At 48.5% G+C, this 224595-nt stretch overlaps 5 protein-coding genes across 9 annotated transcripts; 1 reads left to right on the top strand and 4 right to left on the bottom strand.

The window, feature by feature from the left end:
* The first annotated feature begins 7477 nt into the window (after positions 1-7477).
* Positions 7478-9533, top strand: FAM43A (family with sequence similarity 43 member A). The gene has a single exon (XM_064152895.1). The coding sequence runs from the start codon at positions 7671-7673 to the stop codon at positions 8757-8759; it is 1089 nt and encodes a 362-aa protein (XP_064008965.1). The 5' UTR covers positions 7478-7670; the 3' UTR covers positions 8760-9533.
* Positions 9534-69671: 60138 nt separating this feature from the next.
* XXYLT1 (xyloside xylosyltransferase 1) lies at positions 69672-105601 on the bottom strand. Its single transcript, XM_064152894.1, has 4 exons — positions 105176-105601; positions 99376-99523; positions 85077-85209; positions 69672-70684 (listed from the first exon to the last, which is right to left on the bottom strand). The coding sequence occupies exons 1-4, from the start codon at positions 105599-105601 to the stop codon at positions 70288-70290; spliced, it is 1104 nt and encodes a 367-aa protein (XP_064008964.1). The 3' UTR covers positions 69672-70287.
* Positions 105602-105696: 95 nt separating this feature from the next.
* On the bottom strand, positions 105697-185594 carry ACAP2 (ArfGAP with coiled-coil, ankyrin repeat and PH domains 2). 4 transcript variants are annotated; one of them, XM_064152890.1, is made up of 25 exons: positions 185029-185594; positions 165239-165296; positions 161112-161231; positions 159638-159691; positions 155839-155897; positions 154245-154428; positions 152344-152388; positions 150625-150720; positions 145630-145704; positions 144315-144326; positions 137087-137199; positions 128248-128299; positions 126466-126566; positions 125176-125281; positions 124565-124773; positions 123165-123234; positions 121772-121866; positions 120308-120492; positions 119867-119971; positions 119393-119485; positions 117870-118057; positions 117423-117532; positions 116080-116190; positions 114984-115045; positions 105697-110282 (listed from the first exon to the last, which is right to left on the bottom strand). In XM_064152890.1, exons 1-25 carry the CDS (start codon positions 185079-185081, stop codon positions 110179-110181), a joined length of 2460 nt encoding a protein of 819 aa, XP_064008960.1. In that variant the 5' UTR covers positions 185082-185594; the 3' UTR covers positions 105697-110178. The 4 variants fall into 4 exon arrangements, with proteins under 4 accessions (XP_064008960.1, XP_064008962.1, XP_064008961.1 ...); XM_064152892.1 differs by lacking the exon at positions 119867-119971; XM_064152891.1 differs by lacking the exon at positions 144315-144326.
* Positions 185595-191463: 5869 nt separating this feature from the next.
* On the bottom strand, positions 191464-204460 carry PPP1R2 (protein phosphatase 1 regulatory inhibitor subunit 2). Of its 2 annotated transcripts, XM_064152888.1 has the most exons (7): positions 204274-204460; positions 198659-198766; positions 198120-198200; positions 197717-197820; positions 195831-196010; positions 192923-192974; positions 191464-191553 (listed from the first exon to the last, which is right to left on the bottom strand). In XM_064152888.1, the coding sequence occupies exons 1-6, from the start codon at positions 204414-204416 to the stop codon at positions 192970-192972; spliced, it is 621 nt and encodes a 206-aa protein (XP_064008958.1). In that variant the 5' UTR covers positions 204417-204460; the 3' UTR covers positions 191464-191553; positions 192923-192969. The 2 variants fall into 2 exon arrangements, with proteins under 2 accessions (XP_064008958.1, XP_064008959.1); XM_064152889.1 differs by lacking the exons at positions 191464-191553; positions 192923-192974 and adding an exon at positions 194232-194628.
* Positions 204461-205062: 602 nt separating this feature from the next.
* Positions 205063-210670, bottom strand: APOD (apolipoprotein D). Its single transcript, XM_064152668.1, has 5 exons — positions 210578-210670; positions 209604-209757; positions 209187-209308; positions 207330-207418; positions 205063-206178 (listed from the first exon to the last, which is right to left on the bottom strand). The coding sequence occupies exons 2-5, from the start codon at positions 209724-209726 to the stop codon at positions 205943-205945; spliced, it is 570 nt and encodes a 189-aa protein (XP_064008738.1). The 5' UTR covers positions 209727-209757; positions 210578-210670; the 3' UTR covers positions 205063-205942.
* Positions 210671-224595: the final 13925 nt, after the last annotated feature.

Genomic DNA, 224595 nt, shown 5'->3' with positions numbered 1-224595 from the left:
CCTGCCCAGCCAGGCGACCATCAAACAGGTTTTGGCAGCAGCCGTTATGGTCAGTCCAGGTCAAGATAGGAGAGAAGGCTTAATTAATAAACAACTCGACCTGTCCTTGCACAGTGAACTGATTTATGAACCATTTCTCCTTGATGGGTGTTGGGTTGAGGCCAGACATTTTTGACTATAACTCTGTAATGTATATCAGTTTTAATTGGATAACATCCCGGCTAATCCCTGAAAAACACAGGCACCACAAACACAGCCAGGCAAAAATGCAGGTGCTTGGCTGCCAACAGCATGGCAGCATGCAAAGCTCCGTGGGCAGGGGGAGTCTTTTCTCACGCTCAGCAGTGTGTGATGCCTCCCCGTGATAAACACTCCCCGGGAAGATGCAGTTCTTCCTTTCGTCTTTCCAAGTTGGCTACCATATGGCATAAACTTCCCAAGCATATCTGAACCCTTGCCATGCTCAGCCCAGGCTCTGCCACCACCATCAGCCTGGCCCAGCTGCTCCTTTGCTTCCTAAAGGCAAGTAAGACAGATGAAAGGGGACTCAGCATTTGCCTTTTCATTTACATGAGGCTAGTGGGCTGCAGACAGCACACGGTGATTTAGTAAACTCATTTTTAATCAAGTTGTCTTTAATAAAACCATCTAAGGCCTTTGTGTGGGCACTGAGGCAATAACAGAAGTGCTCATTAATGTATTTCTTCTGTACTTCAGTTAAAAGTTGCCTTCCTTCTCCATGGCATAATCGTCAGCCAGAGCAGCCAGCCAGCCCAGCCTTTCCCCCACAGTATCACAGCATCACAGTATCACCAAGGTTGGAAGAGACCTCACAGATCATCAAGTCCAACCCTTTACCACAGAGCTCAAGGCCAGACCATGGCACCAAGTGCCACGTCCAATCCTGCCTTGAACAGCTCCAGGGACGGCGACTCCACCACCTCCCTGGGCAGCCCATTCCAGTGTCCAATGACTCTCTCAGTGAAGAACTTTCTCCTCACCTCCAGCCTAAATCTCCCCTGGCACAGCCTGAGGCTGTGTCCTCTCGTTCTGGTGCTGGCCACCTGAGAGAAGAGAGCAACCTCCTCCTGGCCACAACCACCCCTCAGGTAGTTGTAGACAGCAATAAGGTCTCCCCTGAGCCTCCTCTTCTCCAGGCTAACCAATCCCAGCTCCCTCAGCCTCTCCTCGTAGGGCTGTGCTCAAGGCCTCTCCCCAGCCTCGTTGCCCTTCTCTGGACACACTCAAGCATCTCAATGTCCCTCCTAAACTGGGGGGCCCAGAACTGAACACAGGACTCAAGGTGTGGTCTAACCAGTGCAGAGTACAGGGGCAGAATGACCTCCCTGCTCCTGCTGACCACACCATTCCTGATGCAGGCCAGGATGCCACTGGCTCTCTTGGCCACCTGGGCACACTGCTGACCCACACTCTGGGTCTGGCAGCACATCTAACCCCACAGCCGAGGCACGAGCGATGCTGTTCCCAGGCCACCCAACCAGGGGCAAAATGCTTTAATAATCCCACCAGCACAGCCCCAGCAGCGAGGCTTTGCCACCACTGGGGTCTTCGGCTGGTGACACAGCCACTGGTACGGAGTGCAGAGCTTGGTGGCCCTTCAATGGGAAACAGGCAGCCACAGCCAGTGGCATGACCTGGAAGCTCAGGGGCCAGGCAGAAGTGCTGGCATGGTGGAAAAGGGAGGCTTAGGCTGCCTGCAACCTTCGGTGCATCCTGGGGGCAGCAAAGCTTGAGAGTAACCTGAAAAGCAAAGATCTGTGCATTCTGATTGTGATGTTTTTCCCACACCTCCTTTTTTCCCGACACCGTTCCCCATTGCCAGACTGAAGCACTGCAGGGACAGACACTGTAGATATTTCCTGGGAGCTGCTGAAGAAATTCCCAAATTGCCCTCCCTCACCCTTGAAAGAGATCCATCTCTGGGCACTCGACAAACACTAAGGAATTGCTTCTGATGGCAGCAGCACAGCAAGGATCGCTCTGAGGCAAGCAACGTTGAAGGAGACACAGATCGGGTGATCTGAGCAACAAGAGCCATCAGAGCTTCAGCAAGGGTTTTAATTGCCTGTTTCTAATTGCAGTGTTTCTCATCACACTCCTGTTGCTCTGCAATGCCTAACTGAGCGAGACAGGCTTCTTCTGGTTCTATCTGACCACAACAGCCTGCAGCCTCTACAAGACATTTGTTTGTGGATTAGCTGCACACAGTGAAAGAAGACACCAAGGAAAAGATGCTGTCACAAGAGATGCACAGGGCCTGCTTGGCACCTCTATGTGTGTGCCAAGGCTGCAGACAGCCAAGGAGAATGTGGAGAAGAAGGCCCTGCTGCTTCACAGTCCAACCAACCTGTTGGTCTGCAGCCTGCTCCCACACAGCGCAGCAGCTGCCGCAGCATTCAAAAGAAAGGCGATTTTCACTGCGGGGCCCTGTTTTTGCAACTCAGCTCTTCACCAGCATTGCACTGCTGCCTTAGGACAACGAGTACCCCCTGTGCATCCCCACACCTCTCCTTTGAAGTGCATTAACTGAGTGCCCAGTGCTGCTGGCTCCTTGGAGAGCTTTGGGATTTCTTGCGAAGCCGCTGCACAGACGAAGTAAAATCTGCTGTCCTTCCAGCCCGCTGTAATCATCAGCTTGTGGCAAAAGGGCTGGCTTCCCTCCCAACTTCTTCAGCCTCGGAGGCAAACCACTGCTCCAGTTTTTCATGCAAATCTGAGAATTATTTAGGAGCAGCAGCTCTTGTTTTCAGAAGCCGACAACGTCAGTGCATTTTTGCCTAAAGGAAACATTGTTCTTTCTGGACAGCTTTTCCTCCATGTTCCTCTGAGGCAGCACTGGGAGATCTCAGGACTGTGTCTCTAAAATATTCATGTGACAGCTATTCATTATTCACATAGGCTCACAATGCTCAATTCAGCAGCACTGCCAGCCTCAGCCTGACAAGCAGACCCATTAAGAAACCCTCCCCAAAGCACCCTTGCAAGAACACCAAGACAATTTTGCTCTGTGCACAACTGCAGCTGCTTGAGCCCCCTTCTTCCCAGCTGTACTCAGGAGGAGGAACAGGGAAAGGCCATTCTGCAAGATCCCACATCTTTCAGTGAAACTTTCAGTCCTCCCTAGGAAGAGCAGCACCTCAGGGAGCTCTGAAGCAGGGCTGCCTGCCCAAGACTGAGCCCTGAGAAGGCACTGGCCCCACTGGGGCCCTGAGCTGAGTGCTTTAGAGCCTGCTTCTTCCACCAGCCCTATGAAGATAACATCACCTCCCTGCCTGGCAGGGTGAGGGGAAGATAATTAGCAAGAGCTGCTTGCATCTTTGAAGGTGAGAGGCACCGGGCAGGAAGCTGATAGGGGATTTCTCCAGCTCCCAGGATGCTGGCTCTGTCTGGGTAGGCTTGTCCCCACTGCCCACCACTGCCTGCTTGATGCCTCAACTTGGGGGCTGCCACCATGAGGCCACGCCTGCCCATGTGGAGGGCAGCGGGGACAAGCCCAAGGGATGCTGCCCTAACACCACTTCCATACCCCTCGGCTGGCAGCGTGGCAGGAAGACGGCTGCCCAACACTGTCCCACTGGTTTGGCAAGGCCCACCCTGAGGGTGCCATGACCCCTGAGGGAGGGCTTGGCTTGCCTGGCCTCTGACTGCCCTTCTAATTATATCTAAGGGTGCAGGAAGCAGCAGGGCCGCCTGTGCAGGAAGCAGGGCGTGCCGCCCTCTGTGACTGCAAAACAACCGCAGCAGAGGTGTGCCACCACTGCCACGACCTCACAAGCAGCACACACTGGCCCCGGGGCTGTAGCACCCTGAGCTGCACTGACAGCACCTTTGGAGCACCTAAGGAGACGCAGGGCTGTCATCACTTGGACCCTTCAAGGTCCTCATGCCACCCTGGCATCACAGGTGCCCCAGCTCTGACCCTCAAAGTCCTGCCAGGGCAGGACAGCAGGCAGGAGAAGGTGCCATTCTCATTGGGAGAGGCAGGAGGGCAACCAGAGGGCAGGTAGCGTTCATTAAGGGATATTAACACCCTTTCTCCCTGAGCAGGAGGCACTGTCCCTGCCTTGCCAACACATTTCAGGTTACCCTAGCCCCTGCCAGTAAGCAGCCATCTGCAGCCAGTTGGACGGCAGCCACAGGGGCTGTGGGCTGTGGCACCCTTCCTGTCCCCACTGATGTCCTGCAGGACCTAGGTGCCACTCCCAGTGCTTTCCAGTTCATGGAAAATCCTGACAGTCGAGCAGTGCTTCCTTTGTCCCGGTTTGGAACAAAGAGCTGCAACTTCGTCACTTAGCACAGTTACAGAGCCCCTGCAACACTTTGTTTTGGGAAACACTGAAGCACAGTTTGAAACATCTCCCTTTGACTGGATCGCTTGGGCTGCTGTGGTACAAGCAGCACCGTTGCTGCCTGAGGGGACAAAGCCTGGCATGTCTTCATACACTGACAAAATCAAGATGTGCCCATGAAGCACTTGGGTCTTGTCCTATCATTTCCCAGAGCATTTTTTCCCATTCCTCTCCCCAAGCAGAGACTGACACCAGCTCCAGTCCCAGCTGCTGGGCACGAAAACTATCCCTGAAGCAGAGCTGCTCTGCGAGGTTTTACCCTCACCCACTGGGCAGGTTCTGGCATTTCTCTAAGGCCACGGCAGAGCAACCTGTACAAGCAGCCTGGCATCTGCCTCCAACCGAGGCAATGGGCAGCTGCCTGCAGCTGCCTGCCTGCACTTTAGTGGTGCAACTGCACCCTAGAGCCCAGAGGCTCATGATGAGGAGCAACCATGGGCTCCAGCACAACCTGGAATGACCAGCAAAGGAAGATGGAGTGGAGCAGGGAGAGAAGTTCTCCAAGGGCCAAGTGCAGCACTTGCTGTGCTGCCAGCGCAGAGCAGCCTGGACTGCAGGGCAGAGATGGTATCTTACAGACTTTCCCATGCCTCACACAAGCTCTCCAAGCAAGCACATGCAGGCAGGTGATGCTGAGTAGCTGCTGGGGCATTAGGGAGCAGGCTGCTATGCTTCCCCCAGGCTACAGGGCTGTGCAGATAAGTACCCAGTGTGCAGGGGCGCTGCCGACCTTGCAGGTGAGGAGGGAGCCTCGTGTTCTCTGGGAGCCATGCAGCATGCCCTGCCCTCACAGGGCAAGCTCCCTTCTCACTGTGCCTCAGCTTCTCCTCCTGGCTGTGAAATATGGACGTCCAACGTCACAGGAATAGCCCCATGGCTAGGGCAGGTGTGCCAGTCTCAACTAGGCTGGTCCCTGCTGCCAGGCTTCACCCAAACACTGCAGCACAGCTCCTCACTCCAGCAGAGGACTAGGAAGGGTCAGCATTTCCTTTGGGAATTGTCATCACACTGCATCACAACTCACAATGTGCTCTTCTGTTGCCAAGGCATATGATGATTCTCCATGCCTAGAATTGAAGGAGCTGCCCCAAACCAGGAAAAAGACAGTCTAGAAGCTACCTGCGCCCATTAGTGCAGCAAAGAAGGTTGCAACTGTCTCTGGCACACCAACTGGTGAGCTAGCATGGCAAGGAATTGAACTGAGATGGTTTCTGCCCTCCAGAAGAGCTGCAACCACAAGACACCTTCCAGCTGGCCCAGAGGTAGCTATGTCAGAGGTGCTGCTGCTATCCAGCTACCACCTGGAGCCCCTATATCTGGTCTCTCAGGGGCTTGATAAGGAAACCTCCACCTCATGGTGGGGAGGGCAAGGAGGTCAGAGCTTCCACAGAACCACAGAATCATTCAATGGTTTGGGTTGGAAGGGACCTTAAAGATCATCCAGTTTAATTCCCACTGCCACAGGTTTGCCCAGACCCAACTATCAAGCCTGTCTCTGCATGGCATCCTTTCCTCCAGTGTGTTAACCACACCACACAGTACAGTGTCATTGCCAACTTGCTGCAGGTGCTCTCAGTCCCACTTGTCCATGTCACTGACAAAGGTGTTAAACAGCACTGGTCCCAATGCTGACCCCCTGAGGAACACCACTTATCACTGCTTTCCACTTGGGATTATTGAGTCTGGCCATCCATCCAAGATGCTGGATTCAGCACAGTGCCAAGCCCAAATGGGCATCCCAGTGGGCACATATGCCATGTGGCTCAGAGAGCTTACCACAGCTGTGCAACAGCTCACGTGCATTGGCTGGAGGGCATTCAGCCCAGGCAGCTCCCCAGCTGCAGTCTTCCCAAAGGAAAACAAGAGAATTAACACATTCACTTCTCAGGGCCAGCAACAGCCTTCCTAACCCCCTGAAACTGCTGCACTACAGCCACCGAAGACAGGAAACAAAGTCTTGCAGCTCCACACCCACCACCGGCCCCTGGAAACCACAGATGTGGTCAGGCATCCTCGAGCACCAGATGTGGCTGAATTGTCTCGGGGGAAGGCGGCGCCGCCGCTACCCTCGGCTGAGGGGGTACTTTCGACCCCCCGCCCAAGCAAACGGGCGAGTGCGCCTAACAACTCAGCTCCGGCCCCTGCAGCCACTTGTACTTCCCAAGTCATCTGCTAGGTGGCGCACTGCAATAACAACAAACGCTAACCACCCACACGCGTGTTTTAATTGATCCCCACTCCAGACACGGTCACATCCTTTAAGCAGGCGTTTGCCTATTTCACCACAGCAGTACCTGCTTCTCCTGCTTTTGCTCGGTGTTTACCCAAATCCCGACAGTGCCATACCCTGCACCCATGGAATCACTCTTCTTTCTGGCAGAGGCTTTAACACATGTGAAGCTACAGCAGCGGCACAGACACCAACTTTCTTATTATGTCGGTAACTGCACTCGAGAAACCACAGCGAAGGGTTTCAAGAGGGCTTCTTGTTGCTTGGCGCTGCATGCATTACTCACACACAATAGCTTTACTTGTTGCAGGCCCTTCGGCTCTCGGAGCCGGATTAACCAAGCCAAAGAGAAGCCCGTGTCGCAAGAGCGGGACTCCTCCACGGCGCGCCCTGGCCAGGAAGGCCGCTGGGGTTTGGGCTCTCCCGGTCGACCGCCTGAGCGTGGGATCCCGTAGCGGCCTTGGGATGTGCATCGCTTGTGGAGACTTTAAGCTGCCCGTTCGCCCCCGGCTGCACTCCCCACCCTCCGCGCTGGAGGCTGCAGGAGAGCGCTGCGGCACCGACGCACCGGCCCGCCTGGTCGTGGGCACGGTTCTGCCCGAGCGTCCGGACCGAGCCGCCCTGCAAACCGGCGTCCCTGCCGCGCCTCAGTCCCCCACGCCGGGAGGCAGCGGCTCGTCCCTCTGCCCAGACCAGCGCTCCGCTGCAGCGCAGACACCGCCCGGCCGGGCTGGAACCGCCCCGTGCCCGCCCCCTGCCCGCCCCACGGCGCGGCGGGGCCGGGGCTGGGGTCGGGGCGCCGCGGCGGGCGGCGCAGAGCAGCGGCGGCGGCGGGCGGCGAGCAGCGCGCCGCCGGCTCGGCGGGCCGCGGGCAGCGGGCGCTCCGCCCTCGGTGCGCGGGGCCTCCCCTCTCCGCGCCCGCGGAGCGCCGGCGCCCGCCTATATCTACGGCCGCGGCGGCCCGGCGCCCGCAAGGATGTGAGGCGGGCGGGCAGCCCAGCCGCCGCCGTGGCATGTCCCCCCGCGCCCGGAGCCGTCGGCGCGGCGCCTAGCCGCGGCTCCACGGGGCGATGCTGCCCTGGAAGCGGAGCAAGGTGGAGCTGGTGGCGGGTGAGGCGCGGCGGCAGAGCAAGCCCAAGGGGTACGCGGTCAGCGTGCACTACTCGGCGCTCACTTCGCTAGCCCGCGCCTGCCCCGAGAGCGCCCTGCACCGCGTGGGCAGCATGTTCCGCTCCAAGCGGCGGAAATTCCGCGTCACCAGCGAGGACCCCACGTACACCGTGCTCTACCTGGGCAACGCCACCACCATCCAGTCTAAGGGCGAGGGCTGCACGGACCTGGCCGTCTGCAAGATCTGGAGCAAGAGCGAGGCGGGCCGGCAAGGCACCAAGATGAAGCTGACCATAAGCGCGCAGGGCATCCGCATGGCACACGCCGAGGACAAGGGGCTGCGCCGGCCGGGCCACCTCTACCTGCTGCACCGGGTCACCTACTGCGTGGCCGACCCGCGCCTGCCGCGCGTCTTCGCCTGGATCTACCGCCACGAGCTGAAGCACAAGGCGGTGATGCTGCGCTGCCACGCCGTTCTGGTCTCCAAGCCCGAGAAGGCGAAAGCCATGGCCCTGCTGCTCTACCAGACCTCAGCCACAGCACTGGCTGAGTTTCGCCGACTGAAGAAGCGGGACGACGCGCGGCATCAGCAGCAACAGCTGGTGGGTGAGCAGAGCATCCCGCTGGTGCCGCTGCGCAAGCTGCTCAACGGGCAGTGCTGCTACAAGCCCCCCGTAGAGCGGAGCCGCAGCGCACCCAAGCTGGGCTCCATCACGGAGGACCTGCTGGGCGAGGAGCAGGAGGAGCGGGCCATGCACTGCGACTGCGAGGACATTCTGGAGGCTCTGGGCGAGCCCGAGGGCGAGCTGATGCGCGCCGGTGCCGGCAGCGGCGAGAGCCCGGAGCTGGGCCAGCTCCTCCGCGACCTGGGCGAGCTCAGCCTGGGCAACGACCTGCGCTCGCTGCGCGCCGACCTCCGCGTCCGCCGGCTGCTCTCCGGCGAGAGCACGGGCAGTGAGTCCTCCTTGGAGAGCAACGGCCCGGACGGCGCCGCCCCGCCCTGCAACGGCGCCGAGCAGCCGTCCCCCGGCGACCCCGAGACCGGCTGAGCGTTCGGCCGCGCCCGGGCTGCGCTGCCCCTTCCGGGCGCGCACGGTGCCGCCGGAGAACACCGGGTGCCCTCCGGGAGCGCACGGCCCCGCCGGGGCGCACCGAGCCCATTCCGGCCTCGCCGAGGTTACACGGCCCCTCCGGCGCTCACGGGGACCCTTTCGGGATAGCACGGCCCGTACGGGAGCGCGCCGGGGCCTCTGCGGCCGCCCGCGTTCCCTGCGGTGCCCCTACGTCCCGCAGCATCCCGGAAAGCCCCTCCCGATGCCGACGGTCGCCGGAGCCGGGCCCCAGCCCTCCGTGGCCCGAGGAGGGGAGGCGGCCGTGGGCTGTTTACCTCCGGCTTTGCCCTTGAAGATCTGCCAAATTCCTGGAATAGCTTTCCCCGGGGAGGGCGGTGGGAGGGAGGTGTTGCGCCTTGTTTACAGACAAATCTCACATCCGAGTGGGCTCCCCCCGCCGTTTTCTCCATTAAAGTCACTCCATCGTGCTGTCGTGTCCGAGAGGTTTGCACTGTTGTGAACTATTGGGGTTTTTTTTAATTGTTATTTCTAAGTTAGATCCTTTCCTTTTTTTTTTGGGCCCCGGTCCTGTCCCCGGTCTCAATGCTCCAGATCTTTTGCTGTGCAAAAGAAGACTACTTGTGGCTGTTCACTTGTATATAGGGAAATGTATGCGAAATACATTTTGTTATTTTTAAGAACACCACCATTGCGATCTCCTCTGTTTGCACATATGTGAAGAAAATAAAGATGACAGTAATTTAAAAGAAACTGGGTTTGCTGTGGCGGTTTGGCTGGTCTGCATGTTCGTGTCAGGAGACGGCAGGAAGAGATCCCTCGGGCTGTGTGGTAGCTGCAGGAGGGCACGGCGCAAAACAGCCCTTGCAAGCACTGAGTGCGAGTCTTGAGCCACATGGAAAACCTCATTGCAGGGAAATGCACTGGGCACTTTAGGTCTTTCACAATGCACAGGGAGGAGGTTTTCTCTCTCGGCAGCCTTTAATGATAGGTAGGAACGTGCTAGAACCCTTACTGTGCAGCTCTGCGGCTGCCGTGGGGCTCTGCCCTTTGCCTGGCGGTGCGGCTTGCTCATGGGGCTGGGAACTCTGTGCAGCTTTCCCTGGCTCTGTCCAGTCAGGTGCTGCTGCCGTCACTGGTCCCTCACAGTGCTAGCCCAAGACAATTTCATAACCATCCAGGGTAAGCAGTGAAGTTGATTAGCCATGGGACTGCCACGGTATTTTTAGCTGTAAATCTGTTTGTTAAGTGGCAGGCTCCCAGGGCAGTTAAGAGATGTTCCGGTTTCATTCATCCCCAAGTGGAGGTATCAATTAAGAGATCATTAATCTGGCATTTCTGATGTCTAAATGTTTTCCACTGCGCCTGTGCTGCTATCAGGCGAGTTGCAGGAATGTCAATGAAAAGCCCAAGCAGCTATTGGGGCCAACCACAGTCCTTGTGCAAGGAGGCAGCCTCCAAACTTGTAAATACCTCATTAAATCAGATTGCAAAATCTGCCACCACACTGGCGAGAAGCTTTTGCCATTGCCTCGGTATGACTCAGTACGAGGAGGCAGGCACACCAAGGTGGATTGCACGGCATAGAATAATGGAGGAGCACCTCTTGGTATGGGCATCTTCTTGTCCATGTCACACTCGGTCCACGATGGGCAACAAGATGCAGCAGGTGACAGTGGCCACTGCTGGATTTGAGCACACTCACGCCAGCACTGCTGAGTTTCACCTTGCAAATGAAAAAGTGCACCTTGCTGCTTTTCATCTGATAGAGCCCCTCTTGTCTGTCCCAGGGAAGGAAGGGACTGGTGATGAGGGGAAAGGAAACAACAGGGAAAGCTTATCCAGTAGCACTTCCCCAGAGGGGGGTCTGCAAGACTGCCTTGCCCATAGCAGGCGACTTGCAGCACCCTGGAGATCAAGAGTGCCCCAGGCCTATGCCCAAGGCTCTCTGTCTCTGCCAGCTGTCTCCGGGGGTGAAGGCAGGCAGTGCTTGGAGCAGGACAGTGATAGAGCACCTGAGACTGGGTACAACAGCCCGGGAGCAGGCCATGCCGGGCAGTTCACAGGGTGGTTTGAGCTAAGCTCAGCTGAATGACCAGGCGGTGTTTGCCTTCCGTCCTGCGTGTGTGCTTAAAGGCAGTCAGTGGCATAAGCTCAGCTGATGCCTTTCCTCTCTCCAGAAGAGCCATCATGTCTGCAACAGTAAGGAAAGCTTTTTTTATCCCACACCGAGATGAAGACACAATTCCCTGAGCAGCACCAGCAGCAAGCAGGGCCTGAAGCATTTCCCTTAAAGCCACCAGCAGGCCTGCTATGCAGTGTCCTTAGAAGCTTGTACAGATCATTAGTTTTAAGTGTAGGGTCCAAATCTCTTTGTGCCTGGGATATTTTGGTCCTAGAACCGTTGAGGGGGGGGAAAATCAGAGAGATGTCTGCAGTGCTACTGCAAGGTTATTCATGTGTGCTTAACTGCTGTGCCCTCCCCGTGGCAGCATGCATGGGCCTGCAGATGAGATCAAGTGCATGTGAGGAGAAAAAGATCATTTTATACTCTGCACAGCAAGTTTGAAGAAGCATCTCCCTAGGAAAATGAGAGGAGGAGAGAGTGAGACCCTCTCTGAAATAGTGTCTAGTAAAGGGCTGAGCTGCTATTGATTCTCCTTTGAAACTTGAAAGTAGCTCCTTGCTGAGCTGAAAAGCCTGCTGCTGGCTGATGGGGAGAGGCACAGGGTTTAGGGAAAGGCTTCGGCGGGGTGTGCAGGCTCTTCTGACTGCAGTGAAGCTGTTCCTGTCCCAGATACTGCTCCTATCAGTAGAGAATCAACTGTTCTGTGGTCTCTGCTCAATGCTGGGGATGATGCCATCCCTTGTGCCAAGGCTGCTCCATGCAGGTGAGGTGCAGTGTCCCACCAAGCGTGGTCCAGCCCCTGCTCAAGCTGTCATCAGAGACACACCTTCTCCTGTTCATAGAGCTCCATCCATCAGGGCTAACCCAGCTCTGCAGTTGGCGATGGTGAACCAGCCCCACTGCAGCTGAGGCATGTGGGCTGCAAGGAGCAGTGCTGCCTCCAGAATGCTGCTCCTCACTAGCCAGTTGCCCCATCCCACTGCTGCTTTCCCAGGGAGAGGTCTGCAAAGGGAGGGCAAAGGCAGCCTGATGGTTCTGCCGGTAGGTTTAGACCATGTGGAGAGAAGTGTGGAAACAGATGTTTGCAAAATCACCAGCCAAGCATTGCTATCTGGCACTGGCACAAATCACTGCCCTGCTCACCAACACATCAGTGGGGGCTTGGTAGGTCATGCTCCTGCCTGGGCTCCGGCAGCCTTTGAGGGTTGCCAGTACTGCAAAACTGAACATTGAGCTTCACACACCACTGAGCTAGCAGACAGCAAGTGATGGATTGGCCAGAAAATGCCCATAACACACAATATAACACCAGGAAGGACAATGATCCTGCTGCAAAGGCTTCAGCTGCAAGTCCAAATCCAGCACACGGGGCTGATGCTTAGGTACTGCACCAGATACTTAAGGTTTCCAGGGCATTTCCACAGCTAAACAGAGCATGTGATTATTCCAGGCAACAACGCTGAATGTGGAGAGATTAAGGAGAAAAGAGCACTTGTTGCTAATACCCTTTGTTGACGTTGTGTATTTGCTGCTGAACTACAGACTGGCTCCTGCACAGAAGTAATGAGGCTGATGGGGATCACACAAATGTGGAAGTGTTTTCGGGATCTCACGTGCAGCTTCTTGTTTTTCTCTGTCCTTAGCGTGCCTTTCTCCTGTCCTTAGGTGTTCCTCATCCACAACAGGAAAAAAATATTTACAAGCATCCAGTAGACAAGTGGAGTGAGCAAGGTCACAAGATGACTTTTAGCCCAGACTGCAGTACTGATTTACATTCAGAGTTTGGTTAAGCTGCGAATGCCTCTGGATGGGGCATACCCAGTTTGCAAGGCCAGGGTGGGCTGTGCTACGAGGACTGCTTGCAGAACTCAGAGATGCAGGGTCTGGTTGCATGTCACCAGTGGTGAAAGGCTCTTGGGGTCTACAGGCAATACCCAGCCCCCGAGGCAGTTCCGATTCACCTTCAGCACACACGCTGCAGCTCTTGTGGGGAAGCAGGAAGATGTCAGGATTTCCTCCTTGGCAGTGTGTTGGAGAAGGGCAGCTGACCTGTCCCACTGCTGCTAGTCATACCCAAGACACCACAACTGACCCATTGCCCAGTTCTTGGCTATCACACCAAACACACCCTCCCTCTACCATTACTTAGTGGGGGAACCCCCCCAGATTTCAGCCTGCAATGGATGCACCAGGCAGGCCTCCTACCATCAGTCCATCCAATGAGTGTGTGTGACAGCACTGCATAGCCCTAGGTTATCTTGGGTGATGGTAGCCAGGGTCCTATTGGTGAGGGGAAAAAAAATGCCGTGCTTCAACAGCCAGATGGCTGTGCCTCACCTCCTGCCTCTCCTGGAGCTGGGAGGAAAAACCTCAGCTTTTCCAAAGCCAGCAGCATCCTCAGCTCCCACAGAGCTCACATGCCGTGAAGGCAGCTCCCCCTCCTCACCCCAGCCGCTGCTAACAGCAGGGGCTGTTGTCCCCAGCAGCTGGAGGGAGATGATGTGTGGGGACAGGAATGTGAGGGCAGGCAGCCAGGGCAGGGCACGGACAGCATGGGGTTCCAGAGGCCAGGTCAGGTCAGCTCATTCGTGGGGGCTCTTCAAGGCCCCTACATGAATTGGTCTGACCTGGTCCCTGGGGTTCTGCTTCTCCTTGCAGCTCCATCATCCACCCCAGGCAAGGTGACACCTCCGGCTTGCTGGCTGGCAGTTAGTAGGGGGTTGCATCTTTGTTAATGCTCTGCAAGGTGCATGAGCTGGGGAGGGGTGGAATTGGCCACAGCCAAACCCGTCCTGAAATCAAAGCTATGCATTCAAAACCCCATGACATTCCCCTTGCCAGTGGGGTCTCTGCCCAGCGGGAGGGACCAGCGCTAGGAAAACACTCAGAGAAACAGTTACATAACGAAGGACATAGGCCCAATCCTGCCCTCAGCTCGACGTGGCAGCTCTGCAAGGAGCTGAGCTCCAGGCTCCAGTTGCCCAGCACCCTCCAGGATCCAGGCTTGGTCTCTTCACTCCATGCTGATGCAAAGGAATAGAGGAGAGAGAAAGGCTGCAAAGTGCTTTTTTTTTCCAAGCAGGAAGATTCTCTTCATGCTCAGCCTCAGTAAGAGAGACCAGTTCCCACCTGTGGGCTTAAACCAAACCCTGCTGACGGCAGGACAGTGGGTGAGATGTGGGACAGGATAACCCAAGAGTGCTTGGGGGCAGTGGCTGCTTGCTGCACACATGTGGGCTTTGGTGCTACTTCAGCTCTGTCCCAGGTACCTTAGACCTAGTGGCGGCACAGCATGGTACACATCATCTGTCCCTACACCCCGAACATGTCCTCAGCTCCATGAGTAGGACAGGAGCTCTTGCCTGGAGAACTGTCTCCAACAAAAGGCTGTTCCTATAAGGTTCTTCCCATGCTCTCCTGCTCTGCAATGAGGGGCAGATGGACATTCTGCCTTCTGCAGCTGGTCCTGCTGCCACCTCACACGGAGAAGTGATATGCTCAATGCCATATCCAGATCTGCAAATCCCTGCTGCTCTGGTGTGGGCACTCTGCAGACCCTGGGGGATGCAGGGAAAAGGCTCTGGGATGGGATTCATCACTCTTCCCACGGCACCATGAAGTTGCACTCAGTCTGCTCAGATGCATGAGCAAGCTAAACTGTGACATTAATTAGAGCTGACAGGGTTCCTGGAGGGAGCTGGCAGAGCATCAGCGCCAAAGCCACTGCTGCTGGGGCTGTGCACAGAGCCAGGCTCTGCAGCAGGCTGGTCTGGTTGTGCCGTGGCCCTTAAGTCTGTCTACACTGAGCTCTGTGCTCACTCCAGCTTCAAAAATCACAGCAGCAGGTACACCTTCAGCTTCAGCCCTAAGGGACAGGTGATGCAGTGCCCAAATCTAGCCCTGGCAGATGCCTCCTGCTGAGCGCCTGCCCAGCATTGCTCTGCCCTTTCGAGGCAGTTCTGCCTGCAGCTTGACACTGCCTTTCCCAGCCCTGCATGCTCCTCTCCATCTCTCCACTCTTGTTGTGGCTTATGGCCCATGAGTGCTCCACAGTTCTCTGGGACACTGCCTCTCAAACAGCTCTTTTCTCATCTGAGTTTCAAGCTGAATAAGAGCTGCCATTTGGTGCTGTTTCAGCCAGTGCCAGTCAGGATTGCCTGCACGGGCACACAACGTGGGCAGCATGGAGGGGCAAGGGCTCCTGCTCCTCTGGGCAGGGAATGGTTAAGGGAAATAGGATGAAAAGTTGCTATATGTAATTCAGTAGCTCCTGTAGGAAGATTGCGATTTAGCTTAATTATCATAATTACATTTTCAGTCTCTCTGCTAATAATCATGAAACAATAGAGCCAAATGTGAATGCAGCTGCCTGCTTTCCCGACCAGCCACTTCTCACTCTGCTGCTTGAAACGTCTGCAGGGACAGTGAGACAGTCAGCAGGGGTGGCAGGGGGGGATGTGGTATTTCTCCAGCACCCTGTTCTGGGCACTGGGAAGACTTATTCCTCTCTGCCTGGCACAGGGATTTTTACTTAAGCTGCAGGATCAGCAGTGGTGTTGTCTGAGAGCAGCTCATTTTGTTGCAAAAACATCTTCTGGAAATAGAGGAGAACAGTCTGGAAATGCTTGTTTTTGAGCAGAGACCACACCTTTCTCTGCCCATCTATGCTGTGGTTGCTGTCTGCTTGGGATATCTCCATCCATGTCCACAGTGGCCAAGGAGATGAGACCAGCACAAGCAGAGGGCTGGCCCCAAGCAGACAGCAGATACCACCAGGAACATTTATTGGCAATAGCTAATTAAACTGAGTATTAGCAACGATGAATTCTGAACATGGACCATGTTTACTCTGCAGCTGAATGCCTTTGCCCACCTGAGAGCAAACAGAAGCTTCTCAGCAGCAAGAGCAGATCCTAGGGTCTGTGTCCTGCTCACCACTTTCTCTGGGGTTTCCAGGAGAGCCCAAACAGAAGGCAACTTACAGGGCTCTGACAGTGCTTGGCACTGGAGCCAGGAGGCAGGGGAGCAAGGGGAGCATGCAGCCACAGAGAGAGCAGGAGGAGCAGTCAGAGCCAAAGAAAGTCCTTCCAGGACCCACCATCTGCCTTTGCCTGGGATGTAGCCTGACCTGCCTGGATGGATCTCCAGTGCAGGAACAACACACAGGGCCCTGTCTCGCTCTGCCCTGCCTCACAAAACCCCGTGTCCACATCTTGCATCTCCCCAGCATCGCCATTACCCACTCACATCCAGCTCTGATCAGTGCAAGGCTGGGGCAGGTCTATGAGCTTGGGATCCCCTAGGGCACTCTGCCACTGTTCCTGCAGGTGACACTGTGTCCCGACCTGCCTCCCACCTGCTACGCTGCTCCAGCAAATTGCAGGATGAGAACTGAGCCGCCTATATTTAGTGCTGCTTTGATCTAATTTTACTCTGTTGAGCCGTGTCCAGGCTATATAGAGTATAGCCTGACAGTGCAAAGGCAAGCAGGGGAGGTCCTGCACCAGTACAGCAGTTACTCCCCACACCAGTACAGCAGTTATCCCACAACATGACTTTGCTGCTAACAAACTCTGGCTCCAGCGCTAGCTGAAGCAAACACAGCATACAGCTATGCAGGAGACACTAAGGTCCACCAGGATCTGGTGGAGCTGACAGACAGAAGGTAGATAACCATTGCTAGAAAAGGCCAGTGAAAGATCACAGCATAACAGAACTGTCAGGGCTGGAAAAGACCTCAAGGACCACCTAGTTCCAAACCCCTGCCATGGACAGGGACACCTCACACTAGATCAGGTTGCCCACTGCCACATCCAGTCTGACCTTAAAAACCTCCAGAGATGAGGCTTCCACCACCTCCCTGGGCAAGCTGTTCCAATGTCTCACCACCCTCATGGTGAAGAACTTCTTCCTTACACCCAATCTGAATCTACCCACTCCTAGTTTTGCTCCATTCCCCCTAGTCCTATCACTGCCTTCTCCCTTGTTGAACTCTCAGCCCATCGCTATTGACACCTTTCGATTGCTGTGCTCTGAAGTAAGCCGAACCCACTGCCTCTGCCTGGCTTTCAGTGCTGTTACCAAAGAGACACCAGAGACACCAGACACTGGTTTCCCTGAGAGAGCAAGGCACAAGGGCAAGGCCCACTGCAAGGGCCCTGTGGCAAAAAGACTGAGAGTCTTTTTTTGTACTCCAGGATTTGAAATGTAATTTGAGCTCAGGTGCACTCCATGGCCACGTAGCATCCCAGCACCTGTGAAAGCAGCAACATGGACCCTTCCCCATGGCACCTTTGGGAGTGATGCTGTGCAGAAAGCTATTTCAGGACCAAACATGACTCTCCCTTGTGTCAGGACCAATTAGTTATATCCTGCAAGAGGAAAAAAAAATAAAGTCTCCTAATGCCAGCTCTGGGGTGAAAATGACATTAAGACGTTGCAGGTGCTCATTGGGTTCCCTAAGCAATCCAGAACCTAAACATAGCTGCAGGAAAGTGGCAGGAAGGAGAGGCTGCTGTCCTCCACAACGAGGTCTCCTGGGGAGGTCTGCTCCTGTGCTGCCCATCCCTTCTCTTTTGCAACCTGGCCTTCCTCTGATCTAACCCTAAAGAGGCAGAGCTGCAGTCTGCAGTAGGACTAAAGAAAGGATCAGTCTGGGCTCATCTTGCCAGGCTTGAATCATGCTCTACTCCCACATCAGGCCCATCAGATCTCACTGTAGTTTTCCAAGGAATTACCCATTAAAAAAGAAATTAGTCAAAATAGTGAGAGACAGAATTTTAGGCATTTAATATTCGCATTGTCCTCCCCCACAATGGCATTATCCTTCTCTAAATAGACGCTGAGCTGAAGACATAACAACACCCTACTTCCCCCAAACAGCTCGAGTGAAACAAACGCAGGAAGCTCGGAGGGGTTGGAGCAGAGCTGCAGTCAGCTGGGAGCCTGGGCACCCCGTGGGCTCTTCAGGGCCACTGGGGCTTCAAGGGACTGGCAGCTGAGCTGCAGAGAGCCAAGATCCAGGAGCTTGCCCTGCACAAAGTAGGGGTGCTGCCCTCACACTGCAAAAGAGCTGATATGGGGAGTCCTGCCCCTCATCCCTGGGGAAGCACCAGTGGGGCAGCCCTGAAGCATGGAAAAGGCAGCGGCAGAGACACAGACCACACGCCCCAGCACAGTCGGTCCTAAATGCTAGTGGGGGTGGGTTGGCCTGCCTGCTTTTGGCTCAGGGGCAGTCCACCTGGGAGCACCCAATGGCCTGAACAGCCCTGGTGTCAGCTCCTGCTGCGGGGGCATAGGGTCAAAGCCAATGTCTTCTGGCTTGCTGCAGCCAAGCTCCACTGCTGGCATCAGTGCCTACTCCAGAGGGGTGCCGTACTCCTCCTGCTGCACCATGCACCAGCAGGAGGATGCCCCAGGCTGTTAGCTGCTGCATGCAGTTGCTTCACACAGAGACTTGTGGTTGCCCATAACGGCTGTGTGCCGTGAAGACAGCCTCCTCCCTGCCCTCTGCCAAGAAGCAGGGTTGACATTCCCCCTCCCTGGCTGCTGCCAAGCACCTGTGGCTGCGCTGAGACCCCCATCATTAGCCATTTTATCAGCACCAGAGCCTTCCTGTACAAGAGCTGAGCCCTCAGCAAGAGACACGCTGAAATGGATAGGGTTTGGCCCTGGGGAGAGGCAGTCAAAAAGCTGCAGAGCTGGTGCCTGAGAGGACACTGTGCAGGACCCTCCAGGAAGTGCCTACCTGCAGTCCCAGTGACCCTCATCCCTGTCTGGCTCTAGTGCCAGCTGCTGCCAGCTCTTACGGCACTTAAACAACTTTAGGCGATGGGCTGTAATGGCAGAGCCAGCTTTAAGTCACTCAGAGGTGCAGTTAGACTTTCCCTCCCTGAGGAATACTGTTAACTGAAACCAAAGCACGGAGGCAGGGAAATTGCTCGACGAAGTGGGTTGGTAATTGTGAAAAAGAAGAACTTGTTTTCTTTGTCTTGCAACGGCAAATTGCACAACATGACCTGCAGCAGCAGCCTCAGCTCGGCAGGTTCTCAGGAGGCAGCTGTGGGGTGATTTTCAACTCAGGCTGTTGAGCAGGGAAATGACTCCAAGGCTGTTATGGACTGTACAGCATTCCTAAGAACTGTAGCAGGGTGACTGAGGTGGCAGTGATTGCGCCTGCTGTCCTACTTGGGTGCCCTCCGTGGGCATGGCTGAGACTCCTCTCCTCAGAGAAGAGCTGGCTCAGCCCCAGGGCTTGCCCCTGTTCCCAGGGGCAAGGTAAATGTAACGGCCCACGTACAAGAGGTGCATTAAGCAAGAGCAGCTTTTAAGAGCTCAGTTTTCTAGGTTGCCATAAGAACCATTATGGTGATTATGACTTTTAGCCATTTAACATAAAAATACCCCTTAAGCGAGGTGAAAAGTTGTTCTTCAGGTCAGCTCAGGATAGAAGGAGGAGAAAAGACACCAGTCCAGCTGAATTGGGATGAGATGTTCTTCTTGGTCTCACTCCTACGTACCCCAGGCACAGATGTGAGTTGGATGTGCTAGGCAGAGGACAAAAAAGGAAGGGAAACATGGTAGTGCCAAGAGGATCTGTCAGCAGACACCAGGATGAGCCTCGACCAGGAGAGCAAGCCCAAACTGAAGCCCCTTTCCTCGCCCTGCTTCTGCTTCCTTCCCTCCCTAGGTGCTGCTTCCCTTTCATGGGGCAAACATTTGGATGCAAATGGAAATGCTCTGGCGTGAGGCAAAGGCCACGGACACAATATATTTAATTCAACTCAAAAAAAGGCTACTAGATGTTAAAAGAAAAATGAAAAACAAAATATAAACCATAACTCCACAACAAACCTCCCAGCTCTGTTTTGTCCCAGTTTTAAATGGTAAAATCTGTACTTTGTTCTCAGCTGTTGTTGCAAAATCGAACCACTTTCAGCCTCACCTTACTTAACCACAGGCTACCTTCACGCAGAGCTGCTGAGTGCAGCACAGAATCAAAGCTTTCACTTGGCCTAGAAACCTGAAGTGTGTGAACATTGCTAAAACGCACATGAGGAGCCCAGGCTTTGAAGTGGAGTGAAGTGAAAAAGCCAGCCAGCCCCCAAAGGACATCTGGTGTGTGCTGCTCCCAAGCTGATGAGTGCACCTCCAGCTGAGAGACATGCTGTACCTCACGGCCCTGTAATGCCTTCCCAGTAACCACCGTGGCCTAGAAACAACTCGGTGCTAGACAATGCTCTTAGGAGCCTGATGGATGTTGCTGACTTTCTGCAGCAGCAAGCCAGCAGCTGGCTCCTTCCCATCTGCGCTGCCCCTCAGCTCACTGTCACCAAGGGCCTGGGTTGAGGATCTGCAGCACCCCTATCTGATGAGTACTGATCTTTTCTTGGCTGGCCAGGTGAGCAGTTCCTCTGCTGGGACAGAGGGAAAGCATCTCTGGTCCTGCAAAGCTAAACGAGCTCCAGGCACATTGGTCTACCTCACACCTCTGCTTGCAGAGCTACCAGAATAGTGCTTCCATTTGTCCTTGTAGATGTGGCCCTGGCAGGCGAATGAGTTTCAGCAGCTCCTCCAGCTGGGAAAACACTGGTGCTCAGCAGGAGCACCCCAGCAGTGCCAGGTGATGCCCTTCTGCTGTCATTGAGTCCTCCTAAGCCTTGGGCTGCACACTCCACTGGACTGCAGGGCCAGGGATGCTGCAGCAATGAGACCTGAGAGCACTCCACCCCCATTTCCAGCCCTCTACACACACTGTTCACTGCTGCAGCTCCCCTGAGCTGACTGTGGGGCAGTTGCTCCCCAAGCCTGCCCCCAGGTCCTCCCACACCTGACCCCTGCCAGGAATGGGCTGGTCAGTTGTCCCCTAAATAGAGGAAAGCAAAGATACTTGCAATCTGCTGACTGAGTTCCTCCTGTCACCCCAGCCAGATTCATGCTCTCAGCTGCTGTGCAGGATCACTCTGCAAAGCCAAACAGCTGCTGCACTTCATTTCCAGAGTGACCACAACTTAGCAATGAACAAAGCAGGTCCATGCCAGTGTGAACACTGGTTGCAAGCATGCTCTGCATGGAGCAACCAGCATCCCTGGAAGATCAAAGTCAAGACACTCCTATCTCTCCATCCCCTCTCTGCAGAGAAGGCAGGGATGCTCCTGCTGTCAGCAGGTAATGTAGGGAGGATAATTTCCTTATCAAGTCATTTAGTGCAATTCTTAGTTCTTATTAGTGTGCTTTCTACTTCTTTTAGTTCTTGTGCAATCACTCCCCTGCTCTGACTCATGCTATCCCAGAGAGACACAGCTGTGTGCTGCATTAACACTGCTTGTGAGATGCGTCAGCTCCTCAGCTGCTGCCTGGCCTTGCCCAGGCTACCCTCACCCCTTTTTTCTTCACCACCAGACACTGATCTGACCCATGCAGCACAGCAGGAGCAGCCTGACCTCCAGAGCCTGCCCCAGTTCACGGTGCTAGGATCCTGCAGCAGCACTGACTTGTTTGCAGTCACTCTACAAGGGAAGGAAAAGGCTCCCTGGCACCTGTTTAAACTGTGCCCATCTTGAGCACTGGAGAAAGGTGTTTGAGGATAATGCTTTTCTGTTTTTAACATGATTGAAACTAGAGTTATATTACAAAGTCATAAACTGTGTCTGACATCTCCAGTGTCTCTCAAGTACAGGGTCCAAGGTCAGCACCACAGAGGACCAATCTGCATTTATGGATCCTTAGAGACACCAGAATTGGCTCTGGATGCTTTCCCCTTCCCTAGTTCACTGTCCATAAAACCTATTGCATTGCTGCCAGAGGCTGGGGAGGTGAAGGCTGTGTGCAAGCAACCTGGCTTCTGACCTGAACTCCATCCCCATAGCACAGCTCCCTGCCTCAGCCTCCCCTTTGGAGAGATAATTGAGTTGCCACCATTGGATCCCTGACTCCAAGTGTGCCTTGCTCTGTTGCAGCTCTCATAGCTTCATTTCAAATACTGTATCTCCTGCTGGGGGATGTTATTTACCCCACAGCCCTTGTGGTCTGACATCTGCAGCGAGATGACAGTGTTTCCACAGAGCCCAGCATTGCATACTTGGAGCTGCCTCATTTTCTCTTCTTGGCGTCTGATCCAGGAGCTGGTGCCCACATTCTTCCATGCTCCATCCATGGGAACACAGGAAAGGCCCTGCTGCTCATGCACTTTTCACAGTGTCACAGTATCACCGAGGTTGGAAGAGACCTCACAGATCATCAAGTCCAACCCTTTACCACAGAGCTCAAGGCCAGACCATGGCACCAAGTGCCACGTCCAATCCTGCCTTGAACAGCTCCAGGGACGGCGACTCCACCACCTCCCCGGGCAGCCCATTCCAGTGTCCAATGACTCTCTCAGTGAAGAACTTTCTCCTCACCTCCAGCCTAAATCTCCCCTGGCACAGCCTGAGGCTGTGTCCTCTCGTTCTGGTGCTGGCCACCTGAGAGAAGAGAGCAACCTCCTCCTGGCCACAACCACCCCTCAGGTAGTTGTAGACAGCAATAAGGTCTCCCCTGAGCCTCCTCTTCTCCAGGCTAACCAATCCCAGCTCCCTCAGCCTCTCCTCGTAGGGCTGTGCTCAAGGCCTCTCCCCAGCCTCGTTGCCCTTCTCTGGACACGCTCAAGCATCTCAATGTCCCTCCTAAACTGGGGGGCCCAGAACTGAACACAGGACTCAAGGTGTGGTCTAACCAGTGCAGAGTACAGGGGCAGAATGACCTCCCTGCTCCTGCTGACCACACCATTCCTGATGCAGGCCAGGATGCCACTGGCTCTCTTGGCCACCTGGGCACACTGCTGGCTCACGTTCAGGCGGGTATCAATCAATACCCCCAGATTCCTCTCTGTTTGACTGCTCTCCAGCCACTTCCTCTGGCCCTTGGGTCTTGTCACTCTCTCTGTGGTCAGGGAACCACGACCTGCACCAGCCACCATGGGCAGAGCCAGCAGGACTTGCAGGGATGTGCACAGAAGCATTCTACGGCGAGGCTAATGCCACCCTGCATTACCACCCACTGCCAGCACTCTGGCAGCCTGGAGGCAGGGCACGCTGCGCCTGGGGCGAGATGCCTGGAGCTGGCATATGATGGCAGCTGCAGCTGCTTTAGGTAGCTGGCCACAGGCTGTGCTGGGCGCCCAGGCTTCATGAGTTATTGATGAGCTACGGGAGGGAAGCAGCAATAAATAAGACATCGGCACTCTCCCTTCTGCGCCCGGGTGCCTGGAGATAAATATTTCATTCCCCAGCAATATGCACAGAGGCTCCTTGATAAATAAAAAGTGGGAAAGCTTCTACTGGATGGTTTTTAATGTGCCTCTCAACTTGCATCCGAAGAACAGCCTGTACCTTGTGTGCAGCACAAAGATGCTAATTTCCCTCAGCAGAGGCTGCCTTTCATGTATCACTGCAACATAGTGGGCACGGCGCCTGGTGCAGCACACACCCCCCAGAAACATATGGCCTCAGCTTTTCCTTCCACATCGTTATTTTAACATCACTTTTACAACAGCACCATTCAAGCAGCTTTTCTAATTATACCTTGTACCAACTGGGCTTGAGACACAGCTGTCAGCCTTCTAAATATCAGCAGAGAGACCTACAAGGCAGCACATTTCCCCTTCTCAGTGTCACTGGAGTTTGCAGTTTGCTCAGGCAGGGCTAGCGATGTCAAGCTTGCAATTGCTGTGTTGAAAAAGCAGAGGATGCTGACAGGGGTATGAGGAAATCCATGGGTCCCACCAGCCCTGACACCAACATAGAATCATAGAATCAACCAGGTTGGAAGAGACCTCCAAGATCATCCAGACCAACCTAGCACCCAGCCCTATCCAGTCAACTAGACCATGGCACTAAGTGATTCATCCAGTCTCTTCTTCAACACCTCCAGGGACGGTGACTCAACCACCTCCCTGGGCAGCCTATAAAATTACACCATCTGAGCCTTGCCAGGAGAGAGGGTCCCCAGACTCAGGGACCTCTTGGGCTTGAAGGCAGCTCACAGGTGATGCCCTCAGTGCTTGCTGCTTGGGAAGCCCCTGAGCTCACACCTGAACTGCAGCATGAGCAGCACCAGCAGTGACAGCAGGTGAAGGGGCTGCTTTTCCAAAGACACGGAAGGATTTGGTTTCTGGAGCCTGGCTGTCTCCAAACGCAGCACTGGAAGCGGAATGATTTAGTGGGGTCATTGTTTAACTTGTTTAACCAAGGAGGTTGTGAGCTGCACCAGAGCAGCCTGCAGCGCGGCCAGGGTGGCACGGCGGCAGCCAGCCTCAGCAAGCAGCACGCACCAGCAGATAACCAGGTCATGGTGCTCCTGGAAGGTTCTCCTCTAGGTGCCCATGTAACATACTGACATATTTGGAGTCCTTCCAGTGCCTGGGTTTGGCTGCACTGGTTTAGCTGGTGGGTTGTTTTTTTTTGAGTAACCTTTTTTCTGTTCTGTGCCCCCTTGCTGGTAGCTGGGTGCTATGCCACACTGGCTCTGATCCCAGTGACACACAGACAGATCCCAGCCCTCGCCACACTGTGCCTTGTGCCTCCACCCAAAGCAGCACCCTCGGACTTTCCACCTGGAAAACTCAGGGACTGGGCCAGGCTGCAGCAGCAGAGCTCAGCAAGGAGACTTTGATTGTCGGCCAGGGCTTGTCCCCATCAGCCATCCCAAGCGGTGGAGTGCAGCACATCAAAGGGAAAAGAGGAATAACTGCTGCTGAGCGCAGCAGGGCTCAGTGCCATGGGAGGCTGCTACAGGCCCCCGGGAAGGGCAAGGCGTGGGGAGCCACTGCCCCCGGGGAGGGGAGGCTCTGAGCAGCTCCGAGGAGCTGCAGGGCAGATGCAGGATCAAGGAGGAAAAACAGAAGAGGGGCTGAGGATGGGAACAAAGTGAGGAGGCAGTGGTGAGAAAGGCAGGCAGGAGGCTGACAGTTTGCCTCGGAGAGTGTCTTGTGCGTCTGCAGCCATGAGGCACAGCTATGAGACAAGGGCAGTGAGGGCTGTCTTTAGCAGCCCTTTTCCTCATCCTTTGCTTGGCTCCCTCATCCCGTTGTCCATCTAGTTGGCAATGAAATCGTAGCCACGTTTCTCCCTCAGCCTGCTCTGCTGAGCGTTTTACTCTGGGCTCCCCCCCACCAGGAAACTGCCTGCTCAGTGCCTACAGCTGAAGGTGGTGGAAACCACACGGCTCCACAGGGAGCAGGGAAGCCCTGGGGGAAGCAGGACTATTCCAAGGGGTGCTGTAAGCCCCAGGGTTTGGAAACTGTACCACTGAGGAGACATGCCTGGCAGTATGCCAGAGGATGCACGAAGCACTTCAGAACCTGCCCAGAACATGTGAGTGTGGCGGTGTATAATCAGTGTGCAGAACATGACTCGGCAGGCAGCGGGCAGAAGTGCTTTGATGTCCTGTCAGCCAGCTGGAATGACAGCATCGGCAGCTTTTCCTTGAGTGGGGGGCGTTGGCATGGCTGGGAGGAGACCCTGCAACTGGTGGGTACCGCGTTGATGCTGCCAGGGACTGTGCTGCCTGCTCACCGGGCATGCACTGCCATCCCCACTCATGCTGCACCTGCATCCCCTGACACCTCCTCCTCCTGCCTGTGTGCTGTCACTGCCGTCTGCCAGGAAAGGTTTGTTTTCCTCATCCCCCTCCTTAGCAAAGTTATTTGTGCAGCAGCACTTTTTGCTTCTCCACCACCTGGCGCTCGCATGAAGCACAGAGGGAGTTTGGTTTAAGCCTAAGAAGCCTGAAGCCACAGTGTGAAGTATCTCTAACGCAGGAAATGTATTTCTAGTCTCAGCTGCTCCCTCTCTGCTGGTCCCACTTCTCCCAGCCCCGTTAGGAAATGTCCAGGTTGCCTCACACGACAAGAACTAGGTTCAGAAAGGAAGACACATCGCTCCTGTGCTTCATCTCCTCCTTCTTCAATACTGGTTTATCACCCTGAATAAATTGCAGTAATTGTGCAGAAAATTGCTCTGTCCACATCATGCCCAAGAGGAATTTCTGCTTTGAGTAACTGGCTGTCACCAGTGGCCTGACCCATCGCTGACAGCTGTGTCCTGGGAACATAAGGCAGTGTGAGAGTGCTGCAGGGGCCAGAGGTTTTACCCTCCGGGGCAGGAGGGCAGGACTTCACAGCTGGCCTGTCCCACTATCCTGGAGTGGGGCACTGGGTGCAGCCCCAGCCCTGGGCAGCCCCATGGTGGAGGTTAAGGCAGGAAGTCCACATGTAGGTCTGGATCAGCAGGGTCGATGGCTTGGCAGGCACAGCACCTTGGTGCTCTCCTGCTTCCTGCCACTCTGGGGAGTGAGACCATTGCAGGGGTTCTGTCTGCCCAAAAAATGTGTGCTCTCTTGGGCAGACGTCTGCAGGCTGGGCAGGCAGGGCCTGAGCAGTGCCCAAGCCTGGGGCACTGCTCCTCACAGGGCACTGATCCCATGTTCTGCTGGTCTTGGTGTGCTGTGCTGGTGGGGGCAGACTAGAAGCAGGGCAGGAGGACAAGTGACACTGAAATGTCCTACATAACAGCACGAGGGAAGAGAGCCTCTAACCGAAGGACCTTTGTGCTGCCTTTGTCAGGCAGAAAGGGAATAAAAATAGTGCCTATTGTAGAGTGCAGGCAGCAGGCTGAGGCAGGGTTGTGTAACAGTGCCAGCCAGCCGGGCATGGCAGGGCTGCCGCGGGAATGTGGGTCACACGGACACAGCCCAACAGGAGGCTGGGCAGCAGTTGTCCCCAGACACTCTCAATGCCCACCTGGCCCCCCCACGCCCCAGTTTGGGGCTGCTGCCTCTTTCTGCCCAACTGCTGAGAGCAGCTGGTTCCACCCTCTGTGGCCCATCTCTGGTGAGAACTGGTGGCTGCATCTGTGTCCTCCCAGCCTGTCCTTCCCCAGAGCAGCCCAGCTCCTGCAGCCTCTTGCACCACCTTCCAGCCCTGACCAGCAAGCCATCTCTCCTCTGGGTATTCTCCAGTTCCCCTGTCTTCTCCTGAGCTGGAGAGCCCAAAGCTGTCCAGGAGCAGCCTCATTGCTGCTCAGGAGAGTCTTACTGCATCCTGCTCTGCACAGGGATGTCTTCCCCTGATGCTTGTCTGCCAAACTGTGAGGTTAAGAAGGGAAAGAACATTAACCACTCTCCAGCAGCCAGCATGGCATAGGTAGGAGCTGGGAGGGCTGGACCCATGGCTGTGTCAGGGCAGCCGTGCTTGTGCCCTCGCCCTGTGATCTGTCGACGTGTCTGGGTTTGCAGCTGGGGTGCTGCTGTGCTTTGCAAATCCTTTTCTAATACCACACTCCTGTCAAGCGTTTTAGCAAAACCTGAGTTCTGCCTTTTTATGGATTAAACACGGGGCTGTTGGCACCAGCCAGGGCTGCTCTCTGGCGAGACAGGCGGCTGCAGAGTAAATGGGTCAGGGAAGTGGCTTTTGCAGACACCAGCCAGAGCTCGGAGCTGCGTGCCTGTGAGAGGTCTGGCACTCTGCTTTCCTTCCAGAGAGACTCAGCAATCACTTGCAGATGTGGCTCAGCACAGGCAAGCACCAACCCCTCAGGTGTTTGTGGTTTTCAGTGCACCACTATGCCATAACCTGACCACAAACCCACTGGTGTCAGTGAGCCCTGGCGAGTCAGGCAAGGGTCCTGAAAAGGGTGCAAAGCAGGTTGGCATCTAGTGAACGCCAGCCTGACCTACACTAGGGACACAGGTCTGCAAGGAAAGTAAGGGGTTGTCCTCCCTGCCTTAGGCAACACAGCTTGACTTCCCTTCCCACCTGGCTCCTCTGCTCTCCTTTGTGAGGGCAGAAAGCAAAGAGCTCAGGTAACAAAAGCAGAAACACTGGTACCTGCCTGCTCAGAGCATCTGAACTGTACTCTGACCTGTGCCAAAGCATTTGCCAAGGGCAGGCCCTGGTGGGGTCAGTGCTTTCCTCATGTTCCCTCTCTAAACCCAGACAGACTATCAGTGGAAAACTGTGTTCAAGAGAAAATAAACTGTTTGACACTGACCACCCACAACATGCTGTCTTTGTTACTGCCTCGTCCCTCCCCTGGATGTGGACAGGAGCAGACCCAGCCAGAGGAGCACTGCTACTAAAATGGGTGGCTCACGACAGTGTTTAACACAGTATTTACCCCAGCAGCAGCCCCCACCTCGCTGCTGCATCACAGCCCTGGGCACAACGAGAGCATCTTGCTGTAAATCTTCATTATCCTCACCAGCACTTGAAGTTTGTTCCTTCTTAATCTCTGCATGACTCTCTGGCTCTTTCTGGGGAGCACACAAATACCTTTAGCTCTGATAAGGACTTTCTGTGTTAACTTTGGGGTTTATTTATACAGCAAAGTGTCACTTCATTCTAATGCAAATGGTGGAATCCCTGGGAAGCAATCAAAGAAAGAGGAGATGTTTGTTCACACCGTTTCAGGATGAAAGGAAGGAGTGGCAGGAATCGCTGCCTGCAAGTGCCACCAGACTTGTGCTGTTCCTGTGCTGCTTGTGCTCATGCAGGCACAGGGCTGGGGCAAGCTGGGGCTCTGGCAGATAACTTATCTTCACCTTCACCTGCCTCCTGGCTGTCAGCTTGAGCTGTTGGTGCTACCAAAACAGATTCCCATGAACTGCAGCACTTTCTGCATGCCAGAGTGTTGCTGGGCCAGCTTGGCAGCTGCTGGCAGTGCCCAGGCACTGTGCAACCCTGAGCCCAGCAGCTGCCCAACCCATTGCCCAACACCTGATCCTGCCCCACAGCTTCACACTCAATCCTGACTCCTCGCCCTGCTCCTGCATCTCTATTGCCAAAGAGTAAATCCAGCCCAGTAGCTCACTGTATCACTCACCAGATGAACACTCAGGAGTAGCTCAAAAACAGGTCTCCAGGAGGGGAAGGGCTTGGGGCTTTTGGTCGTCTGACCACGCATGCAGCAGAAAGGGACAGCAGGAGCAGCATGGCCAGTGAAAGAGCTGGCATGGGAGCACACGGTGCATGCCAAGCAGCCACGACAAGTGACAGAATATAGTCTATCCCTGGGGCAAAAATAGTGGTGGGAGTGCCCAGCTCCCCTCTAGATGCCCTCAGACGTGTGGTGGGGCATGAGTACAGCATCCTGTCCCCAAAGGCAGAGCCACCACCTTGTGAGGCTGGGGGTGTCAGATGGAGTCAGGCAAGCAGCCCAGCCAGAGCAGCAGGTCATCTGGCTCCAGCTGCTAGAACGGGACACTGGCTGCGCGCAGGCAGCGAGGCAGAGCTGTACCCGCAGCCCTGGGGCCAGTCACACGCAGAGCACTGGGGAAAGAAGGACCCCGCGGCCAAACAATCGACCCCTTTGTGAGCAGGGAGGCAGCAGGATGCACCGAGGAGAGAGGCTGCTGGAGGCTCCCAAGCCGCAGATCTCAAGTGCCATTTGAGGGCTGAATATCTGGAGTCTCAGAGGACTGGCACAGCTTAACCCAGCTGGAACAGTTGTGCTCAGATAAAGGCACCACGCACAAAGGGCTGGTAATGAGGGACTTTAGCTGGGTGGGCAGTTCTGGAGTGACTGCAGCTTTGCTTGCTAATGCAGCCAGCCTAACTGGGGTCCTGCTATCCCATTACACAGGGAGCAGAATGCTCAGGGCCTGGTGACAGGTACTCTGCACTGGTCAGACCACACCTCGAGTACTGCGTTCAGTTCTGGGCCCCCCAGTTTAGGAAGGACACTGAGATGCTTGAGCATGTCCAGAGAAGGGTGACGAGGCTGGGGAGAGGCCTTGAGCACAGCCCTACGAGGAGAGGCTGAGGGAGCTGGGATTGGTTAGCCTGGAGAAGAGGAGGCTCAGGGGTGACCTTATTGCTGTCTACAACTACCTGAAGGGTGGTTGTGGCCAGGAGGAGGTTGCTCTCTTCTCTCAGGTGGCCAGCACCAGAACGAGAGGACACAGCCTCAGGCTGTGCCAGGGGAGATTTAGGCTGGAGGTGAGGAGAAAGTTCTTCCCTGAGAGAGTCATTGGACACTGGAATGGGCTGCCCGGGGAGGTGGTGGAGTCGTCGTCCCTGGGGCAGTTCAAGGCAAGGTTGGACGTGGCACTTGGTGCCATGGTCTAGCCTTGGGCACTGTGGTAAAGGGTTGGACTTGATGATCTGTGAGGTCTCTTCCAACCTTGGTGATACTGTGATACTGTGATACTGTGACAGCGCTCCTGGCCCAATGCTCAGGGGATGCCCAGTTTCTACCCCAAAATAAAAAGGGCTGATTTTCCCTGCCATCTGACTGTCTCTACGAGGGTGCCTGCCACAGGAGTACCAGTCAGGTCACCTGGCAGGGGCAACTCTCCTATCGGGGCAGCATTCTCCAGGTCACGGGGCAGCAGGCCATGTGTCTTGCTTGCCCTGCACACCCCTGGCAAGAGTCTGACTTGCTCTTAAGGCCTCTCCATAGCAATATGTCAACATCCCAGAAACAACCAGCCCATTTTTAAAGGTTAGAAAGGCTCCTAGCAAATCCTTCCCTGAGTTTCCTTCCCCCAAGCTTTTTCTCACCCTCTGCCTCTCCCCTGAGATAGAAATCAGTGATACCGCAGGTTTAATTAATGTTTGTGACTTCCAGCACAGGGATGTGATTTCTTCTCTGTGCTTTTGCCAGAAGTCGTCTTATCCTGCCAAGTGGGCAGGTAATCTGGGCAGGCAAGACTGGCTTCATACCTGCAGCTGCTAACAAGCCTCTGGGATCTGTGGAATGCTAGCAAAGCAGCCCTTGCTGGAAAAGCTGAAAGCAGAGCAATGTCAGGACCTCCACTGAGAGGGGAGGAAGAGGAAGGACCTTCCAGCACAGGGGGAGACAGGCTGATTCTCCTGGAGAATGCCCTGGCGCAGGGAGGGCTGGGGGCTGGCCTTGGGAAGTGATAGAGGAACCAGTGCACTTCACCAGATATTCCTTGATTTCAGGCAGCACCATCACAGAATCACAGAATCATAGAATCAGACAGATTGGAAGAGACCTCCAAGATCATCCAGTCCAACCTAGCACCCAGCCCTAGACAATCAACTTAAGTGCCTCAGCCAGTCTTTTCTTGAACACCTCCAGGGATGGTGACTCCACCACCTCCCTGGGCAGCCTATTCCAATGCCAGTCACTCTCTCTGCCAACAGCTTCCTCCTAACATCCAGCCTAGACCTCCCCTGGCACAACTTGAGACTGTGTCCCCTTGTTCTGTTGCTGGCTGCCTGGCAGAAGAGACCAAGCCCCAGATGCTGATATCAGCACTGACCCTGGCTCAGGTTTGAAAAGCCCAGGCAGTGACTTCTCCCAACAGCACAAAGGAACAAGGGCTGAACTGCTCCCATGGGACTCCAGCCTACTGCCCCAGCCTGTCTCCTCAGCAGCCCCTGGGCCCCCACTGCCTGGCTCAACTGCCATGCAGCACCGGTGGTGGCATGGGCTGCTGGCACCAGGGCACCCACCTAGCCCTGATAACAGCTGGCATGCTGCTGTCATCTAGGGCTGGTTTGGGGCCCATGTAGTTTTGTCCAACATACTCAGACAATGTTACATTAGGTTTAGCTCTGCTGCTAAAGAGAAATGCTGCTATCACTCAGCCCGAGGGCTGAAGACGGAGCCATGTCTATCAACACACCAGCGTCCTTGCCTCCCAGAGTGGGATTTCCAAGCCAGCCTGTTCCAGCACAGAGGAGGACTCACTGCTGCTCAAGAGCCAGCTTTTTTCTGGGTGGCAAAAGCACATGATGCTGGTGGCTACTCTAATTACAGAGAGGGCTTTTTTCCTTAGGGTGTTTCATGAGTTCTGATCGGCAGAGATGTGCCATTAGAGCCAGAGCAGTCTCTGTGGGTCACTGTGGTCTGGAAGACGGTCAGGCGGCCCTGGGGACAAGGCAGTGATGGAGGCAGGAGGAATGGGGAGCTTGCTGCATTGGGTGCACTCAGCAGGCACAGCCTGGTACAGGGGCAACAGGGAATTCAGGTCCTCAGAGGCATTGGTGCCAAACTCAAAAGGCAACATGTGCTGGCCAAGGCAGGGGAAGAGGGCCCAGATGCTGCACCATGCTTTAAGTCTCTTTCCCTCATGCAATGCAGGTGAAGATGGGAAAGGGGAATCTCAGACCTGCTCTCCTCCTAACAGCACTTGTCCTGTCCCCTGTGGAGTAAGGAGACAGGATAAGAGGAGGTGGTGATCCTGCTTTTCCCAGTCCTGCCTGTGTTCCCTTGCTACTGCACTCCTGATCGCCTCAGAAAACCTCCACATGAAGCACAGAAATTTAAGTCTACTAATTACTTGACTTTAACTACATTTGGGAGTTAAAAGCTTTGCAGAAGGGTGCTGACTGCATGCAAAGCAAATGCCCATCTGGTGTGGGGCTGAGCTGCAGTATCTGTGGGCAAAAAACACCCCTTGCAGCTGCTGGTGGCTGCAGCAGGCAGTAACTGGAAGTGCTAGGCACAGCATGTGCTGCCCTTCAGCCAGCTTTACACCTCTGATGATCAAAGGGCAGGAGGGACAGCAGGTTTCTTCACCCTGCCACCAGCACATGGCTGTGCCACGCAGGACTGGGCAGCTGGGAATCATCGCCTGTGCTGGAGCAGAGGAGGCTACAGGTGGGGCTGGAGGGTGGTAGTGAATTCACTCAGCACTTGCCATGAAATGCTGTGGTTTCTGTGAAGCTCAGAGCAGAGCCCTGCTCACTTTCAGGCACACCGACCTTGCTCTCACTCAGCTTAGCCCAGGCTGTCAGCTACACAACTATTTCCCTAGCAGCAGGGATGCAGCATTAGCAGGGGAACTGCTGGAGCTGCGTGCAGCAAAGATGGAGCTGGGGATGCTGTGAAGTCTCCTGGCTAGATCCCTGCTTCACCACAGCCACAGCAGCCCAATGCAGTCCTCAGGAGCAACCTTGGCTTTTGCTTCTGGTGGTATCTGCCACTTCCTAGGGACCCTCATGCACCCCAAAGCCAAGCTGACAGGAAGCATCATGCAGTTTCTTGATCTCCAGCCATCCTAGGATGGCTGTGCCAAGGGTGTCCTGGACATGACCTGCTCCAGCCTCTCCTCCCAGTCTGGGCAAGGAGGCAGCAGAGCTGTGCCACTGAGCACAAATCCTGTTAAATGCTCCACGGTGCTGAGAGGCAGCTCTGAGCCCTGAGCCTCCCAAAGGATGTAAGGCTGCTTAGGACATCCTAAGCTCTTCATGCAGATGAACACTTGAGGCCATTAAAAAGGTCTTAAAAGCTTAAAGCAGGTAAGTGTTTAAACTGCTGTAAGCCCTCGCAGTGTCACAGCTGGGCCAGAGGGAAGCCACCATGTCAAAGCCACTTCTTGCATGGCAGAGCAGCCCTCCAGGGCCATCAAGGCCCCACGTTCTCAGCTGTCTTTCTCCCTCCAGCCTGTCATTCTGTTCCTCACCATCCTCCTCAGACTGCCTGCACATGACAAAGGGCTGGGCCACCACTTCCCTCCCAGCCCTGTATTTATTTTCTGTCTAGACACTAGTGGATTTGATATGCAGCCTTCCAAACCACAGCCACGGATTCTGCTCTGTCTCATCGGGAGAGTAATAAAATGAATTCTTCTTTTCAGTGGGCAGTTACAAGCTTAATTCAAGCTCTACCCACTGAAAAGCCCAAATGAAACTGCACAGAGCGCAGCTGCTGCCTCAGAAGTGTTCTCATAAATAAACCTGGAGGCTTCAGTGGGACCTTTAATATAGGCTAAATGGGAGCCTGTCACAAACGTGTCCTCTTGCTAAGAGACAGCAGAATGTATCTCACCCACAACAGCAGATCAAGCCACACAGATTCTCCTCAAGTGGTTTCTCAGTGCCATTAATGACTCGTTCCAAGGAACTGTATTTGCAGGAACAGGATACCACAAATTACTTCGCTTGCTTCCAAGATGCTGGAGCTGCCCTTAAGCTTAATACTGCAAGTTACTGCAGGTATCTGCTCCTCTTTCCTCTGAGGTGCCATGAGAAAAGCCTCACTGCCTGCCCTGTGCTCCTGCAAGTTTATTTTTGGTGTGGGAACAAACTGAGCTCTCCCCAGTTGAGGCTGTGATTCTGCCCTAGAGAGGACCCTGGGTGCAGGGTGGTCAGCAGCTAAGCTTCAGCCCTGCACCCGCAGGGTTTCCCTTCCCAGGCTCCGTTACCTCAGCCAGCGCTGCCTGCGGAGCGTTTCCAGACGCACGCCCACGGGGCAGGAACGCTGTGTCCCTTCCCAGAGCTGCCTGCCTCAGAGCAGGGCTTGCTTTCAGACTGCCTCTTTACTCTTAGGAGTCTGTTTCCTCCAGCATCAGTCCTCAGTTTGCTGTCTAACTTTGCTGGGATGCACAGGTTACCTGAGGCACACGAGCGCTGCCAAGTCAAAGCAAAACGAACTCAGGTTCTCTTTCGACACAAGAGGCATCACGTCCAGCCCCGTGATGTGATACTTGCAGGGACCTGGGGGTACTGATAGATAGTAAGCTGAAGATGAGCCAGCAGTGTGCCCAGGTGGCCAAGAGAGCCAATGGCATCCTGGCCTGCATCAGGAGCAGTGTGGCCAGTAGGACAAGGGAGGTTATTCTTCCCCTGTACTCAGCACTGGTCAGGCCACACCTTGAGTACTGTGTCCAGTTCTGGGCCCCTCAATTCAAGAAGGATGTTGAGGTGCTGGAACATGTCCAGAGAAGGGCAACAAAGCTGGTGAGGGGCCTGAAGCACAAATCCTATGAGGAGAGGCTGAGGGAGCTGGGCCTGTTTAGCCTGGAGAAGAGGAGGCTCAGGGGTGACCTTATTACTGTCTACAACTACCTGAAGGGGCATTGTAGCCAGGTGGGGGGTGGCCTCTTCTCCCAGGTAATCAGCAATAGAACAAGGGGACACAGTCTCAAGTTGTGCCAGGGTAGGTCTAGGCTGGATGTTAGGAAGAAGTTCTTCACAGAGAGAGTGATTTCCCATTGGAATGGGCTGCCCAGGGAGGTGGTGGAGGCACCATCCCTGGGGGTGTTCAAGAAAAGACTGGATGAGGCACTTAGTGCCATGGTCTAGTTGATTGGATGAGGCTGGGTGCTAGGTTGGACTGGATGATCTTGGAGGTCTCTTCCAACCTGGTTGATTCTATGATTCTATGATTCTATGCCTTCTTTCCAGCAGCCTCTTCACCCCAAGCCAACCTTCCCACCACAGCATCCCATCCAGCGCACGGCATCGCTGCCAATCCTGCGGACGGCCTGGTCTCGGTCTAAAATGATCCCATTGTGCTAGTTTGACCTCTTGTCATCTTCCCATCTTTTGCAAGGTGGCACAACTACCAGTCGTGACCAGTGCTGTGCCTAACACGCTGCTGCCTCTGAAGTTCATCTTGGAAAGTGCCTCAGCAGCCTCGTCCCCAGCACTGTGCTGTGGGAGGGAGGGATGGCCAGCATGTGATGGATCACCACTTTTAGCCCTGTGACAGGCATGAGAATCTACTGTTGGGTCTTTCATAGGTTTTCATCTCGACGTGGAGCCATAAAGCAAGTGCAAAAGGCAGCCGAGCACTTTGATGTGGATCAGCACAGAGAGTTCCCAGCATTCAGGCAGCCACCTCAGACTCCCCAGGTCACCAGAGGACATTTGCTGCTTGCAACTAAAGGCCCAGACCTCTGAGAAAAGCCTGCTTCAGCCCCAGGAGCCTGGCATGGCTGAAAATGTATTTGGAGGGAGGGGAGGATTTCCATATGAAAGAATGAATTGACTTGGGAAGAAGCAGGGAGACTGCAGCAAGGTGCTGACATGAAAAGCACACTCATGAATGTGGATGGGGCAGGAGAGCCTATACCCAGCCATCTAAACACTTTGCAAATGTGGGCCTCTTCGGCAGGCAGGACAAATGCTTGCATGTCCCAGCTCAGTACTGCACTGCCACAGGGGCTCCAGGCCCTTCTAGTAGAAACCTGCAGCAGCATGCTCAGGATGCTCCTCTGCTGCTGCCATGAGGCTTGAACCCAGTGGATGGGGACACACCTGCAAGTCTCATCCTAAAAAGCACTCCTTCCCCTGCCTTCCACTGCTGGAATAGGAAAGGAGGGTCTGCAGCCTACCCCCCACAACACCACACGTTCACAGAGTCACAGAATTTGGGACCTCGAGCATCACCCAGTTGCAACCACCCTGCCGTGGGCAGGGACACCTCACACTAGATCAGGGTGCTCAGAGCCACATCCAACCCAGCCTTAAAATCCTCCAGTGTTGAGGCTTCCACCACCTCCCTGGGCAACCTGTTCCAGTGCCTCACCACCCTCATTCTGAAGAACTTCTTCCTAACATCCAATCTGAATCCACCCACTGATAGTTTTGCTCCATTCCCCCTAGGCCTGTCACTACCTGACATCCTAAAAAGTCCCTCCCCAGCTTTCCTGTAGCCCACTTCAGATACTGGAAGGTCACAATAAGGTCTCCTCTGATCCTCCTCCTCTCCAGACTGAACAGCCTAAACTCTCTCACAGGAGAGGAGCTCCTCCTCTTCCCCTGTATGCAGCCCTACTCTCTAACTTATGCTCACTGTCTGAGAGACCCTGAGACTCCAGCACAGCATACACTGGGAGATATTGTTCCCTAAAGCCAAGGCACTTTTGTAGCTGAAGGATCCTCACATGCATTTCAGTTCCTAAACAAAATCCAGACCCAGTCTGACAAGTTGAATCCTTTACCGTGGTGCTAAATTTCATACGGATTTTTACACACACAGAGACACACCCAAAAAAAAGAAGTAATTGCTGATGAGTACTGTGCACAGTTCTGGATGCCCCAACACAGGAAGGACGTTGAACTGCTAGAGCCAGTCCAGAGGAGGGCCACCAAGATGAGCAGAGGGCTGCAGCACCTCCACTATGAGGACAGGCTACAAGAGTTGGGGCTCTTCAGCCTGGAGAAGAGAAGGCTTCAAGGAGACTTAAAGTGGCCTTTTAGAATCTGAAGGGAGCCTACAGGAAGGCTGGGGAGGGACTATTTACCAGGTCTTGTAATGGCAAGACAAGAGGTAATGGGTTTAAACTGGCAGAGGGGAGATTCAAAGTGGATGCTAGGAAAGGGTTCCTTGCAGTGAGGGTGGTGAGACACTGGCACAGGTTGCCCAGGGAGGTTGTGGCTGCTTCCTCCCTGGAGATGTTCAAGGCCAGGTTGGATGAGGCCTTGAGTGACCTGTTCTAGTGGGAGGTGTCCCTGCCTATGTCAGGGGGTTGGAACTGGATGATCCTTGAGGTCCCTTCCAACCTAAAGCATTCTACGATTCTACGTTTCTGTGGTGCTCTGAGCAGACAACTACATCACAAGGGACAGGAACATAGTGAGGGAGTTTACTAAAAAAGCCAGGCTTCCTCAGCTGTTAATGCAGCACAAGCATTCACTCAGACATCCCTGGAATGAGAATTCTGAATGAAGGCTGATGATAGCCTGAAATAGCTACCCCCCCTCTGTCCACAAGGCTTTTATTCTATTAACTCCCGTGTCTCGAGCGGGATGATAAATTCACTCACTAGTGGTCAATTAGCACTTTTTTCCCCTTACAGCTTGTATTTTCTGCAGATCCCATCTCTGCACTCCAGCCTGTGCTGCTGCTGCCCAGAGCACTTGCAAAAAGCCTTTCTATTCTGCTGACTTTTAATGACTGAGAAGTGTTGCTGCTGGGGAAGTTTTGGTCCCCCAGGAGGAAAATAAATGGGACGTGCCTTTATGTCTTGCTACTCTGTGCTTTGCCAGTTTGGGGTTTTTTTTGGTGCAGAAATACAAACTGAGTCCCAAGAATGTGGACCAGCACCTTCAGAATCCCAGCTCTCTGCTCTCTGCAGCCTCGCTCACCTTCATTTCTCCTCTCTGAGTTCATACCCCCTCAGAGTTTTTAGGAGCATTTTACCCTCATGCACTGACATTTCTATTCCACACTTGGTCTGTCACCAATTTTCTGCCAGGATTGCTGCAAGGGTGACAAGGACATATTCTGACAAGAGAGGCCACTGAAAGCAAGCACCAAGAGACCTTGCTTCATTGCACAGCCACCAGCATCCTGAGGATCCCTTATCTGTCTGTGGCACTTGGAAGCTACTGTGGAAAAAAAAAGCAACCCAAAACCTGAAAGAAAGAAAGAGAATGAGTCACTGCTGTGAGCTACAACAAAATAAGACCATACACAGCAGAGAAGCAGCTGCTCTGGGTCACAGCAAGGGTCTACCTTGCTCAGGATGCCATCTTACCCAGCATCCCAGCTCCAGCAGACTGCCAAAGGAGGATGTAAGAAGAGGGTCCCAGGATGTGCCACCAGTCATTGTGAATGTGTGATGATACCTTGGCTTTATAGCCTCCAGTGGGTAACAGCATCAGCTGCCTGCCTTTGTGGCATTTGCAGAATCACAGAACCTTAGAGGTTGGAAGTGGCCTCCAGAGATTGAGTCCAACCCCCCTGCCAAGGCAGGGTCCCCTAGGGTAGTCTGCACCCGAATGCATCCAGGTGGGTTTGGAAAGTCTCCAGAGAAGGAGACTCCACAACCTCTCTGGGCAGCCTGCTCCAGGGCTCTGTCATCCTCACTGTAAAGAAGTTTCTCCTCTCGTTGAGGTGAGTCCTTTTGAGGGACACCAGCATGGTCCTTTTGCCCAGAGATGGCAAATCTGCCAGTTTGCAAATGCTCTCCCAGGAGTGCAATCCCCATGCATGTGAGCAAGAGGCACTGCAGTGAGGCACTGAGGGGCTGAGGAAGGCAGACAGATATGTTTTGGGACCAGCTCTGGAAGAGAGCTGAGCACAGCATGGACACCCTCTCCCACAGCACACACCAAAGCAACACTTCTGTTCCCAGCACTCCTGGGATGCTTCTTCATTCCCATATGCTGATTTGGGAAATTACCTAGTTAAGAAGAGCACACAAGTCCCATCTTCAGCTCACCTCCACCAGGCAGAGCCATCCCTTCCCAAAAGGGGTGCAAAGGGAGATGTAGCGGGAGAACCCCACAGGGACTGAGAACTGCCTTAGCAGAAGTCTCTTTAAAGACCAAGGCCACAGAAGATAATGGGGGAGGAGAAGCAGAAAGGCACTGTCCTCTATGTCTGTTGCGTGCCACGGAGAGGAGGAACAGGGTAGACCTGTCCCTGGCAGTGCTGCAGGAATGCAGAGGTGACTGGAACAAAGCCTCACCTCAATACGGTGCAATGTCTGTGGACAGCAGCACAGAGCTTTGCTGATTTATACTCTGGACACAGCTACAATGAGCAGTTTGGTAAACAGAATGAAATGCTAAACGGGAAAGGCTCAGGGTCCCAGAAATATTTCCCCTTAGGAAGAGCTTATTCTTCAATAATCTGATGTTGAAAGTGTCCTGGATTCCTTAAACTAGACTCATAACTGGAAAATGCAACCATGGCTATCATCTCTGTACTGACAAAGGGCAAAATCCAAGTTCTGAATCCTTCAGCCCCTTCCTCTGCCTGGTATTTTTCCATGGCTTGGTTACCCCTTGGACACATCCCAAGTTCCTTCCTGTGGTGGTCTCTGAAATTCATTTAAATCAGGAAATTACCCTGCCTGTTTTTCTCCATAGACTACATGTATCCAGGCTGACAAATCACAGCAGGAGTGGATGTCAACCATGAATTAACTCTTCATATCCAGGGCCAGGACCTTTCAAAGGACACCTGCCCTCCCAGCTCCACCACACAAAGTGTGCTAACAACACAGCTTCCAGAGGAGGTTCATATGAGTTACCCTGGGCTGGATGCTCCCTGACTCCACTTCACTGTCCCTGGGACTGCTGACAGCACACTGTGGTTTCATGCAGGTGCATGCTCTTCTGCATGGTGGCAGCTGATGCATGAAGCAGCCTGTGGATGCTGTCAGCATGCAGGCTGACCAACAGAAGACCAACAACACTGCTGTTGCAGGCTGAAGCAGGCCAGGACATGTCAGCATGAGGGAAGGGGCTCTAAGGAGCAGAGCCACAGGGTTGTGCAGAAAGTGAGCCTATTTTTCACAAGACACCAGAAGTATTGCAGGTGTTGCTACAGGATGGGACATGGTGGGGGCTGTTCTGCAGCTGACAAGCTTGTTGGGGGTGGAGAGATCTCATCTCCCCAAGGTGAGCTACAAGAGCTACAGCTGAGCTACAAGTGCTTTCAGTAACTAACATCAGCTCCTTACAGATACATCAGCCTTTCTGGAGCATTAGCTCCAGAGGGAAGATTGATGAATATACTTGAGTTTGGAGCACTGCTGGCACAGATGCCTACTGTGTCCAGTTCTCAGCCCCTCAGTTCAAGAAGGACAGAGAACTGCTTGAGACCAGTGCAGAGACACAAATACGATGAAGGGAGTGGAACATCTCTCTTACGAGGAGAGCCTGGGGGAGCTGGGGCTGTGCTGCTCGGAGAAGACTGAGAGGAGACCTCATTCGTGTTTATAAAGCTGTGCAGGTGAGTGCCAGGAGGCTGGAGCCAGGCTCTGCTGGGTGATGCCCAACGACAGCACAAGGGGCAATGGTGGGAGCTGAGGCATAGGAAGTTTCATATAAACATGAGGAAGAATTTTTCCCCTGTGAGGGTGACAGAAGACTGGAACAGGCTGCACAGGGGGGTTGTGGAGTCTCCCTCTCTGGAGATATTCAAGACCTGCCTGGACATGTTCCTGTGTGATCTGGTATAGGAGATCCTGCTCTGGCAGTGGGGTTGGACTGGCTGAGCTTTGGAGGTCCCTTGCAGCCCCTGACACTCTGTGATTCTGTGATTTGCAACAACCAAGCAGAGGTGCCACATGAGCTCTGTGGTTGACTGTAGCCTTTAAACTCACGTTGGGAATGATTTGGAGAGACCCCAGGTCCTTTTGCAATGATAACTCATTTGGGAAGCTCCTTCAGATGGGAAACTTGCTGACCTAGGAGCATATTCCAAGCAGAGCAAGTGGCAGGTGCCCACTCCTACCACCAGCAAACTGCACAGACCAGTGCCACCTACCCTGCCTGGCAGGATTTTCTGCAGAGGACTGGGGTCAGGAGGAGGGAGTTTAAAGAGCAAGGCTAGATCAAGGCTAAACCCAGCCAAGGTTCCCATATCCTCCAGCTCAAAGGGCCAAGCAGAACCTGCTGCCAGAAGACAAGAAGAGTTGGAAAAGATGATTAATAGAGGCTTAGGAACAAAGCTGGCTTGATTTCTTTTGAAATGGAGAGCAGTTCCTCAGACAGCAGCCCTCATGAGCATGCAGCTTCCAGTGGGAAGGAAGATAAGCCTCTGCCTGGACACAGGCCAACCCAGTGTGAAGAGAGACGTGCTAAGGAAGTGAGAGGCTCGCAAACAAACCCATGGCTCTTAGCCTCAAAGTGGTGAAATGGGTTTGTAGGACCCCAGCTTGGGCTGGTGCCACCCCAGAGCACAGTGCCCCTTGTCTTTACACCTGGAGATAGTGCCATGCAGCAGGGCATGGTCACAGTCACATTCTTGCCCCCTCATACCAGGAGACAGACCCAACAAAGCCATCTGGGCCAGGAGATCCAAGGAGATGGTTTACAGCCTCTGGCAGAAGCTGCAGGTGCTGTGATAGGAGCTGGCCAGGACAGAGAGCAGAGCTGCTGGTTGTTTCACAGCCTACAGTGCACCAGCCCTATAAATCAAATGGGGAGATGCAGTAAACTCATCACAGTGGGATTAAATGGATTTCTCACTGGTATTATGCCAATGCCATGGAGCCTTGATTCATCTCACTCTCCTTTTCCAGGGGCTGTAAATAAAAGCTTCTTCCCTGTGCTGCTTGTAACGTAGCTAAACAAAGTACCAACTCTTGGCCAGTGAGATGAGGAAGGTGGCACAGAGCATTTATACTGCACATCAACTTCTAGGATATGGGGAAGAGATCAGAGTGAACTGCTCCAGACCAGCATGGAGAGGGAGCTACAGCCCTCCTCACCCAGAAGGGCTGCAAAAAACCTAGTGACCCCTACTAGACTGCAACAGCTTGCAGCTGTGGCAAGCAGTCTGGCCACAAACCACACAAGCTAAGGGAGTGATTCTTTTAATTAGAAACAAGCCTCATCCATTAAATATCTTGCAACACTTGAAGGGCTGTTTGTAAGGCAAATGTTTTATTTCCAGGGAGATGGATCACTTGTGGCAGCTGTAAAGCTCCATTAATGAGAGGAGAAGAGCTTTAGAGCTGTTACAAAATCCACTAGGTTCATTTCTTGCCTTCAGTGTTGCTTACAATTCAACTTGCACTCGGGAACATCAGTACAGCAAAGGCAAGTTAGCTGCATCCAGCATCTCTTCACTTCCAAGGCACAGCTGTGTGCTCCCAAAAGTCCTTCTGCACGACCCACAGAGGCAGATGTACCCCCTTGCCAAGACAAGGCCAGCACACAGCTTCTCCTCACTGCAAGTGCCTAGTCCCAGCCACTACTTGCTGCACCCTCCATAGCTGCTCAGGTCACAGCAGTCCATTTGTACCCAGGGATGCTCACAGTTCTGCAGTGTTCCAGAATCATCTTTTGGGCTTTACCACACAATCTCCACAGTGCTCAGAGCACCTTGGAATACCCAGCCCATAAGGGCAGGTCCTTTCATTGTAGGAGGTAGCAGACTAGGCTATGACAGTACTGGCTGGGGGTGGGAAGATTGGGGCCGTGCCTTGTCCTAGTCCCTCTCCCACACAGACAATCAAAACCCCACATCTATTCCCACTGGAACACCACTCAGCTTTGCACATTGATTGGAAAGTCATTTAAACCAGACAGCCTCTCCTGGAGCTGTGGAGTGTAATTAAACATTATCAACAGTCCCACACACCTATCTTCAACAGGGAGGCAGGAACACCCTACTGGGAAAGCTCCAGTGCAAAGCTACAGCATGGTAGAGATGCAGACCCAAGCAGGGAGGAAATGTGGGGGGCAGAAGAGCTCCTGAAGCTGCCAGCTCCAGGAGCTCCTGCCACCAGTGCCTTCACGATGCTGAGACAGGAGTGCAGCCTGTGCTGACTGCTGCACTGAACTGCTCTGTGCTGTCTCCATTTATTTGATTTGTGTCGCCCGAAGGAAAATGCTTTTGCAGTCTTCATGCACTCTAAGCATTTGGCTTCAAAATAAAAGCTCTAGAGACTTGCCATCACACGCCCTCCTTCCCACAAAGGAAGAGCAAGATCCAGCCTTTTTGAGCTGAATTGCAGAAAAGTGCTCGAGCCCTCTGCTGCTTGGCCTCGCTCAGAGATGACCTTGCAAAGGCTGTTCCTGAAGGCGGCTGTCTCTTCCTGCTGCACTTTTACATTGGAGATGGCACATCCTGGCTTCCCTGCTTTACCAGGAGGACTTTGATAGCCTTTGGAGGAGCCAGAGAAACAGTAGCATGGCTCAGGCTCTTCCACCCTGAACAAAGTCTCTCCAGACTCAGCCAGGCATAGCCAGGCACATGAGTGCCTCTGCCCTTGCCCTGGCATGGCAGGAGAGCTCACGTGCACTGCGCAGCCCTGTGCCTCTCAGGACAGGAGCATGGGCCTGGGGGAGGTCTGGCTCATTCCCCTCTGCATCCAGTGAGCTCTGGCAGGATTTCCTCCTCTCCAGGCATGCACAAGGCCATGGGGGAGGTATGCGATGGGGGGTGTGGGGGTGTGTGCTCTGCTTAACCCTGCTCCTCTGGCCCCATGTACATATCCATGACACAGCCCACAGTTCCCAGGGACAGTGGCCTGGATGGGAATGGCCTGAGTGAGCCCAAGAGAGAGCAGAGCTGCTGGGAAAGAGTTCCTCTGTGCTCTTAGGAGTAAGGAGCGGAGCTTTAGCTGCACAGTTTCACCCAGTCAATGTACTGCTTTCGTTTTCATCTCACGTATCTCACTTTAGTGCCATGCACTTTCTGTGGTCCACAACCCAGATGTCCAACCTGAAGTGTATCTTGGGGGATGCCATTGCCTATGGGGACACCTGGCAGCTGCAGCGTGCCCTGGGCTCCACATGCTTGCAGACACCTCCACGCAGCTACGTGGCACCTCTGCAGCTGTGCACAGCCTGACACTCACCCACGGCCTCCCAGCCAGCCCCCTGCCACAGCCAGCACCAGCCAGGGGGAGCATTCCTTACTCTTAGAGGAAGAAAAACAAACAGTTGAACTATTTACTTCACAACTTGACTCAAGTCCCTCAGATGAAGAAGGTCAGACTAGCAAAAAGAAACTGTTTCTCTAATTCTGCCCTACTCCAAAGCACTGTTTTGCTCTAAAATATTCAGCTTGCTCCAACAGCACCGTTAGTGTTGTACCAGATGTTACTCCTCCTTGTCTCTCACTTTCTCCTTGCCTCGCCTCCCTCCCCCTCCTGTTTTTCCCATCTGTGTTTGGGGCAAAGGAAGTGGAGATGAAACACAGGCTGCTGGTTCTTCCTGAGGGCTCCGAGTCGCCCAAACCAGTCAACTCAGTTCTGTCTCTGCGTTTCTTCATCCACTCCTGACAAGCTCTGCAAAGATCATCATGTATTTACTCTTCCTCCAGTGTGGTGAGGAAGATGAAACACGAGAGCTCAGTGTGCTGCTACAGGAACTGCAAAGAGCTGCTCTGCTAATGCAGTGGTCAGAGGACCCTGAAGGGCTGTGACCCCAGGACACGGCCCTGGTTAAACGCTTTACCAAGTGCTGCCACGGGGCTCTGCAAGAACCATAGAATCATAGAATCAACCAGGTTGGAAGAGACCTCCAAGATCATCCAGTCCAACCTAGCACCCAGCCCTATCCAGTCAACTAGACCATGGCACTAAGTGCCTCATCCAGGCTTTTCTTGAAGAGAAAGGCTGCCATGCGAGGAGGCAGCCTACTGCTGGCTGCGGAAGCAATCTGTTTACTCCCTTTCTCAGCCTTTGGTTCTCTTCTCCCTCACTGCCTCTGAAGGAAAGGGAAAAAAGGGTCTTGGAAGCTCCCGTGAATTCTGCAATGAACTGTGGCATTAAGGCTGCAGAGGGAGGTGACCCCAGCAGATTCTGGTTCATTCAGCAGCAGCCCGTGGGTGCTGCTCACCCAGAGAGCTGAGCTGTCTCTGGCAGCTCCCTGCCCTACTTCTCTTTCAGAAATGCATAATTGTGACATTGTGTTACATAATTTATCACGTTACAGCAAGATCCATGCTGTCCTTGTGCAGCTTATTCTGCTGGCTGTTCCAGCTGCCAGGCAGGACAGATAAAGAGCCCTTGCAAGTTGTTTTAGTGATTGGAGGGTTCACAGGCTCACAGGATGTTTGGGGTTGGAAGGGACCCAAGGAGATCATCCAGTCCAACCCCCCTGCCACAGCAGGACAATGCTATCTAACACAGATCACAGAGGAACACATCCAGACAGGCCTTGAAAGTCTCCAGAGAAGGAGACTCCATAGCCTCTCTGTCACCCTTACAGTAAAGGGTTGTGTTGAGGCAGAACCTCTTTTGCTGCAATTTACACCCATTGCTCCTTGTCCTATCACAGGGAATCATAGAATCATAGAATCAACCAGGCTGGAAGAGACCTCCAAGATCATCCAGTCCAACCTAGCACCCAGCCCTAGCCAGTCAACTAGACCATGGCACTAAGTGCCTCATCCAGGCCTTTCTTGAACACCTCCCGGGACAGCAACTCCACCACCTCCCTGGGCAGCCCATTCCAATGCCAATCACTCTCTCTGGCAACAACTTCCTCCTAACATCCAGCCTATACTTCCCCTGGCACAACTTGAGACTGTGTCCCCTTGTTCTGTTGCTGAGCAAATTAGCAGAGCCTGTCCCCCCCATCCTGGCCATCCTTCAGATAGTTAGAAACATTTATCAAATCCCCTCTAAGTCTTCTCCAGACTAAGCAGCCCCAGGTCTCTCAGCCTCTCCTCATCAGCCATGCCCTCCACTCCCATAATCATCCTCGTAGCCCTCTGCTGGACCCTCCCCAGCAGATCCCTGTCCCTCTTCAACTGGGGAGCCCAAAACTGAACACAGTATTCAAGATGAAGTCTCAGCAGGGCAGAGTAGAGGGGAAGGAGAACCTCCCTTGATCTGCTGGACACACTCCTCCTAATATACCCCAGGATCCCATTGGCCTTCTTGGCCACAAGGGCACATTGCTGTGCCATGGGTAACTTGTTATCCACCAGGACCCCCAGGTCCCTCTCCACAGGACTGCTTTCCAGCAGATCACCTCCCAGCCTCTACTGGTGCAGTCTGTTATTCCTCCCCAGATGCAGGACTCTGGTTGACTTTGGAAGGCCCTGTGCTGCAGTCACACAGACAGCCACTACTTTATAAAATGCTTTTGAGTTCAGAGTCTGAGAGACCCTGACCCACAGCACACAAGCAACATGAGCCACATAGGTGCACCTCAGACAGGTGCAAAGAGATAGCATCTCCTGCCTGCATCCTGCATTTGCCATTCCTTCACAGTCCCTGGCATGTTGCTCTAGCCATTAGGGGCTGAAAAGGACACCAGTACACCAGCAAACAGACAGATGCTCTCCAGTGCTCCCTTATGTGCTTGCCAAAGACAGAAGAAAGAGGCAGCCCTGAGTGGGTAAAGTCCTCCCTGCTGTTGCCCGCCCTGCCTGCCATGCCCACGGCCGAGGGACAGGCTGCAGAGCTCAGCGAGCTGGTGCTTGCTGAAGCATCCTCCTGAAGGAGGGTTCCACACTTACAGCCCATAAGCAGAGGAAACAACCAGCAAACACCTGTGAGGAGCAGCAATAATCATGATGACAGGGCTCATTTCCCAGCAGGTGCTAGTGCAAGAAGCATCTCTGGGTGCCAGCACCACCGCGGTGCCTCTGCACTTCCCACGGGACAAGCTGCACAGGCACCACATTCCCCCGTTCCTCCCCAGCCGTGAGGACGGTACTGGGGCTTTTCCTGCCTCAGCCCTGCCTGGGGCACTGCCTGGGGCACTGCCTGGCAGCCAGTCCCGGCTGCAGCTGCTGTCCTTGGCACGAGGGGTTCCGCTGGGATGCAGAGGCTCCGCTGCTCCCACGGGCTGCTGCTCTCAGCCCAGCAGCGTGGCTGGCTCCAGCCCGCAGCCTCCGCCGCGCCGCGCCGGCAGGCAGCTCTCGCCTCTCCTCCAGCCCGTGGGGTGAGGAGCTCTGCAGGCACAGCAGGACTTTCTCTAACAACCCACCCAGCTGTTTAACCTGCAAGTGAGGCTACCAGCCTCAGCCCTAGAGCCTCCAGCCTTCACCCAAGCAAAGCATGCCCAGCCACGGCGGGGCAGGGCAGAGGGGTTGCGCTGCTGCTGGTCCTTGCTGAGGCTGTTTCTCCCGAGGGCACAGCAGTGGCCCTGTGCACACACACTACTGACGAGCTTCAGCACAGCCTCGCAATCGCTGCCTGCCCCTGGACCTCCTCTGAGACAGAGATGCTCAACAAGGCATCTCCGGGAAGAGGTGGCAGGCAGCAAACAGTCCTTGCTGTCCCCAGAGGGTACCTGCCTCACCCATTAACATTTTTAACGGCTTGCCACTGTTTCTTGCTGTACCAAAACCTGTGCAATAGAGAAGCTGATGCATCATGGTGCCCAGGAGCTGAGGAAAGGACAGATGCAAACCCAGCATCAGGTGGAGCCTGGGGCCTCAGCGGGCAAGGGACAAGGCAAGGAACTTTCCAGTGCCATCAAATACACCCCTGTAGCCAAAAGGCCAAGGCAACAAGGTGGAAGGTGCTGTCCAAACACAGTTAAGCATCTTACAGACCTGCCAGCATGGCTTTTGTGAGACATTTGTAAAACAGAGCTGGTTTTACTTGGAGAAGACTACAACCCTTCCTGACAAGCTGGACTGCTGCCTGGCAACCCAGTTTCCTCAAGATTTTTAATGCCACCTGACATTCTGAGGCAAAATATTGTGTGCAAACAGATGCTCTGACCAAGTGTGAAGTGCAAGAGAGAATTAGAGATGCCATTTGGCTGTTAGGAGCAGCTCCTAGGAGATCAGCTCCTGGTGTTGCATAATTTAATACTTTAACCAATTAACTAAATGACTAGAAAATCTTTCCTGGTAAGACAAGCAGATGACACAGGCTGATGGTGCCATAAACAGCAATGAGCACATGCTGCTAGTGCCAGTGATCTGAATCACCCAGGGAACAGCCACAGCCCCAAATACACCTTGAAACCATGAACATAAGGTCAGGCTGGGACCTATGGTGCAGGTGTGGTGGAGAACACTTGGTACAGGAAAGCAATGGCTAAGGACGTGACCCAGGGGCCACAGCTGATGAAAGCAACTAGGCCACCCTGTGATGGCAAGAGCAGTGATGAATCACTGGCCAGGGCTGCATGCATCACCCACAGAAAAATCAAACACAGAGTAGAAGGGACCTCTGTAGGTCTCTGGTCCAACCAGCAGGACTACCACAAACACTAAATCAAGGCAGAGAACAGAGGTCCCACAGTCATTCTTCTAGTGACCTGGTCCAACCCCCATGCCAGCCTTCTGGCACAAACAGATGGGGGAAAGCTGAGCAGGACAAGCCTTCAAAGTGAATGGTAGGAAGGAAGAGATGTTGCGAGCACAGTTGGTGGACACTGACATGTGGGAAGGGGAACAAAGCCCTCCATCACTGCAACAGGAGACCAGATAGCACCTCAGGGCTAAAATGGGACACACAACAAGAGCCACCTCAAAAATCACTACCAGTTCTCTACCGTGAGACAGACCAAACTCTGACCAACTTACTGGGAGTTGGGGGACCAGGTGACACCTCAGACCTCAACCACAAGGATGAGCAAGTCCTCTGCCACGAGCAGGGGAGTGCCTGTGCCTGCCTGCACTGTGTAAATAGCCTGGTCAGGACCAGCTGGGGTGCACAAAGCCAATAAAAAGGCTCGTACAGTGGGATTGGATTGGGTTGGGTACCAGGAGAGCTGCCCATCTTACTCAGCTGTCAGAGCCCTTCCAAGGTAGCTGGTGATGTGAACCTGTACCAGCTGAATCAGCCTCCCATCATACCTGCCTTTTTGTCCTGCTCATACCTACAGGCATTCGTCATCACAGCTTCCTAGGGTGTGAATGTGTGGGGCTGTGTGGCTGGGGAGCAGTGCCCTGTGCTCTGGGATGCTGCCTTTCCTATGGGCATCTACCCATTTCCTTCCCCCTTCTCAAGGCTGAGTCAGTGAGATGACGGTGAAGCAGGCACATGAGCTCTTGCACAGGGCCTGCAGCTCTGTGGAAGTGCTTCAGGGCTGAAATGGGCACTGAGCCTTTTTGAGGCATGGGGGATCAACCTGGGAAACCAGTAATGCCATTTGGTCTGCACTCTCTGGATGGGCAGCCCATGGGCTACATCAGGCTTTGCCTCTGTGTAAGGGCTGTGCTGGGTTTGTAGAGCAACCCATGCTCTTGCTGGGGTGAAGCTGGCCAAGGCAGGAGTGAGAGGCTGGGGCAGGGCAGCAGCCAAAGGGTGCTGCTGTTTAGCCTGGTTGAAGAGCTTCACCAACCACCAAAAAACACAGCTGCCACATAGCTCCTTGGTGACCCACAGGCAGAAGCATGTCCCAGCCTCACACTGGCCTCCTTCACAGAGTGTACAATTAAAAAGCAAGTTTGCAATTTGATAATTTGCAGAGAAGAAATTAATTGCTACCTATGCCTTGCCTTGGTCTGCCTGCTGTGATGACCCATGGCACCAGCTGGGTCACAAGCTCTTGGGGAAGAGCAGTCACTGGGGGAGGGAATTGCAGGAGCACAGCGATGAGAGAGGTCTCTTGCCCTACAGCCTGAGCCATGGCCATATGCAAGTGTGAGCAGGGCACACGGAGGTGAGGCACTTAGTGCCATGGTCTAGTTGATTGGATAGGGCTGGGGGATAGGTTGGACTGGATGATCTTGGAGGTCTCTTCCAACTTGGTTGATTCTATGAAGTTCTACGAAGTTCAGGTTACAGCCCCCACCCCCTGCAATGGGGGCAGAAGCCTACCTAGACACCTAATGCAGGGGACATCCCCACCTCCACCACTGCCTGCTGGCAGCTGCCAGCTTGCTTCAGCCATGCTCTCTTTCGGGGCAGGAGCAAGCTGGAACAAGTTCCAGCTCGAGGCCATGCTGAGGTCTTCAGGTTGCCATGAGACACCTTTGAAAGTAGGTTTCTTTAATTTGTCTTACTGTGACTGGAACCAAAACACGTTTTCTGGGCAAAGCACTTGCAGCACAGATGTGCTGCCCAGGATGAGATGCATGCAGGACACAGCAGCAAGCAGACTCACCCTCCTGTGGGGCTGTTTCTTTGAGGCAGCACTTTGCAGGGTGCCCATGTTCCCACTCCCAGAGGAGCCCCCTCCCTGTGTTTTGCATGTGGACAGGTTTTGGGTGTTGGCTCCTGTGCTTTTCAGTTCATGTGTGGGTAGCATGAAAGGCTTATCTGCCTCTCCTGGGGATGAAAGGCAGCCATCACCCCCACCCAGCAGAAACCTGCCCAACCACCCACCTCCACCTCTGCTTTGCCAGGCACTGCCTTGGCACAGTGGCCTGAGAGCATGAGGGGAGCAGCACCCAGAGGTGAATACCTACACAGAGGGGATGGGGAGGTGGATGGGGAGCAGTCAGTGTGTTGGAAAGCCCCACGCTGTGAAATGTGAAAATGACAGGCCAGGAATGGGGCATGCAAATAGCAGCCCTAGAGCAGTGGCCAAGAGCTGTCCCAGCACAGCTTGGCCAGCTCCCCACAGCTGTGACCAGGAGAAGGTGTAGGGGACATGCATGGCACAAGCCTTGCAAGAGCTGATGCAAAAACAAAGACCAGAATGAAAAGCAGAAATCTATGGCAAGGTGCAACTACACCAGGAGCCCAGAAGAAGCAGTAAGCACAAGGAGGAAGGAATCTCTGCCTGGCCCAAGAAGGCAAGGAGTGACAAATCCTACAGGCAGCAACCCAGAAAGGGAGAGGTATTTGGTATTTCTGCTCTCCATTTGGGAGGCAAAAGCCAAACACAAGAGTGGATCCAGAGGAGAAACTGGGGAGGAGGCTGGAGGGAAAGTCTTATGAGGAGAGGCTGAGGGACCTGGAGGGTGTTCAGCCTGGAGAAGAAGAGACTTAGAGGGGACCTTATCATTCTCTACAACTACCTGAAGGGAAGTTGTAGTCAGGTGGGGGTCAGGGTCTTCTCCCAGGCAACCTGGGACAGGACAAGAGGGCATGGCCTGAAGCTGCGAATGGGGAGGTTTAGCTTGGGTATTAGGAAGCATTTCCTCATGGAAACGGTGATTAGGCACTGGAATGGACTAAGCAGGGAGGTGGAGTCACCATTGCTGGAGGCCTTTAAGAAAAGATTGGATGTGGCACTTGGTGGCATGGGTTAGCTGATGTCGTGGTGTTAAGTGATAGGCTGGACTCGATGAGGTCTCTTCCATCGCCAGTGGTTCTGTGATTCTGTAACACAGCACATCATCAAGCAAAAGAAAAGCGTTATAAAACATTTTCCATCCTGTGAAGGCTTCAGGAAGATGTTAAACAATAGCTACTGAGGTCAGACTTTTCAGCCAGCAGCTCTGACACACGGGCGAGTGCAATGGAGCTAGGGAAGGAGCCACCTAATTAGCGCCGGCGAGTCCCCAGGACTTCCCCCGGGGTCCCAGCGCTGGCAGGCTGCCCGCGGCTCCGCGGAGTAAACAGGATGTCCCAGGCCACTCTAGCTGACATCAGTCCTGTGCTGAGGGGTGAAATGGCTGCAGCCGGCTTCCATCAACAAAGGTCTGAAGCGAGGAATTATCGTTAGCGTCAATTAGCACCACTCGATGGAAGAGAGATCTTGGCACAGCGCTCTGCAGTGTCCCTGTCAGCCCAACTTGTGACGGCGCTGATGTAAGAGGCTTGCGTAAGGTGTTTGGCACCTCCAGATGCTTGGAGCAAGCACTCAGAGTTAGTGCATTGGCAATCCAGGCACTCCAGATGTCCCAGAGCCTTGCTGCGGACACAGAACCACTGCTTGGCCAGGTGTGTCCCGGAGCCTCTGCAGGGGATTGCTTCTCCTCCCTGCATTACTTAGCACCTCCGACTCTCAGTGAAGGCAGAAGGTGCCCAGGCTCTGGTGAAGCCTTCCTGGCACAAACACAGCCCTCGGAGCTGGCTGCGCCCCTCGCACAGCACCTGACACCCAGCTGAGGGGATGATGCACCCAAGGAGGCTGGGGGAGTCCACTCAAGAAAGTGCCTCCCCAGGGGAAGGACTGATCACAGCCACCTGAGAGGGGCTGGCAAATGCCCTGCATAGCTGTGCCCACGGTGGGGTCAGCATTTCAGCAGGCAGGGAGGCTGCCAAAGAGAGAGACAAGGAGCAACCAAAGGATGAGGAGACAGACCTTTCATGGGCAGACATTCCCAGGACACCATCCACACAGGCCAGAAAAAGAGGTCGAAGGGCTAACTTGATCTCAGCTTATTAAAGCTCTTTCTGATGTGATTAAATCTTTGGCCAATCCTTCTACTTGGCAGGCAAGGACAAAAGAAGGCTGCAGTTGGAAATAAGATGTAGATTTCAGCACTGGCCCCTGAGAAGCTCTGCCAAGGCCTGCAGTGCACTCCCCATCCCTGGCAATGCTGTAATCGAGGTTTGAGTAGGCTCAGCCTGCACACCCCCCACCTGCCTGTCCTGCTGGCTTCTCTCTGAAGCTGCTCAAGGTCCTCGTGCATGAGACAGACCCTCATCAGAAATGTGCTATGGAGAAACCAGAAGCAGCTCTGTTTCCACCCTGAGGGGAGCCTGTGGTGCCTGAGCAGCCCCAGCCCTCTGCAACTGTTGCCCCACCAGGGATGCAGCTGTTTCCTTACAGATGGGGATATCTTGCCTCCACACACCAGGTGATGGAGGGCATGTGGCTGGAGGGCAGGAGCAAGGCTGAAGTTAGTGAAGCCACCAACACCTGGGCACCCTGGGGAAGGTCACAGTGAAGCAACCAGCTGCACACAGTGATGCATTCCTGGGAGACATGGGTCTCCTCATCTCTGCACCAGTGGTCCCTAGCACAACCTGAACTTAGGTTAAACTGGGATGAACACGTTTCAGGCAGGATAGGGAGCATGACACAGCCCTGCAGCTCCACTATGAGCAAAATCTGTGCTTATGGAGCAACTCTCTGCCATGAAGCTCACCCTTGTACCAGCCCTGCTCAGCAGGGTGTCCTGAGGCTGCAGGCAGATGGAGAAGCTGTTGATGTGCTTTCATAAATACTAGCATGAGGACAGCCTCAGGGAGGAATCTGCATTTACAGCTGGCCTCTCCCTGCCTGCCTGAGCCACATCCTTCATCATTTACCTGGAGCAACAACTCATGGTCCCCATGGGCTTGTCACTTGTCAGGTTTTGATGGACACCTCTCCTAGATAAATCCAGGTGAAGACACCTGGCTGCTTCTTTTTTAGAAGACAGTTTGGTGCTGACAAGAAGCAACAAAGAAAACTCAGCTGATTAATATACTGCCTTCTTTGGCAGGCATGCTAAAATAAAGGAGTGGATAAAAAGGTGATGAAAACCAGTGTGATTAGAGCCCCATCAGGGGAAATGAACATGTACCTCAGATTGAAGGCAGCAGAGCACACCTGAGCCATGATTAAAGATGGATCCTGCAATCTGTCCTTGTGTGGAGGCCACCAGCTTCTCTGTAATTTGGCATGTAATTGGAGTAATTACTCAGAGCTCACCCTAAGGAGTGTGGTGGAACATCGTGTCACATTGTTTCCCTCTCTAGTGATGTGGCAGCTCCTTGGAAATCGCTCTAAAGTACCTGGATGTGATGTCGAAGGAGCTGGCTGCAGGCAAGGCAGCTCCATGCCACTGTCATGCACCAGGGCCACAGCCGAGTAGGGCTGTGCTGGCTGCTGCACCCAGCCTATGGGAATGCAGCTAAAGTCCCTCCACCCAGCACACTTATCAGCAGAGGTAGTGCCCAGAAATTAGTTACCTGGCAATCATTTAATTCATGCTACTCTTTCCCCCTTTCCATCACAGCACCACCACCCCAGCAGCCTGGGCTACCTGTAAGCCCTGCTGCACATTCAGAGCTGCATCTGATCCCTTCCAGCAGGCAACTGTCTTTCTTGGTCGCTTCCCTCTGCTCCAGCCTTGGCACCTCCCTCCTAAACAGCCCTCTGCCACCATCTGCCCCTTCCCTGCAGCTCGGAGATGCACCACAGCAGTGCACCGATGGTGAGCAGCAAAGCACCCTTCAGCAGTGTCCCACTCATTCTAACGAAGGCTCAACGAGCCAGCCACGGCGTGCTAAGTGTGGCAGGCCTGGATATCAGTTCCTGGGCTGCTGCACTGCTCTTTGGTCAGGCACCATAGCCTTCAAAATCTGCTCTGAAGCTGTGCTGTTGTTGTTTCAGCCTCGCTCCATCAGTTTTAGCCCAAACAGGGCTGCCTTATCTTCACGGGAGTCCCTCCTCCAGCTGCCCGGCAGGCCAGCTCCGCGGATCTTCACTCCCAGAGACAACACAAACACCTCTTGCTTGTAAGCATCCCCATCTTTCTCAAGAAGTGCATTCCTGCCCTACAGTAAGCTGGACACTTAGCTCACACCTTCCAAGTGGCAGCCAGTCCCCAGACGAGCTCTGGGGGCACACCAAGCCTGCAGCATCCCCTGCCTCCCTGCACAGCCAGCAACGAGGTGCTTCTGGCCAGCAGACCTCCCTAACATCCCACTGAGAGTTCCAGTCTGGGTGTGAGCCATGGGAAAGCTGAGCAAAGGGTCACATCCCCTGTGCCCTGGAACAGCACTGAGGGTGAAGCCACACAGGAGGACATTCATTCGCCTCCTTGGGAAGGTCAGCTGAGGAGCATGTTTTGCAGAGGACGCTGAGCAGCTCACAGCTCTGACCACCAGCAGCATGGGGATGCAGCAGTTGGAAGGGACATTTGTGCCCTGCCCACAGTGACTGCTGCCTGGGCTTTGCTCTTGCCACAGAGCTGGTGGGGTAGGGAAGCAGAGGCAGAGGAACTTGGCCTGGCTCTGCTCATTCCCACTCCAGCATGAACCAGGAGCAGCAGTGACAGGTGTGATGATGCAGGAGATGCTGTAACTTGAAGGACTTTGTGCCCCACAAGCAGTAGGGTACAGACTGCTCCGTGGCCCAGTTTTGGTGGCTCCACTTCCCAATGGAGCAGCTCAGCAGCTCTGGAAATCAGACTGTGGCATTATGCAAGACCTGCACATGACTGCTGCTCACATCTCAGAAGCCATGCAGCAATCCTGCTCCCTGCTCCCCAGAGCATGACCTGCTGAAAAGCACACGTCCTGCAAACTGCCAGGGCTTTCCTTGCCATGGCCACTGCTCCCAGGGCACCTGGGACACAGCCTTCCAGCAAGCAGGGAGCCTGCTTTGCCAACAGCCAACTTGGCTGGAGCTCATGATGCTTCCCAGCACCGGATCAAGCACACAGTCCACTTTCCTGGCTACAGCGGTGCTCTGCTGGGAGGTGTTGATTAGCTTGGCTGGTTGCTAATTGCCAGGAAGGGGCTGGTGTGGAGATCCAGGCAGCTGTTCTCTGGGAAAAGGGAGATCAGGGCAGACACTGTGTGGGGCTGGCTTAGCTAAGTGGGAAAGGGCTGGGACCCTGACTGGGGAGAAGGAGTCCCATCAGTGCCAGGGCTAGAAAAACACTGTGCTGGAGGGTGGCTCCCTTTTAAACTCGGTGGACTGACTTCAGCTTTGAGAAAACACAGCTAAACCCTTCAGATTTTCCATCTGCAAATCACTTCACAGCTGCATTTCACACGTTGGAAGAAAACAAAGACCCCAAGACCCAAAAAGTTCTTCCAAGGTGTATGGAGAGAGCAGGGCCAGAGCCATGCATCGCACTGCTGCTTGCTGCTGTGTTTAACAGTGGCTGGCACCTCCCTCCTCAGCATTATTTTTAATTTTAAGGGTTTTTTTTTCCTCAAAACCATCTGCAGCTCTGCCCTGGGGCTCCTGCCTCCAGCACAGCTTCCTCCAGCACAACGCCTGCCTGCATGTGCAAAGACCCAGGGTCCAGCTCCGTACCATGGCCACGTGTGCCCAAGTGCCAGGAGAAGCACCCTCCCACCCCCTCCTGCAGGACACTGCCTCTGCTGTAAAGGCTGAGGAGGATGGCACGAAAATCTCACCTGCTCATGCACAAATGCACGCCCAGGTGTGCTCAGCCTCCCTCAGACACTTGGCCAAAGGTCCCGTGGTGCAGACAAAAGGGAGAGGCTGCATTTTGGGCCAGGTGTTGAATGAAGCTGGTCTGTGAGACACAGTGAGAGCGTTTAAAGCCTTTTGCTTATGATGTCTAATAATGATAAGCCTCCTAAAAAAGATGAAAGATGGCCTTTGGAAGCAAGAATAAGGCAGGAAGAGACGCCAGCCTTAAATTACTGCGCAAGCTGACACCACCTGTTAACATTTAATGTGCAAAAAGCCTGTGTCCCACCGCGGCTTGAAAGGAGCATTATGCACTGTGACAGCTAAGGATGAGCTAATTCATGCCTCCTCCTGGTGGGTGCAGATATTGTCTTTCCTGCTATCATTTTCCCTCTAGAGGTGTAGGTTCACAAGGTGTGAAGAGAAACCCATGTTGAAAGCTCGGCTGAGGTTCTCCTGTTGCAGGAAATAGGGTAGAGAGCAGAAGCCCCAGCTAGGGCATAGCATGGGAGCAAAAAATGGCCAGTGTTAGGGGCTGTCACCTGAGCATGCAAAAGAAAGCATTTTTTGCTTTTTTATTTATAGCCAAAGACTCTTGAGCCAAAGGCTCCCATGCAACACACCTGGGAAGCATTTCTTCATAGAATCAGAGAATCAAGCAGGTTGGAAGAGACCTCCAAGATCATCCAGGCCAACCTAGCACCCAGCCCTAGCCAGTCAACTACACCATGGCACTAAGTGCCTCATCCAGGCTTTCCTTGAACACCTCCTGGGACAGCAACTCCATCACCTCCCTGGGCAGCCCATTCCAATGCCAATCACTCTCTCTGTCAACAACTTCCTCCTAACATCCAGCCTAGACCTCCCCCAGCACAACTTGAGACTGTGTCCCCTTGTTCTGTTGCTGGTTGTCTGGGAGAAGAGACCAACCCCCACCTGGCTACAACCTCCCTTCAGGTAGTTGTAGACAGCAATGAGGTCACCCCTGAGCCTCCTCTTCTCCAGGCTGCACACCCCCAGCTCCCTCAGCCTCTCCTCACAGGGTTTGTGCTCCAGGCCTTTCACCAGCCTTGTTGCCCTCCTCTGGACACACTCCAGCACCTCAACGTCTCTCCTGAATTCAGGGCTGGGATTGTTTGCTGGACTTCATGCAACCAAGAGCAGGTTTTCAGTTTCCTCTCAAGGCTTTCAAGACACTGCTGCTGACAGGTGTTTCAGCTAACATCATTCCCAAAGAAGAAAAACCAGCTGAGTCTTCTGGGATTAACAGCCTTTGCTGTAAGAAACATTTATCACTGTTCATGCAGCTCTCCTCGACCTTTATTTCTATCAAATGCCTGTGACCAGAGATCTTTGCCCTATCCAAAAGCATTTCTTCTCCATCAGACACAGCTCATCCAATGCTCCCTCCAGTGCACAGAGATTTCATCTTGCTAGAAAATGACAGTTTCCAGATCAGCTGGGCCAGGAGCTTCACTGCTGCAGTATACTCTGTGGGACACGGTGTGCTGTTCTCAGGGGGAGACTGAAGCGAGGGGAGGCTATGGGATTGCTGAGGAGTGATGCCTCCACCCTCCTCTGCAGAGCCCTGAGGAGCCCAGCTCCAGGAGAAGGATCCCCACACCTAGTGAGTTCCCCAGCACATGCTCATCCTGGGTTTGCAGCACTCCCCAGCAGCAGCCACTGCCTGGGCCAGGAGGGTGTCATGGACCTTACCATGAGATGCTCCCTGTGACAGCAGCCTACCTGCTCCCTTTTCTAACGGCAGTACTCAGAAGTCCCACAGGCTTGCTACTAGTGCCAGAAGGTTGGGAATGACCCAAAAATGATGAGATCATATTTTCTCCTGAACCAATAAAACATCCACAAGGAGTAAAGGGAGAGCCCTGACCTACCTCCCTGCTGGTGGGATGCTGTGGAGGGAAGCAGCCCCTCAGCCTTCCCCATATCCAACTGGCCACAGGCAACAGACTGAAAAGGCTGGGAGGCATATTCCTAAAATGTGCCTCTCTTCTATGATTTGCTTTGTCTGAACAAGAACAGAAGTGGCACAAACAGAGGAACCACTGGAGAGTAATCCTGAATAGCACCAGGGGGACCTCAATCTTGGTGTGGGAGTCAGGCTGGAAAATCTAAACCCTTGCACACGAGCCCAGCACTAGCCTTGGTGGCAGTTTTCCTTCTGTGTGGTCCTAAAAACACTCTGAGCTGCACTCCACAGCAAAAGCCTGTGCTGGGACACCACGCTCAGGACTGGGCTTACTCAGAGAGTTCACAGAATTAGGGGTTAGAAGGCACCTTGAAAGACCATCCAGTCCAACCCTGCCGGCAGCGCTGCATCACCTAGGGCAGGGCACACAGGAACACAGCCAGGCAGGTTCTGAATGTCTCCAGAGGAGACTGCACAACCTCTTGGGGAGCCTGTTCCAGGGTTTTCTCACTCTCACAAGTTTTTTTTCCTTTTGTTCACATGGAACCTCCTCTGCTCCAACTTGCACCCATTGCCTCTTGTCCTGTCACTGGGCATCAGTGAGCAGAGCCTGGCTCTGTCCTCCTGACACTGCCCCTGCACATCTTCATCAACATAAATGAGGTCACTGCTCAGTGTCCTCTACCCCAAGCTAAAGAATCCCAGCTCCCTGAGCCTGTCCTCACAAGAGAGATGTTCCAGCATACTTGTGGCTCTGTGCTAGACTCCTTCAAGCAGGGCAAAGGTTTTTATTTATTTCTAACTACAGAAAAAAGCATAGATCTGCCCCCCTGAGCTCCCCTCCCTTTTTGCAGAGGTTTAGCAGAGGGCTGGAAGGCAGAAGCAAGCCAGGGTTTGCAGCCACGTTAGGCATCGCTGCTGGTGGGCTCTGAGCTGCTGTAGACGTTTGTGCTAGTTTGAGCCTAACTGGGATATTCTGGTGAGAAGAACTAGATGCTAGGCTGTGAAAAGGAAACAGTGGTGATGTCTGCTTCACTTATAGGCTTGCTGAGATGCGTAAGAACAAGAACACAAATATAGATAAGAGAGTTGCTCTCTGTCTCTTTTGGGCTAAACTTCTCTCTCCAATCTGCCGTCTGCCTGACTAATCCTTCTGCTCCCTAACCCCCCTGGCTGACCCTCCAAACTACCTTGAACGTAAGGCAAAGTCTGGGGTAAGGTAGAAGGGTGGGAGGAAGGTGGAAGGGTGGTTGAGAGCCCCTCCTGGGGACTCTGGTTTCTGGGAGGGCTGCTGTGTTTCTGCATTACCTTTTTAACCTGTGTATTTCTCTATATATTGTAAATACCTGCTTGTGTACTGTGCTAAGCTGTAAATACAGCTTCATTCCATTTCCAGACTCACCTGAGTCCAGTCTGGGTGATTTTCACAAGTGTGGGGGGTGGGTAACACCCAAACCATCACAAGGTTGTAGAAGAGAGGGAGATGAACAGCAGACAGAAGTTACATGCATTGGATACAGAATCTTGCCTCTCCTTTCCTCTGGAAAAGAAACTATGAAAGATTTGCTCCAAAGGGGCATTTCCTCTGGCTGTCACTGATACTCCCAGCTGTAGAAACACCAGAGTCTTTCCAACAGTAGTTTGTTATGGCAGTTTGAAAGGAGGAGAACTATCACCTGATCATCTCCAAGGCAGCTCTGAAACAGAATTAACTATATCTGAAAACACAGAAAGCGAACTACAAGCAAATGGATTGGAACTTCAGCAATATTTGCAGCTGATCATGATAATGTTCACCTGGTGAGGCATTATCCTAATGACACACTCCTGGGAAATGAGGAGGAATGTTTGCTTCCAGCTAATTGCTGAGCCTGCATGCTGTGTAGTCTCACAAAGTGCCTTCTAAACAAATCACCATTTGATCTTCAAGGTTGCGCAACAAAACTTTTCAGCTGCCTCTTCTCAGCATCAAAAGAACTTTGGGATTCGAGGGGAGATGTCTTTATTTATTGGCTCTAAGTGCATGGAAATGCAGAGGCGAGCCCTGACAAGGCAGGTATCTTTATGCTTTGCCATCTCTGACAACCTCGAGATGTTTCCCGGCTCAGACATTTCCTCCTGCATCGAGTGAGGGCTGCTGAGCTGCACTGCTTAGGATGGGGGGGTGGGAAGTGGGCAGAGAGGCTGCCGGTGCCTGAATCTTTCGCGGTGCTGCTGCAGTCCCTGTGGCGGTCACACACAAAACCTGGGCAGCAGGGAGCAAAGTGAGCTGTGGTGTCACATGCAGCCTAGGACACCTTCTGATCCACCAGAGCTGACACAACTGTGAAGAATGTGAGCCTGGGCCAAGCCCTGCACCCCTGCTCAGAGCAGCCTCCTGGAGCCAGGGGCAGCACTGCCCACTGCACCCAGCCCTACTGCTGAAGCACTGCATGCTCAGCCTGTAGCACAGTGACTCCTGTGCTACAAACCTCAGAGCTCACCACTTCATCCTTGTCAGCATAATTCACCATCTCAGCAGAAGTGCTTTCTCACCTAACACTGCAGATCTGTTTGTACTATCCCAGGCAGGTGCCCACCCTCTCCTGGGGCAGGCACCTGCCTTCTCCCTGGCCAACCTGAGCCTCCTCACCCTCTGTCACCTTTGCATGACTCTAAAGTTCTTCCACCATGCATCATACAGAGTTTTATTACAAGGCTTGGTTAAAAATAACACAGCTTGGATCTTCTGCACATGAAGGACAGTGATATCTGCTCTCTGGGGGGGGGGGATCAGAAGAAAGCATACTTGGCTCTTAACTAAAACCAGACAGTGAGGCACGCAGCTCTGCCAGGGGACCTCCTGTAACAGCAGCCTACAACTTCTGCAAACACAATGAACAGGTTCACCTGTGCTCCCCAAACCTGGAGTTTGGAGGAACTAGCCTGCATTTTACTGTGCTGGAATCTGACAGCACTTTGAAACTGGGAAGCCTTCAGTGAAACCCTGAGACTCAGGCGATGGGCAGCATGCAGGCAGGCAGCCCCAGCACTGGTGCTGGGGTCGGTCCTCAGGGCATCACTAACATCCAGCACACTCCCTGCACCTTATGGCTGTTGAGGTGGCTGCAGAGGGGGCCTCGTGGGACAGACACCTTCCCTGGGTGGACGCAGGACAGCCACAAACATCCTGTCCTTCAGCCCACTCCCTGCTGCTGCCCTCAGCACTGATTTAGCTTTGGTCAGCTCCCTGCCTGCTCTTGCAGTACCATAAGGCTGCTACTCGACAAGTGACTATAAAGGGCTCACAGAGCATCAATTATGGTTTTCAGACAACTGAACCACAAAAAAAGCAAAGTTATTTTGAGAAGGACAAATGAGGCTGAGACCATTACATATAATTCATGTCTGCCCACAGCATTCTTGCTCTCCTGAGCACCGCAGCACTTCAGACTCTGTGACCCGTTCCAGATGTGACTGTGGGGGCAAAGAGACTTGGCTTCATAATGCTGCTGCTTCACCAGGAGGACTTCTGACTGTAGGAGGTCTCCCCAGAGCATGCCCTGCCACTCTCACATACCACTCCGTGTACCCATGCATACCTTACCGAGAGCTTTTACAGGCAAGTCTCCAGCACCCTGAGCTGTCTTTCCCAGCTTGCTCTGGGCACCTGCTGGACCAACCCATGCCAACAGAGCAGGGCAGGCATCACTGGCTTGAGAGCAGTATGAAAATGAAACAGGGAAAAGAAGCCACATCACCCCAGGATGCTTGCTTCCCAGACCAGCACCCTGTCCCTTCCAGTCTGAAACATTTGGGACTGGCAGCTGAAAGGACATCCAGAAAGTCTAGAGATTCCCTCCCAGCTCCCTGTCAGACAGTTGTCTCTCAGCCTGTGCTGCTTTTTTCCCTCTAAACCCAGGACAATATGGTCCCTTTGCAGGGGTGCTTGGCTGAGCACAGGCTGCAAAAACCCTCGGGCAGGATGAGCAGCAGAACTGCAAACAGCAGTGACTTCCTACTGGAGGCCACGGAGTCACATTCAGGCTCCTGGCACCCACTCAGCCTGCCCATCCTCAGCTGGCATATTTATTCATAAGGAACCTGGTACTCCGTTCTCATGACAAGTGAATGACTGCCTTGGTAACTCCCTACTCAGCCCAGCATTATCTGAATGCTTCCCCTATTATTACTGTTCACTAATGCATCCTGTTGCACACAGCTCTTGAGGGAAGGAGGAGATGGAACACTCTGTGCATTTTATATCCTCCTTCTTTCCTGGAAATACTTCCCCAGAACACTGAGAGGCAAAACGAATTCTGTGGCGTACGCTGACAGAGAGTAGAAGTTTGCTTGTCAGTGACTCATGCTAGGATATTTCATCACACTTGCTTTAATAGCTCTGACTCCTTGGGTTTCCTATTTTTACAACATCTGCCTCTTAGCAAAGGCAAAACACTGGTGTGTCAGCACAGGCACAGCGTGCTGCCCCCCGCTGTCTCTGCCACCATGTGCTTATTTCTTCTAGATCAGTTACTGCCTCTTTTAAAAGTGGGATGGCCAAAGCCCTCTGCACTGCCCTGCTTGCTACAGGTCAAAAAGGTTGGACCTGGAAAATGTACTATGTGGTGAACTTTACACCAGCTCTGAGCTGGCAGCTTGACTCCTGATGGGAACATCCTACTGCCCAACGTGGGGGTCAAGCTGCTAGCTCAGAGCTGCAGCCTTTTCCTGTGAACACTAGCACAGGCTAGCAACCTTCTCACCTTCTCCCAAATTACTAATGATAGGACAAGAGGAAATGGCTTCAAGTTGTGTCAGGGGAGGTTTAGGTTGGATGTTGGGAGGAAGTTCTTTCCTGAGCGAGTGGTCAAGCACTGGAACAGGCTGCCCAGGGAGGTGGTGGAGTCACCATCCCTGGAGGTGCTTAAAAGGAGAGTGGATGTGGTGCTCGAGGCTATGGTCTAGTGATGAAGGATGCTGGGATGAAGGTTGGACTGGATGCTCCTGGTGGTCCTTTCCAACCATAGCGATTTGTAGTGATGAGATGTTGTGCTGAGGGATTTGGTGTAGTCAAGGACTTGTCAGTGTGAAACTAATGATTGGACTCCATCATCTTGAAGCTCTTTTCCAATCTAAGAAATTCTGTGGTTCTGCACAGACATTACAGCTTGTTCCTGTTATTTAATGGAACATGCCCCAGCCCCCCCCCTAGTCTCTAGGTGCTGCTTTCTCTTCTGCTTTACAGATCCAGGACATCTTTTCCAACTACGAGACAGAATTTGCTGCTAGACACCTCTGCTGATAGCACCAAGAGCTTCCAAATCACCGAGCAGAGATCCTACTTAACTGCTCCCAGGAGAGGGTGCAAGCACTGCTGATTCTCCTTAGTTACACCATCCTTGTTCATAAGCTAAAGGCTGCTTTAATCCCTGGAGAGAAGTGGTGTCGCTTTCTGCCCCCACCCTGGCTCTGCTGGGAGATCCCTGGGAGCTCACAGAAGTATCACAAGAAGTACTGGTTGTTTTTATCCTGAGAGGACACTGAAACTCCAAGAATTGTCCCCATGAATGACTTTCTCACTGGCAGAATCAGCTGATGACTACTGCCACAGGCAGCACACACAAAGAAGCACCCACAGCTGATGCATGCTGCCCTGCCCAGCAAAGAGCCTCTGTGCCGGCTCCAGCAGCCTGAGGAGACCGAAGCTGTCCTCAGGGTCAGAGGTGAGGCTCCATAAAAGCAGCCTGCAGGGATAGGCCCAGCCAGGCACAGCACAGAGTGGCAGCTTCAGCCACATAGTCCTCCTGCCTGATCTGCACTGGCAGCTCTCCCACCTGTGCCCACAGTGCAGCTGTTGACAGGCTACCCCCACGTCAGCCTGCTGCGACGCAGCTTAGCATGGGCAGCAAGTGAAGAGAAATCTCAGCCCTGGTCCCTTCCACAGCTGGATGCATGGCCTCAGCAAGGCAGGGAACCGAGGGCCATGCTGACAGAGAGCTGCCCATGGCAGCTTCCACACTGCCTTCCTGCTTTCCACAACTCTTCCTGGTACCCTGGGGTGATGCCCTTCTGCTTCAGCACTACCCAGCATCTGTCAACAAGGAATTCCATCCCATTTTTTTCACCTCCTGCTCCACATCAGCCACATTCCCACAGCTCTTCCCATCAGCTCCACACTTCCCTCTCCTGAACAATCTCTGCATCAGTGGCAGCTTCTGCCATGTCACCAGTGTCCCCCATTTTCCACAGAAGGGGCTGTGACTGGTTTTGCTGCAGCAGCACAGGGCCTGGCAGCTGAGCTGAGCAGCCTTTGCCAGGCCAGCTGCCTGTGCCCCTGCTCCACAGCCCGGGGACGGGGACTCAATCCTTCACACCCATTCATTTTCTCTCTCTTGCCACTGTTGATTTTGTGTAAAACATCCCTCTCTTCTGAGCTCCACAGATCTTGCTGGAAGGGTCTGTCTTTGCTGAGCTCCCCAGGTAGCCAGAGCAGTCCTCCAGCACAGAAATGACACCAGCTGGAAAGTAAAATCCACGCAGGAAAAAAACCCCACTACTTTCTTTCTGACACACTGCCTAGAGCCTCATGTGCCAAAGGGCAGCTGCAAGCCTTTTGTTCCCTAAACTGAGACCATCCTTAGCACTCAAAGGGGACTGTTTGTGTTAACCAGCTCCAGGTAAGGGATGTGTTATGACAAAGGCCCCAAACCTTTCAATAGCTGCAAAATGCACCGGGAACAAGTGGTCTGTACGTGATAAATGGAGATACTTCATGCTGTGCCTTCTGTGAACACGGCTCTGTGCAGCCTGTGGCTTACACAGTTTTAGGATTGTCACCAGCAGGGTCACAAGCTGTTGCTAAATGAGAGAAGCTGGGGCTGGGGCTGCACTAGTGAAGGCACTGGGGACAAACTTTCTGGCAGAGCTACAGGGTGTCAACTTCATCCAGGACAAGAAGTTCTTCACCGTGAGGGCAGAGAGACACTGGAGTAGGTTGCCCAGGGAGATGGTGGAAGCCTCCTCCCTGGATGGTTTTAAGGCTAGGCTGGGCAACCTGATCCAGTGGAAGGTGTCCCTGCCCATGACAGGGGAGTTGGAACTAGATGATCCTTGAGGATCCTGCCCAGAGAGGTTGTGGAGTTTCCTTCTCTGGAGACTTTCAAGACCTGCCTGGATGTGTTCCTGTGCAAACTACCCTAGGTGACCCTGCCTTGGCAGGGATGTTGGCCTCGATGATCTCTGGAGGTCCCTTCCAACCTCTAAAGTTCTGTGCTTCTGTGGGTGCCCTTCCAACCCTGACAATCCTGTGATTCTGTGACAAGCTGAGAGAAAAAGTCTGTTCAGAAGGCAGCTGGAGCCCTAGGGCATGGTTTCCTACCTGCCACAACAATGGTGCACACAACATCTACCCCAGGAAAAACACATCTTGCTCTCAGAAACACCTCTTAAATCAGAGCATCTCCTTCTCCAGCTGAGCAACGCCAAAGCCTCCCGCCAGAGACAAACCCACAGCTAATTCTGGCAGCTTCAGACTCTGCTTTGTTTCAGCTTTTTTGTCTGACAGGCAAATTGTGTAGCTGAACATCGAGGCTTTAGGTACAACAGAGCTAATTCCTGTGAAATATCTCAGGCAGGTAACCTGCTCCAAGAGCTCTCCCCATCAGCAGCCAGTTAGCCAATAAATCATTTCCAGAGAGCCACACAAAGGGAACTCTGGCGGCACTGAAAAGACCAACGAGACCAGGCAGCAATTTCTTTGCAGTTAGTAACCAAAGCCACAGAGGCTCATGATGGTCAGAGACCAAGTTACTAAGCACCTGGCTGAAACAGTCACAAGCCAGCTGCTAGGGAACTTGTCCCTGCATGGCTCTGCACAGCGTCGGAGGAAAAGCTCTCAAACCAATGCAGCAACCTAACAGAAACGAGCACTAAAAGGAAAACCCCAGCAGCTGCCAACCTGCATCCCAGGCTTACTACTCTTCTCTACACCACCTCCCCCCTTTTGCCTCTGTGCTCCCTCGGCGCAGATTTCATTGTACTTATGGTAGAAGGGTGGTTTGGGTGCCTGCTTGCTCAGCTGCAGCCAGGCATTTCTTAGCAAAGGCAAAAGAACAGGTTGGAAATACGTATGGGTTGGTTTTGGGGGTGTTGTTGTTGTTGTTGGTTTTGTGGGTTGTTTTCTCGTTTGTGTTGTTTTGCTTTGCAAAGTCAGGAACTCCATCTCGGCGTTGTTATGGTTTGTGCTGTTCTTGGCAGGCTGGCCGAAGCGTGCTCGGTATGAACAGCAGAGAGCTGAAAAGCAAACATCGTATCCTCTGGGAGCAGCAGAGAGGGGAGGGAGGGGTGGTTCTATTGCTTAATGGAGCACCCCCAGCGCCTGTTTGGGTTAGGCTTACAGTAATTGCTCCCTAGGTGAGTTCATACCAACAACTGATCGTTTCAAATGGGAAAGAAGTACAAATGAGTAAGAGAATAAACACTGACAGCGTTACGAAACGCAGGAGAGGGGAGCAAAAATCCCATGCAGCAGAAGCACAGGGCTGGAGGCAGAGCTGGCCAGAAGCCAGGGACACTGTTTGCCCTACCTGCAATTTCCCACCAATGCTGAACGATGCGAGAAAAGAAAGCAAGTTTTGTCCTTAAGCTCAAACCACAAAGCCACATTCTACAAGAGAACTCCCTGCTCCTCCTGTTGTCTTCTCCCTCCTCGAAAAACGTGGGCTCCCAGCACAAGCAGCACTTTGCTCTCAGCAAGAGCTGGGAAAGCAAAGACCAAGTAGCCAGCAGGTGTGACAGAGGTGCAGAGGAGCTCCATGCTCCTGCGTCTAAATCCTGCCATGCCCCTTCACAGGCTCTGGTTGGGGCCAGTTGGGGCCCCAGCCTCCTGTGGGAGATCTCCCCATCCCTTCAGCCAGCCCTGCTGCCTGTGTCACAGCAGTGTGTCTTTGCCTGCTGCTCACTCAGGGCTGCCGTTCACATGCTGTGCCTTCAGAGGAGTCACAGCTACTTCAAAGCCAGGCTCTGTAGTCTGCAGATGGCCTCTGCTAGGCAGGGAGCAGTGTTGGCCCAGAACATGGCCCATCGGCTCCAGAGTTCCTACCACAGGGTCACCACAGCAAACTCCTGGTGTCCAGCGGCAAACCAGCATTGCTTCATGCCTTCTGAGCCCCCTCTATTGTGCTTGTGCTAGCAGCTCCTGCTGCTGGTTGCAATGCCCCCAGGCCAGCGTCACAGGGCCCAAGAGGGGATGCTCAGGTCTGACCTGGGGACCAGGAAATGCTCAAGTTTGGTGTGGAATCCTAGGGAAGTTGTTCAGGCTTGACCTCGCATGCCTGGAGCAGCCTTTTCCTGAGGCTGGGCTGCAAAGCAGAAGGTGTTAGAGGGCAAGGAAGGATAGGGATGGAAAGTCCCTGTGCTTCCAAGAATTGCTGCTGAGTGCAGGAATTGCTTGCAGGGTATGCAGCCTCTCTGGGCAAGTGGTGCCCACAGGTCAAGCACAGCAAGTCCTGCTTCTGTGCCACAGTGGCCCCAGTGGCAGCACCCTTCAAAAAGGCTGAGTTGGCAGCCCCAAGCTGCCATCATGGCTTCTGTGGCTGAGCTCATTAGTGCTTAGTCACAGCCCTGGGGACCCTGGGATGCAGCAGGCACTGCTGCACAAGGAGCTGGGCCATCTGCAGTGCCCAGAAAAAGCTATCCCACATGGTTTTCCCAGCTGAAAAATGCAGTGGGCTTCTCAGTGGACTGCCACTTTGAACAACAACAAAAAATGAAGTATTATTTTTTGGGAAAAATCCTTAAGAAAACGTTTCAGCCTGGAGCCAGGCTGTGTGCATCAAGCTGTGCCCCTCTCACAGCCCCTGGCATCCCAGAGAAGGGCAAAGGTGCTCCCAGTCCTGTGGAAAGCAGCCTCTAGCTGCAAGCAGTGTGCCCAGTTCCTAGCCCAGCAACAGGGATGGCTATGGGGCAAAAGAAGCACCTAGCCTGATGCAGCCTTGGTGCCACCTGTGGCAATGCCATCTCAAAACTAATACAATGGTTTCAGGCCAGCATCCACACCCAGAGCCACCCCAGAGCTGCTCTGCCCCGTGAACAAGCCACTCCCCAGGGCCAGTGCCATGCTGCCTGGCCTGTATGCCCAGCATTGCCATTTCCAAACTGAGGGCAAGGTCCTGCCTTGGCACGCGACACACCACGTGTCACTGCCACCAGCAAGCACAGGGCTGAGTCTTTGCAGTAGCATCCTGGGCACAGCAGGGGTTATGCCACTTGGGGAAGTCGATGGCATCTTGGGACACACCAGGGAGGTGACAAAGCACCGGTGCCAACCACGGGACTGTGACACTCCACCAGGAAGCTCTGCCTGCTCTCTGTCTTGCCCAGCAGGTCCAGGAAAGCAGCATGGCTCTGCAGGGCAGGGGTGAGGCGGGTGGCTCCTGGGCCTGCTCCGGGCCATGCAATGCAAGTTATGTCTGCCCCCAGCTTACAAGTAAATGAGAGAGGGCACCAACTGAGCAAAGCCTCCATCTGGAGCCCTTGGGAAGGAGCATGCTCTCTGGGCACAGCAGCAGCTCTGGCCAGCTAAACTGCTGCAAAACCCTCCTTGTCCTTCTGGGTACATCATCATGGTACACCACCCCCACTGCAGCCTCCAGCACCCTGGCTGCTTGCCTCGTCCTGCACAGCAACATCTGAACATAGCAGCCTGAACACAGCAGGCTACTTACTGCTTCCTCTGCTCACCTTTCATCACCTCTTCACTGTTCCTTCCCTGGGGATGTGAAAATACCTGCGGCCGAGCTTTGGTACTGTTTGGAAGTGGACTGGTTCAGCAAGACAAAGGAGGTAGGGTTAGGGCTGTAGCCCTTACATCACTTAGAGGGAGGAGGAGCCTCTCCCTCAGCAAAGGTAAGTGGTCAGCCATAGAGACTGGGGAAAGAGCTCAGGAAACTCCTGCCATACGCAGCGTGGGCATTAGTAGGTTAAGCCATCATTAGGTCCCCAGCCCTTTCTCCTGCACATGCATGTCACACAGGTACACACAGACACACACAGAGGCTCCGGGTAAAGAAGGCAGGGCTGGAAGCAGGCTCATGTGTGTGTGCCTCTCCTCCAACAGAGAGCTTGAGCACACCAGCCAGGCCAGGGAGCAGAGTGCTCATACCTGAAACATGCTCATTCACAGCACAGGCAGGTCCTGGAGCCTTTCAGACCAACCTTCCTGCAGCCTTCCAGACCAACCTTCCTGCAGCCTTCCAGACCAACCTCCCTGCAGCCTTCCAGACCAACCTCCCTGCAGCCTTCCAGACCAACCTCCCTGCAGCCTTCCAGACCAACCCTGCTTATTTATTTGCACCATGGCCCATTTAGAATCATAGAATCATAGAATCAACCAGGTTGGAAGAGACCTCCAAGATCATCCAGTCCAACCTAGCACCCAGCCCTATCCAATCAACTAGACCATGGCACTAAGTGCCTCATCCAGTCTTTTCTTGAAGACCCCCAGGGACGGTGCCTCCACCACCTCCCTGGGCTCAGGACAGATGTGAGATGAGTCACAGCAATAAGCTATGTGGGGCATCACATTCAACTGCCCAAGAGATATACATCAACTACTTTTTCACCATGGTGAGAAGAGCATGAAGCCTTCTATTGCACAGGACCACGCCTCAGAAAATCAGCCAAGAGTGTTTCACTTCTGCAGGTTTCTTCTTCTGTGAAAGGTTAAAGGCAAAGCTATAAAAATTAGCCTCCTGCTACATGCTCACAGAAGGCTTCTAAGACAAGATGGGCCAGTAAAGCTTTTATTGCTAAGAAGAACCAATGGAAGGCTCACCCAGCATTGCATTTTTGTTTACAAGTAACAAAATGTAAAGCACCTTTTCAGTCTTTAAAACCCCTTTGCCTTTCTGGAATGCTTCAAAAGGAAGAAGACCTGAGGACAGTGTCTGCTCTCCAGAGGGACCAGATGCACGCTCTTGTGCCAGGTGCAGAGATGGGCCACAGAGGAATGCCAAAACCAAACCCAGCTGCCTGACTGTGGACTCCTGCTGATGGCTGGACAAGGCAAGGCTGCATAGCATCCAGGGAGTAGCACCCTGCCACGTGCCAAAGCAGCGGTCACCTGAAGGCTCCTCGGCTGTTCCTGTGCCCTGACGTGTGGCACAGAGAGCTACCAAGGACTTGCCCCAGGCAGAGCCAGGAGCTGAGTCCTGCCACGGTGACTGTGGATGCCCTGCTCCAGCTACTGGACTGCTTCCTCCTGGAGAGATGAGGCTTCAGGCAGTGAGACACTGAAGGCTCTTGGGATCCCTAGGGATTCCCCCGAGATGCAATGGGTGGGGGCTGGTCCCCCTTCCACAGCGACTGCTGGTGCAGCCCAGGCGGCTCTGCAGGGCTGGCTGCCCTAGTCCTCAGGGATGGGGGTGTTGCAGTTGCCGTGGTAGATCCTGACCTGGCCCTGGCAGCGGAAGTACTGGTCGAAGACGTCGCTGTAGCCGTGCTCCCTCCACCACGTGCACAGCTGGCGGTTCCACGTGCAGTCAAGCACATGGAAGAGCTCTGCGTGCTCCATCCCCACCATGGTGAAAAAGTCCTGGTCCCCAAGGTGCCCCTTGAAGTGGTACTTCTCTGTCAGCTTCTGCACCGTGCTGGGCTCCAGCAGCTGGTTGTAGAGCTTGGACTGCCTCATGGCTTCCAGGTTCAGGAGCAGGACACCACTGTTGAAGCCAGGCAGTCCGTCAGGAGGGGGATCCCCCACTTTGGTCTGGGGGTTCTCGCGGCGATACTGCCAGAACGTGTGCCTGCAAAGAGAGGAACCACAGCAAAGTCAGGGAATTCAGGAAACACAGCAGCCACCTCACGTCCAGGCACATATGGAGCACAGGACAGGATCCATCACTCACCTAAGGGATCTTGCAGCGCTTGTCTTCTGGTGGCTGGAGGCACCCAGCTTCATAGGCTGGTGCTTCATGGGCTGCACCTCTCTCCATCCTCCTGTACAGGATATCGCCCAGAACTCAAACTACTCCTCTTGCTCTCTCCCAAAGCCCTTTTTGTTTCTACCAGCATCACTCTGGTAAGCCAACTGCATGCTGCATGACTGCTCACATGGCTGTGCAGGGAGATCAAACCACATCCTCAGTGCCCAGGGTGAACCACCAGGAGTGTCTCCATGGCTGGTACACACCAGGGAAACGTCCTGCAGTTAATGGGATCTCAGCAGCTTTGCTCACAGCATCATCATTATTATTCTGGATGAGGCACTTGGTGCCATGGTCTAGCTGAGTGGCTAGGGCTGGGTGATAGGTTGGACTGGATGATCTTGGAGGTCTCTTCCAACCTGGTTGATTCTATGATTCTATGATTCTATGATTCTGTGATTACAGGGAAGCTGTGGATCAAAGATGAGTCCCAGTTTGAGGACGTGCAAAAAGAAGGCTTGAAATAAATCTGAGTGGCAGAAATATTTCTTCAAAGTAAAAATAGAAATGCAATGGCAACATCTCATTAGCTGAACAAGTACTGCCTGCAGCATTTGCAGCCCTAGGAAGGCTCAGCAGAGGCAGCTCAGGCAGATGCAGTCCTCACCAGCTCACTCCCAGCTGCCAAGCAGAAGAGCGATGCACATCTAGCAACACACAAAACTAACTCCGGAAGTTGGTTCAAGTGCATATCTAAGCAAGCAGCTAAAAAATGCAATTGCCTCTTTCCTCAGCCCTGGAGCAGTGAGCACAACCAAACATACACACGCTGGCTGCTCCCACGTGCAGGACCTGAAGTCATCAAACAGTTAGGGTTGAATCTGCCCCTCCCCAAAATCACTTCCATTAGGAATGAAATTCTTCTGTCCCCAGGCAGCACCCTGTGCTGCAAAGCTGGGCAGCTGAGAGCTGGCTGAGACAGTAGTTTGGAAGAGGGCAGGAGGCACCCATGGCCCCCACCCCACTGTCTAACTGGGCTGTTAGCACCCTGCACTCCTTTGCAGCCCTAACACTTGCAGCAGGTTGGTTTTTTGCACCTTGCTGTGAGGATGTTAGGGATAAACACTGTTAGAAAGAATAAGTCTGGCCTGCTGCTGGTTCCTTTCCGAGTCTGTCAGGCAATGACAGACTATCTACCAATAACCTACCAAAAATTGACAAGAATATTCTGGTAGATGTGGATTTAACACACAGGGTGGTTTTGTGTTTGGAAGCTGAAGATGGGCTAATTTGGGGGTAAGAAGATGCAGCAACATTAGCCCCTGAGACAGCTGAAGCACCACACTGGGTACTCCCTCACTGTAAACATTAGAGATGCATCACTCTTGTAAGGTGTGCTCAGCTCCAACAAGCACTTGCTCAGGGAATCCTACAGCTTGTACAGAGATCAGACTATGAAATCCATGCTCCTGGCCTGTTTTCTGGGTGTCCAGTACAGCACTGAGAGACAGGATTCAGCAGAAAGTGCGGATCTAGCAACGATGTCAACTGCGAGCACCTTTTCTGTTCCCTGCTCCGGAGAACCACAACCATTATGCAGCATCACTCCCATACAACTTCCCATTCAGAAGCTTTAGGTCCAAACCTCTGACACTTCTCACTGCATTTAAGGGTTTTTACACTTCTGCTGCCTTTTGCCAGAATGGAAAGGGGTTTCTCCAAGCATAAGTTTTCCATGGAAAGAGGGCTCAGTTTTTGAGCAGATGTCCCCACATCTCCCAGGGAAGGGGAGCAGAGGACTGGCTGACTCATCGAAGCCCACAGGCAGCAGTGCTCATTTGATCTAAAGGGCAGGGAAGGATAAAAGGGCTCTGCCTTTGCAAAGAGCAGTTGTGTCTTGGGGACAGGCACGAGGCCACCACAGAGAGGACTCGTGGATACTCATGAGAGAAGAAAGGCAAAGTGCCCTCCATGCAGCATTAGAGGAGAGGGAAGATCAACCTGCAAAGACAAGATGCAGTCTCCCAAAGTGCTCAGGTTCAAGGATTTGAGCAGAGACTGGCTCAAGCCCACCTCTGCATAGTCTGTTCTCTCTGCTTTGCCCTAGCAGTGCCACAAAAGCCATCCCCATGCCCAAAACACGATGCTGGAAGCTGGCAGAAGGGAGAGGGGGAGCAGTGTTGGAGATTCACAGATGGGGGCAGCTTTCCATCTCCACAGCAGTGGACTCACCTCTTTCCAAGTTCTCACCCCCAAACCTGTGCTGCCTAAGATACAGATGACATGCCCTGCAAAAAGTAAAACACAAGTGCCTGAGCCCAAACCTGCCACTGCCAGGCTGCCATGGGTCAAAGCAGGTCTGTAGGACTCGACTCCATTCTTCAGCCATGCTGCTCCCCAGTGAGCTACTCGCTGAAGGCTGGAACTGAGAAGGGAGCATCCTGCCCCTTCCTGCAGCGAGAGGAGACAGACTGATAAGCAGCAATTGTTCAGTCCTTCCTCCTGGCGCTGGCCTGATGGAGCCATCCTCCCCTAGCCACACACGAGGATGACAGGGTTGAGGGGCAGGACAGGGCCATCCCCAGGGACTAATGCTGGAGCAAAATCCAGGATGCGATGAGCTGCAAGCAGCCCCATCCGGGAGCCGCTCGGGAACCCACTCGCAGCACCACACCACAGCCTCCCAGCGCTGAGCTGGGGCCAGCTGAGGGAAAGGCTTTCAGGCAGGGCTGCTGGCAGCATCTCTTTAGCCTGAATTGTGCTTGACTTCTGGATGCAATGGAAACGTTTCCCTGCCCCAAGCCAGGACCACCCTTGGAACACGCAGCTCATGCAGGGCAGGATGTCACCAGCCTTGGCTCCGGGGTGTCCTTCTCCCCACCCACCGGGAGCCAAAGCCGGGGCAGGAAGGCAGCCTGGACATGCTGGCCATGGTGGGATGCAACAGGGCAGGAAGCTGCTGGCTGGGAGGAGGGGAGGAGAAAGGAAGAGGAGGCATTTCGTGCTTTTGTTAACTGCCTTGGCCTCTCTAGACAGGAGGGGAGAGAGGTGACCCTGGGCCCCTGACCCTGTAGCACGGTGCAGGGGAGCTACGCAGGGCCACTGCCATGAGCCCCTGCCTGCAGCCCGATGGGCTTTGCTTTGAGGTGCTGTTTATAAACAGCGGCGGCATGTGCTAGGAAACATCTGGAGAACAGCATTTCCAAGCATTCAAACACCAGGCCCAGCCAGCCCAGATAAAAACTCTGCTTCCACCGGGACTTCCCTTGCTGGCCCAGCACAGGGTGCTCCAGCCACACCTCCCTGGCCTCGCAGGCCGGCAGGCATGAGCCTCAGCTGGCAGAGCTGCCACCACACCCCCTACAATGCCTCCCTGGGGACAGCTGCCAAGGGCAGAAGAGACCACCCCATCTATCAGCTCTATTTCGTGGTTCCTTCTCTTGCTTCCTTGCACAGCAACAAGAAGGGGGAAGACTCTGTCCAAACCCATGTACTCCCATGTCTGTGCCACATTTACTTCAGCTCTGGGTTATGAGACAACACTATGGGATGAGCTGGAAACTCCTGCCAGCAAGGTGGAGTTACTGCCAGCTAGGTGACCAACACCAAGCCTAAAGCACTGTCCCCGAGGCAGCAGACTGGGCCTGTGTGTCTGTACCTATTTGAGACATTCAAGAGGCTGCAACCCTACCACATCAGCTGTGCAGCACCACTGCTGGCCTTGCTGGCAAGGACGTAGACCCTCTCCGTGTGGCCGCATCTGAAGAAACATGAACAGCCTGTGGGATTCCTCCCACATAGCTGGAGAATTAAGGGGCCAAGTCAGAAAGATATGAAGTGAAACCAGACTCTGGACCAGCCTGAGCAGCAAGGTACCCAGGGAGGAAGGCTGCACAGCCTCTGCCACACCAAAGGGCCAGACAAAGCCAAGAGTCAGAGGATAAAGCCACAAAAACAAGGGATAGGCAAGATGCTGGATGCCATATACAGCCCTACACCAGCAAACTGCCTGCTAGAGCTCACTGATCTGTGAGTGCTGCCAGTGCTGGTAGAACTTGGGCCAGCTGCCTGGGTGGGCAGGATGCACAGCAGCAGTGGGCCTGCATCTCTGCAATCAAGGCTGTCTCACAGAGGTCAGGGGTGGGGGACCCTGAGTCCCATCCTGCTAGATACAGGGCTCCTGGTGCAGCAGGTAAGCATGGGCTACCAACTACCACTCTCTGCACCACTCTGCCAGCAGCCCTGCCAGCCCAAACTCCTACTAGAACAAGTGCACACTCCTGGTTCCTCTAAACATGCCTTCCAGTTCCTGAGCCAGGAAAAGATGGGTGCTGGTGTCACCCTCAGCTGCACGCTGGCAAACACCGTTATTTCTGGGCTTTCCCACCTAATCCTCATCAAGAACAACACAACTTCTTGTTCCTCTCTGTCCCTTCTCTTGGTTAAACCTCACTGTGGCAGGCAGCTGCCAGCCCCTTACCACTATTCAACCAGGATCAGCCTTCAGGAACAGGCCCTCTACCCCTCCACCCAAAGGCATCCCTGCGGTGAAGATGGACCCTTGCGAGTTCCTGTTGCAGCCACAGGGAGACAGATGCCCCAGGGCTGTACCCAGAGCAGCATCCAACCCACAGTTCTCCTTCCCACCCCAGTGCTGCAGATCTTGGCTGGGTGAGTTCAGCCCTGCTGCAGAGGGAGGCTTTGCAACAAAGCAGCCCTTGTTAGATGCTTATTTCCATATACAAACACTAAACCCCTTAAGGAGCTGAGGTGACAGGGTCAGTACCAGTCAGGCCCAGCACGCCCTAGCTGAGGCTGAGAGAATACATCACTGTAGGGCAAAGTAACCCCAATTCCCAGCCCAGGACAAAGGGCAGGATGTGGAGTGGAATATCTCCCTTGTGAGGAAAGGCTGAGGGAGCTGGGGCTCTTTAGCTTGGAGAAGAGGAGCCTGAGAGGTGACCTCACTTGTGCTGAGCAGTGTCAGGAGGACAGAGCCAGGCTCTGCTCAGGGATGTCCAATGACAGGAAAAGGGGCAATGGGTGCAAATTGCAGCAGAGGAGGTTCCATGTGAACTTAAGGAAAAACTTTTTCACTGAGAAGGTGACAAAACACTGCCAGGGCTGCTCAGAGAGCTTGTGGAGTCTCCTTCTCTGGAGATATTCAAAACCCACCTAAATGTGTTCCCGTGTGACCTGCCCTAGGTGATCCTGCTCTGGCAGGGAGGTTGGACTGGATGATCTTTCCAGGTCCCTTCTAAGCCCTAATGTTGTGTGATTCTGTATGTTGGTGTACATGCTGGGACCAACTTACCCTCCTCTGAAGGATTCATGGGAAGAGTCCAGCTGAGGCTGGACCTGCAGCCCTCCTCAGAAAATGCTGACAAACTGAGCTTGCTGATGGAAGCAGTAATTCCCTAATAAACTTCCCACACAATGCACAAACTATGTCTGTGCATGGCTGGCCTCTACCACAGCACAGTCTGCATGCCCAGCTTATAAAAAGGCAGTATTTGGAGCAGCAAATTGATTCTCAACCACCACACTTCTGCATGGATTTAGCTGTCTGAAACCAGTTGCACTTAAATATATGGCAACCTGTGAATGTAGCTCATAAGCACAACTCTCCTTTGGGATATGGATTTTCAAGGCAGACCCCCCCCACCCTCTGAAATATCTGCACCCCACACTACTGCTAAAATTAAAATCACTCTCCAAATAGAGAGGGGACAATAAATGCCTGTCTGGGTCACACTGGTGTCCTTCCCTCTAGAGACCAAATGTCTGTGGCACTAGTGGCATGCAGCACTGTCGGCTCGGTGTGTCAGACTTTGTGCTCATTCAGCAGCAGGGAAGGGTGAGGCCAGCCCCTTCAGAGGGGCACTGCAAAGCACCAGAGGCCTCATTATTGCCAAAATGCCAGATTTCTGTTAACAACTGTGAAGAGAGACTGCTCCAGCAGTGCCCTCCTGTCTGCCACACCCCCAGGCCACCCTTGCCCACTAACAGGTCTCTCAGGAACAGGGAAGATGCTCTCCCTTCACAGATGCTCACCTGCTGTGGTGGGGAGAAGGAATGAAGGCCTCTATCCCTCCATCCCAATCTAGGAGTCCTAGCTGTGGGATACTGCTGCCATGGAGGAGACTTGCCATAAAGGGAACCAGCACTAAGTTTCAGAGAGCAAGAGGGCATTGCAAGAACCCCTCCAGAGGATTGCTGGGAGCTTTCTTGTGCAGTCTCAGCACCACAACACTCCAGAAAGCATCCCAGCTATGCTACATAGCTCTTGATTTCCTGCTGTTTGTTTGTTTGCTCCTCTATCAAAGAAAGGGATTCAGCTGCCTCTCCACCAAGTGCTGGTGTGGAAGTCCTTGGCTGAGCAGCACCAGTTGCCCTCTGGCTGCTAAAATGGCCTCATCCTCTTCTCCAAGCTCACATCTGGATGCTCAGCCCCAGCAATCACTTCTCAAAGCAGATTCAAGATCCAGTCCCAGATGGTTTATGATCTCTGCTAGCATCTACAGCCCAAATTCCCCTTTCTACCACACTGCAAAACCCTTGCTGGGGTGCAAGGAGTCACGAATGCTGCACCACAAAGGGCAGCTCAAGCCTTGGCACTGCCCACAAACAGCACTTTTTTTAGCAGCACCAATCCAAGCTGTGACCTCTCAAAACGCATCATTGTAGCACAGAGCTGCTCTTTCTTCAGTTTGTGCTCTCCCACAACAAAAAAGTAACCACTGAAGATGACAGCAGCTGTGCAAACACTGGATCTAACTACCTGCCCATGATGCACGTAGGGGCTGGTGATCTACCAGTGCACTCAGGTACCCCAGCAACACCAAGATGCCACTGCTGTGACACTTACCTCTAGACACTGAAACTAAGATATTCAGGAGATGAAACTGAGAAGTACAGGAATCAAAGACAAGTGCAGGTATGGTAACTGATATGTCCTCCACCTGATACACCCTGGACTTGTGTGCTAAGACCAGCAAAAATCATCTGCAGCAAAGTCACAGCAAACTTCTCAAGCAGCTCCAGCACCCATATGTGCTCTCTTCACAACAGCAAAGTCCCTGGGGGAAAATCCTGAGCCCAGGCTTGGACAGTCCTGACTGCCTTACCCAAACACACAGAAGTGTCTTGGTTGTTGGAAAAATTAATCTTTGCAATGCCCACTATCTCAGAAGTTTTCATGTTAATTGATGCACAGTTGTGGTTGTCAGATCTCGTCCAATTTATTCCTCTTTTTAAACCGTGTTTCAAATTTGCTTGGTGAAGGGAGGAAGTGCAACAGGTCCTGCCTATTAATGATGGGCATAGGTGTAAATAACAAAACCCTTCCTACCTCCAGTCTTTTTTTTTTTTTAAATCAGAAATTAATGCTGAATTCCTAAAATCAGTTGTGGTGCCAGCTTCTTGCAGGTTCTGCTTCTTCTAGAACTCTGGCTGCCTCGTGGCAGCCAAGAGTTCCTAGAACCATTCCTTCTGTGCTGCACTTGCTACAAATCAAGCCAAAGCCTTGAAATGGTTTAAAATCCAAAGCAAGCCAGGTCTGGCTTGAAGGACTGTGGGGAGGCAGCACTGGCATAAGCATGCCAGGCAGGGCACAGGAATGGCAAACACTGCCTTCAAAAGCTGAGGTGCTTGGGAAACACAGAGCCTGTCCTGGCAAGCAGCTTCTTCTCTTGGGGCAAAGGCACTTGGAGAAGAGCAGCCTCCAACTTAGGGCAACCTGCCTGCATGAGGAGCCCATGAAACCAGGCAGACTCCAGCAGAAGGACCTGCCTGCTGGAGGTGGTTATCTCCAACTCTGGAAAGCTACTCTGGCTGCTAAGATTAGACCTCAGAAATCCCAGAGTTCGGAAGCAAGAGAGAAAGCCTGGTGGAAGGAAGACTCTCCACTGGTCGTCGAGGATCATTTGGGCAAACTGAACACCCACATATCCATGGGCTCTGGTGGGTGCTGAGAGAGCTGGCTGATATTGCTCTGCCACTCTCCATTGTTTTTGAAAGATCACGGAAAATGAGAGAGGTGCCTGAGGACTAGAGGAAAGCCAAAGTCACTCTAGTCTTCAAAAAGGGCAAGAGAGAAGATTCCAGAAACTACAGACCAGTCAGCCTTACCTCTGTCCCTGGCAAGGTGAGAGTAGCTCATCCTGGAGGTCATCTCTAAGCACATGGAAGAAAAGAAGGCTACCAGGAGCAAAGGGAAACAGTGTTTGACTAATCCCATAGCCTTCTATGATTGTGTGACTGAATGGGTAGATGCAAGGAGAGCAGCAGATATTGCCTGCCTTGACTTTAGCAAGGCTTTTGACTGCCTCCCTTAACATCCTTGTAGGCAAGCTCAGGAAGTCTGGATTGGAAGTGTGGCATGTGAGATGGATCAAGAACTGCCTGAACAACGGAGCTCAGAGAGTCGTGATCAATGGTGCAGAGACTTGTAACTAGTGGTGTTCCCCAGGGGTCAGTACAGGCTCCAGTCTTACTCAACATCTTCATTAACGACCTGGATGAGGGCACAGAGTGTACCCTCAGCAAGTATGCTGATGATACCAGACTGGGAGGACTGGCTGATACACTGGAAGGCTGTGCAAGCCTTCAGCAAGACCTGGACAGACTGGAGAGCTGGGCAAAGAAGGAACCTAATGAGGTTCAACAAGAGTAAGCATACAGTCCTGCCCCTGGGAAGGAACACCCTCACACACCAGTATAGACTAGAGTTAGACCTGCTGGAAAGCAGATCCAAGGAGAAGGACCTTGGAGTCCTGCTGTTCAGCAAGTTATCCATGGAACAGCAATGTGCCCTTGTGGTCCTGGGGTTCATTAAGAAGAGTGTGGCCAGAAGGTCAAGGGAGGTTGCCCTCCCCATCTAGTCTGCCCTGGTAAGACCACATCTGGAGTATTATGTCAAGTTCTGGGCTCTCCAGCTCAAGAGAGACGGGAATAGACTAGAGAGTGTCCAGTGGAGTGCTATGAGGCTGATGAAGGGACTGGACCATCTGTCTGATGACAAAAGGCTGAGAGAGCTGAGGCTGTTTACTCAGTAAAAGAGAAGGCCAAGAGGGGATCCTACTAATGTTTATAAGTATCTGGAGGGTGAATGCCAAGAAGAGGGGGCTAGGCTCTGTTCAGTGGTGTCCTGTGACAGGACAAGGGGCAATGGATACAAACTAGAACGCTGCTTTGGCAAGGGTGTTGGACTTGACCTTCAGAGGTCCTTCTAATCCCTGCCATTCTATGAAAGCTCCGTCCCAGTTCACCTGCACTGCGGTATCTAAACAGCTACCACCGCTGCCTCGGCTGATACCCAGAGGATCCAGCTGCTCCTCCTTGCTCACAGGTGCCAGCAGTGCTTTGGGGCTATTTTTAGGTCCCAGGAGAAGGTACAGGATGTACTGTCTCAGGCCACATGTGCCAGCAGCCCGGCCTGGCTGTGGATTCAGCATTGGCCTGCTCACAGCTCAGGACAAGTCTGATCCTCTTCCAAACACCTGCCCAAGTGACTTAGCACTGCTGCTGCTGCTGCCGCTGCCGAGCTCCCAGCCAGAGCAGAGCACTGCAAGCGCCTCTGGGCTCGCAGGTTGCTCAGGCTTTGTTCCACTCATTAATGGGCTTCTCAGGCTTACTTTGCCAGCTCTCAAACAAAGCCTGTGTGATGGAGCACACAGCATGCCTACAGCGGCTCCCACATGATCACAAGCAGGAACAAAGCTTTTCCTTTCCACAAAACTATGTCCTGTTCAAGCTCTCCCCAGGTTTCAGGCAGAAGCAGAGGCCTTGCAGCCATACCAGACCTCAAGTATCAGTCCTTTGTAGTCTGTGGCTGTCCCTTTGATGCAGATATCCTTTCCTGCAGGACAAACTTTTATCATTTCCACTACTGAGGATTCCCAAGACGCCTCCTGCTTTTGTTAGCTTCTTGTCACAGGACAGTAGTGGAGAGCTCACCCAAAGGCAGGAATGGAGGCAGCAGCCACCGTTCCAGCCCCAGCTACATGCATGCACTATTGACCCTGAGAAGATCTTGGACCTTTCCTGAGGTCCACCATCGCAGCAGGCACCTACATGCCAGCTGGAGAAAAAGGGTAAAAAGCAGCAATCTGAGGACCTGAGGGTTAGGTACTCTCTGCTACCAGCAGATCATTCTTTCCCAGTGGGACCCCCAAGGGGAGCAACAGTGGGGCAGTACTGCGGGCCCCAGGTGCCGCCACGTGGCAGTGCCCCAACGGCAACCACACTACACAGCAAGCAAAGGGGCTGGGACAGGAGCAGGGAGCACAGTGGGCTGCTCTGGTTTGGGCTCAGGCTGAGGCTGCTGGGAGCAGCTGTGCAATCAGTTTCCTCTCACATGCCTGGCTGGAGGCATCTAGAACCAGGAAACTCAGTAAGAATGGGGGTTAAGCTCTACCTTCTGTAACCAGAGTTTTTAGGATTTCTTGGGTGTGCAACAGTGAGTCTCCACTCTCTTCATCTCAGCCGTGGGGCTGCTTCTCCCTTTGGCACTTGGAAGTGTTGAGCTGAGCTAGGCTGACATGAAGGGCCCTGGGGAGGTCTGCATGTGGATGCCCTTGCTGTGCTCTGATGGAGACCTCCACTATGCCCCTACTCTCCTGGGGAGTGTCTCAGGTGCAGTTCTGCTACTCTGGAGGCTGACCTGCAGCAAACTGTACTTTACTTGACCATCACTCAGCTCCACTGCAGAAGGGACCATGGTTACACCACTCCCCTGGCCAGGCACATATCCTGTACACACCCTGGGGACAGTGGCTTTGCCTGCCCAGCTACATCTGCAGCACCTGTCTGTACGTTTCTTTGTGTAGGAAAAGCACAGGAGGGTTTCTCAAGTTTGACCAGGATCTGTTATGGAAGCCCCAGTGTGACATAAATACTTATACAGAGCATCATGCCCTCTCTAGCCTGCTAAACAGGACATTGCCAGCATGCCTGCATAGCTGAAATGCTACAAGGGACAAGAGAATCTTTACTTAAGGTTATGACTCCGCAGAAGCACTTTCTTGCACGGAAGGCTTGTTGGACCAGGCAAATTTTAGATCTTGCCATCAAAGTCATTCTTGGTGAAGCAGGAGCTCCTGGTACTGGCTGTGGTGTGGCTCTTGCACAGAGAGACACATGACCAGGCATACGTCTGCACTGAGAACAGGCTTTGCCTGCAGGCCAGCACGCAAACATCAACCAGGCCAGCGGCATCCAGGGCTGCCACGGAAAGCCTGCAAGCACCTATGAGCCTAGTTCATGGTACTGCATGTCCCCAACAACCCTGACATCAGGGGCAGGTCCCTCTGGGACCCCATCACAGAGGTTTTGACCACAACCCCTATCACAGATTTGATACATAAGCCGCAGGAAGGACAATGTGTCTGACCCATGGACCCTCTGCTGCCTTCCCTGCTGCAGCTGGAGAGAAGCTAACCTGACACTGACAGCCTCAAGCTGACTTCTGCACCTGATGTGACCTCCTGCAACCTTCCCTTCTGCACCCAGGACCCCTTTCCAGACACCACTGGGGAGCTGGATCTGCAGGGCAATCCACAGACAGCTTCATCAGGAGCCACTGCTCTCTGCAGGCCACTCCAGTCCATCCTGAGCCACCCTCACAAAGGCCAGGCCATCCCCAGGCTGCACAAGAGTTAAAGGCCAGCATTTGTTTCACAGGGGGGCAGGAGATCCTGTTGCTCAGATAAATGCATCTGTCCAAGACAAACAGCAGCTAGGCATTGTTTCAGCATGAGTCAAGTGAGTGGAAATGCTGCCATGCCATCCTGTTTTGCTGTCTGCTACCTTCAGGATGTAAAAGAAGGCTCTGGGACACTTTCCATTTGCTGATCCTTTGCTCTTACATTTGTTAAAAGCCTTCTGCAGTCCCAGCCTGTGCCTGAAAAGTGCAGTCTGAAGCCAGACAGCCAAGAGGCAGCTGGTGGGAACAGCACTGCCAGTCTGTATCCATTTACCTCCTTTAATGGGCCAAGTAAGTAGCACGGATCTAACACAGCCAAATGAATTGATCTCCACCCATCTTCCTCACTGCTAAGGAGAAGGGAAGATGGCACCCAGACTTTTCCCAACCACCACCCTACTGATCTGCTCTGAAGGTGCCAGTCCACAGTTCAGTCAGCAAAGTCAGCAAAGTTCTGCTGACCCACCTCAAGCCCAGTGTTTTGCCCAGTGCACACACAAAAATGGTGCTCCAGGGAGCTGCATGAAGCAGGGAGGAAAGCACAGGTGGTGCCGGAGTGCTCCTACCCTCACTCTGTAACACTCCTTCACCCCAACAACCACTTTCCCAGCTGCTACTTCAAGCCTGCACAGGTGGCACATCGCGCAGCTGGAGCTGGCACCTCTTCTTTCATGCCTACAACGTGTTTTTATCTTGCTAAAAGTATACAAATAGCCAAGATTAACTTTTTTTACATGCTTTGTCAGCTCGTGTTTTCCTCTGGAAAGCCTTTCAGCAGGGAGGTGCAAGCCCCGTGGGGTAGAGGGCTCGGCAGGAGGGCAGGCTGGCGTTTGCACAGCTCGCCCCGCACCGGGTGATCTGGCGACAAGAAGGGTCAGGAACTTGTTTTCACATGAAGATCAAAACAAGGCAAGAAGAAAAGCACAACATAGCCCAAAGTGACCCAGAATGTCAAAACTCCAACAACAGAAAGTTCAGCCCAAAAATGCAGCCTGTGAGGGCTGTTACTGCTTGGCTTGTTTGTCCCCACCGCGGGCAGCAGGAGCGGTGATATCTGGTGCTCAGGCCTCTGATCCTGTGCCTTGTCTCCTGCAGCGATAGGCAGCAGATCCTCCAATGGAGCACCCTAAAATTTAACTCAGTCCCCTCCAATCACGATTGGTCCCACAAACCACATCCAAGCAGCAGAATACCATCCCCACTCCCTAGCTCTGGGTGGAAATAGTGCAAAAGTGACCTCTGCAGAGACAGATAGAGAGAGTGATGCCACCCTGGCAAACAAACATTCCATCTACCCCATCACAGGCTGCACCACTGATGGGACCTGCCCTGCTGGGCAGCACTGACTGGGGCTGGCAGTGCAACACGGCCCCACCGCCGTGCTCGCTCGTCCCTGCTCCTTCCATCCTGCTCTAAGCTCCAACAATTGGATGTGATTAACTGGCATTGGATTTACCATTCTGGGCAGCAAAATCCTGCCAGGACACCCGAAGTCAATACAGGAGCCCTCTGTGCTTCAAGCGTGGTGCTGCCTCATGGAGCTGAGACCTTACCATCCACCTTCCTCCGGTCCCAGCTCTCCCTGCTAAGAGCATAAGCCAGTAGGGGAGGTGACAATTCTGCCATGGGCACAGCCTAGGAACTGTGGTGACTTCTGCAGCGTGAGCAACCAGAAGTGCTCTCATGAGCATGCTTGCAGCTGGCTTGGGCTTTAAGGAAATGATCAGTAGTGATTAATGACCATCAATCCCCTGCTGGTGAACTTCTGCCTCCACCCTCCTCCCACATGGAGCAGGGATGGCTGCATACAGAGCTCTTAAGCTTTTTTATCTTTCTCCAAGAACATTTCCATTAGGATTACCAAACCTAAGACACTCCGACTCTGCTCAGCTGAGAAGCCATTCAGGCACCCTGAGTTGATGATCTGATTCACCCTAGATTATAACAAAAACTGAGATTTATCCTTGAAACAATGCAGGCTAAACTAAAGCAATTTCTTTAAGCAGCAGCCTGTGAATATCTATGTCCCCGAAGCCAAACAGTGGCCTGAGAATGAGCAGAGCAGGGCCATCCCTCTGTGCACAGTTCCCACTCCTAGCTGCCACTGGCTGGTGGACTGAAGAGCAAGTCACCATAGGGCTATCCTCAGGCACTATTGCCTAGGCTCAACTTCCACTCTCAGCAACATTCACAGCCAAAATCTGAGTCTCTGCACACCAACTGATGCTTCAGAATGCAAACACAGCACCTCAGCAGGCACAGCTGGGCAAACACACCTCCAGCAAATGTGCAATAATCTGGCTATGGATTTTGGCACCAATGACCAGGAACTTGGCTCTGGATGCCTCATAATGGTGTGTGAGAACAAGAAAACCACAGCAATGCTGTACACTTGGCCCATAGAAACCTACAAATCTCAGATTAAGTTCCCCTGCAGGGAGTAAAGGAGGGAGACTGCTTCCCCCTAGTTTTTTTTCCAAAGACCATCCCGAGTTAAGAGGAGACATACCAGCTGTCTGCTGCCCACTCCCACACCACTCCCTGCTCCCCACGGGGAGGGCACTGTACCTGTACACTGGCTGCATTTCCCTCGCAATCCCAATGACTGCTCCCTCTGGGAAGTTGTCAAACTCATCAAACAGGTCTCGGATGTTGGTCTTGAACTTCAGGTCCAAGTCCACCTGGATGATCTGTGTTATTTCTGAAAGCACAAAGAGGAGAAGTCAGCTCCATCAGACAAAACCTGTAACCAGCTTAATGGACTACACCCAACGAGGCTTTGGAGCAATCAGGCCTGTGGGCAAGACTTGGCTAGTTCAGGCCAAAGAAAGATATCAAACTTCAACCATCATGACAGCATTTAACACCACACATTTCAGGCATGATTTACTTCAGAAACCATTTCTGGTGACCTCCTGTTTCCATCTTTCTAGCTCCATCCTTCTGTTTTTACAGGGAGGGCAGTGAAACACTGGATCAAGTTGCCCAGGACAGTGGCAGATGTCCCATCCCTGGAAACATTCAAGATCAGGGCTCTGAGGAACCCGATCTAGTTAAAGATGTCCCTGCTCATTCCATGGAGCTTGGACTAGATGACCTTTAAAGGTCTCTTCCAACCCAAAGCATTCTATGATTTTATCCACGCTCTTGTTCCTTCCAGAAGAATGGGTTTCCATCAAACTGAAACCACCAAGAGGTAGTTTCAGCCCAGCCTCTCACTTTCTGGATGTGCTGCCGCAGGAGCAGCCACACAAAACTGCACACTCACCTTCTGCTATCTACTTCTGGGAAGAGCTACCAACTCCAGGATTATTTTCCAGCTCCCACAGCCTCCCTGGCTTGAAGCATCAGAGCAATTCCCAACACAGACGACATCAATAATTCAGTCAGTCACAACACCCTCAGCAACACCTGTACAAGCTCATCAGCTGGCAGTGGCCTGACACAGGCCTCCCCCAGGGCAGAGATGACAGCCCCTGCCTGCACAGAGCTGCTGACAGCCTGCAGAAACACGATTGCAGCAGCACTGTCAGAAACAAGGGGGCCTGTGCCGACGTGGAAGCATCTTCTGCTTGCTGTGGGAAAGCTCAGAGCAAAGAGGCTGGATGACATCATGGCCGGGCCTGAGCTCCTTAATAGGGTCAGGCCCCTGCCTGCATTTCTCACAGCCTCTTCTGAAGCATACAAGACCAATTCATGGAGATGTTGCCTGGGAGAGGGTGCAGCAAACTTGCCTCATTAAGACTTCTTGTCCCAGGATGTTGTGAGGACTGCAGCAGGCCAAGTGGAACGCAGCAAATGCAAATGCTGTGAGAGATCAGACCATCAGATGGGTTCCCTGAGCCTCAGCAAAGCCATGGTCACCTTCTGGGCAGCCAAGCTCAGCCCTACTGTGAGATGAGTGGATCCATTCCCCATGATGTTACCTAATAGCAACACTATTTATATGTGTTACAAGCCAAGAGCAAATTGACCAGGTTGCTTAGCACTTGGCACTAATTGGATTATAAAGACTCTGTCAACCTATTTCAGCCCTGCTCATCACACACAGGTGCTTTACAGCTTCCTGCAGGCTAGATGTGCCTGTCACTGCTGCTTCCACCACAGCAATCAGCAAACCAGGTCCTCAGCTACCCTCCTGCCCAGTGCTTGCAGGCAGAAGGCACAGCCCAGCTTGCCCTGTGTTGTCTGCACCCTCCCTGACGATGCGCAGCAGGAGTTTCTGCAGTACTGCCCGTTCAGCCTTCACACCAGTGTGGTCCCTCAGCTCCTTGCCCCATCGTGCCTGGGACACACTGCTGGCTGCCCTCAGTCTGCTCACAGCAGGAGACAATTGCTTTGCTGTTGGGACTACAGCCCCAGTGACACTGAGCACAGCCATCCCTTGGCAGAGGAATGCAGCTTTGCTGTTTCAATCATGCTCAGCACTTGGTATTTATGTTCCAAGCCGAGGCTGTGCAGCAGCTCTGAATTTTCTGCAGATCCTGCACTAATCCAGGCCTCTTGGCAATTGGTCCTATCTACCATGTTGTCCTCATTTATGAAGGAAGAAGCCCCATGAGGTTAAGCAAGAAATACACTGCTTGCTTCATGAAGCATCCAAGCAGAAATATAAATCAAGGAGAAGCAGTATCTAAGCTGCAGCCCAGGCTGTATCTCGATTTATTTTTTCAGCATCCATCACTCTCTATCTGCTAAAGGGAAAGGCCACACTCCCTGCAGCCACCAGTACAGCAGTCCCCAGACCTCCCCAGTATTTACCACCACCATAATCCTGTGTTTGCAAAGATTTAAAGCCCAGGCATAGTAATTCATTACAGGCTAAAGCAGGTCTTGACCTCGAAGCAATTTCCCTCAGCCTTCCTGACTGCTTTAGAAATTGCCAGCACAACTCAGGCAGATGAATAGGCAGAGCAGAGGAACAAGACATGTATCCCAAATACCCCAAACCTCCCCAGTGGTTCATACCACAGTGGTGCAAACCCCCAAATCCTTAACACTACTGTGCTTGAGAATATCCAGATGGGTCACAAAACCCCCAGGGTGAGACGACTGAGATCTCATGGGGAGACTATCTGAGACCTCCAAGGCACTGCCAAGGATGGGGAGAGGGGATGGGGTTCCCAGAAGCAGCCCAGCACAGCTCACCCCAGTGCACAGCAGCCTTCTGATGCCTTGTCAGATTTCACTTGCAGCAGCTGGGAGGCTCATCACCCAACTGTTCTCTACAATTACAGAGGAGCACCAAGTGCAGTTAGTCACAGCCCAGAATGAGAGCTGAGCTTGGGGGAAGCTCCGGTCCTAGCCTTGCCTGCACCAGCACCCACAGCCGTGGTGGCTGAGTGCCCTAGGACAGACTCACTAATGAATTAGACCCAGAAAGCACAAACTATTTTTGCTTTCCCCCCCTTCTGAAGCAAGCATGAACCACAACACCGAGACAAGAAACGAGCAGGAGTGACATTATGAGTCGCTCAGTCAGATGCAGCTTGCACGGAGAGATGAATGGCCAAGAAGATTTCTCTGCCTGGGTCTGGCAAGGGGCCAGGCACTATTATTTCTGATGTGTCATCCTCTTTTGCCCTTTGACAAAGTACTTTGTCCTGGCTGCCACGCAGGGGCAGAGGAATTGCCTGCTCTCTTCAGCACTAACTGCTTAGAGGGGTCCAGCTGGAAGCGCGGGAAAAGGCTGAAAGTGTTGTGCTCTGCAAGCCAGCTTCCCGGCTCTGCCATGCTGTGTGCTGCCCTCTGCTCCCTGCAACTCCAGCTCTCCCAGCCATGGAGTTATGCCACCCAGAGCGGAGATGATCTCCATTAGCAGTGACAGCTTTATGGCACAGGCTGGCCCCGTTTAGCACTCGTAATGTTTTACTGCAGCCTTGTAGCAGCAGTCACAGCAGGGCAGCAGGGCAGCTGCTGCTGGGACTTGGCTCAAACCCTCCCCTCCAGCCACGTCCAGAGGAGAAAGATCAGCTTCAAGAATGTTTGACCCTACAGCAGGGTCCCTGGTGCTGGAAACCAGGGCAGGAAAGGCAGCACCACTGGCCAGGCTGACTTGCACAAGGGCTCGGTTGCCTTAGAGTGGGGGAACCAAGGTTAACCCAGAGCAGGACTCCAGAGAGATGATGATGCAGACCTTCTTGAGCAGGTGCTCCCTCCTCCTCCACGAGCCTCAGCTCAGGATGGCCACACAGGCAAGCAGAGGTCACTCCCCTGTTCCCTACTGCCCAGATCTTCTGCCAGGACCTAGCAGAGCTATGCTAACATGTGGGTAGGCACCCTGGGTATGTGCTAAACAGACTGGTAGGCTGTCTGATGCTCTAAGCAGTACCCAGAAATTCCACTGGCAAGGGATAGCTTCTGCAGCAAGCCTGATGGTCCTTTCCAGGAGACACCAACCCCATGGCCTGCCCCATGGCACAGCAGGAACAGAGCAGGACAGGAGCATGTGGGTGTGCAGCAAACTGGACCACTCAACCAACACATGGGGCAGCCTTTGGTCGCAAATCAGGAGAGTCAAGCAGGAGCAGGAGGAGCAGTAGAGGGGCACAGGGAGAAGTGCTGCTTTGGCTGACCCGGACAGGGCTCTGGGAATGCTGCACAGCAAGCAGCCTTACTGTGGCTATGATCCTTCCAGTCCCTCCTGACGCACAGCTGGGGCATCAACACCCGGTGATGGCCAGAACTAGTCTCTGGAGTACCACATGTGATCTGAGAGACTCCTACCTGAACTACAAACCTCCTGGACATTAGGCACTCCTGAGCACAGGTGTGGGGAGCCCAGGGTGATTCATCAACCATGCACTGGGCTCCAATAGTTAGAGCAGACACGAAAGACCCTGCAGCCCCACAGCCTGGCCCCTGCAGGCAGCACAGGCTGTTCTGCAGGCAAACTCACACTCGTCCCAAGAACTTTCTCTGCATGACATTGGCTGAGCCCATACAAACCATGCCAGACCTGGCGCAGTGGGATGCCACCACTGCTGTCACTCTATGGAGAGGGGAAAAGAAAAATAGTCACTTGTGTCCAGGAACAAATAAGAAATTGAGAGCTTTCGTGCAACAAAAGGCTGAAGCTGTCCAGCAAATAGTGTGGTCTTACTTCTTGTTAACTGAGCAGTGCTTTTACAACTCTACTGTAAAACAACAAGAATGAAACCTCCTTGAGGTGGTGTAGTTCTCCAGCCCATTGACAAGCCTGTGCTTGCATTAGCTCAGTTCCCTCCTCCAAGTACAAAATCCTGCCTGCAGCTACTCTGGCAAAAAAGATGCTGCAGGTAACGGTGGGGAGGCAGGTGACAGGCCACTGCCCTGCCAGGCTTCACTGTGCCCAAATCTCATACACATTCCTGAGGCAGATGCCTGTTACCAAAGCTGGTGGGGATTTGGTTCTGCTCCCACCATCCTCTGCACGGGGGGCTCCACTTGTCCCAACAAATCTGCTTACAAGGACTTTAGCACCCTGGTGCACCATGCCAACAAGCAGAGATTCCTCCAACGTGTGAGACAAGAGCATTCCAACCTCTCTGTACCTCCTCTGCACCACAGCAGCCATTCCTGGGGCCAGAGGCAGGCACCTTACACCCATGCAGAGCAGAAGAGGTAAGATCAAGGACATGGCTGGGACTGCTGACTCCCTTTTGCATGCTGTGTGACTCTTCCCTGCAGAGCCAGCAGCAGCAACTCTGTCAACACAAGGAGACAGGAGCCCCCTCCTCTGGAGACAGCGTGGGGGCAGTGGCCTTGCAAGGACAGGCACAGACGTCCACAGGACGCAGAGCAGCTCAGAAACCCTTCTGCAAGGACAGCAGTGCAGCCTGCCTGGGTGACTGACACCTTGCAGTGAAGGGACGGGAGTGTCCCCTGCTGCTGGCTGCAGCAATGCATATTGCAGGGCTCCTGTGGGGGTCCTGCGGGGGTTCTGCAAAGGGCCTGGAGCGTGGTTGTGCATTCTGCCTCTTGATTTGCACTGTCCAAAGGTGGAAGGCAGGAGGCCCAGGCTCTCCAAGTTGGGGTCAGCAGGACTAAAGGGCCCAGGGCTGATGTGTCACACCTGGACAGCTTCCCCTCCACCTCTCTCCATTACTTAAATTTTGGCTCTGATTACTCATTTTTTTTTTAGCCTGAAGGTTTTTAAGCTGTTCCCATCACAACAGGGTGAGACTCCATGGAAAGCAAGAGCTGTGATGAACCAGCACTGCCTTCTGGATCAGTGCTTTAAGCAATAAACCTCCTGAGGCAGGGCAGCAGCAGCCCCTGCTCGAGTGGGCAGCGTGCCTGGCAGCAGCAGTGCACAGCCCAGTAAAGCTGCCCGTGCTGGCTGTGAAACCAAGATCCTCCGCCCTGGGTGACTGAGAGGGACGCGTGGCCAAGAAAAACACCACTCCCACGGCCAGCACCAAGGCCAAGTGAAGGCACAGGGAGGGTGACAGGCTTGGGAGGGTGCTGCCCAGCAGCAGCCAGCCACCCCTGAAGGACTGCTGCAGTGCGAGTGCAGCTGCAGTGTGGGCGGCGATGCCAACACCACAAGCCCAGGGTGCACAGGCAGGGTTTAGTTACACAAACACGTTGGATTCTCCATCCTGCCTTTCCTTACAGCTCACCTCTCTGTACTGCTGGCTGCCCATGGTCACTCTCCCTCCTGCTGTCAGCAAGGCTGTGAGCAGCTTCCTCTGCAGCTGTGTGCTTCCCTTGCCAGGCCTCATTTTCTCCAGGGAAGAAGTCCCCTCCTCTGCTTCCAGGATTAATCACCACTACCCATGCAGCTGACCTCGGCAGCACTGGAGAGCCTTGTCCAGAGGAAGGCAGCTCACACAACATGCTCTGCAGAGCTTCTGACAGTGTGCTGGCACCTGAGAGGACTGCATTTCCCCTCCCTAGGACCTGATGCTGCTCCTCAGCCCACCCTCCCAGGAGAAGACATTCCCACCAGCAGGACTCGCCAAGGTGCAGGCAGCTTACCTCCCAGCTGCCTGCTTAAACACAGGTCCTCACCTCTGCTGTGTAGCCAAAGGTCCCTCTGCAGCTCCTCTCTCCATCAAACAGCCTCCTCTCTCTGCAAACAGGGTGCAGAGGAAGGGCAGGAGGCGAGGGGAGATGTACCCAAGTGCCTGGCACTAACCAGGTTTCAGCAGCAGCGATTAGGTGCCCAGCAGAGCAGAGCCACGGCTCCTGCACAGCAATTCCAGCCTATCAGCTCATTAGAAAATCAAGCTGCCTGCCAGAAACAGACGACAAATCCTCACTACCACTCACATAAGGCAGGCCCCTGGGTGAGCTCAGGGGTCTGGTGCAGCAGCTATAGCCCCAGGTATTGATGGCAGCAGTACTTTGCTCGCCTTGCTCCACACTCCGCATCCATCTCCAGAGGAGTGGGACAAACTCGGCAGGAGATGGATGTGCTTTGTTCCAGGAAATTAATTTTTCCTGTGCATTCAAGTGTCTCTTTGCAATGCATCAAGGGCTGAGTGACTAATGTTTAACGGTGCTCAACAGCTCTGCCCTTCAGTGGACTCCAAGGCAGAGACATAGCCAAGCATGTGACAGTTTTCAGGATGGCACTGGAAGTGCTGCTTACTGTGTACTTAATACACGGTGCCGCTGGGGGAGGAGTGTGAAGGCACTTTTTTGGAGCTGGAGCAAGAGCAGCAGGAAACCTTTTAATCAGACAAAAAAAGGTTTAATTCCAGGTTGCCATAAATTACAAAGCAGTGCAGCTGTGAGGTAACAAGTGGGTAAGGTGAAAAGGGAAATCAAAAGGAGATAGGGGAAAATAAATGCATTAAGGCGGATGAGCTCACGTCTCCGTTAACTGCACATCGTGAGGGAAGGAGCTGCAGGCAGATTTTGTCCTCCTTTCTTCCTGCTAAGCTCTAATGAACTATGGCAGAGTAGGGAGCAAGGCCGTGGGGGAAAGTAGCCCCAGCACCAATGCTGGGTGACACCCGGCAGCTTCCACTCTTTGGGGACAGGGGAGTGGGGCTGGCTGGGGAGGGAGGAGAGCAGCACCCACCCACAACACTGGGCACCGAGACCACATCATTCTGCAGGGAGGGGAGAAAGAGCTGCACACGCCTGCCCCAGTCTGACAGATCTAGGACATCCAAAAATAATCGATGGTGGCACTGCAGTGAGGGGCAGCCAGTGGAAATAATGAGAAGTGACACCATCACCGGGGGCTGCAGGTCGTGCCAGCCCCCAGTGGCAACAGCGCCACAGGGAAGGGGCCTGCGCCATGCCAGAGCACCTGGGGGGCTGCTAGGCTCCTGCTGAGCAGCATCTGTGTGTCCCCCATCACAGCAGCTTGTCCTGAAGGCTCCTCTGCAACAGAGCTAGGGCCAAGGGGCTCTCCTGCCAGGGCAGGCACATCCTGCAGCCAGCCAGGCTGGGTGATCATCTCATTTTGGCATCACCTCACAGCCTCTGGTGGCTACCTAGGGTGGGTTTATTTTGAGGTCTGCATTTTTCTGCTCCCAAAAAGCACCACAAACCCAACACCCACAGCACAAAGGCCTCGCCCAAGCAGGAACAATGGCTGGCACAGCTCTCCCCATAGCTCACAAATCCATCACTGCAGCCTCTTCTCATTGCAGGATCTGACATGAGTGAGCATAGCCCAGAGACAGGCTGGGAAGGAATCTGGCTGTTTTTCACGTAGCTGTGGCACGAAGCAGTGGGGGAGGCTATGAGAGCACACCAGAAACTATTAACGCTCCCTTCACCCCTGTAAAGATGGAAACATTCTTGCCAGAATACAAACCCTTCAGCTACTGCAGCATCCCATGGGAACTGCAGCTTGTGAGCACACGTCTCTCTCTCACGACTCCACCACAGGTCCCAATTTTCTCTGCCTCTTCACAATGTCTCCACTTTGGTAATGCATCATCAGGCCTGGAGCACACAAGACACAGCTACTCTCCTCCTAGCACTCTCCCAACTCGCTGCATTTCTGCATCCCCCTGATGGGGCTCAGCAGGGCTGGCAAGGCTCAGCCAGAAGGAAGACTCAGGAGCGATGCACTCTCCGAACACTCATTTGTGACAAGTCACTGAGTTTTGTGGGTTGCTGAACCATACACCAGGAATTGCTCTGCAGCTGACAGCAGGAAGAAGAGGAGGTGATGCTCCTCCCTCCCTGACGGGCTCCACCTCAAAGGCCTCTGATGCACGTTTCTTTGTTCACGGTGAGAGATAGGATTAATGCACCATAACTCACTGCACACAGGCAGTGGCGGAGGGGAAGCATCACAAGCAGTCACCTGGCAGCCTGCGTGCAAGCAGAGCCCAAGCTGGGCAATCCGGATGTGAGCGCTGCAGCTGCAGGGGCGAACCCTCAGGCGTGCACACCTACAGATGCAAGCACTGCAGCACTGCATGCTGCCTGCTTTTACAGAGGCACGCTGGCAGAAGACAGTTACTTGTCAAGGAGTCATTCTAGGAAACAGACTATTTTCCTGAAATCTCCTCCTTGGCCTTTGCCCTACCTCCATCTTTGCTCGGTGGGAAAGGCGTAAACTGATGCTCACAGAGGTCACTGCCTCTGAGCTGGGGCTCCCAGAGCAGGCAAAGGCTGATGCCAGTCTTGTGGGAGACAAGGCCAGAGCCAGCAGCTGGAGCCTGCTGCAAACAGAACCAAAGCCTAAAGGGGCTGGGGCTTGGTCATTAACAGACAGCTTAGACAAACATCACTATAATCTGGTCTATGCTTAATAATCAGTGTGGCTGCTGATAACAAGCTGGAGAAATGTCCTATTCAGAATCTGAGGCCAGTGAGACCACTGGACCTCCCATTTACTCCTGGTATCCAGCTCATGGCACAGCTCCTTGTCAGCAGCCACTTCCCTGGACACAGTGACCCTTGTTCACCTGCAAGAGCCAGCTGTGCTTTCCCCACCACACACAACCTTGTCCTCCTCAGCATGCTCCTGCACAGCTTGCAGCTCAGCTTGGTGTCCATCAGACAGCACCTTGCAAAGATTTCCTTTTCCATGAGGAAGCACAGCCTCTACAGCACCCTGCAGCAGGAAGCTCCAGAGATGGCTGCACCCTATTTTAAAGCTGCCTCTCACCAACTTTGGTGCTCCCCAGTTCTCATACAAACATTTGACTCACATGTCTCAATGTTTCCACAGGCTGCATCGTTACCTGCTGGGCTAGCCCTCTGCCAGACCAGAGGGCCCCAGTCAGCCAGATTTGTCTTGTATAAAAGCCACTGTTGTTCTCTGAACCTCTTTCAGCTCTTTTCCAGCAGACCATGCTGATATGCCATAAGTTTCAGACACACATAATGACCAGTCCCACTCTATTTTGCTTTCTCCTAATCTTTCTTTAGCCACACAAAAACATACCTACTTCTTCCTTTCAATGTGGCCTAATTCTCTTACAAGCACCTGCTGAACAACACTATTCAATACATTTGCAGACCAAACTCCTGTGTTTTGAAGTCAGTAAGTCCCTGGGTGAGTCTTCAAGCTAGAGCACCACCTAGCTCCTACTTCTCTTACCCATTACCTCTTGTAAACACTGCAACCCAGTGATCTTACTAATTTAGGCTGTATCTCATCTCACCAATTTCAGTAGTGATAATTAGCTCAAGCATTTCCTCACCAAGTATTTTCTCTCCAGTATCTTCTAAAAGCATCTTCTTCCTCATCTAGATTCCTAACGAGACAGGGAATTGGCTCTCTTCCCCTTCTCGATCCAATGTCTTTGAAGTATTTAAAACAGGCTGAGGATGAGCCAACAACATTTGCCTCTCTCCCTGGATGTTAGCTAGATGCCTTCTGATGGCTCTCACTGTCTTCTCTCAGAGCCTTCTAGAGGCACGTGAGTCGCCTCTGGGATGTGGCAGGCACCAAAGCAGGAGAGAAGCTGTACAAGAGGAGGAACTGTTGAGCTGCTTCTCCTGGACATCTCCAAACTTCATGTCATACGTTTGTAAGAAGTACTGTTAGTGAAATTAAACATTGCAGTTAGACCCCATCCTGCTCTGTGCTCTTCCCTCCACTGCCTCTGTGAAGACACAGGGCCTCATTAGCATAAGCAGGGGCTCCATCCTTGCAGGCACTCCCTTCCCAGGCAGACATCCCAGCCGTGGCTTTGCTCAACTGCATCCCACCACTTCAGGCAAGCAGAATCATGTTCCCTTCCCTGCCCACCCAGAGTGTGCCAGGAGTAACAAATTAGTGCTTCTCCAGCACCTGAAAGGTGCAGCATGCTGCACAAGGGCTAAATTCACACATGGCAGAGCTCAGTGGCCCCTGGCGCCCTGTGCCCATCTCGCACCCTGTGTCAGGGCCTCTGCCTACAGGCTAGGCTGGTCAGTGAGAAAGAAACTGAGAGTTCCCCTAACACACTGCCAGGCGAGGAAGAGACCACGTTCAGAGATGCTGCTACCCTCCAGGAAGGCTGCCAGCTCTTCTTACCAGCCAGGAAATCCTGCTGCCCCCAACTTGTCAAACATTATCTGCAGTCAAGTTCTGCTAAACACTCTCCCTCCATGTAACACACGCTACCTCCAGTGAGGTTTCAGCGACTTCTCCTAGCTAATGGACTCCATGCTACCCAAGCTGGCAGATAAGCCACAATGCTTCTTCCCCCTCCCGTCCAATTTCCCCTCTCTCTGTCTCTCCTCCCACTGAGTGATCCTGCTGCAGCATGGTCAGCAGTGGAGACAAACACCAAGTGGCGGTTTTCAAAGCTTCGACCAAGCTGCTGGACAGTGATGTCCCTCCCACAGCCCACTAGCTGCTGAAAACACGAAGTTGCTAAACTAATTCTCCTTGAAAACTACCTGACTTGGTCCAAGAATTCTCCAGGCTGCTCTTCTGACACCCTGACTCCTCCTCCTCTTCTGCAGCACCAGCAATCTGTCCCATTACCTAGTCTTCGAGGCAGACCTGCCCAGACATTACTCCTCCACATGTCCATCAGGAGGGTAATAAAAATCTTGTCAGATAGTCTTTAGTTGCACAACTGAAATGACAAGTAATTAGAGGGATCAAAGCCAGCTGGGAAGTGAGAAGCCAGCCCTAGATGGGCATACTGAAACAGGAAGTAAAACTGTCCAAGTCCTTTTCCTAGAACTGCCCTGCACGACCCAAGACCATTTCATGCTGGCACTGCTCTTAATCTGGCAGCAGCTCCTAAGCCTGAACTCTGCTCACCTCCTCTCTGTGTATATTTCCCATCACTTCTCCCTTGCAAAACTATTGTGATGCATCAAGCTCTCCTACAGCTCCTCTGGCCTAGACACACTGCATTAAAACAGGATTTATGAGCCTCAAGCAGAGACAGGAGTTATGCAGTCTGCACTCCTGCATACGGCATACCAAGTCCCTAGCTGGTTTAAATCAGATTAACTCCACTGATGGAAGACATTTAAGGCAAGAGAGTTCCATGATTTACACAGCTAAGAAGCCATTATGTTATAGTTTGGCAGCTGCAGATTTTAGATCTGAAGTTTTTTGGGCAAGGATCCCAAGCAGCAGCGACAGACGGAGCAGCTGAATGGCAAACCCCATTTACTCTCAGTGCCATATGCATGCAGCCAGCATGTGTTCCACGAAAGGATTTCTTTGAAACAAACAAAAATCCTGGAGTTCAATTTTCAGTGCCATCAGCCTGCAAAAGCCAATGCCCTGTCACAACACCACGGCTACAAACAAATCACTAAGTCGTGATACTACAGAAATGCCTTCCTTCAAAACACAGTAAGTCTGGGAAACTGAATCCAGACAACTTTAATGCAAAGGTTGCTAGTTAATGAAAACAAAAATCACTCTAGACTGAATAATACAAGTCTAAACAAACCCACAGGAGAGTTTAATATTCAGATCAAGGGGTTTATTTCTGCTGAAGGATGCTTAAGTTTGCATGGTGCTAACGCTATGGAGTCAGATGTGTTTGCAAAGGCAGACAAAGAGATGCTTCATTCATGGCAGATGAAATGGCACAGAAGCACATGAGGAAAAACACTAATAGAGCCCAAAAATGAAGAGTAGTCCTTTCCCCTTCATCTGTGCAAAGCAGCTTCTTCACATCAGTAGAGGGTGGCTTGTTAGAACCAGAAGAACTGCAGGAGCCCAGTTCCATTAGCACAGCACCCACAAGCCTGCAAGCAGGCAGCAGAGCTGCAGCCTTCCCTGCTGCCTCCTGTCCGGTGCTGGCTGCACAGGGAAGGGGCAGGGAGCCCTGCCAGCCCCGTAAATCACCAGGCACCCAGCGCAGTAAATCTGACCTCCCTTGCAAGGGAAACACAAATCAGATTTACAAGCAGCTTCTGAAACAAACACTAAGCTCATGAAACTGTAAAAATGCCTCTTTACACATCCTGTGCCCTCAACAGACACCGAAAGCCCTGTCAGGCTGAGGGAGTGCAAACAGGCTTTCCACGAGACAAGACAACTCTGCGGGTTAGCAAACAGAAACAGGCATTTCAGAGGGAGCAGCTTCACGCTGGCAGGCGGCACGACACGGGTGGAGACAGGCTGAGGAGCTGGGAGGGCTGCCTGAGCCAGCACTAATGCCGCCGTTTGTATGCAGCGCACCTCCAAGCGCTGGCAGCGCAGACAGCACCAGACACAAAACACAAACTGCCCTGATCTAATGGAGGGTGAAGCACCGCACATTTGCTGGAGCCCACAGAGCAATCATCGGTGGGGGCTGGGTGGAAGCACCTCACCCCACAGCCCCCAGAGGATGAAGCAGCCCTGCCTGCTCATCCCTAACACTTGCCCACAGATATTAAACGCCAATGCCCCACTGTTAAATGACCTTGTGTGGGATGGCTGCGCCAGGAGGTCAGGAGAAAGCCCAGAGGAAGCCTCACGAACCAGTGCAGAGAAAGAAGCTTCTGGAAACAGATAAAGTGGGATAGGGTTCAGCAAAGGCACAGAGGAGTCACAGCTATTCACATGCCAGCAAGAGCGAGGCTGTGCCTGACCGTGCATGGGAACAGCTATTTTAGCAACACACACATATGAGAATGGGCCACAACCACGGGCCATCCACAAACAGCTTCAAGAGGCTGGTCATCTCCTCCTGGGGCAGGCATATTGGTAAGCAATACACCAGGGCTCCCTGCTGCCACTGTCACCTGTGCTCCGCTGTGGCACGGAAGGGTATGTGGCCAGCCCAGGACAGAATGCTGCCATCAAGTCTGCATCAGGCAGATGAGGCAGACATCAGGGAGAGCCCAGGGACTGGTACCAGAAAGGGACATGCAAGGCTGGAGGAACTCGGAGGAAGGGGTTGGGAGACCAGTTCAAGGCTGCAGAGCCTGCTGGTCCCAGGAGGAGCACCTGCGTGCAGCTAGGGAAGCAAAACATGACATGGACTGAGCCAAGCCCCTTCTGCCAGCTGCCCTGTTTTCCTGCAGATTCACTGTTCCCACACTCAGAACTGCAGAGTGGAGGCACAGTAAGGAAACTTCAGTGATCAGTTGCTGCTAATCAGCAAAGCTTTCCATGAGCTCACTAAAGCCAAGAGGAAAGGCTGGACAATTGCACCCTGCTGATGCCTACTAGCACAAAGCCACACCACAAGCATGTGGCACATCTTCCTGCTGACACTCCAAGGGGAAGTGGGCTGTAAAACACGCACAGCAAGCACGCTTTCTCCTGTCTCACCTCTCCTGCTATCTCACACCGCAAGTGCAGGGCCACCTGCTGTGCAGCCCAGACAACCTCTTGCCACTCATGCCAGTGGAGACCTGGACGGAAGGGTCTGCCACTCTGCAGGAAGGTGCAGAGAACCCTGGGAGCCCACCCCAAAAGCTTATTAACTTTCTTTGCATGCCAGATAGCACTGGATAACATCTCTGTGCAGAGGCAAGAGGCAGCTGCTGCAGCAGCTCAGTGGAATCTTACCTTTGGGCATGACACGATGCATTGCAACTGACAAGAAGAAGATGGAGTCACTGTAGTAGGTCCCTGATCCAGCACTGAAGTGTTTCTGCATGGCTTCAACGATTGGAAACAGCTTCTCCGTCAGCTCGTTCACATCATGGACTATAACCTGAGAGAGACACCAGAAACACCACTCAACTGCTGCCTTTGCTCAGTCTGCACCAGAACAGGGCAAGGGGAGCAGGTTGCTAAAGCACAAACACTCCTGGTGGCGCTGCAGCTGCACAAAGGGGCCCAACTGTGCCAGGCCCTTGTCCCCAGAGCCAGCTAAGCGCAGCAGGGAAAGAAGGGAAGAATTTTCACAGCCATTCTGTAAGTGTGAGATGGGCAAAGACAATCAAGGGTGTTCAGTGTTGTTTTCTGGTTTGCTCCCATTGCCTAATGCAACTACATATCTAGTCTGCCAGATGGAGTCCATCAGGAGAGGTGAGTTTGCTCCAAACTCTGACATCCTGCCCTTCTGAGGCAAGCCAAACCACACCACTTACCCTGAAGACCAGGACTTCTTCCTGGCTACAAAGGCAGACTGTGACATGGCTGGGGACACAGCTCGGATTTCCTGAACCTCAGCCCAGCATGGAGGCAAGATCTGCAGCACATCCTGCCAGGGCTGGAGGGGGAAAGGGAGGATGGCCGACAGCATGCTGATAGAAATCCAAACACCGGGAGTTAGAGCAGAGACAAGCAGCTTCTCCTGATGGATCTCAGACCACTTGTGCTGGAGCTCTGCTCACGCTCAGCCACCAGCACTCAGCACCCTTCAGTCCTGCTGAGGCCTGTGCACCAGCCCCAGCCCCAGCCCCACCACACCTCTGCAGGCTGTGGCTGTGGGCCAGGAACAGGGGCAGCTGCAATTGTACCTTGTCAGCTACTGAAATGTCACAAGTTTATAACTCATTTTGGCCAAAGTCTGATGAATAGGAACTTTCACATAGCCTCATACTGGCTATACACACAGAGAAGGACACCAGTCACTGAATCACAAGATAACCAGAGGGACTTTCAGAGTGGTCACCAGAGATGAGGGGCATGATCCCAGAGTGGATGAGTGGGAGTGTAGGAATTTGAGTGTAAAGACTTGAGGTCATACTGCCTTCTCCAGGCTAGGGAAAGCAAGAAGAGCACCAGAGGAAGTGAATATCAGCGAGGACGTGACTTTGCAGCAGTACTCAAATTTTGGAAAGGGGAGTCTCTATCCCTTGCTTGAAGGGTACCAACACACTTCCCCAAGCAGGCCCTGTTTTCAGCATGAAACTCAACCCCATCATCTTCACAGGTCCTTTCCAAACAAACCTGATCAACAGTTCTACAGTTTCACTCCTTTTCTCTACTACAACTTATCTGCCCAAAGTGCAAGGAGCTCTGCACTATGAACATTCAGGATAGAGCATCTGCCTTGTTTAAAAAACAAACAAAAGCAAACAAGGACCTAAATTAAGTGCTTCAGAGAATAAAGCAGCTCTGGAGCCTGAGCTGATACAATGACCATCCTCTGTATGACACGCACAAGGCGCTGCTCTGACACCAGTGAGGCTGGCAGAGACGGAGGCAGTGAGCAGTCTGGAGGTCCCTGCCACAGCTTCTTGCAGAACACTTTGCTCAAAGCGCTCTCGGATCAGAGCAATTTTCATCGGAGGTGAGGAACTGCTCATGGGACCTTCAGCAAGCTAAACAAGGCAAGGTGATGAGCCCACCCTGACTGCAGGTACAACAGCCAAGCCCACAGCAGGGTACTGTGTACCCAGGAGTCCCAAAAGACTGTAGGGCAGACATCCCAAACGTCCATCCTTGGCCCTCGCTGTCAGATGGAGTAGAGCCCTGTGCAGTGTCTGCATCCAGCACGTCCCTGGGCAGAGCAGCCACCCTGCTGCAGTCCTGGCTGCTGGGCTCAGGGCCAAGCGCCTGCAGGAGTCCGGCAGGAAAAACACAGAACAACATGTACCGGGAAAGTGCACTGGGAGAGCTCATCAGCAGCCACACCTGGCTCTGAACAGCACAACACACACCCCAGGACACGGTGGGGAAAGAAACTCTGTTACCGGTAGGATGACAGCAGCGTCTCACCACAGACCTGCCAAGCCGTTAGCACCGGCAGCACTGCTGCAGGGAGCAGATCGGCAGCGCCAAACGCTACTGCCGGCAGCCATCCTGGGCGACTAAACACAGTAAACCACCGCTGCTCTACAGGTGCAAGGCCTGTGCACACAGCTGAGCACCACCGGCGCCACTGCTGCGATAAGCACTGCTCTCCTTGCAGTCCAGCTCCTTAAGTGCAGCTCTGGGGACTGGCCAGACTGGGGAAGCACAGAGGAGAAATACTCCGAACTCTCCTGCTGCATCCAGTGAAAACCGCCCGAGGTCGGCACAAGTACATAGGAAACAGCTGAGCAGGAGAAAAGAAGTCAAACCAACCACAGGCACCTCTGAAATGAGCAGAAAGCAAAACCTCAGTAGACAAAAATGATGGGAAAGTGACTCCTGTAACTCCAGACACAGTATCATCTACCTTCCCTCCCCTGCCAAAGAAAACAGGAAACTTTGTCTTTTGCCCACCCTTTGGTCAGACACTTCTGTAAAGCAAACTCCCGAGCAGCTGAATTTTACTTCTGCAGCCACAGGCTGGCCAGCCTCTGCTGGACTGCAAGGGCTTCTCCTCTTCCCCACTGCTGACTTTAGCACAGCTTGTTGATCTGCTGCTAATTTTGTACTTGGTTATTTATTTGTGTAACAGCTTTCGGTAAATCCCTGTAGCTAAATCTGACCACGTTTGCTGAGGACATTAAGAATTGGGGGTTTCCCGGGCAAGCAGTTTTACAAACTCACGTCCTGCACAGAGGAGCGAGCCTTTCAGTTGATTCACTAGGGAAAACCACCCACGTTTCATGTCTCTTTAACCTTCCCTCCTCGTGCTGAGCATCTTTGCAGCTCTCTCATAAGCAAGGGGTCACAGCAGTTTGGTTATGCAGACCCCAGCATATCTTCCACACAGCTCCTGACCAGCAGAGGAGTCGGTGTTTTCCAGCATCCCTCATGGGACCAATCTAAACACGCATCCAGAAGAGCAACGAGCAAAGCATGCAGTTAATTTTATCCTGAGAGGAGAACGGAGTAAGTGATACGAACCAGCACAAGGAATGAGAGTGCGCAGCCCGGAGCTGCAAGAAAAGGGCCAAGTCAGGGCTCTTTGTAAGCACACTGTCAGCGGCAGAGACGTGCCCAGGCTTGCTCCCGGGCACCTCCTGCTTGCCAGGAGGCAGAAGCTGTAGAGACACGGGAAAGGACACATTCTCTGCAACTGCGAGCCTAACAGTCCTCGTAAAAGCCCGGCAGCAGCTCCGCAAGGCACGGGCAGGGCCTGGCTGGGTGGCAGCGTGCCACAGGTCCTTCCTCCACCCCTGCTTCTCCCGGGTGCTCCCCGACCAGCTTCCTCCAGGCTGCCGCCCTCCACCGCACGCCGAAGAGCCACACAAGCACACCGCGGAGCACCAGCGCCCTCTGCCGCTCGCCGGCGGCATACTGCAGTCCCCCCGCCGCATCTGGGACACATCTGTACCAAGCACTTCCAGACCAGTGACGCCACGTCACGACTGGCCTACGGCTTGAATAGCGCAAGTCTGCCCTGCCCAGCAGGGAGAGTCCTGAGTCTGAGCTGCTCCTTCCCCATCCCACTGCGCTGCATCCCACAGCTCCTCTGCACGCTGCCCTGGCAGACTGCGGCCAGCAGTTTCAGTCTCCAGAAGGCTCTGAAAGGTCCCACATTTGCTTTGGTAGAGAGCAGAAGAGATGACCTGTTTTACCTTCCCCAAAGCTGGAGTCCGGGTCCGATTCCCTGGTCTTTGCCCTACCACAGTTCATTCCAGCTGTGCTGGGGAAGGAGGGCTACGGCAGCTACAAAAGCAGAGCCCAAACCACACCTTCATGAAGAACACGTTGAGGGTTTCTATCACTCCTGCCTCAGCAGATCAAGCTGCCCTCTCAGCATTTTATCAAGCCTTGTTTCTAGGCCTGCTCTAGGAAAGCAGTGCAAAAACCTGGAGTGTTCTGGGGGTGCCAGGAGAACCAAGAAAGGAGAGATCTCAGGATGGAGATGGGTAACTGATGGAGCTACCTAAGCACTAAATCAACTACCTTCACCATTTTGGCAGCACCTGAAGTCCACGTTAGAGTGAGGTTTCCTGCTGACAGAGGAATAGGGTGGGCCATAGGATGAATACGGGTGCTGTCACCTGCTGGCATACCGGGAGCTAGTGCAGCACTAGGAATAAGGCAACAGCTTCTGCTCTCTACTGAGAACTCTACCTAAAACCAGCGAGTGAACAGAGCTGAAGTGCACTGTCAGTCACACACTGTACCTAACGGAACCAGGAGACATCAGGCTTGGCCAAGAAAGAGAAAAAAAACCTGTCCCACTGAGCAGACTTCAGGGGAATCTCACCTGAGCCTCCAGAGCACACTGCTTGCTTCCACACAAGAGATCATTTCTGGCAAAAGACCTACTCACCGAGCCATGAGACAGGCTTTATCGTGCGTCCAGAAGCATCTACAGGCAGACACATTACTGCATGTCCCCACCTCCCACTCCCACCTCATGCAACACCCGCAAGCCCACGTCCCCTTTGGAGAAGCAATGCTGGCAAGGCTGCCTACAGAAGAAGGTGGTTTCTCGTAAGAGCAGGCAGCAGTAAGGCACACACACAGAGTGATATCTGTAACAGGTCTGCACACCATGGTGGCCCAGGAGTCCCCCTACTCCAGAAGGCACAATACCACAAACCTGAGCGAGGCTTTTGTGCTGCACCATCATGGGCAACCACCAGTCCACTCTGCGCAGTGGGGAGGAATCCTGCTGAAGGTAGCAATGCACACCCCTCCAGACAGCTAAGCACTGCCAACACGGTGTAGGCCACCCACCCACCACAGAACCATAGGACAGGAGAGTCAAGTTACCTGAAGCCTCTGAACTCAACACTCCTACAGTCTTCAGCTACCTGTTTGCTGTGAAGGAAAGCCTGACCTTGCATGGACTGCACCAAACACATCTGGGAGACCAGACCATTTCTCTGGCCAGTAACTATATGAACACTCCCACGTGCAGTGGAGGCTTGGCCACTCCAAGCCTTTGCAGACTCTCCATAGTCCTTCTCAAGAGCTGACAGCAGAGGGGTATCAGCTTTTTCTGCTCAGTTCTCCAGGACAGTTAGGGAAGCCACCTACACACAAGCACACAGCACGATCCTTGCGCTGAGACACTGAGCCAGGGCTATCAAAAGGGTCTCTAGAGGAGGACCAGCACTGCTCAGCGCAGCTGCCTTCCTCTGGCAGTAGTTTGCCAGAGATGTTCCCGGGCTACGCATCCACCCAGTCTCAGGTCCGACAACGGCGGAGTCGCAGCAGGACACCTCCCCGCAGGCAGCAGCAGGGAGCACAGGGTCCAAAGATTCGACAGACTGGAGGGAGATGGACGCACACACCCTCCGCAAGGAGCTGGAGCAAGGGCTGTCAGCGGGGAGTTCCCTGTCACTAGACTGTTGCTCCCTCTGCCTCATGAGGTACTCGTTATCCATCCCGCGCCCGCTCCTTGCAAGCGGCAGAGAGCAGAGCCGGTAACGAGAGCCCCGGGAGGCCCACAGGCTTCACCGACCCAGCGCGGGACGGCCGAGCCCAGGCCCGGCCCGCAGCGCCCCAGCTGCGCTCCCCGCAGGCACGCCCCACAGCGCAGCGCCGGCCCCGTCCGCCCGCCCGCCCGCCGCTCGCACCGCACCTGGTGGCGGAAGGCGGCGCCCCGCAGCAGGTCCCGCAGCAGGCCCAGGCCGAGGTCGCGGCTGGCGCCGTCAGTGACGAGGTGGAAGTGCAGCGCATCCCCGGCGCCCAGGCGGCCGTGCCGCAGCAGGGACCGCAGCGCAGCCTGCGCCTTGGTGCGCAGCGCCGGGCTCCGGTCCGCCTTGGTGAACATCATCAGGAGGTGCAAATCCCGGCCTCCTCCCGCCGGGTCCCCGCCGCCGGCGCGCTGAGGGTGGCGGCGGGCCGGGGCGGGCGGCGTGGCGCGGAGGCGGCGAGTGGCGCTGGAGAAGGTCTCGCCGCCGCCGCCCAGGTAGTAGAAGGCGCAGACCGCCAGGGCCGCGGCCAGCGCCAGGGCGCACGGCTGCGAGCGCGCCCAGCCCCGCGCCGCCCGGGCCAGCGCCGCCATGCCGGCAGCGGGGACCCCGCTCCCCGCCCAGCGCCGCCATGGCGGGGCGGAGCCGCCGCTGCCCGCCCGGCGCCGCCCCCACGCAGCGAGGCGGCTCACAGCGTACAAAGGTTTAATCGAGTCCGGTATTTACAGTCCTTACAGCATGTACAGTGGAGTAACTACACGGGAACTGACAACAGTGCGATTTACAGGGACAAGCGACAGGGAAGTACAGCCACGTTCCAGATACAGACTCTACAGACTCATCAGGTGTGAACTAGGGCCGGTTATACGTTCTTTACAGTTACAGCTTCAGGGGAAAGAGGGCAGGGGAGAACACAAAACAGTTTACTGCTGGAATGCTTAAAAAACACCAAATACAGAGAGACGCCTGGATAAAAAGAGAAAAAAAAGTGAACTATTTCAGACAGAGTAACCTCTGCTTGAGCAGGGGCTCCTACCAAAAAGTGGGGAATGTGGGATGAGAACAGAAAGTGAGTGGGATTTTTCCTCCTTTATCATCTCCTTCCATGGGAAGAGAAACAAGAAAACACTGTATATGTAGAAAGATAAAGCAAATGTACGAAAAGGGATATACCAAAGAGGTATGTTCAACCCTTTTCCCCAGTACTACCTTTTCTGGAGTTGTCCCTGCTTAAAAGATGTGCTCTTGTGCAAGCCAGACAGCAGGGCTTTGGCCAGCAGGCTGCACCAACAAGTGGCATAAACTAACTCAGGAAAAGTGTCCATAGGTGAAGAGGCAGAGACGGTAGTTAGCAAAACGGACTCTCAAAATACTTTCAGCACGTTAAATCATCAGAATGATCAGCTCAGTTGTCTTGGCAGTGTGGAAACACCATGTCCTGAAGTACTTGCACAGAATCTTTAACTGTTTCAAATGGTCCTTTTATAATCGCTGTGTCATTTGAGATTCTCATGATCAGGAAGCAGCATTAACATCCATACTTTAAAGCAGGTGGCTGCAGAGAAATGCCAATGTCCAGGAAACATCGCAGCAACCTTCTGCTTATTCTGGTTCTCACACTTTTCTTGAGTGCTGCAAAGATTCTGACCTGTTGAGGAAAGCTCTGATGATCTGACAACGTGGGTATTGATGTCGTGCTGCAGAACAGGAGAAACTTCCTCTCGTATGGGGATTTCTGACAGCAGTTGGAAGGTCTGGTTGCATTTTCTACAACTTTTTCAGCTCAGTATATAAACAGGCAGGATATAAAATAGCACAGAGTGAAAAATGCAGTAGTGACACAGGATCCTTCAACACACTAACATTAGATGCCATGAAAAGCACAATCCAAAGCTGCTGAAATCAGTGTAAAGCCTGCCACTGATTTCAGTGACTTCTTGGATTAGGTCCTAACTGGTAAGTAAGGCTGAGGTCCATAACATACTAATGGACAAGTGAAATGTGCTCCAATACGTGCAGCTTGTGAAAGCAAACAAAAACTATCATCTATCACCGTCACACAAATTAATGGGAACAAATTCCAGCATATCTAATAGAACTCAGTGGCAAAAATTAATATGGTAACTCAGAAGTTTATGTGCACTGTACCAATATTAAGGTAAAGCAGAAAAATCTTAGGAGTAATCAAAGCAGTAGAGATCATTAAGGAAATACCACAGGCCATTTTACTCGACGTGCAACAGAAGTAAACTACACTTCTGAAATTAAGATGCACTGGGATATATGTTGAGCTCCTTGATATTTGTGTTTCCAAGGGACTTTTGGAGCACATGATCTAAATCTGGCTAGGAAAAAAAACAAACTTAAAACTCTTTCAATGTGCTGTTTAGTAAATGGCTAAAAATCCACATGGAAGCTGTCAGGAATAAACTACTTTGAACCTCACCAGCTAAGACTTAGTGTATTTCGTACACACGTGAAACATGCATCAGAATTGAAGCTTTCCACTACCTGGTACAGAATACAAGATGCTAGCCTACAACAGAACCTTACTGTCTATTATTTTAGTCATACTCAGATTTATATAGTAATAAAACAATGGAAGTTTCCTAATATTTCTGAGCAGAAGATTAGCACTTCAGTCAGAACTCCATATGGGTTCCAGATCTGCAGAGCGCTGGCAATAATCATGCTCTGTATTACAGAGGGCTGAATCCCATGAGTTAAGAGACCCTGGAGCAGTGAGCCTGCCAGCAGCTAAGAGTAAGCCCTCAGTATTTTTTCTGTAACTCAATGGCACATTTATTTTTGCAGATAAGCAATATCCCACATATTGCACCTGACCTGAAAAGAGCTTTGCCTGAAAGCAGTTGATACTGGGTGTCCTAGTGTGCCTAAATGACTGGGGAATGAGCCTGTAGTATCAGAAGTGACTGACATACTCCCTGAAACCCTGCAACTCCAGAGCTCCTGATGAGGAGTGGGTACACACAACCTGTGGGTGAAGTATGTCATTAGTCCTTAGCCTTACACAGACTGATACTGCTTCCCAGAAAGGTTACCAATCAGGAATGCAGTACGTAGATCTGCAGAGCTACAGGGAAGAAACTTTTGTCTACAGGAAGTTGTCCTGCAAAAAAATGTCACAGATTTTCATGGCCAGGAAGGAAACTACAGATCCTAAAGGTCTCTCAGGCAGTTTTCCAGCAGCATGGACTAAGCTATTACGCCATTAAGCTTCAGGCAGCTCTACACTACAGCCAGCCACACTAAACACTGCCTGTCATGTAGGCTACAAACCCCCCATCTTTAGAAAAACCTATGTCTAAAATATATGCTACACAGTTGTATTTTACACTGTCCCCTCTGTACACAAGGAGTTTGGCTTTCTCTAAGATCTACTGAAACATCCATTGCTGTTAAACACTAAAGAGCAGGAAGTCTACCAGCATTTCAGAGACAGCAATTTAAAAACCAGCTCTCTAGAAATTACTGCTTACAGGTGGCATTCCTAAATTGCCTACTTTTCAGACTAAGGGAACTTAGGGAAAAGCAGAATCTGCTTTTCCTTGCACAATTAGACTACACAAAGCAAGAACTGGTTTCTAAGATTCCTCTGCTTGGAAAAAGAATCTATTAGACAATTCTAAAAACATTAACAACTTTGCAGCAACCAACATCCAGATTTGCTGCATTCTCATACACTTGATGCAAAACTATAAATACCTGGAATACAATGTTTTAACATTTAATGTGCCAGAAAGTTGTATTTTACTACAGTTTACAGGATTAACTTCTGTTTTTTACCTTATTGCTTATTTTAGCCAGCTTGGAGAAAAGCCAGTTCATCTCCTAAATACACTTAAACAGCAGGTTGGCATATCTGGATTATTAAAACCTCACATTGATATTATATTACCTAAAAAAATCTCTTTAACTTGTCCATAGGGCAGACAAAGGATTAAAAAATGCACCTGCTGGCTTGTGGCTTCAGGTGATTATCTAGGTATGAAATAATTTCATGCATGCACATCAGCAGAGTGCAGCTCACCACAGAACTGCATTGCTGCCTGAGGTACAGATGGAGACTGCTCTCCTTTGTTACTTGGCCAAAATACATAGCAAAATTCCTAGCTTTTCTTGAGCATATACATATCTTTGCAGGTTATATAAAGGAAGCTGCTTCCTGATAGAAAGGACTGATTGCCCTCAGTTTAGGGTGGTTGCATTACATGTGGGATTTTATATGTTTATCTTAGAGCTAGTAGTAAGAACAGCAAAAAGATAACAAACAGCCTTCCTACAACTGCTCTACACAATCTCCATTGGGTCAATAGTTACTTTTACGAGTCAAATTTCAAGTTTTGGTCCAAATGCTACAAATAAACTCTCATTTCCAGAAGGACTGCATTTGCGTTTCTTGGAAGGTTCCACATGCTCATTTAAAAGTGTAACCTTGCTGCCCAGAGAGAAACCCCAAATGAAACAACACTGAAAATAGATTGCTCTTAGAAATTTGGTCCTTCAGGATAGATACCTACTGTGACTGACCTGCAGCCACTAGCATAAAGGCCAGCCTGGTGTTAAAACTTCCACTGTGAAAGAGCAGGAGTTACCGTGTCTTGTTACTAACAGCCTACCTTTAAGCAGATTCAGAGCAGGAGCAACAGAATCTGTTAAGTTACAGGCCCACAAATAGAAGGACAACTCTTGAAGTCATCACTTGATTTCCCTTCCAAACCATCCCAGAAAATGCAACCCAGACCTCCCTGTCAGAGGCACGTTCTTTATGGCAAAAGGGAAAGAGAAGACAGTAGGCAACACCAAAGAGCAAAGGGGGTCTGACCATCCTGCCATCCGGAGTCTGGCAATGCAGACAGCGATGCTCTGGTTTATGTACAAACTGCAGACAAGCTTCATGCTTGCTAGCAGGAACTATTTTCATACTCATCTAGTAGGTCCTCCTTCTTCTAACACCGTCTTCAACTGCTGAGGTGTACATCCTGTAGAACATAAACCAAGTCCTACTTCCCCAGCTACCACAATCTAAAGCTACGTGAGAGTGGTCATTTTACCCAAACTAACCAAATGCATGGAATTCATTCTGTTAAAGTAAAAAAAAACAACAAACAAGAAAGGACTTGCACTATAAGGATCAGGTTCTTGACACTTAAGACTTCTGAGAATCTGGCTGCTGGAAACGGTTTAGCTTCTCTGGATTATTTGATGCCATTTGAGAAAAGTCACGAAAAATGTCCTGATAAATTTCATCTCCTGGGTAGAAAAGAAAATGGAAACAGTTTTAGGCACTTTTGATAGTTAACATCACCAACCACTGCACAAATGCCTTACTGTGTGATCAGTTACTGCATAACACTGATTCATGTACAAAGATTGTTTACAGATGGAATGATGCTGATGTAAACTCTTTGGGACCGTTTACTTGCATGCATGTTCTGAAAAAGCAAATTAAAACAAAGCCAAACTATACCTGAAACAGTACCTCAGAGGCAGCCACACAGAGGAAAGTTCAGAGTTAGAAAAGAAAAATGAAAGCATTTAAAAGCAACATAAAAAGAAAAATGTTTATTGGGCATTAAAGAATAAAACTCCTGCTTTGGCAAAGAATTGCTACCCAAGATTCTCTTCTTAACAGTAGGATTACAGCACAAAGAAAGATTTACTTGGAAACAGAAGTCAGAAGTCTTATAGTTGGATAGAGAAAGAAAAGCAATCTTATGTAGAGAAATTACCATTCATAAATCCTTTTGGTTTGTTACTTCAGCAAATATAAAAACGTTCACAGGCATTACTGAACACTCATTACACTTTCAGTTTTATCCATAAAAGGGATCATACTTTCCTTAAACATCTTTCAGGTTTGGTTTTGGTGGTTTGGTTTTGGTTTTTTTTTTTTTAGTCTTCATCCTTTGTGCTTAAACACAACTCAGCTACTAAGATGTATTCCAAAATGTGGGATGGCCACAATTTCCACCAGGCCTGTGCCTCTTCCCTCCCTCCCTCCCCCTTTCCACACAGGAAAACACATTCAGGAATGATTACTACTTGAGTCACTGCCAAGTCATTCTTTTGCCACTTTAAAATGGACATTTGCACATTCTTTCATCTGCTGCAGCATTTTGGGCCTCAAGCTCAGGTTTCATTTTCAAAACATTAACCGTACCCTACTGCCTTCAGAGGGAATTAACTGCATACAGCATTCAGTTTAGTCAGGCACTATGAAGCCATCCAAACTGTACTTGTCTTCCCAACAGAGATGACCACACAGAACACAAGATCCCAGCATCACTGCTCCTTTTGCTGGCAGCTTGAACAATAACATGACAAAAGAAATTAACCTCCCCAATGTTGAGCATTAAGAAAAGTATCATTTTCAAATAACAGTTTTGTCTTTGTAAATTGGCACTGCAGTGAAAAGTTACACTGATTTCCTTTTCCACTGTTTACAGCACATTTCCAACATCACAACTATTCATCTTTTGGAGATGAGACTCCATTTGAAAAAGAGTTTCAGGAATGATAACTAACCTTCCAGAAGTATTGAACATGCATGGCATGTGGGTTTACACAAGAAATGTAATGACACTAACCTTCCTGGACTTGAAAAGATAAATACATTCAATGCTGCTCTCCTAGGAGAAGTCAGCTTTAATGAAATTCCCTTTTGGTTTTCAAATTTAGTTTCAAGTACGTTCTAGAGGTGAAGCAGGCACTGGACATGTTTTATTAGAACAGTTTCTGATAACTGGGAGATAAGCACCGAGTGGAGGGAGTTGGAACGTTCAGCAAAAAGAACAGCTCTGAAGCACACAAATCAGAACCGAGCTCATATGATAAAAGCAATCACGATTCTAATGCAGAAGGGGTGAATTAGGGCTGTGTTTCAAGTTGCTATATTTGGTTGTGTTTGGTTATTTTTTTTCCAGATTGAAGGAAAAAAAAAACCCAAAAGCTATCCTTGCAAGCTCTGGTTTTGGTTTTCTTGCATAACAAAAATATTACGTACAAAAATAGACTAAAATAAAGTGTCCCTTTAGTTTGCATGCTGCAGTAAAATACTTCAGACTGTAAACCTTAGGATTATTTTTAAATCCTGCTTGAAAATTGAATTGTGGAAATTCCCTCTCCAAGCAATGCTTCCCCTAAAGTGCAGATTTGCTGTACAAAAATACTCTTAACACTGCTTTGCCATTTGACACCAGAGTAACTCAAAAGGCACACATCATACATTCAAGGAAAGACAGGAAGAAAAAGTAGCATCGCTAACATCAAATAGTAGCAGCCATACTGTAGCACCAGAAGATGAGCACTCAAGTATTCTACAAGAAACAGCACAATGGTGCATATGGCTTCTACCAGCAGAATTGTTCTTCTTTCTGGGGAACAAGCTAGCTGCAGCTAGTTGCCATTCTAGGAGTGTTTTGGAAGACCAACTGTACCTTGCAAAGCAATATACACATCCTCTCATCAGCTCAAACCAGCTGGGTGTGTTTAAGTTAGAAATGTTGATGCCGTTAGCTACATCAGTAATTATCAACTGCATTACTAAAGCAGATAGATAGGCAGTTGGCTTCACTCTGATGACAGCAAACTCACACATGGATATTTACCCCCATATAGCTTCCAGAAAACATACAAGTGTCTTGAAAACTCTTCTTTTCTTCTAGAAGCAGGATTTTGGAAAAGAGGAGCTCTAAAATAAGGGCAGTGTGGCTAATTTACCATGTGCATGCAGTGAACAAGACCCTCCACTACAACCATGAAAAGGTATCGTACCTAGCAGAGACAAGGTGTGTGCTTACACTTGCACAGTGAACACTTCTAGCAGACTGGCCAACAGGAACATTTAAGACACTCAAACATTTACTTCAACTTTTAAAATAGCCTTCAGCAAGTAAAGAATCAGAGAGACCAGAGTTCTGCTATCCAAAGATACAGCAAGATCTCCTGGCTGAGACACTGCTACAGCTTAAGAACTGAATTTCTAAGTTTCTTTTTATGCTATCCTCCCCCAGCTCTGTTGTGGGCAGCTCTACCTTTCACTGTCATTCTCACCTGTTTACAGGAATCAGACACTATCTGTGAAATAACTGGACCAGACTGTATTGGCTACAGTCTCTAGATTCTGCTGTAATACAAACTGAAAAAAAAAAAAAAAAGGCAAGCATCTGACTGAAGAATCTATCTGAAAAAAAATAATTTAAACAAGATGTGAAGGAAAAAATCTCCCTCACATCCCCAGTCCAAACACATTCATGGTATCATGTAAACAGTGTCTGTATTTGTTACGAATGAAACATTTTACCAAGCACTTCTAACACTCAGCAGCCAGATGAAGCTTTTTGCACAGACTACAGAAACCTGTTTTCTGGTTTGCAATAACTTTGGATTTGTGGCAGGTCAATTAAATGCTCTGAATTGTTACTTTATTATTTAATCACAGAGCTTTTGAAGCAAAATACCTACCTGCCTGCCTTAACACAAATGCATTTTATTATTTGAAACTATGTTTTTTGTTTACTAAAATAAAAATGAGGAGACTCAGAAATACTTCAGAACGTGTTACTTTTAGCCTGGCAATGAAGCAGTTTGCACTGTATCAGAAAACAGCTTTACATTCAAAACAGCCAAACTAGCAACAGGATTTATTTCCCCACACACATAGCCTCCTGCATTTTCTGAGTGGGGAGTTATTCCTCATATTCAAGTACATACTTCTAAATTATCTGTTGCTCTGCCAATGAGAGCATTTGAATAACTGAGTGCTTATAACATTTTTATTGGTTTAGTTTGCATTTCTTAGAAGATTTTTGTTTTAGATCTCCATTCTTAAGGAGAAACTAAGTAAATTTGGTTTTTTTTAAGAGAGTTCATCTAAGATACTGGCATGTATCCATGTTGTCCCTTAAACATATTCCAGCCCCTATCAGGTAAAAGATAGAAGCACAGACAATCCTTATCAATCAGTGGTAAACACAGAAAGGCTTTATAGGAGTGAGCCAAAACTGCTCCACACTCAACCTTAAAAATCAGGTTTGCCTTCCACCACTTCTAGGAAGAGTGGTGTGTTTTCATCTCTCTAACCTGACAATCATGTATGCCTTCATTATTGAGATTTGCATGAGATGAAATCAGGTTCCTATGGAAGCATATCAGAACAGAAGAAATGGCTTGCAGAACTAATCACACCAGAACATAGCGTAAGATGGGACCGAGTGCCTGAGAATTAAGCTGCACATATTCATTAAACATACTTTGTTATCTTTCTTTCTTTTAATCAATTGACTCAAGTGTCTGCCACTTGAATATAATTGATTTTTTTTAAATCAAATGGTATGTTACTGTGCATACAAAAATACATACTCAAGAATGACTCTTTTGTTTCTTATTTGTATCCTAAGAAAGAGAAATAGTTAAAAATCAAATTTGAGGAAATAAGAAGTTTCCTATTTCCATCTGGAGTTATTTTACTGTATCTGATGTACCTTTTTACATTGATGTGCAAGCATTATTTTTAATTTGAAAAATAAAAAGGTGACCATTCCACAGGAAGGAGAAGAGCATCCTGTAATAAAATGAACTCAGCTGCTGCTGAGCAACCTGGGTCAGAAGGCTTCTATTAAATAATGTCAACTTAGCACTACATGAATGTCAATGGAACATCAATAGGAGAAAACTGTGGATAACTATCAGCAAAACAGGTTGGTAATAGCAGTAGTAACAGACACTACTAAAATAATGCACTTCAAACACTCCTATTACGTCCTGTAAATACTCCCACAGTCACACCTGTGAATTTCAGTGAAGCTTGAAAGTGGCTGTTGACAAAAACCAATTATCGTATGAAACCATCTAAAGCTGCCCTCAGATCCTAAGAATCTAATTGTAAACTGATAAATTCCTGCATACACTTCCTATACTGCATTTCAGTATGGTTATTAGTAGAGTATTGACCTGGCTGTCCATAGAGTCCTTCCGATTCACGCATCTCTTCGTTCATCCTTGCCAAACGCAACCTACGAGGTAGGAAACAGAGAGAAAAATGTCACCTTTAAAAGGACTGAAAAGACTGCAAAACTCGAGGTCTGCAGTGCACTCCTGAACCTCACACCAGGGACATTGTACTCTCCTGGATTTTTTCTTTTGCTCTCTCTGGCTCTACATAAAGGGCTTTTGACATTTCCTATATTAATCATAGAATCAAGCAGGTTGGAAGAGACCTCCAAGATCATCCAGTCCAACCTAGCACCCAGCCCTATCCAATCAACTAGACCATGGCACTAAGTGCCTTAGCCAGGCTTTGCTTGAACACCTCCAGGGACAATGACTCCACCACCTCCCTGGGCAGCCCATTCCAATGCCAATCACTCTCTCTGTGAAGAACTTCCTCCTAACATCCAGCCTTTACTTCCCCTGGCACAACTTGAGACTGTGTCCCTTTGTTCTGTTGCTGGTTGCCTGGCAGAAGAGACCAACCCCACCTGGCTACAGCCTCCCTTCAGGTAGTTGTAGACAGCAATGAGGTCACCCCTGAGCCTCCTCTTCTCCAGGCTAAACAACCCCAGCTCCCTCAGCCTCTCCTCACAGGGCTGTGCTCCAGGCCCCTCACCAGCTTTGTCACCCTTTCTGGACACATTCCAGCACCTCAACATCTCTCTTGAATTGAGGGGCCCAGAACTAGACACAGGACTCAAGGTGTGGCCTGATCAGTGTTGAGTACAGGGGCAGAATAACCTCCCTCGTCCTACTGGCCACACTGTTCCTGATGCAGGCCAGGATGCCATTGGCTCTCTTGGCCACCTGGGCACTCTGCTGGCTCATCTTCAGCTACTATGTACCAGTACCCCCAGGTCCCTTTCTGCCTGGCTGCTTTCCAGCCACTCTGTCCCCAGCCTGTAGCGCTGCTTGGGGTTGTTGTGACCAAAGTGCAGAACCCTGCACTTGGCCTTGTTAAATCTTATCCCATTGGCCTCTGCCCACTCATCCAGCCTGTCTAGAAACAGATCGTGGAAACCCAATCAAAGAGCCAAAATCAGAACGTGTGACTTACAATGTTACAATATCTGCATTTGCAGCTTCTACTGCTATACTCAATGGATCTTTCCCATCCTCATCAGTGGCGTGCTGGTTTGCTCCTCGTTTTAGGAATAAACACACTTGCCTGTTTGGAAAAAGCATTTAAGAGTAATCTTCACATTGTAGGAAAAATAAACAAATAAAGACAGACTCACAGAACAGTAGAGGTTGGAAGGGCTCTCAAGAGGCTCTCTGGTTGACCTCCAGAGATCAAGTCCAACCTCCCCGCGTCAAAAGCAGGATTCCCTAGGGTAGTCCACACAGGAATGCATCCAGGCTGGCTTTGAAAGTCTTTAGATAAGGAGATGGCACAACTTCTCTGGACAGCCAAGCTGGATGCAACATCACAGGATCACAGGATTTTAGGGGTTGGAAGGGACCCAAGGAGATCATTGAGTCCAACCTCCCTGCCAGAGCAGGACCACACAATCAAGCACAGATCACAGAGGAATGCATCCAGACAGGCCTTGAAAGTCTCCAGAGAAGGAGACCCTACAACCTCTCTGGGGAGTCTGTTCCAGTGCTCTGTGACCCTTGCAGTAAAGAAGTTCCCCCTTGTGTTGAGGTGGAACCTCTTGCGTTGAAACTTACACCCATTGCTCCTTGTCCTATCCCAGGGAGCAAGTGAGCAGAGCCTGTCCCCCAGCCCTCCTGGGGGGCTGACCCCCAGCCCTCAGATGTCTATAAACATTTATTAAATCCCTCTCAGTCTTCTCCAGACTAAAAAGTCCCAGGTCTCTCAGCTTCTCCTCAAAAAGCATGCCCTCCAGTCCCCTAATCATCATAAAACAAACTTGACTTAACCCATTATAAATCTCTTGAGGACATGAAAACAGCACTGTTCCTCTAGAACTAAGATATAACCACAGAAGTAAACAATCTCAAGTATTTAGTCCACATTAGAAAGGTAGCCTAGAACTAAGCCTAGAACTAAGACATAACCACAGAAGTAAACAACTTCAAGTATTTAATCCACATTAGAAAGGCAGCCTAACTCAAATCACTCTAGTACAGTAATGAGTTGAATCCTTTAGAAGTGAGGTTCTATCTTCCTGGGTTATCACTGAAAAAAGCTCATCCCTTTTGCCATGACAGACAAAAGAACCCCACACTGAGCAGGGCAAAGCTGTTGTCACAAAATGGACAAGGGGTGTGTGTTTTGCTAGCAGGTAAGATTGCCAATTCAAAATGTTACCACAAGAAAGACCTAGGTGACTTGAAATACATGAAAAATGGCAGGATCTCTGGGGAAATGAGGAAGCTTCACATTAACAAATATAGTGAAGTTGTTTTACAGATTCTGGGGCAGCCACTTACCCAGTGTGTCCTAGAACCGTGGCATGGTGCAAGGGTCCTCTTCCTTTCATATCCCTGATGTTCACATTGGCCCCATTCTGCAGCAAAAACTCACAAGTAACCAATGAACCCTATGGAATAAAAAGCAAAAAAACCAATTCAGCCCCAGCTCTCAAGAGCAAGAGCCAAATCTGTTCTGCCTTGTCACTACTGAATCATACAGCAATTACAAGAACAGGCATTTGGCTCCTGTATCAAATTCAAGCACAACTAGGTTATATAACTCTAAACATGAACAGGCAAAGAATAGGCCAGAAACAACTTTGAGAACACACTGTAAAGATCATTTTAGCATCACATTATCATTCACTAGAGAAGCAAGCAGTTCCAAAGGAACAGGCACACAGAAATCCCCCTATTGTTCCCCTCCCCTTCCTCCCACATCAGTCGGTGCTGTACATCACATACCCCTCGCACTGCCTGAATGAGTGGTGTTGTTTTGTTTTCTTCTACGTTGACCCAGTTTACTTCAGCTCCATGGGCCAATGCTTCTGCCATATCAGGAAGATTCTTGTCAAAGGCGGCTCGATACAGCTGCAATCCTGGATTAGGTTGTTTGGAGTCACAGAATACTGAAGACTCCTGCTTATCTCCTTCTGGAAAGGAAAAACAAAAAGTTGCTTACCTAATTCTTGCTTTTATAAGGTACCTCCTGGAATTCTGACCAAAAATTCTGGCATAGAGTAGCTCAGATTTTGCAGAATGCTGTGCATTGTTGCCCTAGTCTGCCAGAAGTCACAGATGCCTTTAGCTCGCTTCAGCATTCATGGCCACTTCACAGAATGAGCACTGCCCAGAAAACATTCTCTCCACATCAGTGGCACATGTGAATATCCCTTAACCTGGCCATCCCTTGTCATTTGTAACAAACTCTTTTAAGCTACAAGTGTGTTTTATCCTATACTGAAAGATAGGAATAAAACTATTTCTCCTGCAGATGTGTAGTCACACAAATCTATCTCCATTTGCAACAGTTTGACACCCCTGAACACAAAGCTAATACTGTTCTGATCAAGCCTTTGTTAAGAGACACCACTGTCATTTACCAGTTACATGCTGTGGCTATAATCATCTGGACTAAAGCACAACCTTTCTTTTCATGTTAAGAAGAGTTATACAGCATGAAGCCTGAGAGATAAACACACTGTTATGTTTAAGCTTTCATGAGTTACAGGATAAGTTTCTACTATGCAGTCAAAAAAAGGATCCAAGCCACATACTGCTCATCTTCAAACCACAGCTGCTAACTACTGGATGTAGAACATACATCTGAAGAGCATTTTGATGTCAAAGAATAAGTTTGCTTTATAGATTTTTGTGATATTCTGACAAGCCAATAAATGCTTAATAAATCTGTCAGACCAGGATGGTGATGTTAGATCACAAATAATCAATTCATAAACTTTGGAGTCTTTAGGAGTGTAATGTTTAAAGACACAGGGAATTCCATGTAAGGACAAACCAGACAAATTAAGCCAGACTGCTCAAATAATACACAATATCTACTATTTATGACTTAACATGTTCTGTCTCCAAGGATTTAACTGTTTATAAGATGGCTGTGCCTTTTGTGGAGACTTGTTTGCATCAAAATGCAGCGTTATTCCATCTGCAAAAATCTCATAAGGTCTGGCTCAATATCACAGTATCACAGTATCACCAAGGTTGGAAGAGACCTCACAGATCATCAAGTCCAACTCCAATATTCACCTAACTTGAAACAATGTTTACCTGAACTTACTTAGAAGGGTTCAACATCACCCTTGCCACCAAGCCTGAAGGACAGAAAGGTCACTGATGGAATTATTACCCTTGTTAAGAGTGTTTCAGCCCACAAGGAGGAGAGAGACATGAACTGTACCACCAAGTACTAGTCTCTTGTAGCGAGAAGTTGGTTCAGTTTTCACCCTGAAGCGCAAAGCCCAACGCACCTGGTTCATACAAACTGTTAACTGACACAGTAGGGGCAAGGTGTTCTCTGCTGTCATCAGCACTTGGCTGGATCCCACTGTCACTGCTTCGTACTGTTTGGAGGAGAAACTGTAATTACTATACAGGCCACATGTTACCTACTCTTGACAGATACCATGATAATAAAGCAAGCTCTTATACTTGGTCCTGAATTGAAATATATTGTTTTAAATGACCAATAATTATTCAATGCTGTTAATGCACCCATATTAAAAATATGAAGTTGTATGTTGCAACCATAACATTTAGTATTGTTATTGTTAAAGATTTTTAGAAAGGAAAAGGTCAGGAGAAGTAAAAAAGCTTAAATTATTTCATGAAAACACCAAGCGATGCAGTAGCCTGGAGACAATAGATTAAAAGCAGGGAGATGGCCACAACACACAATGGATCACTAGTGCAAATACTGAACACGCCATAGCTGTAGTACTTACTACTACGTAGTTTTGAAGAGGTATCAAAGTAGGAGAAGAGTGAATCTAGTTCATCAGGACAGAAGAGAGACTCCCGCCTGGCCTCGTCGCTACTTACAGCAACCGCTGGGACATGCAAGTTAGCAAAGCACAAAGCAGGCAGTAAGGAAGGGATAGGGCAGGAAAGAAAGTTATTGGAAAGATTCAGAAGGGTGAAAATAAGGAGGGAAGAAGGTGGTTAATGTTTCTGAGTGATAAGCATCCCCACTCCAAATTCTTTGCCATCTAAAAATGCACATCTGTGAGCAAGTTTTTTCTCCCCTATAGGTCAGAACTAGGCCGTGACCCATTACAGACAGATTCCAATTCCTCTGCACAGGGCAGGCAATCAAGTTCACACAAACCCATGCCACTCAAATCTGAACGTGTGCAATACAGCTAAGGAGAGAAGTGTGGGAATACCTTTTTGGGATGCTGCACCTTGTTCCCCTGCCAGAAGGGATTTTTCAGGGCCACTGTGCCTTTTTTCTTCCTGACTTGGAGACAAAACTCGTGTTCCAGATTCATTCATAGATACTGATGCAGGCTGCTTCTCTACAAACTTCCTTTCCACATATTTTGCTCTGATGTATGCCTCCCTCTCTTGCCTGTCATACACAAAATCCCCAGAGTTAGTGAGCTCATAGGTTTGTATTTTCATGTATTAAAATAACACTTATTTCATGCTATATCCACTAAAACTGCAGTTTGGCACTGCATATAAGACACCTCCAGCACATTCTACAGCAATATGACAAGCACATTCATTCTTTCTAGATTCTTCATTCCATTTTGCAGAAGGCTCAGAAGAAAATAATGTTGTGTTCACACATGTATATTTTCCTTCAGGGTTCTGTGACTTCAGAAAGCAGTGTGTGGAAAAAATAAGCATTAGTGACTGTATGTTACTTCTTGGTATTAGTCCTTTATAAGTGTTTTACATTATTAATAACCAATTAACATGGCATGTATTTAGTTGCTGCAGTAAATACAGATGGCAAAGGAGCAAATGCCAAAGGGAAATCGAGATTGCACAAGACAACAGCAACAAGCCTCAGGCAAGCACAGCCACCATTTCTGTAACACACGATCAAATGCTTTCCTCTTGTAACCTGAGAATATCCCCTTCAGATGTACTGATGAAAGGGGCTATAAAAGCATTACTACTAAGACTGCCAAAAGGCAGTTACCACTGGAAGGAATATCTAGCAAATCTTCTGCATTATTTTCAACAGTCTCCAAACTGCCAACACTTTATAAAGCACTGTTTTCTATAGCATAAAACTGCAAGCAGCACAGAACAAGAAAGCTGGTAAAACCTGAAGTTTTTAAGACATCTTATACAGCAGAAGTTAGGAAGCTACCTCCAAACACTAATTAGCACCAGAGAAACAGAAGAGAGCAGCACAACTAGCAGAAGTTTGCTGTAAATCAGCAGAGCTCATGCACAATGTAGGCAAAAAGAAGAGACTATTGTGGGCATCAAGGAACAGAACTCGAGAATGGTCATTATAACTAAGAGGCTGAAACCACAGGCTCCTTCTAGGAGTGCCCACAGAGCCAGTACAGCTGGCTGTGATGGCTCAAAAAAGACAAGAATTAAAACCAAGATGCCCACATTAATGAGACAGAACAGGATGCTATAGAGTGTCATAAAAAGGAGTGAGATCAGAAAAAGAGCAAATGCACAAAGTTGAGAGGGACCAACAAAAGGCATACCCAATGAAGACAGTGTGAAAAAAAGAGAGAGAGCAAAACATGCTGGTGAAAAGGGAAAAGAGTACCTCAAAGGAGTGTTACACAGTTAACTGGCAGCATCTTTTAAAGCTGGTGGCTGAAGGAAGCAATAAGAAAGGGAAGGAGGAGGCACTGCTAGTAAATTACTACCTTTGGCTTCCAGGTTGTGGCTTCTTTATTCCCACTTTTTCCAACTTGGCTTCATATATTCTATTTATAACATCATTTCCCAATTCACACATAAGCTATGAAGCAAAATAAATAAATTCAAATACAGTTGCAAAAGGGTTTTTCTTCAATCTACTTATTTAGTTGTTTTTTTTTTTCACCAGATTGGTGTTTTTGATGATAAAAGTACACTTAGAGAAATAAGCAAGGGTTTATAGCATGATAATGAAACAATCAGTGAACAAAAAAATCAATCAAATTCTCAGTAAGATGGTAAAAAAAGCCTCTAAGATGCTGTTCCCCTCTGAAAAAAAGTACAAACACTATCATCTGTGATGCAAGTATCATTTCTGTGCAACAAGAATGGCACCTGCAGGCCTCATAAAGAAAGATGCTCTCTTCCACCAGCTTTGCTTTAGCAGCTCTTATCATCAAGAGAAAATTCAATCAATTCAACCCTATCTTGTCCAACAGACATTTTTGCTTGCTCACAGTCTGTTGACTATAAAAACAGGTCAAACACAAAAACCAGCCTGCAGGAGGATTTACCATCAGCATGTGGATTTCATGGGCCAATGAACAGAGTTCTTTCTTCTAATACCAGGTAGAATATGCAGTTCTGGTACTTACCTGAACTTGTGGATTTTTTTGATGGTTTCCTCAGCATGAACACACTAACATAAAAATGATTTAAGGCCAAGCCATGACAGAAACACTCCTACTCATGCTGCCTTTTGATTGTTTGGAACAAAGAAGCAATACCCAAGTACCAGAATGTGACAGCTAGGCACAAATGCTTGGCAGTGATTATCCAGCTGCACACATGCAGCCGTGCCCGAGTTCCTGTTTCAGTATTCCAGTGACACATGATTTTCATAACCATGTTTCACACTGGAATTTTGGTACATGAACAGCACATGACAACAGCTGCAGGAATGCTCTCCTACAAGCCAGTAGGAGTAAAAGACAAAACAGTTGTTAAAAAACAGGATCTCCCTTTAAGAGTTGACATCTGCATTTTGGAGTATGATCATGCTTTGGGTTGATACAGCACTTCCAATATTTTTCAGGCCACTACACTGTTGGTCTATGAATAGAGTTGTGGGGTTTTATGTTCAAATGGCATTAGTGAACCTGTAGTTGACATAAGTTCTTTTGGCTTGCAAACATCTTAAGAAGAATGATTACTGCTACTGCCTGTATTGTAAAAGGAACAAAAAAAGCAATGCTCAGCTATGAACATTTCTACCCAAAAATGCAAGACATGCACTAGGTACACACAGAAGTCTTCCCTGCATTCATCTTGCTGATGCAGAGGCTTTAGAGAAACAATTGAAGTACCAAACAGAAAGCTGTTTCTAAAATACTGTCATACCTTAAGAAGTTCAGGTTCCCATGAATCCAGAGTTAAAGATCTCACTTTTGAGAAGTGGACTCCCAAACTCCTAAACAGCATGGAAAAAACATTAGCCTGTAACTATATGCCTTGTCTTACCTCAGACAACTTGACTGTTAATTTACCCTCATTCTGTTCACACACAAGGGATATTAGAGGTTGGAAGGGAGCCAAGGAGATCAAGTCCAACCTGCCAGAGTAGGACCACACAGATCACAGAGGAACTCATCCAGACAGGCCTTGAAAACTCCAGGGAAAGAGACTCCACAACCTCTCTGGGGAGCCTGTTCCAGTGCTGTGTGACCCCTACAGTAAAGAATTTCCCCCTTGTGTTGAGGTGGAACCTCCTGTGCTGCAACTTACACCCATTACTCCTTTTCCTATCCTCAGGAACAAGTGAGCAGAGCCTGTCCCTCCTCTCCTGACCCCCAGCCCTCAGATGTTTATAAATATTTAATAAATCCCTTCTCAGTCTTCTCTTCTCCAGACTAAAAAGCCCCAGGTCCCTCAGCCTCTCCTCATAAGCCATCCTCTCTAGTCCCCTAATCATCCTCCTAGCCCTCTGCTGGACCTTTTCCAGCAGATCCCTGTCCCTCTTAAACTGGGGAGCCCAAAACTGAAGGCAGTATTCAAGATGAGGTTTCACCAAGGCAGAGTAGAGGGGAAGGAGAACCTCCCTTGATCTGCTGGACACACTCTTGCTTCAATATACATTTGGAGAGGCAAACATCACCCTCCCTACTCTAGTCAATGCCCAAATACACAGAATCACAGAAGCATTCAGGTTGGAAAAGACCTTTAGATTACTAAGTCCATCTGATAACCCTGCTCTACAAGGTGCACCCTAAACCATATCCCCAAGCACCACATTCAAACGACTTGCAAACACATCCAGGGTTGGTGACTCCACCACCTCCCTGGGCAGCACATTCCAATGCCTGACCACTCTTGCTGTTAAAAAAATTGTCCTAATATCCAGCCTAAACCTATCCACTTGCAGCTTGAGGCCATTCCCTCTTGTTCTAGCACTATTAACTGTGAAAAGAGACCAGCACCAACTTCTCCACAAGGTTCTTTCAAGTAGCTGTAGAAAGCTATGAGGTCTCTCCCTTCAGCTTCCTCTTTTTCCAACTAAACAGCCCTGATTCCTTCAGTTGCTCTTCATAAGTATTTAATCTCCATACCCTTCATCATCTTTGTTGCTCTCCTCTATAATTCACACCAGCATCTTAACATCCCTCTCATATTGAGATGCCCAAAACTCAACAAGAGTACTCCAGGTCTGGCCCCACCAAAGTCAACACAAGGGAACAATCATCTCCCTACTCCGCTGGACACACGATTAGGGAGTTGTGAAGAGTTCTGAAGTGTTTCCCAACCTGTGTATGCCTGAGCACTCAATGCACAGTGTGATTCCGAGGTTGATACTGGCCCAGCGAGGATCTGCCAAACCACAGTCACAGCAGGCAGCATTACCAGGAATGCACTGAACTCGCTGTAGAGCACTTTCTCCCTTCAACAACTTCTCTTTTGTCTCACTCCCAGATTCTAGGCTGCCAGTGGAAGGGGATGATTTCTTTTCCTGTTTCTAAGAAAGAAAAGAAACAAACAAAAGAAGGAGACACACACGATAAATTCGAGTCCCACAGATGCTAACAGTTGACTGGAGTCCTAGGAAAGTAACTTCTCAGGCCAAGGAAAGACAGAGAACTGAAAAACATGGTTAGCTTTTGAGGAAAAATATGACCTGAATAGAGGAGTATCATGTGAATTTTAACCACCCTACAGAAAAATCTCATCAAAACAGGCCAAAATAACATTGAAATGAAGTGTAAGATAAATTAGGTGTAAATCACAGCTATCAAAGCTTCACTGAATTTCCACTGGAAGACAAACAATCCTCCTCGCACACAAAAAGAGGTTTTCTTTGTATTTAATTTCCAGGATCAAAAGGGGAGTTGTGATTTGACTGGTTGTGGTTTAAACTCACCTCAGATTCATCCCCTTTCTCTCTATATGCTGTAGCAATGCTGGTCTGAACAGCCTTAATCCATGCCTGCCGCAGCTTTTCCGAGTCAGCCTGAAGCATGCAGCTTCTGTGAGGAATCACACATGTGGTCAGACCCAGAGAGACTGAGCCAGCAGCTAACATCAAGCAACAAATGGTTCAATAAAATACAGGCTCTTGGGAAAGTATCTGGCTACCAGCAGAAGGACATTGCTTAGCAGGCACCGTCTAATAAACTTGTCCATTTTGGGCTAACAAGGCAGCTGACCCCTTAACAAATTGTGAACTCCTGGTGGCAAAGCTATTTGCAGGTAATACTAAACCATAACCCACGCTAAAATATGACTCTTCAAATAACCCAGAGAATGGCTTAGCTTCCTGTTCCCTTTCTTGTTTCATCCCAAATGCCTCAGTTTTATATCCTCACATGCAATTTACCTCCATAACACATGTACCAATCCAAGGAAATACAATTTCATTCACAGAGATCAAGGAAAAAATTCTTTCAAAGCTCTCTGAGAATAACCAATCTATTTTTCACACCAGGAGTCAAGGAAACAGGTTGTGAAGTATAAAATTGCTCCAACACTTAGGGTCTGAAAAAGCATAGACAAGCAGCAGCAAGATACATGTTAAGGGGAACTGCGACTGAAGAGGCAAACATTAGGCAGCACTCCATGAAAAACAGAAATCAGTCTGAGAAGGGAGTATCAATAACCTCCAAATCTAAAAGCAGGTTATATCAAGAACTTCAATACGGTCACATTTCATAATCATTAATGAGAAATCCATGTCCTGCCCTTGCTGCAGTAGGGCTGCCATACTTCTCCAAACACAACCAATATGCTGCACTGCTCACAGTGAGATTCTTTGTCTGGTAGTTGCATTTAGTGCTTTCCAGACTGTGAGTTAATGCTACTGAGACAACTTATTAATGTTTCTCTCGCATGACACCAACCAAAGCTTTGGAGAAACCGAGAAGCAGCTTGGTAGTATCAGCTACTAAGCCACAACAGCTCCACAAGCACAAGCTGTTTATGCATAACACACATGAATGGATGTTTATTTCAAACAGAAGTAAACTAAGTGCTAGGAACACTTCTCACAGCATCACTTAAACAAAATTCTAAGGAGCAGAATTGTTCCGATCCTTTTCCTGCTTTGATCTATCCCAAGAGAAATGTTAACCTTGTGTTGCAAGATAACTGCATGCAGTGATTTTTGGGGGGGGGGGGAGGTGTTAAGTAAATGTGCTCCATCACTCCTCCTTACTTTGTTGGAGAAACCACCTCAAAACAGAAACGTCTTTCTATGTCTTCACAGTGTTTAACTGTGCAAAGCCGCAAGTCTTCAACAACTACTGTGGGATTATCCTAAGAGACAAAAAATGAAGTCACGTAGAGGAAAGAGAACAAAGTTGCCAACAGAATTAAAATGGTACATTTTGGATTATTTGCTTCTTGACACTAGTTTTACTCCCCCAAATGAAAATTACCTATCAGTGGAGCAGGCAATACTGGGCAGCAGCAGGTATTTAGATGAATTTTACCATTTAGTTGGCATTTAATGAAAAGTTAGAGCAAACTTTGGAGAATTCCTTTTTGCCTACAATTCAACCTATTAAATAACACTTGAAATTTAAGCAGCAGCACTTGAAAAAAAGATATTTTCTAAGAAATGCAATTAGCTTACAACTAAATCAAATTATACCAAATTCAGCAATGCCAAAAAAAACCAAACCACACCACTCAGAAGCTAGGTGGAGAGGTTCTGAGAACTTAAAGTTAATAAAAAATTTATTCTAAGCTGACAGCATTTTAAAAGGTGCATTAAAAAAAAAACAAACCAAACAACACACACAAAAATGTGATTGGAATTCATCAGCAGAATATGCCCAACTCAAATGTGCTCGCACAAACTCAACTGTTTGCCTGCCTTCCAATGACAAAAAAAGTGAAGAATCTGGATTTGATAACATCAAATAGCAAGGAACAGCCTCTGAACTTGGCCTATTAACATCAAAGAGAAGTTAAGTGTCTTAAGTTCTTCCTTTTTGGAATTTCCCCCTCCATCCCCACCTAGTTCTCTAGTTTTTCCCAAAATGAAGAGCATGGGCCCAAATGTTGATAGAATATTTGACAGCTTGGGGCAGAGTAGTGCTTGCTCCTGGAATACATAAATGAACTTTCCCAGCAGCAAACCGACTAATGCTGACTCCTGAACTGCATTTTCAGTGTTAAATGCACATACACAACACCCCTGTTTCATAACAGATACTTCTGTACCTTTTCCCCCTTTCCCCTCCTCAACTGCTAAATTGGGTATGTGAACCTGGTAAGCAACTGGAGCAAGGAAGCCCTGAATTGCTCAAAGAACAGGACAGAGTTTTTCACTGTCAGCAAGAGTGTACAAGCCTTTTGGGACCACCAACTTAATCTTCATAAACCTTCTTTGCAATGAGACAACAAAGTCCACAGCAAATAAAGTCTGTATTTACAAGTCACTCTGCAGCCATCTCAAAGTCTAATTGTGGCTATTACTTTCATTTTACAAAGAGTGAAAGGGTGTCTCATGGCAGGGGAGGTGGAACTAGATGATCCTTGTGGTCCCTTCCAACCCTGACTGATTCTATGAATTGACAAAATGCAGTAGGTTCACAGGATCACAGGATGTTAGGGTTTGGAAGGGACCACCACAGATCATCAAGTGCAACCAGAGAAACTAACACAGGTTGCACAGGAACACATCCAGACAGAACTTGAAAGTCTCCAGAGGAGACTCTACCCATTGCCCCTTGTCTTATCCCAAGGCACAACTGAGAAGAGTCTGTCCCCTCCCTCTTGACCCCCAGCCCTCAGATATTTATAAACACTGATAAGATTCTCTCTAAGTCTTTCCTTCACCATGCCAAAGAGCCCCAGGTCCCTCAGCCTCTCCCCATAGGGCTGGAGACCACACAGGAAGCCAGTGTCAGCACTGTCCCTCCTTCCTCCCATCCATTAGGAAAACCATCCCTCCCCCCCAGACTAACCCAAGACAGTTTTTGCTACCTACCTTAAACTTCTTCTGGTACACAAGTTGGTTGTTTTGTATGGAGAACCAGCGCCTAGTCAAAGGAGAGACAGCCAGAGAACAGATAACTGATTCCACAGTGCTTATTGAACTGAAAGGTGCTAACATACCATCTACAACAGCCAGACTGCGGAATCAACTCACAAAGGTAACTCTGCAGTCAGTTTTGGCAAGTATTTGGTGAGAAGAATGAAAACAGAAAAAGCAGAGACAAAACAGAAAGGAAAGGCAGGTTCAAATAATTGGAGTCCTAAACAAACACGTTTGTGTTACGACAACATTAGTTAAGCTACCAAGCAAAACGTTGTCCTTTCAGAGAACGTTTACTTCTGTATTGTAGCAGTAAGATACAATCTTAAAATGACTGTTTGGGAACATAAATTCAGATGGCTCGAGTAACAAAAAGACTTCCATTGTGCAAACTACTCACTCATGAAAGATTTTTAAGAGTAGTATCAGTAAATAACTCACTGCAGCACTAAAAACATTACAACATGGCCAACTCCTGTCCAGCTTTGATGTCTTTATTTGGCATTGCTTGAAAAAGTTGAGATGCTGGAGTGTGTCTAGAGAAGGGCCACGAGGATGATCAGTGGGATGAAGCAGCTCTGCTATGAGGACAGACTGAAAGAGCTGAGGCTGATCAGTCTGGAGAAGAGTAGGCTCCCTTCTTGCGGCCTTCCAGTATCTGAAGGGAGCCTACAAAAAAGCTGGGGAGGGAATTTTCAGGCTCTCAGGGAGTGACAGGACTAGGGGGAATGGAGCAAAGCTGGAGGTGGGGAGATTCAGACTGGACACGAGGAGGAAGTTGTTCAGCATGAGAGTGGTGAGAGCCTGGAATGGGTTGCCCACAGAGGTGGTTGAGGCCCCATCCCTGGAGGTGTTTAAGGCCAGGCTGATCTAGGGTAAAGTGTCCCTGCCCATGGCAACGGGGTTGGAACTAGATAATCCTTATGGTCCCTTCCAACCCTGGCTGATTCTATGAAACAAAAAGGAGTGCATACAAAACCAAGGCAAATCCAAGGAAAAAAAACTTTTAAGCATGATTCTAACTTAAGCCTCAACTCTGTGGGGCAATAATCAAATAAGAGATTTAAGGAAGGCATCCTATAAAATCCCAAAGCGTAACACTTGAAGTCCTCTGAACTGTATCCTCCCATGTCAAACTCTCCCCTCAGACTGGATACAACTCACAGTGAATGGAAAGACCACTCATATTTTGGAAAAAAGCAAACAAGCCCTTTGTATCTCTGAAAACTGTGTTTTGAACAGGCAACTGAATAGAATGGAAAGCTACAAATGTGATCACCTCTTTCTAGCTCTTCTGGGGATGCACAAAATGAAAGCTAATCAACCACCACTGGTTTTGAACTGATGAAAATGAAGGGCATGTAAAAAGTAATTCAGTCCTGCAGTGAAATGTACACTTCTTGGTTTTTATCTTGTTCAGGCTTAGGATGTACCCTGTTTTAACCATGGCCTGGATGACCTCAAATACCCTGCTTAACCCACACATCTCTTCTTTTCTGCACTGCCAATCAGTTTGAATGGTAACGACATACAAAACATTGTGTTGCAAAATATCCTGCTGTTCTCCACAGGCTGTTAAACTTGAAGCTACAATTTACCACAATTAGTAACAGGAGGGCTCCAGACATTGATTCAACCACCATTAGCCATTCAGGAAGACAAAAGCACACAAAGATGGTTAAGAAATATTAAAGTATAACAAAACAGTTAGATTCAAACCAGAAAAATCCAGTATTGGTTAGAGAGTTAGTACTTAGTAGACAGATGAGATTCTACCTTTTAAAAATTCATCTTTTCAAATGTTGTGCAGATCTACTTAATTTTATAAGCAGCAACAGGAGCTTCTTTTAATACTGCATTTCCAACACTCATCTTTTTCAGATGGTAACTGAACGGTGTAATGCAAAAGGTTAAGCACTCTTCCAATCTATCAAGAGCAGTAGTTTTGGTCACTGCTATTTAAAAGGTATCACCTTTACCATCTATTAAAAACAATTCAATTTAGTAACTAAACATCAAATGAAAGCATAAAGCAGGTTACTGCTAATATGTAAAACTCAACCAAAAAAAGCAGACTACAAAAGAGAAACCAAACTCAAACTTTATAATGGGCTTATTCTGAACATAACACCAAATAGAAAGCCATGAAAAGCAGTGTCTAAGTGACAAAGGAAGCAAAAATAAACACAGCCTTGCCACAAAAGAACATGCAATGGCCTTAGGCAGTGTAATTAACTTAATTAATGCAATGTTTCATTTATTCTGCAGCTAAGTATTTAGTCTGTTACTAAAGTAAATAAGTTCCAACCTGATCAAGTGGATGTGAGAGAGCACACAAATTGTGTAACAAATTTGTGTCACCTTTCTAGTCCAGTCTAGAAGTTTTTAAAGTACTCCAACTCACTTTTTTATTCCTAGTACAACTCATTTTTTATTCCTAGTTGGTCTCTTCTCCCAGGCAACCAGCAATAGAACAAGGGGACACAGTCTCAAGTTGTGCTGGGGGAGGTCTAGGCTGGATGTTAGGAGGAAGTTCTTCACAGAGAGAGTGATTGGCATTGGAATGGGCTGCCTAGGGAGGTGGTGGAGTTGCTGTCCCTGGAGGTGTTCAAGAGAAGCCTGGCTAAGGCACTTAGTGCCATGGTCTAGTTGATTGTCTAGGGCTGAGTGCTAGGTTGGACTGGGTCTTGGAGGTCTCTTCCAACCTGGCTGATTCTATAATTATATGATTCTATAATTCTACATAAATTAAATCTATATAAGAGAACTTTCCAGTTCAGCCAAAATGTGTGAGGCTTTGGATTACATTTTAAAAGAAACTTTTATTGAACAAGATCAACAATTTAGAATAAAGTGCCACTTGTAAATCATGCTTTCGAAGTAGATGCCAATGGAGAACAAAGTGAACACATTTTATTGTGTGTTTAAAAAACAATAGAAGTGACTGGCTCCCCTCCAACACATCAGCACCACAGCAGATTTGTCCAGGTCAAAAACTTGGAGTTACTTCATTTTAACCAGGTGTCATCAATAAACCCTACTCATTAGTGCAGGAAACAGACTGTTGGGTGTCTACAGCCAGAGACTTCAGAGTTATAACAGAGCTGCTGAAGGTACTGCCACAGGGTGTACCACATCCACCCTGTTCTAAGAATTAACGTTTATAAACCTTTAGGGAATGTATGTGCAGAAAGTACTGACCATTATCAAAGCTTCTTCAAATGTCATTCTGACAAAAACAGGACAGAAGCACAGCAAAGGAGAAAACACACTTGGGGAATCTAAAAGCCATTTGAACTGCCTCGCTTGGCAGTGCTTGGATATAGCTACCTAGGTTTGGAAATGAAATGTTTTCCATCACTTACACCTACACAATTTCAAAGAGAATTTGTTAAATAGGAAAACATTTAAAAAAAGTAGGGGGAAAAAAAGCCTCTAGAAGAATAGTATGAAAATGGAAGTTTAAATTGTTTGAGTTTTGCATTGAAAAAACACCATGCTCATTGACTGTCCTAAGGAGAGCTTTTTTCACTAGCTGCTATCAGCACAGAAATAAAACAGAGTGATTAACAATGCTCAAGATTTAAAAGCTACATCTTGATTTCCAGTCATCCTGATAAGAAAAGCTTCACCAATTTCAACTATAAACAGAAAAATCAAAACGCTGATCTCGTATACTCAGATGTTTGAGTGCAGAAACTTTGCTTTAACTCCCTTTTAAATAAAACTAGCTTGATCTTACTAATGCTTTTAAAGGTGTTGAGCAGTAGCTATCATGGCAGCCCAGGCAGAATCCTTCTGTTATTTTCTTAGACTAAGCCACTTATACATCCATTGCGAGTAATCAAAATTAAAGGCAGGGTTAATTGAGAGCTTTTTGCGTGCCAAAGAAACACTGGGAAGGTATAAAAAAGCTGGTTGGTACCTGATGTGATCTGGCTTTTTCCTGTCATGTGAAAAAATGGGGTAGGATTAAAACATAAGGGAAAGGAGGAGAAGGAATGAAAAATGCAAAATGAGCAAAATAAGCAAAGAATTAGCATGATCTGAAAATACAGCAGAACTAAAAGGAAAACATTTAATGTATCCAACCTTAAAACTATGCAGAACATACTAATGTTTGGTAAGAGCTTTTCTTCCTACACACACATCTTTCTTCACAGTATGGACTTCTTTTTCCATTTCAAATCCCTGGAATTGAAACAGCTTTCCACCTCCTGCCCCACAATAATAAATGCACCTGATGCCTTAAAATTGTGTACAATTGGATTTATCATTTGCAAACAGATATATATACAGTTAAAGAAAGTCTCTAGGTCTGTTAGTGTGAGACTATTCAATATCAGGGTATCATAATGATTCTAAGCATATTATCTGCAGTACTCATTTGTGCTACACAAGAAAGGACCTGGGGGTCTGGGTCGATGAAAAGCTTAACAGGAGCCAGCAGTGTGAGTACAGCCCAGACAGCAACCGTGTGCTGGGCTGCAGCAAGAGAAGCATGACCAACAGGGCAAGGGAGGGGATTCTGCCCCTTCACTCTGCTCTTGTCACACCCCAACTGGAGTGCTGTGTGCAGTTCTGGAGCCCTCAACACAAGCAGGACATGGAACTGTTGAGCGAGTCCAGAGGAGGGCCACAAAGATGCTTAGAGGGCTGCAGCAGCTCTGCTGTGAGGACAGGCTACAAGAGTTGGGGCTCTGCAGCCTGCAGAAGAGAAGGCTTTGAGGAGACCTTATGGTAGCCCTCCAGTATCCAAAGGGGGCCTACAGGAAGGCTGGGGAGGGACTATTGACAAGGTCTTGAAATGACAGGACGGGGGACAAGGGGGAATGGGTTTAAACTGGCAGAGAGGAGATTCAAACTAGATGTTAGGAAAGGGTTCTTTGCAGTGAGGGTGGTGAGACTCTGGCACAGGTTGCCCAGGGAGGCTGTGGCTGCTCCCTCCCTGGAGACGTTCAAGGCCAGGTTCTAGTGGGAGGTGTCCCTGCCTGTGGCAGGGGGCTGGAACTGGACGATCCTTGAGGTTCCTTCCAACCTAAACCATTCTACGAGTCTCTGACTCGCCATTTAGTTACAACAGAATAAAGCTGCAAATCTATTTTTCACAACACAGCAACACAATTGCAAGTAACTCTTGTGGTTTATTCTGTAACCTGCTCAAACACTGTATGTTTCTCAAAGCAGTGGCACACAGAACTATCCTAAGAACAGGGAGTGGGATGCGAAATCCCAAATAACTGAAGTGTTCAGACAAATAAACCCAAGCTCTCAGCTGCCCCAGGAAGAAACCACACCACACTAGCAAGAAGTTAGCCTGGGATTGGAAAGAAGGCAAGTTTTCACTCATTAGCATGGATTTTCCCCTCCTCAAAGGGGTGCATGATGTAGTTTTGATCTCTTCCCTCCCTCAGCAACCAGACTTCTCTATGGGGGGTTACCCAGGGAAAACGAATGGGATTCATTGATCAAGACATGCACACAGAAGCATCACAACTCTCTAGTATGATTTTAACTAAGAAACTAATGTGCAAACCCAGACAAAAATCTATTTCCTTCTCTCTTAAGGCTTTAATGCTGGCAAGTATACACCAATAGTGATAATGGTAATAGGTGCCTTCAATTCAGCCTTAGCAAGACCCTGAACCACCAAAACACCAACTATATACCAGAGGGAAGAAAGCCTTCCCTTGTAAATCCATGTTACTGCTGACAGTGCCATCAGGAGTTAACAAGGAAGATCAGTGCCATCACCCTTAGTTCAGAACATCTGGAAACTCTAGGATTTCTTTCCAGGAAAGTTCACAGCTGGTTGATTTTTCTCCCTCAGAGATGGGCATAAAATGAAGCAGCCAACTACTAACTACTTTGCCACTAAGAACACTGTGCTAGTTTGAAGGTAGCTGGGATATTCTGGTGAGATGAATTAGATTTTAGGCTGTGAAAAGGAAACAATGGTGATGGCTACTTCACTCATAGGCTTGCTGAGATAAGAGGGGTGGAAGGGAGGTGGAAGGGTGGTTGGGAGCTCCTCCTGGGGACTCTGGTTTCTGGGAGGGGAGTTGTGTTTCTGTATTACTTTTTTAACTTGTACACTTCTGTATATAGCTGCACATATTGTAATTATCTGCTTGTATATTGTGCTAAGCTGTAAATATAAAGCTTCATTCTAATTTCTAGCTCAGCTCAATCTAGTCTGGATGATTTCATAAGAGTGGTGGGGGCAGGTAACACTCAAACCATCACTAAAAATATCTTGTCTGTCTTAGGGTCTCTGTCTTCAGCTCTGAATTCTTGTAAATAGAATAGATAATTCTCAAAATGTTTCCTCCTTTGGTATTTCTTGTACAGTCTTATGCTCAGGCCAGTTTAATGACACAGTCCTCTCTTGTACTCTATCTAGTGACTGGAAAAACACTATCACCACTAGCATATGATAAACTTGAGACTGTATTATCTCCCTGCAGTTGAAACTGCAATACCACTTCAGTAAATCATTCCATCTGCGGAAACAGAGAGTGGAAACTGGCAATGACCACTTCAGTGCCTACTGATGCAGCAAGCAACTGCAAAGGTGTTCAGAAAGAAAAGCAAGAGAAAAAAAAAATCAAATAGTAGGGGCTGGAAGGGACCTGTGGAGATCATCTCTTCTGACCCACCTAACACAGGGTACAGCCTAGGTCAGGCTGCAGGGGAACATGCACTCTATTTTTACCCAAACATTCAGGCTAGATTCAGAAACTAATAACTATTAGTTCATTAAGGTCTTCAGCACCTGTTTTATGTATGATAATAGTAGCAGTGGTTTCAGAACAATTAATAATGGGCTGTCAATGTAAAAGCACAAAATTAAAGTGATTGATTCTATTTCTAACCTGTTTATAGACAGCATATCCACCTAATTCTGAAGCATCCAACTTGCCCATCACTGAGATAAATTATTAAGAATCTAAGACTAAAAAAGGTTATATTTAGCTTTTTTTTTTTTTTAATACTCCTGTGACAAACATAAGAAAATAAAACTCTAAGCAAATATAAATTGTGTAGTAAGAGTAGTTAGGTCTGACTCAATTTATTGAGCTGTTCACCTTGTCTCTCTTAATATAGTGTTTATGTTTTTTATGTTCAACCCTGTAAATGGACTTTTAAAAATGCCATTGCTTGTCTTGATTTAATTATGACTTCCTCACACTCAAATTTCCAACAGTTAGTTTTAATTGAATCCCACTCCCTAATCATGAGAAGGTAAGATGTGGAAGAAGAATTTTGCCAAAACAGGTTAAATTAGATGATTCCCAAGGCCCCTTCCAAACTTCAATTCTGCAGCTCTACAAATATTTGTCAGGCACCTTCCAACACTCCTGTTCTGTTCCCTCCTCTTATCTCCCCACAGAACAAGATCTTTATGCTATCCAGAAGAAGCACCCAGAAGGTGAGCCAGAGTTTTGCCTTCAGTCACTTATCAAAGGGTTTGAGTGAATCCTGCTACACACCTTGCTAAAAGGACCCTTTCAGCCTGCTGAGGACCCAATAAGGAACAATATCCTTCCCTGTTACTGCAGATTGTTCTCGGTGTTTTTACGCTAACATTTTACTCCAGACCAGGAATGTGCTTTTGAAGCATCTCTCAGTTGCCTTCCTTCACTATCCTTTAATGTTTCACAGATTTGTCTTGAGAACTCCAAATTCTGCTTGGATGAAACTAAGCCAGAAGATGTATTAAAATGACAGGTGGACAATCAGACCACAAGACCAGACTAGAAGTAGTCCAAAGCCAAATCTCCTACGCTAGTTGCACTTGACTCCCTAGCACAGGGACAGTCTTACTGACACCAGTGGCCCTTGCATCAGTCTACATATTCAAGTAAAGCCATCACACCTTGCTACGTACCAGTGATGTTCCAAGAGAATTCAGGAGTTATAGAATGATTAAGGTTAGAAGAGACTACATATGCAAACATACATTCTGGCATTTGAAATAATAGCAAATAGTTTAACAAAAGCATTGCTGCAAGAATTGCAGAACATAAGATATCAGGAAAAAAAAAGGTCTCAATACCACAACAAATTAAGTGCATCTAATGAGACTGAAGAGGGTTCAGCATACATTGTATTTCCTTGGGAAAAACACCAACACATACATCCTTGGAAATACAAAAGAAATCCTGTTCAGAGAGGAAAAGACTTAAACAATACTATAAAAACACTGTTAAAAAGATTTGACTAACAACACATTTGGAAGCCCCAAGAGGGCATCAAAATCATGCAGAAGTCACCACACAGGACAGGGTTTGTGAAGGCTAGCAATTTCAGGCTTATCATTCAGGAAAAATAAACTCAAGTCTTTGAGTATTTGAGTCCTTCATTATGTTAAATGACTTCCAATGCTTCTACAATGCTTCCAATGACTCTACAACTTCTACTTTATTCTCTGTTATTTTCCCAGCACAGCTTATTGTGCACAATCATAAGGATTGCTTTATTTCAATACCAAAGTAACATAATCAGAGAGCCAGACTGTGCACAGCACAGTCAGCTAACAACAGTCAGCTCTCCACACATTGAACTCCTCCAAGCTTAGATGTACTCTTAGAAAAAGAGGTTTGCAAGCAACTAGGACAGAAAATAAGGAAACATGGCTTTGAAGTGTCATCTGAGTCAATGACCAGTTGCCCACATGTTCTGTCACAGCTGTAGAATGAACAAGTTGCACAGGTTGTAAGTCAGACCAGAGTTCATCTTAACAAGCAGTATAATAAGCAGCTAGTAAATAGAGGTTGTGAATAATTACCTGTTCCAGGTCTTGAAGGCATTACTGGCTCTCTTAAATAGATAACCTTCCATAACAATACCATTGGCTGCATCTACATTGTATTCTAGTTTAGTATCATCACTGGAATAATCCTAGTTCAATGGAAAGAGAAAAAGACACTGCAGTTTCAAACAAAGCTTCAAATATGGACAGCATTGATATCAAAAGAAGCAAACATTTAGAAACAATGTTTTGCTTGCAGCACGAGGCAAGACATCACACTCAGCCCCTGATTTTTTTCAGGCAGTTAGAAAACTGAAGTTTTGCTTTACCTGCACGCAGGGGGAACTTTTTGATAAGATTGGTGAGCACATGAAAGGCAAACATTACTGATAAAGTATCTGATGCTTTGACTCTCTGATCAAATAGTCTTATGCATATATTCTCAAGAAAGGGAAGGAGAGCAAGATAAAGGGGCAATAGGAATAAAAAGTCAAAACTGAAAAGCAGTTGCAGCCTGCTGCAGGCAACTATACAGAGCCAGTCATGCATTTGCATTTTCTTCAGCTGTCACCTCAACAAGTGAGCCCAAACAGAACATAGAAGAGAAGTAACCAAATAAAGATGATGCTAACAGTGCTCTAAATTAAAGAGGTTGGGGTGGTGGCAATAATGTCAAGAACTTTGTAGTATTTTTTTTCTTATGATCTTCAACAAAAATATAGGTAGGAGTAGGACCAGCAAATACACATTTCAATCTCATGACAAATAGCATCAGCTAGTAACAGTTAATAACAGCTTTACAAGTTTTAGAAAGGTTAACTGTTTCACATCTCCAGCAAAGGCAGACTAAGTAGTAACACACGTGATAATTATCTGCTTCCATGTGTCATCTGAAACAGCAGAGACTCCTTCTAGGAAGATACAGAGCTCAGGTACTCAGCAAGTACGAGGATAACAGCTACTAAGGCTGCATCAAATAGCACAAATGGAACAACCTAATTTATCACAAACTATGCCCAGAGATCAAAATATCACTGTTAATAAAAGACATCCTTAAAGTACACTAGCAACACATGGCTTCTTCCTCTTAACTACAGCAGAAGAGGCATGGGAGTGAAAAATAAGTTTTAGAACAAGCAAATCTCAGGTTAAGTACTGAAGATGCAGGACATTATGTACCATCAGCCTCCCATAACTTCTGCAGGTACATCTCCTCAATCCCCAACATCAGCTTTGCATGATAAGTATCCCTGTTAACGTGCACTTGGCACCTTAAAAGTTGGTCTATACACAGGGCAAAAGGGGCTATAGTAAAACTGAAAAGACAGCCAGCTTAAAAAGCAGTGTCATTAGCCCTGTGTAATAGTGCAGCCCACACAGAAGTTTTCTATTCCACACCATGTTTGCTCCTGGGCAGATGATCTGGCCCAATTCAAGTTTAAGCAAGACAGTGGTCACAAATACTAGAAGAGATCCTTTACACTCCAGGCCAGCCCAGCACCAAACTCCATAAAATTCCTCACAGTGTTTTCAGCTGTTACCCATCTGAATGGATTCACTAAATCAGAATTGTTCAATCTGGGTTTTCATGAATTCACTAGCAGCAGATCCATGCAAGAGTTCTACGAGTACATGGAGTGATCGTATCACCAATAAACATTAACCTTAACAAACTCCTAGGTTGCAAAGAAAAGTTTCTCAACAATCATAAATCTGTGCTTTTTCATTCAGCATTCAATGACTTTGATCTTCTGCTTGGGTTTGGGTTTTTTTGTTAGATCAGAACATGCTGAACACTGAAGATTTCATGTAAGCATAAACATCTAAATATCACAGTACACCTTTAAGTTAGTATTCCATAGTTTATGACATTCATGAAGTGTTACAACACCTTTCTGGTCTGGTTCTGTTTTAGACTTGTTGTTCTTCTAACCCTTCCAGAGGGGAAAAAAATGGGGGGAGAGCAAATTCCTACAAGCACAAACTTAGCCATGCTGATGTCACATTCCCTCCCTTCCCAAGAAACTGATAAATGAACTTACCAGCTCCCAAACATAATGGAACCTGCTAAAGATTTGCATCTTCCTGCCTCAGTGATGCCTGCAGCTCCTTTTCTAGTGAAAGACAACACACACTCCCTCAGCCTTCTCTATCCAAACTACTCTGTAATCACATTTTCCTCCAGGTTTGGAGAACTACAGCAGCAAATGCCACCATCTTTTCCAGTGCACTCAGATTTGTGCTTTGAGGCGTGCACATGCACGACAAGAAAACACCTTTGGATCATTTACCATGCTACACTCTCAATCCAACCTGTCTAAAACACTGAGCCTTCCTCAGGAAGTGCACTCAGTATCACTTTTAATGACTTTCCTAATTGACTTCCACATTCAGAGAGCATATAAAGACACAGGAGTACACAGACAAATATTTAGTATCTTCCTATCTATTTAGAGCAGGCTATCAACTGAGGGGAGGGGGGAGTAAAGCTTCCATGTGCTTTATCCATACAACTGCACTGATGAAGTCTTGGGCAGAAAACACATCAGCAAACAGCCCCCACATACACACATGACATTTAATTCATCACAATAGAAGTAGGAAAAGAAACTTAGTTAAGTCATGTTTGACCTTCTAGTCCTGGTGTTTTATTATTAACAAACAAGAAAGGAACAGTCACATTATAGTTTATTTTTATCTTGGTGCATGAAATAGTGAATCACAAAGAGATATTCAGGGGGGTGGAGAGAAATACAGTTCTATTTTTCCAGTGTCCTGCAGAAGAGAGTCACATGAAAATGAACCCTATCACTTGATGTGGTTCAGAATTCTGTATTAAGTAAATGTGCAGCCAAAAAGGAGATGAATTTAAACTAATAAGGTATCTGTTGGGACTAAAGTACATTTCACAGAATCACAGAACATCAGGGGTTGGAAGTGACCTCAAAATATCATCCAGTCCAAGCCTTCTGCCAGGGCAGGATCACACAGAAACACACCCAGGTGGATTTTGAATGTCTCCAGAGAAGGAGACTCCACAACCTCTCTGAGCAGCCTGTTCCAGGGCTTTGTTTCCCTCACAGTGAAAAAGATTTTCCTTAAGTTCACACGGAACCTCCTCTGCTCCAGCTTGCACCCATTGGCCCTTGTCCTGTCATTGGACATCACTGAGCAGAGCCTGGCTCTGCCCTCCTGACACTGCCCTGCACATCTTTATCAATATGAATGAGGTCACCTTTCAATCTCCTCCTCTCCAGGTTAAAAAGCCTCAGCTCCCTCAGCCTGTCCTCTGCAAGGAAATGTTCCACTGCCTTCAACATCTTTGTGGCTCTGTGCTGGAGTCTTTCAAGCAGTTCCCTGAGGTCCCTCTTGAACTGATGAACCCAGAACTGGACACAGTATTCCAGACGTGGCCTCATCAGGGCAGAGAAGAGGGAGTTACATAAATGAATTACACAGCACACTTTCATTCCTTTTTTTTTTCCTTCCCTTTTTCTGTACATATCCATGAGGAACCTCAATGGTTCATTTCCACAATTCCTACTCATCTGGTGGGTCACAGAATTCTTGCTATTCCCTAGAGCCTTTTAGTGCATGCATTTTTACCTGCACTTATCAATTTACCACACAGACTGCAGGCATATTTTCTGCTTCTCAACATATAATCATCATTTTACCATAAGCAAACCCCACCACTTGTCAGCAGCAGAGCTTTCAGTTTACCTTCAATACTATGGCAATGAAAGCCACTCAAGCCATTTTACTAGCCTATCTTAGGGAGTGCAAGTGTTGGCATTTTAACACTGTGTTGGTAGTCAAATATGGCTTTGCTGTAGAGAAGCAGAATTTTAACCATTTCCCAAAAGAGCCAATAAATAGGGGAGCAGAAGTACCCAAGTACACACTCACCTAAAAAGTTTCTCCAGCATAAACTAAACAGGACACTAATTATGTGCTCCCCACCCCATTTAGAAAGGGGTTTACATTCCCTTCCCATTGGCAATTTTCATGCTTAAGTTGACAATGCCTTGAAGAAGAGCTTAAAATTGCCAACACAACAAGCAACAAGGGCTATAGTTCAAGATAAAGTGAAAGAAGGCAAGAGAATCACTGAGCATATATGTCCCTTGAAATACCAGCACACGGGAAGGACATGGAACTGTTGGAGCGAGTCCGGAGGAGGCCAGGAAGATGTTCAGAGGACTGCAGCAGCTCTGCAGTGAGGACAGGCTATGAGAGTTGGGGTTCTGCAGGCTAGAGAAGAGAAGGCTTCCAGGAGACCTCGGAGTGGCCTTCCAGTATCTGAAGGGGTCTACAGGAGGGATGGGGAGGGACTATTCCCAAGGTCTTGTAATGACAGGATGAGGAGTAACAGGTTTAGCCTGGCAGAGAGGAGATTTAAACTGGATGTTAGGAAGAAATTCTTTACAGTGAGAGTGGCAAGACACCAGAACAGGTTGCAGATGCTCCTTCCCTGGAGGTGTTTAAGGCCAGGTTAGATGAGGCCTTGAGCAATCTGTTCTAGTGGGAGGTGTTTCTGTCTATGGCAGGGGGGCTGGAACTGGATAATCTTTGAGGACCCTTCCAACCTAAACCATTCTATGACTCTATGTCTGTTGAGACAGGAATTACCTCTCAACAGCAGCTCTGCCTTATGCCTGCTTTATGAATCATAGAATAGTTTGGGCTGAGAGAAACCTCTGAAGGCCATCTAGTCCAATTCCCCCTGCAATCATCAGGGACATCCTCCACTAGATCAGGTTGCCCAGAGCCCTGTCAAGCCTCATCTTGACTGTCTCCAGGGATGGGGCCTCAACCACTTGCCTGGGCAGCCCAATCCAGTGTTTCAGTGACTGCAGTAGCACCTGACCTCATATTGTCTTATTTATTCAAGAAGCTAAAAATTTCCAAATCCTTCTCACTCCAGCTGCTTCCTGGGCACTTCTCTGGACATAGATTTTTTTAATTACTATTTTTTTATGAAAAAAAAAGGATTTGAATACAACAAAAACTATTTGAAGTTTTTTTTCCTCTATAAATTTCCCTTCTTTTGGAGCCAAGTATTAGCTGTGGTCACAAACCCAAAAAGCCATAATGCTGTTTAAAGGTCCAATCAATGTTTAGCTTAGGTTGTTCCTATAGCAAGGGGCTGCAAACTGCTCATAAAACAAAAGTTTTAAGTGATATTGACACTGAGACATGGCTCTTTGATATGAATCTTTCCCTATAAAAAAGTATTACAAAAAGTTGTCAGAATGACCATGACATGACTAGAAGAATAGAACAGGTTGCCCATTAAGGTAATTGGGAACCTATCCCTGCATATATTTGTGCTAGTTTGAAGGAGACTAGAATGTTTTGGTGAGAAGAACTAGATTACAGGCTGTGAAAGGGAAACAATGGTGATGTCTACTTCCCTCATAGGCCTGCTGAGAAGTATAGGAACGAGAAATAAAAACACAAATAACCACTCTCACTGGGGCTGCTGGCTGAGCTGCATCTCTCTAACCTCATTCTCCATTTTGGACTAATCCACTTTGCTTCTTAACCCCCCTGGCCGAACCTCTGTTCTTCCTTGGGACTGGGGTTAGGTTGAGAGGGGTAGGGGGAAGGTAAAGGGGTGGTTGAGAGCCCCTCCTGGGGACTCAGGTTTCTGAGAGGGGAGTTGTGTTTCTGTATTACCTTTTACCTTGTCTATTTCTGTATATAACTGTATATCCTGTAAATATCTGCTTGTCTATTGTGCTAGCTGTAAATATAAGCTTCATTTGTATTTCCAGAGCCGGCTAAGTCTAGTCTGGGTGATTTCTAAAGTGTGGGGGGGAGGGCAGGGAACACCCAAACCATCACAAATATTCAAGGTAAGGCTTGACAGGGCTCTGGGCAACGTGATCCAGTTGAAGATCCCCCTGGCTTACAGCATAGGAGGTTGGACTGGATGACCTTTGAAGGACCCTTCCAACCCAGACCATGCTATGACTCTAATGTGTTACTCCAGATTCATATGTAAAAAACAATTTCTCACAAACAGACCCAAAATATGTTTCCTGTATACTTGATAGAAAACAAAAGTTAAATAACAATACCAGACATCAGATCTCTCAAACCAGAAACTAAACTATAGTGGTTATCAAGCCTTTCCTTGAGTTTTGTTTTAGCTTCTCAGACAACAGCCTAATTAAATAGGATGATGATTAGGAAAATGAGGTTATTTATTTGATTAGAGCAATTGTTCTGCAGGCATTTGCATGTATATGCAAATAGAGGTAAGTGGGTAAGTTCCTTCTGAAAAGGAACTGTTCTTTATCCAGACAATGAAGAAATTGCATTGTTCTGAAACAGTAAATTAGAAGTATGTTAAATACACATATACACCACAGAGTACTGTCTTGGTTAGGGAGGATCCCTCCCTGGGTAGAATAAACTCACTACAACATGGATTCTTTTGGAAAGTCAAGGGAAGATGAAATTATTTCTCTTTATACTGTTATACTATAAGAAATACAAACTACTAGGGGAAAAAATAGAATAACCTTAAGGGTAAGGAAAATGGGGAAGGGGTCAAGCGGCAGCAAAAGCAGCAGCAGCCAAAACAGCAGCAGGGGGAAGATAGCAGGCAGGCACAGCTCAAACAACAGAAGCCAGCAAGGGGAAAAGAACAAGCAACACAAGAAGCAGAAGTTACAGTAGCCATAAAACATGGAAGGATTTGGTAACATACAGCTAAAAGGCAGCCCAGTGGAAAGTAGAGAAGAAGGTTGCCATCCTGATCAGATTGACCAGATGACAAATAATGATAGAAAGGAACAAGATCCAAGGTCTAAAGCAACTCAAGATTCTGACATTCTGATGAGTTGGAAGCAAACTTGGTGGGAAGGCAAGGAAAAAACAGAAACCAAACAGACCTCATGATCTGAGTAAGGAACCAAGAAAATTATTTGATGAGCTGTAATTTCCAGTAAAGCAATCCCCTTCAAAGCCTGGATGCATCAACCTAGGTAACACCCTCACAAAAACACATCAGTGACCTCACTGATAAGGAGAGAAGGCAACATATACACAACTGGAAACACAGAGCTTTAGAAGACAACATAGAGGACAATCTGCCTGCCCTGATTACATTTTAGAGAGAACAGAATTGTTACTCCATTAAGGTATGATTGCCACTTGTACTAGAAACATTCACGTTACACAGATGCTGCTTATCAAGTTTCATGAAGCTTAAAAACATCAATAATCATCAATACTTTTACAAATACTTTACCTGTAAGGCAGCCTTAAGTAGCATTTGGAGAAAATAAAGACAGACTGTAAGTACCACTGGCAATAGACCAGTTTTATTTCCATGGCCAATTATAAGGTAGTAGCCCATAACTTACATCCTGCACCAAACACCACTGTTCTCAACTACTGCCCCTTCCTGAAACTAGGCCCCACTGAGTCCAAACCAATCAAAATCAATGTTAAATCCACAAGTTCCACCTCTCCCATTTCCCCTCTTTGCCTGTAGTTACCTTCTGTCTGCCTCCAAACACCACCTATCAGCACTGCTCTGAAACCCATCATCCTATCTGCTCGGTTTGACAGTTAGTGCAATTCTACTGCTTCCCACAAACTGCTGCAGGAGGGACAGGATGAAGTGACAGAAATATGTTCAGCAGCCAACCATGTTACTTTTTCCCCATGAGTACTAATATTGACTCCTACTCTACTAAGGCTACCTAAATGATCATCTCAGCGTGCTCCCATTTCTGAACTTACACATCAGGTTTCATTTAAGTCAGGCTTTATTTTTAAGTGTATGCCACCTGAACAGATGCAGAATGTATTTGAACGAGAGTAAGAAGTGTTGCATTACCTTTCAACTGGCATCTAATCCCTTTCAAAAGTACCTGCTGTATTAGCTCACTACCGGAGAGTTCAGTGGAAATATTTTTAACTTCTAGCATTACACCTGCAAAACCAATACTGATCTAGAGCTTCTGAAACATCCAAACAGAAGTCATTCCCCCCACAACAGCAATTATCTACATTCTTCTAGCAAAAACATGAACCTAATAAATCCTCCCAAAACACCAATTTAATGTTAGTGCTTCCACATCTGCGTGCAGTTGAATATCTTACACTGAACAGCCTTGACAAAAGTTTCCTTTTGCTTTTTACGTGCAGTGGCAGCTGCAACACTACCTCAAAGTGCTGCACTTGCACTTGACAGCCCAGAAAGTGATACATAGCAGCACATACACCTCCTTCTACCAACACAAAGGAGGGGAAGACAGCGACTTTTACAACTATACTGAATCCAAGATGAGTTTTCAAGAGCCCTAATGGTCAGTTACAGCATTCAAATAAATTCTACAGTTCTATTAATGTCTCAGCCAAACCTAAACAGACTATTCTGCTAGGTAATATAAAATGAGTATCTGCAAGCTAACCCTATGCTCACTGATATACAAGGCTATTTCTCTGCACTACAGATACCATCTCTCACAGTTCCAAGGCAGAGATGCACTGCTGGGGAGGGATACTAAAGATACAGAAAGGTGTGTGCAGTCTGCCTTTTACAGTCTCTCAAGTACCTTTTGTTGAATAGTGGAGTGCTTTTGCTCCATATCTCTCTTCTCCTTTGCAGCATCTACAGCCAACTGATCCAGCTGTAAAGAGAAACAGAAAATTGGATCTTTAGATAGCAAGAGAAATTTGGCTCAGTAGCTTTCATAACGCTGACAAAGAAAGAGAACACATTACATCTAGACACTGCATGACTTTGGTTTACTTGCATAATATAATTACTTCCCTTGTCACAAAGTGTTTACCTGGAATAACCACTGATGCCTCGTTTAAAGCACTGCATTACCAGCCTGAATTAACCTCTAGCAAAGGTGTACATTTCTGGTAAGCCTTAGAAGAACTGTTTCAAAGAACAGCATGGTGCCAAGCATAGGCGGTTCTATACCGCATTGGTGCTCAGTCTCTGAAGAGCATGACTCATGCTTTAGCTGCTCTGGCTGGCTGCTCTTTGCAGCAGTGCTGGCATTAGCAGCCAAAACTAGAAGGAGCAAATGCTACTGATTTTTCCCCTCCACCAAGTGGAGGGAGCTGCCTCAATCAGGCTTCTCTATCAGATCACCAGCAGCATTTGAGAAAGACTCCTTGAGACCTTACGTAGAATCACTGCAACTCGTTCTAGTTTCAGCAAACAACTATGATTTTGCACAGAGAGACTGTCACAACAGAGAGGATTGAAGTTATTGTCTTCACAAAGACATCACTGAAAAATTGCTGCAAATGTGTCTACAGCAGTACCCCATACACTTTTTCCTCCTAAACTCAAAGGATAAAAGAGGCAGGAAATTTAAAATATCCTGTAAGAGAGGACCTGGATTTTCTCTGTTTGTTTTTTTTTCCTTTATTTTTTACAGACTTTCATGTTTAAATAAGAAATATGGTGAAGTGGAGCAGCAGATGCTGTCCCAAAGACGAGTTAGCTTGGTACTTATGTGACACACACACTATGAAACCTCATGAACCCTTCCTTCATCCAGCCTAGAAAACAAGACTGTCATTATCCTCAGTCACAGCATCTTCCTGCATAACAATGCAGATGCAATACTGAACACAGCAGTACAGCCTGTAGCTTGACATCTGTGGGACAGACCTCATTCTCCAGGCTGAGAAAGAGGAGACCAGGATCAGTGTGCAGCATCAGTTATCCATCTGAGGTCAGACACGTGGCAAAGTGCACAGCATGACTCACAGAGCCTCTAACTAGCACACGAATAGGATTGCCTCCACCCACTCTCATAACCACAAGCGAGAACCCCTGCCAACCCTGCTCATTTTCCCCAGTGCTGTAATTTCCCTCCTTGAAATAATACAAATGGGAGAAACAAGGGACAAAATCTCCATCTTACACCCTGGTACTAGATAGTCTCCAACAATAAAGATCCATCAGATAGCTAGATCATAGAATTAACCAGGTTGGAAGAGACCTCCAAGATCATCCAGTCCAACCTAGCACCCAGCCCTGTCCAGTCAACTAGAGCATGGCACTAAGTGCCTCATTCAAGCTTTTCTTCAACACCTCCATGGATGGCAACTCCACCAACTCCCTGGGCAAAATTTGATCATCTGGATCAAATTCCATACTCCAGTACTTTTCTTAGCTCTTCTAGCTCCCTGGCTGTTAATCTGCCTCAAATGGCTTTCATACCTTGCAGGTATCTGTGAACACAAATGCACTAAAGACTGGAGTGTCCACAGATCATGTCTGTGTAGCTGTATGACCTCAAACGTTTTTAAAAGCCCCTAAAGAGAGACTGGGCTGCCACTGTACTCAAAGACTCTTTGGCACCCAGCACCTGGGGAAAACTATTCTTTATCACAAAAGATGAGGACTGGTCCAAGTGCTGTTCAGGACTTAAAGGAACTGCATTTCTTGTCAGAACCTCAGACTCAGAAATTTGCACATGGCCTCTAAGAAAAATTCTTCCTCTTACCCTGCTAAATGAAACCTGAAATGGCCATGCTTAGATTAGGGCAATTACCCAATTTGCCTTCAAGACAAGTGTTTGTGGATACACTTAGCACTGCACCAGTGCCAAAAAGTTCTGAGCAGCAGCTCAGTTGTCATTTCCTTTTTTACTCTCAAGACAACACTACTTCATTCCAGTCCATTCTTCATTCTCAGACCAGAATTTTCCCCTTTCCATCCAGGTGAGCAGCACATGGACTATCCTAAACACAACCAACAGCATACAACTATTAAGAGCTGTGGCCAACCACACAACTAAACTACCTAAATCCCAGCCATTATACTACTACTGAGTAGCCTTAAAAACAAATGAAGTTTTGAGCAACACCACACTTAGTGGTAAATGTATTTTTATTAACCTTCCTGTAGAGAATACCTTTTGTAGAAGTACTACAAGTCAGACTTATGGGTAACTTTTTCCATAGTCACCTCAGAATGAAAATTTAAGCAGGTTTTCTTTTGAAACTAATAGCACATTTCATATCAGAAGTGCCAAATGCCATCGTTTCCACGCTAGAGCTTGTATTACACTTGTGAGCCATTAAAGCTTTCCCTAGGATGATGATGTGATTTGAATCATAGAATCAAACAGGTTGAAAGAGACCTCCAAGATCATCCAGTCCAACCTAGCACCCAGCCCTAGCCAGTCAACCAGACCATGGCACTAAGTGCCTCATCCAGGCTTTTCTTCAACACCTCCAGGGATGGCGTCTCCACCACCTCCCTGGGCAGCCCATTCCAATGGCAAATCACTCTCTCTGTGAAGAACTTTGTGAATACTTCTCCTCTGAACTAAAACACCCAAAAGCAAAATTGCTCAATCCTATTCCACCCTGTGAGCCAGTCATTGTGAAAAATGCAAAACAGAAGAAATAAAAGTCACAAGCATTTAATTGAGTTTCAATTTCAATCCTTCAGCTGCCATTCAATCTTGCAGCTCGGATCACAGGCAAACTTCATCTTGGAATGAAAACTCAACCAACAGAAACAATCTGAAAAAAAATATGTAGCAGATCCATGGTTTATGTCACAACATCTCTGACTTGCTTCAGCCAATACAAGCTGCAAAGCCATTAACTGTTCAACTTCCATAAGCTATCTACAAACTGCTTCTGTCACCAAAAAAAAACATCCATCACATCAATGCCAAGGTCTGTCACAACAGAATAATTTAGCAAGCTGTACAACTTAAGTCTACCTTTGTCCCAACTGCAATATACTTGAAACATTCTCAGCTTTGGGTTTTCTTAATCTGACTCCTTCAGTTGCTATGATACCAGAAGCAAAATGAATGCTACACAATGCTCTTCACCAGGTCAGGTGAACTGCTGACCAGCTATTTAAACTTAACCTTGTGCTCCTTGCTCGAATGATCTCAATGACATGGAAACATTAAAACCTAGCTGACAGCATAAACCATTACCAACTGCAGTCTTGGTCTTCTTTGCTCATGCCTTCTTCTGCAGAGGTACTGGACACACACATTCTACACTATCAAAAACTACAGTTCAACAACTGCAACCCAAAAAGGGAAGGATGTGATAGAATAAAAGGTGCAGCTAAGGACAGCCACGTGCACTTCAACATTGCAGCAGCTGCTATTCCACCAAACACAGAGGGCTGTCTCTGTACTGTCACCTCCCTTCCTGATGGCAGTGCCAGCTCAAGCAGCCTTGACTCTCTTCTCAGCTCTATCACTTGCTCGTCATGCACATTACTAGCCATGTGTGTACACAAGCACACACCTCCCTGATGTCTGTTTGTACAAGTAATTAAGACCCACAGGAACCTGACTGGGGCTTAGTGTAGCAGAAGAATAATTATTTGAACATTTGATTGTTGGAGTAATTTTCTACAGTTCCAAATTGGCTTCACTGCACAGATGCAAAAGCAGGTCGAGTGGCACAGAGGACAGCAGGAATAACCAGTTCAGAACAAAGTCATTTCTTAAGATGTTCAGTTGCACTTGCGATGAATGAAAACAAATATTTCCTGCCATTTATTGGCTTTTCTATCTGGACAGGCAGAATTTGGGTTGGGCTTTGCTTTGTGAATCACACTGGGAAATGGCAATAAATGGGTTCACATTGATGTAGTTCTTGCAAATCCTCAGAGTGGGGGGAAACAATAAGTAAAAAATTAAGTGTGGTAAAAGTATTTCCAGGCCTGTTCAACTTGCACTGAAAACAAGCCAAGACACTTCTGAGTCTCCTCTCAACAGCACAGACAGAACTTCAGTTGAGTATTTTATATTCTTCACCTATTTTCTGTAACATTACAATGCCTCCTCTGTGCAGTTGCCTGTGGCCCATCTAACCTTTTCACAAGTCACTTCAGGAACAGACAGTTTTCAGTTTCTATTTTGATTCACACCACTTACAGTGGTTTGCTTTGATGACAGCTGTGATGGTTTGGGTGTTACCCACCCACCCCACCCCCCATTAAGAAAATCAGCCAGACTAGACTCAGCAGCTCTGGAAATTGAATGAAGCTTTATATTTACAGCTTAGCACAATATGTAAGCAGATACTGACAATATATACAGAAATATACAAGTTAAAAAGTAACAGAGAAACACAACAGTCCTCCCAGAAACCTGAGTCCTCAGGAGGGGCTCTCAACCATCCTACCACCTTCCTCCCACCCCTCTGCCTTACCCCAGATCTTGCCTTATGCTCAAGGTAGTTTAGAGGGTCAGCCAGGGGGGATAGGAAGCAGATGGATTAGTCACACAGACAGCAGGTTAGGTTAGAGAAAGAGGTTCAGCCTCAGAGAGGCAGAGAGCAACTTTGTTATCTATATTTATGTTCTTGTTCTCATACATCTCGGCAAGCCAATGAGTGCAGTAGACCTCACCATTGTTTCCTTTTCACAGCCTGTAATCTAACTCTTCTCACCAAAACATTCTAGCTGGCTTCAAACTAGCACAACAGCAGAGTTCCCTTTCTGTTGAATAAACCTACGATGCACCTGACCAGCAGGCACATGTCAAGTTTCCATCCATTCCAGCACAAAGTGATGAATTTTAGTAATTTCTTACCTGTGAACTCAGATCTTTCATGTAGGGTTCAAGTTCACTAAAAAGATCATATCCTTGATGGAAAAATACCAGATGGGCATACATGAATGATAACATCTAGAGGGGGGTGGAAAAAGGAGAAATATTTATTGGACATGACAAACATCACTTAAATAATTCACAAAGTTAAAATACAATTCCAGGGTCACTGTCTGCACTCTTGTGTCTTGGCAATTTTACACTGGTATCTCAGAGATTCCAATGTTGTAAATAACCATGCAAAATAAAGGCAGAAAAGAAACAACTTCAAAAAATAGTTAATAGGATTAAGCCAATAAACAAAAGCAATCTCCTTAAGGGCAAAAAAAATGCTTCTAATTCATTCACTTTTGTCATCTCCTGTTTAACTAGGACATGTAAAATTAAGAAGGGTTATAGAACATGTACTAAGAATCCAAAACCATAACCTTCATGAATACAGCCAAGAAGCCTACCCAGTCCTAAAAAGAGAACAGAAGGGCACACAGCTATAAAGCTGTGATCCAGTTGAAGTTTTTGCTCTTTAAAGGAAATAAAGAAATCATGGGAATAAATCTTCAGATCTTGGAAGGAAAAGCACCATTTCATTCAGCAGTCACTACCTTAGTGAACTGTACAGAGATAATATGAAGCAGAACAGGGAAAACATTCAGAGAAAAAAACTCAACTAGCATGTAGATATATCTGTATATTAATTTAGCAGATACCATACTAAAGCATATTTTGTGTTTGCTTATTAGAATATCTTATCTACATTTAAAATACTTTGTTTTAATAAAAGGCTGAATCTGTCTTAGAGCAGAACACAAGTATTTATTGTTTATAAAGGAATAGTGCAGGTGGCCAGGAGAGCAAATGGCATCCCAGCCTGGATCAGGAATGGTGTGGCCAGTAGGACAAGGGAGGTTATTCTGCCCCTGTACTCAGCACTGGTCAGGCCACCTTGAGTACTGTGTCCAGTTCTGGGCTCCTCAATTCAAGAGAGATGTTGAGGTACTGGAATGTGTCCACAGAAGGATGACAAAGCTGGTGAGAGGCCTGGAACACAAACCCTGTGAGGAGAGGCTGAGGGAGCTGGGGGTGTGCAGCCTGCAGCAGAGGAGGCCCAGCAGTGACCTCATTGCTGTCTACAACTACCTGAAGGGAGGCTGTAGCCAGGTGGGGTTGGTCTCTTCTGCCAGGCAACCAGCAACAGAACAAGGGGACACAGTCTCAAGTTGTGCCAGGGGAGGTCTAGGCTGGATGCTAGGAGGAAGTTGTTGGCAAAGAGAGTGATTGGCATTGGAATGGGCTGCCCAGGGAGGTGGTGGAGTCACTTTCCCTGGAGGTGTTCAGGACTGGATGAGGCACTTAGTGCCATGGTCTAGCTGATCGGATAGGACTGGGTGCTAGGTTGGATTGGATGATCTTGGATTCTATGAATACTTGGCAGACAAAGTTTGATTTTGCCCATTAAACAGATACCAAAGAGTTAGAGTCTTTCAGTGCTCAAATATAAACCAAAAGGATTGAACAGGTAAGGAGCAGCTCCTTAGGTCCAGTTTTAGTAAAGGTCAAACTGGCTGTTGACAAAGTGCCAAAATGTACTAATAATTTTTTGATGAGTAAAGGTACCAATTTTTAACACACTTCTCTGCAGTCACATTACTAATTTCAGGTAGATTTAAATATTGTCTGTGCAGAAAACACAGCAGAGCTTACCGACTTTAGGATTTCTGCTCTCCTTTTAGACTGAAGAACATTGATCTAGGAAAAAAAACAACCAAGCAAATTATTTTTCTCTACTTGAAAGTTTTCTTCCAATTACTTCCCAAAAATAATCAAGCTTAAAACACTGGAAGAATAGAAGCCAATAACACAAAATTCCAGGATGCAAATGATCTGCAGTTCAATACCCACACAAGGAACTGGCTCATTGAGTAGTGTCTTCCACTTCCCCTCAACCCCCTGCTGTTATTTCACACATATAATCAAGCAATACATAATCCACATGGCTTCTTAAACACCCAGATGAACTTGGTGTTGGAAAGGCAGGAGAGTTTAGTGCTGACCACTGACCATCACACCTGTCCATGTGCCTGGGCTGATCAGATGGATTCCACTTCACTTGACAAGACACACATCAATTTAAACAATGGATAACCAAGCCTTCACCAGGCTTTAAATCACTGACTGGACTGTCACAAATTGAGATTATAATATCTAATCTAAAACCAACAGAATTGTTCTGTGTTTGTCCCTGTGGTAAGACAAGGAGCAATGGGTGTAAGTTGCAGCACAAGAGGTTCTGCCTCAAGACAAGGGGGAACTTCTTTACTGTAAGGGTCACAGAGCACTGGAACAGGCTCCCCAGAGAGCCTGTTGTGGGGTCTCCTATGGAGACTTTCAAGGCCTGTTTGGATGTGCTCCTCTGTGATCTGTATTAGATAGTATTGTCCTGCTCTAGGAGGGGGGTTGGACTCCATGATCTCCTTGGGTCCATTCCAAACCCTAACATGCTGTGATCATAGCAGAAGCCCAGAGCCTTTGAACATTCACACCACCTGGGTTGCAATAATGCTCTTTGGTTGCAGTTGTGGGTAGCTACGAAATAGATGAACCCTAAGGAGTGACAGCAAATTTATTATTACATCACACAACTCCAAGTAGACAAAGAACTCAACCTCTCAACACTCTATAGGAGATTTGCACTGAACAGCAGACAAGTAGCTGTGTACTTGATTACCCCTGTAGCACAACTCCAAACTTGGGGGCTTCCAGACCAGCAGGATTTGGCAAATAAACCACAAAACAATCATCTGAAATGGGATTAGCAGCTAACATCCCATTGAAGAATTATTCAGTTAATTTGTAACTCCTAGGCTAGGGTACAGTTATTATCTCAAAGATACATGGAACTACACCATAGCCAACTCATTAAATCCATTTAAGTAAGTATCAGGCAAATACTGGTTTTTCACAATGAAAGTCCCAAGTTGAAAATTAAACTCTGTCACCACAGCAACTGCACTGAATACTGAAGCATTGAGCAGCAAAAATGTGTTGAATAAATTAATTTTGCACAGATTTCATAAAAACAAAGTACTTGCAAAGTTATTTCTTCTTCACTGAAGCTTCACAGCTTCTGAGAAGCTTACAACAAGAACTCAAGGCCAGATATCTATAAATAGATCAGTCAGGGTTGGAAGGGACCACAAGGATCATCGAGTTCCAATCCCCCTGCCATGGGTAGGGATACCCTACCCTAGATCAGGCTGGCCACAGCCTAATCTACTCTGGCCTTAAACACCTCCAGGAACGGGGCCCCAACCACCTCCCTGGGCAACCCAGTCCAGGCTCTCACCATCCCATGCTGAACAACTTCCTCCTCACATCCAGCCTGAACCTACCCAACTCCAGGTTTGCTCCATGCCCCCTAGTCCTGTCACTCCCTGATAGCCTAAAAACTCCCTCCCCAGCCTTTTTGTAGGCCCCCTCTAGATACCAAAAAGCCACAAGAAGGTCACCTGGGAGCCTCCTCTTCGCCAAACTGCAGAGCCCCAATTCTTTCAGTCCACTGAATATTGAATGGTTTTGAAAGGTAACTTATTTGCAGCACTTACCTGGAGAACATAATCCAGAGCTATGTGTCGGAAGCATTTCCGTGTTGCAGTCAAAATATTAGTTGCTTCCTCTACTTCATGTTGTTTATTCCTTTGAACTTGGGCATTTTTTACTAGAGCATTCTCTTTCTCTTCACTAACTTTTTCAAACTGTTTCTTTGCATCTTTAAATTTCCTAATATCTCTGAAGAAAAAGGCAAGATGGATAACAAATGAGTTCCAACATATAACACAAAACCCCGCGGTTAAAGAGAACCTAAGCAGGCTGTGCTCATGACTGATACTGCTATTTTTGGCTTTCACATTCCTCAAAACATGCTTGGATCAAATGGAAATCACACAAAGTATAACAGAAGCTTCTCTGTCCTCCTCTTCTAAGGAAAGGTGCAAAATTGAATCACAGAATGGTCTGGGTTAAAAGGGACCTCCAAAAGTCACCTAGTCCAAACCCCCTGCAGTCAGCAGGAGCATCCTCAACTAGATCAGGTTGCCCAAAGCCCTGTCGAGCCTCACCGTGAATATCTCCAGGGATGGGGTCCCAAACACCTCCCTGGGCAACCTGTTCCAGTGTTTCACTACCCTCATGGTGCAGAACTTGTTCCTAACATCCAATCTAAGTCTGCACTCCTCTAGTTTGAAGCCACTGCCCCTCATCCTATCACTCCAGGCCTTTGTAAACAATCCCTCTGCAGTTGTCTTATGGGACCCTTCAGAACACTGGAAAGTCACTGTTAGGTCTCCCTGGAGCCTTCTCACCTCCAGGCTGAACAACCTCAGATCCATCAGCCTGTCCTTGTAGCTGAGGTGCTCCAAAACCCCTGGAGAAAAGCTTCGGTAAGCACTTTTTTCCCCTAACCTTAGACAATGACAACACATAATTGTGCTGGTTTGAAGCAGGTAAAATGTTTTGGTGACAAAAACTAGATCATAGGCTGTGAAAGGAAAACAATGGTGATGTCTCCTTCCCTCAGAGTCTTGCTGAAGAAAGGTAAACATTAGATAACACTCTCACCAGATTTTGTGGCGCTCTGGCTGAGCTGCATCTCCCTAACCTCACCTTCCACTCACCTTTGCTTCTTAACCTCTTGGCTGAACCTCTTTTCTTCCTTGGGACTGGGGTAAGGTTGAGAGGGGCAGGGGGAAGGTGCAGGGGTGGTTGAGAGCCCCTCCTGGGGACTCAGGTTTCTGGGAGGGGAGTTGTGTTTCTGTATTACTTTGACCTTGTATATTTCTGTCTATAATGGTATATATTGTAAATATCTGCTTGTCTATTGTGCTAGCTGTAAATAAATAGCTTCATTTATATTCCCAGAGCCAGCTGAGACTAGTCTGGGTGATTTCTAAAGCGTGGGGGGGTGGGGAACACCCAAACCATCACAATAATTAAGATCAATAATTCCTACTTTTCCAACATGTTTTGCAGCTGGATCTCAAGCCTCACAGATTTGAGGCAATTTTTTCAAGCTTTCACACACACTCCTGCAGTTATGACTGGCAATTCCTCAGAAAGGTGTTGCACCAACCCACTCTGATTGGATGTTTTTAAAACCTAAGTTACCTGTATTTTTCTCATCACAACTGCAAATTAACTTACTCTTTAACAAAAGTCTGAAGCTGTGCTTTAATTGATCTTTGGGTCTGGTCAAACAGGATCTGAAAAGAAAGCATTATTCTGTAGGTCAGTAACTTAGGGGTATTCATAACTTTTCATTTTAGACATGCACATTACACAGAAGCAGATGAGAATGAAACCAGTGTGTCTGATATCAAAACATAAAGCTTTTCAATGTAGCTCTGAAATAAGTTTTTAAAAGACTAAAATAAGATGAACACACCACCTTTAGCTGTTTTTTTTCCTTAAAGTCTGTGGTTTTAAGGAGAGCTGAGAGCTTGTGCTAGTTTGAGCCTAGCTGGGATATTCTGGTGAGAAGAATTAGATTGTAGGCTGTGAAAAGGAAACAGTGGTGATGTCTGCTTCACACACAGGTTTGCTGAGATGTATAAAAACAAGAACACAAACATAGATAACAGAATCTCTCTCTGTCGCTGCACTTCTCTCTCTAACCTAACCTGCTGTCTGTGTGACTAATCCTTCTGCTTCCTAACCCACTTGGCTGACCCTCCAAACTCACCTTGAACGTAAGGCAAAGTCTGGGGTACAGTAGAGGGGTGGGAAGAAGGTGGAAGAGTGGTTGAGAGCCCCTCCTGGGGACTCTGGTTTCTGGGAGGGCTGTTGTGTTTCTGTATTACTTCTTAACTTGCACATTTCTGTACATAGCTGTATATATTGTCAGTATCTGCTTGAATATTGTGCTAAGCTGTAACATATAAGGCTTCATTCAATTTCCAGGGGCTGAGTCTAGTCTGGGTGATTTTACTTAAGTGTGTGAGGAAGTGGGTAACACCCAAACCATCACAGAGCTCCTGGCATCATCAACTCTGACCCTGATAACAAAAGACATGCCCAGATTCATAGAATATGTTTATTATGATTATTAAAAACAGTTAAGATAATCCTGGACAAACAGCTTTGAAAATAGCTTATTATTCTGACAGACCTTAACAATTTAACCAGCAATTGAAAGACAAATGAAACCATAGAAAGAACTTACCCTTCTGGGAAAAAAAAACCAACAGAAACAAAACACAAACCAAGCCCAAAGCAGAAATGAATGTTGAAAATATAATACACGATTGATTAACACCATCTCCTTTACACAGTGTGCTAGTTTGAGGCAAACTGGAATAATCTAATGAGAGAAATTAGATTACAGGCTGTGAAAAGGAAGCAATGCTGATGTCTACTTCACTAATAGGCTTGCTGAGATGTATGAAAACAAGGAAACAAACATAGCTCTATTTTTTGGAAGCTTTTGAGACCAAATGGGATAAAACCCTAAGCAAACTACTCCAAGCCTCAGAGCTGACCCCAATTTAGCCAGGCAGTTCAACCAGACCTCTTCCAACCTAAATTGTCTTACACCTAACAGTAACACACAGAAGATCCTGCTTGAATTCCCACATTGGGAAAATAGAAAACCAACTAGAATAGATAAAAACTCCTTGACAAGCTGGAAGTCATGCTGGGACTACACCCACAACTGACATTTAAGCTTGCCAGCGCCTGAGGAGTGCACCAAATCAAGATCACTACAGCAAGAGTATGATCAGAGGGGAATTCAGCTGATTAGTGGACTCCCAGAAACCTAAGCCTTGCAGTACTGAAAAGGAAAAAAGCCCTATGTAGAAAAGTACATACACATTTTTTTCCCTGAAAGAACAGGAAAAAAAGTGCCCAGACCACAATCTGACTGGATTTATAGCCTTTCCAACACATTACCTTTCATACACTCCAAACCAAATCCAAGAAAGCTTCTCTTTGCCACAAGCTGTCAAACCTACTCCCACACTGCTGAATCAGTGAGGATGCTGCATTGGCCTGGTTCTTTGCCTTATTCTTAGCAAAGCTTCATAATGAGAAAACTAACAGTTATCCAGGTCTCTTGGGGACTTTCTCCTACACCTTCCCTCCTTCCTCTGGAGAATGACAGCCTCTTTTTTCTTCCTCTAGCTTAATCTCATTAATGACAGCTCTCTTGCCAACTTTGTCGAGAGCAGAGCTGACACTGAGCTACAAAGTCCTGCTGAACTAAGCAGATTCACAAAAAGCAATGCAGGGTCACAACATGTCTGACAAGGTTCTTCATCAGAACCTCACAACATGCCTCACGTGTTATGCTTGTGTCTTTTGGTAAAGCCACTGTTCTACTCACTATGCTTGAGCACAGCAGGGAAGTGGAGGGGATAAAAAACAGAACAGAACTCAGAGTAGTCCACTCAGACTTGCAAAAAGGTCTTCTAATATGGCTTATTCTTTGCTTCCTGCCTTCAAACTGCCTTAAAGTGAAAGTCATCCTGTGTTAAACTGTACCAAAGCCCTGCAAAGTACAGAAGTGTAGAATGAAAACTGCAGCAAGACTATAGAACCTAGGTCAGATGTGTAAAAAAGAGCATACCATAGAGCAAATCATGGTTAAGAACATAACCAGGAGCAGGATGAAAGTGTAAACCAGCCAACTGGAACTGCCTCAAGCTGTGTCTGGGTGGCTTTAGAGAGGACATCAAGAAACATTTTTTTCTCAGCAAGAGTGGTCAGTCATTGGAATGTGCTGCCCAGGGAGGCTGTGGAGTCACCAACTCTGAATGTGTTTAGAAGTCATTTGGATGTGGTGCTTGAGGATATGGTTTAAGGGTGAACTTTGTAGAGTAGGGATAATCGTTGGCCTTGGTGTACCTGGGGGTATTTTCCAACCAGAATGTTTGAATCTGTGATTCATCTGCAGAAATCACTGACAAGAAAGTCACACTATTTTCCACTATGGCTGCTTTGAACCTTTGCACTGGCTTCTCTCTATCCAAGTATCACTGTCTCTCCTCTTCGCTGTTTGAGGCATAGACACACACCTCCTAATGGAAAGGAAATCTAACTCCACAGTATTAACCTCCACCTTTAGGGTTTCCTTCCCTCCCTGAAGCATGCATCTTACAAAGAAATGCCTAAGAGGAGAGTTTTTGGCAGCTAAGCTAATGCTAACAAATTTAATTTCAGCTGAAGCTATTTGAACTGCATTGTCTATCTCTATTTTTTTTTCACACCACCAGGAGTTGCAGTGCCCTGCATACTTACTTCAAGCATATTTGAGACACTTCAGTTGCTGGGAAGTTAAAGAAAAGCAGTAGGGTCCAAGTGAAGAGGAAGAAAACAGAAGAACAAACAAATCCCTTCAGCTTTCAAGATACAAGATTACAATCTTAAAGGGAGAAAAAAACCCTGTTTCAATCCAGGCAAAATTGAGTTTTCCAGTGAAGTCCTGATAGCTGAAAATCACAATTAGTCTTAAATCCAAGTATTTTGTCCATCCTCTACACTTGTGTAAATTTATACTTCCAAAAAAAAAAGATAATTACACACAAATCAGAAGTGCTTCATTTTGTGCATTATAAAAGATGGAGAAAAAGTAGAAACTGTGAAAAAAGGTAATCATTATTTCAGTCCAGGGAAGAAATAGTTTCATTATTTGCCACTGCTGCCCATCAACTGGACAAAAACAGATTGAACAGCCCAGTATTTGCTCTGTTTTATTGCACTGGGTTTTAGCCAGGCTTAAGAATTTCAAACAAACCCCAAAGTGAGATAAAAATCTGCAGAAAAGAGGATGTTTATAAATGGGTTCATAAACAAAACATAAACAAAACATTTCAAGTATAAAATGAAAGGATTTAGTGGAACTTCAACCATGATAACATCAACATGAATAGTTCCAGCATTATTCTGTTATCAAATAGAAGTGGAAGTAAACTGCAAGGGTCAACTTTCAGTTAGAAACACTTACATTGTGGTAATTGATCATCTCCTGTAAGGTGTCAGAGAACTTTGTCAAGCTGGTCTGTAAAGAGAAAAAACAGAAGGTTTGAAGTCAAGCCCTACCAATTGGATGAGGCCTTGAGCAACTGGGAGGTGTCCCTGCCTACAGCAGGGGGTTGGAACTGGATGACCTTTGAGATCCCTTCCAACCTAAACCATTCTGTGATTCTATGAAACAACACAGCATGGAAGCAACATTTCAGAGGTTGACAGCTTTTCAGTAAAGAACCTAGAAACTGATTTTCCTTAGCATGATTATTAAACTATCATGCTAGAAGGACAGCATGTGGACAATACCAAGTACATTTAATAAAGTCACAAGCAATAAAAATGTTACTGTGACCTACCTATATATATATAAGGAACTAAACTGAAGCAAAGTAGGAAAAATTAAGTTGACTAAATTAAGGAAAGTTCACATAATTCAACAGATTTACAATGTTTCATATTATACTACTTGTTATTTATGAATGTTTAATACTCTAGCTCCAAAAACCCTTCATGCAATCATCAGTACACACACATTTACTGGAGAAACTACTGCCTCTGATCAGCAGCACTGACTTCAATCAGCAGGATTAACAGCACCATTATAGTTTGAAAACAACCATCCCTAACATATTTGGATATCTACTTACTGCTTACACAACAAATGTAACATAAGCATAGTTGGACACAAATAGTGTTTTATTAGTTTGCCATCACACTACACTTCTAGCATGTCACTTTCCAGAGGGCAAGTTTCAGTTGCACACAGACTACACTGAAGTGCACAGGCATCACCTATTTCAGCTAGCTTGTGGAGATGCATAGCTGCAATTGATGTTTAACCACATAATGCACATTAAACACAGGGATATGCACAGCATCACACATGGATATTACACAATGTCATACCCCATTACAAACTAACACAGACAGGAGATATTAGTGTTCCAAATTTGCCTAACATCATCCTGAGGTTACTCCAAACTGGGCTCTCTGTATTAAATATTTACATTTCTATACATTAGAGAGTGCCACTTTCATGACCCAAGAGATCAGCTCCAGGAATGTAGTTACAGAGAACTGGCTCACAGGACCTCATGAGTACAACTCCTTTATTTAACAAAGTAAATAGGGCAGTTGCTCAGAGCTTCAGTCTGACTTTATCCATTCTTGCCAAGATAACTCTCCTGACCCAATAACTATTTTCTGGAATTTGGAAAATCTTTGTCATTGCAACTTAAAGCTGAAACTAAACAGTACAAACACTGCACCACAGACAAAAAAAGCTCGCTCTGACATTTCAAAGAAAATATGGTTCTATGATTCTTTAAAAAGGAGAAAAAAAAAACAACAATTAATAGCATAAACTTCATCTGCTTCTTTTGCCAACTGTTGCATTTTACCCTTTTCAGTTATGCTTTTCTCCTTCCATTTTCAAATCTTAACAAACTTACCTCAACCAATGCATCTTTACAGGAATATTGTGCAAGGTCCCGAATTCCATTCATGAACTGCTTGTTGGCTGTACAGAATGCCTTCCCAGTATCAATCATTGCAATACAAAGCTTCACCAGCTAAAAAGAGAGGAGGGGGAAAAAAAGACTAAGGGGACATTTTTTGGTTTGGTTTCAATGCCATCATACAAACAGGAAACAGACTGAGCTTAGTTAAGCTTAAGAAACAAAGATTTCCAAAGTGAAATTCTGGATTTAGAGCTCCACATTCTATGAAAAGCTTCCTAGTGTACAGTGACAGCTACAAAAATATTGATCCAGGTCAACTGACATGCCATTGAGGAGGTTTCTCCTCTTTACTGGTTTTATTGTTAACTGAGATTGTTGCAGATATTTCCTGAGAGGGGCGTACAAGAAGCACAGCAACTGCTTAGGACCCAAGCCAAAGAATCCCCCACTGCTTGTTTCATCTTGACACATTCAGACTACAGGCATGGCAAAGCAAAATGGTATCTGCAGAAAGCATAACTGAAGCTTGTTCCATCTCAGAAGTTGGGATAATACATTTTCACTCATACAACAGGCTAGTCTTCCTCTGATGGGTTTCCATCCTTACCACTCACCACTTAAGTCAGCTCCTTAGCTATGATGGCACTTCTGACATGAAGGCCATCAGCACCAGTGATGGATGTTTTCCCACTTTTGGAACCATTCATGCACCAGACCATTAATGAGAAAAAGAATGATTCACGTGATCACTAAGACACTCTTTGGAGAGAAGGCTTAGAACTGAGTTCCCTCAACCTCAATGAAACTGAGAATAAAATCAGAAGACTGAAAAATCATTCAAAGGTTCATGCACATTACAAAAACTTTCACGCAAGCCAACGCAGAGTACCTGATAATATGTTTGGGGAAGGAAACCACCCAAGAGACTTTCCTGTGTTATTTATCCAGTCATTTTTATGTTGACTCAGATCCTCTTCAGAAAAGAAATCTGATCATCATCTCCCACATGGCTATGAATTGCCACATTTGCTGGTTTGGGCTGGGATAGAGTCAATTTTCTTCACAGTAGCTGGAACAGGGCTATAATGTGAAGTTGTCTGGCAACAGCATTGATAATTCAAGAATGTTTAGTTACTGCTGAGTAGAGTTTACACAGCCTTTTCTGCTTCTCACACCACCCCAGCAGCAAGTGGGCTGAAGGTGCAAGGAGAGTGGACACAGGTGGGACAGCTGATCCCAGCCAGCCAAAGGGATATTCCAGACCATAGGACAACATGGTCAGCGTATAAAGCCGGGCAAGAAAGTGATGGCATCCATTTTCTCAAGTAACCACCACACATGAGGGAGCCCTGCTCTCTTGGAGATGGCCAAACCTGCAGGCCCATGGCAAGTGGTGAACAGATTCATTGCTTTGCCTGCCTGGCTTTTGCTTTACCTATTAAACTGGTTCCATCTCAAACCACAAGTTTTTGCACTTTGACCTTTCCAACTCTCTCATCCTTCCCACTGCAGAAGAGTGAGCAAATGGTTGTGTAGGCTTCAGTTGCTGGCTAGGGTTACACTACCATAGTCCTTTCTTGGTACTCAGCATGGGGCTCAAAGGATTCAAGATAACAGCAGATCTGATTGGAATGTGTCAGACGAAATGTATAGCTGTGATTGCTGTTCAGACGTTAAACAACAGGCTTCTGCATTTGCCATGGGACCTGCTCTCCTTACTGTGTATCAGTTCTAGTGCTCATTTTGCTTTCACTGCTTATCACCTAACTCAGCTGTGCCTAGGAACATCCAGTAACAGCAACAGTGATGCACCTGGGCTGGCAGAGCAGTGCTGCCACTCTGTGCTGCTGTTCTGAACCAGCTGATGCTCCAGTGTGGACCTGAGTCAAAGGACTGCGACCTGTGGGTGACTCCACCGAGAAGACAGACACCCTCAAATGTCTGTGGCTGTAGGTAAGTCTGCCCCAGAGCAGGCACATCTGAAAGCACTTGTGTCTGTGTTTACATTTGTGCTGCAACAAATACACCTCTGAAAGAATTGTGGCCCATGGATAAGTCCATGCTGCAACAGGTACACCCTTAAAGCATCAGTTGCCCTGCATGGTCATGCTGAAGCACATCAAAGAAGACAGCCACATGTAAACCCTGGACAAAGCAGGTACAGTGCTGGGAAAGCCAGTGAGGTGCTTAGTTGCTGGAGTCAAACCATGACACCCAGCTGCTTGAACCATGGAGAGAAAGAAAAAACCATTAAAAAATCACTACCAACATGATCCTTTCTTCCTATCACTTCTGCTTATGGTTCATAATCCTGAACCCAGCATCCTTTCTTCCAGCTGGGAAAACAATGCAGATAATGGAGCCCTGTGCTAGTTTGAGCCTAACTAGAATGTTTTGGTGAGAAGAATCAGATTATATGCTGTGAAAAGGAAACAATAATGATGTCTACTTCACTCATAGGCTTGCTGAGATGTATAAGAAGAACATAAATATAGATAAGAGTGTGTCTCTCTGGGCTTTTTTTGGGCTGCACTTCTCTCTCTAACCTGCCTGACTAATCCATCTGCTTCCTAACCCTCCATGCCAACTCTCCAAATTACCTTGAGCATAAGGCAAAGTCTGGGGTAAGGTAGAGGGGTAGGAGGAAGGTGGAAGGGTGGTTGAGAGCCCCTCCTGGGGACTCCGGTTTCTGGGAGGGCTGCTGTGTTTCTTTATTACTTTTTAACTTGTCTATTTCTGTATATACTGTAAATATCTGTTTGTATATTGTGCTAAGCTGCAAATATAGCTTCATCCATTCAATTTCCAGTGGCTGAGTCTAGTCTGGGTGATTTTCTTAAGTGTGGGGGGGTGAGTAACACCCAAACCATCACAAGCCCAAAGCCACAACTGTGTGACAATAAAATCAAGTTCAATATAAGTAATTGAGCAGAAGAAGTCACAAACCAAGTCTAAACAAATCATAACCCTCAGGCCATAAACTCATCAGCAGTTCCACCAAAATTCAGATCACATTATAATGAAGTATTTTAAGTATCTAGTTTTAATTTAATTACAAGCAGTAAAAAAGAGTCTTCAGACTTGACACTGGCTCCATCTCTGTGTCTTTCTGCAGTCAGCTTGCAGCTGCAAGGACAAAAGTTCATATTCCAAAGGGAGCTAAGAAAGTGAAAAAAAAAAACCAAAAGGACATCTGCCTACCACATTAGAACACAGGAAAAAACACTATTTGAAACACTTAGCACAAAAGCCACCCTAAAAATGCTAGCAGGGAAAAAAGAAAAGTCTCCAAATACTACCAGTTAAGTAACCAATAACTGGATTGTAACAAACTGAAGAGGGGACACAGTCTCAAATTGTGCCAGGACAGGTCTAGGCTGGATGTTAGGAGGAAGTTCTTCACAGAGAGAGTGATTGGCATTGGAATGGGCTGCCCAGGGATGTGGTGGAGGCACTGTCTCTGGAGGTGTTCAAGAAAAGCCTGGATGAGGCACTTAGTGCCATGGTCTAGTTGACTGGCTAGGGCTGGGTGCTAGGTTGGGCTGGATGATCTTGGAGGTCTCTCCCAGCCTGGTTGATTCTATGATTCTATACATGCTCAAACCATGACAAAGGGCAGGATGAATTACACAGTAGTTAAGTTCTCCAGATGAAAGTGAAGAATAAATAAATACACCTATCCTGCTGTGGCTGTTCTGCAGTCTGCCAAAGCTAGAAAGCACTGACTTGCAATCTCTGAAACAAAGGCTATCCAGATGTCCTCGCAGCACGCAGCTGTCACAAAACAGCAGCTCACAGTGCAGGGATGGGCAGTCCTTGGCTTTTACTCACATGAAAGCTGAGTTAGTTCACATGCAGTTCCCACTGTGGGGCTCTGTCACGAGTATAAGAGGGCCAGAGGCAGGGGGTTGTTGCACAACTCATCTGGGGGAGAAAGCCAGTTCCCACTGGCTCTGACTACTAGTTCTCAAACTTGAGTGTCCAAGGCCCAGCTGCACACTCAACCCAGATCTGTGCACTCGGTTGACCACCACCATTTCCCAGCTGTGAGCTTCAAACCCAAAAGCTAATTCTTCTTGTGTTTTGCAGAACAGCCACTGCTGAAATAAACAGCTTACCTTGTCAAGTTTCAGTTCCAGTTCTGTCACATCTCCTTCTACTTCTTCTAAAGCTGCCCTGCAAGGTTTAAAAAAAAAAAAAAAAAGGTTTTCTGTAAAACTTCACCCAAAAAATACTCTGGGACTGGGAGAAGGGGGAGGGACACACGAATTTAATCCTTTTTATTGCCATCAGTTTCACTTATTTCAAGTTTAAAACAGCATTGATTTGAAAAGAACATCAAGGATTGCAGAAAACTGCCTGGCTACAAGAAGAAAAAACTACATCACTCATAAAGCAATCTCAGTAACAAAGATAGGAAATGAAATGTTATTAATCCCAACATTTGCCACACTGAAGACAGGTTTACTCTATTATTGGGTAGCAAACTGGCTGTCTAAAGGACAGAAACAAAAAGTCTGAGTGAAATCTCTGCAGCAATTCTTTGGCTGACTCTGCGTGAACCTTGCAAACCTACAGCTACTTAATGAATGGCCTCATAATGAGATCATGAAAAATGGATCACTTGCCAAGAGCCAAATGACCTAGCAGCAAGTTCAGATGGCACACTTGTTTACATAATTTGCCTCCCAATTCAGACTGGTTGCAACTTTCAGGCCAGCCAAATTTTACTTGACAGTGATTTTGCTTTCATTAAGCATTTCCAAAGCATAGCTTCTTTGCTGGAGAGATGATATTTCCTTTGACACCTCCTTCCCTGATTATTGTTATCTGAAATATAACAAAACAAGTGAAAGAATAGAAGAGGAAGAACAACATTTTGTTCAGAGTTTATGAGCATTGCTGCCTCATCAGGCTATGGCCTCAAGAGCTTGAATGTACTGATTTTTGGCAGTGAATGCTAGACTGCAGAAATCTATTCAAAGGGGCTGGGATTTCACATGAGAGAGTTTGGTAGGAAGAGCTCTGCCCTTTCAGAGCGCCTCATTCTCTCAGTCATCCCAGCACAACACTTCACCAGTAGTAGTCTGCCTTGGGAAGAAAAAAAGAACAACTAACTGGTAATAGGAAGTTTTCTGTAATGCTTTTTGGAAAACTGGATGAGAAACATTCAATCCCTATGAGAAACTCTTCCTGGAAAAAGTGAGGCAGTCAGGGAAGTGTGATTTGGAGCAGGAATTTCAGCCAGCTTTACCGCTGAGGAGAGAGCACACAGAACCACAGCTTTACTGTCTCTTGCTAATTCTGTTCTAGTTCACATGAGTTCAAGCCAACAACAAAAAAAAAAAAAAAAGCAGAAAAGGACTGGATCAGGCCCCAAATTCAGGATTTTTTTTTTTCAAGAGGAGTTCTAAAAAACGCTGCCAATTGCCTGCAGTTCTCAAACATTCAGCATGACATTCCCAGCTTGTTGCAGATTTCACTAACACATAGTTGCATTCCCACAGTTACATTGGAGGTTTTATGTCTAAGCACATTCCTCTTCTGTTACATTTTGGCTCCTGCCTCTTCTCCAGCAACAGACCATGAAGGATTTCAGGCAACAATTTTCTCTTTTGCTTTCCTTATTTTCTTCCATGAATTATTCACTTACATTTAAGCCTCTAGAGTTGAATTTTGTTTCAGAGAGCATTACAGGGGATGGGGGGGGAAGCAAACAATAAAAACCCGCTAGAGAAAGGAAATGTATCTCAATATTTACACTGCAATCGTGTGTTTGCTTGTTTATAATCACAGTGCAGCCAATTTCTGTTTGTTTCTTTGGCATTAACATAAAAGTATCATTAAGCAGCTTATTTACAGAGCTGCAGCAAGCTCTGATAAGAATTATTATTTTTAAAAGAGTCTTCAAATAGCAAAGAGTTCTAACTCCACAGGACTTAATGTGCTAAAAAGCCTAAAATTCAAGATGAAGAAGTGAGATAAAGGCAGCTAGAGCAGGAAGAAGGAAGACAACACATCTGCTCAGTAATTAAAGCTCTGTTCCAAGGGGAAAGCATTAAGACAGAGTAAACTCAACTGAAGTAACAACAGAACATCGAAAAGATAAAAAGCAGGTTTAAAAAGGAAGTTAAAAGCAAGGCAGAAAGAGATGTGAGAGAAGGAAAACATACAGCCCCTCCACCACTTGATTAACTTCAGGTCATCTCTGCATGACCACAGGCCCCTGAAGCACCAGGCTGCTCCTCTGGGCTACCTCCTGCCACTGCCACATGGAGAGAAAGCACATCTGTGCCCTACAGCTGAACACGGATCAAACAGCTGGGAGATTCCAGCCAGATCCCATTTCGATTCTTTGTTTTTCTGCCTAGAACTCACTACTTTAGCTGTTTCTAGCACATCATTAGTAGAAAATTTAGTCCCATGCAACCACATTCACACTAATAGAGCAATAACAGATTACAAGCACAACTGCAACGGAAAGGATCAGACTACAGCTACATAGACCTGATAATGCACTAATACCATCTAGTTCCAACAATGGTGTTCATGCTGGGTTAGGGAATTCATGAAGAACTGATCTGAGCTGTGCTATGTTAATGCTAACCTTGTTTTCCTTACACCTTTCTGAAGCCACAGAATCCAAAGATGCATTTTTCTCTCTGGAACACTTGTGACAAGAATTACTTAAAATTCACAGAAAATTGTCATCATTCTGAGTAAATCTCATGCCTGCAGCCAAGACCCAATTCCCAGCTATAAACATAGGAAGTGGTTATAGAACAGCTGAGGACCGAGTGCCAGACCTGACATGTACCAAAACCACTGCTCCTTAGTGAAGTGGGAGCTGGGAGCAGGGTTTGCGTCAGGGTAATCTTAGCCAGAAGGCTCTGACATTATGAATAAGGATCAGATCTGCCCCAGTATCTGAGTCGAAGTCAAACATCTGTTCAAACACTGTGTGGCAATACATAAAACCAGAACAGCTGCAGAAGGGTGGAGGACAGCATTTTAAGTGAGCCATCACCCTTTCTCTTCATGCTCCATAACAAGGACTCTCAGGAATGCATTCCTCTCCTTTGTTGTTCCTTCTCTTGCCCACCTCCCTTCCTAAAATATAGTCCAGTTTGCTAGACACAGCTTCTTGCATGGTTGCATCAGCAATGCAGGAAGAGTATAGGAGACAAGGGAAGAAAACTCAAGACCTGACTTAGCAGCCTTTTAAAATGATGATAGTGTCACCAGTTACATAGCCCAGCATAAAACAACTGAAAGCTGAACTCCATGGTATCCATCACAGGTGCTCTCCTTCAGTGACCAGTGAAGGACTTTCCTTCCAGGTTAAGGTACCATGGGACTCCAAGAATCCCAGTAACTGAACAGAAAGATTGACAGCTAAACTCTCCTCTAAAAAGACAAGGGGTCACTTATGCCACAAGCTGCAAACACGATAAGGAAATAACTCAGTCTGGACTAAAGCACTGCATGCTGCTGACTGTAATGCCAAGCACACAGCTCAGGAAGTGCAAGGGCTAAAGCTGGATACAACTAGTTCTTAACTGGCTGAAGTGAAGGCAATTGACCATTCTAGCTCTCATGTTACGTACAAATCTAGCACAGACACTAGCAGAGATTGGCTGCAAGTTATCTCTGCATCCCACAATGGTATCACAGGTCTAGGTAAGTGTAAAAATCAAGCTACAGCAAAATTACCAAGCACTCATGCTTTGCAATACCAGACCCAGCTTCCAACATGCACTGCCCAGATTCTGATAAAAAACACCAACAAGGTAATTATTTATAATATTTTTGATCTCATTTAGCAGATTGAAGCAGAATCAGCAAAATGAACATTTGAGTTGCTCATGGACCACCCCTGAGTGTCTGCACTCAGCACCCTCACTAACAGAAGGAAATAGGAGTAAAGTCAGTCATCAAGTTTCTTACAATGACACAAGAGAGTTTAAAGCAAGGTAACCTCAAAAACCTCGAGAAAAACAAACCAAACCATCAAAAACCAAACTACTGAACTTGAAAAACTGGAAATTATGAAATTCAAGATCCACCTGGTGATTTATAGAATGTTTCCTCCTCTGTGCCAGAGTCCAGGTAGCAAAAAGGCCAGCAGACATTAATCAGAGGATGGACTACAAGCTGTAAATATCATGTAAAGGGCAATTAAAATGCAAGCAGACCACACAGGATACTATACTTAACTCACCTAATTGGTCTACATGCTCTCGCTCTCTCCACACAGGAGTTGCACCTTAGTATCACACTTCAGACACCAAGCAGTAATTTAAATTAGTTTAGAAACAACCACAGACTAACTGCTGAGGGTAACGTAAGACTGGAAGAACACAAACACAGGGCCATGACTCACTCCACTGCACAGAAAAATGCAATGCTGACACTAAAACCTTCCAGATAGAAAAAAAAAAGAACTGTGAATGCCACAGGAGAAACTAGCAATGACATACCACGCAAGTAACAGCTCTACTGGACACATGTTACAAGTCTCTAAGCCATCCACCCTCTCTGCTGAAAAAAAACCAACCTACAGATCAACACATTTCACCCACAAGAGCCTACAGCATCACACAGTTAAGGCAAAAAAAGACTAAAAAAGAAACTATTTCCCTCTGCTCCACCCAAAATGATGTCTACAACTTTATAACTAATGCTTCTAACTCTCTCCATGTGGAATGAGAATGGAAGAAACACAACCTAATTGGGCAACTGTAATCATAACCCTCAGTGCAAGTAAATGATGTGTACTGCTGCATCCTCCAATCACCTTTTTCTGTGGTGTATCCAATTCCAAAATTCCACACCTACACAAATTACCTGAACTCTACAATCTATCAGGTCCTAATCCTCTCCTTGAATTCCATGTACTCAACTCCAGCTGCCTTCAGTTGCAGGTCTTTCTTTTCGGTAATACCTTTCCTTCACAAGCATAGCCCCAAATTGGTCATAACTGGCCAGGCTTAGCCTGCTGACAGCTAAATAAAGGGCAATTATCTCTTCTCTCAACTTCCCAGCTATGCTCTTGCTAACGCAGTCTGGCAGATTTACCCTGCAGTATATGAACAGCTGCTTCCCCCATTCATTGTGTACTTCACACGATTTCCTTCACCTATAGCTTAGACATAAAAAGCTATTTAGAGCCCTCTTAAGATGCTAACAAGGAATTCACTTGGTACATGTATAACAGCATCAGACAGCTGCAGATTAAAAATGAAACATGACATATTAAGGGACAGATAAGTCATACACTGAACAATTAAGGCTAACAACCTCGGATAGCAGTATGGAATCATACAAGAAGAGTTTTATAATTTATGAGATGTGTCATAACCATTAATATGGTCTAAAGAAAGAATGCTGTTGCAGCCTGTCACAGAGCCTATTGAAGTCCTGGTTTGGCACCATGGAGGTTTTTCCCCACTGGCACAGAGCCCCTCCATGCTGAGGAACAGATGATGAATGCTCCCTGACATGCAGAGATAAACTACCCCAGTCATGCTAGTGCTCCTTACATGATTAATTCTTTAGTCATTGCCACAAACACTTTATCAATAGCTTGGAAAAGCTTCACAACATGAACAGTAGGACTTAGAATCAGAGATGTGACATTCTCTTCACCTCAATTCTGAAATCTCAGAATTTCTCTGTAAGATTGGTGAACTGAAATACAGAAATGCATTTCCTGGACTGCTGATGAATAAACCAAGTTTTCTCAGGTCCATAGAAAGCTTCATCCACGTTTCAGATTCCTCATGTCTTTAATATTAAAGAGACATTATTCTATTCCACCCAACTCAGACTTCAAATTTGAAGACAAGGGGATTTACTCAACTCACTTTCATTATTAAAGCAGAAGTCTGCTTGTGTGTACCAGCTTTGAAGGTTGCCTTCACCTACAAAGTTTAATTCATCCTCAGTAACTCATATAGTCTTTGATACACAAAGAAAGAAACAAGGCAAACCCCTTTAAAATATATGTCTCTGTTTTTCACTGAGAGATTACACAAGGCTTGAGATGATGAAAATTAGAAGCCAAACAGTCTTCAAAATGAATAAGTCTTATTGCACTTAGCATAAATGGCTGAAAGTCAAACTGATTAATACTAAACTTCCAGCAGCATTTAATGTATCAGAGTCTGTAAGGGCATCTGTGCTACCTTCAGGTCCTACATTCCTGAGCTTCTTATTCTGTTATTTGTTTGCAGTAAATTGTCAGAAAGGCACAACAGTTCTCTTTTCCCAATACTTCTGCCTCTTATTTTCTTCCTTAAGCTTTTTTTAATCTCAGCAGAGCCTGATAATAAGCCTAAGTAGGAAATGAGCAACCCTTTTCTTCCACGAAGAAGCAGCAGGATTTTCTTCTCCTTTCAAGTTTAATGTTTTGTTCATTATAAGACAGTTGTTAACGAGATGGGAACACAATGGTGACTATGAAAACTTCACAGAGAAGTTGATTCCTTTGCTAAAGATAAACTCAGATAAAGCTGCAACATACCACACAATACCTGCCCTGAACATCTCAGGAATGAGGCAAAAGGTTTTTAGAAGGTCTTTCTATCAGGTAAGGAGGTAGAACTGTAGTATCAAGATGTTGCAACAAAAAAGGACAGCAGAAACAAGCTCAAGAAACTCATGTTCCTGTGCAGAAACTTTGTTAGTGGAAATTTACAAGCATCCCACAGTTGCTTTAATCTCTTAAATCTCAGCAACAACCTAGAAGCCTGAAGACAGAAGCAGCAGCATTTGAAACAAACAGTTGAAAACACAAACACATAGTAAGTTCAGGCAGTGGGACCATCAACTTATACATCAAGCAACCAGTTTTTAAGATAGAAGGTAGGACATCCCTCCATCTAAATACTACACACTATTAGTCTCAACAGCACCTGGCTAGGAACTCTAGACAGGGAGCAATATCCACTTTTCTTTTTAAAGTTGTAAGCAATAATAACCTGAGGAAGATTGAAGAAATTCATTCCTGATTTGTAAAGATATACCTCGTGTATGTCAACTGAAGCCAATATAAATGACAGGGTAGCTGTCACCAAAAACCAAAGAGTAAATATCACTACATTCCCCAAGTGCATGACTGTCAGAATTAGTATGTTCAGCACTGCAGAGAAAGTCTTCTATAAAGCAGAGGCAATAGGATCAGAGTATTCTGTAATTAATCAAAGAGCACTCTTCACAGATAGCAGATCATTTCCATCTAGACCTTGTGCTTGCTAGGATTTTGGGAAATGAAGGCAATATCTGTGTCTCTAATTTGCTTAGTTGATAACTTCAGCCTGCTACAGTTAGCAAAGTTCTGTCGAGTGCAATCTGTAAGATAGCAATTTTTTTCTAACAAGAACTCACCACGTTTCAGAAGAGCTAAGGACCATTAGCTTCCTACAATTCATTAATTCCAGTTTTATCAGGTGGATTCTCTTAAATGAAACCAGAGAAAAGGTTCAGATGGGCTGTGAAGCTTGAGGCCTCATCAATTGTCCGTTTCAGAAGGAAAAGGTTTTGGCAATACACTTGGTTAAAATCAGAATGTTCTAACTGACAGTCAGAGGAGAAGTTGCAGCTTTGTTTCAACAGACCAATTATGGACTTGAATTTGTTTAGCTCTTTGGTGTATACACATACAGGTATCTCTTAAGTGTATTTTACATGAAAACTAAACAGTATCACAGTATCATCAGGGTTGGAAGAGACCTCACAGATCATCAAGTCCAACCCTTCACCACAGAGCTCAAGGCTAGACCATGGCACCAAGTGCCACATCCAACCTTGCCTTGAACAGCTCCAGGGACGGCGACTCCACCACCTCCCCGGGCAGCCCATTTCAGTGTCCAACGACTCTCTCAGTGAAGAACTTTCTCCTCACCTCGAGCCTAAATCTCCCCTGGCACAGCCTGAGGCTGTGTCCTCTTGTTCTGGTGCTGACCACCTGAGAGAAGAGAGCAACCTCCTCCTGGCCACAGCCACCCCTCAGGTAGTTGTAGACAGCAATAAGGTCACCCCTGAGCCTCCTCTTCTCCAGGCTAAACAATCCCAGCTCCCTCTGCCTCTCCTCATAGGGCTTCTGCTTGGTAGTTTTACCATTGCCTTACACCATGAAGAAAGTCTATTTTGCACTGAAGCAGCCAGTGAAATGATCCAGTCTCAAGGTAACAGCACACAAGCATTAGGAGCAGGAGAACACAGAGCTACACACATAAATCATTATTTAGAATATGATACACAAAAGTTACAAAATGCATATGGTACACCCACAGCCCTGGAAAGGGTCTAAATATTCCTTGGGTACATTCAGTATCTTCTCCCACTATTTTTAGTCATCAGGAGATTTAAAAGACCCTGAGCTTTCAGTCATCTATCAATGCTAGCTGCAGGTAAGCTGTTTCTCAATCAAACAGAAGCTTATATACAAATTATTAGTTGGGTACTAAAGGGCTTTCATCTTAAATCAACTGCAAATCCTTCAAACAAAATCTTGCCAGATAGAAACCTACAATATGGTGGATATTTGTTGTGGTAAGTGCATTTAAGACTTTATCTTGTCCTTTTCATCATTCATTTTGGGATAACTTAAGACAGAATAAAAAGGCAGATACGTATCCTGCAAAACCAGACACCTAACAAAGTAAAGCACTTTAGGAAGTTAAATGAGTACCCTTGAAAGAAAATAATTCCTACAAATGGAAGACTCTTCTGGAGAATAATCCTATAGAGAGGGTGTCTACATGGACACATACTGGTTTTTACTGGAGTTCAATTTAGCAGCAAAGTGAGCTAGCAGTTGTATCCTCACTGAAACATCCAAGATTCTTCAGTCACTTGAAGCAGTCTTTCTCCTCAATAACAACCCTGCCTAACAAAACTCATACATTTGCTCTATTCTTGCAGTATGCCTTACCTATACATAAATACCCAAGTCAGTCATTTCAATCACCTTTGGAGAAGAGTGTAGAAACAAGCCATTTCCAGGGTGCAGTTCACCTTATTCTAACCACTAGGGCTAAAACAAATCAAGAGGGGCTTGGGATACAGCTATTTATCTTCACTAAGATTTAAAGGAGCTTAAGCCTAAGAAGTGCCTTAAGAAGAGACAGCTACATGGTGGATGAGATGAACTCTGTTTTTCCTGTTGGAGGAAGTTAAGAAAGGAGGGGCCTATTTCGTTAATTACTCAACTCTTCAAACAGACAGGAACTCCAGCTAGCATAGATAAATATATAGGGCAAACAAGATATCACTGCCATTTTCAGCTGAGCACTGAGTCTCCTTAATGCCTTTTGCTAGTCTCAGCTAAAATCACAAGGCACCCTGTTGTTCATTAGGTCATCTTAAACCTTAAGTATATTAGCAGCAGCACACTACATTAAAAAACCCACAAAAGATACTGTAATATAATATCTTCTTTACACTAAAGTCAAATAGAAGAGTCTGACTACTCTCATTAAGTCCTCTAAAGGTGGCAGAAGGGATAATATTCAGACAGAAGTGACACTGAATACTACACATCTTTCCTTTGCACCAAAGGAATGAATTTGATTCAAATTTTGATCCACAACATGCCATTCTAAACACCAGTACACAAAACTTTGTTACACGACCTTTGTACAAGTGCTACATCCTTTTAATAAGAAGATCACTAACAATTGAAGACTGAAATACTTAAAATGCACAGAAATGTGTTTCACATCCATGTGTTCCTACTTATATTCACATCTGGAATCCAGAGGGATGGAAATCTGGGTTTCTTTTGCGTAGACCTTGTTGGGCTTTTCAAACTGTGTCAGATGGAATGTGTTTCACTACAGCTTCTCCAATTTCTCTTCATATTATACCCAGCTTAAAACAGTGCATTTTGGAAACACAGATATTTCCAAGTCACATCATGCTTTGTGTTTATCCACACAGAATTGTCAGCAACAACTGTTCATAAACTCATGAAAACAAAAAATAGGTAGTTTATGTGTGTGTGTTGGCTACTCTCTGGTGTAAAAATGCAATACAGCTATTTAAATCCCCATTACTGTTTGCTGTTGTGGTTTGGGTGTTCCCTGCCTCTCCCCCCTCCTCCCACCGTGAAAAATCACCCAGACTAGACTCAGTAGCTCTGGAAATTAAATGAAGCTTTATATTTACAGCTTAGCACAATACACAAGCAGATACTGACAACATATACAGACATATACAAGTTTAAAAGGTAATACAGAAACACAGCAGCCCTCCCAGAAACCTGAGTCCCCAGAAGGGGCTTTCAACTGCCCTTCCACCTTCTCCCCACCCCTCTACCTTACTCAAGACTTTTGCCTTATGCCCAAGGTAGCTTGGAAGGTCGGCCAGGGGGGTCAAGAAGCAGATGGATTAGTCACACAAACGGCAGGTTATGTTAGAGAGAGAAGTGCAGCCCACAAAGCCCAGAGAGCGATTCTGTTATCTATATTTATGTTCTTATACATCTCAGCAAGCCTATGAGTGCAGTAGACATCACCACTGTTTCCTTTTCACAGCCTGTAATCTAGTTCTTCTCACCAAAACACTCTAGCTAGGCTCAAACCAGCACATTTGCACATTAAGTCTCAGCATTTCGAACAGAAAAACCTAGGAATCAAAGATATCAAACCAAGTCTGAAATACAGAAAGATTGATGCCACAAGCCTGAGAAGCACTCTCTGTTTAAAACCTCTTCTTCATAAAGTACTTGAAGGGACTACTTTGCAGCAAATTATTTTGTTAGCCTATCCTTGTGTCTTGTCAGCTTTAAAGTGTACACAGGATATAAATTTGATTTCCTCTCTACATAGGCATATGTTAGAGTGCATCAAAACAAAACAACTGATTTATCCTAGGTCTGTGGCCTAGCTGCTTTTACTTTGTGGATATTAAATGCTGGTCAGGCCACACCTTGAGTACTGTGTCCAGTTCTGGGCCCCTCAAATCAAGAGAGATGTTGAGGTACTGGAATGTGTCCAGAGCAGGGTGACAAAGCTGGTGAAAGGCCTGGAACACAAATCCTATGAGGAGAGGCTGAGGGAGCTGGGGGTGTGCAGCCTGCAGAGAGGAGGCTCAGGGGTGACCTCATTGCTGTCTACAACTACCTGAAGGGACATTGTAGCCAGGTGGGGGTTGGTCTCTTCTCCCAGGCAACCAGCAATAGAACAAGAGGACACAGTCTCAAGTTGCGCTGGGGAAAGTACAGGCTGGATGTTAGGAGGAAGTTCTTCACAGAGAGAGTGATTGGCATTGGAATGGGCTGCCCAGGGAGGTGGTGGAGGCACCATCCCTGGAGGTCTTCAAGAAAAGACTGGATGAGGCACTTGGTGCCATGGTCTAGTTGACTGGCTAGGACTGGGGGATAGGTTGGACTGGATGATCTTGGAGGTCTCTTCCAACCTGGTTGATTCTATGAGTAACCATTCTGAGGCATATGCAAGGGCTTCTCTTAAAGAGATCACCAGGAAAGCAGCACAGTCATGGAATCATCAAATACTATGTTGGAAGGGACCTGCATGATCATCTGGTCCAATCTCTGCCTATAGACAGGACAGATCAGTACACCATCCAGCTGAACCTTTAAAGTGTCCAATGTTGAGCAATCTGCCATCTCCCTAGGGAGATTAGGGTTTTGGTCTACTTCACTGGACTGATTAAAATTATTTAGTATAAGATCATAATGACAGTATCTACCATTTCTCGTGCTCCTGATCTAATCTCTTCCCCATATGAAAGAGCAGCAACAAAGGCAGGATCTACACTTTCACACAGAAGGATGGAAAACTCCTGCATATATTAAAGAAATGCCACAGTCCACATGCTGACCTGCATTTCCTTCAGTGCAGACAGCTACTTCAGCTGTCCATTTAGCTACAAATCCACCACCATCTGAAGTACTTTCTAAACTCACAGGGGTATCTGAAGCTCAAACAGACCACAAATGCATTTACAAGGTTTAAAAGTTACATGCCTTTTTTTTTTACTCCATTTTGCATGTGGAAGTGAGAGGCAAAAAAAGAGTTAACTAAATTAGTCAGAATTTATTCTTCTATTTCCTCTCAAGGCACTGCAAGACATCACATTAAGTAACCACATGGGGTTTTCAGTGAGGTATTTTGCACTCCCTCATGACACCTCTCCATTTGCATCTCCTTGAGATATCAAACTAATCAATTTAGACAAAAAGGTCCCCATCAAAGCCCAGGCAAAGGGTTCTTGGCTCTGTAAATTGTAATTTTAGCAGGAATGTTTCTGCAGTCAGTGAAAGTTACTTTCCTTTCTTTTTCCTCTCAAAGCAGGCTATCAGGATGGAGTTTGCTCTGGGGACTTCTTAGAATTATCTACTTATAGTAAAAATGCCCCAATAGCCTCAATGTGAGTCATACTGTTTACTGCACAGAGCAAGAACAGGAAAACTGCTAACTCTAAACACCACAGTTCTGAGTACAAAGCTGTCAAGAAGGGGACACTGCTAAGACAGCTAAAACAGCACAGTTGCTGTTTGGTAGCAAACGATTTCACAGATGCATACAGGAAAAAACAAAGCTACCCAAAGCTCACCTAACCCAAGAGAGCCTAATTTATATTTTACAGTTGCCAATTACCTAATGAATATTCTAACCCTGTTTTCCCAAGATCTAACATTGATATTCCTCCCCCCACAAATCCAAAACTACTACCTCCATAACCTCAGTTCTTAATGTAATTACATGAGATGTGCTTAGCTAACACAAATGAGGTACTCCAAGCTGAAGAGCCAAGCCTCTTCAAATCTGTATCTAAAACCCGAATGACTGCAAGAGCTTGTATAATTACAGTAGCATAGCACACAGACACACAAGTTGTCCCTTTAATTCTGGAAGTACTCACTAAAGATCAGGCTTAATTAATATCAGTTCTTCAGCAACCGATCCCGTTGCTGTGCTACAGCAACATGCCAACTAGCAGGTGCTGTTACTACTTCAGCTGTAAGCTCCATTCTCAGTGTGTGAGATTCCCAGATAAAAACTTAGAGACCAACAGCAAGGAAATTCACATTTTAAGTTTCTATTAACAAAGATATAGTACAGATTTTTCAGTTTGCTGTTTCTCTCACAGAGAGAGTGATTTCCCATTGGAATGGGCTGCCCAGGGAGGTGGTGGAGGCACCGTCCCTGGGGGTCTTCAAGAAAAGACTGGATGAGGCACTTAGTGCCATGGTCTAGTTGATTGGTTAGGGCTGGGTGCTAGGTTGGACTGGATGATCTTGGAGGTCTCTTCCAACCTGGCTGATTCTATGATTCTTAACATCAATCAGAATCAGACAACATGAAACAAAAGCTCCATTAAAGTCCCCTAACCTTTGTAATTGATGAGAGACAACTTTTCCTAAATTCAGACAATTTAGGTGCACTAAGCAAATCAAGACAAGCTGATTTCATGACACATACCTCTAATATCTATTGGGAAGGACTGTAACAGCTCACTAGCAAGTTTGAAAAAGGATTTAAAGCATTTCAGTGTAAGAGATTTTGGTGAATGCATTTGATAGGGCTCCTAGGTGAAGCTTCCAATACAGTCCCCTCTCTTCAGATTAATTACTTCATTAATGTACATATAAAAGATACATTCACAGATGTAAAACCAAATAACTGACTAGAGTCTGAGTGGAACACTGCATTCACTGTCATCTCCACAAAACTAAAGGATTAGAAATCTAGAAGCACTTCAGCAAACTCCATCAGAGTCCCAGCAATACGGACAGAGATGATGTGTAACCCACAGGGATCCCACTAAGATAGTCCTGCTACGAACAGTGTTGTTCTGCAATCACTTACTGGAAATTCTGAACACAGCCTCACACAAGTATGAAAAACAGTAAACACAAACTTAGAAGCAAATAATGTTTAGCAGCTTTCTTTTTCCACTCACTGTTTTTGGGTTGGTTGATGGTTGTTGATGGTTTTCTTAATTATTGTTTTATTTTCCCTGTTCTTCAGCAATACTTTCCACTCCACCTTGCCAAGTTACTTACAAACTTGCTTTTCAGTCCCAAACACCAAAGGTACTAAGTCCTGACCAATAATTTCTAAGGAAATTCCTCCTAAAACAGCTAGGTAAATCTGAGCAAGGGAGTTCTCAGTCACAAACCTCTTAACACATGAGCAGCCTCGGTGATCTCAGCAGCACCACAACCACAATCAGATTACCTGCGCTGTAAATCATGCTGGATCAGAGGGGTTTGCTCGCTGCTCACTGTACTGGCATGCAGCAGGTTACACCTGCCCTGCAGCACCGTATGCACTTGGAGTCAACTGAGAAAGAACAAGCTCACTGATGTTCTGATTTCTCTGCTTTCTGCAGAAGGTGACAGACCAAAGTGTTCAGGGTGCAGACAACAATTTCTCTGACTGCTGAACAAGACCTATCCCAAATAGGTTAAATAAGTCACTTTCTTATACTGTTTTTCTCACACTAAAGTGCTGAAACACTGCTACCTGGGAAACTGATGCTTAGTGACTGAGCTCTGATTACACAGTAACTAAACCGGGGCAGGGAGGGAAATGACCAAAAATACCGACAGCCATGAAGCAGCATGAGTGACCTATCCAGGCTGCATCCCCTAAGTCAGCATGAGGTGCATCTCAGCTGGCCGCATGCAGATAGGCAAGAACCAAAGCCACAGAAAACCAACACCCACACCAGGGAACGCGACTGGCAAGCCAACCTGTCTCACATCACAGTCCTGCCTACACAAAGCAGTGCTTTAGTTCAGTCTTAATAGATGACTCCTCAGACTAGCATCTTTGAAGGGAAAATTCTATAGGCATCAGTTCCATCCAGAAAGTACCCATGATACACTTATACTAAGAATGGCAATTGGCAACAGTTTCATTTCAAGCCTTTCAACGACTTCCCTCATGCATCTTCCATTCTGCAGCTGGGCTCTCAGGAAGCAAATACACAACTAAATCTAAGAAAAAAGTTTAAAATTGCATCAACAGTTGACAGGTGTATAGGGTTAACACTCCAGAGGGAGAAACTCTGAACCTGACCCTAGGTGGTCTTGACCACTCCCCAGGTGATGGTTAGCCCACTCCCCCTTCCTGTCCCATAAAAGCAGGGGGACTTCCTGTTTCACTCTCTCTGCATCACTCCCTGCATACCACCATTACCATCAGTTCCTGGTTTCTCTTTGTTTCACCACGTAGCCACCACCCACGAGGGGGACAAAGTCATCACAATCGGGTTGTATTTATACCATTTTGTATTTGTTATTTTCCCTTCCCTATCCTTTGTAACTTCCCTACCTCAGATACCTTTTAAAGTAATTGTTAAACTTTTTCTTTTTAACTTCCAAATCGAGTGAGAGTGATTTATTTGGGTGTGCTTATTTCTCTCTCTCTCTCTCCATCTAATCCCTTTCTTCTGGGAAAGAAGGGGAAGAGGGAAGGGCATTTTATAAAATTGTTATTGGTTCTATCAAATTTATCTGAGTCTCTGGAAATCTAAATTAGAACCAAGACAACAGGTAATGCCACAGAAGTGATCTCCAAAATACACAACTTTTTATTGACTCATGTTTTACAGACTGAAGGTTTTTCTGGAGAGTTATACAACTTTTTATTGATTCATTTTTTACAGACTTAAGTTTTTTTTCTGGAGAGTTCTTAACAGTTACATATATCAATCAACAGAACGTCACCTTAGGCTGGAGCTGAGCCAGCAGTGTGCCCAGGTGGCCAAGAGAGCCAATGGCATCCTGGCCTGCATCAGGAACAGTGTGGCCAGTAGGACAAGGGAGGTTATTCTTCCCCTGTACTCAGCACTGGTCAGGCCACACCTTGAGTACTGTGTCCAGTTCTGGGCCCCTCAAATCAAGAGAGGTGTTGAGGTGCTGGAACGTGTCCAGAGAAGGGTGACAAAGCTGGTGAGGGGCCTGGAGCACAGCCCTGTGAGGAGAGGCTGAGGGAGCTGGGGGTGTGCAGCCTGCAGAAGAGGAGGCTTAGGGGTGACCTCATTGCTGTCTACAACTACCTGAAGGGACAATGTAGCCAGGTGGGGGTTGGGCTCTTCTCCCAGGCAACCAGCAATAGAACAAGGGGACACAGTCTCAAGTTGTGCCAGGGAAAGTCTAGGCTGGATGTTAGGAGGAAGTTGTTGGCAGAGAGAGTGATTGGCATTGGAATGGGCTGCCCAGGGAGGTGGTGGAGGCACTGTCCCTGGAGGTGTTGAAGAAAAGCCTGGCTGAGGCATTTAGTGCCATGGTCTAGTTGACTGGCTAGGGCTGGGGGATAGGTTGGACTGGATGATCTTGGAGGTCTCTTCCAACCTGGTTGATTCTATGAATCTAATCAAAATTATTACCTGTTACTTACAGCAGATCAATATCCACATCACTAAAACTTGCTTCTCCTGTCTAAAAATTTAGGTTTGGGAGTGATTCAAGTGGCTGCTACAGTGCAAAACCTCTCTCATTGAAATGTTCTTTAGTTACCAGAAAAACAGGCAAATGAAACAGCGATTTGAAAGCCCATTCCATTACATTCTGAAACCAACATTCCCATTGTTTGAAGTATTATTTCACAATGTTGTCTGCATATAAAAAAAAAAAAGAAACCCACACACTCCAGGAACTCCTGATTATATACACAGAACTTGCCAGCACAGCTCAGTTTCTACTACTCAAGGACTGCTTCAAGGGCCCTCCCCGAGCAACTTCTTCATTTGATGGGAAAGCATCGATGGGCTGTAGGAGAACTGCAAACACGTTTCTGTGCTAGATCTTTTGGTCTTTAAGACCAAAGCACATGATTTTAGCACAACTGTTTTCAAGCCAAGCTTTAAAAGAAACCAAAAACTATTGCAAATCTGCAAAAGCATGCCTGCATTCACAGCCTTTTCATCAGCCTTTTCCAAATCAGTTTCTAAACCTCAAGTTTCCAACCTCAGACCGATCTGGCATGTCATAAGTTTACAAACCCAGTGATGCAATAGGCCACCACTGCTTCAGGTTTTATAATTGAAAGCTTTCTTTATGTACTGAGGGAGGACCAAATGCATTCCTCACTATGAGAAAAGCCACTGTACTTTTGAGGTGAATCTTTACAGCCATTATTATCTAATCACCTATCAGCAACTCAGTAGTGACAACCCATGCTCCCTTCATATGCACACTAAGCAAGCAAACAAACCTTGCTTTTTAAAATTTGGGTAACTACCATACTCCCAATTACAGCTCAGAGCACAAAGAGACCACCTTCCCAACAAACAGATCTGCCAGAAAGCCATGTGTCTGAGGCTGGATGTAGTAGCATGTTTTACAAGATTTAAATAGCTCCCTGCGAAAACAGGGATTTGGTGACTCAGGGGCTCTGATTCACCCACGTCCTCCCAGTTCTCTCCATGACTAGAAAGTAAACTGCATGACATTGCTGTAGACCATATGCCTTCCAACAGGCTTATTTAACTGCTCCAACAGGTATACCAATGGGAAGGACTAAGACTACACCCACCAGTTCAGCAAGGTTAGGAAAGAGCTGCAATTCTGCTTTAAGACAAGGAACACAGCACAAGAAGATGCTTTACATCCACACTCCTCCCTGAAAGAGCTCTAGGACTTCATAATGACCTTGCTCTATGTTAGTGTCCCTACCATCCCTTACTAAAACCACTGCAGTTAACTTCATTTAGAAAGTTTCTGGTATTTAGTTTAGGTAATTCCTAAGAACACCAAGAGTGGCAGCTGTAACAGAAAGCCCTAATGACTAATAATGAAAGACATTAACTTCTTTTTCAGAAACACCACAGGGGTTTTTCTTCATTATTTTAACCACTTCCTAGCAGTTAAAGGTTGGAAGGATGTTTTGGTGGCAGCAAGTGATTACACCAGAAGGTTTTCTGCAGTTTCTTCAAAGGTAGTAGTATCAATAACTGGCAGAACAGTGATAGTGTACTACAAGACCCTGACAATGGGGGTTGCAACTTTTGTCCTTGAAGAAATCAAGAGGGGCAAAAGAAGGATAACACAAAATGAGATCAAATGAGCTAGCAGATCTTAGCTTGAAGAGATAGCAGTACACTTCTGCTCACAAATTTCAGTCAATTTCTTGCTTTCTCATGTATTTTCTACACTTAAGCAGGTACCAGCAATCAAAAGGCATATATATATATATTTAAATAGTACCAAATTAAGCCAAACTATGACTGCACTGTCACCAAATAGCACAGACCCATACTACACAGTTGTGTCAGAACATACCTGTACTAGCAAGCATGTCCAACTCTGGGCAAAGTTTGGGGAGCAGCTAACCCAATGTAAAAGCTCCCAGCTGCATCGGGGGAGTTTTCACTCCACACTGGCTTACTCTAGTCTTGCTTCTAGCAGTGAAGTTTCCTCTTCCTTCTCCTCATAAGCTGGAGTAGGTTTCACACCCTTTGCAATGTTTCCTCAACTTGCTAACCTAGAAAACCACCCAGTGTCTTCTGACAGGGCAGCTAGCTCATCGAAAGAGCCAACAATACAAATTACAGTCATCAGAAAAGTCCATGGAGAAGCAGCCAAGGACTAGCTGGCCACAAAGACAGAAGCAAAGGAGAGAAGACTAGGAACTCTCCACTTCTGCCAGCAGTAAGACATTCAAGCCCTCTTCTACACCTTCCTCCAAATCCCAGGGCCACACGATTGCTAAAGCTAATGCAAGAGGTGGTGTGAGCATACAGCCAGAAACCAGAGGAAGAGCAGGACAGAGCACACCCAGCTTCTATCAACCACAGAGTCACAGGCGCTCCAAAGATGAGCTTGACACGGGACAGGAGAAGCACAGCAGTGACACATCACAACGAGTCACGGAGCTGTTTCCCTCTCCATCAGCTGGCAGGGTGATATCAGACACAGGAAGTGAGCCTAAGCGCACAGACCAGCCACACATCGAACACAGAGACAGAGCTATGTTGAGAAGACACAAGGACAGAAAACATTTTCATTGAACAGATAAAAGCACACGGAAAGAAAAAGGGGAAGGTCGCCCAACTTAGACAGAGGTAAGCCTACAGCCATGACAGGCAAGTGGTCACTTGAGTAGAGAAGAGCAAAAAAGTAGGTGCCCTAGTCTGACAACGGGAAGATTACACCTCGCTTATTCAGCACTGGCACCCCAACAGAGGGCAGATTGAGTACGGATGCGTGCAGCACACGCAAGGTGGAGACACTGGGACCTGAAGTGTAAGCACAGCTCTGAAGCGCACAGAGATAGACCACTGGGAAGTTCGCACTCTTGAGCTTCATCTCATTGCCTCAGCTGCTGAGCATTTCCTGCACCAGCTGCCTGCCACCCTTCCCTCTTCAACATCTGCCCAAAGACAAGGCTGCTCCCAGCAGCGCTGTCTGCTGACTGCGCTACTTCCACAGGAATCCGACCTCCAGCACTGCCCATCCAAGTCTCAGGCACACTGCCCCTTCTCCGGCTACTCTCCACCGCCCACACGCCCCTCCTCCTCCTCGGAGCCCACACACACCCCAGCAAACCTCTCGTCCCACAGAGCCCCGTAGTAGCCCCTTCCCCACAGGCGGCCGCTGCACCTTCCTACGAAACCAATCACGGTCACCCTCTGCACACCCACTCCCCGTCGTGCCACCCCACGCTGCCCCCACCCGCTGTCCCACATAACCACCTCCCCACAGCAGCCTGCCGCTCTCCTCAGAACCAGCTGCGCACAGCTCTGCAGGCGACCCGAAATTCCCACGCCCTCAGCCCGGCCTACCCCAGCAGCCCCTTCCCCACCCCACTGCGCGGCCTGTCACACTCGTGTCCATCGCCCCCCTGCGCGGCCCCCAGCGCCCCTCACCACTACACCGCGGCCTATCCCCCCGCAAGACGGCAGCCCAATCCCTTCCCCACGGCACCTGAAGCGCGGTGAGTCCTTGAGGCACTCCTCGAAGTCCACGGTCACCTTCATCCTCCTCTGCCGCGGGGCGCGCCACTGCCGCCGCTGCTGCTGGTGGTGGCGGGGCGAGCCCGAGGCGAGGCGAGCTGAGGCCGGAGGCCGGCCGCCGGGCGGAGCTAGGCGAGGGCGGCGCTCAGCGAGAGGCGGCAGGACCCGGCGGCGGAGCGGCTGCCGCAGAAACGCGTCAGCGAGCAACGCCCCTGCCCGCCTCCCGCGCCCAGCCGCGACTGACCGGACCAACAACCAATAGACGGCAACCAGCCACAAAACTCGCCAGCACGGCGCCCGTAACAGCAAAGCTTCCCCCCAAACGGCGTAAGAAGAACAGCCAGTCAGAGGAACCAGGGCAGAGCCATAACCAATCGCAAGGCGAAAGAGGCAGGCGCAACAAGAGGACAGCCCAGTGAATGGGTCACGCAGAGGACACAGCCAACGGGCGGGCTCCTTCCTCAACGGGCGCCTCGAAGAGCGACAGCCTGCTGAGCCAACGGAGAGCCTGCCTCGGCCCCCCACCCATCGGCAAGCTCCAATGCCACGGACAGCCGCCAGACCAACCCCAGCGCTCTTAGGCACTGCGGGGAGCCGCCCCAAGGCTGCCATAGGCTGGTCCGGTCGCCGCGCATGGCGTGTGCCGAAGGCGGGGCGCGCCGGCGGGGCTGCTGGGGTGGGCGCTCGGTGGCATCGCTGCGGGGAGCGCCAGAGTAGCAGCGGGGAACGGCTGCTTACTGTCGCGGATTCAGCGGGGTATGACACGTGCGGGAAGGCCCGGCCCGCATTCCCGCTGTCGCCCGTCTGGAAGACCCCGGAGCTCCGAAGAGAGCGAGCGGCCGAACCCGCGGAGTGCTCTCTAGGGGACCGCGTGGTGTGGCACAACGGGAGGCAGATGCGGTTTAAGGGCAGATGTGCTCCCTAGAGGAGCCCATGTTCCCTTGTGAGGGTGCGGCAGCAGCTTCTGAACCACCGTGGAAAAGTGAGAGCTCCGAAGGGTCCCCAGCTTTTCCATTTCGGAGTCTTGGAAGTAACTGTAGGTTTGCCCTGCCTCGGGGAGAAGCGCAGTTGCCTTTGGAAGACGAACACAAACAGGAGGTTCTTTTCTTGCACTGCGAACGTCAAGTGTGTGTGGTTGGGGGTTGTACGGAAGGCTTGGCTGAATACTCCTGAAAGGTTTTTCCAGTTAAAGTGCCCTTACGGTTGTAGGTCTGCTCCCACTTGCTAGCGAAGGGCTAGAGAACACTGTACATTTATGATCCCTTAGGAGGAAACAAAGCCATTTTTCCATCTGGGGAGACTGAGCAGCACCATAGGCAAAATGGGATCAGGCATCTCAGCTTAATCTCAAAGGCAGTGACAGAGGAGCACCAGCTAACACTCGAGTTGAATTTGGCAAAGATAGAACAGTGTCACTTGAAATCAGCCTCTGGCTTGCAATGGCAAGGGCACGCTGCTGGGAAGCTGGGAGTCAGTAATCTCTGCTCTACCAAAGAGTTTGAGGAACCACCATATCTGCTTAGCGTAAGCTTGTTCACCCCCTCGAGTCTTCTTTGTGCATCCTAGGATTGGATTAAACAAGATCGGCTTGCGGTCAGCATTGAGTAATCACACAATGGCACTGAGTAAGAGAAAATAACTAATACAAACTACTCGTAAGGAAGTAAAACTATTCCAAGAAAACAAAGAGCTGGGCTCTCTTCAACTGCCTCTGGATTTCACAACACAAATGCAGCTTAAGTGAAAGAGAAGTTTCTTAGCTTGGTACATTTTCAGTGTGGGTGTGAGAGATATCCTGTACTGCTCAGGCAGAGCAGCAGTAGTTTGGTTAGAATGATAGAATCAGTCAGGGGCAGAAGGGACCACAAGGATCAGCCAGTTCCAACCCCACTGCCATGGCCAGGGACACCCTACTCTAGATCAGGCTGGCCAGAGCCTCATCCAGCCTGGCCCTAAACACCTCTAGGGACAGGGCCTCAACCACCTCCGTGGGCAACCAGTTCCAGGCTCTCACCACTCTCAGGCTGAACAACTTCCTCTGAACCTACCCATCTTCAGTTTCACTCCATTCCCCCTAGTCCTGTCACTCCCTGATATCCTGAAAAGTCCCTCCCCAGCTATTTTTGTTGGTCCTCTTCAGATACTCAAAGGCCACAAGAAGGTCACCTCAGAGCCTCTTCCAGACTGCACAGCCCCAACTCTTTCAGTCTGTCCTCATAGCAGAGCTCCTGCAACCCTCTGAGCATCCTCCTGGCCCTTCTCTGGACATGCTCCAGCATCTCCATATCCTTCTTATAATGGGGGCTCCAGAACTGGATGCAGTACTCCAGGTGGGGGCTCAGCAGAGCAGAGGGGGAGAATCACCTCCCTCGACCTGCTGGCCACACTTCTGATGCAGCCCAGGCTCTGGTTGGCCCTCGAGGCTGCAAGTGCACACTGCTGGCTCATCTTGAGCTTCTCGTCCACCAACACCCCCAAGTCCCTCTCCTCAGGGCTGCTCTCCAGCCAGACCCTGCACTTGGTCTTGTTGAACCTCATGAGGTTGGCTTGTGCCCACCTCTCCAGCCTGTCCAGGTCCCTCTGGATGGCACTGCTCCTCCATCGTGTCTGCTGCACCACACAGCTTGGTGTCATCAGCAAAGCTGCTGACAGTGCACTCAGTGCCAGTGTCCCTGTCACCGACAGAGATGTTGAACACGTTCTGGTGAGGAAGAGCACACAGGAATCCACAATCATACCTGTGTAATGCTTTTTTTTTGTTTTTGCTTTTTTTTTTTTAACATCTACCTCAAATTCTGAACTCATTGCAACCAAAACCAGCCCTTAGCTTCTGTGAAAGGACATCTTAAGAGAGGGACAGTAAGGGTAAAGCATACAACTTCCTGTGAAAGGAAGAAAGCTTATGTTCTCCTCTGTGCTTCCATACCGACTTTTTCTCTCTTGTAAGACCAAAAAGGAAACAGTAGAGAGGTGCTAGGTGCAGGTGATGGGACACTCAAGGGATGGAAGGTGAGAAGACATCAGGGAGTGAGCAAGCTCACTGGAAGCAGGTAGGCACTTGCTCAAATTCCTTGTAAAATTCCTGTTCTGTGGTGCTGCTGTTTTAAACTCACAATTCAGGTGCCCAGATCGATTCCGACATCGAGGTAGCCACGCAGCCACCAACCCTGAAAGCATGCAGAAGCTGACATACACTGAAGAGTGCTTCCTCACTTACAGTGATGAGAAAATTGCAATTTTAAGTGAACACACCTGCCAACTTCACCATGGCTGGCAGTTTCTTCTACAAAGATCCAAGAAGTCAAACCAATCCATCTAGTATAAGTGCCATAAGGCACTAATGAAAACAGTGGTTTTATTTATGTTGTGACACTTAACACTGGTTTCAAACAGAGTAATTACATTTGTGAGGTGGTGTCAGAAACACCACAAAAAGCATGTTACAGAAACAAAGAGGTCTGGTAAGATATACAAGTTTAACTCAAGGAGAGTGAGCTGTCAGAAAAATATTTTCACTTTCCATGCACTGTGTACAACTCCATGTGAAAGAAACTTTAAGGGTAGAAGAAACCCAAACCTTTGAAGTCAAGGCTCTTACTTGTAAATGCTCTTCCTATTGGAAGCCTATTGAAAATAATTCCTCTAAACAAGATGCAGCTTGAAGACTTAACTGTGCAAGAAGCTTCACCATCATGATGCTGTGGAGTTCAAGGTCCACATTAGTGAGGAAACAAAAGACTCACAGCCCTTTTTACACCATTCTAGTGTATACATAAGCCTTTACCATATGCACCCCAAAATTCACATGTGCATACAAGCAAAGTCCCCATTAAATGTAAAAAGGAAAAAAAAAGACATTTCTTCTCCTGTCTCCATCAGGAAACTGTAATTTGTATTTCCAGACTAGAAGGAAATCAGGCATCCCTTTGCAGAAAAAGCAAAATGGCATCTCACCAAAACTTGGGGGCTTGGTAGCACAGAAGGGAGATCACCCAGACAGCTCAAAAGCATCTGACTGATGAAGGGCCCCGCTATACATCCTGAGGTTCATCTAAAACCATCTTCATGCATTCATGTACATTGTACCTTCCTCAAAGCTTTATATCCATTTCACCCAGGACTTTGGAAGCCATTCTAGGTTAAGTCTCTACTGGAAGTTAGCAAAGTTGGGTGTTTTCTGTTGAAACAAAATGTTTCACAGGCATTGTAGGGTACAGTGTATCTGGTGCTGAGCACCAAAATGAAAATGAGTTCTCAGACACAGCCTATGAGGAAGAAGAGCAGGACATTAGCTCGTATGAGACCTGCTTCTGATGGATTCTGCCTTGATTGCAGGTACAAAGTACCCACTTGCAACTGGCAGTAAAAAGTACAAGGTTCTGCAACACTGCAGAAGACATCTGCCTACCCTTATCCACCTGTCGAAGCTTGACCCATTCGTGCTTCAGCTTTGCTGAGTCCTGCCACTCTCAGCCCTGGACTTCACTGCCCTGGCTGGGGCAGACCAGGTCATCAGCTGGTCCATCTGAAACACAGGTTGGTGCAGACATGTCAATACTGCCAGCTGGTTTATAAAGGATGCAGACTTTTAAGTTTTGAATCCCTATCTTAGGACCCAAACTTAAAGCTATAGCAAATGACTTTAGGAGTCAGAAGTATCTAAATATTTTCTCCTTGATGTTGTTCATTCTGTGGTAGTCACTGTGCTTATACAATGAGAAACAGCATTCTCTACATAGAATGCTGGCTGGACCAAATCAAGAGTTCACCTCCTTCTTGTGAAAAGATGGTATTGATCCCAGTTTGGATCCTTAGAAAACTAAGTATAACACAACTGACAACCCTGTTACCTGCTAAGGAGAGGAGGCAGTTGGGAAAGGCACGCTACAACACCCAGTTAGCACAACTCATCACTATCTTTGGCAATGCATTCCACTCTAATAAATTATTCCTGTATAAATCCATCAAAGAAAAGCATCCTATTGCCTTACTCACTCTCAATCTGAGATTTGATTAAAGCTCACACTTGAGAATGCATATAACTGTAAAATAACTTTCATTCCTTTATTCAAACTTCACATGTACAGTGAACAAAAAGACAGTTTAAAATAGATCCATATAATTATATGGGTTTCTGCAACATATCAAATTCAGATGAAAATTAAGATATACACTGTATTCCATGACCAAGCTAAAGCTTAAAGTGTATACTTCATTTGTGTAATAAAACCCAGCAACTACTCTGAATACTGAAACATTAACCAGTCAAATTCCACTGAGTAGGGAGTTGTTTACAGCAATTTGAAGGTTCAGAATCGCTCTTCACAGGGCTGTGCAACCACACTGTAAACAATCATCTGAATTAGGCAGGTTCCCTTCTATTCTTCCAAACAACTTTCATTTTACAGAAGCAGCTGCTCTAAGTTGCATGGATACAGGACAATTTAGACCACTAGGTTTCAGTATGCATGTTGCCAATCCCAAATTAGTAGGAGATCGTCATCAGTTTTCTTTACATAAAGAACAGACAGAGCCCTAAGCTCAACTGATCTTTACAGTCCTGATGTGGATTTGCTCACGATTGGGTGTTTTTCCTCAGGTGCCAGCAGCACAAGCACTCTTCATGCAACTGTGAAGGAGCAAAACTTTGAAACAAGCCAGAAGAGTGACAGTGGATGTGGTTTTAAGAGAAGAGTTGGAGGAAACTTTAATCTTCTCACGATGAACCAAAGATAGCTCCACAAAACATCCAGTCCCGATGGAAGAGATAAATGACAGTTAAATGCAAACTTCAAGTGAGCACATTTCCAGTGTAAAAACGTTTTCCCTCCATGTTAGTACTGCCTTAGTCAGAAACCCAGCAACTGAATCCAAACACCACTCTTAAAAAAATAATACAGCTCTTCTTCTAAAGACTGGGAAAGTACAGGTAAGAACACACTGAATTCTAGATTGCCAGGTCAACACTTTACAAGAAAAGAAAAAGTTGTGAGGCTTAAATAATCCCTTTTAAAACTGCTTAACACATCTCATAAATAGCTTGCATGTTAATCTGCTCTATGTTGTACCGTCTGACTCTTGAATCCCAAACCTTCCCAAAAGAGATACCACACACAGAACACTGTCACATAAATAGTGGAAAACCAAAAGATGCTGTCTGTTTGGAAGCGTGACGCGAGGTAATCAGCGTTACACATACAGGGAATGCCATTCTGCTTGAACAGATTATGAAGCAGTATTCTCCATGAAATACTAGGCACAAGAATAAGTCAATTAGACAGATTTTTTTTTTTCTGCCTAACAGGAAAGTCTAAAATTAAAACATTCTTGGCAATACAACATTGTAACTGATATGCTTCTCAATATTTAAGAGCTTTAATTGCAAAGATGATGAAGCGATGTTTATATTTGTGTCTGTGGCAAGCAGTTAACAGTTCTGGACAGATTTCTTCTATGCTGTGTGCTCTGCTTTCCAGCTGGTCACAAGTAGCATGTGCTGCATAAGAAAGATTATAAAGAAAAAAAAACAACCCAGATAATTCCTCACATTCACTGACTATTTTCCAAGCACAGACAAAAACCCTCTTGAAATCATCTCTGCTTCTCCCAAGGTAATGCTTATCAACCTGAGTAACCTACAAGGTTGTCATTTGAGAGCGCAGAATCTTCCAACATAGTTATTCCACCCTCACATTCTGAAGAAATGGCTAATAACATTGCTCAACATACCAAGCTCTGAACACTCACTACCCCTGGAACTGGGAGGATTTAACTTAAAGATCAACTGGCAGAACTAACATAGGATGTTCCTGAAACACAAGCAAGCGCAGTACTCATCAGGCCAAACTTGAATTCCATGTGAGGCACTTATAACCAGCTTAAAAATTAAGGAGCACAGTTAGGTTTGTTTTTCAGGAAGTCGTTAAACTCACAGTTTTGAGCCAAAGAACAACAGAAAATCAGAGAAAGCCTCTTCTCATTAGTACTTGAATGAAAAAAGCCCATATGTATATAAGTGTATATAATACATATATGACCACCTGAAAATTCAGCAGCATAAAGCAAAGGAAGATCAGAGAAAACCACATCCTGATGACAATCTCCTTTTAAATATGCCAGTTAGGCTTCAGCACAAGTTACAGCTGGTAACAGGCAAATGGCATGGCCAGCAAGCAGAACCCATTCCTGTAAGCTCCCAGACTTCTCACTAAGTCACCTTTAGGGAGGTTAAGAAAATACAATGGATTCTGTACCTACCAAAGGCCAAAAGGACGCACCCAGTCAGCTGACAGCTCAATTGATGAGCAGTATCTAACCAGAGTTATCAAAGCAATGAATGCTAAATGAACCATAAAGAAAGGACAAAAGTTTTATGGCTCATCAATTGACCTACCCTTGTATGTGATACTCTTGGGTATCAGAAGTAAAGACAAGTCTGCATTGAAATCATCAGGCTTAGATCTTCCCATACCAGGAAAAATGCCTTGATTTCAAAGAAAAAAATTAAAAGGAAAGGAGGGGAGAGGAGCAAAGGTCACTATTCTGCTAGAAAAGTCTACAAACATCACTCATGGAGTCTTAAAAGGGGAATAGCTAGAGAAGTTCCAGAGAAGCTGAAATTCTGAAGCAAGCAATCCTAACTCAGTCTTCTACAACTTGAACTCTATTTTCCACCAAAAAGCTTGGCTGCTAGAATCCATATCCTATAAGGTACAGCTACTTGAGATAAGAAATGAATGACCCTTACACTTAAAATTAGACTTAGTAGTTGAATTAGTAATTACTAATTTATTAATTAGTGAGTAAAATTACACTTAGTAGCCCGTGGCAAAGACAGGGACAAAAAACATATGAACAGTTCTCACCATCACTGACTGGACTGGCCATCTTCATTTCAAATCGTCAAGAAATCTCAGTCTGCAAACAAGAAAGGCAGACTCAGATTAGCAAATCTGGTGGTATTCAGCAGAAGCCTTCTTAAGAACCTTCTTCTTTAGCCCCTTCTTCAAAAGGAGATTGTAGAGATTAAAAGAGTACTGTTAGTTTTAGTCAAATACATACAGACAGGATTAGAGGTTAGAAAGGAACATTGGATAAGAAAAGCATAGAACCTTTAAGGCACCTTCATGGACAGCAACAGCAACAACAAAAAAAGAAAGAGAAGAGGGTCTCAAACTTCCTGAACAACAATCCAAGATCCACTGGAGCACTCGTGTCACATATTTACCTGGCATGACCATTACTACTACAGATGTCATGTTATTTATTCCACGGGAGTAAAAAGACTGACAAAAATTCTCAGTCTCAGGCATAATGGGCAAGTGGTAGCCACATCACCAGATGACCTCCTTAACTTCAGAAGAACTCAAGTTCAAGGGAAGGGAAGAAATTATCAAACTTTAGCTACGTGACAACATGCAGATGACTCCCTTTCTTTGGTGGTTAAAGCCAGTGTCTGAGCTGTTAATGAGTTTAACAGTGATGCTGATAAAACCCATCTCCTGCATCACCCCATACACTGAGTTAAGGAAACTCTTTTTTTGCTCTCTAAGGAGGCACTTTACATTGATTTGAAGTTGAAGAGCTCATCAGAAGCTATCCAAATGAATAATCTTTCCATATGCTTACAGGGGAATCTCAGGATCAATGGCACTTTGATCCACTCCCAGGAAGAAAACAATCAAATTGAAATACTGCTTTAAATACCCACATTGCTTAATGTGACCAAAAGCACAGACAAACAAAAAACCCAACTAGCAACTGTTAAAAATCAGCTGTTTGAGAGATATCCTCTAGCTCTCCTATCTGTTTAATTAACATTTATAAAGGGAATTCTCCTGTGCCCTAGGAATAGAGGTAAGTGATAAAGAGATGTCCAAGTTTGGCTGGAGTAACTTGTGCTGACATGAACACAGCTATGTTGCTGAATATTTATCATCTCAAGGTAAGAATTTCATTAGACATGGGCAGTGGCAGAAGACAGGCTTAACAGTTTTGTCCATATTCCATCATCCTTTGACCAGCCCTGCACAAAGAATCAAACATGATCAGTTTGAGGCTGTTTAGTTCACCATCTGCTACAAAAGTGAGACCAGTACTTAACCTCAAACAAGCTGGTAAGTACAGAGACTGAAAGCTATCATAGCTGAGGCAGAGATTAGGGGATAATGAAGCAGCAGGGTTTGTTAAGCAGAATCATACAAACGAGGAAATAAGATTTGAGAACTGCATCCAGTTAAGGGAAAAGTATTTCTATATGCCACGTTGTGAAGACAAACCAGTTAGTAATTGGGCTGATAAGGTGGCAAACTGTTACATTTATATAATCTATTGGCCATGAGCAGTCTAAAATTGATAATTACCAGTTGTGGCTCTGAAGCTGGTAATGAGGCAAGGTGGAATGAAGTTCAACAATAGAGAAGGAAAAATGCTGCAAAGGTGTGCCTTCTTTCCACTGGTGAATGCAGCTGGGGAGCGGAGTTGCCTCTGTTTTACAGCAGAGTACAGAGAGATGGCAGCTTCAAGCCATGGAGAAAGGTCATAAGGTTGCCTATTGGAGCCCTCCTTTCCCCTGGAGAGTGAAGTTCTAGTGAATAGCCATTATAAGGCATGTACTAAGTTACTGGATAAAGGCAGTCCATTAATGGGTCTCAGACGCATAGCAAATGACCCTTTTGGAGTAATTGTAAAGGTGTTAGTCCTCCCATAATAGATAATAGGACTAAGATGTGCAAGAATTTAAAACCAGGTAACTCAGCAAACCATCTTTATTATGTGGAATTTAAACTAATTTTAGAAGAATTCCTAGTTCACACGAGTGTGAACCAACTTAAACCCATGCAGCATCTTCCCAGGTCTGAAGACTGTACTAATATCTCATAGCTTTGCCAAGCAATAGATGAAGCTTACAGACTTCACTGCCATTAGTCTCATGAGCAGCAGAACTCTACTTTTTTAATGTCAAAAACTTGTTTCAAGTGCTGTTACATGTGTGGTGAACAACTAATTAATCACCAGACCACCACAAAAATTAGAGACACTTATTGTCTACCATTTTCACTCAGGGAAAACCTTAAAGATAAACATAAGGTGACAGCTTCTGTAGTTTTGTGAGTTTCCCATCAAGAGACAGCCCTGAAGCAGGTTCCAGAAATGACTCCCAGTCAGAAGCCTCAGATGATTTTCTTCCAGTACCTGTACTAAAAGCAAAGCTGATGGTTTTATCCCATACTATAGAAATGAACATTACTGCTTAAGGACAAGTGATTCTGAAGTCCTAACAGCAGTTTTATGTGACAGCAAGGCAGGCAGAAGTTCTTACTGCGGAAGTCAGATACATTCCTCTCAAGAGAGAGGAAGCATTCATGCCAGTTTCCCACTGCTGGCTACAGGATGACTTGGGAGCAGATACAAACTAAAATCCATAAGACCAAGTGCTCTTCTGGCCACAGCTTTAAGTGTTCTGTACAAGCCAACTCTTCCTTTAAAAATGATGATGGCAACTTCACTGGCAAGAGTCAGTTATGCTGGGGAAATGGTATAAAGTATGTCACAGTAAACAAAATTGCACATGCTTTTACCAATACTGATGTTTTTGGTACCATGCTGCAAATGTACCTATCAGAACAACATGCAGTATTGCACACAGAGCCTTTCACACACAACCTACCCCTCTAGCCATTCCCACACTTCAGCATATTCACTTCCCAACAGATGAAAGGGCCACAACCATGAAAGGGTACACAACCAGGCTTTGTTTCATCAGTAGCTCACCGTGTTCAGTAGGTTCTGTATTCATTGTTTCTGTATCTGCAGCATCACGCATCTCTTCATCTTCATCCTCCTCCTCCTCTTCACCGTGTAGTTCTTTTGCAATGAGCTGTCTTGCCAGTTTGATGTTTCGTCCTTCATTGTAGTGCATTTTCCTTTTCATTTCAAACTGCTTTTTCTTCTCTGTGGACAAACAAATGCAAATATTTATTTCTTCCCTTAAAAAAAACAAAGTAATTACAAAACAAAAGGCACTAACTGCTTCCTAACTCACATTTATTCCTACTTTCAATGACTATTGATTATATGATCAATCACTGAATTAACACTCCACTGTTTCAAGTAAACGTTCTTGTAACTAAGCCTGACTTAAGAAAAGGGTAGTAATTAGTGGACTAGAATGGCTGGAGCACTTATTGCAAGAACCTGTCTGCATCAAGAGAAGCATCTAGTAACAGCATGCTACATTCCAAAGTTTTGTAAGTCTTGTTGCTAAGTAAACTTCAGGACAAATTGAGATGTACTGGTGGGATAAAGATGAACTTTTGCAGATGTCTGACTTGACTCTTGGCTAGCTACCAAAGAACCAGTTATGAGAAATATTCACCACATGTAGAAGGAAACATTTTCCACTTTCCCCATGGCCTGAAGCCTAAGTTTGCTCTATATGGTCTATCTGCAACATATTATAGTGCAGCTTTGTTTATTGGCAGCCCCAACACTTTTTTTTCTTCAAAAGAAACATCAATACTCTTCAAAGAACAGCAAGGTTATGTGCTCAAAGCTGGGGCCAGGAAAGATGAGAAGCAACAGCTAGATAAGGCAAGCCCAAAACATCACTGCTGTTTGACTGTTTGCTCAAAATGTTCTAGCCCCAGATAACACAAAGCAACATCTTCACTGTAGATGCAATTTGCTTTGAAACAAAAGCAGATTTCCTGCTTGATCCATCTACCAGTTGCTTTGAACACAACACAATTATCATTGGTATGTTAGCAAGCAATTAGTTAGCAAGTGTTGAATTGTTGTTAAGTCTCCCTGAAGCGTGCTCAGATTAGGAACTACTCACTAAGCCCAAAACCAGAAGAGCTTCTGATTTGAGAAGTCTAGGCTCCTGAAGCAGAACTCCAACACCTTCAACTTATATGCAAGGCAAGGGACCTGGGGTGCACGAAGAAGAGTGTGTCCAGCAGATCAAGGGAGGTTCTTCTCCCCATCTACCCTGGTGAGACCTCCCCTGGAATACTGCATTCAGTTTTGGGCTCCCCAGTTCAGGAGAGACAGAGATCTCCTCAAACTAGTCCATTGGAGGGCTAACAAAGATGATTAAGGGGCCAGAGCACTGCGTTATGAGGCGAGACTGAGTGACCTGGGGCTGTTTGGTCTGGTGAAGAGATCTAATCAATATTTATAAATATCTGAGGGGCAGAGGCCAAGAGGGAGGGCACAGGTTCTTCTCATTTGTGACCAGTGATAGGACAGGGGGCAACGGATATAAACTATAGCACAGGAAGCTCCACCTCAACATGAGGAAGAACTTATTTACTGGAACAGGCTGCCGAGGAAGGTTGTGGAGTCTCCTTCTCTGGAGATCTTCAAGCCTTGTCTGGACACATTCCTGTGTGACCTGCACTAGATTATGGTCCTGCTCTGGCATGGGGGTCGAACTTGATCTATGGAGGTCCCTTCCAACCCCTAACATGCTGCAAATAGTCCTAATTCGAAACAAACATAACATTTGTTGAATGGAATGTTCTACTTATCCTTCAAAGACTATTTACCTCCATTTTCAAATTACAACATTTTTCTTACAGTTCTTCTTCCCATGTATTTCTTACTGCAAGTTTTGAACTGTTTGGAGGAAGACAAAACCTACATCTTATGCCTACCTCGTTCTTCAGGTGTTAATTCCTCATCCTCGTCCTCTTCCTCGCTGCTTTCCTCTTGCCTTGCTATAATCTTGGGTCCTTCACCTTCAGCTGCTGCTGCCAGTCTGCATGAATGATGCAATACAAGATACTGATAACAGCAAGGTTTTTTTTACTGCTTAAAATACATGGAATTTCAGAACACTCATGCTTTGTTCATGACTTTCACCATATTTATGTGTAATAACAACCTGCAAGAGGTGTCAAGTACCAGTGGCACTATCAAACACCAAAAACTACTGGATTAGACAACAGCAAAAAAAATGACTTCAAGAGAAGTCAGCAACACCTTTCCACGAAGTAAAACTAGTCCAGGAAAGAGAATTACCTGAACATTAAGTCGATTTTCTATGTCAATACTTACTTTTTACTCAACACATCTGCTTTCAAGGGCTCATTCGATTCTGAATCACTCACTGCATCCTCATCATCTTCTCCTATCATGCTTGGAGGGCAAACAAAAAGTAACTTTGATCAGTTACTTGCTGCTTGAAATTTACTTGAAACAGTCAAAAATCTTACAGCATTGAATCAAAAGACTCCTTTAATACTTTTAAAACTCAAAATCTAGTTTAAATATAGGACAACTTCATATTCTAGTATGCATTTACTGAAAAAAAAACAAACAAACACCACATTTACTTACTCCATTCAAACTCTAAAGCCTGTTGGACACAAGCCTTCTAAAAGTTTACTTAGTCTTTTTTTTTTGGACAGTTCTCCACAACAGCTATAAGCCTTTATTGAAACACTTTGTAAATCTGAATATATATTGCATAGATCAAATAGTCCTGCACAGTCTGTCATGCAGTCAGCTACTGTAAACAATACATCATCCAAAAAAAGACAATTTTGCTGTAAAACTACTCTTTCATTTTTAGGACAGCAGTTTGGCAAGCCTACCTGTGATAAGGAGTACTTGGCTCATCTATTTTCATCTTGCCATAATCTTTGTCTGCTGGGTGGTATGTAGCCAAGATGTTCATTTCATCCCACTTCTGGGACTTTTTACTGAAATAAGAAAACAAAGCTAAATTTTCTTATGGTCTAAACCAAATTTGTTCTGTTTAGCCACAGGAGGCACTTTCAGAATGTCTTTGGACCTCTACTACATATTTAGCATGTTATGATACACAGGTATGTTCAAAGCATGGCTGTTAAATACTACTCTTTACATACTCCAGTTAAGCATACTTAAGTCATCATACTTCATGATGAATTATCAGTGCAACTTGATTTCACTCACAATAGCTAAATGCACTCAGTGATCTCAAGATGTGCTAGGGGAGTCTAGGCTGGATGTAAGGAGGAAGTTCTTCACAGAGAGAGTGACTGGCATTGGAATGGGCTGCCCAGGGAGGTGGTGGAGTCGCTGTCCCTGGAGGTGTTCAAGAAGAGACTGGCTGAGGCACTTAGTGCCATGGTCTCGTTGATTGGCTAGGGCTGGGTGCTAGGTTGGACTGGATGATCTTGGAGGTCTCTTCCAATCTGGTTGATTCTATGATCTATAACTGTATTCTTATTTATATACCTTACATTTTTTGTTGGACTTGATGATCTGTGAGGTCTCTTCCAGCCCTGATGATACTGTGATACTCACTGCCCCATTAGTTGGCTACTCTTTTACAAGTTACTATAAAAATCATTCTTCTTATTATTACAAACCACAACACTTCAGCAAAATGAAATTTCTTCCACCTCACCTCTGCACAGTCAGATGCTATGATCCCTTGTGAAACTGTTACAAAACAATACCAACCAACAAAGAACTTCCTGCAGTAAAACAATTAACACTGAACAAGCTGGTTATTAATACTGCTTTTGTCATGCTAAGTCATAAACCAGAACTGATTCACTGCCCTAATCAAGCTGAGAAGTTCACGTTTTACAGACAGCACCAGTAATGTTCCATCATTTTGAACCTCATCAATTCAACAGAAGATAGATATTTCATATATATTTGCAGAAATAACAGCCCACACAGACTAACAAAATAAGACGCAAGAAAAGCCCTGTAACCAGAGGAAGTTACCCCTCCACAGATCTAAAAGCCATGCAAATGTTTCAGCAGCAGCAGCTACCAGATTCTGTATTTTCTCTTCATGTGAGGTGGTCTTTCCCTTAGACTGAACCATGAAATGTAGCTTTAGTAAGCTAATTCCACTATTTATTTATTAATTATCTTATATATCGACCATACTCTTATCATAGAATCATATCATAGAATCAACCAAGTTGGAAGAGACCTCCAAGATCATCCAGTCCAGCCTAGCACCCAGCCCTATCCAGTCAATGAGACCATGGCACTAAGTGCCTCAGCCAGTCTCTTCTTGAACACCTCCAGGGATGGCGACTCCACCACCTTCCTGGGCAGCAGTGTTAAAGGAAGCAAATGCTGCAGGGCTTTGGTGGTGGGATTTTTGGTTTGGGTTTGGTTTTTTTTTTTAGGAAGGAGGGACAGGTAGTTAAAAGACTTCAGCTTTATCAGTGATATTTAATCACAAATCATCTCAATGAATGTGAACAATATAGCCAATCTCAGTAACACTGCTGCTGGGGGTTGGTCTCTTCTCCCAGACAACCAGCAACAGTACAAGGGGACACAGTCTCAAGTTGTGCCAGGATGAAGTATAGGCTGGATGTTAGGAGGAAGTTGTTGGCAGAGAGTGATTGACATTGGAATGGGCTGCCCAGGGAGGTGGTGGAGTCACTGTCCCTGGAGGTGTTCAAGAGAAGCCTGGATGAGGCACTTAGTGCCATGGTCTAGTTGACTGGATAGGGCTGGGTGCTAGGTTGGACTGGGTGGTCTTGGAGGTCTCTTCCAACCTGGTTGATTCTATATTTCTATGATTCTTGAGTAGAATGCTGCCTGCAAAACAAAAATCTGATAAAGCAAAATCCCAAGCACAGATTAGACTTTTACATTTACAGAGAGCACTGAATAATACAATGGGGAAAAAACAACCCACCCTAAGGTATAAAAAACCACCAGATGTGGGAGTAGATGCTGAACCCCAGGCATTACAGCCTTAAAATTCCAGGAATGAATACAAATCAGTTGAATTCCATCCTGTTAGCACATAGTAACCAATGCCAAAGTTTGACGTTTGAGGCTTCAGATCTGTTTAATGGTTGTGTCCAAACTGCAACACAAGGACTGCAATCTAAGCGGGCAGCACGTGAGTCAGACTGCCTGCTCTGGCAGGCTGGAGAGTCATGAGCTTCGTGATGACAAAGCAAGAGCTCTACTCCAGGAATACCAGTTAATCAAACACACCTATTTAGGAGCTGAACACCTGCTTGAAGTTCATCTGTGACTAACATAAGATGATCATATGGTTACATACTGAAGCCATGAGAATTTTCACTAGCAGTAGCAGCAGTTGGACAATGGTGTGCAGCCCCTGTACAGAGATAAAGCTTAGAGGAAGAGGAAAAATAACAAATGGGACAAACTCCCACCACATGCTTTGTGTTCACCATATCAAAGTTTAGTGCCTGAGCTCACAACTCAATACCTAATAATAATACTGGCATCCTTAGAAAAATCTCTTTGGCATACCCTGCTCTCAGAGTTAGCCTACCACTTGCAATTCACTAATTCGCAGTACAAGACTGAGGAGGTTTTCAGTGGTTCAGGCTTTGACACTCATTTCTTTTAAACTCACGTGCCAACACCTCCCAAGCACAATTTAAATTCAGCTAGGGAAAATAAAATAATTAGGTAAGCAGACAAACATTATTTCACCCTTCTGTGTGAAAAAAACATCATAGAAGAGTGGCTAAGTGCACTAAAACCCTACACCTGCCTTGACTGTCTCAAATTCAGCATGCCTGAGCAACACCAGAGTAATAATAAAGCTTAGGACCATCACAGGCAAATTTTCTGACATGTCTTCAGATAAAGCAGGCAATCTCATCTTCGTCAGGAAAATGAGATTTGAAAAGTCTCAGCAGCTCTCATTTGTATTCTCTCACATCTTTCAGTACACATAATCGTCTATTTTGACACCACACCTTGTCAGACAAGACATTTCTGTAGCAGTATGACTCAAAGAACACCTTTCACGCCTCACTTGTTCCTACCAGAGCAGACTCTTCTCTTGCTTGTTCCAGCGCTGGTTCTTGCACACACACACAAAAGCTTACTTAAGATACTTTGTAAAATATTAGATCAGATTGCTCAGGGGCTCTTGCAGAAGCCTCAGGGCAACAAAAAAGCCAAGAATGTATCAACCATCACATCAAGCTTTTAGGATGCAGTTCCAGCGGTGTCCCAGTTTCACAAGCTTCCTTCCTGCATCACATTTTCATTAAGGAAGTTTCCCAAAGAATTTTACCATCACTAACTATGTGCAAGGTCAACAATGATGCAAACACATAAAAGCTCTGCTGAACATGTTGCTTTAAAAGATGACAGCTGACACAACAAGCTCTTCCAACTGCAGCTATTTTTAAAGGTATTCAGGCTTGCATTTCAACATCAGAAATAAGCAGGGAGGCTGCTGATAGAGTTGCACAAAGAAGAGAAATGTCTGAATTCATTAACTTAATTTTTAAGCTTCAAGGAAGACTACAGCTGTGCTACTTATCATTCCTTTAAGTACAAAATCTTTTTGCTCAAGTCAGAAACATGCACTGACAATGAAGCATTGCCAACCAAAAATAACACACACACAAATACACATATGCCAGCTTTAAATACCCTACACTGATCTTTCCAGGAAATCTTCCAGTGCAGCCAGCATGTTTAGCCAACATCCTTTAACTTGCAAAGGCAATCTCAGAATTAATCTAATAGACTTTATTGATTCACAGTGCTAAACAGGAAACAGAAGCTGGATTGCTGCCCACTTCACAACAACTTGCTGTATACAGATTTCGAGGGGATGTTAGGAAGAAGTTATTTACTATGAGAGTGGTGGAACACTTGGAACAGGTTGCCCAGGGAGGCAGCTGGGCCCCTATCCTTGGAGATAATTCAAGGTGAGGTTCGACAGGGCTCTGGACAACCTGATCTAGTTGAGAATGCACCTGCTTATTGCAGGAGAAGCTGGTCTAGATGACCTTTGGAGGTCCTATGCAACCCAGACCCTTCTATGATTCTATAACCAATATGCTTTATACTCGTCAGTTTGTACTCCACTTCTGATCACACTTCAAGACGGTACAAAAGACTGCAGGAAGCAGAGGCGAACAAGTACCCAGTTCCACTTTAGGTCCGGTGTGGCAGTAAGCACCTTGTGCTACATTGTATTGAAACTAAAGAACAGGGAGGGAAATGCAACATTTACATAGCATATTGCTACTTATTCACCTTCGTATAAAACAAAATCTCACTCCTTCAGCTGCCATCGTTTCTCCCTGGAAAGCAGGAGCAGCTAGCACAGGCAAGACAGCAGACCAAACATTTTTCACTCTCACCTTTCTGACTTCAGACTATGTTTCCTGACTTCAATAGGCAAACAGTAAAGGAGTATTACCACCATGGGGGAAAAAGGAGTGTCGCCACCAAAGAACAAGTTGCACGTCCCTTTTATTGTATCACTATTTCTCTCCTTACAATACTCAGTGTAGTCCCAAATGAAGAAAACTATCAAAGCACCTCTAGAAACACAGAGTTCTCACCAAACCCTGATCGTTATCAGGTGATGGAGCCTCAGAGTAGTGTTAGGCAGCGCACATTGGGTGCTAACAGCAGGAAAAGTGCAAGACTTCTCATGGCCAGTGACAGTTGCTAGCTGGCTAAAGACTGCTCCTTGCACACCTGAACTGAGTGTGTTACAACTAAAACAAGATTCTCTTGTCGTTCAAAACACAAGCCACACAGCCAATTCACATGCTCAAGTGCGAGATCTTTACAGCTCAATCCTGCACAACATCTGACTCATGTTTTAACCAAGAAGTCCTCTCCCCATTGACACGCTTCTGGTTACAGACAACGAAGCTACCTTTGAGTAAGAATCGACTCAGGCTAACACTAAGTCTCCCGTGGCAAAGCATGCTTCCCAAAGGGTAAGTTATCCTTCCGGCAACTGCAAAACCTTCCTCTTTGTCTTTCTGTACGAACATTTAGAATGAACACTGCGCCGGGCAGTACTTCGCACACCGCGAAGCATCGCAGCGGCTTTCAGCGGCCACGCTGCGCGGAGGGCTCAGAGCCACCCACACCAACCCCAGGAGCCACTCGGGCAGCTCCCACACGCTCCGCTGAGGTACACAGCCCCAGCAGCCCTTTCTTAACCGCCCCTGCCGGCACGGCAGCCCTCGCCGGCTGCTTCCACTGCCCAGCCGCTCCCGACGCCTGAACTGTGCTCCAGGACCGCCACAGCACTGGAGGCACCGACCCGTCTGCCCATGCCATGCGCGACAGCCCTGAAACCCCCTCGCGGAAGTTGCGGCCGGGGAGACCCTGGACGAGCGGGACGGCTGGCAGCAGCGGGGCCGGAGGGGAACCCCGCTGACCCGCCGCCGCCTCGCCACTACCGGGGCCCCTGCCGTAAGGGCGCGGCCCTTACCCGTGCTCGGGCTCGTCCTCATGGCGGGTCGGACTAGCTCGCCGCGGCGCCCCCGCAGCCACTCCTCCTGGCGAAAGCCTGCCGCCGCTTTTCTTGAGGATGCCCTTGATGGGTCCGCGCCCCGCCACCGGGGCCGTGTCCATCGCCGCGCCGCTCGCTTCCGCCCGCCGCCGCCGCGCCCGGCCCCACCCCGCGGCGCGTCACAGCCGCCGGCGCGGGGAAAGAGGAAGGCGTCTCTGGCGGTCGCGCCCCCTGGCGGCCGGCGGCCGCCGAGTCTCCGGCTGCTGCGCTCCCGCGTGGCCGCTGTGGGGCGCTGTGAGTGCCCGTTTGACGGCGCGGGCACGGCTCCTCCGCGGCCCCGCGGCGGCTGCGCTGCCCCGGCTGGGGCAGTCCGGTGCAATGCTGACCCCGTCCTTGCAGGGAGAGAAAGCGCTTTGCTGTGCCACCCCCACCGACCAGGGTGTCTCCGCAGTGAGCACAGCATTGTCTGTCCACAGCACTACTTCTCCAGGCGGTGGGGGTCCCTGCTAGCCAAAGCCACCATGGAGGCTTGCTGGCATGGCTTAGGCAATGCGGGAAGCCTACACATCGGATCCCAGAGGGCTGTGCTACCCCTCCGAGCTCCTGGAACAAAGCATGTCATTTCACACATGGTTGCTCCTGTCGTGTTGTATTCCTGCTCCCACAGTGCCGTGGCCTTAGAAAGGCAGACCCTGCATGCCAAAGCCCCCCTTGCTCTGCTCCAAAAGTTCCTGCAGCTGGGCAGGTACAAAAGCCCTGAAGCAGATATTTTTATTTCATTTTTAATGAATTGCATCAATGCTATTCAAGCAGAGCTGTTGTGATGCCTGGTGAGCACCTGCCAGGGCAGATGCAGCGCCAGCAGGTACTTGGCATGTACAAAAGCAGCGAGCAGGATGTCAGGCGGAGCCTTTTGTCACTCCCTGCCGAGGAAAAGCCTTGGGACAAGATAAGGGAGCAAACTGCTCTCTCTCTCTCTCTGTTTGCTGATGGGTACTCTCAGAGCTGACCCCTTGGGAGTGCAGGACAGCTTTGTTCGAGGCAGGTCGCTGTGGATGGAGCAGCGCTGGATTTCTGGACACTTTTTAGATTTCTCAGACTTTAAATGCAAAGGGCCAGATCTGATTTCGAGTGAGAGGCTCTGCTGACTTGGCCTACACATGAAAACATAAAAGACCTCCAACCTCAGTTCCCAGGCTGAAGGACTGATCTCTGTGTCAGCCCACAAGGGGGATTAGACACCACAGACTTCTGGCAGGCCCAGAAGCATCAAGGCAAAAACATGGAGCAAATCTGTGGGCATATGACAGAAGATTTCCCTGAAGGACTAATGCTTGAATGCCACATCTCAAACCTTTTCCCATCCTGGTACTGGAGGACTCACAGCAATAGCAGAGCTTCACATTTGCACTTCAGGGTTTCTTTTCTTCACCCATTCGCTTTAAATTAGTCAATTGCTCTGCAAAAGTCAGAGTGAGATGAAGCAGGGAAAGTGACAGAGGGAACAGCAAGGAGTAACTCAGGGCTGGCAAACTACCATTAGCAAAGGGATTAATATGTTTCTGTTACACAGAGAAATTCTAATGGATAATAAAGAAAGCCACAAAGTCTATCACTGGTCCTGTGCTGTGTCGCTGCATTCTGGGAGTTACATCTCGGGAGGGCAGTTAACTTGATCCGTGGGCATCATTTTCTCAGTGTCAATTTTGTAGGACTGGAGAACGCCCTTCAGTTGCTCCACAGTGTCTGGGTGCATCTCAGGAGCTCTTGATAGAATCCAGGCATAATCCATGTGGAAGAGCCAGAGGATGTTTGTGCAGGAGTAGACCAGTGAGTAGTTTTCATAGTCAGTAGAGATGACCCAATAAGGGGCAGAAGGCATGACTAGGAGAAGGAAAACCACTGTGAACATCATTCGTAACCGACTGTGGACTGCTCTGCAGTACTAGAGCCCTGGCCTCTGCTGCTGTCCACACTGTTGCTGCTGTCCACGCTGTTGCTGCTCCTGAGCCACATAACTGTGGCCAGTACAGGGAGCTACAATTTGTAAAAGCCTGTCAAGACTCCTTGTTCTGCCCAGAAAGACTCAAGAAAGCCACAAAGCCCTGACTAGGAAGGTCTTGCTGGAAAGTTGATGCTGTGGCCTCAACAGCCTGGACAACCAGACATGGGAGTGTGCTTGCTGGCAGAAAGGAGCCTTAGGGCTGAGACCTGACATGGATGATCTGAGGAGCACAAACCACCCCTCTCTCCCCACTACTCACTACCCCATGCAGCCCACTGGAGCCTGGCTGGTGGGGATCAGTATGGCTTAGCCTGTAGCAGTGCATAATGAAGTCTGGCTGTGAACAACAATTCTTTCCAAGTATGCCTGCTCCACCCAACCTAATAACCCATCTGTATGAGTGTTATGGAACAGCCAAGGAAAAGGTGTGACAGAGCAGAACTAAAAGTGTGGCTGTGGAGAGAGGACAGTGCTCTGCACCATGAAGCAAATGCGCTGCACCACAGCAGGACCCTCTTTTGTGTTAGGTGGATGAGGGAAGAAAAAGCAAACAAAACCATATTAATAATGGTTATTGAAAGGCACTTGCAAGCAGAGGCAGGGTGAAATAGTAGCTGTACCACTATGTTCAGAAAATCAAGCCTGGTCCTGGCTCTTGCAGTGGCTGCGGGGCTGGCTCACCCTACCCTCTCCATCTGTGAGGCGACCTGGAGGGATGGTAGTGCTGCAGAGATCAGTTGGCGGAGAGTGCTCCACCTCTGCAGGGGACGTTGCTGTAAATGATGTCTAAAGATCACCAAACCACTGCCTGCTGATCACAACATCTGCCTTAACCCTTCACCATTCTTCTATCACACTATGACACTATCATTCACACTGAGGTCACCAGGGCAGCTTTGTCCCTTGCTTTGCTAATCTTGCACCCCTGATGACACAGCAGCGGTGCCTGCTTCGTGCAGGCTCTGCCCTCCTGCACTGCTGAGGCCAGTGGAGCTGGTGGAGGCTGCAAGCCACCCAGCCATGTACTTACACCAGTTAAAGCGAACACCCAGCTTGGCTGGCTGCTTGACATCCATGTGCATGATTTCTCCTTCAACTTCATTGACTTTGCCGCTGGAACTAAGGGGAGAACAAGAAATAAAATCAAGTGAGCTTGAAATCACTTTTTTTTTCCCCACTTCCACTGAATCATTGCTCCTGACACATCCACCTGCCAGGAGGCAGCTGAAGCACATACCAGCTAACCACAGCATTCCTGGAGGGACAGCTCAGCACCGGGGGAAGTTTTAGCAGCTCCCAGGGCACAGCAGGTCCTGGGCCAGGTGCAGCAGGTGAAATGCTCTCCTAGGCTAAAGCACCCCAGTGCCCCAGGGTGCCTCTCTAAGTGCCACTGACAGTAGAGTCTACTTCAGTGCCAGGGGAAAATGAGAGAGAAGAGAGAGAGCAAGACCCCTCCACACAGGATAGGAGCATCCCAGCACTGCTCTCAGATGTGCCAGGGAGCAGCTCAGCTCCAGCTCCAGCTAGCTGTGGGAGGCATGCATTCATGTCTCTTTAATCACCCGTGTTTCTTCCACATCACAACACATTCCTCCACGCACAAATTACCTGTCCCTGCTTGGGGAGCCAGGGTTTGTATCGCTGCTTGCTCAGGGCACTTCCCTGCTGGCAGCAGGCCTTACGACTTGGGCTGCCTGTCTTATAACTGCATTTTTTTCTTCAGATGCCTCAAGACCTGGATGCTCCCCGTGGGGGCAGGAAAGTTTCATGCTATTCCCGTGAAACAGGAACACTGAAGGACACAGAAGCTGATGCTGCCAGAAGCAAAAGTCAAGAGGTTGATCCTGGAGCCACGCACAGCACACACCTGACCCAAAATATTCCTGACATTTCAGGGTCCTGACCAGCTGCAAGTGACAGCAATGGGCAGATTAATCTCCCACAGATCAATGAAGGTACAAATAAGCGGGCAGCTGTTTGCCAGGCACTGCCTTGGCACTGGAGCTACAGAGACAGTGATGTGCAGTCAGTGAGCAGCATGGAGGCTGTTCTCTGCCAGACACGAGGGTTGTGTTGCTGCCTTGTTGTTATTGTGAGGCAGAACAAAGTCCCCATGCCATGCCAGGAGCGCAGGGGACAGTGCTGCACTTGCCACTCGCTCCCTCTCATTTATTCTTCACATCAGCAGCCAAGGCTGGGGATGGAAACAGCCGAATTTATATCAGCATCTGTCCTGACCAAAGTCAGGAGAGCTTGGGAGAACTGTGAACTCACAAGTATAATAAAGGGAACAATCAGTGCCTTGGCTGTGCTCACTGATCTAACGTGGCAGTGACTGCTGAACCCCACACACAGCAGTCACTGCCAGTAAATACTCCAGAAGAGGACTGGCAAATGGGAAAAATAACCCAGGTGCTTCAGCTCCCCTGCATCTTTTCATCAGGTCCCTCTTTACTCTGCAGCAGAAAGGAGTGCAGGGCACAGGCACCTCTCAGAGTGCAGGGACAGGAGGTGGTGGATTCTGTCCCATAAGCAGCCTGTAACGTGAGGTATCCAGCTTCTCAGGAATCACAAAGCAGACAAGAGGGAGATCCAGGTTGTTTCACAGTGGAGTCACCATGTGCATTTGATCTCTCTTTTCACTACTCACTACTCACCCTGGCAAGCCCCTGGGAAGCACTGGCCCAAACCAGAGACTCACATCTCTGCCTTACATGCAGCAAAGCCCATTATCCCAGCAGAGTTCCTGCAACTGCATGGTGCCTCCCCCAGCACAGCACCACCACACCCAGAAACAGGCAGAGAAAAATGACTACCCAGGATAGCAAGAGAGGTGACAGGAACGTCACAGCTGCAGACAGGACCTATCTGGAACACAAACACTTACTGCATCTCCTTGTTGATCACCTTGAACTTCCCATTCTCCTTCAACGAGTAATTTGCCTGGACGCAGCTTCCTTTCTCAAAACTTGAGGGCAGCTTCTCTATCTCGTACCATTTCCCCAAGTACTGATGGAAAAAGAAGGTCCAGAGAGATGCTTTTAGCACGAAAGGGATGAGACAGAGCAGCCCAGCTTATTTGCTAACATGGTTTTCCCTGTTGGGTTCATGCCAGCATCCCCCACTATGGCTGCAGAGGGCAGTGGGGCTGCAGACCCACACTGGCAGCTCTGGCACAAGCATCAAGACTGTTCCTCCCACTCCCCATGCCCTACCCCATACACCCAGGCAGTTTGCCATCATCACCTTGTACCTTTAGCCTAACACCCTACCCACTGTGAGATTTTCAGAAAGCTTTCCACACCTTGTTGATGTCAAAGTCTTCTTGAACAGATGGATCTGGGCATGGTCCCATGTGAAAAATCTGTCCTTTCCCAACGCCAAGGAGCCCAAGCAGGACTGAGACCTGCACTGCTGTGCCCAGCATGGCTGTGTCAGAATGCAGGTGAGAAACAGACCTGGGGAGGAGGAAAACAGCTGAGCTAGGGCCTCCCTGGAGCAGAACTTCGTGTGCAATATGTCACGAAGGACAATACATCTGCATCAGGACACCTTGGGAGCACAGCAAGTAGAAAAGGATCAAGAGGAGAGCATGAAAGCACTGTGCCAAATAAGTCCTCATCCCAAATTGCTCTCAAGCTCTGCCTGTGCTTAGGCTGTGTGCAGCAGCTCTGACAGAAGCAAGGCAATGCTTGGTGAGAGCACCTACACCAGACACCTAGCAAGTCACAGGAATGGCAAATGCCCACAGACATGCAGGAGTATTGTCATCTGCCCAAGCTGAGGCAAGGGGAAACACAAGGGGTGTTTACTATAAAATGATGGAGCATGCTCCAGAGCTGGGGCAGGAGCCTGTATGGTGAGAAAGACATCTCCACCTAGTCCTGCAAGGTAATGGGAGAGACAGTGCAGCTGCCTCCAGAGAGGTCTTTGAGTCTTTGTATGCCAGGATGCCCATAGCACTGCAGGGTGGGAAAGTTGGTTGAGACACAATGAGCACCAAATAAATCATGACCTGACCCCCAGAAGTGTGCTACAAGGAGGGGAAGGACACACTTTCCTGTAGAGCTGAAGCAGGAGCTGTTACTCTCCCCTAAGCAACCCCTGAAGGCAGGTTGCTGCCCTCATGCCTTAGGCTCTGCTTGAGGCAGGTTGGCAACACAGACCCAGCAGCTAGGGCTGCTCTGCAGGTTTAAAAGAAAATCCCAGTCTGCAGGCATGGCCTCCACTGCAGACACAAATAGTTCCCATTTTGAATCTCTTAGTTCAGAAACGTACCTTGGCTGCCAACGTGGAGTGATGCTCTGCAGAGAACCAGGGCTGCAAGGAACTGCTCTGTGGGGATCTCTCCGCCTCGTTGTTTTATAAGCTTGCTGGGATCATCATTATCCAGCATCAGCACAAGCCACTCCCTGGTCCTGGATGTATTCTGGTTTTTGGCAGGCCAGTCAGCTGCCTGAGATCTGCAGCTGGCACAAAGCTGGAGATGGGCTGTAATGTGGCTGCTCAGCCAGGCAAACAAAGTGCCCCACATGCCAGGGTATTGCCCTGCAGCTGCGGAGCTCTCTGCCATTCAGCTACTCGGGGGAGCCTCAGACCTGGGTGCACATGGCAGGGGAAGGGGAGAAGTGCTGTGGCCTTTGTTGGGGGGTGGGGACACCAGTGGCTCCTATCCTGCTCTCTCTGCCCCAGCAGCAGCCACTGCTGTGCTCCCAGGGGAGATATGCAACCTCCTTTGTCAGAGGCCACTTGAAGTCCGGAGACCCTTCAGAGCACTGCAAGGTCCTTGTCCCCATGACAGTCATATACACGGGGAGGAGCAAGTAGCACTGCAGATTTGTCTGGGGAGCTAGAAGACCTCTTAGCAATTTTTCCTCTAGACTTCTCAATCTCACTAGGAGGGAAGATGCCAGAGCAATTAGCTCTGTGCTGACCTGGCAGTTTTTCCAACAGGTGCCCACCAAATGACTTTGACAGCAGAGCAGCCATCTGTGAAGGCAGCCGGTCCCAGGAGTTATGCAAGGAGAGTTGAGTAACAGACAGGATGCTCTCTGTGTTTAATTACATTTTCTTTTAACATTGCTAATGTCTGTTGAGACTTTCTCTCTAGGTGTGTTTTTACACGCTGCACCACATGCCTTACACATGTACACACAGGCTCTCAAACCCTTGAGTGCCCAGATGCCACCCCAAGAGCCACAAGCAGCTCAGTCCTGTGCCTTACCCAGGGCTTTCCACTGAGGAGTGCCCTGAAACATGGCCACAGCCAATGTGCTTCCAGGACCTTGACGGCCATCACAGCTGAGCATGAGGTGCAGATCCAGGGGTGCAGAAGTCAGGGGAGTATCTGCTCCACAGCCTTGCTAGCGTGGGGCAAGGAAGCACGCAGGGCCCCTCCCTGCCTGCACCTAGCTCCTTCCATGCTTTGGCAGTCCCCATGTGTGTGCCCCTGGTGGGATTGCTCTGGCTGCCCACGTTAGGGAAGGAAGAAAGAATGACCCTGGGGACTACAGAGCAGTCAGTCTCATCTCTGTGCCTGGCAAGACCACGGAGCAGATCCTCCTGAAGGCTCTGCTAAGGTGATCTGTGGTACTCAGCAATGGCTTCACCAAGGGCAAACCATGCCTGACAAATTTAGTGGCTTTTTATGATGAAGTCACAGCAACAGTGGACAAGGGAAGGGCAACTGACTTCAGTGGGTAAGGCATTGGACTGTCCCATACAACATTTTGGTCACCAAACTGAAAACACACAAACTGGATGGGTGGAGCACTGCTGGATAAGGAATTGGCTGGATGGTGGCAGGCAGAGAGTGGTGATCAATGGCACAATGTCCACCTGGAGACCAGTGACAAGTGGCATCCCTCATGTCAGTGCTGGCACCAGTGCTGTTGAACATCTTTGTCAGTGATATGGGCAGAGGAGTCGAGTGCACCCTCAGCAGGTTTGCAGATGACACCAAGCTGTGTGGCACAGTCAACTTGCTGGAGGGCAGGGATCCATCCAGAGGGACCTGCACAGGCTGGAGACATGGACCCAAGCCAACGTCATGACATTCAGCAAGGCCAAGTGTAAGGTCCTGCACCTGGGTCGGCACAATCCCAAGCACAAGCACAGGCTGGGTGGGGAATGGCTGAGAGCAGCCCTGAGGAAAAGGCCTTGGGGGTCTGGGTTGGTGAAAAGCTCAACATGAGCCTGCAGTGTGAGTGCAGCCCAGACAGCAACTGTGTGCTGGGCTGCAGCAAGAGCAGTGTGGGCAGCAGCAGGGCAAGGGAGGGGATTCTGCCCCTTTGCCCTTGTCAGGCCCCACCTGGAGTGCTGTGTGCAGTTCTGGAGCCCCCAGCACAAGCAGGACATGGAACTGTTGGAGTGAGTCCAGAGGAGGGCCACAAAGATGCTCCGAGGGCTGCAGCAGCTCTGCTATGAGGACAGGCTATGAGAGTTGGAGCTCTGCAGCCTGCAGAAGAGAAGGAGACCTCACAGAGGCCTTCCAGTATCTGAAGGGGGCTTCCAGGAAGGCTGGGGAGGGACTATTGACAAGGTCTTGTAATGACAGGACGAGAGGGAATGGGTTTGAACTGGCAGAGGGGAGAGTCAAACTTGATGTTAGGAAGGGGTTCTTTACAGTGAGGGTGGTGAGACACTGGCACAGGTTGCCCAGGGAGGTTGTGGCTGCTCCTTCCCTGGAGGTGTTCAAGGCCAGGCTGGATGAGTCCTTGAGTGACCTGTTCTAGTGGGAGGTGTCCCTGCCTGTGGCAGGGGGTTGGAACTGGATGATCTTTGAGGCCCCTTCCAACCAAAACCCTTCTGTGATTAAAGTCAGAGGGGCTGTGCAGACTGAGTGGAGCAGTCCTGATGAAGCTCTTTTACCCTGCTGTAGCAGGAGGCCTCGCATTGTTCTGGGCTCCAGGCACAGCCCAGCACCCAAGGGCTGCCATGCAGTGCTGGTGCTGACAGTGACATGCCCAGGTGGTGTGGCACTGCAGTGCTGGTTCATGGCACACTATGGGCAAAGTCACACCAGAGCAGCAAGGCATCCACCCAGCCATGCTCCTTGAGAACTGCTGCAGGTGTGCATTCACCTCGGATGTGGCCAGGAGGGGATAATAAGGAGCCAGGAACCCACCGAAGGCTGTCACTCTCAGAGACCCAGCAAGAGCAGGGATGTGGCTTTGCTGTAGCCATCAATGCCCTCACAGCCAGGTCCAACAGCAGTGGAAGCAAACCTGTGCCTTGGCAGGAGAAGTAGGCCCCCCACCTCCATCCAAAGCTATCCAAAGGCAGCAAGGGGTGCAGCATGTGGAGCTCCATGACTGCTGGCTGCTGCCAACCACGGTGTTGCTCACCTTGAAGCACAGATGAGGAGAGCTGACAGCCAAACTTGCTGATGGCTGCTGGCACCTGATTCCACACCAGCCCTGGCTGTGCCTTTCCCAGAGACACATTTCTGGGCTCTGCCTGATCACAGCAGGCAGCAGCCAGGTGCCTGCTGCTCCTGTGTGGTAATAGAGCAGGCTCAGGCTCCTGCAGCTGCATCCTTGCTTGGGGCCACCAGGCCAGGCCACGTTCAGCAGCCACTGCATCTGCCAGGACACCCCTGTCCTCTCATTTCCAGCACCCACCACCACCCCTCACCCTCACAGAACAGGGCCTTGCTCCATGTCCCATCTGTTAGCAAGACCTTGCTTCTGAGCCCCTTCAATGCACACCAGACCAAGAGTTCAGGGAGAAGCATAACCTTATAATTGCACCTAATCCTGGGGTGGGGAGAAGTCATCTCCACCTGGTAAGCACTTCATACCCTGGAGCAGAGGAGGGAAGGCTCATCAAAGGGCAGGAAGCTAGAGCAGGGGTGGGAGGACAAGGAGGAGAGCTGAAGAGAAACCAGGGCAAAGGCGGGGGGAGGCACCAGACACGCTCTGAATGCTTCATGCAAGAATGAAGCCTCCCCCACATTTCTGGATGATGAGGCAGCTGCAAGGCAGCTGCAGGGTGCATGGAGAGCACACAGAGGTGAAGTGCTGCCCAAGAGGAGCGTGGGGCCAGAGCAGATCGGCAACATGCACAGCCTGGGAGGCAGGGGCAGAAGGGGAGAGGTGGCACAAGCTGCACAGCATGTCCAGGGCTGGGTAGGCAGAGGCAGAGCTGAGTGCAGGGCGTTTGTGGGGTGTGCATGAGGTGAGGCAGTGCTGGGCACAGGCTGCATGTGGTGCCAGGCAGCATTGCTCTCAGGGCGCCTGTGAGTGGGTTACCTCGGCCAGGTTTTCTCATCTTACTCAAGCATTTTGGACCCAAGGCTCAGTTGGGCCTAGAGAGGGGTGGCAATGGCACCGAGTGGTGCCAGCAAAAAGAAACACAGTCAGAGCAAGCTGGAGCTGCAGCTGACATCCAGCCAGCTGAGGGCTGCAACAGGGCAGTGCCACACCACCCCTGAAACTCTACCCCCAGCCAATCTGTCTTTGTGCAGAAATGAGCTTGTCCCATTGCACACACCAAGCTACCCTGAAAGCAGATCCTGGCACCTGTGTAACAGAGAAGCTTTAGCCAGCCAGGCCTAGCAGGGACCTGGGTCCTCAGGGCTAGGCTGTTCTGCCATCCTGTGTCCTCCTCTTTCTACCTGCTATGGGATAGAAAAGCAGCTGGAGTAATATTGTGCTCTCAACCCTCTGAGAACCTTGACATCACTTAGGAGAGCAAGAAGCTGTCCAAGTTCTTACTAGCAGGAAAAGCCTCCAGTGGAGGTACTGCAGGGACCAGAAATTTTGGGGTTATGTGATACCAACAGCTCCAGCCCTGTGAATCAGTAGCCCAAGGCCCTATACCTGTTCCCTTGAGGAAGGTTTCATCTCCAGATGATGTCTGAGCTACACAAACCCATGGAAGCAGCAGAGCTGGCATGGTCATGGCTACTTTGCACCACTTTCTATGAACAGATCTTTTCAAGCCTTATGCCTTCAAAGCCCTGTATTGCAGCCTGTCTGCAGAATCTGTGGTGTCAGGACACCATATCCTGGGATCTAGGACATCCTAGGAGCCCTAAGGTTGCCACCACAGAGATGCCATTGTTTGCACGGTCAGATCCTCCCACCTCAGGAGCTGCCTTCCCTTCTTTCTCTGTCTTTTCTCCTGCAAGCTTACTTTTGTTGGCTTTCTCCCTCTTTCAAAGGGGTTTTGGGCTGGCCAGACAAGCTGCCACATGTGTAGAGAAACAAAAACAAACTTGCAGGGGACAAGAGAGAGAAAAGGAAGGAAGGTAGGAATTTTCCTCTGTTTCTAGGAGTGGCAGGAAAGTGCTTTGAAATCTATTCATGCAAAATGGTGCAAATTTTGAAATGACAGTTCTGACATCAAAGGAAGTAAACAGTCTCTGGAAGCACAGATTGGCCTCTGGGATATGGAAATTCTGTCCAAGGCAAGGGCATGAATGATGTTGTGATTCACATACATGCAATTAGTGAGTAGCTCTCCACCCTGGAAATGATCCAATTATATATTCAAAACACAAGAAACCAAAGAGAGACACTGAAGATTAAAAAAGATATTCCTGCTGAAGGGACAAACCATGCCATGCAGAGCCAGCAATGGTTCTGGCTAGGCTTCAAGGAAGACTCTCAGGCCCATTTGGCACTGCTGCTGAGGTCTAAGTCTGTGGGGAGAGGAGCCAGAAGTATCCCTACTTTGCTGAAAGCAAAAAACAAAATAAAGCAAAATAAAAGCAAGAACAAAGAGGCACAAAAGAGACAGCAGGATAGGTCTGTGCAGATAGAACTACAGTGCAGATCTGGAGCTGTGATAAAGCTGTGGCCCAGCAGCATCTCACCCCCAGGATATGCTCACTATGAAATCCAGAGTTCAAGCACTGCACTTAATCCTGTGTGTTTCAGGAATGCCCTGCACCAGTCAGCCTTCTGATGCTAAATAAGGTTAAACACTTTTCGGTGTTGGGTTTTGCTGCTGGATTATCACAGCTCACGCTGGGTACTGGGCAGGGCAGGCATTCACAGAATCACAGAGTGTCAGGGGCTGGAAGGGACCTCCAAAGCTCATCCAGTCCAACCTTCCCTGCCAGAGCAGGATCACCTAGAGCAGATCACATAGGAACACATCCAGGAGAGTCTTGAATACCTCCAGAGAGGGAGACTCCACAACCCCTGAGCAGTCGTGTTCCAGTCTTCTGTCACCCTCACAGAGAAAAAAGTCCTCCTCATATTTACATGAAACTTCCTATGCCTCAGCTCCCACCATTGCCCCTTGTGCTGTCGTTGGGCATCACTTAGCAGAGCCTGGCTCCAGCCTCCTGGCACTCACCTGCACATATCTATAAGCATCGATGAGGTCACCTTTCAATCTCATCTTCTCCAAGCAACACAGCCCCAGTTCCTTCAGTCTCTCCTTCATAAGAGAGATGTTCCATTCCCTTCATCACCTTTGTGGCTCTGTGCTGGACTCTCTCAAGCAGTTCTCTGTCCCTCCTGAACTGGGGGCCCCAGAACTGGATACAGCCAGTTCCTTCCTGCCTAGAAGCAAGGAAGTGCATGGCAGAAGCAAGCAGGGCAGGACTTAATTATCCAGAGGATGAGGAAGCAGATCCCATACTCTGATCCCTGACTCCCATGGCCCTGGCTGTGACTGCCTGCTCAGAGGGAAGAGGTGTGGGTGCCACAGGGCACCTGGCTCAGGGTGCTGCTCCCTCCTCACATGGCTGTGCTTGCATCCACGCAGCCCAGTGGCGACAGGCACTGCAGGGCTTGCTGCTCTCCTCCTGTTGCGGAGGCAGAGAATTAATGTGGCCGAGTCAGGAATATATAGATAAAAACAGAATCGTTTTATTTTCCTGAAACCCGCTCCCAGAACTATCTACAGAAATGAGTTTAGTTTTAAGCAGCAGATTCAGCACTCTCACTATTAGTCAGGCTGAGCCAAAGCTCCCCACAGGTGAGCTGGGCCGTGTGAGAGAAAGGGAGCTCCAGACGCCTGTCAGCTCTCCCTCCTTCAAAGGACATCCGAGCCTCGCCAGCTTGCACAAAGGGTGTGTGAGAAATATATACATGATCCGATCAGTTCGTGGCAAGAGGCCACAGACAGGGAGGAAGGGGGGGTGTGAATGGAGCTGCACTCCTCCTTGCACAACCATCACAGAAGCATACACTTGGCTTAGGACAGCAGCAATAAATAATTAGATGCTAGAAAGCTTGGTGGAGGAGTGAGGCAGGTGGAAGAGACAGCCTTTGGCATGAGCAAACAGAGGACTAGTTTGGAGTTCACGGAGCAGACACTTGAGGAAGATCCCTTACTTCATCCCTGAAGACCCCTTACTTCATCCCTGAAGACCCCTTACTTCATCCCTGAAGATCCCTTACTTCATCCCTGAAGACCCCTTACTTCATCCCTGAAGACCACCAGAGGGACCACCGAGTAAAAAGAGACATGGCGTGGAAGAGACACCTCCCATTCTTAGAACTGATCAGCAAAACCCAACCTCTTCTTAGAATTAGCAATGAATATGTAATAGAAGAGGCTATAAAAAGAGAACACTGAAAACAAAAGGGGTGCGTTAGGGTAGAGCAGAGCCTCCCCTGCGCACCCAGGCCTGTACATTGCTTGATTCCTGCAACTCTATTAAAGCCTTAACTTGCATGAACCCAAGTTTATGCCTGTTATTTATGACAGGTGCTTATGGCGGGAAGCAGAAATGCCCTGTCCCTCAGGAGCTGGTCCTTCGGGCCGCCAGGGCGCTCTTTCTGCAGGAGCTATGCAGGCAGGGCAGAGCTCTGGGGCGGGCAGCACCGAGCGCCGCTCCCGCTCCCAGCCCCAGAGCCGAGCGAGCAGCGCGCAGGCGCCAAGCGCACAGCCGGGCGCCAGCCCGCCCCCAGCGCGGGGCCCTTCGCTGCCCCCTCCCGCCTGCAGGGGCACAGGCACAGGCACAGGCTTTTCCCGCCTTTCCTCTCCCGTTCAAACCACGGCGGGAGAGGAATTTTGGGGTATACAGGACTCCAGCACACCTTTGCATCCAGTTTCTGAGGGGGACACACACCCACGCTCCCCATGGATTCATGACTCTTTTCCCCTGGAGTCCTTAAGAAGCCCCCGGCATGCTGAAAATGCTTTAAAGGCTTCCAAAACTGCCATCAAAGGAGAGGACACAGCCTCAGGCTGTGCCAGGGGAGATTTAGGCTGGAGGTGAGGAGAAAGTTCTTCACTGAGAGAGGCATTGGACACTGGAATGGGCTGCCCGGGGAGGTGGTGGAGTCGCCGTCCCTGGGGCTGTTCAAGGCAGGATTGGACGTGGCACTTGGTGCCATGGTCTAGCCTTGAGCTCTGTGGTAAAGGGTTGGACTTGATGATCTGTGAGGTCTCTTCCAACCTTGGTGATACTGTGATCAAATGTTCTTTGAGAGCCTTTCCGTTCTGGTGAAAGAGGCACAGTGATCTGCTCACATCATCACCAGCTCTGTCTTAGAGGTGCCCAAGTAAGCCTGTTGGAAGCCCACAGTCCTATTTTCTGCAGCTAAACCGTATCTCAGCACCTTGGCTCAAGAATGCATTCATGCAGCTGCACAATTACATCCTTGTATGGCCCATAGACAACCTACGCCTTCCTCACAGCATAGATATATGTGTGGGTAACCACAGCTCCACTCATGGACAGAGAGAACAGACTGTGTTTCACTAAGAAGTGCAGTTAAGAACTCTCCTGCAGACCATGTGGTGCTGCTAGCCGAGTGCAGAGTCCTTCAGCAGGGACACAGGCTGCTGTGGGAGCATTTTGGAGCCAGCTGCAACTCAGCAACTTGCATCATCTGCCAGGAGCACAGGAATCACACACAGAATCTGGGGTGGGCTCAGACCCCCAGATGCTAGGAGGAAGTTCTTCACAGAAAGAGTTATTTCCCATTGGAATGGGCTGCCCAGGGAGGTGGTGGAGTCACCATCCCTGGAGGTCTTCAAAGAAGAGACTGGATGAGGCACTTGGTGCCATGGTCTAGTTGACTGGATAGGGCTGGGGGATAGGTTGGACTGGATGATCTTGGAGGTCTCTTCCAGCCTGGTTGATTCTATGATTCTATATCCCCAGTTCCTACATCTGAAGCCTGGGTTTTGATGTTTTATATATACACCAGGAAGGTCTGAGGGCAAGCTGTTTCTGAGAGAGCAAGTCACATCTCTTCACACAGGCTGCAGAGCACAAGGACACTGGTATATGTGTTTGGCTTTGCCCATGAACAGCTGCACTGAGGCCTGAGCACGAGTGACTTGTGTGGAGACACAGGTCTAAGTGTTTGCCAGACTGGCATTTACATGCTAGAGAAAATACACAACCCAACTCGGTGGTCAGTGCTCTGACCTCAATTCCATGCATGCTTACAGTCTGAAGTGGCACAGAGGCATCATTCACAGGCTGTTTCATTCAAGCAATTTGGGAGAGTACAGGATCAATTAGCTAAGATGGTGCTAAAACTGCTTTCATCTGTGCTGCACTCCAGGGATGCTATAGCCAGGTGTGAATTTCAGTGTGAGACAACTGATGTGTTATCCAGCTATCTTCAGTCCTTAGATGCCATTCCTGCATTCCTAGGCATAAATACTCTTGGAAAGTGGTTGTTACCCATGGATAGAGCAGAAGCTTCACACAGCAGGACAGATGTACAGGAGCACAGGGACCTCCTTGGGATGTGATGGGTTAGCCAGGGACTGGTTTTGACTCTCTAAGTGTCCATATGCAGACAGAGATGGAAGCCAGGACTGTGCCCATGCCTACGGGCAGGGAGAGCTGCCTCAGCTGGGAGCTGGACCCAGCTGTGCCAAGTGCCATGCCTGCCCTGCTGTGTTGGCAGATTGCTGCTCCTGGTGCTGTTGCAGATAGGCAGGTACCACCTGGTATAGCTGTCCCCAAACAGTTCATCTGTGTAGAAGTGCCAGTGGTGCAAAAAGAAGGTCCAGATGTGCTCTTGGGGATACAGAATCTTAGGGACTCACTTGCTGATAGAGGTGTGCAGGAAAAAGTTATGTGCAGGGAAGGGAAGAGATTGGAACTTAGTGTGGGGGCTGAGAGTGCATGAGGAAGATGAGGAAGAGAGGTGCTTTTGCATGTGGTATGGCAGCATCTCCTGCTAAAAGCACCAGCACCATCCCCTTGCCATTGTTGGCCCTGAGAAAGCTCAGTGACAGAGTCCCTTGTTGGGATAGACAGACCAATACACTCACTGACTCCATCTTGCACCCCATGCACAAGAGCCAAGCCACTGCACTATCACCTCATCACCTTTAAAAATGGCTGTTGTCACCCCAAAGCTCTTCCCAAGTCCCCAGACAGAGTTTCTGCAGGGAGGCACTCTCCCATTACCAAACTCACCTTGTCTGTACTGTGGGACTTGATCTTCATCTTCTCTGGAGGGTTGCCAGGTTAAGTACCTGCACAAGCATCCAAGCACTGCTTTCCACAGGAGGAGAAGGCACAGAGCCATACTCCAGACACCCACCGGATGTCTCCAGTGGCACGTACGGATTGCCCTGTCCATCCCTGCAACAGGTGGTGGAGCTGTAGGGCTTTATCAGGGGGCACTTAGTCATGCTTCCTGGAGCAACAGTTGCATCTCATTAGAGTTGGAAAGAGAAGGTGCTCTGAATGCTTCAACACCCCAGAGCAGGCAGAACCCAGGAAGGGGAGGCAAGGACACACACTGCCAGCAGCCTGCTGGCTGAGTGTCATAGTAACCCTGGTTAAAGTCCCACCAGGGGAATAACTTCTACAGCACTTGACCCCACAAGGTGATGGGTACTGCCAGCACTCCTGTGGGCACAGCTGCTCTGGCAGGGTGGGGGCTGGAGTTATGCAGTAAAAGGTGGTGCAGAGCTTTCCAGAAGCTGCAGTTCAAGGTCCCTGGGCAAGGTGCCTGTAGGGTGATGGTTAACCCTGGTGCCCATTTAAAAGCAGCACAACAGTGTTAATGTCTGCCCTCAACCCTGGCGCTTTCCTCCTCAAAGCTGTACAAGATCAAAGGACTTTATAAGGCACTTGCAGCAGCTTTCACACAGAAGACACCACAATATTTATCCAGCTTATGAAAAGGGGGACAGTGCTTGTTCTGGCATCAGCTGTATCAACAATCCCAGTAGGGCAGCACATTACATTGTCATATATACCTCTTGGTTTGCCACTTGTCAGCATGGACAGGGTGATGGTAAAAGAGCTTGGCGTAGGAAGAGTGATTTGTTCAGGCCACCTAGAGACCAGTGGAAGTGCCAGGACCAGAAGGGGTGTGTTTCAGTCCCAGTCTTTCCATTATACCATTAAAATAGACCAGCTCTTACCTCTCTACAATCACAGCAGAAGTTCATTCTTTCATTTTACCTATTTCTAGTTTTATTGAGGCTTTGGCAAGCAATGAAGGAGTTTCTGTTAGGCTTTCAGGTGACCAGAGCTGCTCAGGCTGCATGCTGGAACTGAAAAACTCTACTGCCCTTCACAACACCATCTGCCAGGTCCTGCATGAGAAAGAGCATTCATCCAAGGGGGCATGCTTGGGGTGTCCTGTTTCAACTGAGACAGAAACACAGGCTGGCCGTGGGCTGCAGACCTGGAGCAGTTTTGAGTCAGCCAGGACAGCTGAGTGGAGTTGGCTCACAGGTGTATCCCATTCAATAAACATTGCAGGGGAAAGCTTGCTGAGGTGAGGGATGCTTCTTGTTTAGTCTCCTCTATCTCCCACTCTTGTGCGCTGCTTTCCTGTTTGGTGTGACTGCTGTACCTTTGTTGGGCTGAGTATACCTTTGCATTCTTCACATTGATATTGGTATCAGTTTGGCTACCTCATTAAACCAGATTTCATTTTAACTTGTGTCTCTCCCTTTCCTTATTCCCCTTCTCATCAGGTGATAGAGCAACTTCTAGTTTAGCCCCAGATATGGGCTAAGTGGCAAACCTGTGCCATGCTGGCTAGGCACAGGGGAAGACAAGAGTGAGGAGGTGGTGGGCAGACTAAACATTCAAAGCAAGCCCATAAAACTCATGGTATTTGGGCCAATTTCATGGTGCAAGGACCATGAAACAGCAAAGCTGTCAGTGGCACAGCAGTGCCATTGAGTTAGAAACCTTTACTCTTAAAATGTGAGATCTTTTTTCCCAGTAAGCCTGAAAACCTCAGATTCTTTCTACATGTTATTTCTTGGGGCTCAAAGCTGCCTGACAGTGCTCATTCCTTCATTAAGGACAACCTAATAATTATGTACTTTATCAGAAGAGACCAGAAAAATGCCTTTCTGACCATACCTATGGAACCAAACCAAAACCAACTTCTCTGTTAGGGGCAGAGCAAAGCCACCCTGCACGTACACAGGCAAAAGGGTGAGCAGGGACCCACTCTGCTACTGCTCTGCGGGCAAAAAGTGCTGTGAGGCAAACCACCCTCAGGGCACCAAATTAAAGCACCCTGAGGGATGTGAATTACTGCATGCTTGCTGCACCATGTGCATGATAACTGCACCTGGACACTGACTTGGCCGCATGCTGTGCTCAGAGCTGTCTTCTGCACCAGTGAGCCGATGCCACCAGCTAGCCCTGCTGCCTGCACACTTGCGTCTCTCCCTGACTCTGCTGAGTGCTTCGAAGTGCTGCTTCACTACCAAGCTACCTCAAGAGAGGGCACCATGTGCTGCAGACCTGCGCACACAGCTGCTTTGTGCTAGGGCAAAAGCATTATTTCACATCTCTGTCCCCTTCCTCAAAGAGTGCCAGGGGAGAGGATGATGTGGCTGTGTCAGTAGCACTGCTGAGAAGGTATGAACCACACCTGGCTCCAGGCCCCGGAGGTGGAGCTGGCACACTTAGTTCTTGTGCTGCGTGTAGCTTCTCTCCCACCTCCCGGGCTCTGGCTGAGAAACCTGCTGGTATCAGCTCGGGTTTGTCTCGCAGACATTTCTCAGCGTGGTGGCTGCACCAGAAGCTGAGCAGCCACGTTTCAAAACCCCAGCCAGAAGCACAGGTGCTGCCGTTGCTATTTATGCAGCACCATCGCACTTGGGGAGTGAAGGAGGCTGCAAGCTGCAAGCCAAACCCACGCTGCGTTTCCCAGGTCTCCGAGTTCCCTGCCCCGGCCACACTGGGGGGCGCTGTTGCCGAGCCGGGCGCTGGAGAGCAGAGCTGCCCGCGGCAGCCGCAAGCCTGCCAACGCCTCCTGCTCCCAGCACTGCCCCGGCTGCCGGCAGGCTACCTGGGCCAGCACCTCTCTGGGCAAGGCAGGACTCAACAACCTTTCTGATCTGTTGTGGCTGTGGTCCAGATCCGTAGCGTAGCCTCCTAACCTTCCCGTGGCTTGTTTAGCACTTACTTTCTGCCGGTGGACAGCGCTGATGTTTTTCCTTCAGTTTAATTCCTCTGCTGTTTTTTTTCCCCAAGGGAGACAAGGAGTCCCAGGGAAAGCAGCCCACCCAAGAGGCACTGTGTCCCCACATGGAGACCTTTGGCAGCAGGGAAAAACATCATCAGGGAAGCAGAAGTGAGATGCTGACCTGGGGCAGAGGAAAGCTCCTGTCTTGTTTTAGGGTGTGTATAAATGCACTGACACCCCTGGCTTCCTTTTCCCAAACATATTTCTGGCAGTGGGAAGTTCCTCAGCTGTAGGTTCAAAGCCACACATACAAGAAGTGCTTCTCAAATCTTAAGGCTTCCCCTCACACCTATTGACTCCATCTCAAGTGTCAAAGCAATCAGCCATATGCATTATTTGGCCAGAAACAGGAGTACTCAGTACCCTCTAGCTCTGGCACACCAGGCAGTGCAGAGCAGCTGCTTTGCCAACACTCCACAGCCCTTGCCTGGGTTTTTTCCCATTTCAGAATCAAGTTTTCACTGGACACTGAATGGCTGCTGGAAGCTCAAGGTGGGAAGGGACCTGCTTAGTCATCTTGACTTTGCTGACTCAGAGTTCACGTGATATCTGCACCACAGGAACCTGGTACTTGCTCTTCCTGCACCAGTGCCCTGCTCCTCTCACCTCTGTATATCCACCCACGTGTCTGGCAGAAGCCAGATCAGGAACTGACAGCTCCCTTGTGCACTTCTAGGGGCAATGGAAGGGACTGAGGCTTGCATGCTGTGCAAACCAAACCTTGACTAGGCCTGAGGTCCTTGCATGGCCTCAGGGCTTGCAAGTCTCTGTTCTGTCTGTGAGAAGAGCTCATCCTTATCATCAGGCAGCAGTAACACTGGGGGTGGTTGCAGGCAGGGTGCTGGGGCAGTGAATAAGGCACAGCCCAGCATCAGTGCTCTCACTTGAGGGAAGCCACACAAAGCACAA

This window comes from Pogoniulus pusillus, chromosome 13, assembly GCF_015220805.1.
Source record: "Pogoniulus pusillus isolate bPogPus1 chromosome 13, bPogPus1.pri, whole genome shotgun sequence".
Taxonomy (NCBI): Eukaryota; Metazoa; Chordata; class Aves; order Piciformes; family Lybiidae; genus Pogoniulus; species Pogoniulus pusillus.
The sequence above is the reverse complement of the archived record's forward strand: the minus strand, read 5'-3'. Positions and strand labels throughout refer to the sequence as shown.

What these genes read in the sequence shown, in the direction of transcription:
- FAM43A (XM_064152895.1), top strand. Translation starts at nt 7,671, where the DNA reads ATGCTGCCCTGGAAGCGGAGCAAGGTGGAGCTGGTGGCGGGTGAGGCG.
- XXYLT1 (XM_064152894.1), bottom strand. Translation starts at nt 105,601, where the DNA reads ATGGCGGCGCTGGCCCGGGCGGCGCGGGGCTGGGCGCGCTCGCAGCCG. An exon ending in GCGCCGCCTTCCGCCACCAG is followed by an intron (nt 99,524 to 105,175) that starts GTGCGGTGCGAG and finishes TGTCTCTCTCAG; the next exon opens with GTTATAGTCCATGATGTGAA. An exon ending in GCATCGTGTCATGCCCAAAG is followed by an intron (nt 85,210 to 99,375) that starts GTAAGATTCCAC and finishes TTGTGCTTTCAG; the next exon opens with AAATAACACAGATCATCCAG.
- ACAP2 (XM_064152890.1), bottom strand. Translation starts at nt 185,081, where the DNA reads ATGAAGGTGACCGTGGACTTCGAGGAGTGCCTCAAGGACTCACCGCGC. An exon ending in TGAAAGATCTGAGTTCACAG is followed by an intron (nt 145,705 to 150,624) that starts GTAAGAAATTAC and finishes TTCTCTTTACAG; the next exon opens with CTGGATCAGTTGGCTGTAGA. An exon ending in AGGACTCTATGGACAGCCAG is followed by an intron (nt 110,283 to 114,983) that starts GTCAATACTCTA and finishes TTTTCTACCCAG; the next exon opens with GAGATGAAATTTATCAGGAC.
- PPP1R2 (XM_064152889.1), bottom strand. Translation starts at nt 204,416, where the DNA reads ATGGACACGGCCCCGGTGGCGGGGCGCGGACCCATCAAGGGCATCCTC. An exon ending in GAGGACGAGCCCGAGCACGG is followed by an intron (nt 198,767 to 204,273) that starts GTAAGGGCCGCG and finishes TTCTTATTTCAG; the next exon opens with TAAAAAGTCCCAGAAGTGGG. An exon ending in GCAGATGTGTTGAGTAAAAA is followed by an intron (nt 197,821 to 198,119) that starts GTAAGTATTGAC and finishes TCATTCATGCAG; the next exon opens with ACTGGCAGCAGCAGCTGAAG.
- APOD (XM_064152668.1), bottom strand. Translation starts at nt 209,726, where the DNA reads ATGCTGGGCACAGCAGTGCAGGTCTCAGTCCTGCTTGGGCTCCTTGGC. An exon ending in AAGACTTTGACATCAACAAG is followed by an intron (nt 209,309 to 209,603) that starts GTGTGGAAAGCT and finishes TTTTTCCATCAG; the next exon opens with TACTTGGGGAAATGGTACGA. An exon ending in GGGTGTTCGCTTTAACTGGT is followed by an intron (nt 206,179 to 207,329) that starts GTAAGTACATGG and finishes TCCTTCTCCTAG; the next exon opens with TCATGCCTTCTGCCCCTTAT.